The sequence below is a fragment of the Podarcis pityusensis genome (assembly GCF_964106645.2).
Source record: "Podarcis pityusensis genome assembly, chromosome: 3".
Taxonomy (NCBI): domain Eukaryota; kingdom Metazoa; phylum Chordata; class Lepidosauria; order Squamata; family Lacertidae; genus Podarcis; species Podarcis pityusensis.
This window is the reverse complement of record NC_138026.1, coordinates 51741934-52030291: the sequence shown is the minus strand read 5'-3', so window position 1 is coordinate 52030291 and position 288358 is coordinate 51741934. Positions and strand designations below refer to the sequence as shown.

General features: G+C 41.5%; 3 protein-coding genes and 1 long non-coding RNA gene across 9 annotated transcripts; 2 read left to right on the top strand and 2 right to left on the bottom strand.

Annotated features, from left to right (window-relative positions):
* Positions 1-165215: 165215 nt before the first annotated feature.
* LAMA4 (laminin subunit alpha 4) lies at positions 165216-241470 on the top strand. The gene is made up of 38 exons (XM_081000374.1): positions 165216-165851; positions 185230-185331; positions 189320-189444; positions 192864-192944; positions 194032-194246; positions 197112-197207; positions 199335-199486; positions 201928-202038; positions 206149-206260; positions 207265-207432; positions 208208-208401; positions 209395-209511; positions 210742-210890; positions 212048-212189; positions 214459-214555; positions 215656-215769; positions 216654-216839; positions 218183-218322; positions 220249-220422; positions 221021-221163; positions 222300-222462; positions 222677-222804; positions 223568-223739; positions 224288-224419; positions 225084-225226; positions 226425-226563; positions 228112-228249; positions 229484-229617; positions 230612-230773; positions 232645-232798; positions 233819-234012; positions 234223-234412; positions 234668-234823; positions 235272-235431; positions 236200-236330; positions 237971-238064; positions 239128-239247; positions 239884-241470. The coding sequence occupies exons 1-38, from the start codon at positions 165651-165653 to the stop codon at positions 240027-240029; spliced, it is 5475 nt and encodes a 1824-aa protein (XP_080856500.1). The 5' UTR covers positions 165216-165650; the 3' UTR covers positions 240030-241470.
* A 931-nt stretch (positions 241471-242401) lies between these two features.
* On the bottom strand, positions 242402-244141 carry LOC308474321. The gene is made up of 2 exons (XR_013984656.1): positions 244015-244141; positions 242402-242692 (listed from the first exon to the last, which is right to left on the bottom strand). It is a non-coding gene; the product is annotated as an uncharacterized lncRNA (long non-coding RNA).
* On the top strand, positions 243388-262114 carry TUBE1 (tubulin epsilon 1). Of its 6 annotated transcripts, XM_081000408.1 has the most exons (12): positions 243388-243906; positions 244022-244095; positions 245497-245549; positions 246477-246531; positions 248804-248919; positions 250155-250276; positions 257925-258112; positions 258371-258546; positions 259086-259226; positions 259480-259620; positions 261015-261189; positions 261656-262114. In XM_081000408.1, the coding sequence occupies exons 1-12, from the start codon at positions 243882-243884 to the stop codon at positions 261812-261814; spliced, it is 1425 nt and encodes a 474-aa protein (XP_080856534.1). In that variant the 5' UTR covers positions 243388-243881; the 3' UTR covers positions 261815-262114. The 6 variants fall into 6 exon arrangements, with proteins under 6 accessions (XP_080856534.1, XP_080856539.1, XP_080856535.1 ...); XM_081000413.1 differs by lacking the exons at positions 243388-243906; positions 244022-244095 and adding an exon at positions 244129-244226 and having other exon boundaries at positions 246482-246531; XM_081000409.1 differs by lacking the exons at positions 243388-243906; positions 244022-244095 and adding an exon at positions 244129-244226.
* A 493-nt stretch (positions 262115-262607) lies between these two features.
* On the bottom strand, positions 262608-274336 carry CCN6 (cellular communication network factor 6). Its single transcript, XM_081000468.1, has 7 exons — positions 272918-274336; positions 271309-271397; positions 270603-270657; positions 267824-268109; positions 266950-267189; positions 264966-265159; positions 262608-263985 (listed from the first exon to the last, which is right to left on the bottom strand). Exons 1-7 carry the CDS (start codon positions 272960-272962, stop codon positions 263704-263706), a joined length of 1191 nt encoding a protein of 396 aa, XP_080856594.1. The 5' UTR covers positions 272963-274336; the 3' UTR covers positions 262608-263703.
* Positions 274337-288358: the final 14022 nt, after the last annotated feature.

The following is a 288358-nucleotide window of genomic DNA, read 5'->3' as shown; positions in this document are numbered from 1 at the left end:
ACCTTTGCACACAAAACTGCCAAACCCTATTAACTATAGGGTTATGCAGCAATAGAAATACTAAAGGGAAAATGTTCATGATTTATCATTCTTGGGAATCCACCTCCAGCATTTCAGCCAAACAAGCTTGTACATTTCCCCTCTCATTCTGAATTTTCGATTATCTCCCATTCTTTATTTTGGGGAGAAATTGTGCAAGTTTTGCTAGGGAAGGGTATACAGTATGTAATAAAAAAACAGAGCAGCAGGGGGAGGAAATAAATAAATCGAACTTGAAATAGGTAAGACCTGTCAATCCGTCTTTTAGGTAACTCGTCGTATAAAGAGGAAACACACATTTTTGTGTGTTAATTGGCAGCCTGCTTTAGCTTAAACAAGGTAATTTAAGTATCGAATTATGCATGACGGTTGACAAAATAGCAACTAATGAAAGCACATTTCTGCTCAGTACAAACGAAAAATGGCATGTTGGCCAAGAGCATATTTGGGTCTGGCAGGCAATCCAGCTCTCCCTCCTTTTCCACTCTGCCTTTCAAGAAAACAATGTTCAGTTTCAGTTTTGGTTTAAATAAAAACTTTGGCTAAGCTGCATCTCAATTTCCTGTTTCCTTAGAAATGAGCTGTTCTTAATAGGAGACTTATGGATATGCAGCCTGATCCCATGCACGTCTATTCACAAATAAGTCCCACTGATTTCAATGGGATTTTCTGTGCATGGCATTGTAACCTAAAATTTTTAATCACGTTTCTATGTGACCTGCTACACAGAAAACAAATATATCCTTCCAACTGTTCCAGAAAGAAAGAAAGAAAGAAAGAAAGAAAGAAAGAAAGAAAGAAAGAAAGATTCTAGCTTTCTTCACTTTTAAGTCAAATTAGAACAATGAATGATCTTGTGACGATATAACCAGGGGCAAATAAAGGCTCTCTGGCATCCTGTGTGGGATGTTGAGGGACAGGGCAAACTACCCACAGGGCATAGCTGTCAACTTTCCCCTTTTTTAAAGGGAAATTCCCTTATTCCGAATAGGATTCCTCGCAAGAAAAGGGAAAAGTTGACAGCTATGCCACAGGGGCGGGGCAAACCACCCGGCGGGGCACATGTCGTGCTGCTATGTACAGCGCATGCATGGCAGCGCCCATACCGACAGCACTGCTCGAGCGTCGTATGGACAGCGGTGGGATCCTCCACTCGAGGTAGCGGCAGTGGCACGGTCCTCTGCTCAAGGCACCGGCAGGATCCTTTATTCACGACTGCAGCTGCAGAGGAGGAATCCTCCACTCGTGGCTGCAGTGTCGGAAGGGGGATCCTCCGCACATGGTTGCAGCAGTGCAATGGCGGTGGATTGCACAGTGCGGCGGGGCAAGCCCCCAGCAGGGTGCCTTCTTGTCACCCCCCTGAGATGGCACCCGGGGCGCCCCGCCGCCCCCCCACCGCCTTCCTCCGCCACTGCATATAACTATTATCATGGTATTATGAAATGACCACAAATTGTACTTATGTTATCAGGTGGAGATGTCTGAGTATTTCCCAGACAGAATCTAGGCTCAAGTACATTCAGGTTTAGCTCTGAGCATTTTGCTTCTACCTTTCTCCTTCCCTGCCTTGTTGATCTAGTTAAAGGTACGACCTTATTGTGACTCTTCTATTCCTTGTAGCGAACATGGGGGTGGGGGGGGAGGGTGTCATATCCTCTAATATTGTTGCTCATTATTCCATGTCTCATTTTAAAGATTGGCACTGTAAACTCTAGAAATGATGCTAACAGAAATTTAAATGGAGCTGAGCAGGATGCTGCTCAAATAAACAACTGTTCTGACTTGAGGCATTGTTGGAGAAAATCATCATGGTGGTAGGGGCTAGTTAGTTCCTGGATGGGTGAATATGTCAGTTTCAGTTTCTCAGTTTCCCAATCTTAAATTCCGATCTCCATATTTCCATATCAGGCTACAATTTCTTTCTTTCTTTTAAAGTTCTCAAGAAAATATATCAACATTTTAGCACAAATTAATCTCAATATACCCATTTTAATGCAATTTTGCCTAATATAAACATTTTTGCAATGCAATCGTCCCTAAGGCAGTTTGGTAGGTTATTTTCACTAATATATGCATTTTTGTATTTCTTGAACACTTTATTAAAGTGTGTACTTTACTTGGCTTGAGCCCCGCACTTCAGAATTCAACTAATTTTGAAGGATGGTTATGTTTCAGAACTCATAATGGGGTGGGTTTTTGGGGGGGGGTATTTTGTACAAATTTAGTACGGGAAATAGAAACTTCAAATAATGCATCCATCCCAGTTTTGCTCTGTAGCAGAATAAGTGGAACTAGATTGGGGAAAGTTGAATAGAGGATGGATGGTTGCACAGACTGGAAGAGAATAAGAAGTCAGAGGCAGAATATGTCAAGGATGGTGCACAGGTTCAAGAAAGGGCAAACAAGACCTGAAAACCTTACCATGTTTATTGAAATTTAATTCAACAAATAGGTCAAATTCTGTAGCCCTTCTACCATTATCAAAATACCTAGTGTTATTAATGTTTTCCATTGAGTGAATTAAGCAATACAGTACCACTTGCATCTTGATAATAGACACGGCTCACAATGCTTGAGATGTGTGTAATAACCAACACTATTCAGACAGCATAGGAAATACAGTCTTGTGCTGTATTTCCTATGCTAGCACTACTCTGAGTCCTCAGTAGGCCAGGCAGATGAAGCGTTGGGGGAAAGGGTGCCTCATACCTGAAGTTCTTGCCTGAAAAGAGTCAGTTAACATATTGGCTTGAATTCTGTCAGCTGACCAACCAAGCCAAACAGGACAAATTAGACCCTAGACATTAGAGAGCCAGTGTGGTGTAGTGGTTAAGAGCGGTAGACTCGTAATCTGGTGAATCGGGTTCGCGTCTCCGCTCCTCCACATGCAGCTGCTGGGTGACCTTGGGCCAGTCACACTTCTTTGAAGTCTCTCAGCCCCACTCACCTCACAGAGTGTTTGTTGTGGGGAGGAAGCAAAAGAAGATTCTGAGCCACTTTGAGACTCCTTAAAGGTAAAGGGACACCTGACCATTAGGTCCAGTCGTGGCCGACTCTGGGGTTGCGGAGCTCATCTCGCTGGAGCGGTACCTATTTATCCACTTGTACTTTGACGTGCTTTCGAACTGCTAAGTTGGCAGGAGACTCCTTAGGGTAGTGATAAAGCGGGATATCAAATCCAAACTCTTCTTCTCTTCCTCTTCTTCCTATAAAGCCCTGGCATCTAGATCCATCTACACAACATGTCTGGATTACGAGAACTCTGCCTACTTTTCTGTTTGTCTCTTCTCCCCCCCCCCCCAATATGGCTTCATTTGCTTGCGGTCCTTGCCTTTGACCTTGTGTCTACTTCTGGCCCCTTCAATCTTCTTGCTGCCTTAGAATTTAGCTTCTTCCTGGCTCTGGCACTGCACCGCACTTGCCTCTGATACTTTAGTTCTAATCTGCCTGCTCCAGCACACAGCATCCAGACCCTCTGACCCTTGTCCATCTGCACCGAACTGGAACTGCCTGCAGCCCAACTTGGAGCTAAGCCAAGACCTGATAGCTAGCTAAAGACCTCTTCATTTACTTTTTTGAACGGTACATCCTGGGAGCTAGATCTCATTTAAGGTTGAAGTGCTGTATTGATTAAGTGTCCTATTTTTTTTCACTGTAACTGCTACCGTCTCTTGTAATTCCAAACCTAATTGTGGCATGGGGGGCACCTATTGCACAACAATGAAAATCTTCTCATTGCCAGTGCAATTTAAATGTTTCATTCATGTTAAAATAAAAAAAATCCTTCCAGTAGCACCTTTAAGACCAACTAAGTTAGTTCTTGGTATGAGCTTTCGTGTGCAAGCACACGCTTGCACACGAAAGCTCATACCAAGAACTAACTTAGTTGGTCTTAAAGGTGCTACTGGAAGGATTTTTTTTTATTTTGACTATGGCAGACCAACACGGCTACCTATCTGTAACTGGAATCATTCATGTTAGAAAATTATGTTGAGTTTATAAGCTTCTTCCATTTCTAAGTACAGCTACTGCTCATACTACCACTATTTCCTTACTCTGAGTTTTATTTTTCATTTTTTTTATTTATGTCATTCATATTCCACCTTTCCTCCAAGGCACTCAAGGTGGCATAAATAGTTCTCCTTCTTTCCATTTTATCCTCACAACAACCCTGTGAGGTAGGTTAGGTCCTAGTCTAACACTCTAATTACTGCACCACACTGCATTATTTTAGAATTACAGTGGCACCTCAGGTTAAGTACTTCATTCGTTCCGGAGGTTCGTTCTTAACCTGAAACTGTTCTTAACCTGAAGCACCACTTTAGCTAATGGGGCCTCCTGCTGCTGCGCCACTGGAGCACGATTTCTGTTCTCATCCTGAAGCAAAGTTCTTAACCCGAGGTAATATTTCTGGGTTAATGGAGTGTGTAACCTGAAGCGTATGTAACCCGAGGGACCACTGTACAGAGGTACCTCAGTTTTCAAACGTAATCTGTTCCGGAAGACCGTTCGACTTCAGAAATGTTCGAAAACCGAGGCACAAAGGGCAGTACACAAATTTACAAAGAAAATTGAGGAAAAGTACAGTGGTACTTCAGTGGAAGCCGTTCAATTTCTGAGGCACGTTTGAAAACGGAAGCATTTACTTCCTGGTTTTCTGTGTTTGAGTTCCGAAACGTTCGTCAATGGAGACGCTCGAAACCCAAGGTACCACTATATACGCACAGGAATGCTATTCATCTTACACTTGATACATGCACAACCTGTATAACTGAACTTACAAATCAACAATTGTACAACTGCTCACACTCTGCCCGTGTGTAGAGGCAGTATGTACCTGAGTTCAGCATAATGTGCGAGAAAGTCTGTCCATGGAATCATAGGATTACAGAGTTGGGAGGTAGCGTGAGAGTTATCCAGTGCAACCCTCTGCAATGTGGCTGATAAAAATATAAACATCACTTGCCCCTTTTTGCCAAATCATTTTTATCAATTTGTCATTCTCCACACTACAGTCAGAAAGGCTGGGATTTGTTTTAGACTTTAAATGTATTTCATTCATTTCAATGGAAGTACTTCATCGACTATACTGAGACTGACTAACCAGTTCAGAAACAGAATATATGCAGCCCTACCTAGACTAGCCATGCTGCATTCAATAGATAATAATAATAATAATAATAATAATAACAACAACAACAACAACAACAACAGCAACAGCAACAGCAACAGCAACAACAACAACAACAATAATAAAAATAAATATAAAATAAAATAAATAAATAAATTATTTGTATCCCGCCCTCCCCTGCCAAGGCCAGGCTCAGAGTGGCTAACATAATAAAAACAGCACAATATGCATAAAAACAGACATCAATTAATTAAAATACATCTTAAAATTAATTTAGACAAGTTAGAATTTGGGCAGGTGGCAATTAACAGGTTGGAATTGAGAGTGGATAATACTTGCCAGGACCAACTGTTTCCACTGATCATACAAGGACCTGTGAGCAGGTTGGGGGCCTCCTTCAGGCTTGTTTTATACAAAGGAAAGTAAGTCAAACTGCATCCAGCCCAAAGGCCTGGCGAAACAGCTCCATCTTGCAGGTCCTGCGGAAAGATGTCAAATCCCGCAGGGCCTTGGTCTCTTGTGGGAGAGCGTTCCACCAGGCCGGGGCCACGGCCAAAAAGGCCCTGGCTCTAGTCGAGGCCAGTCTAATTTCCCTGGGGCCCGAGATAATCAAGGTGTTGTTATTACCAGACCATAAGGTCCTCCTGTTACGATATTGAAGCAATGCAGCCGCGAGCTGCTAGCTTGAAAACAGCACATGATGGAATGTTAGGACTGTTCCGTGGGAAACAGAGGGACAGTCAATTCACAAGAAGCAAGAACCGAAAGTGTACTACCCCAGAAGGGGGGAGCCAAGATGGCGCTGGCCAAATTCCTGAAAGCTCATCGAAAGCTGAGGAGAGCTTTGACCCCAAAAGGGGGAGTGAAGGAACTGTTGCTGTTGATGTTCCTATTCTTGCTGCAACGGATGTTGCTGACAGGGGGAGTGAGGCTCGGAGTTGTAGCGCCCCCAGTGACATTGCAAGGAAAGAGCAAGCTGAAGCTCTGAATGTTGTTTGTTGTCGCAATTGTGGCCAACCTGGGCATCTTCAGCGGAACTGTAAGAGGCCACGTCAGCAGAAAGGAGCAAGGGGAAGCTCTGCAAAGCCTGAGGTGTCAGGCAAAAGTCGTACCAAGTCCCAAGTGGAACCAGCTATGGCTTTGATGTCACTAAAAGCCACACCAGAAGTGGAAAACGCTTTTATTTTGGACACTGGAGCGACGCAACACATGACGTCGCGGCGAGATCTGTTTTCAACGTTTAAGAAGCAAAGCTTCACTGTGAAACAGGCCAATGGCCAGGAGCTGAAAGCGACCGGGTTTGGAACTGTGTATCTAGAGAGTCTGAACTTGACTATTAACAATGTGTATTTGGTTCCTGATTTAAAGTTCAATCTGCTGAGTGTTTCGCAGATCACAAAGAAAGGACTGACTTTGTCCTATGATAGAGAAAGCTGCAAAATCTTCAAAGATGGAGAGCTGTATCTTTCTGCCAGAGAGAAAGATGGACTGTATTTGTTGATTTTTGATCAAAGTGATTGCATAAATTGTAATGCATCTGATTCTAACATGATTTCTCTCGCAGGTGTGTCGAAAAGCGTCCAGAAGACGACGAAAGTAACCAAAGCTTTTCAGCGAGTGTATGCTGATGTGATTGGTCCTCTAGCACCGTCTAGAGGCAATGCAAGATATTATCTTGTGTGTGTGGATTATTTCTCTCATTATGTGTGGGTATATATATTGCAGAAACCACAAGAAGCCTTAGAAAGGTTTAAAGAGTTTTGTGACAAAGTTAAGAATGTTCATGATGCTAACATTGATTGTCTTTTCACAGATGAAAAGCCAGTTTTTCTTTTCCAGGATTTCCTGGATAAGAAAGGGATAAGGCACAAGACTGCTGTTTCTGCAGGAGCATGGAACAAAAGTATTTGTGTAAAAGTGAACAGAGAATTGCAAAATGGGATGAAGGTGCAATTGCTGAGTTCACATTTGCCACATGAGTATTGGGCGGAGTCGATATTGTGTTATTGTTACACTTGGATGAGAAAGGTTTCAAAAGATTTGGGAAGTTCTCCTTTTGAGAAGCTGTTCCATAGAAAACCTTCTGTTGCCCATTTTAAGGTTTTTGGGTCTCATGTGAAATCTGAAGCTCCAGGTGGAGTAAAGAATGCTAGAGGCATTTTTGTGGGATATGAAAAGGGTCTCTACAGAGTAATTTTGTCTGAATCTGGTCAGGTGATTCTCACGAAATTTCTAGAGAGTGCTCCTGAACAGGAGAGAGTAATTGTACACACATTTCCCACTGAGGACAATTCAGATGATGATGATGATTTTTACTGATTACAGTGGTACTGAGAGTGACAGTGATAGCTCAAAGAGCTCAATTGACACAGTCATTGAGAGGAAATCTCACACAATGGATAGACCTTCGACAGTGAAGGATGAACCACTGTTTACTATTGGAACTGGTTCTCCAAAGAGTCCTGAGACTGAACCAGTGAGCAGAGAGGATCAGCACCTCATACGCAGGTCCGAGAGAGTTACAAAGGGTGTACCACCCAAGAGATATTCAAAAGAGTTTGCTAACTCAGCTGTAGCATGTGTTACTATTGTTGACAACTCAAGACAGGTTAAAGGTGTGTCTAAGTCAGAGACAAAGACAACAGGGAATTGCTAAGCGTAACACTACATTCCCTAACCAAGGTAATGCAGATGCACTCATTCCTTGGAAGTCAGACAACCAGAGAGGTACACTGGGGAAACCAGTGGCGGGTAGTTCCAAGGGTGGAACTGAAACAACAGAGGAGTGTTATATGTATAACAACTGCTTGTTTTCTTCTCTGGATCAAGCTTTGCTCGCAGCACACATTGATTCATATGGGGGAGTATGTTACGATATTGAAGCAATGCAGCCACGAGCTGCTAGCTTGAAAACAGCACATGATGGAATGTTAGGACTGTTCCGTGGGAAACAGAGGGACAGTCAATTCACGTGCAGAGGGCACTGGAATTAGCTCAGAGTGTAATATGAGCTGGACAGGAAGTGTTTGTTCTCTCTCGACTGCTGGAGCTTGAAGAAAGCAGTCATGTTTTTTGTAATGCTGCAAAGACAGAAATAAAGGAATGTAAATACGTTTCTGTCTATCTCTTTCCCCTGCCCGGGGGGGGGGGCAGGAAAGAGGGGGGGGTGTTCTTCTCAGCTGAGAAGGATCGCCTATCGCGACATAGCCTGTATCCTGCTGGGGAATGCAGACAGGGAGGTCAACAGGAGATCAAGCCGGGTGCCTGGAGAGTGGCCAGTTTCTCCTGATAAAGGCTTGATTTCCAACATGGGGCTAACTTACCTCTGATGTGTCTAACTTACCTCCACTGATATTAGTATGTCTGCTATGAGTATGAAGTTGAATTACTGCAAAACAATTCATCATCTGTAACCCTTTAGGCAAAATTAAAGTCATACCTTCCGCATCACAGGAGTATATGTAGAAGATGCCGTGTTCTCACATAATTGGTCTATTTTGCATTGTTTTTAATTGGAAATATCAGAAATCAGATGAGTGAACTGCAGCCAGTTAAATATATTGCTCTACCCAGACAGGAGTTCTGAAGTTCCATGTGGAGATGTCGTTGAAACATTAAGTTCCTGGCTTCTTTCAAGAGAATCCTGATGGGCAACAGCTGCTCCCTAAAGGGAAGATAAAATACTAATTCATCAGGGAAAGGACCATCCCTCAACTTCTGTTTGCTTTAATGAGGAAAATAACATCATGAAACAAGGGGCATCTTAACTGGAGCAACAACTGTCTCTATGTGTTAATCAGTTCCCATGTCCCTAGTACAGTTCCCTGTTGCCATGGCAGCTGTGCATGAGAAGGCAAACGGTAATGTAAATACACACCAAGTGATATCAGTGGAAAAAAACCAGATCAGCAGTTCCTTGCAATTAACTGCAGGTTTCCAGGTAGTAAAAACAAGTAAAAACTGATGGCTGCTTTTTTATATAGAAAAGGTGATGGATAGAACAACAGGAGTGAAAAAGGAACTGTTAACAAATAGGTTCGTTGTGACATAGACCGCAGCATACCTGAAGAATTGTCTAACAAAGGCTTTCTGTTTCCCGTTGAGCAGCATCACAAAGTGACATAATTAAAAAAGAGCTGCCTTTCTTTTCCCTGAGAACCAACTGCAGCGCTGTAACTCTCCCTTAAGCAAACACGGCGGTTGCAGTCACATAAAATTATCGCCTACCATGAAAATCTATGCAAGTGCAATTCTGTCTATAAATACTTTACCACTTAACACCAAAAACGAATTAAAATTCAAAGTGATTTGGAGTCAGCTTCAAAGCAGTTTCTGTAACAGTAACACCTTCTGAAATCCTGTTGTGGATTTGGGCATATATTAACACTCAAACAACAATGAGGTGTCGGATTCTTCCACAGTTCTGTATTTATAAGATGCATTGGTGTGTGTGTTTTTTACTTCAGCTGCTATTATCTGTGCTTGGCTTTGCTGCTTTTTAAAGTATTGATTTGCCCCTTTTTAAGGATTCCACTGTTTTGTTGTTGTTTTATGATTGTGGGAGCAGTGGATATAAATCTTTTAAAAGAGGCAACCTACTGCAGAAATAAATTTATGTTAGGAGGAGAAGATGCAACAGGAAGCAAAGTAATTGTTATAGTCAGAGAATGAAATGACAGTTAAAAGAATGTGAAAGTCAAGTACAATGGTTATAGCTGGCAAAATCAGTTTGACGTCCATTTGCTTGTAATTCATTTTTTGTGTGTGTGCTATTCTGCCTTTGACATATGAAGTCCAAGGAAATTACTCAAAGTGATATTAGCATAAATTGAGAAGATTGTTTAAATCAATGCTTATAATGGTCAGTAGCTCCATGCTTCAATCCCCTGCCTATAATATTTCTTCTTTTTTAATTCAGCAAAATGCATATGCCACTTAATCAAAAACAAAATCTGTAAGCATTTTACATAAAATGAATATTAATTCAAAGTGGGAATAAAAACAGATTTTTAAAACAGTAGACATTATTTTCCCCAATGTATACCCTTTTAGCACACTTTACCCCAGAATGTGCATATTTCTGGGCTGGAGAACTCCACTGCAAAATTGGGAGAAGGATGCCTGTGTTTTGGTTTATGCATTGTTTCAGAAAGTGTCGTTTAAGTATGTTTATCTTTAAATGCAACTGAATTTAATTTCTCCACACCCACACCAACCCCTCCTCCCAAATTAGTGTGTAGAGGATTCCAGTGTTAGGGCTGTGGTGCAGTGGTAGAGAAAAAGGAAAATTCAGTATTAGGAATTTTTAGGCAATTGGTTGAAAATAACAGCCCCAGTTCGCACTGACCCATGGCAGTTCCCCATTTGTGGAATGCCATCCTGAGTGAGGTGCATCTGTCTTCCTTGTTATTGAGAAATTCAAAAACATTCCTGCTTACCCAGGCATTTGATGGTTGAAAGACACTAAGCCTGACAATCCTGGTTCTGATAATGTTTTTAGATCCCCCCCCCTTTAATGTTTTATCCTTGTGGTGTCTGCCACCCTGGGCTCCTTCAGGAGGAAGGGTGGAATATAAATTGAAAGAATAAATGAACTGATAGATAGATAGATAGATAGATAGATAGATAAATAGATAAATAAATATGCAAAACTCACACCTTTGTTATATAATTCTATGATGCAGCCATGTTTGGCATACTTTCCTTAGTTCAAGCCTTCTCAAAAACTACCGTATGTCAAAGAGCTAAAAAGGTACAAATTCTCTCACAATACCAGTACCAGGGCTCACCCAGTGATCTTAAGAATAATAATAATAATAATAATAATTTATTATTTATACCCCGCCCATCTGGTTGAGTTTCCCCAGCCACTCTGGGCGGCTTCCAATCAAGTGTTAAAAACAATACAGCATTAAATATTAAAAACTTCCCTAAACAGGGCTGCCTTCAGATGTCTTTTAAAGAGAAGATAGCTGCTTATTTCCTTCACATCTGAAGGGAGGGCGTTCCACAGGGCGGGCGCCACTACTAAGAAGGCCCTCTGTCTGGTTCCCTGTAACCTCGCAATGAGGGAACTGCCAGACGGCCCTCAGCGCTGGACCTCATTGTCCGGGCTGAATGATGGGGGTGGAGATGCTCCCTCAGGTATACAGGACCGAGGCTGTTTAGGGCTTTAAAGGTCAGCACCAACACTTTGTGCTCGTAAACGTACTGGGAGCCAATGGAGATCTCTCAGGACCGGTGTTATGTGGTCCCGGCGGCCACTCCCAGTCAATTAGCAGTTGGTTTGAGACAGATAAGTGCTACTTGACACATTGCACAATTAACTTACAGAAAACATCATCACAATCTGAATGGTCCTTAGCTTAGATGGCTTGGAAGGGGGTGGGGTGAGGTGGGAAAATAGAACAATTCCTAGACCAGGAATGGTGAATGTGTGATCTTCCAAATCTTGTTGGACTACAACTTCCATCATCCCTGATCAGTTGTCATGCCGACTGGGTGTGATGGGAGCTGTAGTCATGCAACCTCTGGAGGGCCACAGGTTCTCCACCCCTGGCCTAGGGAATCATTCAAACAATCCTACATTAATTAATCTGACGAAGGGTATCTCTGAATCCCTAATACTGAGAACAAAGACATGGGGGAGTGCTGTTGCCTTTATGTTCTGGCTGCTAGCTATGCAATTAAAGTAATGTCTGTTTGGGCCCACAGTTCCTATGGCTAAAAAGGACTCCAGCTGTTTCACCCTGATTAGCTACACCAACAGAAAGTTCAGCTTGTAAAAGCTAGGATGCATAATTTACATGGATGTTCTGCGGCACTTACCTGGGAATAGCACAGTGGAAAAATTAATTATACACTTTTGATATTCATTAAACTTCACCTCCCTTGAGTGTGAATTGCAACTGTACAATCTGTAGCAACTTTACAAACAGGAACATGGAAAAATATGGAGAAATGACCCAACCCAAAGTCAAGTCATGCCATGCCAAGCATTTTCTCATATTCTGGCTACGTTTTACCAGCCTGACCTATTTTACGGTATCTCTTGCCACCTATATAGTTCTTTTTCTTTGACATTCGGCTGTGGCTATATATTCAAGCCTGAAAATGCAAAGTTCCAATGGCTGGGCTTAAATTTTTTATTAATCTTGTGGTTCTCTGTCAAAGATGGCAGCTGTTGGGATTAAAAGGAACAATTCGTAGAACAACTTCTCATTAGGCACCCTGGATATGGGTAATTATTGTTAAGTGACCATATTCCACTGGTGGAGATGGCATAATAGTTAGATAGAATCACAAACAAGTGAACTTTCTGAGATTTTCTGTTACGGTCTGATATAGCTCAGGAACAGAGGCCTATAGCTATGAGGCCCTCCACCTGTTGTTGGACTCCAATTCCTATTAGTTGGAACCAATATGGGCCAGTCAAGGATGATGTAAGTAATTCACCAATAGAGAAACTCTAATGGAGTCTCAGTCTTAGCCAGTGATTATAACACTATAGATTGCAGATGGGTGGCATTTACATCCTGGTTAACTGGACTCCAAGCCCTGCCTACTCTGTCCAGCCAGAAGGCTGGAACAAAAAAGACCGGATGGCAGGAAAGTCTGCCAATCCACAGCGGCTGGCCAGGGAATTCCCCAACGGCCGGCTGCTCAACCCCAACATTGCTCACAATGAGCTGCAACAGCCACCCACCCTGTGACTGGGTAAGGAGTCAATGTTGCCCATGAATTAACCGTCTATGAGTTTCAAAAAACCTATAGCAAAATCTGTCATCAAAGGTTGCTAAGTCAACTTAGCAGTTATGGGATATGAAGTTAGGTCTTCTTGTGGATCGATAATTGGTTAAAGGGCAGGAATCAGAGGCAGAAATAAATAGACTATTCTCACAATAGAGGGATATAAGAAGTGGACTTCCCCATGAATCTGTATTGGGACTGGTTCTTTTTAATTCATGCATAATAGCAGTGCTTTTTTTCTTTGAAAATGCTTAGGGGTACTCTCATTTTGACTCAAGAAAATCACCATTTTATAGTTCAAATCGGGGGAAATAAATACAGGTACAGCAAATGGACAAAAGTACAAAGATTCACAAAATGTTTAGGGGTATGCGTACCCCTGTGTCCCCCCAGAAAAAAGCACTGCATAATAGTATGTAGTTGGGGCAAACAGCATAGTGCCCAAGTTCAGAGAGGTTTCCAAGTTTGCAGGTGAAAACAAATTATTCAGCATGGTAAAAGCAAAAGCTGATTGTGAAGATCTCCAAAAGGATCTCTTCAAACTGAATGAATGGGCAATAAAATGGTGATTATGGTTCAAAATAAGTACATGCAAAGTGATTAAGTACAGCAATAAAATATCCTAACTACGCATGTTTACTGATGTGGATTGAGCTGATCAGGAAAGAAATCTTGGGTTCATGATGGATGGATCATAGAAAACATTGATGCCATACACAACAGCTGTTCAAAAAGCAAATTCCATGCTAGAGCTTATTAGGAAAATAAAATAAAATAAAACTGCCAATACCTTTATAAAAATGTATCATGTGGTACTGGGGATAATAGTTTCATTGATGCACAGGAAACTGGGGCAGTGCTGCAGAAACCTGCTAAAGGGCAGGAAATTGTTTTTACATATGAAGCTGTTTTTAATTGTTTTACTTATTACATTGCTGATTAAGGAAAGCCCCAACCCCAGAATTCTGAAAATTCCACAAACATTCTCTATCTCCATGAAAGAAAGAGAAAAATCATTACTCTTTTGCAAGGATGAATGACTTCATGAAATTGGTTGGTCAGAGTTTGGCAAAGGACCATTTATAAGGCAGTTCATATCCATGGGGTGTGTGGGGTGTTAGGGGAGGGATGGTACCTCTGTTGGGGGACAAATTGTGCTCCTTCTGGGGCAGTGTGTCCACCCCTTTGGCTCTCATCCTGCACTCAAAGGAACTGTCACCCTTCCATCTCAAAGGATCCTTCCAAACAATGGAAGTTGCTGGTCCTAAATAGAATTATTCAGTCTTTGCATGGGTGGTGTTGTTGATTTAACATACAAACTTTATACTTAAATTCCTGTAAATAACCATAATATTGGGAAAGGGTATAAAATGTGCAGTGCCCTGCGTTGTCAATTAAGGAATTAATTTCACAGTTGGCATGTGACTAACTGGGCTGAGAAATACTGTTGAAGAAGGACGATCTCCTTTCTAACAGCATCATTTATTCATGTTGCTCACTAACATTCTCCTGCTGATGTTCGGGACAGGATCAAATTTAGGCAGTTTGTTATAGCCTAATTAAGAAATTAACAATAACCCAGCTTTAGCCCCCTGAAATAATGGATTTTTTTTAAAAAAATACAACTCTTAACTGTTAACATCACCCTGGCTGTTTATACATGCCCATATAAAACATATTTATAGAACACATTAGACTGCTGTCAGAAAGTGCAAAGCTAATACATTGTAAATCCCCCTGGGGGGGGGGGGAACTCCACCGTCTGGCCTGCCTAGCAGAATTGTATTGGATATTTTCTTCTCCTTGAGAGTCTGAGGCAGACATATGGTGTGTACAGGCATATTGCACTGATGAAACACAGCCACCTTTTCATCAAATAGAACAGGTCAAACTCGAGTGGAGTGTGTTTCCTGCAAAAAAATAAAAAAAGAATGGGCTAAGCATATCAAAAACTCATTTATCTTCCATTTGATCCTGCACACAGCTGCGATCTGTATCTATTACTACAATGGCTCTCTCACTTTGAGGCCACGCTACATTCAAACACCCATCACCTCCCAGATGACAACACACGCCTCACTAGAAGTCTGATGCCAATGTACCATTGTCAAAATTGTGCTAGTTCTATCTGGAGAGGGGTTCTTCTCCACCCACCCCACCATTTGTTTTCTAAACAGAATTTCTCTTTCTGTCCCTCTGACTTCCATTTCATCCCTCAATAAACACATCAGGCTTATTAATCAATTGATTCTGCCAGGATAATGTGTCAGTCTCACCAACAATTGATTGAGCAACGCAACCATGTCGACAAAACAACACCCCAGGTTAGCAGGAAAGCTATCTTAGTGGTGCTGTTTATTTCCATGTTGCCACTGAAGAGCTCAAGAGAATGTGAAGCCAGTCGAGGAAAAATGTGTGGAAGGGTGATGGCATTTCCAGGTTTCCCCTCCTATGAATCAATAAATTTGTATTATTTTAAAATTGTTATTTAAAGTACACACACCTCAGTTCCACCTTAATAGTTGTCAAAGCAGCTTGCAATAATATATGCAACTTTACAGGTGAATTATATTCAGCACTCCCTGATGAAATTTGAGAGGATTCATCTGTAGTGGCATTTTACTGGTACACCTTTTACAGAGGCACGCACTTGGTCTTTCAGCCTGAGTCTCCTTTAGTAATTGCTGCATTATTTTAAAAGGGATTGTTGTATTGCATAGTTTAAGTCTGGGTTTTATATTTTAATGCGATTGTTCTGTTTTGTTTTAGTTGTCAATGTTTATATTTTAATGCTCACATCATTGGTGCGAACTTCTTCCCCACTATTTTGTCATTAAGCAGCACTTAGTTGAACTATGGAACTCACTTCCAAAGGAGGCTGTTGGGCTGGATCCGGCCCCCAGGCCTTAGTTTGCCTACACATGCCCTAATTCAGGTGTAGGCAACCTAAGGCCCAGGGGCCAGATGCGGCCCATTTGCCTTCTCAATCTGGCCCATGGACGGTCCGGGAATCAGCGTGTTTTTACATGAGTAGAATGTATCCTTTTATTTAAAATGCATCTCTGGGTTATTTGTGGGGCATAAGAATTCGTTGATTATTATTTTTTCAAAATATAGTCCAGCCCACCACATGGTCTGAGGGACAGTGGACCAGCCCACGGCTGAAAAAGGTTGCTGACCCCTATCCCTCAGTTAATATTTTTAATAATATATTTTGGTATGATACATGAAAATCCACAGAGATGCAGTCCAAGATGTGACTTGAGGGCTGGGTGATAGAGATGATTGACGTGTGTGTATAAATAAATAAATAAATAAATAAAGTAAATAAATTTGTATACTGCCCTTCATCCAAAGATCACACAGTGATTCACAACACAAAAATACAAAAGGAGGACACAAAATACATAATAAAACAAAATAAAACAAACAAACAAAACAAATGAAGAAGTTAGAAGAAGAAAAACTATGGGGAAATAAAAAATACACCTCACCCAAAATGTTGAGGAAATATGCTTGTAAATCTTTAAAACAAAGCATTTGTTACAAATGAGTTTATAAAAATTAGGATGCAACAAACCATTTGATCCGGAAACCAGAAATACAATACACTTCATAAATGACATTTTTCTTATTTTGAAAAAACACACCCACACCTCATAATGCATGTAATACAGAATGAGTGTTATTTTCTCACGAACAATGTATGGAGGGAGACCAGAAGATACAAAAATCAGTCAGGCAAGCTTCACTAGACAACACAAAATCTTATTATAATCTTGGGGTCTTATTTCTTCTGTTCAGTTTAACAATGTCTTAGAGAGTGCAGCCTTTGCGTGCCTGCTATCCCCCAGGGAATATGACCCATCTGCCCCCATCACTAGTGCTTCTATCTGTGGCTAAGTCTATGAATAATTGGCAAACCAGTGCATGAAAAATCAGCAAAGTCTAGGGACCTGGAATGACATTGGCTGCCATCTCTGTTCTACAAACCAAGCTAATGTTTTCCTGTAACATGGTTTCCGTAGCTTTCTTCATGAAATATTTCTTGGCACCTTTGTGAGAAGAGCTCTCATTGCACTCTGAGAAATTGCGGCTCTTTCTTATTTCATGTGTGCTTCTGGAGCCATTGCTAAAAACGAAATAAATGCAGCATAAATATAGAAGCAGGTTTCTGGTTTATTTTGTTTGTTTGTTTGTTTCTTGTTGCTCTTATTTGGGCCACACGGCATGCTAGTTTTCAATGAACTTTCATTGGCTTCTACAGAACCAGTGAACCATCCTGCTAAGCAGCACTCTGTAGTCCAAGCATAGCATGCATACAAAGCAGCACGATCTGCTTAGCCACCTTTCGGCAAGCTGCCGCTGTCAACTTTGATGTTGCCAGTCACCAACTGAGGGGAGGCCTGGGACTCCTCCTTTGAAAACCTGCTTCCACCTGCTGCACGTCACCCTTGCTGAGTCAGGGTGACTCAGGGGAAACAGCTAATATCTGTAGATGTGCCTGGTGCAGACCAGAGATGCTCAAGGATCTTGTGCAGGCTATGCTTTTATGCAAATTCACCTGATTTGGATTTTCCTGGACTACAAAGCAGAACAGAGCATTTCTCCTTCAGTTTTCTCACTTTTGCGTGTCAAGGTCCCCAAGACACCCACCCCAATAACTCACACATCACACAGAATTTTTGTTTAAGCTTTTTGGCATAATTTTGGCCACAACTTTATTAATGTACATGGATGTGAATGGTTGCTTAGGCATTGGTTATGACTATCTGTCCCCCAGCCTGGGGACAGAACTGACTTCCAGATTCCAGCGAAAGTCAGTGAGGGGAAACAATATTGGGTAGAAAGTGGAGCTGAGCCACAGGCCCTCACCTTTTCCCCGCATGCTCCCAGGGGCTTGCGCGGCCCAAATCCGATTCCAGGGATAAGGACGAAAGCATGGCAAGCCCCTGAATTCCTTTAACGGAATTCCCTTGCAGCAGCACCATTGGAGGGGCAGGCCCAGCCAATCCTTACCCCTCCTCCAACCAATTATTTAACCAATGCCTAACCGCAACCGTACAAGTTGTGACAATTTGCTACGCAGTAGGCAAAAACCAAATGGCACCAGCCAATCAGCCAAATGGACAAAATTCCTACCAGGCCCCTGCCCCAACAGCAGATGACCCCATGACAGGCATAGCAAGGTCAACACACCATAACAAAATAAGGGAGGGTGGGAGGGTGATCCGTTGCACGCAGCAAAAGTCAAAGCTCTCATGCTGCGTGCAATGCTTAAAAAACCTCTGTTTCCTCCCCCTAAATGGCAACATCAATTTTACCCCAGCAACACCATCTACCAATCCCTGCTAGAGGCCATCTATCCTAACCTGCCCGGCAACAGAGGGCTGGCTTGGCTGGCCCCAACCGCAACACGTGCTCTCTTTTAATGAGAACATGCTTTCTGAAAGAAGTGATAGAGTTCTGAGTTCAATAAAATGTGTAGTATTAAATGTGTTCAAAAACCGCATTAATCAGGATGATATATAGAGAGAGTTTAATTTATTTATTTAAAATGGAGGTTGATGGGGAAACAGAACAAAACAGACTCATGTGTGTGAAACTGACAAGGACTGGAAACAGACTAATCCATCCATTTCTAATTACGAACTATATTCATATAAGCGTTCTATAATTTTTGTAATCATTTGTTTGTTTGCTGGCTTATAAAGTACGGGAGGAGGTTGCATCCTGTCTGATGACTTCTGATGTTGTGTCACACCATGCCCCCTGGTGTGAATGAAATTTAGTATAACATGGTATATTGACCCAAAAGTCACAGTTCTATAAAGTAGCATTTAATGCAGCATAAAAGGGAGCACTGTTGTTGTTGTTGTGCCTTTTTCCCTGACAGGACTCAAGGCAGCTTACAGATAAAATTAAGAACTGCTAAAAACAGGGGGGAAATGGTTGAAAAACAATCATTGATAGAATTAAAATGTTGTACATATGTAAATTCTATTAGAACCATGGTAATAATTGTAATAAAAACACCATAGCTCCACTGCTTTCATTAAAAGCAGTTGGTTCCCAAAAGCCTGTTGGAACAAGAAAGTTTTCACCTGCCTGTGGAAAGACAACAAAGAGGAAGCCAGTCTCAGTTCTATAGAGTGGGAGCTCCAAAGTTTGAGAGCAGCCACAACGAAGGTCCTCCAAGCAGCATTAGAAACTGGGGCAGGAGGACCAGCATTAGAACCAGGAAAACGAATGAGATAACCCCCACCTTGAGTCTCTTTTCCTTAAGAGAGTTCTTCTTGCATAGTCTCATTGCGTATTGCCACTATTGCAGAAATCATATATTACCAAGCAAGCAAACCGCTCAGAAAGGAGGCTCCATTGTAATCATAACCATCCATTTTCAAAGAAAATGTTTACTTCAGACATATATGTGGTATTGTTAATGTTAGGAGTACTCCACCCTTAAGAGGATATGTAAAGTCTGAACCCAAGAACTGTGGAAGTACTGCATTTTTCCTCAAAGGAATTGCAATTGTCAGTTGGAATCCGTTGCTTGACTTTGCTTCCAAACAGGAAAAAGAGCAAAACATAAATGTTTTCCTCTTTTTACAAAGGTCAGTCTATGGCTGGGTTTTTTCATGTGTACTCGATCTCAGGCATTAACAAAGTAAATCACAGGGCTGGAAGCATGGCAAGAGGGAGGTTGAAATCACATCTTTATTTTCTGTTTAAACAGAAATCACTTCAGCAATTTAACCAATGCAAATGATGACATGAAATTTTAGAGAATAAATTATAGCCTGGAAATTTAGTGCTAAGTATCCATTATTTAGTGCTTACAACTCAGAAAATGAAGCAGTTCAGTCACATCTCCCAGCTAAAAATAGCCAGGCAATTCTGAACCGTTGTTTTATGAAAGTACACAAAACACTCTCACGTTTGCCATAAAAAGCATGAAAAGACTGAAAGGAACCAGAGAATTATTCTGTCCTAGACAGGATCCTGCATATAAAAAGGTAAAGGGACCCCTGACCATTAGGACCAGTCGTGACTGACTCTGGGGTTGCGGCGCTCATCTCGCTTTATTGGCCGAGGAAGCCAGCGTACAGCTTCCGGGTCATGTGGGCAGCATGACTAAGCCGCTTCTGGTAAACCAGAGCAGCGCACGGAAACGCCATTTACCTTCCTGCCAGAGCGGTACCTATTTATCTACTTGCACTTTGACGTGCTTTCAAACTGCTAGGTTGGCAGGAGCAGGGACCGAGCAATGGGAGCTCACCCCGTCACGGGGATTCGAACCGCCAACCTTCTGACTGGCAAGTCCTAGGCTCTGTGGTTTAACCCACAGCGCCACCCACGTGCCGATCCGGTATATATCCACCACCAAATGAGTGCCTGAGTAGTAGTTAGTTCAAGAGACATAGGAGAAGAAACAATATGGATGGAACATCATTTATAAAGTGGCAGCTCTTTATAACACAGATACTTACTAAACACTTGCTTCTTTATTAGAGATATACAGTATCAATTTCTGTTCTGCCCCATGTTTGTAGCATGCAGTGGTGTTTCAGTTCTGCTGCAGTTTAGATTCCAACAAAAATGATGTTATTCATGTCACCATCTGTGGTCGTCCCCAGGCAACAGGTTAGCTGTAGCATTCTGAACTAGTTTCCAAACAGTCTTCAAAGGCAGCCCCACATAAAGCATGTTGCAGTAAACCAATCTATATCTCTACCTTACAGAGATCAGCGTCTCTTCTCTATTCATAATAACTACTTTCAGCTAGTACAGTCAGTTGCCTTCTCAATCATGGCCTCAGTCCAGTGCCCACCTCCAAACCAAACACAAGACAGGAATTTCATCTAAGTAGCATGAGTAATCTCTTTTATTAGGATTAAGATGTATTTAAAGGTGAGTATGTCAAAATTAGTGAGGGAAATTTAAGCATGTGCTGAGGTGATCTAATGAAATGCTTGAGACTTAAAAGTGTCATAGTTGAGACAAGGATGGTAATTCAAACTCTTCTTATTCATTTGACATTTTCTTTGTTCTTTTTTAAAATCTAAACATCCTGAGAAATAGAATTGCATAAAAATGCCCTAAAATATGTGGGCTTGTGGTGGAAAAGATGCAGAAATGTTCTGCTTTCAGTACTGATAGCTATTGGCCTGGAATGTGGCTAAACATTAAACCATTTCCATATGGTGCAGAAATATATGGCATATATGCATTGATTTCTGTAATATGTTCCAGAAAACAGAGCACACAGCACATCACAGTGGCAGATTAAAAAGTGGCTGTGGAGTCTCTGATATATTTTGAGACAAACTCTCTTGCTTTTGGATACATTCCAGCCAAGTCACTACTACAAAGGAAATATGAGCCTTGCTACCCCTTCCATACTGATTTTATTATTAAATATTATCCGCATGCAATGTTTTTCCTAGTTAAATCATAGTTACTTCAGGCCCCTATACTCACATGTTGCTAACTTTTGGGAACTTCCAGCATCTATAGCATAGAGTGAACTAGTCTAGTCCCGACAATAGTAAAGTGAGGTACTGACTAGTAATCCCTTACTGTGGGTAAAAAGTCTCTCTCTTTAGGCACTTTGAAAAACTAGCATTTTATGCAGGAATTGGGAAATAGCAATCTCACCACATGAATATCCAATGGATACATATCTAATGAATATTCAAAACCCACTGAGGCTAAACAAATTGTAAGAATCTAAACTTTTCCCTGAAGAGAAAAGTCACCTCCAGGTGACTTTTTTTTCCTCTTTTTAAAAATGATCATAATGAATCATCTCTGAACTTCACCCAATGCATCAAATATTTCACAAATAATTAGATTGTGGTGTCCACTCATAACTGGTGCCTTTGATCATCTCAGAAGAGGCATGATTCACTGTCCTTAAGGTTAGGAACATGATGCGCAAGCATGATTCTGCCTCTTTCAAGAAGTCTGCCAAAAAGAAATGCTCTCTCAGGGGGCATAATAAATGTATGCCCCCTTCTGGGAATACACTTTTGTAACTGCATGCACTCTTTGATCTATCACTTCCACTTTTGCACATTCCAACACCTGGTCCAGGCGGGGGTCTGAGCTGGAAATGATAATCAAAGCAGCTGCATCTGATCAGCGCTGAGACTAAACAGCTGCTGGTGGGGCATCCTCACATTTTACTCCTGCCCTGTGTGTACACTTGAGAAAGCAGAATAAATCATTCGGGGGGGGGGGGAGCTACTTAGAAGCTATGTATCAAGTTGTTCAAAATATAAAAGGAAAAATAAGAGTCCTACTGAATTTAACATACCTTTCAATCAACATTATATTGATGGTTAATATGATGACAAAGGTGGCCCAGTCTTTTTTCATGACCTTTGTGAAGTAATATGGTACTTTGAACTCAAAGGATTTGAATATTCATTAGATGCTATAACTTACTCTAAGGTTTTTTTCCCCTTCCCACCTCACCATCTTAATTTATCCAAGCATGATTTCAAGCTTCAGGTTGTGTTTTCTTGATATCATGCCCTTTTAAGATTTTTACTGCCTTTCTGGGTTCACTGAGTTTCAATTTCCCCTTACCTAGCTTTCTTAAAATAAACCATTACCCTCTTCTTTCTCCCACCTCTCTTTCCTCACCTCTTTCTCCCCCCCCCCACCTCCCAATGCCTATGAGAGCAGTGTCTCACACCAAATGTAACTGACCTGTAGATAGGACTCTATGAACTGAAAACAGAGATGTATACAATAAAACAACAACAATGATTCTACTCACCTATAGTGAACTTTTGAGCAGAGAAAAAATCAGTGACAATCAAGGAAACTATTTTATTGCAAAAAAATATTTTACACATTGATACAGGACAAGAAAAAATTAAGTGTACAAGCATTTAGGCACAAGTTTAAAAACATTCTGCATTACAATATATTGAGAAAAACTATCAGTAAAGAAGCAATATCCAGTATGCTGGGGTTTCAGGGTATAAGCATAAAAACATTCTGCATTACAATATATTGAGAAAAACTATCAGTAAAGAAGCAATATCCAGTATGCTGGGGTTTCAGGGTATAAGCATGCCAACCATCCTCCAAAGCAGTCATAGACTGCCAATATCAGTAGAATCATAGAATTGTAGAGTGGGGAGGGACCACAAGGGTCATCCAGGTCAGCCCCCTGCAAGGCAGCAATCTTTTGCCCAACATGGGACTCAAACTCATAATGCTGAGATTAAGAGTCTCATACTCTACCAACAGAGCTGTGAGTAGTCAATAAAACCAATGGTTAATTCTGTCTCAGATTCAACAATTCTTTCCACGCTGCACCTGCCGTCAAAATCAGCAAGCATTGGAGTTAACTTATGGGGTCACCTTAACCCCTATGTGCCAACTCAGTTACTTCTGTCTGCAGAACTTGCCCTTCTACAAGCGCCATGCGGTGTCCATGCTGCATGTCAAGAGTCATGCCTTCAGTGTGGCAGCACCTGTGCTTGGGAACTTCCTTCCTATGACCATTAGACAGGCATCATCATTGCATTCTTCTAGACACCTGCTGAAAATGTTTCTGTTTCTGTTTCTGTTTCAGTGGCCCTAGTCAGAGGCATGACTGGTTACAGGTTTTATTGTGATGCATTGCTTTTAGCTGTTTCTAACAGTTTTGGAAAGATTGAAATATGTTTTTATTTTACTTCTAATTGTATTTTTATTACAGATGTGTTTGCTGCCCTGGGCTCCTTCAAGAGAAAGGGAGGAATATAAATCTGATAAATAAATAAGGGTAAGAACGAGATATCTGACTTTTATTGGACAGTTAAACCACATATTATGGATTTTATGATGTAGGGGTGAGAGCTTAAAAGCACAATAAACCTGGCACAGGGAAGCTCATCTGTCAGACAAGGGAGTAAACCAGCTTGGTGGCAACTCCTGCAGCGAAGTATAAAATCCAGGCATGTTCCCGTGTAAACTTCATTCTTCAAGACAAACCAACTGGACAAAGGAGCCCATTCATATATGACACCAGCATGTTAGACTTCTCCATGATGACAGGGTTGCTGCGGCTCTTGGGGATGCAGGGGAAACTGATTCAGCTTTCATTTAAAGGCAAACCTACAAAAGTAGCACTTTCTGTAACAATATGTGAACCGAAACACAGTAATCTGTCAAAATTCACCCTTCTGAATCTGCATGCAGTTCTCCAGCCAAGTAATATGTACAAAATAGCATATACTGGAACAAAGTTTGCATAATATACATAGACAGAAAAATAGCATACAATGATGCATTATATTAGAGAGAATTGCTTTGCAAAAATGTGAACTCCCAATTGTTCTTTTACAAAGAGGGCTAGAAGACAGCACGGATCAGTTTATCTGTGCTATCAGCAAGCTCCACTTTGTCCAGGCATAGTTTGGTTTCAAATTGCTACTGAAAATGGACATTTTTCCTCGTATCTTATATGGATTGAGTTCTATTGACCTTTATCCTGTCCATTACCATTAGGCCAGAGGCTAACTTGATCCTTCTATTGCATCACTTGGATCAATGAAAATGAGAAGCAGACTTGTGTGTGCATGTGTGTGTGTGTGTTCAGTCAGATTCACAGGGGGTTTTTTGTCACATGTATTCAAGCTGTCCAGAAAACAAGGGAGCTGAGTGGTCTCTGCCCAGTGGGAGAGGGCACTTTGGAAGTGAGCAGGTCAACAGCATGAGTCACCTCCATATTTCACAAAGTGAATAGGATGAAAGCAGGAGCACCAGTGAGAGCAACCAGAAATTCCCCAAGCATTTTCATGAATCCCTCTGATTTCATTGGCAGGGAACCATTCTTATAGGTTTCCTCATCCTTAGAAAGAGAAGTGGTCACTTCCAGTCTAAGCATCAACAGGAAGTGGTTCAACTGCGAGAAGGGACTCAAAGAAAATCAAAATGCAACTGCATTCTTTGGTCCAGCCCCGAAACAAAAAGTGTGAGCTGTTTCAGGCCCCAGAGACAGGCATGGGACCTCTTCTTATGAATGTCCTTATCATGTGCCTCTGTGTCTTTTAACCACATGCCCAATCACCATGATTTACAGCTGGGACACACAATATACCCACTTGCCACATGTATTATTTGACATGAGTTTCTAAAACACATCTTATGGAGAAAAAGAGTTGTGTTTATTGAGAAACCGACACTTGATATTTATTATAGAAGTCTGTAGTGTAGATAAAAGATATACTACTCATAGGGCTCACTAAGTCAGCAAATAAAAATAAGGTACAGAGCCTAGTATATAGCTTACTATATAATTATTTGGCTGCTGAGCAATCCATGCAGTTCAATCCTAAATATATTTAGTTGAAAGTAACTCCTGCTGAACTAAACACAGTGGAACTTACTTCCAAATAAACATGCATAGAATTGCACCATTAGTGCCACAGTTATACCATTATTAAATACTGGCATCCCAATCCTCTCCGAGACTTATAGTTATTCTATAACTATATATATTCATTCAGCCATCTAGCTTCTAAATTAAACATATTGTGCTCTTTTATATTGTCTTCATAAAATCAGTTTGTTAACAGTTGAGGATATATGGAGTGTTAGGAGAGGGGTAGTATCTCTGGTGAAGGCACATCATGTTCCTTTTGGGGGATTTTGTTCATCTTTGGTCCCCATCCTGCACTCAGATCTCACCTGTGGCTCCTTGAAGCTGTCAGCATGCAACAGCGGCCACACCCCGGGAATAGCTTTGGCTGGCCAGCTAAACCAGGCTAGGGTAGCCTATGGGTCTCAAACCCTTAGTTTGGGACTTCCCCCTGCATGCAAAATCTGGCATATTGAGTGGAAAAGACCAATAATGGGTCCAACGTTCAAGAAGGTAGTTTCTGCACATGCTGTACAGGGAAGTGAGGGGCAGATGGGGCTTGTCAACCTGGAAGAGGAAAACTCTGACCCTAAACCTCCTCTGCCTTGTGGAATATCTTCAGGAGAAGAAAAGGCTAAGGAGTAAACCCTACACAAATCCACAATGGAGTCCCAAGAGGGCTAGATTGAACCTTGTACATCTCATTCCAGCAACTCCTACAGCCAAGCTGGTGCCAAACATACCACTCTGCTTTCCTTTGGACCAAACCAGTGAGGCCAAGAGGGGGGTCTTGTTGTCTGGGCAGCCCAGGACCTCCATACACATTGCCCAGGCTTGAACCGCAGGGAGGTCATTTAAGTGCTGCTAACGCAGTGGTTTGACTTCACACCTGGAGGCACACTCTATTGTAGCTCGAGATACACAGATGCCAAAAAAATTCCATTAGCCAATACAATTGCAATTGCTTTAGATCTGACTCTGAGAGACACAGCTTGGAAGGGCTATACAGTGGTACCTCTGGTTACATACGCTTCAGGTTACATACGCTTCAGGTTACACACTCCACTAAGCCAGAAATAGTGCTTCAGGTTAAGAACTTTGCTTCAGGATGAGAACAGAAATCGGGATCCGGCGGTGCGGCGGCAGCGGGAAGCCCCATTAGCTAAAGTGGTGCTTCAGGTGAAGAACAGTTTCAGGTTAAGTACGGACCTCCGGAACGAATTAAGTACTTAACCCGAGGTACCACTGTATATACCAGGTCCCTTCTTAGATGTTTTTATGATCTAAGTAATATCATTGTTAATCCTTATGCACATTGCCTTATAAATATACAGTAAATGGAATCACTGAAAGGCCAACAGTGTAATCTTATACACATCTATTCAAAAGTAAGTCTTACTCCCAGGGGCACAGGTAAATGGGTACAGGGTTGCAGCCTATGTGGCAGTTTTAAAAATCCAGCTAATGCATTACAAGAAGTGACCATTTCTTCTAGATTGCTTGCATCAGTGCAAAGGTGGAGACAATCGGCGTCACCTACAACTTCAGTTAATTGAAACAGTGAAGAAAACTCCTCAATGTTTCATCAGATCAAGAGTCTGTTTTGCCCTTTGTATTATATAGTCTAAAAATAAAATATAAAGATATTTATATTGATTTGTTTCCATAGCAATGAGAAAGCTACTACCACCACCCCCTTAAGTTTCCAAGGTAATGGACAGGCTGGCAAATCAGAAAGAGCTCTGGAGATGTCTCTCCCAAGTTAGAAGTATTTGCTGCTAGGCAAAGAGTAGCCTACTATTTATACCAGGAAGGATGTTTTGAGGGTGGCATTGCTCTGCCTGTCAAAAACAGCACAGAATCATTAAAACGACAATTAACTCCTCCATATTGGTGTTGTGCATGGAAATCCTAAGCAAAAAAATAATTCACTACAGGGGTGTTGAGATATATGACCACCCTTCTGATCAAGTCTCTGAAACTCAGTAAGTTACCGAAGGTGGTTAAGGAAGAAATCGAGGTACTAATGGGTGATTTCAGCTACCTCCACATTATCTGTAGACCCAGATGTGACTAGAAGACAAAAATTCTAAATATAATAAATGGCTGCACCTTTGAACGGTTGCTCCAATATATGCATTTTTGTAAACACTGTTTGTAAAACTGCATAATAAAATTCAGATAACCACGAATTTCAAAGTATAGCTGTGTTTTGGTTCACATATTTTTAATATGTGGTACTGAATTGAATTTCTTCTCCATTCCTAATGGGCGGTGATAAAAAAAGGCAAAGCATCATTTTTTAAAATAAATCTATGATGGTGTTGTGTTTATAATAGTCTGTGTCAAAGAAGATATTGTCAAACAGGAAAAGTAAAGAAAAGGGAAGTCCAAATTGTCAGGGAAAGGAAAGGCATGATAGAATGGTGGAGAAAAAATAGTTAGAAAGAACAATTTTGCCCTCTCACATAACTATAGTTCAAGATTATTCAGCTGAATGGGTGGATAATAGATTTAGGAAGAAAATACTTCACTCCACACAGACTTAATTTATGGAATTCATGGTCTCAAGATGTGAATGTCATTAGCTTAGTTGGCTTTAAAAGTGAATTTGACAATTGAAGGATGCAGCTATAAGCCATTTTGGCTAAATGTTTGGAGGCAGCGTGCCATGGAATTCTACTTGCTGTGATGCAAAAGCAGACAGGGCTATTGTCTTTGTGTCTTGCTTGTGGGGCTTATCAGAAGCATCTGATTGGCCACAACTGGAAATGGGATGTTGGACTAGATTGATCGGACTGATCCACCAAGTTTGTAATATACAACAACCTCAAACCCATACACTAGCCTTTCATTTTTAAAGCAATAGAATTATATATTCCTTATTTTGTTGCATGAGGTTGTCATAAGAGGTAGGAAAATCTCCCTCCCCCCCATAGGATAATAGTTTTATGTGCAACTCTGGCTCCAGGAAAATGAAATAGATCTCATAAAACCTCTTGTCTTCCTATACCCACCAATGTTCCCAGATCCTGTTCCCATGGATCTCTGGATCAGGGCCATGTCATTTGGGCATTGGAGGAATGCCATAGTTTCTCATTATAACTGCTGCAATGTATTTTACCATATTTTGCACAACATTGTGCTCTGTGAGAGGGAGAGTGATATATAAATAAACAAGTGCTCTCAGGGCCAGCCCCTGCATGAGACAAGGTGAGACAACTACCTCAGGTAGCAAGATCCACAGGGGCAGCAGATCCAGCCTCCAAGGAATGCATCGCTTGCTGCAGTGACAGCAACAGTTGTGGCACACTCTCCAGAGGCCAGATATGCCACGTCTTCATCAGTGCCCCCACCCTATGGCACCTCTGTGGCAGCCTCTCAGTGAATTGGGTCCACTGCTGGTGTCATCCAACCTCTAGGAAGGAAATGGTGGGGACTTCCCTCTGGGGTCTTTGGGGCACTGCAGTCACTCTGTATGATTCAGAGTGGACCCCTTTCCTCCAATGATGGTCTCGGATTCCCATTTCAACTGCTGATTTGATTCCCGCCCCCCAGGTTCCCAGTGTAGATCTTTACACCCCCACCCCTTGTTCCTCATGTAGATCTTCAGTCACCTCTTCTTCCTTTGCCCAGCAACAGTGGCAAATGATGCACCAATGTCCATGGGAGCCCTCCACCACCTGCTACTTCCTCCCTTTCCCCAAGGTATGACTTTTATTATTTGGCAAAGTAAGCATGATTTATCTTCAGCGTGAGCAGTAGGCTGCTCCTCCATCCCCAATGAAGACTTTGCTTTGAATTCCTGCTTAAGCATGAGAATCCCTCCTTGGCCCACCTGCTGTTTATCAGCTAACCTATCTAACAACACTCCTAGAGTAACTCCCATACATGCAGCTGCTAGCTTGTGCTTCTTGGAAGAAGGGTAGATTGGTAGCAAACAAATCATCCGAAGCAGGACATTTCAGTATTCTGTGTATGGTTTTAAATATAGCGTTGGGAGCTGGGTGTACAGATTTACCAACCACACAAGCAACAGATTTTGTACGTGGCACTTTTGAGCCAAGAGGGAAATGTCTGAATAGAAGCCTACCCATTAATCTCATTGCTTCAAGGCTAAAATGTATATACTCAAAATAAAGGGATTAATGAAGGAATGATACTGTGGTTCCAAATATACAAATAAGACATTCTGTACAAACCCTAAGTAATTAACTAGCTATGCCTTTTTTTGGCCTCACTCTCTCTTTCTCTCTCATCCTTCATTTGTTTCAATTTACAAGTTACACATTTGCATTGCAACACTGGATTTTTTCTCATCCGTATCAATCAGCATGTACAGGAAAGTGTGAAAGAAATGCTCTGAGGAACTGTTTGACTTAATACTAAACAGTTACCTCAGCTAAGTCTAAAGGAAGACATTTAGCATGTTTCCAAATGTTTCATTGAAATGGATGTACAAACAGGTGACAAATTTGTGTGAGTAATATGCTCCACATTTCTGAGAGTGTCAATTCTTTGTTTCAAACTGTTCTTTGCTCAAGTTTTATTTATCTGACAAATAAAGCTTTTGTGGCATTCCTGAAACATAAATCTCCAGATTTGCTTAATCAATAAGCATTACACCTTGTCTAGAGATTTGCATTTGATAGAGAATAAAGATAGTTCAACTAAAACTTGCTTCCCCCTTTACATTTTAAGATCATACATTAGTTGCACAGAAATTGATGAAAACCAGTTGCAAGAAGCAAAACTGTAGCAGAAGAGAAAAGCATTCTGATGATATTTACAAACTTTCCCAAGAGACTGAAGGTCTCTTCTTGCTTTCTGAGAGATACTTGAAACCACAGTAAAATGTTGCCGTTACATGTAATTCCAGATAACTCATTTCCAAAATGTAATAAGGTCGTTACAAAAAAGAGAGAAATAGTTCTTCAATCCAATCTATTTTTATCCAAGCAAAATTTGGGGATGTTATGCATGGACTTCATGGAATTATCAGTTATGTTTGGGAAATGCCTGTTGCTACCTAATAAATGAAAATATCATTGTAAAGTTGTAATACTGTTCAAGCCAGGGCAGGGTAGCCAACATGGTGCCTTCCAGATGTTGCCTTTGGCTGTACCAACAGGGCTTTATGGGATTTGTAGTCCAAAAAAAATCTGGAAGGTACTACATTGGCTACCCCTGGCTTAAGCAAAACAAATATTGAGAATAGATCCGATTTGCAGAGGGAAAGATTCCCAGCCAGTCCTGCCATCAGAACTGGAAATGCTACATCGATAGGTCTGACACTCTCATGTTAAAATATGGGCACTTGAAAGCAAAAAAAGGGGGAAACTATCTTAATAAAATTAATGCTGGCAATGTAAAATAAATGTACATCGTCATGCTTTCACCAAAATCTCTACCCACATAATTCCATTACTAATTTGATTCAATTAGTTCTTCTATTTGTGTAGACAATATAATAAGGGTCTAATGAAACGTCTGCCCTTTTGCACTGTAGATTCGAATAATTTGGCTTTACTTGCACAGTGAGACATAATGGGTTTAAAGAAGAGGAGGTGCTGCTGCGATGAAAGGCTGAAAATACATCAAATTGTATCTTCATTTTGTCAGGTGCTGTGGGGCTTGAACTTGGGAGTACCTGCACTAATTTCCTGTCCCCTGCACCAATATAACTTCTGATTAGGAGACAGAACTGTTTGTTGATGCAGACAGGACACTAGCACCACGGCACCGAAGCCTCATAATCTTGAGAATCTAGGGGTTTCAGAGAGCCAGTCCTATGTCACTACTTGTTATGAAACTCCTAGATCTGCTGCACTCTTTCAGTATACCTGCTTGTTGTAGACTGCTGGTCTATCCATCTGTACCAAGGGTGCTCAGAAGATTTTCTGCCCAGCAGAAATTGCATGTGTAGAGTCCGTTTTATGCCAGGAATTCTGGGACTCGCAGTTCTAATCCTCAGGGGCAAAAGACACCAGTCTCTAGTGCCTCCTTACCAAGGTAAGGTTTAGGGTCATGGGACAGAGGACAGAGGAGTGTCAGGGAAGGATTATAGCAAAAAGGGTCGAGATAAACAATGCTCTGCTTGCCTCAGGCTCATGAGGGGAAGTGTTTGTGGCTAATCTGCACTGTCAGACTACCTGCCCACCAGACTGGCTCCTCCTTGCCTGCCCTAGGTATTTTCCAGCCCTCACAACTGATTGTTCAAAGGACTGAGAATACTCCCTACTGAAAAGTATGAATTCCACTTGCAAATGATAGATTTTCCTTTAAATGTTATGAATGTGTTTCTGCTTAATCAAAAAGCAACTTGATTCAGGTCACCCAACACATGGACACAAAGCCTTTCTTGAAAAGCCACAGGTACCATCTCTTCCTCCTTTCCCCTGCAGTGCCTCCTTCTAGGCTATGTTAGGCCATGGACAAGCCATTAACTCTAACCTCTCTTGAGTTTGTACACTGAAAGGAGTTGTGACAATTGTAAATAATAATCATGATTCCTTTTATTAGTTACATTGATTTTGGTATATTACTGTTATGGGCATATTCGTTGAATATTGCTGAATGAATTGAATGAATTGCTGGGGGTTACTCAGTATGAAAATGTCCATATAAATCCCTTTCTCAAACTTCATGACTGCTTCAGAATGAGTTCACTAACTTAGAGTTGATGGTTTTGTCCAGAGCAAGTTCAATTACTTAAGAAATAATCAGTATGGGAAATGAATGCCTACCTTTAAGTAATTTCACTCACTAAGCGATTTGTCTCGGAGAAACGCTCGGCAGGATAAAGAGCCTCTTAATCCTAGGGAAGTTTGCGGCACCAATTGAAAGCCAAGCTTGCCTTATTGATTCCTTGATATGGAGTCTTTGCTTCATGAGTAATGTATCTCTACTATATAAGCTTGTATAGATTTGACACAAATTAATTCATCAGCCTTAACTTGATGGGTATTGAAATAATTGGTCATAGAGCCTGTATAATAAAAAATAAATAAATGGACTTTCAAACCTGTCAGGGAATGAAGATTCCCACATACCTCTGGGATTACATCTAAATTCCAAAAGCTTGAAGCAATCCAGTTCTGAAGCTCTGAGGATCAATACTTTTAGAATAAGACTCTCAGGTAAATCCCATCCATATATGTCAGATTAAATCACAATCTGAATGGCAGCAAGCAAATTACCTATTGGGATTCCTTTTGTGTTCAGAACAACACGGCGCACCTCAGTCTGTCACTGTTTTCCTACATTTTTAATATTTCTGAGTGTTGGTTCATAACTGTATCTAAGAGAGACAGTCCCCCACCCTACACTAGTAGGGTCATTAATGGGAATGTAAATGCCCCAAAATATATAAACCCAGACCTTAACCCAATCGAAAATCTATGGAGTCGACTAAAGAAACTTGTTAGTCAGAAGCAACCCAGCAATAAAACCCAATTAATAGAGGCAATAATTTAATCTTGGTTTCACATTATTACAGCTGCAGAACTAAAAAACTTGGTTCATTCCATGGGAAGGCTAAAGGTTACCCAACTAAGTATTAACTGACAAGGTGAGAATTTTTGTATATGTCATTTTTCCCTATGTGTTTCACATTTCTTCTTTATGACTGCTGTTGTTATAAATAATCCTTCATAAAAGTTAGTGATTACATTCTTCATTAAATTATCTTTCCCTTGATATATAATTTTATGGTATTACATCCAAAAAAGTGGTGTTATGAGCCATCAAACCTCAGAAATAAACTTTCTCCAAAAGGTTTCCACAATTTTGGCCACTAGTGTATTGTCAGATTTTATTTTATTTTTTAAAAAAAGCATATTAACATGCAACCTAAGTCTATTGGGCTAAATTATAGACCTGTGCAATTTTTTCTATGCAAAAGGGAGGCAAATTATCTTTACCAGGACTCTATATTTGCAAAAGAAACAGAAACTTCTATGGCCATGGGTGTCTCAGTGCTTTGCATATGTTGGTTCCGGCTTGCATTATATTATACCTTATTATACCTTGCATTATACCTTAACAAACACACATAGGGATTGTAGAGATGGGAGAAATGATGGGAGGAGTGGTCTGTGCCCAGGGAGTTTCATTCCCCCACCTCAAATTTTTTTGCCTGTGAATGAGGCAATGAAATGGGGGGGAGCATAATTTTGGCTCAGCCTTAGGTCAGAAATATGATGAGGCCCATCGTGCACATCTTGATATGATTTCTGTTTCCTTATTGGGTCTTAAATATTTCCGATGGTGTGCCATGATTGGCTGCAGAGCTAGTCATAATTCTGTCCTCCATTGCAGCTGTTGAGGAAAAAGATTGTAGAGATAGGAAATCCATTGATTTCTACTGGAGTATTTCAAATTATTTCATTTATTTTGTAGACAAAACACTGTGCTGTGGCAGGAGACAGGAATCAGCATATAACATTCCTCCTAGGTCCTACCATACTCCCCACTATCAACACAAGATAATTGCTTCTCTTCTGTGGATTCACTCCACATACATATTTATTCATGGCATTTCTCTTCCATTTTTCCTTTAAGGATCTCAAGCCAGTATACATTATTCTCTTCTGCCTTTAGTCTCAACTCAACGGGGCAGGTTAGGAGAGATTATGACAAACTCATTGTCTCTTAGTGAGTGTTACGTATGTCTAAGTGGGGGTTTGAACCTGTATCCCCCATAACCTACCGTATTTTTCGCTCTATTAGATGCACCGGACCATAAGACGCACCTATTTTTTAGGGGAGGAAAACAAGAAATAAAAAAGCAACGCAAAGCATCCTGAGCTAAGAGGGAGCGCTCCTCTATCTTTGCTCAGAAGGCCTTGCGGGGCTATCCCTGAAGCCAGGAGAGCAAATGGGATCAGTGCGCACCGAACCCTCTTGCCCTCCTGGCTTCAGTGAAAGCAAGCCTACTGGCTTTCCCCCCACCTCCCGCAAGAGCCGCGCTCCCTCCTCGGGGAAAAGTCCCCAAGAGCCACACACATGCTCCATGCGGCTCTTTAAAGGGAGCGCTGAGCAGATCCTCCCGCCTGCATTCGCTCCATAAGACACACACACATTTCCCCTTACTTTTTAGGAGGGAAAAAGTGTGTCTTATAGAGTGAAAAATACGGTAATCCAAAATTTTAACCACTTCAGTTTAAGAGAGAGACTACCCTGGTCCAATAGGTGTATATGATCTGTTAATGTCTTTTCACTAGAAAATTGTATTTCTTAAATAATGTCTCCATTCTACCACTACTCTTCAATCTTCAGGTCTCTATACAGGAGTGAATAGCCATGATGTTTTCTATCAAAAGTTTTATGCCGCTTTTCATGTGCATTTTCCCGAATACGCACATTTTTGCCTTAGATGCACATTATTACAAGCTATCAATTTCCATACAACACACATTTTTGTAAATTATATTCACTAAAATATACAGTAATTTTTTGTGCCACTTTCCCCTAATGTACAGTTTTGTATGTGTTTTTTGGAGAACCATGTTGCAAAATTCTTAGAAGGGTGTATTTTGGATCATTTCTGTGTTTCAGTTTATGCTGGTATATGATGGTTTATCCTGATTTAAGGGACGCAGGTGGCGCTGTGGGTTAAACCATAGAGCCTAGGACTTGACGATCAGAAGGTCGGCGGTTCGAACCTTCTGAGCTCACGACGGGGTGAGCTCCCGTTGCTCGGTCCCTGCTCCTGCCAACCTAGCAGTTCGAAAGGACATCAAAGTGCAAGTAGATAAATAGGTACCACTCCAGCAGCAAGGTAAACGGCGTTTCTGTGCGCTGCTCTGGTTCTCCAGAAGTGGCTTAGTCATGCTGGCCACATGACCCGGAAGCTGTACGCCGGCTCCCTCAGCCAATAAAGCAAGATGAGCACCGCAACCCCAGTCGGCCACGACTGGACCTCATGGTCAGGGGTCCCTTTACCTCTACCTATGACCGTAATAAAGTGTTGTTGTTGTGTTTTAGTTTGTGAATTGATTTTGAAAGTGAAAATTATACATTTTAAATAATTTTTTTCCCACTGCTATTCTGAAATGAAATTAATGTATTTTTTGCAGTTTTATTTATAGCTCTTATATAAAACACTATGTGCATGCATAATGTGGCACTGCATCCAGTTCCTTGAGTAAGTTTCTTATCTTTTGGTTTCTTCTATATTGAAAATGGTAAACCACTGTGCCACTTGGGCTTGCCAATCAGAAGGTCAGCAGTTTGAGGCCCTGCAACGGGGTGAGCTCCCATTGTTCAGTCCCTGCTCCTGCCAACCTAGCAGTTCGAAAGCACGTCAAAGTGTAATTAGATATATAGGTACCGCTCCTGCGGGAAGGTAAATGGCATTTCCATGTGCAGCTCTGGTTCGCCAGAAGCGGCTTAGTCATGCTGGCCACATGACCTGGAAAAACTGTCTGCAGACAAACATCAGCTCCCTCGGCCTGTAAAGCGAGATGAGCACCACAATCCCAGAGTCGTTCACGACTGGGCTTAAATGTTGTGGTCCCTTTGCCTTTACCTATATTTAAAATGTACCTGTGTGCAGTTATAAAGCAGGGTGGTGGTGGAGGAGAGTCTTATGTGACAATGCACACAACTGTGTGATGTTTTTCCAAAGTTCAAAAAGCATCCTAATACAACGTTGTGCAAAAAAAAAAGTTGTAAATCCATGTATTTTATCAGGCCCATACACACTGCAACAAATTCGTGTTTAGGTGAGGTGATCCTGGCATGCTCTCATCATGGGGTCACAAAGAGCCGGACATGACTAAACAACTAAACAACAACAACAACAAATGTGCAAGATGATTTTTCACATTCTTTTTTTTTTTTAAAGCAATTTATTAAATTTTACAGTAAAAATAAACATAATAAACAATGTAACATTCATCTTAACATATTTTCACATTTTCTTTGGACTTCCTCACATCTCCCGCTCCCACTTTCATCGTTATAACATTTTGTCAGCAATTTATCATCTTATTTAAATTCTTATATCCCTTCTATATTTCATAATCTTATAATTCTCAGAAGGAGCTAAATTTCACAGTCTTACTTATTTTCTTAAAAAACTTCTAAATTTAGTGGTGCTCAGTTATTTTGATCTAGCATCTTGTTTAGCATTCACTCAAATTACAATACTTTTGTAAATAGTTCTTAAATTTCTTCCAGTCCTCCTCAGTCCTCTCTTCTCCCAGGTCACGGATTCTGCCGGTCATTTCAGCCAGTTCCATGTAGTCTATCAGTTGTATCTGCCATTCTTCCAGTGTGGGTAGATCTTGAGTTTTCCAATGTTTTGCGAGAAGTATCCTTGCTGCTGTTGTTGCATACATAAAGAATGTCTGGTCCTTCTTTGCCACCCCTTTGCCGACAATACCCAAAAGGAAAGCCTCTGGTTTCTTAGTGAAGGTATATTTAAATACCTTTTTCAGTTCATTATAAATCATTTCCCAGAACGCCTTCACTTTAGGGCAAGTCCACCAGAGGTGGAAGAACGTTCCCTCACACTCTTTGCATTTCCAACACTTATTATCAGACAGGTGGTAGATTTTGGCAAGTTTGACTGGGGTCATATACCATCTATAAATCATTTTCATTACATTTTCTTTCAGAGCGTTACATGCAGTAAATTTCAATCCATTGCTCCACAACCTCTCCCAGTCCTCAAACATGATATTATGCCCAATGTCCTGTGCCCACCTTATCATAGCCGATTTAACCGTTTCATCTTGTGTATTCCATTTCAACAGCAAGTTATACATCCTTGAAAGTACCTTAATCTTTGGTTCTAACAATTCTGTTTCTAATTTCGATTTCTCCACCTGGAACCCTAGTTTCTTATCATTTTTAAAAACTTCTTTAATCTGAGCGTAATGTAACCAATCTCGCACTTTGTCTTTCATTTTCTCCAAACTCTGCAATTTCCAATTGTCTCCATCCTTTTCTAGTATTTCCCAATATTTTGGCCATTTAGCCTCCATATTGGGTCTTTTTCGGGCCTTGGCTTCCAAAGGTGAAAGCCACCTTGGTGTTTTATTTTCCAGCAAGTCTTTATATTTTGTCCAGACATTAAACAATGATTTTCTGACAATATGGTTCTTAAAGGCCTTATTTGCTTTAACCTTGTCATACCATAAATATGCATGCCATCCAAAAGCATTGTTAAACCCTTCCAGATCCAACACATCAGTGTCCTCAAGAAGTAGCCAGTCTTTTAGCCAGCAGAACGCTGCGGCTTCATAATACAACTTTAAGTCTGGCAGGGCAAAGCCCGCTCTTTGTTTTGCATCAGTTAATATCTTAAACTTAATTCTGGGCTTTTTGCCCTGCCAGACAAACTTAGAAATGTCTCTCTGCCACTTCTGAAAGCACCCCGTTTTGTCCAAGACCTGAAGTGTTTGAAATAAAAACAACATCCTTGGCAATACATTCATCTTGATAGCAGCAATTCGGCCTAACAAAGAAAGTTTCAATTTTGACCAACTATCTAGGTCTCTCTTAATTTCTGTCCAGCATTTTTCATAATTGTCCTTAAATAGACTTAGATTTTTTGCTGTTATGTTTACCCCTAGGTATTTTACTTTTTTAACCACATTAAGTTCCGTCTCATTCTGAAACCGTTCTGACTCTGTATCAGTCAAATTTTTCCCCAAAACCTTAGTTTTCTGTTTATTTAGTTTAAATCCAGCCACCCGACCAAAATCATTAATCAGTTGTAATACTCTTTTCGTACTGGGCTCTGGCTTCTGCAGGGTCAAAACCAGGTCATCTGCAAAAGCTTTTAATTTATATTGTTTCTGACCGACCTGAATTCCTTCCACCAACCGATCCTCTCTAATCATGTTTAATAGCACTTCCAGAACCGAAATAAATAACAAAGGGGAAATAGGGCAACCTTGTCGTGTCCCTTTTTCAATTTTAAGCTCTTCTGTAACCACATTATTAACTATCAGTTTAGCTTTCTGTTCTGAATATATCGCCCCAATCCCATTCTCAAAACCCCGTCCCACTCCCATCTCTTTTAAATTTCCCATCATAAATTTCCAGGAGATATTGTCAAAGGCCTTCTCCGCGTCTATAAAAATTAGGACTGCTTTTGTATTTATGTCTGTTTGCAAAAGTTCCAAGATATCAATAATGTTCCTTGTATTAGCAAACAGATGTCTTCCTGGGAGAAAGCCGGCCTGGTCCTTATGAATTACTTCATTTAAAACTTTTTAAAATCTAATTGCCAGAATGTCTGCAAATATTTTGTAATCCACATTTAAAAGAGAGATGGGACGGTAGTTCTTAAGTTGTGTCTTTTCAGCTTCCGACTTTGGTATTAATGTGATAAACGCTTCCTTCCACGAGTCCGGTGCCCTCTTCCCCTCCATAATTTCATTGCTGACCTCCATCAAAGGTTGTATCAAATAGTCTTTTAATGTCTTATAGTACTTGGAGGTCAGCCCATCTGGTCCTGGAGATTTGCCAAGTTGCATGTTCTGGATAGCTTGTTCGATCTCCTGTCGTGTTATTTTAGAATTCAGGATTGTCCTATTTTCTTGTGACAATTTAGATAGTCCGTTTTTTACCAAAAATTGTTTAATCTCAGCGTCATCTTGCGGCCCTTGGGTGTATAATTTTTTGAAGTATCTCTGGAAACACTTTCTAATGTCCACTGGATTCTGGATGTTTTTTCCATCAACCTCTAAGTTTGTAACAGTATTTAATCTTTGTCTTCTCTTCAACTGCCAAGCTAGCAGTTTTCCACATTTATTCGCCGACTCAAACGTTTTTTGTTTCATTAATTTAACCTTCCATTCAATTTCCTGATTTATCAATTTAGAATATTGTGTTTGATAAAGTTTAATTTCTCTCAGAGTTGGCTGTGACTTCGGATTCACTCTTAATTTCTTCTCTAATTCTTTTATTTTTTCCAAGATCTTATCTTTTTTCTCATTTTGTGTTCTTTTCTTTACTGCATTCTGTTGTATCAAGAATCCCCTCATTACAGCTTTACTTGCGTCCCAGATTATTCTTTTTTCCACCATGTTATTCATATTTATCTCAAAATAGTCCTTCAGAACTTTTTGGGCCTTCTTGGTAATTTCCTGATCTCTAAACAAATTGTCATTCATCTTCCATCTAAAGGATCCAGTTGGTAATAATGTCATATCCATCTTTACTGCATTATGGTCGGAGCAGGTCTTTGGGCAGATTTCCACTTTTCTGACCTTAGGTGCCAGGCCTCTGGAGATCCATATTTGGTCGATTCTTGTCCAGGTCAGTTGGGCTTCAGAAAAGAATGTTCCCTCTCTTCCTAGTGGGTTCTTTGTCCTCCAAATGTCAATCAAATCCATATTGTCAGTCATTTCAAAAAAGGTTTTAGGTAGTCTGCCGTCTTTTGTAACATTTTGACTTTGTGACTTGTCCATGTTAGTTGATACGACCCCATTCATATCTCCCATCATTATGATGTTGTTATAGTCTAGGTAGTCCAGCATTGTCTCCTGCAACTTCTTGTAGAATTCCGATTTCCCTTCATTAGGTGCATAGATTCCTAATATCAGCAGTTTCTCTCCTTGATGTTGTATCTCGATAGCCAAAATTCTTCCATGTTCATCTTTAAATAGGAATTTAGGTGACAGGCTCTCTTTTGCATATATCACCACACCTCTCTTCTTAACTTTGTCAGACGATACAAATTCCTGGCCCAATCTTTTATTTATTAACACTTTTCTGTGGAGCCTCGTCACATGTGTTTCTTGTAAACAAATAATGTCCAATTGTTCTTTTTTTAATATATGAAATATTTTCTTCCTTTTTTCCGGAATGTTACAACCATTAATATTCCAGCTCAACAGTTGCAGAGACATCCTGAACTATCTGGTTATTTTTCAAGGGGTGGTATCTTCTCAGGGTCTTCAGGTTCCACAGATGCTGATGTTGGTACTGGCGTTGCCTCAGGCCCAGAAGGTAGTTCAATTCCTTTTTGAAGGTCCTCTCCGTATGTAGTCAAAAATTTGTCTCTCTCTTCCAGTGTTCTCACTTTAACCTTTCTCCCTCTAAAGGTAAAAGATATTCCTTGGGGAAATTCCCACCTGAATGGAATTGCGTTGCTCCTTAGTAGTTTAACAAGTTCAGAATAGGCGGCTCTAAGATCAAGCAGTAGTCTTGGGATATCTTTATAAATTTCAATTCTTCTATCCAAAACCTCCAGTGATTTTACAAAATGTAGTCCCAAAATCTTATCCCTTTCCTCCTTTGATCTCAATGTTATCAAACAGTCTCTGGGCCTCTCCTTCTTTATAAATCTTCCAAGTCTGAAAGCTGACACAATTTTAAAGTCCTTTTCTTCCAAGTTCCAGAACTTGGAGAATTCTTTGGTCAAAAACTCAGTTAGATGTCCTTCTTCTGCCTCTTGTAGTGATCTAATCCTTAAGTTGTTCTCACGGTTTCGCAGTTCTATCATAGAGAGATAAATCTGGTGTTCCCCGACTTGTTTAGTGAGTGGTCTTACCTCTTGCTCTAAATTTTCAAATTTTTGTCTGGTGTCCTCAGTCAATTTCCGATTTTCTGCTGAGGCCTCCGTTAACTGTCCAATTGCTAGCGCATTCTGTGCCACTTGTGTGGTTAATTTATTTAGACATTCTGTGTTTTTATCAATCTTTGCTGATTGCGCATCTGCTTTCTTGTCCAAAGCTTCCAATTTTTCAAAAATTTTGTCTAGAACAGAAACAGATACTCCTGAGGCCATATCTTCCAATTGTAACTGCTCTGCTTCGCCCTCTCCCTCCACTTCTGAGGGCAAAGTAGGCACAGATGATCTACGTGTCTGTGAGGCTGAGGTTAGAGTTGTTAAAGTTGTTTGTTTAGCTCTCCCTCTTTTTCTTGTGCCACTCATTCCAACGTTATCTATCAGTCAAGGTCACACTGAGTTATTCCCATGGGAATGGAAAGGTCCAGAGCAAGCAAACAGCAAGGGAATCGAAAGTAAAAAGTACATGTAAAGTCACTGTTTTAATCCAATCCTCTAGAGGGAGCTTAATCTGTCTTTCAGAGTCTAATTTAATGTCCAAGAACCTTCAAATACAAATGTTTAGCAGAGTTTATAAATGGTCACTTTGTTGCAGACAGTGCTTATTTATCTCCAAAAAGAATGTTTCAAATTTAAAAGGTCTCAATACCCTCAGATTGTTTCAAGTTCCAATATACAGTATCCAAATCTGCAGTACTGACAGCTCCCTTAGTGCTCAGGCAGCTCCTGACTCTGGGTTTCACCTTCTATTTGTAATCCAATAAAAGGAGGAAAGTCAAGTGCAAATGAAAATCCCAAATCTTTAGCTTAAAGTCTTTACTTTAAAATGCAAGTTCAATAGATGCTTAGATCTGTAAAACTTAGAGTCTTTCTTTCAGCCTCCACTCCTCCAGCTAATTGCTTTTTTCAAGTTCAATGGCTGCGGAAGACGGACTTCCTGCTTCCACGTCTCTCCGCTTTCAGCCAAGTTCAAGCCAATTTAAGTTTTTCTTTCAAAATCTCAAATTCAAGTGACTCAGTCTTTTACTCACAAGTTAGTTGCTTTTTCGTCCGAATCCGTAATTTAGCAGGAAAAGGGATCAGCGCTCACCGACAGTAGCAGCGCGGCTTCGCTCCTCAGGCTGTGAAACAACTCACAGCGCCGCAACCCCCCTCCGCGCTCCGGAGCCCCTTACGGGGTTCCTTCTGCACTTGGAGGGTCGCTCAAGGCGCCCACCGAGCCTCAAGACCCCAGGCTCTTGCCGCCTGGGGTTTTCCAGAGTGGGTCTCCGCTTCGCCGTAGCGGACGACCCGTTGCCTGCGGAGCCTCCTCTCCCGTTCAGAAGAGGACCGCCCTTGCCGTTCGCGCCGCCCCCGGAAGTGATTTTTCACATTCTAAATGGATTATTTTCACCTTTATAAAACCCCATGTTTGAAAAAAAACCAAGTTTCTTGAGAGGCAGTATACAAACACACTAACAATATTAATGGCTGTGCCCATGATCTTTTTTTGAAGGCAGGGATCAGGTGCTTTTCAGGAACCCTGCTATAGTACAGTAGTACCTTGGTTTAAGAACAGCTATGAACAACTTGGATTAAGAACACTGCAAACCCAGAAGTAGGTGTTTTGGTTTGTGAACTTTGCCTTGGAAGCAGAACATGTTTCGCTTCCTGTTGAGTGTGTTCTGTTTGTAAATTGAGTCCCCAGTTGCTATGGGAAAGCACACCTTGGTTTAAGAACGCTTTGGTTTAAGAACAGACTTCCGGAACAGATTACGTTCATAAACCAAGGTACCACTGAATCTGCATGTTGTCAGTATCATACCAACATTAATCATTTCCTTCCACACACTCTGGGAAGTAAAATGCACAAGAGAAGAGCCTTGCTGCATTCCCTAACTCAGAGATCAGCGATTTGTGCCTTGTGTGGATTTGTTGTCATGTAACAAGAATCTGTGTTTTCTGCTTTCAATGAAGCATGATTAGCGTGTATGGCAATATGATTGCTTGGCTTTGAAGCTTGAGACTCTGTGAGCGTTTGCATATGCTCCCTCTGGGGTTCTCCCTGTACAGTATACTGGCAACATTTAGGAGCAGTTTCTTTTGTTCACAAAGATCCCACTTAGTCTTTTTTTAAAAAAAGTCTTATGCTGGGACTGGAAAAAATCCAAGAAAACTGCAAAGTTAATTTGTTTCAAGTGAGCATCGAGTCCCTTATGCTTCCTCCATTCATGCATTTCATCACTACTTGAGGACTTGCACTGACTCTTAGCTTACTGTGTGGCAAGTTTATGGGCTAAATAATGGAAGGGGTTTATTTACCCAACTGTTGGCAGACCAAAGTTTCAAAACGAAAGGAAGCTCAAGGACTGCTGTTTGACTCTGAGAATAACCTACCTACATACATACTTTTTAGTTGCTCAAACCATGCTCAAGTCAGCTTAGAGCATGAAAAAAATACATAACTACAACAGAATGAAAGTAGTCATAAACAATAAATAAAACTTCAAAAGAATATGCAACCAAAGTGAACAATTTCCACATACATCACAATTTCTAAAATATACAAAAAACCATAGCAACAACAGCAACAACCCACCTCCAAAACAAAACAAAAACCAAACAACACCTCAGCCCAAGAGTTTGTAAGAGCCCCACCCTCCCAGGTTGGGTGGGAAAAGGCCTGCAAGGCAGGGAGCAAGTCTTCCAGGACTCCCAGCCAAGATGGCCTCTGGAGCAGTCATTCAGACTATGAATGTTTCAAGAGTTCCACAACAGCATTATGCTTTTGAATAACAAAGCAAACTGAAAAGAAACATCAGCAAAGACTCTTAGCGCCACTGCTGGAGTTAACATGGAAGTACTGTACAGGGACACTTGTATCTCACAAGTGGAAAATGAGAAAGTGCTGAGAGCATGACATTGGGATAGCCAGAAGGCAGCAGGACAGTAAGAAATGAAGAATTACCACCACAAAAGATGTTTATCACAGTTATGCATCCTTTCCTCAGTCCATAGCAAACTTCAATCCATATGATGTGACACAGGAGAACATGGCGTTACATAGATGTGACAAGGCAGCATTGCTGTATCAAAACGAGTGTTCGGGTCTTTTGTCCTCTGTCTGCTTGATTTGAGTCTGGATCCAGACACTGATTAATACTTGAACATGGTACATTGTACCAGAGAAGTCAAGATATAATATCCCATTCAATGCTAGGTCAGCTCTATGGTTCATCAAGCAATGCTTGTTTCCTCAGAATTTCCCCGAAGTTCACCAAAAGGCCATCTTAGAAGCAGGGGTGTTTTCTTATGCAGTGACAATGAAAAAAGCATAATCAGATATGCTATGATTTCAATAGTAGATATGTAATAAAATATTTTCAACAAGCTCAGTGATTTGAATTAGCCTCCAAAGCTTCTCTGAAGTTACTGTAACTTCTTTGGCTTGAAACCAGCCATACTTCATTGCAATCCTCGTGCAAAGTACATTTGGGGGGCAGAGTCCCCTCCCAATTTTGTTTGTTTATGAACTAGTATCCAATCATGTACTTTCTGATCAGAGACTAAACATTATTATGAGAAGATAAAATTTAATTAAAGATGAAGTACATATCTTCAAGAATGAATATAAATTATAGATGCATCTATACATAGTATTAATTGGCTTGATCACATTATATTAGGATATTACATCAATTTTTTAACATCAGTAACTTTATAAACTTTTTTGAAGAAAGTTCACAACTTCAAACTGAAATTATTTGTATTGGAATAATTTATGACAAAATTATCATAGGCAGTGTGATGGGAGCATGACACACCCTGTGCATCCTATATGGCCATAGTGGAACCACCAGATACCAAGTTAATTCACAATGCTGGAATCTGGATAGGATAGACACATGGCAAGAATAATCTCAAATCAGAACAAAAAACAATGCTGGTGATACATAGTGTCAAGGAGGGGGTCGCTTTCCTGAGTCCTCTTTCCAAGCTACTAATCAATCGTACCCACACACCAAACGGGTTTATTGGCTTCTTCTCTGGCACCAGCTACAGAACATCAAACAGCAAGTCTAAAACACGGCATGTTTTATCCCTCCCCCACCACCTTAACTCGAAGATTTATAGGGGCTGGGGAATGCTGGCAAGCAGCCAGCTCCATCACATGCTCCCACTTTGGGGACAAATTGTTTCCACCTGCCTGTGGGGCCCCACCCAGCAATACTTGCTCACAGGATCACTACTTCATGACACATGAACAAACTTGAACTGTTTAAATAGTACTTGCTGCTAAGTTCACATGTGTAAGTCTGCAGTTTTATGCAGATGGTAAGTTTCACTGAACACCGTGGAGCTCATGTTTGAGTAAATGTGCATGGAAATCAGCCTATTGGTGTTTAATGTTTATGCTAAAGATAAAAGCAAAAGAAGTATTTTTATCGGCATTTATACCAAACCTTTCTATGATAAATCGCATTCAAGGTGTGCTTTATACAGGTGTGTATAAACAAATTAAACAAATTAAACAATCAACCATTAAAAGCAGAACAATAGAAAGAATAGTGAGCAGCAAAATTTAAAACATATAATCACAGGCTCTGACTATAAATTGCTTGTTGGAATAGTGTGTTAATTAATTTGGAAATACCCATAGCAGAATTTGTCAATTGTTTCAGGTTTTGGCCAATACAAAAAAGAATTGAGTCAGTTCCAATCAGAAAGCCAATCTCAGTTTCATTCCTTGCCATGATATCTTGTTATCAAAGGTCATCATGTCTGTTTTACATCCATTTCTTCCTCAGATAGGCCTCACTTAAAATAAACTTGGCAAGCAAAGCTTTAAATAAAATTGTGGCTCTGATTTAAAGCCCAGCTGTTTGGAACAGCTATATCATTTAACATTATCCCATTCAAGCATTTTGTGCTCTTTCCTAATTGGCAAACATTTCATCATAGGATTTTTTTCATATTATGAATGTCTAAATTTTGCAGAGCTGTGTGCAAATGGTTTCTCAGCATTCTCTACCCTGTTTTAGGGAAGACATCTGGGAAAACATTTCATCAAATGTGTCCAGCGGAGGAAATTCTCCACCAGTTTCTTGAGGGTAGTGCTCACCACAATTTCCTTCCTTTTCCTAATGCTTTTTTTAAAAAAATTGTGGCTGGCAAGTGGTGGCAGCAGCATCTGTGCTGGCAACTTGGCTGCCATTTTGAATCCTCCACAATGCCCATCATTCCAGGGCACCAAGCAGTAAAGAGGCAGCCACACACACAAAAATAGGTAAAGAATATCTGGAGAAAATACTGCAATGTGGATTTCAGAGAAATTTCAGCTCAGCTCTCAAAACTCTCACATGGAAGCAAAGGTGATACATTGGCTATGTCCGCATTGGCCCTCACAGACACTTGAATTTAAATCCCTGCTTAGTTATGAAATAGGTGGTGTAATGGAACTGAAGTTAAGGAGGGAAGATGTTTTCAGGTGAGCACTTCCAACCCACACTCTGGAATCCACTTTCTTTTTTTCATTTTTAAGTCCTCTCTTCTGCTGCATGTGCCTACTTAAAATTTAAACAGATGGGCTGACCATAGGCCCATCACAAACCTTCAGTGTAACCCATTCTACAAGTTCATCATGAGGGAAAATGGAATAGCACCATGCTTGTGACTCTAAACAACATGAAGGAGGATACAAAGGTAATAAGTAATTGTTGTGCTTTGTCTAGTTCAATAACATTTTTAAAAAATTGTATGTCACTTTTCCACAAAATAAATCATGCTCAAATGGCTTATGCCATTAGCATTTCAAACATGCTAATGTTTGAAACATTTCAAACAAACCCTGAAAAAACAATTTCATAAGAACATAGCAAAGCAACAGCAAATATAGTAATGTACAAAAACCCCCACATTTCTATACTATAAATATAACACGATTACATAAACAACATGTAGCATCCAATAGCAAAAATAGCAAGGGAGCTTCACAGCTTCACTTTAGTCCTATAAACATCCCTCCCAAGATGTTCCTCACAGTCCCTCTCCTGCAGCCACTTTCAAGGATTCCAAAGGTGGGGCAGCTGGAAACATCCTTCCCATGATGTTGATCACAGTCCCTCTCCTGCAGTAATTTCTTACAATACTTCCAAGGGCAAAGGGTGGGGTAACAGGCACATTAATATCACAGTGTACACCCCAGAGAAATGATCCGCTTGCATATGAACCTATATATGTGGTGAAAGTAGGTCTTTATTATTATTGTAAAAATCACAGTCTTAGTTATGGTAAGTCAGGGTCAAACTATATGGGAAGTAGAAAATCCATGATCTGATCTACTGGTTTTTAATTATTTGTTTACCACAAATAATTTGGGACCACACTACACAAGATGCCATTCACATCATTAGCAATAGTGTGAATGGCTTTTAAAATATAGGTATGTATGCATTACATTTATATCCAACCTTTCATGCAAGGAGATCACGGTCACAACATAGTTCTCCTCCTCCCCATTTTTTCCTCACAGCAACCACATGAGGTAGGTTAGACCAAGAGACTGACCAGCCTGAGGTCACCCCTTAAGCAGTGATTTGGATCCCAGTCTCTCATGTCCTAGTCCAAAACTGTGACCACTACAGCAGCTTGGTCTGTTTCACCCCAGTACCTATTAGTATCCTGGGACAAAACCCTTTGCCATCCACTCTTGTCCTGATCTAAATGAGGGGACTGCACTTTCAGATAGATGATCTTCCATTTTATCTCTTCCCCCACCCACTCTCATGCAAATAGCACATATAGGACTGTGATTTGTACTGGGAGCTTCCAGTGGGAAGCAAAGTGTTTAAAACTGTATCACTCCCCCTAACTCATAATCATTTCACTTCCAATATGGGAATTGTGGTCTATGAGGAGCTCATGTTGTACATCTTGACTGTGGTTGGGCTGCAACCAGGATCAGACCATGTGCTGCTCACTGAATGAAGATGCATGGATATTGTGGAAGGCAGTGCTATTTTTCTAGAAAAAGAGATGCCCAAACGCACCATGAGCGCCTCCCTTGTTCTCTTATAATGGCAACGGTGCCCACCTAAGACGTGCCAGAACTGAGTTCAAGTGAGTTTTGGCTAGGGGGAAAAAGCCCTGGTAGAAGGTGACCCGGGTGGCCATTAAAGCTAGGACACAGGCCCAGATTCAGCACAAGGAGCTGTACTGTGGATCCAGCCCTAGAGAACACACTTAGGGGGCAGCCAGTAGTGTTTCTGCCAGATATAATCTACAGTTCAGGATGAGAGAGAAACTTTAAACCTAAAGTCCTGGTTTGCTTTCTACAATAAAGGTAAATGTACCCCTGACCATTAGGTCCAGTCACAGATGACTCTGGGGTTGCTGCGCTCATCTGGCTCTATAGGCCGAGGAAGCCTGCATTTGTCCGCAGACAGCTTCCGGGTCATGTGGCCAGCATGACTAAGCCGCTTCTGGTGAACCAGAGCAGCGCACAGAAACGCCGTTTACCTTCCCGCCGGAGTAGTACCTATTTATCTACTTGCACTTGACGTGCTTTTGAACTTCTAGGTTGGCAGGAGCTGGGACCAAACAAGGGGAGCTCACCCCATCATGGGGATACAAACTGCCAACCTTCCGATTGGCAAGCCATAGGCTCTGTGGTTTAGACCACAGCACCACCCGCGTCCCTTGGGCTTTCTACAATACCCACCCCCAAAATGAGTACCCAAATAAACCTGCTTGTAAAGCATTTTCCAACCTGTTCCATTTTTCCTCGTGTAAGTAAGCCGCTAACAAAGATGCAGGCTTAGACTTGACAGATTTGCTCAAGCTCAATAAAAGACTGGTAGATATGTGTGCCTGGTAATCTTATAGGCTTCAACAATATCCAGCAATCTTGCGTTTGACTGATGTAATCCCTCCTGAGTAGCTATAGGGTTAAGAAGTCAATGGAGCTCTGTCAGTTTATAGCAATTGCTGATCTGACTCATTAGAGCCAAGCACGTTTTTCATCGTGCCCAAGAAGCACAAACAAACAAACATGACACACACGTAGCCTCAAGAATCTTGTGATAAAGCAAAGGTACAGAAAGTCACAGAGAGTGCCCAGGTGCTAGACAAAGCACTTGTGTGTCGGCAAGTGGCCATTTCATGGATCCTAATGTACTTCTACTCCAGATTCTCCCTGATGCAAAAGCAATCTTTGAAAATTATTTGGTGGTTGGATGTTAAATCTAGCTTGTCAAATTGCTTGGGATTTTATGAGATCAGTTGACATATTGTCCTGTGAGATAGGAATTGAAACGAATTTATGGCTATTCCAGCAGGCACTTATAATTCTCAGCAGCGTCTTCCTTTTGACATGAATAACATATGAATGTGGGTCTTCTCACTTTCCTGGCTACTTCAGCAAGATGATCAGAAATCACCCCCCAACTCCACCTGCTGTAACTCAGCAGAACCAGAACTGAGGTGTTGGTTTGTCTGACCTTGTTGACTGCAGCTGTTCTTGGACTTTCTAATAGCTGAGCGGAGGGTCAGGCAGGGTCCCTATGGGTCTAGGCGAAGAACCCAGAACAGGTCCAGATACAGCATCGGGGGCAAAGCCCAGCAGTTGTTTTTGTATTTGCATGTCCAAAGGCAAGTTTCTCAATTCACTTAAAGGAAACTTTCAAAATATCAAGGGCTGCTGCTTTCTTTTCTGACAATCACCCAGGCAGCGAGACAGGCACATGGGCCTGTCTTGGCTACCATGATTATTACAGGCAATTTTCGTTGTAGGATTCTTGAGCTAAAATGTATTTTTAAAAACTCCAAATCTCAATAATGCCAAGCAGGCAATCATGTACTAAATATTGTTATGGATCTGGGGTACCATGATCTATTGGTGAATGGCAGAAATTAATAAATGGTAGTATTTAGATAATATTTGGGATATGAAGGGAAAATTCAAGGACAATAAATTCTTGGTTTAGATTATGCAAACCAGCCTGGCCAGGCTAGCTAAGTGTAGATCATTAAGAAACAATGTACTGGGCGATTAAGGGCAATTGGCAATGCAAAAAGCTATCAGCCCCACCCTCACCCCTGCTCTGAGAAGTGGACAGGAGATTTGGGAGGTTGCCAAGATGATTGGGATGTGGTGTTACACAGGAAAATGTACCCCTTTTAAAACAGAGAGATTTGGAGAATGGGAGAGGGAGCTTTGCAAAGGTTCTTGGGAAGAAGAAAGGAGGTGCCAGAACTGTAGACAAAGACCATGCAGGACAGAACCATCTTGGTGGGCTGGGTCATGGGAATGGTATGCAAGATGCTTTGGACTCCGATGCTGCACTGCTGTGCAGAATAAGTCCCTCTCGATGTGCAATGCTGTGAATTCTCTTCCTCCACCTAGACCCAGGTGTATATAGGTGTAAAATAAGTGATATACCTCAAAACACTATAGCTTCTGACATGCCTGAATTCCAAACAGAACCTCCGGGAATCTTGCTACTGCTTGGCAGAGGTTGGGGGCTGTATGGGCAATCTATCCGGAAGATATTTGTATTTCAAGGAGATAGTGATCTGACACAGTTACCCTTCCTGCCTCTCTTTGCTTCCCCCTCTCAATATCTCTTGTTTCTTGTTCAGCTCTTTGATGGCTGTGAACAGCTTTTAACTCCCTAATCGGTGGAAGGAAGTGATAGCGCTAGGTACCTTCACCTTCTTTGATGTTAGACATTGTTTGGAGAAAGTGAGGCACTGGGAGAGGTGGCTAATGAATAATCTGCACATAGCCAGTCGAGCAAGCCATGCAGGCTAACAGGTTAGTTATCTATAAATCAGGTGCTGTTGGGCAGAGTCTGAGAAGCTTGTGCATGGACTGATCAGTCGCAGGACCGCGCAAACCTAAGGCTACCTGGGGAAGTCACTTCGCCACTTCCTGAGGGCTTCCAAGTGGCAGATTGAAGTGCTTGCTTGGTAATGTATATATTGCTTGCTGTTTAGAATAAAATCTTGAATATTCTCACTCACTTGTGTTTTGTATTGCCTCTGGATATTATTTTAAAAGAACCACTTTGCATTTGTCAAGACAGGGACGGTGCACAACCTTCATAACAATTTGTGTGTTCAGATCCAGAGACCTCCCCTTAAATAAAGACACATTTGACTCAAATTTTAGTTTTGGTTTTTGGCAGAATTTAGGCCACAACTTTATTGATTACAGAAAAGTGAGTGGTTGCATAGGCTCTGGTTCGACTAGCTCCCTACACCCTTGCAGGTAGCGCTGCCCCAGAGCTCTATCATAGGTCAGCCAAGGGTGAACACCTGAGGCAAGTAAAAAGCCTGGGAACAGACTCTGTTCACTCCCCAGATGCTCTCCTGGACTCAGGCATGGGCACAACCCCCTTTCGGGGGCTGACCAAACCAAGTTGAGTCCCTGGATTCCTTTAATGGAATACCCTTCACATAGGGATGGCGAGACCGTTCTCCCATCCCTATCACATGAACCAGTGCCTATCCACAACCTTACAAGTTGTGACAATTTACTATGCGGCAGGCAAAACCCAAATGACCACAGCCAATCAGCCAAGTGAAGAAAATTCCTGCTGTGCCCCATCCCAACGACAGATGACACATGACGGCATAGCAAGGTCAATCGCAAAATGCCCTAAAATTAGGGAGAGGTGGGTGGGTGTTCCGATGCACGAGCCAAAAGAGGAAGCTCTAGGACACATGCAAGGATTTGTATAGGTCCCTCGATCCGTTTACACTGCACCCATTGGCCAGATTAAACCCAGAAACGAGGGATCTACCAATCGGGCGTTGTGGCTATCCAATAGACCCACCCAGGTCTCACCGCAACACATGCCCTCTTTTAGGGAGAACACAATATATTAGCTGAGTGCTGACTGTGCATCAGGATATGCATACCATATTAACCAGCACTTAACAACAACAGTAACTTCACACCTCATCAATATGGATTGAAACTACAAGGGCTCCATCACAGCACGCAAACCAACTGAAACAACTAGTTGCCATTTGTTATTTTGTGCTACATCTTGAAATTGCTCGGCAGAGTGGCATTTGGGAACCCCTTGGTGTTTAACAGCTTCTTTTAGAATAGCATATTTTCAAAGAGTAACCTGATATAAAGGAAGGAAAGGCTTTTAAAGTTTTAATCAGTTAAGTAAGAGTAAATTTCAGCTGGTTCTGCTTTTTTTATGCAAGCAAGACAAGCTCTACCTGCCCAAATTTCCTTTTCTGTTCCACTGTTAAACATCCAGGAGCCTTCTTCCATTTTGCATCTGGTCCCTGTAGTGTTTTACTGTTTCTCTTCTCTGTTTATAGACACCAATTACCGGTGCTACAAAGCAGATTCAACATGCTGCTTACTCAGCAGAATTTCCCTTCCTTATTAATTCCCTTGCTTGAACAGTTTCAGTGGAGCAAGAGTCACAACGTTTCCCCTTCTCAGATCTAGCTGTATAATTTAAATAATAGTTTAAAATGGAAATGAATCATGTGGTGACTTGAGAGGTGATTGCATTATATCACACACTTAACCAGTAATTTAGCTGGAAATAAGACAAAACAGATGAACCAAACCTAGATTAGTCATAATCAGGTTGGCCCTCAATTGAACTGCATAGGATAACTGTCACTTTAAATGTTTTGGATCAAAGGGCCAGATTTGTAACAAAAGCAGTAATGACCTCTTTCCTTAAATAGCAAGACTATAGGGGAAAATTCTGTTGTATATATGTATATAAGAATCACTTCCTATGAAGTGATTTAATACATAACAACCAGAGAATGTGCAAAAGTCAGTTGACAAATGCACATTACCCAAGGCCTCTTGGAGATTATGCACATTGACTGGAAAATGTGCACAATGAGGCCTGGTGAATGTGTACAATGGCCAGTTGTTATGATCATTAACTGCTTAGCTTACATTCTCCTTAACATTTATACTGTACTGTACACAAATGGTCAGCAACACGTTTTCCTGGAGAGCTACTATGGGACAAGAATTGAGGATAGTGCGAAAGTGCTCTTCCCCTCCCTTGCCCCCCAGAGGCAAGTTCTTTTGCCTCAAATGCCATTTCTTCACATATTCCCCCCGCCATGCCCAGAAGCCAGATTGCTTCTCATAGACGCTAGAAGTAGTCTAGGCAGCTCCAGTTACTAACTTCCTCTATGCCTGTGTATAATTTTTATTGCTACCTATAAAGAATTTATAGATAATAAGCAAACTACCAATTGAGCATGAGAGTGCCACCTGCCTACATCTTCTATAAAGATAATTAATATAATAAACTTAGCATTGGCCCTACAGATGGCACAGCGCAGAATAGACTTTATATGTATGTTTAATTAGACTACACAGTCCTGTGCTCTATTCAAAATCCCACGGCAGTTCCTCAGCTATTTCATTGATTTAAGATCCTGTTTTGAACTCTTTAGTGGGAGGGGGAAAGTCTCCTTTAGCTTAAATGATGCTTCCTATTCACAATGTATTTTGAACTCTTAAATGAAAGAAATATTCATAACCTGCTTGTCACGGTGCTGTAAACAAACAGAAGCTTTGTTTGATCTCTCTTTGCAGCTTTTGATGTGGCTAATTGTTTTGTTCATCACATTTTTCTTTCTTTCTTCATTCCTTTGCCACATGAAATTTACACAGCAAATCAGACAGAGAACAATATAAGCTTCATCCCTCAACACAAACAGCCAAAGAGACGACGATCCCAAAAAGCCAAAAATTATACAGGAAGGAAGCATTCCTGGCTGATTTATGCACAAGAATGCAAATAAGCCCCCACCCCCAAGATCCCTGTTACTAGCAGAGCTCAGGCATTCAATGCTTTTCATTCGGTTTCACTTCTCTTCTCCCCCTGCTCCTGTCGTCATGGCAACCGATAGACTTTCAGCCCTTAGAAGAAGCTGCCATTGCAGGTGGTTTGCAGATACTGTATTGAGGGGAGGGGAAATTACTCGTCCACATACTCGTCAAGGAGATGTCAATAAAAATGTGTTGCTTCTCATTTATGATACTGCTATCTGTAATTTGATTACTTGGGCTTTATGGGGCAGAGTTTACTGCAGCAAAATATATAAATGCATCTCACATCTCTTTCCTGGCTCTGTGTTTGTTTGTGTTTACAGGCTCCTCTATAGCGATCCACTAAAATATTCATCAACATGAAGGAATGGGATTGAAATTAAAATAACTTGAAGCATATATGTATTTGTGCAGGCAGCAGTATGCGTCAGATCAACCCTCTCTCACACAAACACACGTAGATGAGAGAGTGTGATTAATACTTCCATGTACAATGTTTAAATAAGTATCTTGTTTATCCAAAGACATTTTGGTGACCCAAATCAAAATCCAAGAAATTGATTTTTAAGCATATAAATAATAAAATGCATTGTCGATTTTTGTGTTCCTCTCTCACAATATGAAAACCCCGGTTTTCTTTCAAAATCAACATTGATTTTCTTTCTATTCTCACTTTTAAAAAGCGCATTAGCCTCACTGACAAATGCAAATAATATTCCATGTTATTATAAGAGGACACACATTTGTTCTCTGTACACAAAAGTGATGGGAGTCCCTGGGAGCATTCTGCAAAGGGATAAGAGTGAGCACAGATGGCTGTAACACACTGCATGGTGTGGACGTAGCGGTACAATCTTATGCATGTTCATTCGGAAATAATCCCAGTTGTTTCCACTGAAGCATACTGTGCAGCAGCGTTCCCCAGCCTGGTGCCCTCCCAATGTTGTGGACTACAGTACTAGGCTCATCAGCCCCAGTCAGTACAGCCATACTGATGGGAGCTATAAATGGAAACTTCTAGAAGGTAGCAAGTTAGGGAAGGCTGAGCTTTAAGACTGCAACCTTCTGTGGTTGTGGGGTCAACTAACTGCTATGTCATTGCAATGTTCCAAACCAGGATTTTTTACGAATTACATGCAACATATTCCTGCCCCTGCAACCTCAAAACAAGTGTCTAGAAGTGACCCATAGTAAGTTCTGGATAATGACTCTCTCACAAGCACCAGGGTGTGTCCATAGAGCTAGAGCTGGATTTCTATATAACCATTGACTCCCAGAGGAACTTTACTCTGCATCAGCTCTGAATCCATAAGGAATGGCAAAGAACACTGAAAACACATATCCAGTGTGAGGAAGTGGCCATTAAAACAAGTGATGCAGTTCAATGTAAGTAAGTACAGAGTGACTGACATTGGTAAAACTTCAATAAATCCTAAATCCACATTTACACTGATGGGCTCTGAGCTTGCAGTGACTGAGCAAGAAAGGGATCTTGGGGTGGTGATAACTCAATGAAAATCCTGTGTGCGGTAGCTGCAACAGAAGTGAATGACACGTTAAGGATCATTAGAAAGGGATTGGAAATAAAACTACCAGTATCGTAAAACCTTTACAAAGTACAACTGCACTTGGAACATTGCAAACAGTTCTGGTCACTGCATTTTTTAAAATGATCTAGATCTGGGAAAAGTTCAGAAAAGGGCATCTGACATTATCAGTGGGCTGGAGCAACTCTCCTGCAAGTCATAATGTTTAGAACATTTCTGTTTAGCAAAAAACATTAAGAGGAGGAAATGTGATAAAGGTTTTTTCAACTTAGGTGTGGGGTGGAGAAGGTGGAACCAAAGTCTCAAAAAACTATATTCGTTCAATAATGTGGAATAAAAAGTGGGATATTCAGGAAAAACACAATGCCTACAAGGATAAAGCGATCAATGGCTACTAGTCAATAGTATTCATTACACTGGTCAACAACAAATTTGTTGTCTGCGTTTTTTCTGTTGATTTAGGACGAGTCTGATGAGCTGAATCCAAAAATCACATTGGTTTTGCTCAATCAGGTCAAGTTTTTGAGCTATGGCCACATGTCTTTTTTTACGTTTTTGTTCACATGTACGCTTGTCTGGAGCATTTTAGAAGAAGTTGGTGGGGGTAAAATGCCATGTCGAATAATTGTTTTGATTGGAAATGATTATTTTAATGACAAGAAGTATTCAGGTCCAATAGTTCTGGGTGATTATGTCAAAAAGGGATCAGTTTGAAGTCATAAAACCTCAAAATCTTCCATAAATTGGTGCGGCAAAGCATAAAGTTGGGGGATCAAAACTAAGTTAATGGGGCAGCTGCCCCACGAAGAATTGTCAAAGGACTCTGCCGAACTGTTGGCATCCAGATTGAAGGAAAAAAACCTCCTCTCTGACAGTGCTCGCATCAGATTCTTCCGCAACAGGCATCAAGAGTACCTCCGTTTTTTCTCGGAAGAGAAGGACTTGGTGTACTGTGCAGATATTGCGCAGCTTCTGCTCAAGCTTGGAGTGCCACAGTACAAACCCAAAGATTGGAGACTGTTCATTGACAGCAGCAAGCGATCACTGAAATGTGTTCTGCTACCCAACGGCAACCAGTTTGCCTCTATACCCCTAGCTCACTCGATTACACTGAAGGAGAACTATAAAGCACTGAAGTATGTGCTGGAGAAAATTGGTTATGATCAGCATAAGTGGTTTATTTGTGTTGACCTGAAGATGGTGAACTTTTTGTTGGGACAATAGTCTAGCTTCACCAAGTACCCATGTTTTCTGTGCATGTGGGATAGTAGGGACCGTGCTCAGCATTACACGAAGAAGGACTGGCCTGTGTGGGAGGAATTGGTGCCTTGCAGAGAAAGGAACGTCATCAACGACCCTCTGGTGGACAGAGACAGAATACTCTTCCCACCGCTGCACATCAAGCTCGGCTTAATCAAGCAGTTCACCAAGGCTCTGGTCAAGGATGGTGACTGCTTCATTTACTTGTGCCAGGCTTTTCCAGGATTGACCATGGAGAAGTTGAAAGCTGGCATCTTTGACGGTCCTCAGATCCGTCAGCTCATCAGAGATCCAGAGTTCGGAAACTCAATGAACGAAGTGGAACTGGAAGCGTGGAAGGCATTTGTTCTGGTAGTGAAGAACTTTCTTGGCAACAATAAGGCCAGAAACTACGCAGAACTGGTCAACAACATGCTGACTGCTTTCAGAAACCTGGGCTGCAACATGAGCGTCAAGATGCACTAGCTATTTTCACATATGGACCGGTTTCCTGAGAACCTGGGTTCAATGAGTGACGAGCAGAGGGAGAGATTCCATCAGGACATGATAGAGATGGAGACCAGGTATCAGGGTCGCTGGGCCACAGTCATGATGGCTGACTACTGTTGGACTCTGAAGAGAGACCTCCCTGCCGCTGAGCATTCCAGGAGTTCCAAGAAACAGACGTTCAAGCCCTGAAGTTTGAAAAATGGTGAAGCAACATGCAATTTACGTGTACTTACTTTTATCAATGCCCACCATTCAGTATACAGTAATCAATGTTTCTATCAGGTAATCAATATATGTTGTTGGAAAAACATTTTTTTCTCTTAAAAACATATTTAGGATGATATGTGTTGACAAAAATCAGCTGATAATGCCACAAAAATGTAATCGATTTTGTCACAAAATCTGATTTTTTTTCAAATACACAGCAGAAAAACCTGACCTGATGGAGAGAAACGGATGCCATTTCCTGATTCAGCAGTGCAAAAATATCCTAAATCAGTTGTAGAAATCTAGACAACATTCAAAAAGTAAAAAATTGTTGCCCAGTGTTATTTATCATCACAATTATTATTATTCATTAGATTTGTGCATCTCCTACACCAGAGCCTCTAGGCAACTTACAATATACAAGTAAGTAAGGTACCCCTGCCCGTACGGGCCAGTCTTGACAGACTCTAGGGTTGTGCGCTCATCTCACTCTAGAGGCCGGGAGCCAGCGCTGTCCGCAGACACTTCCGGGTTATGTGGCCAGCATGACAAAGCTGCTCCGGCGACCCGGCACCAGAGCAGCACACGGAACGCCATTTACCTTCCCGCTATAAAGCGGTACCTATTTATCTACTTGCACTTAAGGGTGCTTTTGAACTGCTAGGTGGGCAGGAGCTGGGACCGAAAGACGGGAGCTCACCCCGCCATGGGGATTCGAACCACCGGCCATGCGATCGGCAAGTCCTAGGCGCTGAGGTTTTACCCACAGCGCCACCCGCGTCCCATACAAGTAAGTACTACAGTTCTTACTTAATAGTTCACTGGAAATGTGCATTTTAAACTGTAATACAAGTAAGTACTACAGTTTAAAATGCACATTTCCAGTGAACTATTATGCAAAGATCTAAAAACAAAAATAAAAGCTCCAATAAACCATAATAAAGCTGTCAACACGAGACAGGTTACCTCTAAACCTTAAAAAGAATGACCCTATTAAGACTAATAGAACTAAAGAAAATTACCTTAAAAGCCTGAGGGAAAAGAAAGGTATTTGCATGGTGCTGATAGGATTTCACAGAAACCAGCAGGCAAGCATCCCTAGGGAGAGCATTCCATAAGTAGGGGGCCACCACTGACAAGTCTGTCCCTCCCCCCCCCCATTTTGCTACTCTTCACTCTCTCCATGAAGGGGACACTCTAATGAGGACCTCTATAGATAAACTTAAGGTCCAAATAACCACATACAGGAAAAGGTATTCCTTCAGGTACTGGGGTCCTAAGGCATAAAGGTAAAGGTAAAGGGACCCCTGACCATTAGGTCCAGTTGTGGCTGACTCCGGGGTTGCGGCGCTCATCTCGCTTTATTGGCCGAGGGAGCCAGCATACAGCTTCCGGGTCATGTGGCCAACATGACTAAGCCGCTTCTGGTGAACCAGAGCAGTGCACAGAAACGCCGTTTACCTTCCCGCTGGAGTGGTACCTATTTATCTACTTGCACTTTGAGGTGCTTTCGAACTGCTAAGTTGGCAGGAGCAGGGACCGAGCAACGGGAGCTCACCCCGTCGCGGGGATTCGAACCGCCAACCTTCTGATAGGCAAGTCCTAGGCTCTGTGGTTTAACCCACAGCGCCACCCACGTCCCTTTGCCCTAAGGCATAATGATGGTTATATGCTGTGTTTATCCATTCATTCATTTCTTTATGGCATTTATACCCCACTTTTCACAATATGTCTCAATGCAGCTTACACACACAAAACCATGCAACTTAAAACATCAGAAAATAGAGCATTAGAACAACATGTACAGAATAATAGAATTGCAGAGTTGGAAGTTTTGTGTTTATTTGTTGCCTTTTTTCAGTGAATACAAGTTCATGGATGCAGCACTGAAACACCACACACACAAAAACCTTGATGCAATCATCTGTATAGTCTTCAAGCCTGCCTTAAACACACACACACACACCCTTCTCAGCTGTTTAATCAAAATGCAATGATAATTTAGAGGAGGGGGAGACACTAATGAACTGAAAATAGGGAGCTGAAAACTGTGGCCAACATCACATAAGTAGTGTTTTGCATAAAATTCAGAGGAAGAAAGTAATAATGGACACTTCCTAATGGAGTGTTTCCACTTCGAACAGAAGCAGCGGAGGCTGGCCGTGAATGGGATGCTGCCCCACCCACCTCAATCTGCCCTCAGCCAGGCCTTACCTGCCTGGCTTCCTACTTACAACCGGTCAAAGGGATAACACTGCCAGTCAGTCAGGTAATTTCGAACTCCAAATTATGGGGATAAATTCAGGTAAGAAGGGAATCTGGAAGTTTCCCTACCTTCTTTCTGAGGGGAGTGTGCACCAAGAAAGTTCCTTTTATTCTTGATGTGTGAACTGAAGCAGGGTGGTGGTTGTTTTCTATGGTAAGCTTAAAGGAAAACAGAACATGTAAATAGGACACTGGTATTTTCGTCAATCAGGGACGCAGGTGGCACTGTGGGTAAAACCTCAGCGCCTAGGACTTGCCGATCGCATGGTCGGCGGTTCGAATCCCCGCGGCGGGGTGAGCTCCCGTCGTTCGGTCCCAGCTCCTGCCCACCTAGCTGTTCGAAAGCACCCTTAAGTGCAAGTAGATAAATAGGTACCGCTTTATAGTGGGAAGGTAAACGGCATTACGTGTGCTGCTCTGGTGCCGGTTCACCGGAGCAGCTTCGTCACGCTGGCCACGTGACCCGGAAGTGTCTGCGGACAGCGCTGGCTCCCGGCCTCTAGAGTGAGATGAGCGCACAACCCTAGAGTCTGTCAAGACTGGTCCGTACGGGCAGGGGTACCTTTACCTATTTTCGTAAACTCACCTGGGTTTTGCTGCATCAGGTAATTTGGGTTGTGCATGGATCATTTATTTTAAAAGCCAGTGAGTGCAAAGTCATCAAATGGTCTTAACAAATGAGAGTTATCTTTTTAATTAAATCCAAATAATTCAGTCATTGGATTATCTTTGAATACATGTTAGAATAATGCTCTTGATGGAAGTTTCATGTGCTCTCTGGGGAAATGTATACGCCAAACCTAAAGGGCTCTTTAAATTTACAGTAGCAATGAATCAAGGTCACAGGTCAAAGTCAAGCAGAAGTTCAACTAATGCACAATACTTAAATAATTTGAGGGTTAATCCTTGGCCCCATTTTTTGTCTCTAGAACAATAGACCTTTCACAAACAAGACTCCAGTGACCTCCTTTGGGGTCACTGAAACGCGTAAGCCAACTGTTACAGTTAGACCCTCTTTCTAAAGCATTCCCATACAGATTTGTCAGAGACATTCAGTCTATAACAAATATAGTACAGAGAAACACAGACCTGGAACTGTCTTCTGTTTCATTATAAATATATCTGAATGGCTTGGACCTCTGACCCACTCCCTGAACCCTCCCACTCTCCTCTCCTTCTTTTTTACTCCTTTTGTTTGCTTTTCCTCCTCAGCATGCTTTTCTTTTATTTTTGTGGCTATACAACCTCCACTTCCTCAGAATACATTCTTCTGCTAACAGTTCCCCTGCATTTCTTACCCTTATGGTGTTACCACCTCACACAACAGCATGTGCCAACAAAACAAAATGCCCTGTGTTATGCTGCCCAGGAACACAGTGCCTTTCCCAAGCATCAAGCCTACAGAGTCAAGCCTACATTACTCTTGGAAGCACATTAAAACGTTCCAACTTCAACCAGGCCCAGTCTAAAACCCTGGAGAGCTGTTGCCAGTCAGTGTGAACAATACTGAGCTAGATAGACCAATGGCCTGACTCGGTATAAAGAAGCTTCCTAAATTCCTAAGGCATTTTCTGCAGAACATCGCCTAGTCTACTAAGATGTATGCACTGTGGACAAATCAGTACATTGCAAACCCAACCAGTAATACTGTGTCCTAGAGCAGTACTAGAGTGTGAATAGCCAATAAACTCCAGATTCTGCAAAATCTCACCCATGACCTGCTAAATCCCTCGGCTCCTCAGGGTCTGCCTGATTCTATAAGGATCAGTCCCTAGTCTTCCTTACTCTGGATCCACTACTGGGTCAATATAGGGGGTAGGGGTGGAAGGCTCTCTCCATTTTGGCCCATTCAGTTTCTCATTTATCCAATATTCAATTCTCCACAATTCTGCAGCAATTTGAATTTATATTTTTTTTAAAAGCTCATGAAAATTCATCAGCGCTTTAGTTCATTTTCTCCTAATGAACACATTTCTCTGTGCAGTTTCATGCATTTGTATGTTATTTTCCCTCATGTACAAATTTTTGAAAACGTTTCATCAGAGAACTGCATACAACATTCAGGTAAGTGCAACGTCTGAAAGTTGGCTTTGGTTCTCATATAGTTTCAGGAAATGCATATCTGATCAATTTGCCTTTAAAAGTGAACTGAATCAAATTTCTCCCCCACCCCAGAGGGAGAAGCCATTTAAAAAAATCTGAAGTTGGTAGCCCAGGTGGATGGTCGTGTTTCATGTTTGAAGGTTAAATCAGATGGTCTCTCCCCTGGTATGTTCCAAATTTATGAATGCTTAATAATTTCATACCACAGTGGATCCAGGGCACTAATTTTCTAAACTGAACAATTTGGCCTCATGAGAAACCCATTTGTCTATGTAATGGGCATCACTTAGTCAAATAGAAACAGAGAATGCTGCCTTATATCTCTTACATCATATATCCCTTTAGCTGAGTTTTGCCTACACCAGCTGGCAGTGGCATTCCAGAGTTCCAGACAGGGGTCTTTGTGAACCCTACCTAGAAATGCCAGGGATTGAACTTTGGCTGCGTACATTGAAAGCAAATGAGAATCCTGGGAACTGTAGTTTGTTAAGGTTAACTATAGTTCCCAGGATTCTTTTGTGGGGGGAATAATGTGCTTTAAATGTATGGTGTGTACACAGTGCTGGTTTGGCAACCCTGCATGATTGTCACCTTTTCCATACTGGGGGATTCAGAAGTAACCCAAGTTTACAAGGGTGTTATGTTAATCCTTAAAAACCAGCGAGAAAAAGGTGGCAGGCAAGCAAACAAACATGAGATGTACATATTTTAAGGTGATACACAAACTATAAGCCAAATACTGAGAGAACTACATTGAGGGTAGAATCTACAGCTGACACCCTACATACTGGCAGTGCTGGTTGAGTTCTATATGCTAACATGGATCGCGTAGGCTTCTATGGAGAAGATGATCTGCAGTGCAGGATAAACTGGCAAAGCAACTGAATGGGGTTTTATGTATCTGGAAGTAACTACCCTATGGACTGAGCCCTGGCAACTATTCCACTGCTATCAATCTATCTAGCATTGTCAGGGGCAGAGATGCATTGCATGGTTTCTGTGCTGCCACTTAGTAGTCCCCCCCCCCCGCCTCACCGGATGCTTAGAATTCCATATATTTGGGGGGATAAAACTTTCAATAGTCCCATTGACATCAGAGTATGTCAATAATTCAGTGTATTAGTTGGATGCAAATACTGCACAATAAGATTTGGCGGGGGATGGGGAGAGAACTGTAATTGGGAATGCCAGAGCAAATGGGGCTCTATCTTTTGACTGAGCCCATTGTTGAACTCCAGGCTGAACCTCCGACCTCTTACTTTGGAGGGACACAATAGGCTTTGATATGAGATGGTGGGAAACGGACTTAGAGGCTCATTTCACATTCAGCTGCAATTCATCAGCTTGGCTGGGACTTCTAGCAGCTTTAATGACCACTGCAATTGATGGTTAAATCAATTTGTGACGGTGACAGCATGGCTGGCCTCTAGACTGTAACAATCCAGGATTACAACTGGCAGAAAGGACCCTGTTATTCAGATGTGCGTGGTTTCTCCTCAGCTCTGAGTGGGAAGAACAGTGGGACAAAGTCTCTCACAAAACGAGGTCTGTGGAATGTACACATTCACTACAGTTGACTACACATTGCCACTGACTCTTTGTGAAATGATGGAGAGCAGGGTTGGGTATTTTTTAAGAGCATTGTTAAAAGTAAAAATATACAGTGTAGAACAAAAGGATCTGATATTTAGCCATATCCTTTGGGAGGTTGGCAAAGCAGAAGAAAAAAATCATTTTGGGCCGAGTGGGTGGTCCCTCTCTCCCCCTACTCTTCAGCCCCCTCCTTCTCCCCCAATAAGTATGAGGATTATAATAAAATAGAGCAGGGGGGAAGGGGAATCAACAGAAAGCAAATGAAAAACAAATATTCTTCTTTCACAGAGCTGCCAGGACAAGGAAGAATTGCTCCCTCTCCTGTTCCTAGAGAAAAGCACAATTTTAAAAGTCACATGCCAATTAATTGTCTGTTACATTATTATGATTATTAGTTTGCAATAATAATGTAAGCAGTCACATTGTGTTACAAATAAATTGTGGCATTGTGCACACAGCAAGTCCAAGATGTAATGGTAATTAAAAATCAAAGTATGTGTTCTGGAAATCTTTACTTTCTTTAGGCTGCAATCCTAGACATGCTTAAAAGGTAAAGGTACCCCTGACCGTTAGGTCCAGTCGCGGATGACTCTGGGGTTGCGGCACTCATCTCGCTTTATTGGCCAAGGGAGCCGGCATTTGTCCACAGCTTCCGGGTCATGTGGCCAGCATGACTAAGCTGCTTCTGGCGAACCAGAACAGTGCATGGAAACCCCGTTTAGCTTCCCGCCAGAGCAGTACTTACCTACTTGCACTTGACGTGCTTTTAAACTGCTAGGTGGGCAGGAGCAGGGACCGAACAACGGGAGCTCACCCCGCCGTGGGGATTCGAACCGCCAACCTTCTGATCGGCAAGCCCTGGGCTCTGTGGTTTAGACCACAGCACCACCTGCATCCTGGGAATAAATCACATTGGATTTATTTTTGCGGAAGATTGTGCTATTAACATATTCAGACCCATGGAGTACAAAGAGTACTAATGAATACAAAGTCATGTTATGATAAGGAGCAGAAAATTATCGTTAGTATTTTAAAGTTTATGGCAGAAGAGTTGACAACCCAGTGTCCGTTTATGAACTATCTTCCTTAGGGGCTCTCTGTAGTCTGCATAGGGGAACTGCTAACTCATTGGATTGGATCCCAACTTATATCACAATCCTATGAATGTCTATCCAAAAGTAAGTCCCACAGAGTTCATTGGTGCTTCCTTTGAAGAAAGTCCATGTATAATTGCAGCCACAGCCATGCATCAAGTAGATTAGGGATAGTTGAAATCATGCCTGCCAAATGTTACTAGACTACAGCTTCCATCACCATTGGCCATGTTGGTTTGGCACTGTCAACATTTGAAGAGCTCCACATTAGAGTAGATCCACTGAAATGACTTTTAAGGTAATGTTCTAAGCATGGCTAAGGCTGGACTCAACTCATTATTTTGGAAATTGGAGCCAATTTGTGTATTATATATTTTTCCAGGGAAATGTTTCTGCCCCACATCAAGGGCTAAAGAGGAACCACATATTATCCCCCAGGGAGCAGGATTTGATCCAGGAGTCAACAGTTGTTGGTTCCTATTTTGAATGTTATAAGGTAGGGGGAAAGGTAAAGGACCACTGGACAGTTAAGTCCAGTCAAAGGTGACCTTTTAATATTCTGTAAACCGCTTTGAGATTTTTCTTAAAAATGTAAAGTGGTATAGAAATAATAATAATAATAATAATAATAATAATAATAATAATAATATCGGGTGCAGTGCTCATCTTACTTCAGGCCAAGAGAGTCGGCGTTTGTCCACAGACAGCTTTCCAGGTCATGTGGCCAGCATGACTAAACCGCTTCTGGCGCAACAGGACACAGTGACGAGTGCCAGAGCGCATGGAAATGCCATTTACCTTCCTGCTGCAGTGGTACCTATTTATCTACTTGCACTGGTATGCTTTCAAACTGGTAGGTTGGCAGAAGCTGGGACAGAGCAATGGGAGCTCACCCCGTTGCACAGATTTGAACCCCCAAACTTCCAATTGTAAAGTCAAGAGGTTCAGTGGTTTAGAACACAGTGCCACCCGCTCCCACAAATTACCTTGAATGTTATATATGCCCAACACATGTGCTCTCATATAAACAAAGTAAGGTGCTTTCTGTAGTCTGCATAGGGGAACTGTAACATCTAAACCAGCTTATATACATTTCCAGAAAGTTTATTACTAAGTAAATATGTTTAGAACTAAATGGATCTGTCCATTTTGTCTTTCTTGGTTTCTTGTTTTTCCGATTTTAAATTCAGTTCTCCACATTTCTGCAGCAAAATTCGATATTTTTTTTAATCTTCATGAAAATTCTGCAACATTTTAGTGTGATTTCCACCCCACACCCCACCCCCCAATAAACACATTTTCTGATATGGTTTTGATGAATGGACACATTTTTGCAAGCAATTTTCCCTACTATAATGCATTTTTGTAACCACCATGTGATTGGAAAACTACATCACCAAATTCGGATAATTGTGAACTTTGAAGGATTGCTGTATTTTGCTTTGCATAGTTTCATAAAGTGTGGATTAGACAGGATTGTTTTTAACTGTGAACTGAATAGAATCTTCCCCAAATCATTACAAACAACTCTAACCTTGTCGTATGTAAGTACCATTTAAATTATTGGGGTTACTTAGAAATAAAGACTTCCCTTGGGATTAATGTATATCAGGAAAAACAACATAAGGGCCATGTAGTACAGGTATGTATATTAGCTTTTATGGACTTATGTTTTTTGACATATAAAGATAACATTTCGTTCCTTTATATTAACTATTGCAATATAATAAAACCCACTTTGCAATGAAGGAATGCATATAAAATTCTAAAAGATGAATAATGGACATATTTTGGAACACAAAGTATTTCAAAGAGGTGGCCAAGCTTTGCTGGGTCATTTATTCATCATTCATTCATTTTCTCTCTCTCTCTCTCCCTCTGTCTCTCTCTGTCTCTCTCTCTCTCACACACACACACACACACACACACAAAACAAACATACACATACCACATTCTTCTCTCTCTGCCTCCCTGTGTGAGCACCGGCTTCTACTCAGCCTTAGTCTGCCGGTCTGCCTGACTGCCTCCCACTGGGGACCAGCAGTATCTGCTTGCCAGCCTGCAGCCCATATTCCTCCCTTGAACACCCTCAAACTTAGTGGTTCTTTTGCTGTCCCAAGACAGCCTTGCTCTGTGCCCTGCAGCCAGGGTCGGATTTAGGTTTGATGCGGCCCTAAGCTACTGAAGGTAATGGGGCCCTTTATATGTCCACCTGTCCTTTGTCTGTCCAAACAATGACTATCATCAGTGCAGGTAAGAAAAAAAAATTTTTTTAATTTTTATCATTTACAATATTGTTTTATTTATTTTATAGTACAGTACATTGATTACTGCTTTCATTTTATGGATCAATGGTCTCGTTAGATAGTAAAATTCATGTTAAATTGCTGTTTTAGGGGTTGTTTTTAAAAGTCTGGAACAGATTATACATTTTGCATTACTTTCTATGGGAAAGCGCACCTTGGTTTTGGAACGCTTTGGTTTTGGAACAGACTTCCGGAATGGAATAAGTTTGAGAACCAATGTACCACTGTATATAGAAATGAGCAAACCAGTGATATTTTAGGGAGCAGGCTAGCAGGCGGAACCCAGTACTTGCATCATAGGAGCCTACACATCACAAAACACTGTTGCTATATGCAGGTTTTATTTTATTTGTTTTTTATCTTATATTTTGGAAATGTACATCCAGTTTTTTTGGGGGGGGCAAGAGATTCGGGCCCTAAGCTATAGCTTGTTTAGTAAATCCGGCACTGCCTGCAGCATACATTTGTGCCACCACAATGAAAAACAGACAAGCCAACAAGAGGGACCGAAGATGCTGTCAGGAAGGAAGTTGGGCAGAGACAACCCACTCTAGGCACCATGCTATTTGGTTAGAACAACCCTTCATGCTTGCTCTTGTTTCTCGCTGCAGCTTTGGTGGTGGTAACAGACAGGGCTCAGCGGCACTGGAAGGGCTTCACAGAAACTAAGGGCAGCATGCCACCTCTGGATCGCCCACGTGTGATTTAAAACATATATTGGCTAGCATTCCACAAGCAACTTTAGATGCATGCAGCATGCAACAGTTGGGCACGCTCAGTGAGTTTTTTGTTTGTTTGTTTGTTTGTTTTACTTTTATACTTTGAACGGCAGGCGCTGCATGCTGTATCACAAGCTCCTTTTCTGAAACACTGTTCAGTGTCAAATGGAGTTTGCCAAATGGTGTTGGGAAAAGGGGCCTGTTTGAGAAATACAGGTTCAGTGTCTAGAATTAAGTCGGCCATCTTTTGATCCCAGCCAGAAGGTGGCTGCTAATCCCTAAATCAATAATAAAAATAACCTGCACTTCCCTCTTTCACAAATAGTTCCTCAGTTTATAGATCCTCAGAGCTGTAAGTTCAGTACCGAGAAACCGTTGTGTGTTTAAATGATAAGCACTGGGGATTGTGAACTGGGGTGAAGTGGAAGAGAATGAATGTATGTATGCCACCAGTATTTTCTTGCTGCAAACAAAGATATATAACTACTGTTATAGGGGTTGTAAATGTGTGAATATTACAAGTAACTAACTGTAAGGTTAGTTTTATATGGTACATTAATTTCTGAAGCTTTTCCTCAAATTGAAGATGTATCTTCAAAATGTAAAGAGCAAGGTAAGAACTCTCTCTCTCTCTCTCTCTCTCTCTCTCTCTCACACACACACACACACACACACACACACACACACACACACACCTTCCCCCTTCCAATAATATGTCTAAGTGCTGAAGAAATATCTTTACTGTACTTGCAGGAAGAAAGATTTTAGCACCAGGTTCAAACCTTGCAGGCAGATCATGAAAAGAAGGAGGTATGGGGAGCTACTTGGTTCCTATGCCAACTTTGTTTGGTAAGTGAGAGAGAGGGGAAAGAACCGGAAGGGCAGGGGAAGCAGCTTCTGCACTTTCTGCTGAATAAGCATTTCTGAATTTTTCAGTAGCATGGACAATATTTTCATGGTGAAGCCCTTCCAGAAACTTACAAAATGGACCTTACCTGAATTACCATTAAATACATCTGTTAACAGCAAAAAGGCATGTGTTTGTGTGCAATGTGAAAAACTCTTGCTTCTGCCAATCCTAGAGAGATAGGAAAATTGATAGATGGATTTTAAGGAATTGAGTACAAAGCCCTTTAAAAAATATATCTTTACTTTTAAACATTTGGATGTTGAATTGTTTACACTCAAAATAAAAAAAGTCTACAATATATTTCAATGAATAGCTTGACAAGGAAAAATGCTGCAAGACTTTCATTACAGGTTATGTGTGTTTAACATAGTGGCAGGGGCACTCACGATCCAGATTCTGTTCAATACAGCATGTGAGCCGAGGCTGAGGATGCTTGAACTCTAGTCTGTTTCAGTAAGCCTGGTCCAGTTCTAGACTACTTGGAGTAATAACAAGTTAAAGAAATGCCATTGAACTGAAAGAGCAGAGGGCCTCACAGTCTTGAATAAGGAGGCAGGGATTTCTGCCTAGAAAATGTGGCTCCACCACCTCTTAGTAAGCATGAAATATTTGCTAAACATATCTTTATGGGAAATAATTATTGTCTAAATGTATATGAAGGAATGGGTGTGGGAGAGAGAGTGTATATATTAAGGGGGAAATTTATAAACCAAAACATCTCTTTCGCACTATTCTTCTGCTGTCCTTTTGCCCACTGAAATCTTGGGAGTGTAAAATAAATAAATAAATATTTGAAGTGATTACCATTATCTAAACCAGATGTTCTGCTCTTTTAGGAGCTTATTGGGATAACATAAGATCCTGGCATTTAAATGCTGGCAACACTTTAGAAACTGTCACTTTCCAAGTGGTTTCACTGTTTTGATTTCTGTGGCCGAAATCTCGCATACAGTTACCTCCCAACTGCCATGTGAATCAGCCTTCTGCTACTACTGCCCATGAAGAAATACCACATTCTAAGAAGTGGGACTCGGCAAAGTGGATGGCACAGTGAAGTCACTGCTCAGATGGATGCTCAGTTCAGCAAACAGTACACAGTGATTTAGTCCCCTCATCTGTACAACCTTTACATGTGATAGAATGTGAGGAATGTCTGCTCATAATTTTGACCAGAATGGCTCTAAAGCCATCAGTAGGGAAGCTGTGAAAAAAGAATTGTTCCTTTGAAGCTGCTTTCTACCAGAAGACCACCAGAAGATAGAATCCTTTTTGGGCAATCTCTCTGATTAATCAGGATTATTAAATTTTTACATCAGTACTAGCCAACAGGATTAAGATACTTTTACACATACTAATAGCCCCAGACCAAGCTGATTTTGTTCCCTGTTGAAACATCACTTAACCAATCAGAAAACTTTAAAACATAATCAAAAATAGTAAATGGGCAGTCCTTGGCAGTCATGGCCTTGGACATCCTCAAGGTCTTTGTCTGCCTGGAATGAGAGTACTTGCTGGCATTCCTATCTAAAATGCAATTTGACCCCAAATTCATATAAATTTCAAATAAGTCTACTCCAAAGTTTATGGAACAGTAAGAATAAACCGTATAGATTCATCCCTGGTTGCGATTTAGTGGAGGAAAAAGCAAGGCTATCTGCTCTCTCTATCAGTTATTTGACTTTTATAAAAGAAATACACCAGTATCAGACCAAGAAATACGAACTAGGCTAGGAAACTTACAAATCCCTTGGCTGCTACTCCACCAAATCCACACTTGTACTATCTACAGCAGGAGAAGGCCCAGGAATAACATCCACAATCTATAAAATTCTAGTCAGTGCAACAGTTGATTCACTTGACCCTATTAAACATTAATGGGAATGTTATTTTGGCTATGAACGTTACCGAGGTCAATGGAATAGACTTTGCACAAAAAGAGCCCCTTTAAGTCTTATTTTGGTGAGCAATAGAGGGAAAAACCCTAAAATGCATATATAGGTGGTACCTAACCCCTAGCAAGCTGGTGATGATCGGTTGTGGTGCCTCACCACATTGCTGGAGGAGTAATGTGGTATATGTGGCATTCCACACCCGGTACATATATCTACATGTGGTGGAAATGTACAACAATCCAGCATTTCTGGAATTTGATATTCCAAAAAATTAATAAAATAACGAAACAACAATTGGAAGTCATAACAGAATTAGCTTTGTTAAATATATTTAATATATTCAAAGACAACAATCTGGATTTACATAATAAATGATAATTAAGCCTTTTATTACAAGTGTTGAGGTGCTTCATAACCAGACAATGGACAGACCTTTTTGGCACAACCATAGACAGTTTGGGAAACAGACCTCCTTGAGAGAGTAACAAATAAACTACGGTTAACTTGTGCTCTGATCAAAAAGATGGCTTTACCCCAGTGTGGTTTAATTTCATAACATATGCCAGTATTCTATAAAATGAACAATCTCCTCCATCAGCATTTGTCTCAATCTGTTTCTCCATACATGTGAGTCAAGAGAGGCTGTGCATGATCAGAACCATAGTCTGGGTACAGTGGTGGGCTGGATGAGAGCCAATAAGCTTGAACCCTGGTAAAATGAAGTCACTGTGGTTGGTGGTGCACATGCCTGGGAGATTAATGAGAGAGACTGACACACCTAGTTGATCTAGATCTAGTTGAGATTGCTGCATTGCAATAGGTTGCACCAGATGACCTGGGGTACCTTTCAAGTCTACAATTCTATGATCCAATACCATACCAAAGAAGGCATTTGACAACCAGGGAACCACCACTGAAAAGGCCCTGTCACCACCAACCAGGCATCCCCCAGTGGCAATCCCTTGCTGATTGTAGGGCCCAAGATTTAGAGACAATTAAAATGCATATTTATAAAAACAGGGGAGCATTTAAAGATGTGATTCCTCCCACCTGCAGTATAAAGTGGTACAGTCCATTTTATCATCTCAGGCTCTCTTCATTCCGCAGAATGTGTATACCAGATTTCATAGTGTGCCACATCTACAATCTTACATGTCAATGATGCTTACTCTTGAGTAGATATTTCTAGGATTGCACTTGTAATAGACCCATTTCAAATATTATCTTGTGACTTGAAATGTCCAGCTGGGGGAAGATTTAGGGGGAGAAATCCTCTTTGTACACAGCTTTAAAGGAAATCTGTTCATATATAAATCTGTAGGCTATTCAGTGATTAGTCAGATTTGGGATCATATAGAAGATATGGCATAAGGTCATAACCTAGGTAGGACCCTTTGTAATAAAAAGCAGTGATTACTTTTTAATATCTTCAAAGGATTCCATTTTTGCTGCTATATGTGAGTACGTCTGAAAAAAAGGGGGAGAATGACAAACATATATACTGTCTGGCACTGGTTGCCATGGCAGCCAGCTGAAGTACAAGGAGAAGTGGAGAATCTGACTTCTTTGGTAAAGTAATGAATTTAGCATCTACTGGGACAGAAATGGATTTTCTGTCACAGCCTGTAAATCACCGACAGGAAACTCACATACTGTAGATCTTTGGGAATGCTTTAAATCCGCTTCTGATGTAAGAAAAATGTATCAAAAATTATCTCCTGGGGTTGTGTCCTCTAATTCTCTCTCTCTCTCTCTCTCACCACATCAACAATCTTTCAAAATTTAATGAAGTGGGTATTTACTGCTGGATAAAGAAGAGAGAAGAGGTTTCAACATGTCTGTAGAATATGTGAAGATGAGATGCATTGCCCTAGCCTTGGAGAATAAGGAAAGGTAGCTCTGATGGATGAAGGAAAATATATGCGGCAGGGTGTGTGTGTGTGTCTCAGCCAGTCTGGGTCTCCTAACCATCAACAGAAGTTGATGCTTCATGGCTGTAATATGAGAAAGCATAGAGGTAGGAGTTGAGAAATGAGACACAGAGTGACTTGTGGGGAAGTGATATGCATGCATGTGTCAATCAGCCTTATGATTTGCTGCATTGGCAAATAAGCATATAGGACAAGTATGTGTAGAGCTTCACAAACAGGCCAGGAGACTTTTGCATCTGCCCTTTCCACCATAAAAAGACGTTTTAGAAGTTTTCAAAGAGTCCTATTCCTATCGGTTCACACCTGAGTTCTATCAGTTATTGGGCGTATGAAGGGGTTGCCCCAACCATCACCACACCATGTGTGCTGACCATGCCCCCTGGCCAATGTATGAGAAGGTTCAGTCTAAAGGGGCAGCTTTTATATGTGTAGGGCAGGGGTCAGCAAACTTTTTCAGCGGGGAGTCGGTCCACCATTCCTCAAACCTTGGGGGGGGTCAGACTATATTTTGGAGGGGGGAAATGAACGAATTCCTATGCCCCACAAATAACCCAGAGATGCATTTTAAATAAAAAGACACATTCTACTCATGTAAAATCACGCTGATTTCTGGACTGTCCGTGGGCCGGATTAAGAAGGCAATTGGGCTGGATCCGGCCACTGGGCCTTAGTTTGCCTACCCCATAGTTGTCAACTTTCCCCTTTTTTTAAGGGAAATTCCCTTATTCCGAATAGGATTCCTCGCAAGAAAAGGAAAAAGTTGACAGCTATGGCCTACCCATGGTGTAGGGTTTCCAACATGGGGACAGGAACCCCAGACAATCAAATGTCCTATCCCATGACTGGCACTGATCATACAATGCTTGGTGTGCATGACATGAAGGGTGCAGGGTTATCCCTGATTGTTCCTGCTGGTCCGTTCACTTATTCAGTACCTACAAGTACCAAGCTCCTGAATAGGGCTCTGATAGGTAATAGATATGTTTCTGCATAACTAAGAATTGAATAGAGGCTCATTCCACAAAGGAACCACTTCTGCTTGGTTCAGTCCTGCACCAAGTAATCCAAGCTTGTGCATAGAGAAGGACCATAACTCAATGGCAAAGCATCTGCCTTGGATGCAGAAGGTCCCAGGTTCAATCACCAGCATCTCCAGGTAGAGATGGGAGAGATTCCTGTCTAAAATCCTAGAGAGCCACAGTGGGTCAATGTAGATAATACTGAGCTCAGTGAATCAATCATTATAATGCTTCCTATGTTCCTATGTTACCTGATTGGTTCCCTTCCACCTATATGACCACATTATTCACACACACACCTCTCCCCTGTGTTGTAGAATTGTGCCACATGGTAAAAGCTACCTCCCACATAGCTGGCTGCATGTGTGAAAGTGTCTTACTATCTTTGAAACAGAGGCAAGAATTGGAGTAGACAGCTGGGATCACGAACTTCAAAGTGTACTTTAAGAAACCTGGATAGGAGACAGAAATATCAATTATTTCTGAAAACGAATCATATACTTGCAGAGGAGTTTCCAGGTAATTTTGCAATTCTGAGCTAAACTGCTTCAGTAAGGGTTTGAAGGGATTTTTTAAAGCCAAACTTCCTCAAAAAGGTCAGCCTCCAGTTTTCTTAATAGGCAAAAAAACCCAAACTTGATTCCAGAAATAATTCCTTCTGCAAAGCTAGCAAGAGCTTGGTATATTTTATGCCTCAGTGGAAAATATCTTGGTTTTGCCTGAAAATGATTTGATGATAGAATCAGCCTATTATTTCAAATATCACTCCTGCTGTGGAGATATAGGGCCTATCTGCAAAGCAAACAATGAATAACTTTGGTTTATATGACCTTTTAAAATGATAAAGGGGGTAGAAATAAAACTTTGTTCTCTCCTAGTACCAGGAAAAGCTGTATCATAAACATACTCAGAATAAGAAAAGGCCATCACTAGTTTGCATCCTTCATATAACAGGCATTTAGCATAATTTGCATAAATTGTAATTGAGCATTACAGATAGGAAGTCATGCTTTTAGCAAAGCCACATACTGCTTATTTATCTGATGTGTCTTGTTCAGATGGAATGTTGTTTTAAAACCATTGGATCCAACGTACTGCAAAATCGATAAGTCCATTTATTCCAGCTCAGTCCTCCAGCCAATGGGAGTGGAGAGCAAAGAACAACTTGAATGATTAAACTCCAATATTCTAAATCCTCAGGCGATGCTTATGCCACAGTTAAATCTATTTAAATCTCCTTACTTTTTCCATATGCCTATGCCACAATAAATTTGTCGGAAATTGTTTGATTTTGACTTCTAGATTTTAAGCAGTTCAGTTATACTTTTGTTTTATGTCACTGTTTCAGGCTTTTCAAGCAGGTAAGCTTAAAAAAAAAAAAACCTTTAAAAATAAAAAGCAGCTTTTTCAAAAGCCCATGGAATACCCAAAAAGACTGCAGACTGAAGAGCCTTGTAAAGTGCTGTGTTTTTGTACTTAAACATGAATCCTAAGTAGCTTTGAGCCATCTTTTTTGCGAAAACTAATGAATAAATCTAACTAATTAATTATAATACTAGTTACCTGTAAAATATTTACATTTATGGTCTGGATTATGTTTGTCCACCAACGTCTCCCAGACCCGGCCTATAGACTGTCCAACTCTACCTATCCACTCATGCACAGGAATGTCTCTGTTTTTATCTATACACACGGGGACACCTTTCTGGTTAAAAGAGTTCAACCATATCTGACCGAATCAAAATAGTTCTATGTGGTATGCCTGACATATTGGAATGCACATTTTTGTAGCCAGCCGAGGCATAATTAGCAGCGCCACCCTATTTGTTTTTACTCAGAAGTAAATCCCACTTCATTCAGTGGAGCTTACTCTCAGCATTTCAGTTTAAATCAAATCAACAAACCGAGGTGTGCTGTGGTGTTCTCTGTCTCTTTTTCAGTACTTTTCCGAGCACAATTCAAAGTGTTGGTGCTGACCTTTAAAGCCCTAAACGGCCTCTGCCCAGTATACCTGAAGGAGCATCTCCACGCCCATCATTCAGCCCGGACACTGAGGTCCAGCACCAAGGGTCTTCTGGCAGCTCCCTCACTGCGAGAAGTGAGGTTACAGGGAACCAGGCAGAGGGCCTTCTCATTAGTGGCACCCACCCTGTGGAACGCCCTCCCATCAGATGTCAAGGAAATAAACCACTATCCGACTTCCGGGGTGGCGCCATCGGCAATGGCGGACTCCCTCTGAACTGGAGGGACCAGCTCCACGGGAATCGGGTCTTTTCCGCTACGGCGAAGCGGGGACCCATTCAAAAATCACAGGCAGATGAAGCCTGTGACCATGGGACTCGGCGGGCACCCTTAGCGCCCCCCCACCCGCAAAAGAACCCATTAACGGGCTCCGGAGCGAAGAGGGGGAAGTGGCGCGGTGCTGAGAGTCAACTGCTTCTTCCGTGGAGCGAAGCCACACAGCCGTTGCCGGAGAGCGCTGCCTTCTTCCTGGGACAATCTGGCTTCTAAAATAATCACCCGTGAGTACTTAAACTCGGACAATTGGACTCTAAATAAGGACTTATGAGCAGAAAGGAAAATTGGACTTAAAAGTTTACCTTAATTTGGCGCTGAAACGGGAAGGTCTAAACAGGAAGTCAGCCTTCCGTTTCTTTGTAGATAGATTAAAGCAAAGACATGGCAAACTAGAGCTCAGAAAATCGCCTGTAAAAGATTAGCTTTCATCATTTAAAATTGTTGAACCCCCTTCGGAAGCAGGAGAAGAGGGGGGATTTTTCGGACTGTTTAAACCTGCAGAAGTGAGGGTAAAGTAAAGTAACTTTCCACCGTCCTGATCCTGGAGCGGGGTGTTAGGACTGACGTTTTTTGAAGCTCATTGACCAGAGACAACGTTTTTGACAGATAGCTATAAGAAGAGAAACTTTGACTCCATTGTTCCCCTTCGCTTCTTAAAGGAACAAATATTGACAAAATATCTGAAAAGGGAAACTTTGTTGCTAGACTTGTCTTTAAAAGAAAGAACAAATAGAAGTTTTCCCCCTAGAGGGAGACTGTGAAACTGTAACCAACTCCGGGGAGCTGGCAGCTGTTACAGATTACAATCGTGGGAATAGACATCTGACCTTGCAGGACAATGTATTCAGAAGCTCTGTTGTGTGCTTTCTATAAAACAAATGCCCTACTGGAACAGCTACATGAGAAGACGAATTTGATGGCTGATTCGATTAGAAATTTTGAACAGGCAGTGGGAAATTTTGAACAGGCAGTGGGAAATTTTGAACAGGCAGTGGGAAAATATGTGGGGCCCACCCAGGAATTAAATCAGGAGTGTGCCCTGACAGAACAAGCCCAACAGGAACATGAGCTTTCGGATTCGACAAATGAACTTGGAAAAAGCCAGATTTGGAAAGAAAAAGTTTGGTTTGGTTTGGAAATGGGGGGCTGGATAGACCCCCCTATGCAGGGATGTTTGGACTTTTCAAGTCTGGCAATGGGCCGTGAGATGTTTGGGATTGTGGGGGCTCCTAATTTTGGAGGGATTTTGAAACATGTTCTTAAATACCACATGGAATTTAGTGTGGATTATGGAAAAGGGGCTGATCTGTCGGGAAGGGTCAAAAATATTGTTAAGCTGGAGTTCCCACGAGTGAAACGAGCAGGAGACAAGGGAAAATACAGTTACAAATATGAAGAAGAGCTGCGGAAGGGACATGGAAGAGACTTAAGGGCCTCGGATATAAGGTTACCAGGTTAATGCGCTAGATCGATGTGATAATAAGGACTGACAAAACCCGGGACCAGGAGGAAGGGACGCTGGATGAAGATTGGATTGTTTTTATTTCTTTTTCTACTACTAGGATTGTTTTATAAAATTGATGAATGTTAGAAAAATGTTGGAATGAAATTACTTGGCTTTAGTAAAAATGTTTAAAGAATTATGTAAGAATATTATGGTTATGAGAAGTTGGTAAAAATAAGATTTAATTGATCAACTGAAATTAATTGAAACTGTGTTATAAGTATTCACTTCCCTATTATACTAGTTGGTTTCTACTACATCCAAGTAAATCATCCCACCTACGTTTACAATTTAAAAGGTGACAAACATTTATATTTGTGCTGCAAGCATTTGTGATCATGCGGTTATAAATTAGGCTGTACCTTTACTAGGTGTGTATTGATTTTGTTGCTGTTGCTTTGGCAACCTTCTTTACTATAAACTGCAACTATCCAAACATTATTTGCAACTGTAACTTTATCTTTAACTGTATTCAAGCTTTAAAGTGCATTTCATCTCAAACAGATCTTGACAAAATGATGGCTATTTCATTCCTATTCCAGTGATCAAAACAGAATAAATATATTTGCTTGCACTTTGTCTCTCACTGTTAGATTGGCTTATACTAAGACGAAAATCCAGTTCATCGTGAGATGGGAAAGAGGGGGAAGATGGGGGAAGCGGGTAACAAAACCTAAAGCTATGAGAAGTCTAAATTTTTAAATACTGCTTCTAACATTAAGAGACAACAAAATCCCAAACAGCAAAATTCCCATTGCATTAGTACTGCCTGAAGGGTAACTGAGTTTTCTTGCCTTCCAGGCACGAATAATATACCAGACTCCAAATCACAACGTGTTGTTTTCTCTTTCCTATTTCTGTCATAGGAAATAAAGAACTTCAGCATTTTCCCTGCACTAGAAGTCATATAAATAATTTAGATTTAGATTTGTATCTGCTACAAAGAAAAAAAGTAAAACATGCAAGCAAATAGTGCAAAAATGTAAATACATGCATCAGTTTTAAACTCTGCATTAAGCAGGGACTATATAGATCTTATATATGAAAATGGGGGAAACTGTGGTCCCACACTGTACATAACTCCTTCCCTCAGCTTCAGAGACTATAAATGTTTATGTAATCATTGGGTGCTATTGTCATTCCCCCGGTCTACCGTAAATTGACGTCTCCGACCATCTCTTAGTGAATCAGTACACGCATGTGCCCAGTCCAACAATGTCATCTCCACACTGGCTTCTAACAATAGAAATGTTTGCACAGTTCTGTCTGCATGCCCAAGTTCCAAACCAAAATGGGATGCACACATGAGAAACAGCTACCATGCACAGCTGGCCAACAGGAGTCAGATAAACTTCATTATTTCACATCCTATCAAGCAAATCCCACTGTAAGATTCTCCAGCTGCTAGACCAGAACTGGGCTACACTCAGGATCTTATACTGGACTTATGCCTCGGTATAAGATAGGGAATGTTTTGTTCTCTTTCTGCTATTTTATTTCAGTTAACCCATATTACTAAAACAACAAGAGAGAATATGACACTTTTTTCATTTATAGATGCTTATTAACCTTTGTGTGAAATGATAGGCCCTCCTGATATACCTTTTGACAGGTTTTGCATAATGAGATCAAAAGATTGCTTGCTCCTTTGGGACATTATGGCCCTCCAGTTATATTTTAATAGGCTTCCTTCCAGTGTCTGTAGCATGTCTCATGCCTATTTATAATAATCACTTTATAAGGGAGTTTATGAATGGAGATATTTTGATGTCAGTAAGTTTCCTATCTTATCCAGCCATGTTAGCAGGGGGTTTTCTGCAAAGGGACAAAATAAAGTAACTGACTTATAAAACCAGAATACATTTTTGTAAGTCTGTTTGTTCCCAAAGAACAAAAGTGCTTAGTTTCTGAGCTAGTGGTAAATAGATTGAGATATTTCTAGTCCATGTCAGTTTAAATGTGTTCAATCAAAACTCTATTCCATCCAGTTTCTGCAAGAACAACAAATGTATTTCAGTTGTAAGCCTTTCCCCGTAAAATAGCATGCACTTCTCCCCACTCCCCAAATGTGGCCAGTAAGCATTTTTCTGTAGTTACCAAAGCTCAGGTCTTGCCACAGAAGGTAAATCTGCACTACAAACCTATGGCTTTTGCAACTTTAACTGTTATGGTTTCCCTCAAAGAATCTTGGGACTCAGCTACATTCATAAAGATAAAGCGCTTTATATGTGTTATAATACTGTGGCACCAGATGGCGCTGTGGAGTCCCATTTTTTGGCCAACGGGATTTCCCTGTAAGAAGTTTACAACGCGTTTAACTGAATTGCTTCTTTGATGTGTCTAGATCCAGCCTTGGTGTGGTTGTAAGAATTCTCTGTTAAGAATTCCCAAGCCCCCCTTTACAGAAGTACGGCTCCCGGGGTTCCCTGAAAATCAGTAGTGCATATGGACTACAGGAGCTGACCATGCACATCTAACTTCAAAGCTGTCCTGCAGATGAGTCTAAAGGAGAAACAATGTGCACTGAATTATTTTCAACCATCTGCCTATTGGTCTCCCATGTTTCCTTCCGAGATCCTGGTGACTTATGGATTCACTTTCCTCCTGTAGAACCCTTCGCACCCCATAGCTCCCTCAATAGTTCCTTGCTATACTCCATCTCATTCCCATACGGCTTTTCTTTGTCATAGATCCCTTTTCCAGAAGTGCTAAAATTTAGATTAGCAGCTAAAATTGTGGCAGTGTGATATGAGGGTGTGGGGGTGGCATCCACAGATATGCCTAAGGAATATTTCCGTTCCAGCAGATGTTTACAGTAGTACCTCGGGATGTGAACGGGATCCGTTCCAGAGCCCCGTCCACATCCCAAACAGAATTCAAGACGTGACAGCAACCCGAAAGCGCTCAACCTGAAGCGTATATATCTCGAGATATGACTGTACTTTGAAATAAAGACATTTGGATGAGAAATAATAGCATAATAGTTTCCTTTCCCAAATATCACCATGCAGCTATGCAAAGCTGAGGATCACTTAATAATCTCTTGCAGTGGATGACAGAAGAGATAAAAGATATCTAGAAGGTGGAATTGTGGGCCTGTAGGGGATCCAGCAAAGCAAGGCCATGGGAAGCCATTCGTGGAGTAGTGAGCACAAGCTGACGGCAAGTGCAATAAGAAGACTGGCCAGCCCTGGGATTTACAGGAGTAAATAGGCAGAGCTTGGATCATTAGGATCTCTGATGAAGGTTTTGCTCAGGCATCTGTGTCTGTCCACAACATAAGATCCTGCTCGATCAGGTCAGTGGCCCATCTAGTGGCCGGCCTGCTGCCTATGGGAAGCCAAAGAGCAGGACCTGTTCACACCTGTGGGTGGCATGGTGGTCTAAACCACTGAGCTTCTTGGGCTTGCCAATTGGAAGGTTGGCGGTTTGAATTCCCATGACGGGGTGAGCCCCCATTGCTCTGTCCCAGCTCCTGCCAACCTAGCAGTTGAAAAGCATGCCGGTGCAAGTAGATAAATAGGCACCGCTGCGATGGGAAGGTAAACAACATTTTCATGCGCTCTGGTTTCTGTCACGGCATTCCGTTGCACCAGAAGCAGTTTAGTCCTGCTGACCACATGACCCGGAAAGCTGTCTGTGGACAAACACCGGCTCCCTCAGCCTGAATGAGAGATGAGTGCCGCAACCCCATAGTCGCCTTTGACTGGACTTAACCATCCAAGGGTCCTTTACCTTTACCTTACCTCCTTTGTGATTCTAAACAACTGTTCTTAAAGGTCCCACATGTTCTTACTTTGGATTCTGGATTGAGTCCCTCAAAGAGAACACAATGAAATGCCAGGAACTAGGTTTCATAGAGAGATATAGTAACATCTTAGCATGCTAGATCTCAGTGACAGTTCTTATCTCATAGAGAAAGGCATGTTTGTGTTAGACTCCTAATGAGACTGGGCCTTTATTTTATACAAGTGGCTGAAATGCCATTGGGAATTTCAGCTGTGCTTGATATTCTTCGGTTGCTCAGCAATACATCAGTGGAAAGGCCCAAACTTCAAATCTGTCTTGATCACATCTCTCCATGAATCTAAATCAAACAAATAAAAGATGAGAACATTAAGTATACCCTTCCAAATGCTGGGAAATGTGTAAGCATGAATGTTTTATATGTGCCTCAGCAAAACCCAGGGAGTTTCTACATGGCAAGAGAGCAGGTTAATATGGGCAGGCTCACATAACAACTTTTCTGGTTTTTGTAGGAAAGAGGGACTATGAAGGGGGATTTTAGAGGCTTCCTCCATCCCGCAGTGCTCATTAGATTTCCTTTTGCATTTCACACTTGCTGAATAACTGCCTCACTCTGGGCCTTGGGCAAAGCGGACAGGGATCTGATAGTGTACAAATGTGGCATGTATATCTGTATATAAACATGCATTCATTGTGACAAAGAGAAAAAACTCATATCCTTCCACATTCATGTGGATTTTTTTCCTAAAAAATGCAGTTATATTTCTTCCAATAAACAAATGTGAAATCAAAGAGGCTTGCCGAGAATGCTATAATTAGGTCTACTGCAAAATGACAGCCTGAGGGGTTGCAGCAGTACATTACAGCCCACCGTTCTCAACCTCCCAAGCATTTTTCAATAATCAGCCACAGATATCGGCAAACATACAGAGAGCTATATTACAGAAAGTAAAATATATCCCCCTGCTCCATAGCAGCAAATGGAATTCTGAAGGTATATAGGGTTAAGACAGCTGATTTATTATTTTATTTTTTGTTGTTGTTGAAATCAACAGAAAGCTAAATGTTTCTCCTTTTCCCTGGATTTGTTTGTGGTTCAGCAAGCATTAGAAAATAGAAACCATGGCTACTTAAATTTAAACACGTTGCCAGTATACTTGAGGACCTCAGAAGCAACCTATCTAGATTAATAGCAGTTTCTCTGCTGGTTGGCAAAAAGAATGGAGAGATGCTGTTAATAACTTCAGGTTGTGCGTGTGTGTGCCTTATGTACAGTTTGCACTTGAGAAGCAAAGAGGAGGAAATAGATGGCTGGGGGGGGAGAATTTGATGACATTATTTCTTATTTGTTTTATGGCTTTTCTGGAAATGCTTCTGATCTTATGGTATGAATATAATTAAAATGCAAAACCAAGCAAAGACTTAGTAAAGAGAAGCATATTTTACATCCTGGCACATTTAGCATTCTGCAGGCATCATGGCACCTCCCATACAGCCCCTTAGCCAGCAGATCTTCAGTATATAATTACACCCTTAATCTCAAGAAAAGCATACTATATCCATGGTGATGGGATATATTATGTCAAAGGTGCTTTCTGCATTTAGCTCCTGAACTGAAACAACACCTTTCTTAATACTGTATTTGCTCATCTGTTAACAATCAGTTTTCTGGATTCAAATTAATGGTGTTTTCAGTGGCCCCAGCAGACTTCTTTTTCTAGCAAATTGGCAACATTCAACCTGACAGAAAAGCCTGCAGCACATCATCATGAGAAGAGATAGGCTTGGGTTGATTTTTGCCTAATAAAAACTGATGGGAGCATTCCACAGTGCAAAGCTTATAAGATTAAGGAGGGCAAAAGTCTCTTAGGCTCATGACCGCTGTCACAATGCAATAGTGTCACCCATTACAATCAAGCCCGTTGACTACCAGCATGAAGCCCATCATAGCATACGGAAAGTTATCTTGAGCTTCATTGTGCTATCCTGAACTTCACTAATTAGCTGTGCTCATTAAAACAATCGATTTGAGGATATGGAATGGAAACACAAATCAAGAGCTTCAGATTTGACGAGCTGGGACTCGAACCCTTGAAGGTCTAACACCCCTAGTGGTGAGCTACAATGCAAGAATATAGAGGAGAAGGGAAGGAATCAGTGTGACTATATTACAGTCTAGCTCAGAAAATATCGTAGTGAGATTCTCTCGATGAGTGACCATAATAAATGATTGATGGAGCCCTATCCATTAGCCAGTGTTGAAGCAGCTGCAGTGAGCTTGCTTCCTGCTTCTCTGCCAGCACTTGTCTCCAGTTGCAAGTTGCCCTCAGACTGGAGAGCAGAAGGGAAGCGCTAGAGGGAAAAGGGCTGCTTGGTCGGCTGCAGAATTTCTACCCAAGCAAACCCACCAGATCAGCCTGGCTTTAACTAGATAGAAAGGCCTGGATGAAAATGTAACAAAATATATTCTTTTCTTCTTTATAATTTTTATAGGCAATGCATTAGGGCAAGAGTTCATGTCTGGCTGAAGTGCTTCTTTAGAGCATACTTCCTTGCCCTTATAATTCGTCTAATCCAGCTATTTTTTAACAATTGTTGTGATAAAACACAGTATGCAACTTTGCATGCTGCACTGTGTTCAGCCACAAAAAAACAGTAAAACGTAAATGAAGAATGATAAGCAGGTGGTATCAGAGGTTAGAGGAGTCTAACTCCCTAGGTTAAAAGCACCCCCAACAATGGCAACCTTTCGCTACCAAAGAGTAAAAAAGTAAAAACAAAACTTTATAAGCCTACTTTTTAATTTCCTACATGTGGTGATAAAGGAGACCAAATGGTTGTAACAGCCACCCCTAGAGAAATCTTCCTTGGGTGTGGAAGAGAATTTTAACGATTGGTCAAGTGCTGAAGTTCTTCCCTTTGGGCAGGTAAAGGGAATGCAAGCTTACTAGCTCTCCTAGACTTCTCACCTGCACCGATACCACTGACAATAACATCCTTCTGGTTGGGATGGTAATTGGAGGCACCACATTCTGGGAGCTACAGTCTGACCTGGTAGGTCAGTTCCAGAAGGTGGTGCTGGGCTGTGTAACTATTTCGCCCCCTATGCTTAAATATGTGAAATGCTGCTGTTTTATTCTTCTGCTTTATGTGTTGTGTGTTTTATGTTTTACTTGCCATATAATTTCCCTTTAACATATGTGCACATGTGTACCCAAAGTTTCTGGACCATGAGGGACAGAACCGAGAAGGAGTTTTAATATAAGAGTAAATGTCTTCAGCAGCCAACATGGGCATGAATGGTGAATAGTGGTCCTCCATTTGCACTTCGAATCTCCCTGGCCTGTAATAAATTCCTGGATTGAGGCCGCTGGGTTTACAAAATTCATAAAAAGATTTTATTTAGCCTACCAAAAAGAATCCCTAATTCATTAAAGCTGCACATGCACAAAATGTCTTGTTTAGGGATTTGAGCTACAACAGGAGTTTATAGAATGCTAGCAATAACTTGAGAGAGAATATTTCTGTTTGATACTTCTTAACGTCAGAGAAAACAGACACAGTGCCCATTTATCATACAGAGGTAGAACAAATGTATGATTGAAAGCAGAATAAGTTGCTATCATTTCTGAATGTGTTCCACATTTCTACACTCCAGTGGAGTGCATGTTTGACAATTTACATTTGCTATGCCAGAACTGGAATTTTTCAAGGTAAATTAGGAGCAAGACAGGGATTCATATTTCAGGCTCTGCCATGTGAAAGCAGAAAATAAGTGTCTCCTGGGTGCCGATCATTTCCACCACTGCTGTTTGCAGTTTTACTGCTTTTCCTATCCAGCTGAGAAAATATTTTGCTGTGAAACATTTGGCTGAGGAATGTGGGCGCTGACGAGGATCGGGGACATCCTCTGTTGTGGGCTTTGCTAAACAGACTAAAGTAAAGCTTCCAACAATTCAGGTGTCTTAGCAATAGCCAAAACAAACTGTTAACAAACACAAAGCACTGCGCAAAGTAGCTTTTTCAGTAGGCTGGCTGTGATTGGATCACCTACAGTCACAATCCTTGGCTTGAACATGGCAACCAAAAGCTGCTACAATTGTCTGACAACCAAAGGCTGGAAGGACGGCTCTGCTCTCTTGAACCCACTCAGGAGACCAACAGGGATGCTAGCTTTTGCCAGAGAGTGCCCTTATTCTATTTCGCAACATACCCTAGAGGAACTGTGCTCACACAGCTGAGTGCTGATTACCTCATATCTCAGACTCTTATCAGGCGCTTCAGAAGATGTTGATATGTTTGCTACACACAATGGTGGACATATTGTATAAGTGATATCATTAGTGGGTTACGCTGGTGCCAAATGCCAATGATTGACATTTGAAATGCTGATGTACCCATCACTGGGACAAAGTCAAACAAACAAGAGATTTGTCAGAGAGTCAGAAAACTGGAAGTCAACTGAAAATTGGACCCAAGGAACCTGGCTTCCTGTTCCTGATGAGCTAAGCATGCATTTTACAAATCGGTAGCTCTTAGGATAGAACTAAAAGATGATCTTTGGCAAAAGCAGGTTCCCCAACTAGTGTTGGTTAAGGTAATACAAACGCAGAATATTTCTGGAGGAAAATCAGCAGATGAAATGAAACATTGAAACTTGCCCCACCCATTGATTCCCCTGTGCAAACAATCTGCTAAGCTGCTCCCAGTTCTCCGGTCAGCTCTTTCTGGTCTTAGAGGGTCTGGGAGAACAGCTTAAAAACCATGAAGTGGGGGCAGTGCATTTGCATGGATACCAGTTGCCCTCTCTATGCTTATCCTCCACTGCTTTTTAGGAATGGGTGAATCTGTCAGGTTCAGTTCCTCATTTTTCCAATCTTAAATTCTGTTCTCCACATTTCCACATCAGCTTGATATTTCTTTTTATTTATTTAATTCCTCATAAGAAATCATCAGTGAATTTCTCCTGGAGTACAAATTTGTATGCAATTTTGCCTAATATACACATTTCCAAAGCAAAGTTTAATTTAATGCATTTTAATTTATTTTCACTAATTATGCATTTTAATGCACACTTTACCCTAGTGTGTGTATTTTGGGACACATTAATTAGCTGGCGAACTGCACTGCAAAATTCAGTGCAAAGTGTGGATTTCAAATGAGGGCTACATTTTGGTTTGGGTATTGTTTCAAAAGTGCAAGTTGGATCAGTTTGGCTTTAAATGTGAACAAAATCAAATTTCTTCCTCATTCCCCACACTACCTTTAAGCTTATCCATAGCTTCTCCTTTGCAAAGTAGGGTCAGGAAGACACGGGATGAAAAGGAATTTGCTCCATCCTATACCCTTTCAGCTGCTTTTCTTCTGCCCAGCTTCCACAATCCATGAGAAGGGTGGAGAGGCTTTGAAGACTTACTGTGCTGGAGGAGGGGCCTGCCTTTACCTAAGCCTTCCTTGCTTTCAACCTGCTCTTCCACACACTCCTTGAATTAAAAGTTCATTTTTCAGAAGGTTGGTTTTAGTTTTAGACACAAACCTAGTCTGATTTGGCCTAAAATGAAATAATGATTGTCAGGTCTTTACAAATGGTTTTAAAAACACGTGCATCCACACAAGGATGGGAGGAAATGAAAACAGCACCAATCTTTATTTTAAAAAAAATCAGGAGATGATATTTCTGTTTATATTGGTGAAACTTGAGCTGGTTGGCCCTAAACATCTGAACTTTATTTAAGCTTTGTGATGGGGGGGCAATGCAGATGTGCATTCATTTAGCCAATATGGAGCAAGCAAAACACATGGTTAGAAATAGGTCACAAACTTGAAATGGAGCCTGAACTACATAATAATTCATTTTCACACTGCAGGCATTCTCGTTTGAAAGCTATGGGCCTTTTTTCTTTCTGCTTATTTGTTTAAGTCAATTTAATTCTGATGAAAGAAGTTTGACTGACAGGTTCAGAAATTGAGAAGCTTGGGTGGATGAATTCAGCATGGATAACAGTTGTGCCCGTTTACTCTCATGCACTGCGGCCCATGGGAGTAGCTCTTTATCCATTGTCTCTGTGGCCAGAGAGTTGAAGATTGTGGCAAAAGGGCTCACCTTAAAAATCCTGAATTTTACAGATTTCTTGTTGCACAACTCATCTAGTTTTTAGAGGAGAAAAACATCCCACAGTTTATGACAGAAAGCAATCTTTTTGTGAGGTTAAAAGAAACAAAGAATTCAAAGAAGAGGCAGAACCTCAAAATGGAACTGAATAATATTTCTTACCAAACAATAATATTTCTTTTAAAAAACAATAAAATGTCCAATATGTTTTAATTGATTACTATGGTTCACCTGTCAAGCAACATGTTGCCTTAGCAGGGGAACCTTACTCTTGTGTCACAAATGAACATTGGACATTTTATTGGTTTTATTAGGACTAGTATTATTTGACAATAGATTTATTTATTTTTTAATTGATACTGAATATCGATACCATTTATAAACTCCGTGTTGCCTAAATGAATGCAAACCTGCATTTTCCCCATCACAACACTTAAATAAAATTCAGGGACAGCCAGCTCAAGTTTCACCAAAATACATAAAACTATCATCTCCTAACATTCAAAAATACTCTATGAATTAAAAGTGGAGATGATAGATACTTTTCCCTATCTGTTTTATAATACAAAAAATCCTTAATAAAAACTAATTAAAAAACCCATTCAAATAATAATAATAACAAAAGGCTAAGCCTCTACTTTTGCTTCCTTTGCTTTTTTAAAATCCTGCCCCCTTTTTTTTTCTTTTGAGATACAAATATCAACATTTACTTATTTAAAAGAAAAATGATGTCACCCAAAGCAGCAAGGAGTGCAGTTTTGCCTAAGAAGAAAGAAACTGTCATTGGTTTAGCAATCAGCTTCCTCCCATGAGAGAAATTAGATAAGGAGGTCTCACCTTCTCCCCTTGTACAGAGATAGGTAAATCAGTTATTCCAACTTATTCCATTCCAATCAGTTATTCCATTCCAATTGCCCAGCCTGGCTGTGGTGGTGGGAGGGACTTTGGGGGAGCCTGGCACAGGATCAATATTATATGGTCACAGACCCTCAGGGTTTGGCTATTATGGGATAAGGGGGGTAATCTGGTGGGTTACCTGTAAATAGGTTACTTGTTCATCTGCTGCATTATTGTTATTTTAACTGACATGTTAAAACTAACATGTTGGAAAAACTAGTTAACCTCTATGGGGTTTTCTAAAATGTGGTCTCTTATTCCCAAAGAAGCTTCATAAAGAGAGACACTACTTATATTCTTTGTCGGCTGAGAAGCAGACTGGACTCCTCTTTCTAATAGAGAATATTGTTAAATCAATAGATTGTGGTTTTTCTAAATCTTCTGCCCTGGTTTTTATTATCCAGGCAAAACCTAGTTCAAATGCATTTTTTCCCTTTGTTATAGGACTGAATTTATATTCCATTTTCTCGATTAAAGTTTAACAGTTTTCTCCCCCACTTCATTCTCCCTTAGGTTATTCAGCATTCTTGCCAACCGCACAACCTTGGCCAGAAGTTTGAATCATATGCTTGAGAGAATATATAGGAGAAAGATGCAGTAGGTTGGAAAGCCATTAGAATAAATGTAGAAACGTAGACATAGACCTCTGTCAGCTTAATGCTTCACTGTAAATCTCCAGATATCCATGCTTGGCTAGATAAAAAGGAAGGAATCAGTTTGCTGAGATCTCTGTTCCACACTAGAACTGGGGGCATAAATGCTTCAGTTATCTACACTGCTGTGTACAATGCAAGCAGACATCGGCATGTTTTTCAGCGATTACATCAGAAATTCCATTATGCAGATCCAGGGCCTTTATGTTCAAATGCCTGAATCTATGGAATGCTTTGGCCAGAGTTCCAGCTGAAATGTGGAGAGAAGGTGTCTGTGGTGCCTTCGGACTCTCCTGAGCACCAATAATAATAATAATAATAATAATAATAATAATAATAATACATCCCCACCACATCCAAGAGGCAAGCAACACCATGCAAATGTCACTTGAAATCCAGCAGGGGGAAATATCTCCACTGTATTCTAAGCCAATAATAATGCGAACATGGCCATGGAAGCTGTGATTATCTGTGTTGCTCACAAGACTCTACACCAGTATTCTTCAACCTTTTCAGACCCAAGACTCACTTTTAATCCAAATGTGCATTTGGGGACCCATTTCCTAACCTTTTGCCATAGATTTGCATGGTGGTAGTGCCTCTGTTGTGACCCACCTTGGATCAGGCCATGACCCACTAGTGGTTCCCGCTCATCAGTTGAAGACCAGTGCTCTACACACTCCTTTAGGGCTGAGTAGGTGTGGGGCTAGCTGAACAAATTCAGATTTCTCATTTTGGGCAAGGGAGGGGGAAAGCAGTTTGTCTTATTTGCAGGCCAATTCAGCATGTGCCACAAAGACCATGCCCATCTCTACTTTCCTACCTTTGCACTGGTTGTGTCCTGCCTGCCCTAAGTTCCACTGGTGCAATGGCAGTGCTTTATGGCCCTGGACTGCCTGCACCAGTGTATGTTTGGCACACAAGGATTTTATGATCTTGTCCCCACCAAGCAGGCCTCAATCAGGAATGGGGTTGCAACTGTTAGACTTGGAGGCTAAGTCTGTATCGCCTTTCTCTCTAAAAGTTAAATGAGAATTTAATGAGATCACAGCAGGGCATGCCAAAAGGGAACAGAATACAGATCTTTCCCACTGCATATCCATAATGTTATTTTGCTTTAGATATCTCCATTCCCTGCCGTTTGCCTCCATGTGATAAAACACAAAGCCACCTAGGGGTTCTGCATTTGTAACAGCCAAAGCCCTCTTTCAATAGAGAGTCCAACTGGCAAAATTAAGGCGCTTATTCGCATTTCTCTACAAAGCTTTTCATACCGCTGTTCTCTTCTCTCTTTTTTTCACTTCTCCCTGTCGCAATATCTGTAGGCTGAAATAATCAAATCTTTCTTGTGTTTTTTTTTTTTTTTTTCAGTTTGTGAGCATGATGTAGTAGGTGAAATGAAGGCATTGCAACGAAAGGTCACAGCGTGCTTTCAGTGAAAATATCAAGAGAGCAGAAGAGAGGATCCGCTGAGCTTTGCTCCTGAGAGGGTGCAGCTTACAGCCATGACCAGAAGAGCACAGGGTTAGAAGCCAGAAGTCAATCAAAGCAAAGCAATATTGCCAGGGCCAAGTATGTACATGTTCCATAATCAAGGTACACACCGAGGTCAGATCTTCAGTAAGTTATTTCCATGCTGGTAGTAGATCAAGGTAAAGCAAAAGATCAGCGCAAGAGGTGAAATGTAGAACTGAGTGAAGCTACCAGCACTTGGGGGGGAGTAGACTAGTCTAAATAAGTTATAGGGTATGGATAGCAGTAATGTTCTCATCATTCAGAGTAACAAAAACAAAACCAGAAAGGGAGACGTTAGAAATTATAATGCACCAGAGAGCTGCAAATTGTTACAGATCTCTATTTATACAACAACATGGTGCTTTACAGAATTTCTTGGTGGGGGGCAGGAGAAAGGACTCTGCCCCCCAAGGAGCTTACAATCTATATTTTGATGTTGGGTGGGTGGCGAGGGCAGAGAAGGACAAAGAATAACAGATGGGATGATACTTAAGAAAGAAAGTGAGCAAGGAGGACAGATGTGAAACAATACAGAGACACCAACATTCTTCATTCCCGTTGATGACGAGGACAAAAGAGTTAATTATGCCAAAAGTTATGTGGAAATGTAGCCCCAAACCAAAGTGGCAAACAGAGAGTGATCCATCTTCTTATTGAAATGCCCAAGGAGTAAGGTCAACACTCAAAACCCACATACCAGAATCAATAACTGGCAAATTACATGCATCACTTTAACCTTGTCTGTCCTCTTTGCAATGGCATACCCATTGCCACACACTTTTTTCCTCCTGCCAGTCCTCACTGCCATTGAACTTTGCTTCTGTCCCTCACCCCAGGCCACAATTCCTAGATCTGTCCTATGTAAAGAGGGCTGTGCATAACATTGCTGCCACCACTTGCTGCCTTCTTTCTCTCTGTTTGCTGCTCCCAGTGTCCAAAATGAGGCTCCCAGGGGACAAGAGGATTTCTTCGTATTGTCTTAAAACTGCACAATAGCTCCAGATGCTTCTTTGCAATCAGAAAGTGAGCACTGCCTCCGGCATTTGATTTCCTATTAGATATCTGCCAAACCAAGCCAAAATTTTCTCAGAAGACATTTGCAAGAAGGAAAGAAGCTGTGCTTTTGCAAGGGGTGAATGCAAGCTGTTGCAGGATTTTCCTCCTCTGGGGAATTTTGGTGAAATGGTCCCCCTAATTTCTCTTCCTGAAAATAAGGTGGAGAATTTTGAGAGGCCATTCGCACACAGCTCAGTTTGATTAACTTATAGCTGTTCCAAAGATTGTTCAAGGCAGGACAACCTAGTCACTTACATAGGGCCCAATTGAAAATCCACTGTGATATAATTCATGACTGTATGCCAAATAAAGCACACTGTCTTGAAAATACGTCATAATGAGAGGTGATGATACATGCTGAAGCTGAAATGGAACCTGGTGTGAAAAATGTAAGTTTTTCAGGATCTGAATATTTTGAGTCTGAGACATACATTTTTTTTAAAAAAAGTTTTAAATTGCATTGATATGTTTTAAGGAAATAGTGTCAAGCCTCAGAATACCCAATTCAGCACTTTTGACACCTTTGTTATTATTATTTTAAAATAAAAAAATAAAACCCCATATCAAAAACCAGTACCCGTGACTGAGAATTTTTAAACAAAAAATTCAAATTAGGAAAATATGAGTTAGAATCCCCAAATCCATTCCAGCTGTTTTCAGTACTGGTGGAGGGCAATTTTCTGAAAAGCTTTTAGGAGAGAGTGGTGAAATAATATCACGTTGGAGGGAAAACAAATGACCCAATTATCCAAAACAAGCCTTGAGGACACCATCTGGCTTTGCTTAGTGATACAATAGTGCATGGTCCTTATATAAATAGCAGCAAAGTGGCTTTATTTTACTAGATAACAGTGTGGCAATGTTAACCCACCCCCAGCTCGTCTCTGGTGGGGTTATTTGATCACTGCTGTCAAGAGGACCAGGTCATGTCCAACATTCTCGGTTGAGATCCATAGGGCATGTGTGGTTTTTTTACATAGTGAGAAGTCATCTATGCAGAAACAGGCCTTGTGACACCCAAGATCAGAGCTGCATTGGATGTACTTCTTCAGCCCATTACTTTTTCTTTAGCATATATCTGAAGGGCCAATAGCGTGGAAACGGAGAACACACCTTGGCATACAGAATGTCCCAGATTCAATCTATCTCCAATTAAAAAGAGAGAGCAGAATGGGAAAGGACCTCTGCCTGTGAAAATATATTAGTCACAAACTGGGCTAGATAAAATATTGGTTCTTCTTCAGTATACATTTGCAAGAATGTAAAATCTTCTCTGAAGGGACAAAATGTATACAACTCTACAGAAGCTGTTACAAGTTGACAAAAGGCATGTAGGGATCCACTCCATCTTCTCTTGCCTCCCGGGGAGCCTATTTATATCTGCTCATCTGTCATTTGTTGCTGCTTTCCTTTTCTCCAACCAAATACCGACGGACAGATTTGCATTGCTAAAAGCAAAGCAATGCCAATAGGTTTATCTCTCCGTTGTCCTCCATCCCTTGTACACCTTATTGGTGTCAGTATATGGTTGCAGATTTTTCCCCAATGAATCCGGGGACACTTTTCAACTTCCTACTAAATAGATGGATTTTGTATGGGGACTGATTTGTAAATCCGGGGACTGTCCCTGGGAAACGCGGACGTCTGGTAACCTTATGTCAGTATCCCCTCCCCGAGGGTCAGGTCGCGTGCCTCCTTTGGGGAAACGCTGGTACAATGACTTCAATTGGTATTTGGCAGAATCCCCACTGGAGAAAATGGCTTGTGGTCTACAATCTCAAGTAAAATGAGCATCATATTCAGAAGGTATCATATGCAGAACTGTGTTGACTCACACTTACACCAAATAATTTAGGATAGTTCCCTCCATCCATTAAAATTTTATGTTTGCTTGTTTAACTTTTCCTCTAGCACCACCTTTGAATATATTCCTCAAACCGTATTTTTTGCTCTATAAGACTCACTTTTTCCCTCCTAAAAAGTAAGGGGAAATGTGTGTGCATCTTATGGAGCGAATACAGGCTGCGCAGCTATCCCAGAAGCCAGAACACAAAGAGGGATGCTGCTTTCACTGCACAGTGATCCCTCTTGCTGTTCTGGCTTGTGAGATTCAGGATTATTATTATTTTTCTTGTTTTCCTCCTCCAAAAACTAGGTGCGTCTTGTGGTCTGGTGCATCTTATAGAGTGGAAAATATGGTATCTCTTCTTCCTGTGGACAACCTTAACATTTGCTGAAAAGCTACAAGAGAAGGCTGTATCAATAGGTTACTTTTGCTACCTGAGGGCCAGATTCCCACCTGGGCAACCTTCCAAGGGCCACCTGTCAAACTTCAAAGGCACATTCCAGTCAGGCAAAACACTTGAAATGTGAAGCAAGGCCAGTGAGGAATGTGGCCTACAGAGATTTGACCTGCAGGAGAGGGCCAAACAAAGAAAACTGGATGATCACGTTCAGCCCCCAGGCCCCAGGTTCCCCAGCCCTGCTATAGTATTTGAAACTAAATTCACAATTCCATAATTCCTTACAAGGCCACTTTTTTCTTGGAATCCCATCACTGTGAGAACTCAAATGCCCAGATGAGGGGAAAGGAAGGGGCTATGAGAGGACTTGGGTAGGAATAGTCACTTTTGAAAAATATATTCTTTCTCCATACCTATCCTTGATTAACCTTGATTAACCTTGAGCTCTTCAGTGTACAGACCTAACCTATATGTATTTGACTTGCCAGAAGTCCTTTGTCCTTCTCCATTCCCTCAGGCTCTGCCATTTCATGTGCTTCTTTCATCCCGAAGGGGATTTGATTGCTGTAGCAGTGAACTCATCGCTCTGAAGAAGAGGAATCCTTCAAGAATATGCCACTAAACACAACTCAAGAATACACCGGTGAAATAAGATTAATCAGGCATGATGCTCCAGCTACTGTATTCTCTTAAGCAAGCTTCTCAGTGCACAAAGATTTCCTGTGTAATCATCTGTTATCGGTTATAGACTCATAAGATTATTTGGCCTTAGAGAAGTGGAACTAGGAAGGCTCTGTCTGCATTTAAATCAGATGTGCAGCATTTTATATGCATTTGGCACTTACAGTGGCATAAATGACAAGCATGCAAGATAGAAAAGCATCTGAGACTACGATAGTAGCTGCTGTCCAGTACCTCTGATGGCATTAAAATAAAATAGAATCATTACCATCTATGCCATTGGAAGAAGCAGTAGAAGGCAAGTGATCTACCAGCACAGGACCTGGTGTCTCACATTCCAGGTACCTTTTGATATATTCCAAGTACAGGACACCATGATGGCAGACATTCTTGGCTAGGGATGGGGGAAGTATACGAGTGAGCTTTTAAAAATTGGGTATATCTTTTAAATATGCCTTGACTTGTAATGCTGACTCAGGCCTTCAGCCAATAAATGTCTGGAGGAAATTCAAGCCTAATGATATCTTACAGATTCACATGAAGTTACCTTTAAAATACCTTCTGTGTGTCAAGTCAAATCAGTTCTTCTTTTAAACAGACCTGCAATTGCTTTCAAAATCACCAGCTGGAGAAAAAACTCAACCTGATGACTTAAGTAACAAGACAGCAATCAGAAGAGCTCAGCTAATTAAAAAGTGTGTACTGCAACAGCTCTGCAGCTATACTGGGCGATGTCCACACCTACACAAACCAGGTATGGCTGTAGCTCTATATGCTTGGAGAGGGGGTATGTATGTAGTAATTCACTGAAGGTTGGACCACTCTGATTAGCTCTTAACAATATGAGTTAGGATAGCAGCACTTACCATATATCCTGTATACTTGTGGCTCAAAGAGTGTAGGTGCTTTTGTAGCCAAAGCAGTACCTCCAGACACAAGATAAAAGGAATCCAAGATTTAAAGAAACACAAAAAATCTTTAGGGGGGGAGAAACCATGAGGAGCAGGAACCCAAAACAATTTCATGGGGACTAACAGTACAATCCTAACCATATCTACTCAGAAGTAATTCCTACTGAATTCAATGGGGCTTCCTCCCGGGTAAGTGGGGTTACGGTTGGAGCCCAAGTATATATACCAATTGACTTTTGGAGGAGGGGCAGACAACCAGAGGAGGTGGAATTGAGTGGTTTACCCTGGAAAAGGGCATGGCATGGTGAATTCTGAGACTGAGTGCTTCACACAGAACCATTTTGCTGCAGTTCCCACATGCAGAGCTTCAGCGTGTTCAAAGTGCTTTGCATACATCCTTCTAATAATTGTCACAATTTAACCACTTACTGCATATGCTAGACTGGGAATGAGAAGATAGTGGCTCATCCAAGGTCACATAACAACTCACAATGTTAGCCACTGCAGTATACCATCTATTCAGCAGAGCACTGGCTGCAGTTATGACAAATTGATTTGAGGACTACAACTATACCCTGAGATCCATCAACATTTCTGTTCCATCAAAGTCCATCTGGACTCCAGAGGATACACATTATTTGAAGGCCATAGTTCTGCTTTTTGTGAAATGTGACCAGAATTAGGAGGTCCCTGTGATTATTCTCACTGGTGAGCAGTGACTGTTACTGCAACCCTAGTGAGCCACATCTCTTGACAGGGTTGCACAGAGATGCTGGAAGCCCATTTTTTCTATGTGGGACTATTGGTTCTGTCATCTAATCTGACATGGTCTCCAATAGTGGTGAAGTATGGAATAAAAGGCAGCAAGAGGGAGGAGCCCAGTGGAGACAGCTAGGTATCAAAATCCTAGCCTAAACTACAGAAGTTTCAAAGGTATACAAGGAAATGTATACAAGTGGGTGGAACTATTGCATACCCTTTTGCTGTCAGAAGACTCTTTCCCTCTGGATGGCTGTTTTACTTTTAAAATAAATGCAACAGTGCAGTAGAAAGGCTGGGTTGCTTGCTATGTAAAGTATCTTTGTTCATAAAATCAGAGTAAGAGTGTTTCCAGAGGGAAGACCTTAACAATAATTACTATTACAAATTATTAATATGATTTTTTTTTTATGGACTGGATGAATCTTTTATGATCATGTCCCTTGGGTAAACACACGTTAGAAAAAGCAAATGTAAAATCCATCTTCTCTCAAGATTCAACCATGTGAGTTTAATTTTCTCCCTGACTTTTATGGTCAGACACCACACACATTCTACTGTAAGTAATACTCAAAAAGCTGGAGTGAAGTCAGTAACATAATCCTATTTATAACCTGAAATTAAAACGGGAGGAAAAATCAAACAGTATGTATCTTACCAATAACGTAAGAATTTTATAAACTGAACTATACTCTCTTTTTTGGTGGGGGGTGCTTTCTCAGTAAGAACAGTGAAATTGGTTTCTCATTCAGCTCACTAAAACACAGTGACTTTCAAACATTTTACACAGGGCTACACTACACAACCGCTCCTTAACAAAAGCAGTCATGGGGATGTCCAAAGTGCATCTGAACATCTGAGCCATAGTAGTGTGAGATTATTTTTTTTCCCCTTCCAACACAAGAGCTGCAGATCTGACCTCCAAGGAATGCATTACCAGCTCTCCTTGGAGGTTGGATCTACTGCCTCCTCAGCAGAGGGCCCACCACCACCTCTACAGTGGCTTCTTCATAGTGATCAACTCCTGCCTGGAAACCTATGTCCCCACTGTGGAAGGATGTGTGGATCCAGAGCTGGCTTCCACAGTCACTTACGAACACACCGTTAAGACCGTGTTTATGGAAGACAATATTACTCGGCTATGAGTGATCACCAAAATCAAATCACAATAGGAGAATATGGGATTCCACTGGTCTTCTCCCACCAGTAGGGAGCAAATGGGAAGGACCACCCTCTGAGGTCTCCTCCCTGAATGATTCAAAGCAGGCTCCTTGCCCCTCTGACAGCTTTTGAATCCCACTTCGGCTGTTGGATAAGGTTGATTTGATTCCCCTTGTTCCTGCTGCAGATCTTCACTCACCCTCTTGTTCCCGATATAGATCTGTATTCCCCCGCTTGTTCCTGGTGTCACCTTTCTTTTTTTTTCTTCTTTTTTTAATAATTTTTTATTAAGGTTTTAAACAAAGAAAAAAGAAAAACAACACACACACAAAACAATACAAAACTTAACAATAAAAACACAAAACATAACAATTAAAAACAAACTCTCTTTTCCTTTTCCAATTTTAAATTACTTATTTTCTGGACTTCCTCATACCTCCCTCTTTTGTATTCCAATCCACATTATTTGTCCAGCAGTTTCTTTTCCACTTTTTTAATCCCAATCTTTAATTTAATAAAATGTTAAAATATATAACTTCAGCTTTTTTAAACCTAATCCTTGATCTTAATGTCATATAGCTTTAAATTTTTCCCTTTTATTATCAAATTTCCATTTCTTTAAACATCTTTAATCTTGATCTTTAATCTTAATCTATCCTTAACTTTAACCTGTACAGCTGGAAACCACTTATTTTCAATCCAACATCACTCTAACATTCCTTAATTTTGCAATGTTTCTGAAGATAGTCTTTGAATTTCTTCCAGTCTTCCTCCATCGACTCTTCTCCCTGGTCACGGATTCTGCCAGTCATTTCCGCCAATTCCATATAGTCCATAAGTTTCATCTGCCATTCCTCCAGCGTGGGAAGTTCTTGTGTCTTCCAATACTTTGCGATGAGTATTCTTGCTGCTGTTGTTGCATACATAAAGAAAGTTCTATCCTTTTTTAACACCATTTGGCCTACTATGCCCAGGAGAAAGGCCTCTGGTTTCTTGGGGAAGGTATACTTAAATACCTTTTTTAATTCATTATATATCATTTCCCAGAACGCCTTAATCTTTGGGCACGTCCACCAAAGGTGAAAAAAGTACCTTCAATTTCTTTACATTTCCAACATTTGTTATCGGGCAAGTGATAGATTTTCGCAAGCTTGACTGGGGTTATGTACCACCTGTATATCATTTTCATAATATTCTCTCTTAAGGCATTACATGCCGTAAATTTCATACCTGTGGTCCACAACTGTTCCCAATCAGCAAACATAATGTTATGACCAACGTCCTGTGCCCATTTAATCATAGCCGATTTTACCGTTTCATCTTGAGTATTCCATTTCAGCAGCAAGTTATACATTCTTGACAAGTTCTTAGTCTTGGGTTCTAACAATTCTGTTTCTAATTTGGATCTTTCCACCTGGAAGCCAATTTTCCTGTCCAATTTAAATACCTCCATTATTTGATAATAATGAAGCCAGTCTCGCACTTTGTTTTTTAGTTTTTCAAAACTCTGCAATTTCAGTCTATCTCCGTCTTGTTCCAAAATTTCCCAATATTTCGGCCATTTGACCTCCATATTGACTTTTTTCAAGGCTTTCGCTTCCATTGGTGACAGCCATCTTGGGGTTTTATTTTCTAGCAAATCCTTATATCTTATCCAAACATTAAACAGCGCTTTCCTGACAATGTGGTTTTTAAATACTTTATGTGCTTTGACCTTATCATACCATAAATATGCATGCCATCCAAATACATTATTAAAACCTTCTAGATCCAAAATGTCAGTGTTTTCAAGAAGTAGCCATTCTTTCAACCAGCAAAAGGCTGCTGATTCATAGTACAGTTTAAGGTCTGGCAAGGCAAATCCACCTCTTTCCTTTGCATCCGTTAGTATTTTAAATTTTATTCTGGATTTCTTGCCCTGCCAGACAAATTTAGAAATATCTTTCTGCCACCTCTTGAAACAATCCACTTTGTCCACGATCTGCAAAGTTTGAAACAAAAACAACATTCTAGGCAATACATTCATCTTTATCGCAGCAATACGGCCTAGCAGTGAAAGCTTCAAATTTGACCAAATTTCTAAATCTTTTTTCACTTCTGACCAACATTTTTCATAGTTATCTTTAAATAAATTCCCATTTTTTGCTGTCATGTTAATCCCCAGGTATTTAACTTTCTTAACCACTGTTAAACCTGTCTCATTCTGAAACCTCTCTCTTTCAAACGGTGTTAAATTTTTCTCTAAAACCTTGGTTTTTGACTTGTTCAATTTAAATCCTGCCACTTGACCAAATTCTTGAATCAGTTCTAAAACCCTTTTTGTACTAGATTCTGGCTCCTGTAACGTCAATACTAAGTCATCTGCAAATGCTCTCAATTTATAATGTTTAATTCCGACCTGTATACCTTTAACCATCTGGTCCCTTCTAATCATATTCAGCAGAACCTCCAGGACCGAAATAAAAAGAAGTGGGGAAATTGGGCAACCTTGTCGTGTCCCTTTTTCAATTTTAAGTTCTTCCGTCACAACATGATTTACAATTAGTTCAGCCTTTTGTTCTGAATAAATTGCACTTATACCATTCTCAAAACCTTGGCCTACCCCCATACCCTGAAGATTCTTCTTCATAAAATTCCAAGAAATATTGTCAAAGGCTTTCTCCGCGTCTACAAATATCAACACTGCTTTAGTGTTTATATTCACTTCTAATTTTTCCAAGATATCAATTATATTCCTCAAATTATCAGACAAATGTCTTCCTGGGAGAAAGCCCGCTTGGTCTTTATGAATCTCTTCCAACAGCACTTTTTTAAATCTCTTCGCCAAAATATCTGCAAAAATTTTGTAATCCACATTAAGTAATGATATAGGGCGGTAGTTCTTAAGTTGTGTCTTTTCAGTCTCTGTTTTTGGTACAAGTGTAATATATGCTTCTTTCCACGACTCTGGTGCCCTCTTCCCCTCCATAATTTCGTTACAGACCTCTTTCAATGGTTGAATTAACCATTCTTTTAAAGATCTGTAGTATCTAGAGGTCAAGCCGTCTGGTCCTGGAGATTTACCCAGTTGCATATTTTGAATGGCACCTTCTATTTCCTGTTCAGTTATTCTGTCATTCAAAATTAGTCTCTTTTCTTGAGATATTTTTTGTAGTCCATTTGTTTTCAAAAATTGGTCCCTGGTGTCACCTTTCAGTCACTCCTTCTTCCCTGGTAGAGGGAGTGCAATTTTGTGGTTGGCCTCAGGTGCCAAAATGTCTTGAGCCAGCTCTTTATCATGCCAAGCAACACACAACATTGGGAGAACACAAGAGCAATGAAGCTCCAGTTCCACAGCTACTGGATACAATCAAGTAAAATAAAGAGTACTACTGTCATGTGTAGCTTGGTGGTCGTCAACACATATTGTTCCCTGTTCTTCATCATGCTCCAGGAACCTCTGGAGTGTACTTTGTTAACAGTGCAACATGATATCCTGCTTTGGGATGAAGGAGCTCTAACCCACCTGCCCACCCATCTCTTGGTCAAAGTGGTCCTCTTATAAACTGGTCACTGGTTAGGCTTACATGTTTTCTGGTCTTCCTGGGTTCTCCTGATACACAAGACTGCAGAGGGAAATTTATCATTGTGATGGGAGGGAGGATGCAGATAAGAAGCTGCAGCAAAGAACTACAAAGCCACAACACAATGTAAGTACATCTCTGTCGATTCTGTTGCAGTCGGCCAAAGCAAGCTATATACTTTAACATGTTTATAAAAGGAGGAACTGGGCAAGTTTTGCCTTGGCAATTCAATGGCTTTGCTACACATTAAGTAAATTGTACTCTTTCCTCTGTCCGCAAGTTTCCAAGGCAATATAAGCAATCACTCTGTGGCTCTCAGATCCGTGACCTCGAAAAGAGGAACAAGGCTTGTAAAAACCTTGCCCCACAAAGCATTGGGGACAGCCGTAAAAAGGGATAATAAATCAGTTTATAAGACCATAAAAGGTAAGTGGTTTTAAAATAAATCAAATAGAAATCTTGAACTGTTGCATTACATGTCAGCTTTGCCGGTGCAAACGTCCCTAAGGACACATTCCAGACCATGCCATGAAGAGAGCCTAATTCACAATGGAGTAATAGGCATTTTAAATTCCTTCACATCCCACCCACAATTCCCAATTCAATTAGTGTGCTAAGACCTATGAAGAGAAACTGGGGGAAGAGAGCAGTAAGGATGCATTTATTTCCCAGAACGTGATTTTTTATTTTTTATTTTAGTGCGGCACCAATGATGTCCAGGAAAGGAACTTCATCACTCAGAATGCAGGCCAGCATCTTTATTACAAGTTATAGAACAAATGCAAATTAAGAGAGCAAACATAGTGTTAGTTCCTCTTTGGACTTCTAGCAAAACCCATTCATGTCCTGAGATCCCATCAGAATGACAGAAGAGAAGATCAACAATGCAAGCTGTTATTTAGTTGACTGAAGTTTTTTAATGGATGCATAGATGCATATAATTTATAGACCACCATATAACACTTTGCCTGTTGTTTGTACATTGTCTTGTGTTCCATAATGGGGGAAAGATGAGATATGAATGTGGTACAGTCATCCTTGTTGTCTCCTATTTCTTCCTGTGTTCACTTTGTCTCACCACTATTAAATTTTTGATTGCGAACTCTTTGGGGCAGAAACTTGCTTTTGCTTTGTAAAATACCATGTCCTTATTTTGTGCAAGAACAACAACAACAGCTGTCTTTTTAATTTTATGGATTCACATATTCCATTTGTCTTTAATAGCTTTGTTGCAGTGGTGGATTTAAGCCTTGGCACTACTTAGGAGTGCTTTGTAAAGTATCTTTCCCCCCCCAGTGTCTGTTTCCTGTACAGCAGATCACACAACAGGAGGCAAGTTAAATAAAAGTCCTTGCTGAATTATAAGTTTTCCTGTGGAATCTAATTTCTTTCCATCACACCACCTGCAGCTGGAAGGGGTGCTGAGAATGCTTTCATGAGAACACTTCATTCCTTTCCCTACCATGTTACATTCAGATTCACAATCACCTTTATCTATATTATTATTCTCTTCTAAGTCCCAATTTAAATATATAATAAGAAGGTAAATATATAACTTGGGGGGGGGGGAGGCATGCTGCATTTCTACCAGATTTTCTGGAACAAATCTGAATTCCCAGATGAGAACTTGGCAAAAGGAAATGGAGAGGACTTGAAGGGAATCTGTAAATGGAAGGTGCTGAAATGTGTACACTGGTCTCTCTCTCTTTCTTTGTGTCTGTGTATGTGCACACGCTTTTATAAAACCTGCCAAAATTCATGAAGTGCTCGCTTATTGCAACTTTCCCAGGGTACTGAAATGGATGAGCTAATGCAGAATATCATTGCTGTATTTTTCCACTCAGTGTAGATAACAGTGAATAGGAGAAAGAGATACTCACATTTTTAATGCAGTAGATAGATAAAAGTCATAAACATGAGTGCAGTGACCCAGTTCCTGTTGTCTGCAAGGAAGAGACAAGGGAACGGTTTGGTTCCACAAAAGACACTGCCTCGTGACTGAGTGTGAGATATAGATAGATAGATGGATGGATAGATAGATGATAGATAGATAGATAGATAGATAGATAGATAGATAGATAGATATAGACAGACGATAGATGATATAACGTATAACAATCTGAAAGCACAAATAAGTCAAAAGTTGGCTTTTCCAGGCTTGTATCTTCTCCCACACAATTCCACAGGTTCTTATTTCTAGGAGATTCCAGTGTGTGGAAAGTTGATTGGGTGGCCCTGGTGTCATTCACAAAGCCGCCCCTCTGCCTCCTGGCAGAGCAATATTTTGAGTTTTTCACACACAAAAAAACAAGGTCTTAAAAATGTATCAATTGATAAATATGCCACTTATCTTGGAAAAAGCCAAAATCCTACCCAAGGCACAAAAGTCCATGCTAGAATGTAAGGTAAGGTAAGGTAAAGGACCCCTGAACGTAAGTCCAGTCAAAGGTGATTATGGGGAGCGGTGCTCATCTCACTTTCAGGCTGAGAGAGCTGGTGTTTGTCCACAGACAGCTTTCCGGGTCATGTGGTCAGCATGATTAAACCGCTATTCGCACGTGGAGGACTGTGACGAGTGCCAGAGCGCATGGAAACACGGTTTACCTTCCCACCACAGCGGTACCTGTTTATCTACTTGCACTGGCATGCTTTCAAATTGCTAGGTTGGCAGGAGCTGGGACATAGCAACGGGAGCTCACCCTGTCATGGGGATTCGAACCGCCAACCTTCTGATCGGCAAGCCCAAGAGGCTCAGTGGTTTAGACCACAGCACCACCCACATAAATGTAAACGGGTGTGTTTCTCAGTACAATAGCAAAGACAGAAAGAAATGCACTTGCTCCTGGAGGGAAATGTGTCTGCATTGATCACCCCTACACAATGTCAACAGAAGTTCAAAAGGTTCCCAGTGGTGGCTAAGGTCCATGGGGACTGGTAGGGCAGAAGGCAGGAAGACAAACAGCAAATGGAACCAGACAGAGACTGGATATAAGTAAGAAGGAAGGAAGGAAGGAAGGAAGGAAGGAAGTGGCTGAGGTGGAGCTCAGCCAGTAAAAAAAAGGCAAATGGTTCAAACAAGTGAGTTTTAATTGGTTACTTGTACAAGTATCCTTGAGAGAAGCGCAGGCTTTGGAGTACTGCTTGGGGAATGTATCCCAGGGTCAACATGATTGCATAAACAGCTACAGGCATCCTGCAGACACCTTATTATGCTTTCGATATTGGGAGTTAATAATGGTTCAGCCATAAATGGGTAGATAAATGGGTGGCTAAATATTTCATTAGCAAGGCCCGTTTCTTCGGCACTTTGGGAAGGAATAATCAAGGCACGTTTCTCAGCAACTACTGAAGACAGATTGCACCAGTATATTAATGGTTATGACAGTGTGGCTGATTGAACGTTTAATCATAGAAAATGAAAATGGATGAAGAAAAATGAGTCTCACAAAGTTCAAAGTCCTTTATGTCAAAAAGCCTCCATAAGTATTCAGGAAAATAAAAAAGAACAGAATGACAGCTCTTGTGGCACTGGACTGAAACTGTAGCTTGTTTCATACACACTGATGAAAGGGTACTTTTAATACAAACCAATCAGTGTAAATTAATGAAGAAGGGCAACTGAATCTCACAAAACAGAGTGGCACAGAATGAGAGTCTTCTACATTCTCTAGGATGCAGCATTACATCAATGAGTCAATGCAATTGTCAGGAATAAACACCCACCGTAATTCCTGAACACTCAAGGTGGGCTTGTTCATTTAACTCAAGCTATTGCGGTCACAATGTCAGAGAAATAAGTGAGTTTGCTTCTCCCAGCATAGGAATCTCAGGCAAAACATCTTAGCTTGCTCAGGTATTTGCCTAAAAATTCAAAAAGCAACAGGATGATAAACTCTTTGACCCAACCACCCCAGGCATTTGTGCTATGGGGTGCTGCAGGGCACTGTTTTGACTGAATGCTATGCAATAGATATATTAATCCACTAGGAGCAATTATAAGGGGTTATGTAGCAAAGTACTGTCAGTATGCTGATGACACAAATCTCTATTTCTCTGTAAAATCTGAATCAGGAGTGACTGTGAAGGTTCTGCACCAGTGTCTGGGCACAGTAGTGGGCTGGATGGTGGCTAATAAATTGATATGATATATTACGCAGGTAGAGGTTTCCAAGCCTGGATAGCTCAGATGGCTGATAATACTAAGGATGCAGGTTTGGTCCTTGTATGGGGCAGCTATATATTCTTGCATTGATGGGGATTGGAGTAATAATTATAATAATAATTTTATTATTTGTACCCTGCCCATCTGTCTGGGTTACCCCAGCCACTCTGGGTGGCTTCCAACAGGTATAAAACATAATAAAACATCAAAATGATCCTTAGGATCCTTTCCAACTCTGTAATTCTATGATTCTATGTCCAGGACCAGGAGATACTTCAGTGAGGACAGGGCTGAACTCCCTTCTGAAGGAAGAGATACCTGGTCTAGGTCTGCTCCTGGATCCTTCTTTACCCAGGTGGCCACTGCAGCCAGAAGTGCATTCAACATATGAGGGGTAATATACACCTCTCTTCCAACAGAAGCAGGTGATATACATATATATAGTATCATCGCAATGGCAACACATGAAGATACTTGGTTAACCAAATCTTTAGCAAATCCTAGGTCAAGTATACACACCTGTTTTGGGTTGTCGAGTTGTTTCCATTTACTTATCCTATCCTACCTTTAGAAATGTACAGGAAAGGGATAAATGAAGGGAACTGACAACATTTTCTGAAGATGTGTGAAATATGCCAAGATTGTTCAGAGTTCCAGGAAGAAACCATTATTGCTTGCCCCTATAAATATACTTCTCTAGAATGCCTCTCTAAAATGAAGGGTCAAAGCACTGAAATACTGGAGAAAGAGTAATGAAATATTGAAGGTATAAATCTGGGGGCATAAAAATATCCGCTTGGTATCATTGAAAGAACAAAGTTCATGTTTTATAAATGTGGCCATTAAGCCTAAATCCATGACACATTTTCAAACAATTTTGAACAACTTGAAAAACGGATGAAAATGGGGCAAATCTTTACCTATTTAAAACAAAAATCCATCTATCAAACAGCTGAAAAGGATTGATCTTGAAATGCAGGTCACAATAATTCAAAACCTCATAGTGCATCTAAATAGAAAACCCCATTCCCTTCTGTTTAAAATCACCATTTCATTACGACAAAACTGGGGCAAATATTTGTAATAATTAAACTTTTAGCAATAATAGAGGACATACCAATCCTATTTTCCCATTTACAATGGGATGTGTAGAAAAACAGTACTAAATCATTCATAAAAGACAAACATTGATAAAGCCAGTGGCTATCTCACAGAATCCTGCAATGAAAAGTGAGAAAGTATAGCAATAAGAATGAAATTAATGCATTTAAATGGCAATGTAATTTATGAACAGCAGCCAAATTAGCTTTTTTGACATTTAATTTGTCTCACATTGAAAAATATTCCTTGAAGAATAAAGAGATAAATCACAATGTAAAATGCAGCTTGAGTAAACATGCCCTTCCTTACACACCTGCATTAGCTCTCCAGGGGATATAGGACAACTGGCACAGTGATGTCAAATCTATTTCTACCTAGTAAGAGTAATACGTATATAGCACAGAATTAAACAAATGTCTAAACATGACACTCCTGGCTCTCCATTTCCCTTCTCCTGTTTTTGTACATTTTGCTTCTTAGGTTTCTGCCACTGTCCCTGCTGCTCCTGAAGCCCCAACTAATGTGTGTGTTTAACTGTTAGTGTCCATACAGGGTCGTCCCAGCCGTAAGACAAGCTGAGATGACTGCCTCAGGCAGCAGGAATCGCCGAGGCAGCAGATCCAGATGCCGATCTCTCCCCCCCCCACCTTGTTCCTGATGTAGATCTCACCTCATCCCTTCTTCCTAAGCAGGGAGGGGGCGCCATTTGGGTGTCTGCCTCAGGTGCCAAAATGCCTTGGGCTGCCCTTGTGTTCATACCACCCAAAGATCCTTTTTCCCCCGAAGGAAGAATAGGCAAATTGTTTTATGTTCATTGTGTGCAGGGCCAGATTTAGGTTTGATGAAGCCCTAAGCTACTGAAGGTAATGGGGGCCTTTATATGTCCAGCTGCCCTTTGTCAACAACAAATTGTCACTGTTTTTGTGTGTTGAATATATGCTATATGGTAATTTATGGACCTAATAGGTAGCTAAAGCCATTTACACATGCAGAATGTAGGCACCCTATATCTAGAAATGAGCAAACCAGTGATATTTTAGGGAGCAGGCTAGTAGGCAGGGCCCATTATTTACATCACAGGAGCCTACACGATACAAAACACTGTTGCTGTATGTAGGTTTTATTTTATTTTATTTATCTTGTAAATATTTTTAATAAATGCACATCCAGGTTTTTTTCCTTTAAATTTTTTTGGGGCCCCCAAGAGAGTGAGGCCCTAAGCTATAGCTTGTTTAGCTTATATGTAAATCCGGCACTGATTTTGTGGTATTTCTGCCATCTTGAAAAATGGCTTCAACTTGAGATGACTGTGCAGTTTGGGAATTTTCAGGAGTAAAACGACGGACAGGAGAAAACACACATACTCCGGCTACTTCTTCATTATTGTCGAATCGATGTGGAGCACATTTTGCAGTTCAGAGGCACCTGAGGGGCAAAGCCGCATTGTAGTATATGGTTTGCCATGGCCCAGCCCCCTATGTATCACAACGTCTATGTACCCTGATTCAAATATCTGTATACATGCTATGTGTACATCCCTCTTTCACGAACAAGTTGCTGCTGTTATTGCAATAGAGCTGGTAGATTTGCAAACCACAAAGATTGCATGCATGTTATCTGTTTCCCCGTTGCAATAAATTGGGAAACCGCTACTGGGAGCTCCGTATGCAGATCAGCAATTCTGTGCGCAGAACAGGTTGCTGAATCTGGGCAATTTTATTTTACTTCTTTCAGAGAGTCACATTGGCCTCATTTTATGACATATTAGAAAAAACGCTATCACATTTCCCTTAATCTTTTCTTATTAAATATTCTGTAAGTAGCAGGCTCAACAGCAGTGCTTTTCATTCACTGTAGACTTTGCCCAACTGGCAGAGCTCAGTGCTGCATCCTTTGCCAAAGAAAAGAAATGATCCGTCCAAAAGCAAGCACTTTCAAGTCCCATTGAACCACACTTTACACTGTACGTGTTTTTGCTATATGAATGCCAGCTTGATTTTCAGGACTTCCCACAGCAAAGGTGTGGGTTGTGGTGGTGAGCAACACGTATGTCTATACACATCTTTAAACTCCTTCATACCCATCACTGGGATCCTTGATTGGGCCAGGGTGTATATGAGCATTTAAAAACATTCATGTATGACCTCCACATCTGACATGTTTGCTGCTGTACACACAGCAAACACTTTTGCCCATGTAAGCTGCTGTGCAGCCTGGTTTCACTAGAAGACTTAACTATTGAAAGCAGATACTGTTTTCAAAGCGTTCACATCTAACCACGTCCTAATCTGAAGAGGGGAAGCAACAACCCTAATTTTGCATTGTAACATTGTAGCTTAGGACCAAGGCATCATTCATTCTGTCTCCATGGTTTCAGGATTCCCCCCCACACACCCTGAGATGCATCAAAGAAAAATGTTACTGATACCACTTAATCAGGTAAGTAGCCCAGCCTCCCCTTTTGCTGTAATTGCTGACTTCTCATTTTGAGTTACTTATTATTTCCCACCCCATCTTAAATTGATTTTTTTATAAGCAGGAGCAAGACTAATGCTACTATAATAGTTCAGGTGCTAAGGCAAATGGCACAGGTTCATTATTTCTAGAATTGTAAGCACCTGAGTGCTCCCTGATACACTTATGAATGTGCATCTTTGAGTGACATGTCCTTATTAAATGTCAGTGTTTGGGAGCATTTTATCGCATTCTGCAAATGGTTACTTCAGTGAGAACTGGATTTGCTCAGATACTGCAGGCAGAAAATAGCTCTCTGCCATCATATATTCATGCTATTCATATTTTATTCATAAATTACCTGTAAGCATTTTTATTAAACACTGACTATAGCAGAAGCCTAAGTAAGCATTAATTCATTCATTCATTACAAAAGTATCTTAATTAGATAAATATAGACAATTTAGAGACATCTTCTCAATTAAAACTGCTTCCTTGTGCAAGGTGATAATGGGCACCACTAATCTCATCCTATGAGCTTCTACTTCCATAGGCACGTTCATATAAGAGCAAGTAAGGAAGCCCCCAGAAAACTGTGTATATTTATACAGCCCCCCCCAAAAAATCTATTACTGTCGTAATATAGAAAATATAGAAAATTTACAGACCTGGATTTTATAAATCACATCATACTTATTATTATTTGTTTGTTTACTTTTAGACATATATATAAATATAAACCTCTCCTTCATCCGAAAAATAATTTCAGGATGGTAGACACAGACATTTAAAATCTTCAAAACAGTATTAAAACTTTATAAAACATTACACAAAAATGGAGAGGAATAAAACCTCAACCAGCTGATCATGTAATAATTTAACATGTCTAAGTATTAAAAATAAATAAATTCAAGCTTGTGTCAGAAATAATACATTGACCGCACCAGGTGCTGCTCCTTGCAGAAGGCTTTCCAAAGTTGGTGTCAGGTGTGCGTGCAGGAGCCAGGCCCTGTGACCAGGACTGGGGCCTTCCTAGGTTTGTTCTGAAGAGGCAAGGCGCGGCCTCACAGGTGAGGCCGATTGGTAACTCACAGCACCTGGTGGCAAGAGCTGGGAAGGGATATAAGGACAGCATTTCCCTTCAGCTCTTTGCCACAGCAACACGTTCCGTGCCTTGCTGCGTTTGGTTCCTTGACTCCTTGCTTCTTGATCCTCAAACCCCTGCCTTTGTGACTCCTTGCTTCCTGACCCTCAGACCCTTGGCTTCTTGACTCCCAGTTCTCTGACCCTCGGACTCTTGGCTTCCCGACTCCTGGCTTCTGGACTTCCATTCCTGCTCCCACCCCACCATCTTGCCCCTGTCCTGACGTCCCCTGCCGGGACTTCGATCACCTGTGAACTGGACTGTGACAGTTGGGGTCCAACTTCAGAAAAGGCCCTCTCTTTTGTACATACATCATACATTTCTCCTAATGATGGAAAGACTGAGATGGACCTTCTTTGACAACCTTAATGTAATGGACAGGTTGATGACAAGAGGAGGCTGTCCTTTGGATATTTGGAGACCTAACTATTTTGGCCTTTAAAAGTAAGCACCAGCACCTTGAATTGGGCTCAGTAGAGAATGAGAAGCCAATGTGGTTCCTGTTCTGATGCGTCCGGGGAGACGGTGGCATTTGGCAGGCCCCCAGCTGGCTCCAGCCACTGGCCGGCAGCCGGGCGAACTCCGGTTCCTGGAACAGCATCAATCTGCAACTCGAGCCTCTGAAACGTTCAGAAGCTGAGCACGCTCTTATCAGCAGAGTGAATAAATCTTCAAAACGGAAGTGGTAGACAGACATGTGTAAGCATTATTTACAGGCGTTTATTCAGGATAGCTCAGGAACAAAGGAAAAACATGTCTGCTTCCTTTAGTGTCCAGCAAAACAGCAATATAGCAAAAGCAATATACAAACGGAAGTTCCCAGCAAGCCTATGCTGGAAGCAAACAGGCATGTGACACACAACAGTCATGCCTGTTCCTTTTAAGGTAGAACGGAACTACAATCCTAACAGTTCCTTCAGAACTGATGTAATTTGGGTTCCATCGAGAATACTAGCAGACAAATTCTGAACTAGAAGTTGTCATTTTCAAAAGTCTTACAGGGGTAGCCTTGCTCCTGCAAAATAAAGGTATCAGGAAGCTGATCTAGATCTATTTCAACCAAATCTTTTTAAGGTCTATTGTTTGGACCCCCAAACAAATATGATTAAAAAATAGATCAATTAGCAGCTGTGAATTCCCAAAATCTGGGATAAAAATGCACCTTTTGTAGAGTCATCTCTAGATGTGTATGTATGCTATAAAATTGAAATCTTACATAATTATATTTCTTGGCCCTGATTATGAAAGTGTTTTCTCCACTTACAGCTTATTGCTAAGAATCCCACAGTGTACTACTCACTCCTTAGAATTTTGATCAGCTAAAAATCCCTCCATATATATTCTACTGGTGTCCACTTAAGAATAAATGCATGCATTAAATATTGTGATGAGGACATTAACAAATCGCTCATGTACTGCTTGAGAAAAGGTCTATTGAATATTTTGGGCGGGTAGTTCAGTGTCTTGAAATGTACTGGTTTGACATGCCCTTTTTAATGTTTACCATTAGAATTAGAGTCAAAGGAAATAATTAGAAGAGAAGAGTTGGCACCCAGGTCCCCGTCAGTATAGTCACCTTTGTTTATCTATGACATTTTACTTCACATACATTTCAGTGTACGCTGTACAACCCTCTGTCTCTTATTAGTAGTCGAATATTGTTGTGTTTCTTAATAGGCATGTGAATAACAGCGGCCGCATGCTCCTTGTCTATCGTGAATGAGTGACACTGATTGTGAGAGAAGCAGTTATGTTTTGGGTGTTCCACAGATATAGCTTAGATTGCAAGGGGAAGAGGTTCAGAGCGAGTCAACACTGGCACACCACAAAGCAAACTGGCCACTCTTAGGGTTATCCTAACTTGGATATTGACACTGAAAATCTAACACTTGGACTTTACTGGTCATGGCCTTTTTTATAATGGCACCTTAGTTGTAGAACCTTCTTCCCCATAAAGGTCATTTGTATTTTTCGTCAGTTAAAAACACAGGCCAAGTTTTTGTTTTATTTTTAATTCTGCTGTGCTTTGGAAGGTGAAAGATAGACAGTCAGATGGATAAAGAGATTCTAGGGTCTTTCATTTTGTTTTTAAAATGTTGTATACATTTAAAAATGTTTTTTTGCAGGTGTTAGTTTCTTTGGTGATGTATATAATCTGAAGCCCTTCTTTACTATATGTACCTACTCCACAAGGGGTCTGGAGGGCAGCAACACGAGAACAAGCTTTTTCTGCAGTGGCTCCTCTCTTCTGGAATGTTCTCTCCAGACACTCACCTGGTGCCTTCCTTGCATGTCTTTAGACACCAGGCAAAAACATTCCTCTTAACCCAGGCCTTTGGCTAATTAAACAATCTATGGCCTTTTAAACTGGGAAGGGGGGTATTGTTTTTGTTTGTTACTATGTTATGTATTTTTGTGTTTTTATATTGTGAGCCTTGGATGAAGGGTGATATAGAAATTTAATAAGTAGTATGATAACATATCATTAGTAAACAATACTCCTATCTTTTCAATTGAAAATGTATATTGATTGCTTAAACAATAGCAACCCTCTTCTACAATCTTGATCAACATATCCCCCTATCACATTCCTTGGTCATGCAAACGTATCTCCCCATTGTTTCAAGGTGCTCAAGGTAGAAAATGTAATACAACCACTTCTCTGGTGCCTGTGAATCTGTAGTAACCATGTGGAGGTTATACGTGACCTACACACACACACCCACCCACACACACACACACACACACACACACCCTGTTGGATCTCACATCAGGAAAGTTGTTTCACAGCAGCATTAATCATATCTGCTCTTTGTCTGCCTCAAGCAATTAATCCAGTCAAAACCATTTATAATAATAATAATAATAATAATTTATTATTTATACCCCGCCCATCTGGCTGGGCTTCCCCGGCCACTCTGGGCGGCTTCCAAAAGAATATTAAAATACCATAATACATCAAACATTAAAAGCTTCCCGAAACAGGGCTGCCTTCAGGTGTCTTCTAAAAGCCTGGTAGTTGTTGTTCTCTTTGACATCTGGTGGGAGGGTGTTCCACAGGGAAGGCGCCACTACCGAGAAGGCCCTCTGCCTGGTTCCCTGTAACTTGGCTTCTCGCAGTGAGGGAACCGCCAGAAGGCCCTCAGTGCTGGACCTCAGTGTCCGGGTAGAACGATGGGGGAGGAGACGCTCCTTCAGATATACTGGACCAAGGCCGTTTAGGGCTTTAAAGGTCAGCACCAACACTTTGAATTGTGCTCGGAAACGTACTGGGAGCCAATGTAGGTCTTTCAAGACCGGTGTTATGTGGTCTCTGCGGCCGCTCCCAGTCACCAGTCTAGCTGCCGCGTTCTGGATTAGTTGTAGTTTCCGGGTCACCTTCAAAGGTAGCCCCACGTAGAGCGCATTGCAGTAATCCAAGCGGGAGATAACCAGAGCATGCACCACTCTGGCGAGGCAGTCCGCAGGCAGATAGGGTCTCAGCCTGCGTACCAGATGGAGCTGGTAAACAGCTGCCCTGGACACAGATTTGACCTGTGCCTCCATGGACAGCTGTGAGTCCAAAATGACTCCCAGGCTGCGCACCTTGTCCTTCAGGGGCACAGTTACCCCATTCAGGACCAGGGAATCCTCCACACCTGCCCGCCTCCTGTCCCCCAAAAACAGTACTTCTGTCTTGTCAGGATTCAACCTCAATCTGTTAGCCGCCATCCAACCTCCAACCGCCTCCAGGCACTCACACAGGGCCTTCACTGCCTTCACTGGTTCTGATTTGAAAGAGAGGTAGAGCTTTTTAGAAAAGTATTCTGTGTTATGATCTTTAGAATCTGTTGTTAATTTTAGTGAAGCAAAATATAATACAAGATTTGGCATTGGAAAGACATGTTGAAGTGATGGGCTTATGAAGAAATGAGTGTTCATCTGCCAACACTCTTTTAACAATGGAATTTTATTAAACTACATGTTTCACTGCAACATTATTTTTAAAAGTGTGTGCTTTTAACCAATTAAACTTCATGACCAAATTGATTTTGATTTTGATTTTTGCAATGCCTACAAAAGAAACATCATTCAAATTATAGCAATGCAGAGAAGGCAAACTTGATTCTAAACAACTAAGTTCACCAGCCACCGCAGCACCTTCCATCCTTATTGCATTGGTGTCCTTCAAATGGTCCCTTTTATTTTCTTCATACAAGTGAATGGTTGCCATTTACTACTCTAGGACACAGTAAATACTTTCTCTTGAGAATACTATAGCAGTGACATAAAGCATGTCCCCACCTTTTTTTTAATTATTATTATTAGTAGTAGTAGTAGTAGTACAATAAATACAAAAGTAGTTTTGTTTTTGTTTTGTTTTTTTAAAAAGGGAAGAAAGAGAAAAGTGAAGAAAGAGGCTGCCCCCATCTTAGCACTTAATAGTCCAGCCCTCACTGACATAGATCCTGTGGAGTACATATTATTTCTACACAGAAACGCACTGTACCCCTTGGAGACTTGTACTAGTGGTGGACTTGGAGGTCTCAAATTTCAGCAGCAGCCTGAATAGTGGATTTGAGTAAAGCATTTCCGCCTGCCTCTGAAACTACAGGAGCAACTTGTACTTAATTGTGTTCAACTATTAAAATATGTTCTGCATTCCTAGTAAACTGGGGGCAAGGGAGAAAAGAGTGGTGATAACAGTTTGGGGTTTAAAATATGATAAAGTGAACAGTGCAAAGGGCCTTTCTGTAACTCCACAGTGGGTGGCCTGGACAACAGAGTTTGCAAACCAGGCTAGCCACCCCTCTTTTCTGACTCAAGCCCTAGACACAACTGCCAAGAAAAAATGCAAATTTAGCTGCAAGGTTTGTTTTGTTCTTTAATGTTTTAGCAGTGTGTCATTGGGGATCTATAAGAGCTTAAGCATCTGCCTGAAGATCATGGCCAGGATACTGGCGAGGAAAGGGAAGATCATGTGACAATTACGCTCTCTACAGAGGTCTACAAGCGCTGCTACAGCACTAGCTGAGAGAAGTGCTTTTAGATCTTGTTTCTCTTTGGTATTATGTAACTATTTGGTAAGCTTTCTTCACTATGTATTTTAAAAGTTAAATTGATGATGCAACACTAAAGCTGTAAACCTATACCCAAAAACAGCTGGTGGACTGGGCCCTCTATTTTTGAAAATGTTGATATCTCCAGGGTACTTTTTGTTATGTGATTGGTGCCATGGACACCCTGGGTGGGTTGCATAGACCCCCTGGTGTCCCCAGATCACGAATTGGGAACCTTTGTCTTAAATAATTAAGACTGTAATGGCCACTTACCTGGGAGTAACCCCCACTGCATTCTGAGCAGACATGGATTGGGTTGCACTGCAAGAGTTCAATCCTATGCATGCCTACTCATATATAAATCTTACTGAGTTATTTTAGTCTTGCTTCCAGTTAATTGTATACAGTGGACGCTCGGGTTGCAAGCGGAATCTGTGCAGGAGGCATGTTCGCAACCCGCAGCGCTGTGTCTGCACACGTGTGGGTCGCGATTCTGTGATTCTGCGCTTTTGTGCATGCACGAGCTCTGAAACCCAGAAGTAACCCATTCCAGTACTTCCGGGTTCGGCGCAGTGCGAAACCTGAAAACGCACAACCTGAAGCGTCTGTAACCCGAGGTATGACTGTATAGGGTTGCAACTGAAATATTCCACATCTGAGAATCACCCATAAGGTTACTTATGAAAGAGACTCCTCTAACACTGTCTATTTTCCCTGCATCTGGGAAATAACATACAGCCCTAAATATGCACAGTGGACTCTTCCACATCACTGACTTTTTCTGTTGCAAAGGGGGAATTCAGATATTCTGTGTGTCCTGTCCCCATCCCCGTCCCCCACCGTCCAGGGCAAAAATGGAATAAGTAGCCAACAGTGTCCATTTTTTTCAAACTGTGTTTGTTCATAGGGACAAGGAAATGCACGTACTTTTTAATTGCTTCAAGTTAAACACATGTTTGTGGTTTTGTGGTTTCCATTCAAATAAAAAATGGCTGATTACCATCATCACAAGTTCTCAAAAGTGTTAGAAGGCAAAAATGTGTTCTTGTTAAAGCACTGTAAAAAAAGAACTCAATATAAGCAACGTGCCATTTTTTTCCATGTAGAGAGAATGCTCTACTCACACCAAGACATACCTCCTTATGAGTTGCATGTGTACAGATGCAGATTTCCAAGCATTCATGGCAATGTTACCTTTCAGTTCCCATTGTCAGCTTAGGGCCATTGACCAAAGAGGACAACTACTCTTCCTCCCTGTGAAATGAGATTGTGCCTTGATATGTGCAGAAATGTGGTTTCCCACCTCACCCCTTTAGCCAGGTATGTAAATGTGCTTTACTTGGAAACTTGCAACATTTCTCTTGGAAGATCACCCCTCAGGCTAATACAGGGATCACACATTTTCAAATTGAGGAAACACACCACAACATAGCAAATGCTTCAATGCATTCCATTGGCTACAATAGAATGCTTCATTCAAGCCTAATTTCAGTAGGGGAAAGAGTGAAGGAGAGGACATCTGAGAAGGGCATCAGAGAAGGGGCTCTGGCTTTTAGTTATCTGTATCCTAAGAGACTATTTGTTAAGGTAAACAGAATCAATCTCAAAGCACAGGAGCAAAGAAAGTATGGAGAGATGTTTTATATGGCCGGTTTTAACGTTGATGACCATGTCAACTATAAGTGCACTCATATTTTTGCTACATCTTTCAGCAACATCTAAAAACACATCTTTTTGCTAGTGATATCATCAATATGGTATTTCTGGGCCTCAAAATATAACTGTCAGGGCTTCATGATGCTCATCAAAAGTATGAACTCTTCTCTGGCTTGGATTTTAATCTGGCTTGCAAAAGAATTCTCTTCTACCTAGCCAGCCCCTTCCAATCCATCTAGAGTTCCTTTCTGCCTCCTTTCCCCAGTACCAGGGAAAGTGGTCCATTGGGAAGCCATAGCAAGTCTTTGCTCTGCTCCCCTGCAGTGTAGTGGTAAGTCACGGAAAGATCGACTTTATTGTGTACTATTTGTATTCTAATGGATTATTGAATATTGTTTTATTTTATATTGTTGTTGTTCAGTCGTTTAGTTGTGTCTGACTCTTCGTGACCCCATGGACCAGAGCACGCCAGGCACTCCTGTCTTCCACTGCCTCCCGCAGTTTGGTCAAACACATGCTGGTAGCTTCGAGAACACTGTCCAACCATCTCATCCTCTGTCGTCCCCTTCTCCTTGTGCCCTCCATCTTTCCCAATATCAGGGTCTTTTCCAGGGAGTCTTATCATGAGGTGGCCAAAGTCTTGGAGCCTCAGCTTCACGATCTGTCCTTCCAGTGAGCACTCAGGGCTGATTTCCTTAAGAATGGATAGGTTTGATCTTCTTGCAGTCCATGGGACTCTCAAGAGTCTCCTCCAGCACCATAATTCAAAAGCATCAATTCTTCAGCGATCAGCCTTCTTGATGGTCCAGCTCTCACTTCCATACATCACTACTGGGAAAACCATAGCTTCAACTATACAGACCTTGGTCGGCAAGGTGATGTCTCTGCTTTTTAAGATGCTGTCTAGGTTTGTCATTGCTTTTCTCCCAAGAAGCAGGTGTCTTTTAATTTCGTGACTGCTGTCACCATCTGCAGTGATCATGGAGCCCAAGAAAGTAAAATCTCTGACTGCCTCCATTTCTTCCCCTTCTATTTGCCAGGAGGTGATGGGCCCAGTGGCCATGATCTTCGTTTTTTTGATGTTGAGCTTCAGACCATATTTTGCGCTCTTCTCTTTCACCCTCATTAAGAAGAAGAAGAAGAAGAGTTTGGATTTGATATCCCGCCTTTCACTCCCTTTAAGGAGTCTCAAAGCGGCTAACATTCTCCTTTCCCTTCCTCCCCCACAACAAACACTCTGTGAGGTGAGTGGGGCTGAGAGACTTCAAAGAAGTATGACTGGCCCAAGGTCACCCAGCAGCTGCATGTGGAGGAGCGGAGACGCGAACCCGGTTCCCCAGATTACGAGACTACCGCTCTTAACCACTACACCACACTGGTTCTTTAATTCCTCCTCACTTTCTGCCATCAAGGTTGTGTCATCTGCATATCTGAGGTTGTTGATATTTCTTCCGGCAATCTTAATTCCGGTTTGGGATTCATCCAGCCCAGCCTTTCACATGATGAATTCTGCATATAAGTTAAATAAGCAGGGAGACAATATACAGCCTTGTCGTACTCCTTTTCCAATTTTGAACCAATCAGTTGTTCCATATCCAGTTCTAACTGTAGCTTCTTGTCTGACATAGAGATTTCTCAGGAGACAGATGAGGTGATCAGGTACTCCCATTTCTTTAAGAACTTGCCATAGTTTGCTGTGGTCGACACAGTCAAAGACTTTTGCGTAGTCAATGAAGCAGAAGTAGATGTCTTTCTGGAACTCTCTAGCTTTCTCCATAATCCAGCACATGTTTGCAATTTGGTCTCTGGTTCCTCTGCCCCTTCGAAATCCAGCTTGCACTTACGGGAGTTCTCGGTCCACATACTGCTTAAGCCTGCCTTTTAAGCATAACCTTGCTAGCGTGTGAAATGAGTGTAATTGTGCGGTAGTTGGAGCATTCTTTGGCACTGCCCTTCTTTGGAATTGGGATGTAGACTGATCTTCTCCAATCCTCTGGCCACTGCTGAGTTTTCCAAATTTGCTGGCATATTGAGTGTAGCCCCTTAACAGCAGCATCTTTTAAAATTTTAAATAGTTCAGCTGGAATATCATCACTTCCTGCGGCCTTGTTATTAGCAGTGCTTTCTAAGGCCCATTTGACTTCACTCTCCAGGATGTCTGGCTCAAGGTCAGCAACCACACTACCTGGGGTGTACGAGACATCCATATCTTTCTGGTATAATTCCTCTGTGTATTCTTGCCACCTCTTCTTGATGTCTTCTGCTTCTGTTAGGTCCTTTCCACTTTTGTCCTTTATTATGGTAATAAGTTGCATATTTTAAACATGTTTTCATTATGACATTTTTGTATTGTTACAAGGTGTGCAATCTTTGTTGTTACTTCAGCTTGTGTATAGTAATACAGAAAGGTGGTATACAAATTAAAAGTGAAATGAAATGAAATGAAGTATGGATAAACAAGATCAGAATCAACTGTAAAAATCCATCAAACAAGGGAACAGCAAAAGACAGCTATAAGGGCCATTAAGTTATCGGGAGGAAATTTTTCATTTATGAAAAGAATTGAAATTTCACCAACACCATACTTGAGCTGCAAAATGTGAGCAGGTGTTTGGGGATGGGTTGTTCACCTTCAGGCAGTCTCTCCTTCAGGCACTGACCAGTTAAATCTGCTTAGACCCTGGGACCTCAAACTTTTTCAACATACTCTGTGTACAGTCATACCTTGGATCCCGAACACCTTGGTACTTGGACATTTTGTCTCCCAAAAGCTGGTTTACAAACACGCCGGTGTTCCGGTTTACAAACGTTCTTTGGAACCCGAATGTCCGACGGGGCTTCCATAGCTTCCAATTGGCTGCAGGAGCTTCCTGCAACCAATTGGAAGCCGCACTTTGGTTTCTGAAAGTTTTGGAAGTCAAATGGACTTCCAGAACGGCTTCTGTTCAACTTCCAAGGTACGACTGTATATATGTTTCCTATTTTCTATTTCGTAGGAATGGTTGGGGACACGCTTCACATAACTGTTTTAGCTGGTGATAGCTTGCCTTACTTTGTTTTTAAAGTAGCTGGCCAAAGCAGTGTGTGTAGAGGGCGAAGATATTTTAAACTTTATTTTTGAGCATTCTGGCAGATGCTGAGCTTTGCCTCATAGGGGCTGGAGGAGGGAGCAGTTGTCTTTAAATGGGTTGTGTGGGGATGGGGGAAGCACCACAACATGATTTTTAAGCTTAAAAAAATCAAGAAGAAATCTCCCCACAGGCATCTTATTTAAAGGAAAGCAACTCCCCCCAACCCCATGCAACGGGGAGTAAGAGAAGTGTTCATCACAGCAGCAACTTGGGAGTCACTAAGTCCTTTAACAAAAAACAAGGTTAAGAAAATGAAACACACACACACTTCAGCCTTCCCCGCCCCCCTGGAATCTTCAGGGAAATTTTCTCCCCCTCCCTCCCTCCCAATCTTTGAGGCCATTTCTCTTCCAGCTCTCCCATGAATGGCCAAAAAACAGATTGGGCAGATATATTGGCACAGCACTAGTTTTATGACATGAACCTCAGGCCACTAGAGATTAATCGAGATCAATAAGATGTTCTCGCATAGCCAAGCTGTAAGATAAGAAGAAGGCGGCAGCTGCAACTGTAAGTGTTAAAAGAAACATGGTTTATTACATTAAAATTCACAGCAAAAGAAAGAACCCGGTTATGTTTCATGGCATCCCCGGGACAGAGTCAATATCCTTGCCGAGCTGCTGAAACTCATTCAGTGAGGTCACCAAAAGGACAGCCTGTAACAGAAACGAGAAGAGAATAAATATGGCTTTTCTAGAAGTCCTATTTTGCCGAGAGACGTACAGTAACTCACTAACTGGGTTTTTGTTTTTTTTCTTCCATCAGGGGAGGGGAACCACATCCTTCCCCCCCCCCTTTGTTGAAGAGAGACAGATTTAAAAATGCTTTTGTGCTAAAGTCATTTTTGAAAAGCTGCTCTACAGCTGAGAAGCTGACCCTCAGGAACTGCCCTGATCCGTCGGCATAGTAACAAAGAGCATGAATTAACTGGCTTTCCATAGCTTCCAATCCAAGATCAGCACATCCCTCAAAACACACTGCTCATGCCTGATGGAGCTATTGACAAAAATAATCACTGTTATTATGGAATGCCACTGGCTGGTTCGTACAAGAGGTTTATGCATGTTTGTGTAAAACACGCAGTCTTGTTTTCCCAAGGTAGAAACCATAGCCCTGCGACTTATTTTTCTGATCTTGTTTTCATGTCACCAAATTGACAGTGCCTTGGTTAACAGGGTGCCATTTTCCCTCTGTGTTTAGTATTCTGAGCATTGCATTGGGTAATTATGAATATAAATGGGAAGTAGGACTGTGAATGAGTAGGGGCATTTAAATTGTTGGCAAATTCCCTTCCCCCCCCCCCCCCGCCACTCCAGAGTTGACAAAGGGACACTATGTGCAGCATTGCTAAATGCAATGAAGTGATTTGTTGTTTTTAATTTGGTTCGCAAAAAAAGAAGATAAGCAAGCAAATCACAGTCATGTCACAAAATAAGATGGGAGTTTTATCTGGTTAACTTTTAATTATATTTTATTTCCCTTCTTTTTCAGGGAATATCTAGCCTCACATCCTAATGATCTATCCACTAAGGCTGAAATCTGAAGGTTGCAACACATGAAATATGAACTGAATAATCTACATTCTGCTAGAGCTGAATTTGCAGTGGCATATCTGCTCCAGAGCTAAGGGGAGAGTGGAGAGAAACCAGGTAAAATCTGGCTTATTGCTTAAGGCAAAAAATAGATGATGATGATGATCCATAATATGGTATATACAACACCAAATGAAATAAATTTAATGGTTTGAATGTATTGTTCTAAAAAAATACATTTAGGATAAGGTTACTGTGAGTTGTGAGTTTAGGGGCAGGATCTCTCCCAGCTAGTTCTTCCACTAAAGGAAATTCTCACAAAACCTTTAAAGGTAAAGGAAGTTAGGAATCTTATTTATAATATGAAGCTTAGGAAAGCCCCAGACAAGCTGGTTCTTCTATGTTATGAGACATACCTAGCCTCATATCATAATATATCCACTAAGGCAAAAATCTGAAGATCCCACTGGGAGAAGATCCCACTGAACTCAATGAACTAGTAAAAAATTGCAATATAGCCTGCAAAGGCACATTCGTGTTTGCCAGTAAAAAGTCTGAAAAACATGCAAAGAATGTAAGAAGTGCATGTTGGATCAGACCACTGGCCCATCTAGTCCAGCAACCTGTTCTCACGATAGCCAGCCAGATACTCTTGCTCACGTCTTGCTTGATGGTTTCCCACAAGAGCACTGTCCCCTCCCATGGTTTCCAGCAAGGGCTATTCAAAAGCATCCCTGCCTCTGACCATGGAGGCAGCGCACAACCATCATAGCCAGTAGCCATTGGTAGCCATTGGTAGCCTTATCATCCATAAATTTGTCTAATCCTCTAAAGTTGGTGGTCATCTGCCTCCTGTGGGAGTGAGCACCATAGAAGAGGAGGAGGAGGAGAAGAAGAAGAAGAAGAAGAAGAAGAAGAGGAGGAGGAGGAGGAGGAGGAGGAGGAGGAGGAGTTTGGATTTGATATCCCGCTTTATCACTACCCAAAGGAGTCTCAAAGCGGCTAACATTCTCCTTTCCCTTCCTCCCCCACAACAAACACTCTGTGAGGTTAGTAGGGCTGAGAGACTTCAGAGAAGTGTGACTAGCCCAAGGTCACTCAGCAGCTGCATGTGGAGGAGCAGAGACGGGAACCCGGTTCCCCAGATTACAAGTCTATCGCTCTTAACCATTACACTACACTGGCTCTCTATGCACTGTGCCAATAAATTCTTTCATTTATCTGTCCTGAATCTTCCAGCATTTGGCTTCCTTAGATGTCCACAAACTCTATTGTTATGAGAGAGGGAGAAAAACTTCTCTATCAGCTTTAGCCATACCATGCATAAAAGCATACCCTTCTGTTGTGTCAACCCTGACTCACCTTTTCTCTAAACTAGAAAGTCTCAAATGCTGTAACCTCTGCTCAGAGGGGAACTGCTCCACCCCCATGATCCTTTTGGCTGCCATTTTCTGGACCATTTCCACCTCTACAAGAGCCTTTTTGAGCTGAGGCAACCAGAACAGTACACAGTATTCCAAATGCAGTCACAGCACAGATTTGTATATTGGGATATCAGAAGTTTTATTTTCAATTCCTTTTCCACCGCTGGCATGAAACCTGCCTTTTTCACAACTAGGGCACGTTGAGCCAAAATCTTCATGAGCTGCGAACCCAAGATCTCGTTCCTTGTCCGTCACTGCCAGTTCAGACCCCATGATCATATATGTGAGGTTAAGATTTATTTATTTATTGCTTCAACATGTGTCACATTACACTTTTTTACTATTTTATAGCAAAATGGTATTTGGCATTTTACTGCCCGTTCACTCCTTTTGGTCACTTCACAATACATTTGCATGGTGCATGCTCTAGTTATCTCCCGCTTGGACTACTGCAATGTGCTCTACGTGGGGCTAGCTTTGAAGGTGACTGGGAAACTACAACTAATCCAGAATGCGGCAGCTAGACTGGTGACTGGGGGCGGCCGCCGAGACCACATAACACCGGTCTTGAAAGACCTACATTGGCTGCCAGTACGTTTCCAAACACAACTCAAAGTGCTGGTGCTGACCTTTAAAGCCCTAAACGGCCTCGGTCCAGTATACCTGAAGGAGCGTCTCCACCCCCATTGTTCTGCCCGGATGCTGAGGCCCAGCGCCGAGGGCCTTCTGGCGGTTCCCTCATTGCGAGCAGCAAAGCTACAGGGAACCAGACAGAGGGCCTTCTCGGTAGTGGCGCCCTCCCATCAGATGTCAAAGCGATAAATAACTACCTGACATTCAGAAGACATCTTAAGGCAGCCCTGTTCAGGGAAGTTTTTAATGTGTGATATTTTAGTGTATTTTTGGTTTCTGTGGAAGCCGCCCAGAGTGGCTGGGGAAACCCAGCCAGATGGGCGGGGTACAAATAATAAATTATTATTATTATTATTATTATTATTATTATTATTATTATTAATTTATTACATTTTGGGTTTAACAGCTCTGTGCAAATTAGTATCATCAGCCAACCTGGCCACTTCATTACTGGCTCCTAACATTTATGAACAAGATTAAAACTACAGGTCCCAATACATTATTACTGTTATTATTGTTGTTATTATTATTATTTAAACTTCTTAGTTCCTTGTTACCTAAATGGTCTAGGCTACTGTGGGAGAAACAAGAATGGAGTGGATACGTGGGTATGAGACAGGAGAAAATATGTCTCCCTATGAATGTTCCAGGAACAATCCTTCATGCACCAACAGCAAATGGAGTCAGTGGCATGGAAAGGACACATATACTGTCTTCTGTGGAAGACTATATTGTCCTCCATGACCTGCTGCCCATGCACTGCTGCAAAATGGATTGCACTAAAAAAGAATCAATTTACGTATTATGGGCTCCCTGAAGACCAAAACTATTTACAATGAAAAGGACTAATGGCAGACGGCTACAGGTGACTACTAGAGATGTACTATGTGGATCCAGAAATTACCGTATTTTTCCGTCTATAAGACACCCTCATGTATAAGATGACCCCTATTTGGGGGGACTCCAATTTAAGAAAAGGGGGGAGATCTATCAGTGTATAAGATGCCCCCAAATTTTGGACATTATTTTTGGGGGGGAGGAAGCCTAGTTTTATACACTGAAAAATAGGGTACTCCAAATGATATGTTGAATTGAGCTTGCACCACTGATCTTTCTCTTCCCCCACTGATTAAAGTTTCCTCTTGCCCTTCATTCCTCCCTCACACTGTGGCCTAAATGACACAATCCCCACTGGCCCTATAAAGAAAGTTTCCAGGGGGTACAAGGGCTGTAGGGAAAGATTAGTAAGTGAAAAATGCACTTTCAAAAGATTCAGTACAGTTTTGGTCAGTGTTGGGCTGGAATCCCTGTGTTTTTCATGGAAAAACTGTGGATGGAATGTCATCCCAGCCAAGGTTCTCAAATCATGGAGTTTGCTTCCAAGACATCATGGCAGCCAAAGTCTTTTGTCAGGAATACTCATCTTGTTCATTTGCTAAAATGTTGTTTACATATCGCAGTCATGGATCATATTGTGCATCTTTGGCCTATAAAATGGTAGCCATCTTTATGCATCTTTAGCCTGTGAAATACTAGCTGTGTGAGAAGCATGTCAAATAATCTCTCTTGTACCAGCCTGGAAATATTAGCATCATCCTTCCAAGTTGCCTTCCCTTTGAAACTTCTACCAATCAAGTTTCCCAAACTTGGGTTTCCAGCTGTTTTTAGACTACAATTCCCATCATCCCTGACCACTGTTCCTTCTAGCTAGAGATGATGGGAGTTGTAGTCCAACAACAGCTGGAGACCCAGGTTTGGGAAACCCTGGTGTAGTGTAATGAAAGAGAAGACCTTGGTTCAAAACTTGCACCTGCCATGAATTCACTAGGTGGCTTCAAGCAAGCCACTTCCTCTCAGCCACACAGACACACCTTCTGCTATCTAGAAGTAAAATATTTACACGCTTTTAAGGACAAAGCCATACAGTGTGTTTAGTGACCTGAAGTCCATAACGTGTTCTGAATGCTTTAAATTCATCATTCACCATAATAATTATTATAAAATTACAGTGGTACCTCGGGTTACAAACACCTCGGGTTACAAACACTTCGGGTTACAGACTCCGCTAACCCGGAAGTAGAACCTCGGGTTAAGAACTTTACCTCAGGATGAGAACAGAAATCGCGTGGCGGCAGCATGGCAGCAGCAGGAGGCCCCATTAGCTAAAGTGGTACCTCAGATTAAGAACGGTTTCAGGTTAAGAACGGACCTCCAGAACAAATGAAGTTCGTAACCAGTGGTACCACTGTATAATTAATTCTCAGTAGTGGGCAAAAAGTAGAGCAGTGAAAATTTCATTTCTTTTCTTTAAAAAAAATAAAATAAATCCCAGTTTTAAAAGCCCAGCAGCAGCCACCGCCAAAAGCATGCATCATAATGTTCCACGTTAGTCATATTCTGAAACCAGTAAAATCAGAGACAATTCATTTTGCTGATTTGACATTCCTGTTACCTAAATGTGACCTATATTTGAATTCACTTTGTTTCATGCAAGACTTCTCCTTAGCTGTTTCACTCAGGCAAGGGAAACAGTTAAGTGGACCTACTGATATCATCTTGCTGGTTTCCATCAGCAAGTTACCTTTAGGAACAAGATTGATAAACTAATTTATGTTATATACTGCCATCTGCTGTGTCTCCTGCCAAATTGCAGCCTGGAATTCAGGCCATAAGATGTCTGCAGTCCCGTATTTTAAATTTAATTGCAATACAATTACCAGCGACGATTACTCTTTCTGCTTGGCAAGGGGTTAACATCCTACTGGGAATAGGCCCGTGCAAATAGCCAAATAAAATGATGCAGATACACACAATTAAATTTCGTTATTCCCACCCAATGACACTAAACAGGTCATCTGCATTTTTCTTATATGAACACAATCTTGTAAACAATGGGTTTATAGATGCAGTCATTTTAATCAGCATGGAAAAGACCTTGTAAAAATGGTAGTGTGGTTCTTAAATCATCTCCCCATAGCACAACAAAATAGGCCTTCTGAGACTACTCAAACCTTTGGGGAAATTCTATTACTTTACATATTGTATCATAAGATTTGTGGCATATTTTGTCCATAATTGGTCTGTTGCAACATCCATTTAATGATATCTGGATAAAAGGACAATAACAGCATACATCTCCCTTTAAAAATGGAAATCCATTTTGTTCTTTCTCACAGCACCTTTGAAAGACATGGGAGCATAACTTGGAGCCAAACGCATGGGAGGAAATATGTCCTGGAGAGCAGACATATAAAAATTGCACCAAGCCAGGTATTACAGCTCGTCCAGTCTTGAATAAATGCTAGCCAGGTCTTGCTGCAGGGCCAGGCATGCAGAGAAAGCAAAAGAATTGGCAAACCTTTGGTGAACTGCTACATCATTATGCTGGTGCCTTTAGCTTAAACAGACATGCTCTAAAGCTACAGTTAACATATTTCTATCTCTAAACAAAGATCTATGAAATTTGAGAGTTCAAAATTCATAGCTCTTTTAGAAAGACACTACCCCCACATTCCATTTGCTGATACTGGAGGGCACTCAAGGTAAGCGTGATCTCGAGGGCCAGCCCATCCATTAGCCACATGGAGACCTTTGCCTCAGGTGGCAGCTTGGGAAGGGCAGTGGGTGTGTATGCCATTCCCTGGCCAGCCATCTTTTAGCACTCTTGAAACAGCACCAGCAAAGTGGTCAGTAACACTCTTACAGTGCTCTCCAGTGGGGTCAGGTCACCCACACCTTGTTCTGAGGAAAGATTAGGATTAAGAAGGGATGGGGGAGAATTTCCATTTTGTTTGCATTTTAATGAGAAACTACCTAATTTGCACTTTTTGAACCAATACATGATACCGAAATCAACATTCGCACTTCTCTGAATTTTTCAGTGAGGTTCTCCAACCAATCAATACATAGAAAAATGTGTCTGTTAGAAGAAAGTGTGCATAAATGGGCGTATATTGGTGAAAACAACATGCAAATGCGTTATATTAGAGAAAATTGCTCGCAAAAAAAAAGTTTGCATTAATTAAAGCTGCAGACAAAAATGGGTTTCCCAAAAATTGCTGTGGAAATATGGAGAACGGAAATGGAAATGGAAAAAAATGAGAAAGAGAAAGCAACCAAACATGACAGGCCCTGTATTTGTCAGAGAAGTACACTGTCAGATGGGGAGCCTTAGCACATCCCATGTTGCTGGTATTGGTGGCCAAGACAAGATAAGGAGAGACAAGGTCAGTGCAATGGGGAAGGGCGGCATATGGAGCAGGAGTGACTCTGCCTCATCTTGCAGGATGTCTCATGCTGGCCCTGATGATTCCCCTCAGAAATAGTCTCTGTCAGCTGAGGAAGCGCAAAACAAACAGGCATCAAGAAAGCAAAAGCTGGTCAATCTGACTAAATTCACAATTAAATTTGGGTTAAATGTTGTTATATGACAAGAAGGGTACTGTATTTTCCGGCGTATAAGACGACTGGGCGTATAAGACGACCTCCAAGTTTTTAAGTTAAAATATAGAGTTTGGGATATACTCTCCGTATAAGACTACCCCTCTTCCAACGCCTGCAGCCAACTAGAGGCTGCCAGTCTTTTCATTCCTGTACACACACAGCAGCTGGGGCATGGGGGGCCCCCAGGGAGGATTGGGGGGAGGGGTGGACTGAGGGGAGGACTTCAAAGCCCCGCTTGCCTCATCCCTCCTCCATCCTCGGCGGCAGCCAGCGGCAGCCAGCCTATTGGCGGCAGCCAGAACATACAGTGTGTGTGTGTGTGTGTGTGTGTGTGTGTGTGTATATATATATATATATATATATATATATATATATATATCGGTATAATAGTCAGTTTCCCTCTTATGATCCACCTCCCTGGCGCTTCGCAGGGCCGCCAGGCCAGCACAGCCACCTCTTGCCCCATTTTGGCAGGAAGGGCTCCCTCCATCACTCTCCGTGTGAGGGCAGGAGAGGAGGAGGAGAAGCCGCCGCCCCTCTTTTCCCTCACCGGACCCACCTCCCTCGCCTCACGGAGCCCCAACGGCAGCCAAACAGCCACTTACCTGCCCCACGCACGTGAGAGACCCACGCACCCCTCTTCACAGCTCCCCCCTCCCTTCTCACTCCCCCTCCTCTCCGCCCTTTCGTAAGAGGGAAGGGAAACAGCGCAGGGCTCGTAAGCATGGTTCACGCAGGTGCCCCCCTTCGCACCAGCTGCCTGAAAGCTTGCTTGCTCTCTGTCTCTGTCTGTCTCTCTCTCTCTTTCTCTTTCTCTCTTTCGCGCCTAGCTCAGCGGCATCCATCCGTGTGGGGTGGGCAGAGAGAGAGAGTGGAGACAAGCACAACTGTAGAAAATGCATGTACACGCTGGGGTCACCCGAGGCAGGTGTCGCTTCAGCGGTCCGTGTGGGTGAGTGGGGAGGTTCGGCACTCGGGAGGCATGGCAAGCCGTGAGAAAGGAATTCCCTTCCTCCTCCTCCCCCCCCCCCGCTTCTTTTGGGGACAATGGTTCGCTCCGGCTCCTCCTGCCTCCGCTTCGAAGGTCTCCGAGGGACATCAGAGGAGCTGCCCCCCGTCCCATGTCTCGTGGGGGGAGCATGGGCAGCCGGTGGAGAGCTTCCCATTGGACTTTACCGCTGTGGAGGGCAATACTCAAGCGACCCCCCCCCCCACAACCATACCCGGTGTATAAGACGACCCCCGACTTTTGAGAAGATTTTCCTGGGTTAAAAAGTCCTCTTATACGCCGGAACTTCTTAACGACCGATAAATTTTATTACAGCATAGGCTTTCATCAACTAGATTCCACTTAATCATATTTTATCCTCAGTTTTATTGTTATCCTCAGTTTTCTGACATATATATTGTGCATTCAAATTCAAATTCTAGCAGTGGTAAGTTCATTAATTATATTCCCTATGGGGACAGAAGAATAGGATGGATCCAGACTTAATTATGCTTAGAGCTGACCCACTGAAATCAATGAGACTCTCACACACAAACAGCTTATTAAATCTCTGTTGGTGTTGTACAGGCACACCACCTCTAGGGGGCAGAGGTTTCTTAAGTCCCCTCAATCTAGGGGGCAATCCAGCACCTCTGCTGGGCTTATGTACATTTGTGAATCTTTGAATTGACTGAGTGACAGTCAGAATGAGAATTATTTTCCGCCATATTTTCAGAATGAAAGCTTTCACAATTCCCAAGGATTCTTCCCATAAAGAGCCAAAACCAATAAGGTTGGAGTTTTCCCCTCACAATTCTTTATGATGTTGAACCCTAATTACCCTTTTAAACTATCTGCATTGGTTCTCAAGGGAAATCAACCATTTGTGCATTTGTGATTAGCAGAGTTTGGGTGTAGGAAATGAAGGATTTACTAGTATCTGCAGCAAACATTTCCGATTCTTTTCTATGCCTCAGTGTGGGAAACAAAAAGGGTTTTGTGCATGTGTGTGTACATGTGGGCGTGTGAATGAATTCTTCCAGCACCAGTTCACTGGCTCAAAGCCCAGAGCAGGGAAAACTTCCACATTTCCTTACATCATGTAGCTATTGCTATTGCTATTGCTATTGCCCATCCACAGCAAGCTTCCACTCTGCTCCTCCTCAGTGTGCAGTAGGGACCCATTTCTATGCAGTCAGTGCACCTATGCCCAGCTCTCTGAGGAGATACTGTTTCAAGGGCTGGTTGGAAGAAAGGAAGCGGTCTTTGAGTATCAGGCTTGCTTGGAATAAGGCCTGATTCTCATTGCGGATTCTTTACTGATGGTTCCAGAATTTTTGCAACCACCCTTGAACAAGCGAGTACATGTCAGCCTGATTGTTTTGAGCATCATAATTGCTTAGGCAGCCAATAATGCTTTGCTTTTCCAAATTCTTTGGATGTTGAAGCTCACCCGTGGCAATTTAGGATGGGTTCAGAAGAAGTTCAAAGAGATAACGTTCATTGTGCCTGCTGTACCAAAACCACAGAATCAAAACGATAGTCGGATGAGCATTTGGGACCTCCAGCGTATTTGACAGCTCCAACCAAGGAGCGTAACTCTTCAAATAAAAGAGGATTAGACAAATTCATGGAGAATAAGGCTCTCAGTGGCTACCAGCCATGATGGCTACACTATACCACCAGTTCCAGAGGAAGTGTGCATCAGAATGTCAGTTGCTGTGAATCACAAATGGAGACAGAATTGTGGCACTTAGGCAGGGTGGGTGCCAGATTCCAGGAGGCTCTAAGCACAGTGCCAACCAGGGAAGGTTGTGTGCTCATCATCATGCATGGGGGCAGCAAAGCCCCTTCTCTCCAGGCCACCATACACCAACAAGGACAGGACACCTGCCTTGCTGACAACCATGCATGGGAAAGGCAATGCCACAAGTCCCAAACTACCACCCTCCTCACTGGGCCCCCAGAGCTGGGGAGATGCTGCTGCTGCTTTGAATAGGAGCCAAGCTTGGTTCCCATCTGCGGTGGTCACCAGACCAGCTATTACCCAAAATGCACTGCCCTGGTCTATAGATTTATAAAATGGATAGACAGATAATCCCAGTAGGAACACAGGTCTATAAAATCTACAGATGGGCAATGTATTTTGTAGATCTATAGAAGAAGAAGAGGAGGAGGAGGAGGAGGAGTTTGGATTTGATATCCCGCTTTATCACTACCCGAAGGAGTCTCAAAGCGGCTAACATTCTTCTTTCCCTTCCTCCCCCACAACAAACACTCTGTGAGGTGAGTGAGGCTGAGAGACTTCAAAGAAGTGTGACTGGCCCAAGGTCACCCAGCAGCTGCATGTGGAGGAGCGGAGACGTGAACCCAGTTCCCCAGATTACAAGTCTATCGCTCTTAACCACTACACCACACTGGCTCTCCAGTAGGACATGAGAAGAGCCCCACTGGATCAGACCAAAGAGCCATCTAGTCCAATATCATTTACTCACAGTAGCTTTCTTTCTGACATAAGAAAACAATATGTGTGTGCATGTGCTTGTGTGTGTGTGTGTGTGTGTGCGTGCACACACGAGCACATGTGTGTGTATTGGTGAGAATATGTTTATGAGCTCCATACCAGATGCAGAACAAATAAAATAAAATAGCAGCTATGAAAACCCCAACAGTGGCCTAATTTGGAGAATATTCTTAATGTGAACAAGTTAATAAAAACTCATTGTAAATCTTTCAACCATTACAACAATTACAAACCTGTGTTTCCTTGCGTCTTGGAAATGTGCTTAATGAATAAAAATGCAAGTCTCATTAAGATTTCTTTTTATGAGATCACTGGCTTACATTATCATTAACAGCAGCTTCCTAGGTTTGGGGTCTCTTTTTTACAGATCTTTAATTAGGTACATTAATATTTATTGCTGGCTTGGCTAATTGGCTGATGGGACACATGGGACTAGCTTACATTTTGACTGTGTGTACATGGGGTGGGAGAAGGCCGGGGACAATGCTGTTGTTCCTATTCTTCCAGGGGCTTCATTGCTGATTTCTATTAGTTTGCAAAAGGTCTAGCACCTCAGTCTCTAGACAGACAGCAAGACTGCATTTGTCCTCTCTAAAATAGTGATGCGATGACATCAGTGTACAGGCAGAAAAGAAACCCAGTGTTTTGCATTCTTGAAAGTGCAATAGTGAGAAAACAGGAGTGTGTCTTATTAACAAACCAGGGGTTGCCAGTGCCATGTCCTCCACAGCCCTGACCAGCTGGGGCTGATGGGAATTGAAGTCCAACATCTGTAGGACACTGCATTGGTGACTGTAATTATTATTATTATTATTATTATACCCCCACTCATCTGGCTGGGTTTCCCTAGCCACTCTGGGTGGTAATAAACACTTAAAGAAGGTGCTACTGCTCAGCTCCGGGGGTTTTATGGTATGACCATCTTCAGGGTCTCTATCTTATCCTCCATGCTTTTTGTAACCTTTACATAAAACCGCTGCAACAGAGGATTTGAAGTGAGGTGATGTCGGTATGCTGAAAACTTTGAGTTCTCTCTCTCATCAGATTCAGGTGATGCAGATGAAGTGCTAAACGGGTACCTCAAATCAGAAACTGGCTGGATGAAGGCCAATCAATTGAACTCATTCCTGACAAGAAAGTGCTTTGGCTAGGTGATTTACCTGTTGATTTTCAGTGGTAAAGAGTTGTGGTTCGAGGACCCGATCCCCGCTTTGTGGAATAAAGACACACGGACCCAGTGTATAAGGTTAAAGGGGAAGAAAAGGCCACAACTTTATTGATTACAGCAAGTAAGAAGGTATTGGCTTAGGCATTGGACCACAACAGATTGACTCCACCCACTCGGAGAGGGGTGAGCCTAAAGGGGGTTTATTCACCAGTAGGTGGAGCCTGTTGATGCTAATACAACTATAAGCTCTCTCCTGATGTCACCGAGGGTCGTGCCATGGCCCCCCGCCACACAGGCATCGGACAGGATCCACAACCGCCAGCCTCCTTAACAGAATACCCAAATTTTAAGGGGTAGGCGATGGCCACACCTAGCCCTTCCACACACCAACAACACATTCCAATGCCTAACCGCCAAATACCAAGAAAGTTGTGATGATTGCTACGAGGTAGGCGAAAAAAACAAAGGCCTAATGCCAGTAGGAAAAATTCCTACCAGGCCCCCTGGGCAACCTGGGCGACCAACCAAAGGTCCATAGCAAGGTCAATCAAAAAGCTAAGCCCTAAGCCCTAAGCCCTAAGGGAGTGGTGGGTGGGTGACTCGCGACGAGAAGGTGAAAAGTGAGGCGGAATGGCTGGCGCAGCGGTATCTTAAACCGCAAACCATGCCCCCTCCAAGCTGCCCGGTTGGGCGCTTACCTGTGGGCATGGTGCGCCAGCTAGGTGAGTGGGGCAGGGGGCATAACGCCCCCTGCGTGACGCAGAAATCGCGTCCCACCCACAACACCTCCCCTCCGGGAGGAGGAGAGGCTTTGTAGTTCAAGGACCCAATCCTCGCCGACAAGAATGTGAAAAGTGAGGCGGAATGGCTGGCGCAGCGGTATCTTAAACCGCAAACCATGCCCCCTCCAAGCTGCCCGGTTGGGCTCTTACCTGTGGGCATGGTTCACCAGCCAGGTGAGTGGGGCAGGGGGCCTAACGCCCCCTGCGTGACGCAGAAATCGCTTCCCACCCACAACACCTCCCCGCCCGGAGGAGGAGAGGTTTTGCCATTCATCAGCTTAGCTGGTGTGCCCACTGTAGCTTCTCCAGACAGAAGCTGCTTCCACGCTAGATCTTGCAAGGTTGCTAAAACCCTCTTCCTGGGCCATGATCCTTATAAATTGGAGATGCCGAGATTTAACCTGGAATCTTTTGCATGCAAAGCATGCACTCTACCAATGACTGTTAAGGTTGAAATCCTGTGCCTACTTCCTTAGAAGTAAGCCTCATTTAATTCAGTGAATCTGCAAAACTCTGCCTAGGATCGTGGTGTTAGGTAATATGCTAATGTTTCAAGCAATATTAGGGAGGTTGTGAATTTAAGCTCCTACTGTATAAACATATACACAAGGAGACAGACGTGCAGCAGTTCACAGGTCCTTGGAAAGGAGGGGAAAATGCAGCCTTGAAGCAAGGATAAAGAGGGTGGGTATAAAGAGATGTCGAGGTTGAATTTCATTCTGTTTTGTCTCTCTTCCCTCAGTATCCTATTACTCATTCCTTCACTGAGACCAATGACAACCTTCAGCCTATCATTTTGAAATGCCTTTTCTTGTAGCTGAGGGGTTGCTTTGGGACTTTTATTAATGATGCAAGTTGTCTGAAAGTGCCTTTCCACAGCATATATCATTTGCTGTACTCTCAAATGGCATATTCAAAGTGCACATCCCATTAAAGTATTGTGGGGGGGGGAGTGCCATCAACATATTTCACAAACGATATATATGCAAGCAGAGCTGCCTGCGTTCTTTCCTGGGCCCTCGCTTTACCTGAGAACCTTCTAAATTGGAAGATGCCAGGGATTTAATGCTCTTCACACAGAGCTTGCTGTGATACTATAGTTCTATGCATGCTTACTTAGGAGTAAGCCCTCTTTAACTCAGTGGAGCATACTTCTGAGGTAACATATAAATAATCCGTTTCTTTAAAAAAAAGGTCACATTTTTCACAAATATTGCTGGATATTTGTATGCACTTACCACATTCTGCTTTTAAGTCATAGGATTCCTCCTACAATCAACCTCATGTCTAAGAACATAATGTCGGAATACATCTTCAGGCATTATTAAACTATAAGTACTGGCCTGTCTGTACCACTCCAGCCCCGTCATTCTTGCCACGCTGAGTGACAGAGTTTAAAGAGGGCTTACGGGCCTCCTCTATGATCGACAAAATTAGAAAAGGACAATCTTCTCTCTAAAGGCCAAATTATGCCCAAGTGTTTATAATGGTATAAGCCAGTGAGGCTTCTGGCAAGCAGAAGTAGTAGACTGGAAAAGGCAGCCAGGTACCATTTAACTAACCACAACAGATACTGAAAACCTCCAATGGCGTTTGACCAGAGAAATGCGCTACTATAAATGTGCTTGATTCTATATCAACAATAGTACTTGTGCGGGTGGTGCCTGGATGCTGAAAATGCTAATATTATGTAGAAAACATTATGTAGAAAAAGCCGCATGTATGAAGCCTGGCATGGAGAAATATAGGACTTTACTTTTTTCCAGGGATAGGTGAAGTTTTGTCTGCTTAATTCCTGCTTGCATGTTTTTTTTTAATAATAAAAAAGCTGTTAACTTCACAAAAGCATCTTTTTCACCTCAGCCTTGTGGGGCTGATGATGCAACAGCTTTGCACTGAGAGGGCTGCTATTCCAGCACTATGGGAAGTGGGCTTTTATCTGTCACACAGCCAGCATGTAAACATGTGATAGGCAAAGAATCTATTCATTTTCTTAAAGAAAGAAAAATTATAAAGACAAATGAAACAAACACTAGAGGACTCCCCTTCTATTTGTGGGTATTTCCTCCAGAGAACCCATTTTGGTTGGGTGAAATACTGTTTTAAAAGCTGTTCTGAATTTCAAAATGCTCTTGAATGGCAACAGCTGTGCATAAATCTATTTATTTTGCATTGGTATAGTAAGGGTCTATGTAGTCAACATATTTATGCACAGACTCTTCATCTCAATAATGTACAACATACTAATAAAAATAGCTGGTGTCACATATGAACTTAAGGTCCAGTTTTGTGACGTGAATGTGGCGGGTTCATTCTTTCTTAATGGCCCACCACCACCCAATTCATTGACTAATAGAATTTGCTCAGTTGCTTCTGAGCTCTGTTGAAGGCAGGTATAAATCTGGAGGGAATATGGGAGAACAGCAGATTCAAGAACAAAGAGAGGAAACTGCAAAGGCACAGAATGAATGGCTTCCTGGCCCAGCCCAATATGTCTTTTAAATCTATTGTCTGTTCTTCAGGGTTAACTGATTTAGCTCTTTCAGAACATGATCAAGACTACAAATCTAATCATGTTTACTCTGAAGTAAGTCCTGCTGAATTCAAGAGGGATCACTTCCAGGGTTAGGATTGCAATCCAAGCCATACTGTCTCGAGCATATTTTGAAAAAGCCAAATCACTTTGCCCAGAGGAAGAGTCAATAGACTTGAAATGCATTGGGCTGGTAAGCCAACCTCCAAGACGCACCTACCTTTGAAGTCTTCTAGATGTCAATGAGGTCAGGGCTCTTGCACCATTGTAAGCCATAACAGAAGCAAAGGCACTTCCGCAGCAGAATTTCATCCCTGCCTGACAAGCCGCCTCTGCCTAAATTTCCTTTTTCTCATCACAAATAAAGTCCTAGAGCTTCAGCCTCCAGTGTACCTGGGTTACTCAGAGACAATCAGCAACAGCCACCTAAATTCAATTGCAGTTTCCTTATGTTTATCTAACAGCCCACCACACCCCACACCCCAAAAAGCCCACCCTAGGAGCCTGCTAAGAGGAAAAAAACCACCCGACTTCATTTCTGGTCCATTCAGAAACACATGAAAACACTTTTTGATTAAACTCCAACCAGTCAAGGATAATGGCATGGTTTATGATATCTTTTTGCACGCAGGACAGGTGCAGTGATTAGACCTCCCTAGGGAAGAATGTGTGACTGCTGGTGGCAGCTGTGTTGAGTGCCATAAATCCCTTGAGGAGAAACAAGAAGTATGCACTCTGGGGAAGGGAGATAAGTGTAACCTTGATGTGAGGTCAGAAGAACAATTTATCTGATTGAAGCCAGTGTTGTTATCTTCTGTGCTAGGCTCACCCATGCACACTTAATAGCCTGCATAGAAGCTTGAAGGCTGAATTACTTCTTCTTTTTTTCCCCCACTGCTGTTTCAGTATCGTGAGAAAAGAACCTGCACCTGCAGGGATTCCTGTTTCGGAGGTCTTTGGGCTCTCACTCAATATCACCTCCATAGCATGACAGCCGCTGTAGTATGGCTGCTTCCTGAACTGCTCAGGGAACATTACATAGGATGAACAGTCACTGCAGCTACTTCTATACTTGCATCTCTTCTCCCAGAAGACATCCAAAAATAAGCCAATGGCTTCTGCATGCTTAGGAGAATGTATTAGGTACACAGACATACACAGGTTTGCAATTATTTTAATGGCTTTTTATTTTTAATGCCTAAAAGTAGAGGTTAGGGACTCCAGAAATTCACTTGCTATTCTTTTCCCTGTTTGTTTTCTGGATGTATTCAAAGTCACTTTTCTGTCACTCAGACTCTGAAGGACAAGACCTGAAAGAAACATGGAAAGATAAAGAGACAATTTAGTTAGAGGGCTCATGAAGCTTACAATTCTAGATTAAGTTAGTCATTAGCTTTCATTTTCATGATCACAAATTAGGAACCTAGCTAAAGAGAATGTGAGGGATTATGACAGTGACATTTTAAGAAATGACACAAAACCGTATTAACTTTAGCATGAAGGCTGTGATCCACAGTGTTTCACTGCTATTAAGTCTTTCATGTTTTAGGTTGGAACAATGATCTTCCCCTCCTACAGCCTTCAGTGCCATGATAGGGACGGCTCTGAATTTTGCAGCTGTTGCTGCCATCCTGGTGCTGTTCAGACAACTCATGTGGCAGAAGAAAGTTGTAGACTGGCTCTTAACTTGAATTCCAGGCAGGAGTTTATTGGAGAGTCAGTGCTGCTCATGCCCACTTTTTTCACAGCATCCACTAGATGTCATCAGCATCAATATCAGCATCTCGCCCCTCTTTTTTATCCTTTACATATGATCCATATTTTTTCTTCTAAACACAGGAAATATAGTAGGTAAAAAATATATTGTTAAAGGGCCACAATCTTTTTTGACCTATCACCATGCCTCTACTTCCTTCTGCTCTTCACCTTAGCACAGCTAACCATTTTTCTATATGAGAGAAACTATTTCCACCAATTGCCACATGCCAAAGACACAGCTGGAATTTAAGCAACTGGGTTTGGAGAAATAGACACATCTAGAAGAACATCTCTGTCCATTGTTACACTTGTATATTACACATCCGTGCACTATACCAGTTGAATGAATAAGTACATTTCCCCCAGCAAACAAGTATTGCTATTTGATAGTGGTGTTACAGGGACATGTTGTACACTTGCTCTAGTGAAGTGATGTATCTGGAACATATACTATACCCCTGCCACAAAATACTGCAATATTTTGCATTGATCATGCAAAAAAAGGACTGTCTGGAAAGGCCCCAAGAAAAAAAATTGTTATACCCTGGGGCTCCCATTCTTGTAAAAACGTATTTGTGTCATGCTCAAGCCATGGTCCAAGATGATGGAATTGTACAGCCTTCCAGCACAGTCCACAATCTATAATCATGGGTGGGGAGTGGGATACCAGGTGTTCCTCTTGTTAGGCTTGGAAAGAAACAGCTTTACGTTCATTTCATTCCCACAGTGGAAATAACCCTAGGCACTCATCTTTCCCAAGAATCTGTTATTGTTATTAACCAAGCCTCAAACTATTTTGGGCCTTTGGGCTTTTTCTTTTTTTAACTCCTTCCTGTGGGTGAGAGAAATAAATAAAAGACTGGTGTTTTTAACAATACACACAGAAAGGTGATGTATTTGAGGGATGCAAATCCTATGCTTTTCCTTTGATGTTCAAAGTTAACTTTGGGCAATAGCCAGGTACAATAAATAAGCACTTCTTGTTGTTTTTTTATAAAAGTGGAATGAAACCCAGCAGAATCGCAAATTGTCAAAATGGCTAGAAGGAAGAATGTGGAGATGATCTTTAAACCATTTCAAATCAAAGAAATGATTTCATACTCGTCATTTTTTATTCGGTAACCACATTGTAAAGAAAGTGCTTCCTGTACAATGCTTTTATATCCCTAAAATATCATCCTAACAGTCTGAAGTAGTGGAGGGCATTCCATTCAATTTGCATTTTAATGCCAACCCAATTAGCACCTTGAGAAATAATAGGAGAGCTGAAATGGAGCTGTCCTTTGAAATTCACATTTTTCTGAATTTTGTGTTGCAGTTCTCCAACCAAAACCTGCATACAAAAATGCATATAGGAGAAAGTGTGCATTAAATATAATATATTTGTTTAAAAGAGCATGCAGTAATTCGATACATTAGGAGAAATTGCCTGCAAAAATGTGTCTATTAGGAGAAATGCACACTAAAATGCTAACAATATTTATGACTTCTCTGTGGGAATGTGGTGAACTGAGCTTATGATGCTGTTAAGAGAAACGAGAAACTGAGAGAAACCAAAATTGACCGATTTGTTCATCCATATTCTATACTCGTATGCACAGCTGCTGGTGTTGGGTGTTTCCAAAATTAAGTGGTACAAAGTTGTTTGGATGTGACGCAATTATATTTGCCTAGTATATGAAAGCCACTTGTGCTATAGCAATGAGGCCTCAGCCTGCACCATAAAAAGCAAAGCACCAGTCAGAAGGGGAATGAACTAGAAATGGAATTTCTAAGATGATACTGTGACAAGGCCAAAATTCACTACAGAAAGAGGAGTCTACCTAAAGATACAAAGATAACTGATCATTCCATATACATAGCTATAAAGTCCCCTATCATTCCCTCCTAAGAATTAAATATAGTTTATAAGGATGTTATAGTGGAATGTCAAAAATCTGGTGGATGTTGTCATGTGAATTCTGACAGTGATTCACAAACACATACTTCTCCAGCTTACTGTCCATCAGAAGTTCTGGACTACAGCTCCCATCATGCCTCACTGTTGGCCATGTTGGTGGTCATTGGAGTCCAAAACATCTGGAGTGCATGAGAGGAAGAAAAGCTGCATAAGAATATATCTGTAGATCCAAGAAGTAAGCCAAGGTCAAGAGTATAAATATAATCCAGAGAATGCCATTGTGTTCCTGTCCTGCTTGTAGATTTGTCGCTATGGGAACAGAATGTTGGTCTTTGCTTTGAGCCAGAAGAGCTCTTCTTATGTTCTTATAGATAGATAAAAGCTCTGCATGTCCTTTTCATCATCAAGTCAGGCTAATAAAAAGATAGCCTTCCCTGTGTTCTAACTTAGATATTTTCTGCTCTGAACTGCTCTTATTTTGAAATGAATCCAGCTCACAGGGGGTTCAAAATGTCTGCAATGGTTCTCATCCTTTGCTCTTCCTTTCCCTGTAACATTGGGCAGGCAAGATTAATAATGAATATGAAAGCCATTTCCTGGTAGTTTCCATTGAGTCAGTTCTTCCTGTTGGCCAATGATTTGTTTTCCATGCCAAATAAAAAATAAAAAATCACATTATCAGCATCTATACAAAACTAATTTCATATGCTTTCCCTTTCCTTAAAAAATTAGCAGCACTGACTTTCATACCAATACTGTGTTTAAGTAAATTCTTAAATTTCTATAGCAGTTCTCAGAAGGATGCTTTGAAAGCAACAGTATGTAGAGATATCTATATGTGTGAAACTGCCATCACAGATCCAACACCAGAGGGAGAGCTTTCCCAACACCTCACCTTCTATCAAACACATTAATTTTCAATAGTAGCAGGTCACACATTCTGTGGTGATGTCTTTCCTCTAATAAGATATTAAATGATAACATGTGTGAATTAGGCCTCGATCCATATCCACATACAAAGAAACAGCCCTTTGGGCGCATCTATGGCTGGTCAAAATGCACTTACAGACTGTCACTATTTTCAGATGGGATTTAATCACATACCAGGTTGCACAGTTTCAGTGGATTGCAGGCTCTTGCGAAACAAACCCCACTTCCTCAAAATAGTGGACTTTTTGTAATAAGGGAAGTGACAGGAAAATACAGTAGAAAATGTAGGATAATGCTTTGATGAAACATCATCTAACTTCCCTGCAAACAAGTCAGGCTGAATGCACAATACACAGGACATCAGGAGGCACCCTTAGAATTGAAAGCCTTTTAATCCCTTTATTAGCCTTTTAATTATTTTATTCCTTAGAAAGTAGTAGTCCCATTCCAATTGTGACCTCATGCTCATTTTGCAAAATTCCTGTTAACAAATTTTTGGCACCATTTTGAAATTCCACAGATCTATTGAAAGATTCCCAAAGAGTGCTAAAGGAAACCAGCATTGTATTAGGATATTTGGGATAGCCACATCTGACTAATATAGGCATGTGACATATCTATTCTAATTTGGATTCTTCTCATTTTAACCTGCAGATAAATGAATATCCACTTGTTGCTTTCCATTGATGGTATCCAACTAAATACTACTCAAAGTGGATCCACTGAAATCAGTAGGCATGGCTAAGTTCGTTTACTTCATTATTTTTTTTAAAACAATTTATTGGGTTTTACAATAGAAATAAACATAATAAACAATATAACATTTGTATTAACATAATTTCACATTTTCTTTGGACTTCCTCACATCTCCCGCTCCCACTTTCATCGTTATAACATTTTGTCAGCAATTTATTATCTTATTTACATTCTTATATCCCTTCTGTGTTTCATATTCTTATAGTTCTCGAAAGGAATTAAATTTTCACAATCTTACTTATTTTCTTAAAAACCTCTGAATTTAGTGGTGCTCAGTTATTTTGATCTAGCATCCTGTTTAGCATTCACTCAAATTACAATGTTTTTGTAAATAGTTCTTAAATTTCTTCCAATCCTCCTCAGTCCTCTCTTCTCCCAGGTCTCGAATTCTGCCGGTTATCTCGGCCAGTTCTATGTAGTCTATCAGTTGCATCTGCCATTCTTCCAGTGTGGGTAGATCTTGAGTTTTCCAGTGTTTTGCGAGAAGTATCCTTGCTGCTGTTGTTGCATACATAAAAAATGTCTGGTCCTTCTTTACCACCCCTTGGCCGACAATACCCAAAAGGAAAGCCTCTGGTTTCTTAGTGAAGGTATATTTAAATACCTTTTTCAATTCATTATAAATCATTTCCCAGAACGCCTTCACTTTAGGGCAAGTCCACCAGAGGTGGAAGAACGTTCCCTCACACTCTTTACATTTCCAACACTTATTATCAGACAGGTGGTAAATTTTTGCAAGTTTGACTGGGGTAATATACCATCTGTAAATCATTTTCATTACATTTTCTTTCAAAGCGTTACATGCAGTAAATTTCAATCCATTACTCCACAACCTTTCCCAGTCCTCAAACATGATATTATGCCCAATGTCCTGTGCCCACCTTATCATAGCCGATTTAACCGTTTCATCTTGTGTATTCCATTTTAACAGCAAGTTATACATCCTTGAAAGTACCTTAATCTTTGGTTCTAACAATTCTGTTTCTAGTTTCGATTTCTCCACCTGGAACCCTAGTTTCTTGTCATTTTTAAAAACTTCTTTAATCTGAGCGTAATGTAACCAGTCTCGCACTTTGTCTTTCATTTTCTCCAAACTCTGCAATTTCCAGTTATCTCCATCCTTTTCTAGTATTTCCCAATATTTTGGCCATTTAGCCTCCATATTGGGTCTTTTTCGGGCCTTAGCTTCCAAAGGTGAAAGCCACCTTGGTGTTTTATTTTCCAGCAAGTCTTTATATTTTGTCCAGACATTAAACAATGATTTTCTGACAATATGGTTCTTAAAGGCCTTATTTGCTTTAACCTTGTCATACCATAAATATGCATGCCATCCAAAAGCATTGTTAAACCCTTCCAGATCTAACACATCAGTGTCTTCAAGAAGTAGCCAGTCTTTTAGCCAGCAGAACGCTGCGGCTTCATAATACAACTTTAAGTCTGGCAGGGCAAAGCCCCCTCTTTGTTTTGCATCAGTTAATATCTTAAACTTAATTCTGGGCTTTTTGCCCTGCCAGACAAACTTAGAAATATCTCTCTGCCACTTCTGAAAGCACTCCGTTTTGTCCAAAACCTGAAGTGTTTGAAATAAAAACAACATCCTTGGCAATACATTCATCTTGATAGCAGCAATTCGGCCTAACAAAGAAAGTTTCAATTTTGACCAACTATCTAAGTCTCTCTTAATTTCTGTCCAGCATTTTTCATAGTTGTCCTTAAATAGACTTAGATTTTTTGCTGTTATGTTTACCCCTAGGTATTTTACTTTTTTAACCACATTAAGTTCCGTCTCATTCTGAAACCGTTCTGACTCTGTATCAGTCAAATTTTTTCCCAAGACCTTAGTTTTCTGTTTATTTAATTTAAATCCAGCCACCCGACCAAAATCGTTAATCAGTTGTAATACTCTTTTCGTACTAGGCTCTGGCTTCTGCAGGGTCAAAACCAGGTCATCTGCAAAAGCTTTTAATTTATATTGTTTCTGTCCGACCTGAATTCCTTCCACCAACCGATCCCCTCTAATCATGTTCAATAGCACTTCCAGAACCGAAATGAATAACAAAGGGGAGATAGGGCAACCTTGTCGTGTCCCTTTTTCAATTTTGAACTCTTCTGTAACCACATTATTAACTATCAATTTAGCTTTTTGTTCTGAATATATCGCCTCAATCCCATTCTCAAAACCCCGTCCCACTCCCATCTCTTTTAAATTTCCCATCATAAATTTCCAGGAGATATTGTCAAAGGCCTTCTCCGCATCTATAAAAATTAAAACTGCTTTTGTATTTATATCTGTTTGCAAAAGTTCCAAAATGTCAATAATGTTCCTTGTATTAGCAAACAGATGTCTACCTGGGAGAAAGCCGGCCTGGTCCTTATGAATTACTTCATTTAAAACTTTTTTAAATCTACTTGCCAAAATGTCTGCAAATATTTTGTAATCCACATTTAGAAGGGAGATGGGACGGTAGTTCTTAAGTTGTGTCTTTTCAGCTTCCGACTTTGGTATTAATGTGATAAACGCTTCCTTCCACGACTCCGGTGCCCTCTTCCCCTCCATAATTTCATTGCTGACCTCCATCAAAGGTTGTATCAAATAGTCTTTTAATGTCTTATAGTACTTGGAAGTCAGCCCATCTGGCCCTGGAGATTTGCCGAGTTGCATGTTCTGAATGGCTTGTTCAATCTCCTGTCGTGTTATTTTAGAATTCAGGATTGTCCTATTTTCTTGTGACAATTTGGATAGTCCATTTTTTGCCAAAAATTGTTTAATCTCAACTTCGTCTTGCGGCCCTTGGGTGTATAGTTTTTTGAAGTATCTCTGGAAACACTTTCTAATGTCCACTGGATTCTTAAGTTCGTTTACTTCAGAAGCTCTACTTGGAGTTTTGTGGGCTTGAACTGATGAGAGTTGTAGTCCAAAACATCTGGAGAACACTAGGTTTGTAGAGGCTGGCCTAGGAACAGGAAGAAAAATGAAATGCCTGTTCATCCATGAAGCTCACTAAGTGATCATAAAATTGTAGAGTTGGAAGGTACCCTGAGGATCATCTAGTCCAATCCTCTGCAATGCAGGAACATGCAACTGTCCCACAGAGGGATCAAACCTGCAACCTTGGCATTATCAGCTTATCTTTACATCTCAGCCTAATCTACCTCACAAGGTTGTTTAGATGATAAAATGGGAGATGGGACGCATGTTTGCTGCCCTGTGCTCCTTGGAAGGTGGGTAGGATAAGAGTCTAATAAATAAGCAGATAATCCAGAGTGCCAAGTTGTTGAGATGGACTCTGCATTTTCTGTACACAGTGAGCCTCAAAGCACCACTAAAACTAATGAAGAGCTTAAGGAACTGGCCCTCAAAACAAAGACACCATTCAGTACTATAAAAAGAGAGATCTTTGGCTAATGTTGTGACCTTGCAGCAAAGCCTTAAGGATCAATCCTATATCTACAGACACCCAGTGCAGTGGATAGTGCTTCCTGAAGCAATCTGAAAAACCTCTAATGGACCTCAGGGCTCTTGCGTTCAAAAACTAACAAATTGCCTCTTACGGTTTCCTCATCCTTTTGTTATCAGTAAACATTATGATCATGTGCACATTGGCTGCTCCTGTGTGGTCTCTCCCCACTTGATCTCTGCAGCACGTTGCCACAGAAAACACAAGCCAGTCAGCTCATAATCGAGATAATGTCTGCACTTTCCAGAAGGAGCTTGAGAATTGCAGGAGGGAGAGGGAATGGCTTTTTCTTTCCCACTTTGTTTGGCCCAGAAGCCAAGATACACACAGCAACATCAGAATGGTTTTTATCTGCCTTGATTTATTGCAGTGTCTTTATCTATTGTGTAATTCCTTATCTCATTTTCTCTCTCTTTTTTAAAGATGGAAAGCTTTCATGCTATACCTCTGAGTGTCAAAATGCTGGGAACAAACAGGAGGAGGAGGCCATCACTTTCACGCTCTGCTCATGACCTCACCAAATACATGTGGCTGGTTGTTGTTGTTGAAGCAGAAGACTAGACTGGATTGATGCATCTTGCTCTCAGCCACCAAGGCAGTTCTTACGTTACTGTGCTTATTGCAAAGCATCCAGATGCAGGCGTGAGAGTAGAGCTAAGCTCCTTCTTTTCCCTTCCTTTCCCCAACCCACAATTCCTATGAAACGTGCAACCCAAATGACCAAGATGATCAAGCAGCTCCTCTATGAGGAAAGGCTACAGCATTTGAGGCTTTTTAGTTAGAGAAAAGGCAAGATGAAAGAAGTGCCTAAAATTATGCATGCCATGTAGAAAGTGGAGAGAGAATAGTTTTTCTCCCCCTCTCACAGGTGTGCCAACTCTAGGGGGCCACGGTGTATTTGGTCCCCTCAATATTTGTCTCAAGGGGATCCGGCCACCTCAATGTTGAGGCAGCCCAGCACGCAGCCTACCAGAAGGCTGCCCCGGCCTGCGCAGTGTCAGGAGACATGTGTTATATCATGTGACATGCCCGTGATGTCATGTGACGCTCAGCACACGCTGGGCCCCCTCAATTCCCTCAGTTTTGGGGGCAACCTGCTCTCCCATAACACTAGAACTCATGGGCAGCCAATGAACCTGAACTGACAACAGAAAGTACTTCACACTGCACATAGTTTAACTATGGAATCCACACCCACAAGAGGCAGTAATGGCCACCAACTTAGATAGCTTTAAAATAATTAGACAAATTAATGAAGGCTATCAGTGGCTGGGAACCCTGATGGCTATGTTCTACTTCTGCTGTTGGAGGCAGAATGCTTCTCAATACTAGTTTCTGGAAACCACAGGGTAGGGTAGTGCTAACACACTTGGGTCCCTGCTTTGGGGCTTCCCATAGGCATCTGGTCAACCCCTGTGAGAACAGGGTGCTGGACTAGATGGGCCATTCTTATGTTCTAATGAAAGACTGCCCACAAAGGGACCTGAGATACGTGTAAGATTAGCAAGCCAAACTTCCTTTGCACAAACAGATGGTTCATGGCAGAGCCATCCCAAGCCATTTTGGTGACTATGGTGAAAACAAATAATCACCACCTCACACACTGTTTATAATAAATAAATATCAGGCTATTTTGTGTTTTTTAATGGTGTCCAGATACTCTTCCTCATGGTCAAAGCAACCCTGGTTCAAGCCCGTAAAAACCCTCAGTGCTAATTGCAACTTGTTTTGTAAGCTGGATGCCTTCCTTAACTTCAGCTTCCAGACTATAGCAGTTTTTGTCTGCTGTGCTGTTGACCTTTTGCTGTAAGAGGAAGGGATGTCTTGTCTTGGCAGGCAGGCATGAATAATTTCTAACATTAGCTGACACATTTTCTTGGATTCTCTCCGCCCCCAGAAATTAAAAATTGCAGAAACATCAACATCATCTCCTCTGATGTTCCTAACAGCTTAAACAAGTAAGAGAATAATAAAATGAATAGAGAAAATGAAAATAAGAGGTTTTTCAGCTTCAGTATTCATTATGCATTTTCCGTCCTACTTTCTGCTTAGATATCTTGGCTGGAAACCAAACTTTGAAACATTTCAATATCACATAGTAAAATTGTGTTTCAGGGTCTTCTCATTAGCCTGCGCTGCTTTGTTTTGCATGTATCACTTAGCAATGGGATACATGCAAAACAATACTTTATAATGTGTTAAGAGTCAATGCTTAATGAGAAATCGGGAGGGGGGGGATAAAGAATATGCATGCCCCTAAATTGCAGTTTTAGTATTGTCGTCTCTTTGAGCTGTCTTCTAAGGCAGTGTTCCCCAACCTTGGGCCTCCAGCTGTTTTTGGACTACAATTCCCATCATCCTTGACCACTGGTCTTGCTAGCGAGGGATGATGGGAGTTGTAGTCCAAAAACAGCTGGAGGCCCAAGGTTGGGGAACACTGTTCTAATGCAGGGGTGAGGAACTCTTTGGCGCTCCAGATGTTGCTGCACTACAACTCCTATAATCCTTGAACAGGGCTGGTCCAAGACATTTTGGCACGTGAGGCAAGCCACAAAATGGCCAGGGCAGAAGGGCTGAGGAAAGATCTGCACGAGGAACAAGGAGTGGAATAGAGATCTAGATCAGATTCTATTGCCTTTGTGGATTCTGTCACCTGAGGCGGTCGCCTCACCTTGCCTCATGGGTGGGCTGATTCTGTCCCTGACCATTGGCCATCCTAGCTGTGGTTCAGTTGTAATTGCTGCTTCCATCTCTACTCCATGGTGGATATTACTGTTGGGGTTAAACAGTGTTTGGCAAAGGACCATGTCCATAGCTTTCACACATCATAATAGCTCTGCTTAGGTGTTCAGCCTGAAAGTGTAAAGGTTTGCATGGACCAAGGACACACATCAGGATCACCTGCTTCATTATTTCTATATACTACACCTGTTCTACTTCTATATGCTATCTGGGACACGTGTCTGTGGGTGTGTGGGTGTGTATCTTGTATTTGTAACAGTAGGGTTTCCTACTTCATTCATGGTTTGTGTCATTCATTGTTTGCTTCATTCATTGTTTGCTCTCTGTCTAGAGCTTTTTACTTGTAAATTTTACTGATATATATTTTTTCTTCATTTAAAAAGAAAAAAGCATTTTTTAAAGAGGGTAAAATATTTCATTTGTCAAGTACATGCTAGACCTGGAGGAGAATCTGTGGAAAACAATGAAGGAACAGGTCTTAAACTGTAGACTGTTTGGTGCTAGCCTTATTTGTTGTTGTTGTTTAGTCGTTTAGTCGTGTCCGACTCTTCGTGACCCCATGGACCAGAGCATGCCAGGCACTCCTGTCTTCCACTGCCTCCCACAGTTTGGTCAAACTCATGCTGGTAGCTTCGAGAACACTGTCCAACCATCTCGTCCTCTGTCGTCCCCTGCTCCTTGTGCCCTCCATCTTTTCCAGCATCAGGGTCTTTTCCAGAGAGTCTTCTCTTTTCATGATGTGGCCAAAGTATTGGAACCTCAGCTTCACAATCTGTCCTTCCAGTGAGCACTCAGGGCTGATTTCCTTAAGAATGGATAGGTTTGATCTTCTTGCAGTCCATGGGACTCTCAAGAGTCTCCTCCAGCACCATAATTCAAATAGCCTAATAGTATGTGAAGATAGGAGCTGCTTGTGTTGGAACACATGTCAATTAAATTAGAAATAACTTGTTTGTACATTCAGCTGTTCTATGCTGTTTTAGCATACAATAATTACAAACAACAGGAATTCACAATATTCTTTTTAAATCTTTGCCTTCTCATATCTTTGGCTAAGGAGAGACTCTTGGTAGCCCCTGTTTCTATCTCTACAACTGTTCAAGGCTGCGTTCAGGGTTTGTAATCATGAAGAATTAAGCTGCAGGACTCCTGCAGCTTCAGCTGGATGGGATTTTGTCCTTGCTAATCTCCATACGCTGCCAGGCATGTCACTCATCTGCCTCGTTCTTGGGTGAAAAGTGACCCCCTGCCTTGGTGCAAGCAGTGCCTTCCTGCCAAGTCTTTGTGTTTCCTGAAATAATATATAGTGATGATACCAAAAAAAAACTTTAACAGAACCTTTCTCTTAAAAAATTCCCATAGCTAGGCCTATTTTCCAACCACCAGGGGATACAACACACTCGCCTATTTGACTTTCACTGCCTTTGAAGTTAACATTTCACTTTGGTGAGATAATATGGGTTGAGGCATGACCTAAGACCAAGATTCAGCTAAAAAAGGATTTATTGGAGCATCAGGAACAAGAATGACAAACAGGAGTATTTGGCCCAATCGGCCTATATATCCCTTAAGCCGGCCCAGGTAAAACACACACACCACCTGTGATAGGTCACCTTAATACTGCAATTAGTGAATCACAATACAGTGGTGCCCCGCAAGACGAATGCCTCACAAGACGAAAAACTCGCTAGACGAAAGGGTTTTTTGTTTTTTGAGCTGCTTCGCAAGACGATTTTCCCTATGGGCTTGCTTCACAAGACGGAAACGTCTTGCAAGTTTGTTTCCTTTTTCTTAACACCGTTAATACAGTTGCGACTTGACTTCGAGGAGCAACTCATAGAACGCAGTGTGGTAGCCTTTTATGAGGTTTTTAAAGACTCTGGTGATTTTTGAAGCTTTTCCAAAACTTTCCCAACACCGTGCTTCGCAAGACAAAAAAAATTGCAAGACGACAAAACTCGCGGAACGAATTAATTTCGTCTTGCGAGGCACCACTGTACTGTCTCAGCAGGAATTGGCTGCCTGCCAGCTACTAACAATGTCATTGGAGGGTTTTAGAAGCCTCTCTGTCTTTTGTTATGCAGATGAAGCTCCTGAGCTCCAGGAGGTCTGAAGGCCTAGGCCTGTATTGCATGCATACAGCCTGGCTTCGGTCTAAAATGCCTGCATACATAACAAATATGTCCTACACACACACACACACATACAGCTACTACTATAAAAGTATCCAGCAGTGCTTCCTTTCCTCTCTGGGGACCAGCAGAATAGGGATGCAGTCTGATAGAAGCTTTAAAAGAGACTAATATGCAGCCTTCCCCAGCCTGGTGTGAAGCCATTCATACATTTGTATAACACATGAGAAGATAAGGATATTGCATGTACTACATATTTCAGTAGATCAGCGTTGAAGTCAAGGATGCGGAACCTGAAGTCCTCCAAATTTTGTTGGACTCCTCCGAGCATCAGACCCAGTCTGCAGGGCAACAGGTTCCCCATCCCTAATTTAAATGCTGGGGTTGGCCTGTAAGACTCCTAGCAGTGTAATCCTACCCTTGTTCTACTCAGAAATAATTCAGTGGGCCATACTTCCAGGTGTATTGGATTGCAGCCTAAATTTCTTTCAGTGATCGTTATACGTAGAAAACCAAGGTCACAACACATGTTTAATGCCTTCGTTTCATATGCTGACTGTGTTTTTCCCACCTCCTCCCACTTCAAGAGAATGGAGCTAATATTGATGGAGGGAAATGAGCTCATCTGGGTGGAGGGGAAAAGATACAACTGCATAATTTTACTGTACATATAATATACTGCATATGAAAAACAGCTGCTAAACATTTCAATAAACTCATAAAATGCAGTGTCCTGTTTGGGAACGGATGTATCGAATAGGGGATTAGGCGTTTATATCCCTGAGTAAAACCAGCAATAATCCAAACTTTTTCCATATCCATGTCAAACTTTCTGTCTGTCATTTGAAACTCTTTTTCCTGAAAGAGATTTTGTTTTTCAGTTTTGGTTTTTCATTTTGGGCAAAACTATTACTGAGTTGACATTACAAATCACTCAGAGTTCTCCCTTGCAAAATTCTCTGAAGAAATGAATGTTAAAATTTCCCATGAGGTGATGGAAAATAGGGTTAGGGCCAGAATCTTGTTTCTTTCTAAATGCCCATAAAGAAATGTGGAAACAGAAGTCAAACAACATAAGCCCTTGGATGAATAAGAATTCAACAATGATCTGAAGTAGACAATTTCACTGTACATGATGCACAACAGACTAGTTCATTAATTTAAATCCTCATGGGCCAATTTAACGTTAATATGACACGGGATTTTTATTTTCCCCCTGCAATGTAGTGTTGGCTGCTATGGTTACCAGAAACATAAAGCCACTGCAGCTGCCCTAAGCACTCAGATGTTTCTCAGTCTCTAAGGCTTCGAAAGAAAGAAAAATGTGAAGTCCACTGTGCCTATCCAGCCCAAGCATTCCATTTGCCGCTAACAAGCTCTGGAGCTGAGCAGGCTGCAGAGCAGAAGATTATCACAGCAGGACAGGATATAAATCCACCCCCAGCTAATTTTGTGCTTGTCAACTGAGTAAAAAAGGAATGTAGAAAATAAGAGCATGCAGAAAGTATTTGGAGAATAATTCTTAATGATGAAGTGTGAAAAACTTCCTGGCAGCTAGAAGGCAATTTACTGGGCTAGTGGTGGCTACCAAGAAAATGAGTTTTCACATTTCTTCTTCCTTAAAAAAAAATGGCTGATATTTATGTAGAAATAAAAGGATTTCTTTTCTCTCTATTTTCAGTTATACCTTGGGGGCAAGTAAAGATCTGTTAGGTTTCTTAAGCCAATGTGCAAAGATCCACTAAACCAAGACTGTCAAATAAAATCTTTTTCCCCCTCCCTATTGATCCTGGAATCAATGGGATTGCTAATGCGTGCCTATGGTTTTATGAAGTGTTCCCAGGATACATGCAATAGAAACTTGCAGGCAGTGCTTGCCATCATAGACTAAGAGGGCTGTTCAGTCACTCACTACTTTGCAATACTAGTTTAAGAACATGACTACAGAAAGATGTGTGCTGGCTCACTTTACATTGAGGAGATTGACAGTATAGACATGTTAACCAGTAGCAGTTTCAGTATATCCTAACTGAAAGGGATTGCTGAAATTAATTGATTATAAATTGTGAATGATCAGAACAAATATTTCTGAAATTCCAATATGAATCCTATTTCCACGTCAGGGACAGCTCACTTGGTAAAGCATGTGAGTCTAAATCTCAGGGTCATGAGTTTGACCCTGAGATTGGACAAAAGATTCCTGCACTGCAGGGTTTGGACTAGATGATCTGCATGGTCCCTTCCAACTCTGCAGTTCTATGATTCTATCACATGCCAGATGGATAATGATTCGAGCCATTGTGAACCTAAAGGCAAATATGCTGATGTCTTCACAATTTGCTTCAAGCAGAGAGGCCAACCTTTATCAGGTTGCTTCCCTTATACCAGGCATCCCCAACCTACGGCTCTCCATATGTTTTGGCCTACAACTCCCATGATCCTTAGCTAACAGGACCAGTAATCAGCGATGATGGGAATTGTAGTCCCAAACATCTGGAGGGCCAAAGGATGGGGATGCCTGCTTTATAGAGTTGAAAGGGACCCTGAGCATCATCTAGTCTAACCCCCTGCAATGCAGGAATATGCAGCTGTCCCATAAAGGGATCAAACCTATAATCTTGGTGTTAGGAGCACCATGCTCTAACCAGCTGAACTATTGGTTACTTCACTGAGAGTCAAGCTCAAAATATTGTCTGACGCTGAAGTCAGCATCCTCAGAAAAGCAAGTTTCTGGCCCATACTGGCTACCTAGAGTAGACTGAAAACAGGCCAGTTCAGCCATGCCTCAAGAAAACTCAAAAGCTAGAAATGAGCCAAGTATATGGAACATCAGTGCCCTAATCTCTTACGCATGACTCACAGAAGCAACATTATTTTCTGATGTAAGCAAGCGCGACACAAGTTTGTTATGTGCAAATGATCATATAATTCAGCTTTTCTTTGCACAGAATTTTGGTTAGTGGTGCTGATTTAACTTCTTTTTGGTTACAACACATATAGTTCATTATAATATGCCAGGACCGAAGGAGCAGAGAAAAGAAGCTACCAAGGTGCAGCATAATAACACCCAAAAACAGCAACCATGGAATAAATGTGTGTAGAGTCACCAGCATGGCAAAAAGAAAACATTCCCATGCTATAGGGGAAGGCAAAAATAAATCCAGGCTCACCAACCAGATGGGGAAAATTCCTTCCCAGCCGCAAAATGACTATCAGATAAGAAGTGTAGTAAAACTTTCCACAGTGCAAATATCTATATCCCTAGCGGCAGTCCCAGAGGGATTGTTCTTTTCTTCTAATTTCAAGCTGGGCTGGGTTGTGTTTACGCACTTCATTAGGCCGCAAGATGTACTGCAAAGCAGGTTAGCAGCTGAATTGTGTAGCTGTTGTTGTCAGCATTTCCCACCAATGGAATGGGAGCCAGCTGCCCAGCCAGCTTGGCTGCTAACAGAAAAGCAAATCAGCCTCAACCTTCTGTCACATTTCGTTGCTCAGTTTTCTGTTGGAGTTTAGGGATTATGAGCACAATGTTCAAGAAACTGATTTAAAAAATAAATACATCCAGCACCTGCAAAAAGCGATGCTTGAGCAATCACAGTTGCTGTCCCTTCCGCTGTTCTCCAGTGGCTTTACAGAATGAACAACCAGTGCAGCTGTTTGAAGGGTGCTTCTTGCAGGCCCACTCCCTGCAATTGTAAAATCCAGTGGATTTAAATATCTGCTAGAGCCTGGAAGATATTTGCATGACCCCCTCAACACACACATACTTGGTTTTAGAGGGGTTTATCCCTCAGACATGCCTCCCCACTGTCATAAAACACTTGTTTTTTGGCTGTGGAAAACAGCGCTGACCAGGACTTATGAACTCTCAGGCAAATATATCTATGTCTGATGCTGGTACACTTCCATTTTTATCAGTGGAGGTGATATGGAAAGAACTGGAGGTTCCCATTCTGAGACACCGAGGATGCTGCGAATCCCACAGCCACAGAAAGACATGTCAAAGCCATTTATGTGGGAACAAACACTGCTCAGCGGCATGTTCTATCTGCAAAAGACCCTAAGTTCCACCCCTGGTGTTGTGAAAGAATAAAACCCTGGAGAACCACAGCCAAACAGCATTCACAAGACTAAGATACACAGAGCAATGCAAGTGTCCTGGAAAAACTGGGACATCTCATATTTTATCGCAAGGTGTCATAATCCTGTGCTGACAGCCACGGCAGAGCTCAGTGGGAACCATGCCCCAAAAACACAGCGCTTCTTTGAATTTTGCAATGAAGTTCTCCAGCCAAGTAATGTGTACAAAAATGCACCTACTGGGGCAGAAATATACATATATTAGTTCAAATTAGTGTTGTTATTATTCATTTAATTTCTATTGCTGGCATCCATCTGTCTTGAGAAACAATGGAGTGCACCTCCAGGGATGAATTGAAACCACAAACCACTTTATATTTTTATGGGAAAATAATTTCAAAGTGTTCTACAACACACTGAAACATCAAATAAAGCAATACAGAACAAAACATTAATGAAGAAATTCAATTGTATACATTCAAAGCAGCATAACAATCAGGAAACTAAAATACTATCTTAAAGATTTCAAAATAAAACATTACAAGCAAAGTCAACAACAGAATGCTCATTTAACACAGCAAAGTTAACAAAATAAATAAATATCGTAAACATTCCAAAAGAAAATCTTACTAACGGAAGTCAGATATAAAGTGCACATTTAAAACAGCATAATTAACAAGAGAATAAAATATTATGAGCACAGAATATATCTGCTGCTGTTGCTGCCAATCCTGCCAATGGTGGTTCGTGGCGGACAGCGACTAGGGAAGCTCAGGCTCGATGACTTAGGTCTGCCTGAAGACGTAGCCAAATAGTATGCAAATATGTATTATATTAGCAGAAACTGTGTATTATACCAGTGCTACTCAAAATAGTGGTCCACAGCCAGTACCAGTCAGTGAGCCATCAGCTGCTGATTCCCAGGAACTCCACCACAGCCCATGTAGGGTGGGATGCTTCAGGGACCAAATGCAGTCCCAGTCCCTGGGACACTGGGAAGGGGGGCAGAACTGTCAGTCCACCACATCAGATAGCTTGAGAAGCACTGTATTTGACAAATTTCATAGAAACATGCATTGATTTGGAGAAATTTGCTCTAAAATACTGGTGAGTTTGCATAAGGTAAGAATTTTCATTTTAAAAAATCAAACCGATTGGGAAATGTGAACTAATGAAGACTGAAAAAAAATGAGAAACCATGAGAAACTAAAATTGGCAGTCTCTCCCAGCTCTCAGGGCAGCAGGTCCAAATGCTCTTTTCTTGGGGTGTGGGCCTTTGGCAGTTGCTTGGCCATGAAGGCATGCAACATTTCAACGGGGGAATTATTTTAGCCTCAGCCTGGCACAGTTAGCTGCACATGAGGATTAGGAAATTATGAATGCACTGTCAGAGGAGGATGTGGTCGAATGATCTCAGAGAGAGTGAAGATATTTGCAGTGGAACTATAGAGATGGAGAGCATAATTGTACAATGATTTTGTTCTATTTATGTCTCCCCAATTCCTCAAAGACAGTTTGCTGCATGGGGAGGGGGAACCACAGTGTATGTTCGAACATAAAATACGTGGCAGTATTTCTTTAACATTCACTTGACCTTCTAAACCCCTGGACGCCCTGTACTATACAAGCATAAACATTTATACAGGGTGTATATAAAACCTCCGCCTGTATGAATCTTCTTGGGCTTAGGAGGAATAAAATTTGCAAATAGTTAAAGTGAACAAATTTTCTTTTGTTGGAACCATAGTTATGCTAGAGTGATCGCTCAAGAAGAACGAAACACAAAAATAATTTGTTTAAAACATAATGAAATATTCTCTCCAAGTCCAAGGAGAAAATTAGGCACTTCTTGCTTGCAAACTTTGTAGTCAGCCAGTCCAAAAATTTCTCTCATCCATCATTGTGTTGGGTGCTTCCAAGTTGCTTCTGGGTTTTGCCGCCACTTTGCGCATGTGCAGAAGCGCTCTGCACACTTCGCACATGCACAGACACGCTCTATTGTGCTGCGCACATGCGCAGAAGCAGCAACTCTGGATACGGACTGTTCGGGGTAAGTACAGACCCCCCAGGACAAATTACGTTCATATCCAGAGGGTCCACTGTACTTCATGTGAGGGCAGGATAACTTGGGCCTCTAAATCTAGGGGGCCTCGTCAGCCTGCCCACTCCCCAGTGCCACAGTTTCCCCTCTCCCAAAATTGCAAACCCAAGACTTCATGCAAGGGCAGGGCAACTCAGGCTCAGCAACTATGAGACTTGGGGCTAGCCAGTGGGGCCCAATTTGAAGCAGCGGGGCACAGCTTGAATTTTTTTTTTTTAGTAGGGCCCCAGTTCACAGCCAAAATCTGCAAAATCTCATAGATATAAATAAAATCCATCTAGAGTGCCCTGGTGTGGGGGCCCCCTTAGGAGCGGCCCGCAAGGCCCAATGTGGCCCAATTGTTCCAGTTGCCTTAAGGTCAGCCCGGATGAGTCTGTGCAGGGGTTGGACTGACAAGCCCTGCACCTTCTAGGTCCCTGGTGTCACTATTCAGAGTACAGACTCAAGGACATGTAATGGAAATGGGGGGGGGAACTTATTGGAAATCAGTTTTGTCACCTCCCCGCCAAACCCCGGGGACGATGAGCCCAGCCACCTTTTATTCACAGTTGCATAAGCACTACACTGCAGCATGGCCATAAAGCTGTACGTTCAACCGCTGAAATACACACCCAATATGTAGCAATGGATATTTATGTTACTGCTTTATGAATGAACACTGTGTTTTATTAATGTACTCTGTATTTTTGGAATTACCTAAGAGCTACCAATAGGGAGCTCTAGAATCCGACAGCTAATCAATTGGGTACTACTACTACTACTACTACTACTACTAACAGCGACCCCTATTGCTGAAAGCAGGTAACCAGCAGAAAATGCTTCAGCTCAGCCTTTGCACTGTTGACTGAACACTGCCTGCTGTGTGGATAATGGAGAAAGCTCCTAAATTGTATCCCTTCTTTTGTCCTGGCCAACTCTATTACGCTGGTGTAAACCCTGGTGCACCAGGAACCCAGAATAATAGCAAATAAAATCCACTCATACGTCAGCAACTGATAAAACTTGTCAACCTGTTATTCCAAAGTCTTCCTAGATTATAAAGCTCCAAAATACAGGCCAAAAGAGAGCAGGTCTGAAAAGAGTGAGCCATACAATGGGTACCACCAGTAAAAAGGCCCTGCTCCGTGTAGCTCCTGCCTTGTCATTTGATAGGGTGCCCACTTGCCCTCCTACTTGACATGAAATGCTCTCTATTGGAGTCTCCAGGTCCAATATAAAGACCATAAGAAGGGAGAGCAGGGACCTTGAAGTTCCCAACAGCTGTTAAGCAAGCAAGCAAGCACGCAGGTCACCTTTGTCACAGGTGTGTCATGCCTATGTCCAGGCCAGGCCTGCACCCAATCTTGTTTCTGTACACTCTTGTTTGCTCTCAGTAACCAAAATCCTATTATCAACATATACAAGGAGAAAAGTTGTTTCCCTTCATTTGCAAGGAATCGTACAAAACAAAGTGGCACTAATAAAGAAAAGTTCCAGGGTGGCAACAGAAAGCAAACTAAAAATGCTTTGGCAGTTCATCAGAACTATCCAGCAATATCAAGTTATAGGAAAACTGGTGCTATGAACAGTAATCCTAGTTGGTTAATTGATTTGGCAACTTCCATGCACATGACGTGTGTTACTAATCATTTCCCCAAAGAGTTAAATGATAACTAATCAAAGGCAGCTACAGTTGCAAATGGCAACAAAATATCTGTGAAAGGAAGAGAAGCAGGTTTGCTCAAGTGTGTTGCAGGTAGAAATACTGTTTGTAATGAAGGGAGAGCAGTAGTTTACTTGCTCAAATTAATAAGAAAGTTTTGAGAATTTAAATTCTAGATTAAAATTGATTACTTAATTGAGAAGGGGATTGTAACAAAAACACCGGGCCTAATTTGAATAGTAGAGTGCTCATCCTTTATTTCCACACTGTGACTGCAGAGCAAATCACCTGTCAGGAGAGTTATGAGGTGAGCGTCAGTTGCTTTGTCAATCCCAGCAGGTATATAAGAGGCCTTTGCCCTGGCCAGGCCCACAAAAGGTTTACAAAGTTCAGTTATTGCTAAAGTTTTTGAGTGTTAATTTTATGCATTTTTTAAAATCACCATGGTATTTAACAATAATGTCTTATGTCTTTTAGAGGAGAAATTGTGAATTGCAGAAATTTAAATAACCGTCATCATCCTTGGCTTTCCTCAATTTTGTTTATAACACTCTTCCATTTTCTTCTAGTTGTGAGGGTGGGGGTGGGGAGGGGCCTCACAAGTGGAGTAGCCTAGGGCCTCTCTTCATCTAAATCTGGCCCTGGGCCCATGCCTAAAAAGCACGGAACAAGTAGAAGACCACTCAGACCCATGCTTTCTAGCCACAGGGCAAGAAGGTATGAGCTCAGAGTGTTTAGTACAGTCAAATAACTAGGCACCTGTAGCTTTTTAGAAACAATGTGAACTACCTGATAATTCTCTCACTCTTACTAACATATACTGTAATATATAGTAAGCCTGTCATAGACTTTATGATCCAATTTTGTCCAGACCATTTCATCAAGATTAATCACAAGACATCATAATAGAATTTGGGTTGATTCGCATGCTATCATATGATATATTAACATTGGAATCAGGAGAAGCTGCAAAAGCTCTGGGTTGGTGTCTGAATGCAAGTATTGCCCTTTTGCAAGTATTGCCCTGCCTGCCCCCCAGCCAGCAGCTAACTGTGCAACTCATTTGACTTGTTATTTATCAAATGAACTATTCAACCTTCAGCCCTTCAAGTTCTCTGAGTCTACCAATTTTTTAAGTATTTATAGCATAATAGCCATTTTCAGTGATCTAAAGAAAACTCATCAGCATTGTGTTTTTAAATGCTAGGCTCAATGAGCTGTTTTTTGTATACTATAATAACAACAACTATAACTATAGTTTATATAACTATAATTATTATTATTTATTATTATTATTTCCCCAGCCACTCTGTTGCTTCCGTTTTCCCCATGAGACATAACTATAGAGATCTGCATCTTATAAATGATTTCCCACCCATCTTTCAGTTTTTGTAACACAACAGATGCACTACATCACTGTCCACACTTCCTTTTCCCTTACCGTCTCACGATCATAACTTTGAGAACTCTTGCCAATGTGCAGATGTGTCTCCCCCCCCCCCAGTAAAAAATAACTCATAGAGTTGGAAGGGAGCCCTGAGGATCATCTAGTTCAATCCCCTATGTAATGCAGGAATACGCAGCTGTCCCATATGGAGATCAAATTGTGGTCGTCGTCATCCTGGGGATGTTCATCAGACTCAAGATAAACAAAAACAAGCCATGTTTTCAGGGCATTGCAAGGAGAGAATGAGCCTTAGGGGTGAAAGAAAGAGAAAAACTAGCTTGGTATTCATAGCATAAACCAGACTGGCCAAATGCCAAAAGTTCACAGTGCAAAGGATTAGAGATGTCAGGGCGAAAACACTGTCATATGGGAAAGGGCAATCAAACAAAGCATCCAAAAGAAGATCAGAAAGAAAGAAAAAAGTAGAACATGTGCTCATGTTTGTTTATTTGCTTGCTTCTTGAGAACTCCAAATACTGCAGGGGGGGGCAGTATTTATTTCATCCAGCTGGATCATTCTACATCATTAATCCCAGCATCTCCCACAGCAGCCAGACCAAATGGTGAAAGTAATACAATCTTGTATGAAAGAACAAGGATAGCAGAAGAAGGAAGTAAGAAGAGAAAATGTTATTTCCCAAGAGTGTTGGCCTAAGCTGTTGGACACATTCCACCCCTAGTTAACTCGAGGACATCCCAAGCGCTCCAAAAAGTTGCAGCGTATTCCAAGCCCCTGAGCAAGAATGCTCTTGTCTGGAAAATGGACCTTTGCAGTAATGTTTGGGCCTTTTTCTTTCCCACTTTCCTGAAACATTTCCCCATGGTGCTGTATAGTGCTAAAGGGCCCAAGCATTACTTTGTTCTAGCTGTTATCTAGTTATCTGGTAGCCATTTCATGGACAATCTAAGCTATGAGGAAACACCAGACGCTCTAATATAATTCTACTATGTATATGGAAGATGCCAAACTGCATGTTACAGGAATCACACCCTAACAACAATAATTTCTTACCCATAATATCTGGATAAGTCCTCCTGGATCAGAAGCATTATATTTCTGAATACCAGTTGCCTGGAATAAAGAGAGGGTGGCCATCACCTCTATGCTTGCTTGTGACCTTCCAGATGCATCTGGTGAGTACAAAAAAAAAAGTTGGGCTAGATAAACTATGACGTATCCAGGAAGCTGTTCATAGTCTTGTCTTGTCTATCTGAAATGTATCCAAATTCAAATGCACTGGGGGCAGGCCATGTGGGGAACACCACTGGAGTGATCCCCACCCACTGGAGCTAAGTGGGGGCTGCGCTGTGCTGCTTGCCCGGCCACACAGTGGGGAACCTTACCAGCCGACTCGGCCGACGCTGCCCTGCTTTAAGGGGTGCACTCATGGCACCCTGTGAGCCCAGTGCTGCTTTGCAATATTCGCAAAAGAAGTGAAGAGCTGGCAGGGCACATGCCTGTTGCGCCCTTCTCACTCAGAGGGCAGCTTCAGAAGGATGCAACAGCTCACGACACCCTGACAACCTTGAGGACTGGCAGGGCATTGTGAGGAATGTGCCTCCAAAAAAAACTGGGACCATGGTATACCTCCTGGAGCGGGAAGTCCCATTGCCTGAGCCGACCACATTCCCAGTGCACCTACCCCACTTGGCACTATGTTAGATTCCAATCAAAGTTTCAATTTCTATGTTTTTATCTTTGTTATAAGTGAGCTAGAAACTGCCCTGTATGAGGTAACTATCAATGGAATAAGAATTTAGGATGTGCCACTTTTAAGCTGCCCTGAGTTCCTTTTGGATATAGGAGGAAGGTGGGCGTAAAAAATACAATAAATTAAATAAACAGTAGCCACTGAATTTGCTAGGGCCTGATTTGACATACAATACAACTAGTAGATAAGTCCAAGGTAATAACTGGCAAAGGTAATAACTGGCAAAGTTATTTGCTTCGGAAGCTACGAAGAGCTTGAACAGAGAACAGCATCATACACAAACTCGCCATTCTCTGTGTGACTTGACTCTGCAGTCTCCTTTTCCTCACAATGCTTCCCAGAGGTATTAATTACTGTTACTGTGGATCATGTGAACTGGAAACCGACAAAAATCATCCACCCACCCAATCTGGCAATAGAAGTCTGAAAGATGCCTGATTGTTGCTTCGCTGCCAGTTCTCAGCAACCTCTTTCCTAGCACTCAGAAACAGCCCTTGTCTTGTCGAACTTCCTCTCTGTTCCTCATATAGGGCCAGCCTACTGATAGACATCTTACATTGAACATTTTTACTATTGTGTCCCCTTTCGTTCTTCTCACTTTGTAACATGACCTTCCATGTTTTAAGATCTTATAAGGCTGCAAATATATAGTTGGCTGGGCAAGGAACTATCAAATGCAATCTTTGCTCCACTTTCCCTAAGTTTTTTTTCTTGTTCCAATATTTTTCTAAGCACTTTTCTTTTTCTAAAGATAGTGCTCTAATAGCTTTTATGTTTTGCCCTCTTGAAATAGATCTTGCTTCTTAAAAGCAGTATTAAATGAAGCTCTTAGTGTGCATGTGCTTGATGGCTGCAATAGAGACTTGCCTTTCAACCCTTCCTATCTTTTTCCCCAGACACATGCTGTGATCAAGGAAACCAATAAGAAAATGGGTATCTCATGCCACAGTTTGCAGGATCCACATGTAGAATGGCTCTGCAAATTGCTGGCAAACTGAAAGAGAATTCGAGGAGCAGCATATGGCCAGTTTCTTACTTATTATTATTATTATTATTATTATTATTATTATTATTGCATTTATATCCAACCTTTCCTCCAAGAGCTCAAGATGGCATACATGGTTCTCCCGCTCTCTCTTTCATCCACACAACACCCCTGTGAGGTATGTTAGGCTGAGAGACAGTGAGTGGCCCAAGGTCAACCCACAAGATTTGACTCCTGGTGTCCCAGGTCCTGGAAGGGAAGAAGAGATGGGATGAAATTGTGAGAGAGGTTTGGAGGAGACATGGAGAATGGAAAAATGCATATGTGATATGCTCTGTCCTGCATAGATATGCTAAGGCTTGGACCTGGGACCTTCTGCATGCAAATCAGGTGTTCTGTCACTGGCTATAGAAGTGCAACCAAACAAGGCTACAAGACCCTCCCAAATAGGAGGCTCCCAGGGAAGGTGTTCTCCGTTTCCACACAAGGCAAGAAGGGCTTCAGAATGTGTCACAAAACACAAGGGAGCTTATAATAGCTTTCAAAACATCAAAAGACATACCAACAATATGAAGACAACAATGTGTATGCATTGATTGAAAAATGAGTCTGTAGAAGGCAGTGAATGCACTTTATGGCATGTGTCGAGAACATGTTGCAGAAGGCACTCGCAATAAAACTCCAGTCTAGAGGGAAACACACACACACCTTATGTCCAAGACATTCTACAGCCTGAAGCAGAGCTCATTGCCTTTCACATTCCACCTGTGGAAGCTAACTGGACTAGTGACTGAATTTTTGTTCAGCTATGGCAAAGAGGTAACGTATTATACTCAAGGGCAGCAGGTTAGTGTAAGGGGCACAGGGCAGGCTATGTAGTCACAGCTCTAACCTCCAACTTGCTCACCAACAACCAGCATCTGCCACCTGAGGCAAGTACATCATTCTGAGGTAGAGTGGGCCAGGCCAGGACATTTTGCCTCCTGTACCATGGGTGCAGTGCACCCTCTCCACCACACGGGGCACACCCGTGGTGATGGTGGAGTGTGCCCATAGCACAAAGGCAGTGGCAAGGGCAGAGCAGCACACCTGCTCAGATATGCCACCTGAGGTGACCACCTCACCTCGCATCATGGGTGGCAGGTGGCCCTGAACTCATCAAAACCAGTTTCTTTTGAAACTGGATATCCACACAAACATTCAGAAACTGAAAATCAGAATGAAAACTCTCTTCCTTCTAATTCAGATCACAGTCCAGACTGTGTTAAGAGTGGCCACCTGACTAGTGTTTTGCCAGCCTGCCAGTTTTTCCATTGTCTGGGGTAGTTCTCAGCACAGGGTGGTGAAACGGCCAGAAAACCTGGTCAGTGTAAGCATTTCCCTTTCCCTTTCCCTCTTTGCCTTACAGATTAGTGGTGTGACAGCAGCGGAGAAAAAGACCACCCAGAGTCCAGGCCTTCCCTCTCCCTTTTCAGGGAAATATGAAGCTGCCTTATACAGAGTCAGGCCATTGGTCTATCTAGCTCACGATTGTCAGCACTGGCTGATAGCAGCTCTTCAAGGTTTCAGGTAGCCCTTTCTGGAGATCCTTACAACCCCCCTCCAACCAGCCTTTAGCCTTGGAAGGGTTAGAATTGCTCTATAAACCAACATTAAAAAAATTCAAAGCATTAATGTCAAAATTCAAGGTAGCAGCTAACCATATGTTTATTTTATTTTTGTTGAAATTAAATATTAAGTTTTTAAAAAAATAATATTTATTACTTTTCCAACAATTTAAACACTACAAAAACAATACAATACAATACAAAAACACTACATAACATTGACACATTAAACACATTAAACTAACAAAACAAAACAAAAACAGTTTAAAATAAATCAAACAATTTCAATATCTTATCTTTCATTCACTTATTTCCACGACCTCCTCACACCTCCCTTTTTGTATTCCACTTCTGTTAATTGTTTCAGCAATTCCTTTCCGTCTTCCTCTGTTTTCTATCCTATAATTATCTTAGCACATTCTAACATTATTTTTTCCTTTAATACTCTATTAATCTATTTATACTTAATTCCTTATAACATTTCTACTAAAGCCATATAACTTCATTCCAACATTTTTCTAACATTCATTAATTTTACAGTATTTCTGTAAATAGTCTTTAAACTTTTTCCAATCTTCTTCCACCAACTCTTCTCCCTGGTCTCGGATTCTGCCAGTCATTTCCGCCAATTCCATATAGTCCATCAACTTCATCTGCCATTCTTCCCGGGTGGGTAAATCTTGTGTCTTCCAATACTTCGCGATGAGTATTCTTGCTGCTGTTGTTGCATACATAAAAAAGCCTTCTTTGGCACCAATTGGCCGACCATGCCCAGGAGAAAGGCCTCTGGTTTCTTCAGGAAGGTATATTTAAATACCTTTGTCATTTCATTATAAATCATCTCCCAGTATGTCTTAATCCTTGGGCATGTCCACCAAAGGTGAAAGAATGTACCTTCAGTCTCATTACATTTCCAACATTTATTGTCGGGCAAATGGTAAATTTTTGCAAGCTTGACTGGTATCATGTACCACCTATAAATCATTTTCATTAAATTTTCTCTTAGGGCATTACATGCCGTGAATTTCATACCTGTGGTCCATAACTGTTCCCAGTCAGCCATCATTATATTATGTCCAACATCTTGTGCCCATTTAATCATAGCTGATTTCACCGTTTCATCCTGAGTGTTCCATTTCAACAGCAAGTTATACATTCTTGACAAATTCTTGATTTTTGGATCTAACAGTTCTGTTTCCAATTTTGATTTTTCCACCTGGAAACCAACTTTTTTGTCCAAATTGTATGCCTCCATTATTTGGTAATAATGGAGCCAATCTCGCACTTTATTTTTCAATTTTTCAAAGCTCTGTAATTTTAGTCTGTCTCCATCTTGTTCCAGAATTTCCCAATATTTCGGCCTAAATTAAATATTAAGTTTTTAAAGAGCATGTAAATCAGTGTCATGAACTGGCAGGACAAGGGGGAAGAGGAAGAAGAGGATTCCAGCGAGGGGTATAGTTGGGACTGGGACACACCGGGGTTGGGGAAGGAGAGGTTGGTGACAGGGGTGGCGGAAGATGGTGAGGGGATGGTGGTTAATGCACAGGAACCAGAGCAGCAGGACCCATCACCAGAGCCAGATGGGCCCCTTTCCCCATGAACACAGTGGGCTCTGGGGCATAGGGAGCAGTGAGAGGGGCACTCTAGGAGGCTGATGGGCCCAGAGTCCAAACCCTAGCTGGGGATGTGGGGTTTGGCCATCTCTGGGAGGAGCTTCTGATCCCTCAGCTGGAGGAGGCTTGGAACATGTGAGAGTCACATGACTCATCAAGCGCAGATGCTGCAATCAGCATGCAGAGTATAAAAGGGCAGTAGAGCTAAGGAGCTATGTCTGCTCAGCTGCTCATGTTGATGGACCTCAGCTTGGATATTCCAGGGTCTGTGTAGGACTGTGCTTCAGTTTGGACATGTGGATTAACCCCAGACTGGGGACTTGACATATTGACTTGTCGCCAAGTTAAAAGGTGGATTAAATCATTTTCACCTGGAGATGGCATTTCACAGCTGGCATAGAGAAGGTCCAATCCACATTCCCCATTTGCCTAGTTTCAGTAGATGGGAATACCCAACAAGGACCTTGGGCAGTTTCATATGGGAGTAGGTGATTCTTGAGTTACCCTTATTCCAAGCCGTTTTCTAGGTCAACATCAGCACTTGTCACTGAACCTAGAAACAGGGTGCCACTTAACCTGTTACAGAACTGACAAGACATATAGCTACTGCATTTTGAATCGCCTGAAATTTGGTAAATTTTCAAGGGCAGCCCCATGTGCAGCACACTGCAGTAGTCAAGCATGGCTGAGGCATGGGTGACAATGGTCACTTACAGGGTTGTTGGCAGGATGTCTGGGCAAAATCCTATCTCTCCCCGAAACATCTTTGCATGATAGCATTACACCTATAGGCAATATTTTTACAGTGCTGCTTGGTCAGAGAGTGGGAGAGGACACCTGATCTACAGCACTTAACTGATTAGGGGAGGGGAGAAAGGCTTTGGTGAAAATCAGAAGGGAGAAAAAGATCCAGGTAGGAACTGGAATGCTTAAAGGAAAAGGTGACAACCCTGCTTAAGAGCCTTGGAAACATTAGTCCACATGCTGATGTCAAGAGACTTTACAGGGTCCATTCCAACCAGTATAGTTGGCAGGCGTCTATACACTAAGAGCCTTGTTTCAGGGACCTCACAAAGCATCTCTTGAAGAGGAAAACAAGTTGGTCTTTGTAAATAAAAGTTCATGCATTTGCGTAATGAAGTCCCTTTCCAAAACAGTGCTGAATGATACTCTTTTTCTTTTTCTTTTTGCGAGCAGACATGATGATGAGGAGTGGGGCTGAGGAGAATTAGGACGGCTAATTAACTGTGTTCAGCTGCACATTTCCCCGCAAAGTATGGGCTTGCGATTCTCGTGAACCTGATCCTTTGGTCAAGAGAAAAGGCGCTTCAACTCCTCCCAACATTTAGAATGCCTAGAATCTCTTCTGCCTGTTGAGACTGCAAACATATTATTTTTTAATTCCCGTTTTCTGTGACTGAAAGTGCTTTAAAAAATTACGAGAGACCATCTGAATCGGGAAGCTTCTTATTAATTAAATCCTGATTGTGGGGCTTGGCAGTAGGAAGTGATAAAGCAGTCTGACCCGTTGTGTGTGTGTGTGTGTGTGTGTGTGTGTGTGTGTATGGCAAAGTTTGAGTGGGTGGCGAGGAAGGTGGAAAAGGAGTGATGATAATAACAACTTGAAGGAAGCCAGAGCTTTGAATGCAGCCTCAGTCTGTATCCTGACAGAGTGAAGATAAGGTGGCAGCACAGCTCATGGTGCTTTCCTGGAATACAATCCGCATTTTGACACTCTCTGTTTAAGCACTGCCCATCTGTATGTTATTCAGCCGGAGCCTCTAGGGAGACAGAGGAGCTACAGGCACGGAAAGGCAGCGAGCGAAAGCAAAGGCACTCCTTTTAATAAGGATCTGCTGAAGAGCTGCCTTAGAAGTGCCACCTCTGGAAGCTGGAAGTTAAAACAACTGAGGCGCCACTGAAGCAAAGGGGGTGCGATTAAAGCAGGAGCAGAAATCAGTGCTCGGAAGCTGCAGAATCACTGCTGGATGTGAGGGGAGGAGATGGCTTTGATCTTGGCCTGGCCCCTGGTTTCTCCTCTATTCTTCTGCCTGGGATATCTCTCCCTCAGCTCTGCCTCAACGGAGGGCAACATTTTTCACGCTGACATTGAAGGCAGCTCAGCGGTCGGCAGCCAAGAAGACACCCTTATCAGAGGGCAGCAACAATCTGTATCTTTTCGAAGTTGGCCGCATTTTGCTGAGGTAGAGTAACTCTTCTGTCTGTTGACCTTTCTCCTTCTTTGTACTGTTTCCAGCACTCCCCCTCCCCTAACCCCTTTGTGTTTTTATAGTGTCTCCATTTGGCTCAAGCGAATGTAATCCACTGGGTGTTTTGAAGTGAGAGTGTGGAGTTTTCAGGATTTTAAGGCATTTCAGGGGAAACTCTAAAATATGCCCTCCCCACCCCCGTCCAAAATGTACATGTCACGCTGCCTTCTTTGAAGTCATGTTCACTTGCTTGGATTTCATACAAGAGCAGTAGAATGAGTCTGTCCCCTCAAAGCAGAGTTTCAGGTGGATAGATTTATCAGTGCACATTTTAAAAACCTGCTACTTTTTTTGAGATTTTAATGCCTTTGGGTATCCAGAAAGGAGGAGCTTTTATAGGGGTGGGCAGCATGCGACAGGAGGCGGGCACTCTCAAACACAGTGTGTACAAAGTCTGGGGTGTATTTCAGTGCTTTTGACTGTGCTGATGGGCATGTGTTAATCCCATTCATTTCAGTGTGAAATCATTGATCTATGTCTGTCAGGGCCCACCTATCCTGAAAGTCCCTCTCATGTCTAATCTTGTAGTGTAGGAAAGGTGTGTATTTTTCTGGATTCTCAGCTCACTTCTCTTCAAATCAGTACTGTTTAAGAAGTCCTTGCATGATAGGAAGATGGTTGCCAACCTATCAGAAATGCTGTGGCAGTGGATTTTGTTGTTTTGCCAGGGGTTGGACTAAATAACCTTTTGAACCCCTTTCAATTCTATGTTTATGTGATCACCACATCCAGCGATCTCTTGGGGACATAGGAGCTCTGGTTATGCACACTTTTACTTCTATGAGTAAAAGTGTACACTGTATATGCACAAAGTGATACATGTTCACTGTTGCATGTACTCGGTGTGAATTAGGAGCCCTGAATGTATGGGAGTCCTGTACGCACAGACCAATATTTGTATTGGGGTCTATGATTTTAAATAAACATGTTACTTGTAGGAGCATCCCCATGAGATGAAAGCCTAATGAGGAAAATGGCCACAAATCCTGTTGGTTTCAGCGGGATGTGTATGCCTCTATTAGGGTGCCATACAGGATCCTATAGTTCCTGCAAGAAATCTATATGAAAAAAATATGTGCAGCTAGAACTGTTTGTTGACTTGTAAGTAGCTACCCCAGAATTCCATGGAGCTTCCTTCTAAGTTAGCTATGGAAAACAAGCAGCTGAGGAAACACCTGCAGAAATAAAATGAAAAGAGAAGCCTAAAACGCTTTTGACTTTGCCAAAAATAATGGCAATACTTTAGTGATATTTAAAAACGAAAAACAGAAAATGTTGAAGGTGCTCTTACTCTCATGTTTGTGTACACACATACACACTTAAAGGACTATCTAATGTGTCTATGTGAACCTTCCAGAGCATCAATGTGGTTAGCGAAGTGCTGTGCATGGGCACCAGGAAGAGATATTAGGCTGGCAAACATGGGAAACAGGGCCTTGTCAGTGATGGCACTTACAGAACTCCTTCCCTCAGGAAATGGGATCAGCTCTGTCCCCATTGTCATTTGTGTTTCATTTTCAGATTGCTTTTAATTGGCAGTGCAGATTAGGTTGCTATTTGTTTCTTAGTAGCCCTATCTTTAATCTTTGTGCAGGAATGGAATGGAATGGAATGGAATGGAATTGTTATGATTGCTATGATTTTACTGTTTTTTTATTTGTTTTAATATTGTATATGTTTTAAACTAGTTTTTATCTGGTTTTTGTATGGGAAAGTACGTATTATACAAAGTAGATAGCAAATCCATGCACCAACACAACAGAGATTGTTGGCATAATGAATTCCCGCCGCCCCGCCCCCCCCCCCCCCCGCAGGCATCCCCCACAAAAAAATATACTCTGGAAGGTATAGGGACCTTCCAGAGCAGAATTTTGGTAGAGGTGTGCAGTGGTGGAGAGAGGGAGAAGAGGTCTAATCAGCTGCTGTTGGAAGCCACCTATATCAGCTCCCCAAAGGGGTGCTATCTAGATTCTTTTGGACTCCAACTCCCATCAGCACCCAATCAGCATGGTCAATGGTCAAGGGTGATGGCAGGTATAGCCCATCTAGAAACACCATATAATGCTCTATATAATAAATGCCTCATTTGTTTTCTTGAAATCTTAGATAGTTGGAACTCATTGGTTTGGTAGCAGCTGAACAGAACTATGTTGAAAAAACAAGAATTACAAACAAGAGAGCAGCATAACATGAGGTTATGGAATGGGAGTAAGTACCTCCTGTGGAGGTGACTCAATGTAGCAGGCAAATTAAGCCACATAAGGTCATGGGAAAGGAAGGAGTGTGTATCTTGGCGCCAGATCTTGAAAATGAGCAGAGATTAACACAGCAATGTGAATATCACAGTTATGACATGTTCCAGTTACTAGCACTACTACACATAACACTACTGATAAATGAACAGCAGTCTTGGTTGAAGCTCAACATTTTTGGTATTTAATTCATATACAGCATTTTTTGCTTTTCCTCCAAGGAGCTTCAGCATGCATGGTTCTTCTGAGGTAGGTTAGGCTGTGAGATGGTGACTGGGCCATGGTCACCCAATGAGCATCATGCCTGAGTGGGAATTTGAACCCGACTCTCGCTGCTCCTAATCCAGCACTCTGACCACTATGCCACACTGGCACATATAGCTGAATCAAGATTCAACTAAGGGTGAATTTATTAAAAACAAAACTGTCATTCTATTATTCCATCAGGATTTCCTTCCAGTGTGTTCTGATATGTTGATCTCAATAAATATGCCTCATTTTTGGGTGGGTGGTAAGATATGGTCAACTAGAAAGCAGCCCTGTTCTGGTGCTGGTGTTCCCTCAGAGTTCCAGCTCATGGCAACAGCCTGTGTGCAGGCTTCCCTCTCTTCAGACCTTCTGCCAGTACTTGGACAACCTCGGGTGCAGTGCCAAGGGCAAAGTTAGCACCTATGACACTGCTATGGCTCTCCATGCAATTTGAATCATGTGGGCACTGACTTCAGGATCAGGCTAGAGTTGATAAGGCTAGCCTTAGTCATTTGTAACTTGGAGAGAAGGGCTTAAGCATGTAAGGAGAGAGCAATTTCCATCCCACCTTGTGTTTGTTGCAATCAGCACTGTTTCTTTTCCTCTGCAGTCTGGCTTCCACTAAAACATATGTAATTCATCTCACGGGCCGCTATATCAAAAACTAGCATAATTAATTATGTAAGTAATTTAAGTGCATTTCAAAGGAAGGACAACATTTTTTAAAAACTGCAAAAATGATGTACAGTGGTACCTCGGGTTACAGACGCTTCAGGTTACAGACGCTTTAGGTTACAGACTCCGCTAACCCAGAAATAGTACCTCGGGTTCAGAACTTTGCTTCAGGATGAGAACAGAAATCACGTGGCGGCAGCGGGAGGCCCCATTAGCTAAAGTGGTACCTCAGGTTAAGAACAGTTTCAGGTTAAGAACGGACCTCCAGAACAAATTAAGTTTTTAACGCAAGGTGCCACTGTAATTATTTACATAATATTAGTGTACTAAAAACCCGAAACCTGCTCATATTCACTTTTACGATCTCTGTTCCTGACCAGACAAGCATGCAAACTGTGGCAATTTCTGTTCACATTTCAGTTTCTGATGGAATTGTCTGAGATTCCCTAGGAGCGAGCATGAATACAGTCCATAATGTGGTGGGGAAATTGCCTGTTTAGAAGCTTGTTGAAATTAATAGTTAAGAAATAGGATCACCACCTGCTGCTTGGTGAATAAAGTATTTGATTTAAGATCAAAATGTACTTTGTAACCTGGGTGGGACATAAATGCTAGCTTGGAACAGAAAGTGGTCACAACCTAACCAAAATTCAAGGGGGGAACTAAACATGTGCTTTAACCTTTCCCATAATCAGTGGATTAAGGAAGGAGTGGAAAGAGCATGAGATCACCCATCTCAGCCCACACAAAACAAATGATAGCTGAGTGCAATCTGGGATTTCTAGCTCCACATTTTTTTATATTGGGCTAGGTTTTACAAAACACATTTATTTTTTCCTTTAAGGGACATGGTTAGAACCATACAGACACATCTTCTGTACATTCTTTAACTAGATTGGAATTTACAGTGAGGAAACAGAGTAATTTTTTCAGCGCAGCTTAGGAAAGATCTCCTCATGCTGACCAGTTGTGTACCACATGTAGGTGGCCCCATGGAATTTAGGCAAACTGCTACCAAGCAGCAGACAAGATACCTGCCAGCCATGATAGCTCAGTGGCAATTAACCATGTAGTAGGAAGGACCAAGCTGAGTAGTGCAGCTATTGTCCCACCTCGTGCATTGCACCATCTTGAATAGAGCACTGCATGCTTTTGCAGCTTTGGATGGGTCACAAATTGTCTGGTGAGGCCTGTTATTGGCTGAATTCCTGAACAATGAAAGAGAGGGGACTTCCCCACCCCTGTTAAATGACTGATCCTTCTTACAGATAGACCATAGAAAACCTCCCTTCCTTTGTATCAACAGTTGCCATGCCATCAATTGATAGATTGGGGATCTCTGTTCATATGGTGAGACACCAAGCCACTGCAACATCGATCTAGGCCATGGGCAGCCTTTGCTCATCCAGCCAACCACTGGACTCCTATGGACAGGAAGGGGTATGAGGACTTCCTGGTCACAGCTGAGCTTTCCTGGGCAACACAGATTTACTTAGCTTTGGTATGTTATTGTATCCTATGATTGTTATCTAGTCATAACTTCTGGCTTGCTTCTTGCTCCTGCTCTGGACTCTTCCTGATGGATGCTTCCTGTGTTGGCAGCATCTCTGCAGGGTTTCAGACACGACATCCCCAACCCTACCTGAGATGCTGGAGATTGAACCCTGGACCTTCTGCATGCAAATAAGATGTTCTACCACTGAGCTATCGACTTTTTGTCCATATTTGTCAGGCATGATGCCTTGAGGAAGCATCCATGCAAGTTTCATGAAACATTGAGGGAAAATACCCAAATTACTAGAATAGAAGAGGTAAAAAATGAGTGTAAATAAAATAGAACAATAAAAGTAGAACAAAACAAAGACATCTATACTGAAAGAAGTGCAGCTTTTAAAACAAAACTATTTTTCCTTTGCACATCCCTTCACAAAAATGACTAGCTGTACTCAGCCAAGCCATTCAGGCTGAGGATTGCCCTGTATGTGAAAGTATATGAAACAAATCATTTTATGAGCTTTATTTATATATATATATATTTCACTCAGAAATCCTTCTTGATTTATTTCTTAGTCCAAATATTGACTTGGGTTGGCCTCTCTCTCCTAAACAGACATAGTCTGTTAGTCATGCTCAGCAGTGCCAGTTTTTATAAAGGGTGGTTTCATGAGAACCACATAAGCAATTCATAGAATGTTCCAAGGTGGACTACAGTTTCTGAAAAACCACTAGGAAAATATAGCACTATATAGTGAAAAAAAGCATATTGAATACATACATAGGCAATTATGGCATGTCAGATGAATGCCACACAGAAATTTTCCTACAAATGATTTGGTCATAGACTGTCCATGCTGAAAACATATTTCATTTGAAATATCTAGTGTGGAATTCTAAACAAAATATACACCTTTATTAGCTAGAAAGGGTTGTTCTTTGATTCTGATGAAAATATAATATGAGCCTGTTAGAGACAAGTAAAGCTGCAGAGAAGAGAAAGATTAAGAAGAACCACCATTAGTGTACATCTGTTTCTCTTTTCCCAATGTGATAGTTATTAGTTAAAGGTAAATAATGGGGGGAAATGCAAGAGAGGCAGAGAGTGGTGGATGAGGCCTTCAATGACTTTTAAGCTGTGTCCCACTCCCACAAAGATAGCTCCCCAGCTGTCTGGGAGCATGAAGGTCTCAGGAAAAGAGAGTGTCGCCTTGAGGAAGAATGAAGCATTCCCTTAGAAGGGGCCCATTCCTTGAGGGACTCCTCTTAGGCTGAGGAAACTTCTCTGGAGGCTTGGAGATTGGGTGATTCAACCATTAGGAACATAAATAGTTGGGTGTGCGGTGGGCATACGGATGGCAGGGTGAATTGCCTGACTGGTGCAAAGGTTGTGGGTGTTGCCCTTTGCTTATATAACATGGAAGAGTTATCTGAGGAGGAGTCAGTGGTTTGTTTGTCACCAGTGACATGGGGAAATGTTGAGATGCTGGAAGCCAAATTTAGTTTGCTAGGTAGGAGATGGAGAGCTGAGACCTCCAATGTAGCTTTCCCTAAAATGCTATCGGTTCCACATGGAAGGTTGGCTAGACGGACTCAGGTTTGTAGTCTCAATATGGATGAGGTACTGGGAAGAGGGATTTGCATTTGTTAGGCACTGAGAAACATTCTGGGGCAAGCTGGGCCTGTATAAAAGGAGCAGGCACCACTTGAACCAGGATGGAACCAGACTGTTGGCACATAAAATCATAAAGGTGTCAGAGCATATTTTAAACCGTTTGAAGGGGAAAGGGAGCCGACAAGAGCTGAGAAGGCTCCAGTTCAGAATGAATCTCCCCACCTGAGATGAAGATGATAAAGTAGATAAAATTTTAAATGGAGGTGGCAGGCGACTAGGTGTTGTGAGTGTAGGGGCACAGGACAGCAATTCAGAGGCGCCAAAGCACTTCAGAACAAAATGCAAGTACCAAAGACACTTGAAGAAAGAGACTGCATGCAAGCATTTATATTCTAATGCTAGAAGCTTCCGAGCCCAGATGGGTGAACTGGAACGGAAGCTTGGTCTTGGAGGATGGTATTGATATTTTGAGTCTAACAGTAACCTGGTGGAATGGAGAGAACCAGTAGGACATGGTTGTCTCTGGAAATAAGCTCTATAAGAAGGTCAGAGAAGGACCTCACAAAGGTGGTGTTGCTCTGTCTGTCACAGAGAGCATTAAGTAGTAAACAGCTCGATAAAGATGTCAACCCAGTGAATAGCCTTTTAGGGATAGTTAGAAAATGAATTGAAGATACAACGGCCAACATCAAAATGCTATTATACAACTCAGTGGTGCTGAGCTAGATGGGTCATTGGCCTGATCCAATTGGCTCTTATGTTCTTAGCTGGCTCAGATTCAGCTTACCCAGTGTGCTAGAAGAAGCCAGTGCAAGGGCCCAATGGGGTTTTCCCCAGCCCCCCCCCCCAAGAATGCCAAGAACGGTGCTTGGGGGAAGAGAGAGGCGGTTGTTCCATGTAGCAAGCAGGGATGCTTGCGCAGATCAGAAGAGCACAGCACTGAATTCCTCCACCTGAGACCAAAGTAGTCAGGGATGGAGAGCAAGGTGGGAGGCAGGTAGCTTAAAAGTCCACAGATTGTTACAGGTCTTTAATTATATTAAGTATGCCATTTATTGAAGGTGCCTACCTGCCTTTTTACATTTCTTTCTTTTATTTCACATCAAAGCTGCTCAACATCTAAGAAACTTGCATGTTTAATTAAATGCAAACCACCCAACTGTCATTTTCTATCTAGTGTGCCCTGTGAACTGATATGAGGAAAAATAACCTGTAGTGTACAACATCTGAAGCCATGAGATAAAACGACATATATTTACACCTTATATTAATTTTTTAGCAAGGAAAAGCCCCACCCCAATGCATATAAATAACAACAGAATGACAGATTATCAACAGTGTCAAAACTTGTAGGTCACATTGCTATGGATGCCATTTTTTATGATAGCAAGCTTTGGAATTAAACAAATTGTGAGGCCAGAAATAATTTATACCCTAGAAATCTTGCAAACAGCAAGCATGTTTTTCCCCCCTTTGTAGGAAAGAATCCCTTTTAAGTTAAGGCTTTGTCTATCTCACTGTATATGGAAAATATGAGTGTGCACTTTTATAGAGAATGCCTAACTGCCAAGTGTTTATACTGGAATCAACCCCATCTCTAAATCACTCTCTGTTGCTGAATGGTATTTTGTTTTGCATTTGAACTAGGAGAGGAGCAGCCATGTGGAAGCTTCGGCAACAGAAGAAAACTAGATTTTACCATAGCAATAGATGATCTGATTTAAAAGCTACCCCCACCCTATATACACACAGAGAGACTTGTGCTTTTTCCTCAACTGCTGTTCAGCTGCATTCAAGTGCTGTGACACACTTCATGATCAGGAAACAGACTTTGCTCGTAGTACAAATGATAAGCTCGTGCTTAATTGATTTGAACAAAGGCAACCTTTTGCCCATTCCCAAGCAAGAAAATTTCCACTGCAGCTTTTATAGAATCTTTGTTGTCAGGACCAGGCCTGGCACCCATAGTCAGCCAAGCTGGGCATAGGTTGAAGGCCCCAGGGGATCAGAAGGGCTCCTCACCAACCTAACCAAGGAATGTTGACTCTCACCATCCTTCTCACTGAGCCACAGCATGGGTCTTTTGATGTTGGCGTGTGGTAGTGCTGCTTTTGAATGGGAGCAAAATTTTGTTTTCCTCTGTGGTTGCTTAATATAACTAAAATGTTGGACGCTGCATTTTGGATAAATTAAGATGGTGGGTAGCCACCACTGATGGGAACCAACTTTGGCTCACATTCAAAAGCTTTACTGCCCACCTGCCCACTGTGCTAAAATGCCATCTGGGGTGGGACAGCAGGGAGGGCAGTTTGAGTGGTGTTGTTATTACTGCTTTGGCAGCAGCAAAGAAAGTATTATAGCTACATGCATACCCTCCAACATTTCTCCAATGAAAATAGGGACATCCCATTCCATAATGATAATTTTAGTATTTACATTCCACACATCTTACTGGGTTGCCCCAGCCACTCTGGGCAGCTTCCAACATACATAAAAACATAAGAAAACATTAAACTTTTTTAAAAAAAAAAACATTCCCTATAAAGGATTGCCTTCAGACGGCTCGGGGGTCCGATAACTCCATACCCTCCAACATTTCTCCAATAAAAATAGGGACATCCGATAGAAAAGTGGGACATTCTGGTATCAAATTAGAAACCAGGATGGCTTCTCTAAATCAGAGACGTACATGGAAAATAGGGACACTTGGAGGGTCTGTACATGTGTGGATGTTGGAGTGCGGTGGGCCCATTGGCAGCATTGTGCCTAAAGTTGGGCATCAGCTCTGCTCATGTGGATAGACTGAACATGTCAGGGAAGGAGCACGATTGTGGTGACAGACCTTGCTCCTGTCCTTAACATGTTCACCAGTTCTTCTCAACAGAGCCTATGAACATAAAAGCTCTGTGCACTACTGAGAATCCAGGTTTTTCTGGTTCCAAGATTATGCAAATGTGTTCATACAATTTTTGTATGGGTGTATCAATATGTGCAAACAATTTCTATGTGGGTATAGGATATGTACAGAAAACCCAAAGAGCTACCTGTTTAGGTATTAGATGATTCATTATTAATTTTAATAATGGAGATTTGTTTTACTTATGTGGGTGTTTGGTTATTTCCCTTCTTCATTGTAATTGTAATGAAGTTCATATAGAGTAGATAATCGGGGCAGCATTCTCCCAACCCCAAGGGCTACCACTTGCACAATGGGGCTTCCCTCCTCTCTTCTTCCTGAGCGCCTTCACACCCCTTGGGGGATTGTGAGTACCCCCAGAACAGCACATAGGGTGAGGGTTTTGTTCAGTCTCACAAGCTGATAAGCTTGCACACATGGAATGTTCAGTATAGTGTGGTGTTGATTTCCACCCTATGATTATTTGGAATGTCCTGAAGTTGTAAGATATGCCTTTTATATCCCAGTAAAATAGGTCTGATAAAGTAGATTAATGAATGCCATTTCACTGGACTGGCTAAGAGTTTGCCTATCCAGTGATTCAGTATTCATGGTTACTAATGAATATAATAATTAATTATGTTCTATACTAAACTATATGATACTATATGGTGTGTTTTATTCATTGTTTTTGACTACTGTGGTTATATTTGTAACTATGTAATTTGTTTCATGCTGTAAGCCACCTTGAGCATGGTTTTAGCTATGGAAAGGTGACATACAAATAAAATTATGTATGTATGTATGTTTATTGTATCAGTATTCCATAGCACATATTTAAATTAAATTATGTGCATTATCATCTAACAAGTTCGCTCCTCTTAGACCATTAATCCAGATTCTAAAATTACTTGCTTGAACCACTGGGTGTGTTTAATCATTCCACATAGCACATTGCACACTGCAGCTGTGAAACAGTAGTAATTTTCATCACCATCAATATACGTATTGTGGGATTGGGTTTATTCAGTAAGTACTGGCTTATTTACATTTGACTTTTCAGAACTGAATCCAATGCAGTAAACTGGTTAGTGAGGAAAAGGGGGAAGGGTCTCTAGACAAAAGATATTAGGCACTGGCTGTTCATAATAATAATAAAACACTTTCCAAAGGAAAACTTAGGGCGCCTCTGATGATGAGCCAAGTACAAACAATGTCATTGTGTCAGAAGCAATGAGGTTAGAAATGTGAAATGACATCCAAGCTCTTTTCATCAACAAGGAAAACATTCAATTTAGACAGGGCTGAAAGGTAACCTATAAATAACAAATGTGAATTGCCTGAAATAGAATGGTGAGAAAGTGAAGACTGGAGTTTAATGCTTCACCACCCTGAGCTATGGGGCCTTCCTCTGCCTAACAGACCATAACAATAAACAAGCCTCATCACTGCCATGGATGGCTTGGTTACAAGGCTTTGCTTTATGGGTCAATTTGGGGGGCCTGTTCCTCTGCAGTAATTTCCCCATAACCCCTTTCTTTTGCAGTCTTTAAAGTCAATGCGAACATGATTCCTCAGAGCAGGACTTATTCATTTACTTCAGTGGTTGTGTAAAGTATCTTGGGAGAAATACCATTTAACAAACTTCCATAACCACAGCAGAAGTGAGCTGGTTATTATTTAAAATGCATGAGTGTCTTGTGTACATACCAAGAAAATTATGCTAGAAGAATACCATATAAGCAGGAAAATTAATCACTTCTCCTTCTTCCTTGAATGGACTTGTGTATGACTAAAGTAGGCATGGCTCGAGATTATTTTTATTCCACAACTTTCAGTATTATATATGACTTTTGTTCTTGATTATCTTTTCTTATTTTCACTGGGCTATGGCAGTGAGATAATGTAACTTGTCTTGTAGTGCCCAAGGCAGACTACGCAGGAACTGTTCAGTGAGCACCAAATGAGGCAAACCCCCATTCATAAGGGCATTGGGGCCCTGGTGGATCAAGCCAATGGCCCATCTAGTCCTGTATCCTGGTCTCACAGTGGCCAACCGGATGCTTATGGGAAGCCCAGAGGCAGAACCTGAGCAAAATAGCACTCTCCCCACCTGTGACTGGTAAAACATAGCTGTCATGAACATGTCCTGTCCACCATTGAGCAACATATCAAGACAATGTTAGAGTTAGATCAGGAATGTGAAACCAGCATATAATGGGTATACAGAATGAATTATAGTTGTACATAAAAGGAAAAACTTGATAGAATCATCATTATGAAATGTAAACTGTAATGGTTGGAGATGCTATTGTGAAAAAATGAAGGAATGCTTTGAAGATTGATGAACAGAATATAGAAGTGCTGGCAGATGTTCATCCAGATGTTTTGAGGAGGAGGAGAGCTATGTGTCCTAGGGAAGAATGTATTTGATACAGATGGATCTTCCCCCTTAGGTTCTATGTATTTATGATGAAGAATGTGTTGCTGTACATAATATCAATGAGGAATTACCACTTTCAAAAACAAATAAGCAACAGCATGCAGAAAATAAGTAGTTAAAAGAAGTTAATATCAGGCCGAGACTGTGCCTTCAGTTTGGCAGTCCCTGCCCTGTAGAACTCCTTGCCAGTTAAGGTTTGGCAGAAATCATTCCTCCCTTCTTTTAGACTTCTCCTAAAAACTGTGTTACTCAGATGGGCCTTTGTAATGTGAATACCAACCAGTACAAACTGTTTACTAATCTTTTTGCTAATATTTTATATTGTTGTAACTTTTAAAGCAGTATACTGCCTGACTATATTGTTTTGAAAGTGCAGTCTATAAATATTTTTATAAATTAATATGTGTAGGATGCCTGAATGTATGGTTAAAAAGAAAGAAAGAATAGAGGAGCAACAGAGGTCTTGAAATTTAAGCCACAAGATGAAGAAATATCAAAACAGTTGGGAGTAGTTATTATAGCTCTTGTTGTTTTGCAAACTGTTTCCCATCAATCTCCTGAAGAACTGAGTCTTTGTGTTTGTGTTTGCAAAACTGCACTTCTGGACTCAGTGTACTGGTTGGAATTTGAGGCAGCTGCTACTTTGGTCAAGATGTGATGGTATTTTGAAATGGTGCAGCATCCATGAGAATAACAAGAAAGGCACACAACACAAACAATTAATATCCTATAAGAGATGCTAAGAAGTCTCCGTTTTTTCTTTTGTACAAATAGCGTTTGATGCTGTCCAGAGCATGAACTTTGTGGTTAGTTAGTCCTTTCTAACCAATAGTTTGGGGTCAATGCCATACCAAGATAACTCTGGAACTTTCATTTAATTTGGCACATTGAGAATTATATGATGACCTCACAACCACCATCTTCCCAGTGGTGGGAGAAACCCCAAAATGAAATAAGCAGGAATGATGGTATGGTGGGGTGGGAGTATGAAGCCACCCTCCCAACAGTGGCATCAGTGTTGCTTACTGAGACAGCAACGTTAAGGCTCAGTGGGCACACTGATAGATCCTCCAATCTGGTGCTCCCACCAGTGGGTACCCACATAGGCCTCTCCTTCCCCCCCCCCGTGCCAGTTATTCCTGATAATAAGGACATAGTTCCAGTCCATTGTCTTAAATCTAGCCATGCAATTCGACCTTCAGAGCATCCTCCATGATGTGAAAGATCTAGAGACCAGTAGAAAAAAGATTCATTGTCTTTGTGGACAATCAAGTTCAGGTCACTGAACTTCAGTACAACAAATGTGTCAATGGTTATATGAAAAATCTGACTGAAGTCTTCATGGGTGGTACCAAGACTGATATATTACTGCATGTCCCTGGTGGCAAAGTAATGCAGCCAGTTCCTTCCAGGTCCCTAATACTACAGTTGCTTCATAAGTATGCTCTACTAAGTATTGTAGTTAGTGAGCTTCTTTATTACTGAAGTGACCTTCTTGTGCTGTTACATGCATTTCTTTTCTTGCATGTATTTTTAACTTTCAAAATGAAATTTCATGGTGAAAATTGGCGGTTACCAAAGTATGGTGTGGCAAAACTGCCCAAATCATGTATGCTGGAGTTTAAGAACTTATATGTGTCCTCCAGAAAGAAAGTAACAAGATTATCTGTATTTCCCCAGTGGAAGGTGCCAAAGCCTCAAATGTGGTATTTGTGGAATATTGTAGCAATGAAGAACCTCAAGAAGAAACTCTATTAGAGCAAGGTATCATAAAGCTGCTTACATGTTACACTGAACACAGGTACAAGCATCTCCACAGATGTACATTTAAAGAGTGTGCAGCTCAACTATCATGTACCCTATATACTCCCTGATTGTGAAGAACTGTACAAGTGTACAGGTGAACTATCTATGTACACAAATTGTGCACTCATTGAATGTGATGTGTGTATATATATCTCTATCTCTATATATCGCTTTAGTCATATCACAGTGATGTGCCAGTAACCTGTTTGATATACTTTGTTAAGCACTGCTGATGTTGTAGTTTAAAGATGAGACACGTTCTTTGTGGCTGCAAATCTCATTTCTGGGCATGAAAGTTCAAGCAGAATGAATGAATGAATGAGTTTCACAAAAGTTATTCCACAATTAAAGTCAAACAGTCCCATAAACCTTATGTTGATGGGATTAGTTGTCTAGTTTAGACCAGGTGTTGTGGTATGAAATGAAGAACAGAAAATCATGCTTAAGAAGCGAAGCCCCTTTGTATATCATGGCAAAAGCAGAAATCGAGAAACAGAACACCAGAAGCATCTTGAGGAAGAAGGTAGACAGTGTATCAGGAAATGCTTTGCTCCGCACATTTTATAACCCTGATTTTCCATGGATACAAACAGCTCCCTGCTTCCACATGTTGAAAGGGAACACAAATTGAGCAGAGGGGAGAGAGAGCTAGCGTGCTCATCCTCACTGACTACTAACAGCAACAACTGAAGAGGCTTTAAGTTGTTGCATTATCTGGTTACCATTTAATTGCTGCTGGAATTGGGCTAGGGTGTGGGTGTAATTTAAGATTGTTAATTCCAGTATTGTTCACAGAATGGGCTTTATTCCAGCCTCCAAATCTGGATATAATTAGTACATCCCTTGTACTGCGCACTCCACTGTCTCTCAAGACAGATGGATGCCAACAAAAATGTACTGAAGGCACAAATTTCTTACATGTGCTGCTGTATTATTATCATTTTAAATATGATGTATCAATAAATTGTTGCTGGCACGGGGAGCCGCACAAGGGTGCTCCTCTGCTGCTCTAACATGAAGTGGACATAATGGGTGGGGAAGGCCTGAGCTGAGAACTGAATTTAGAACTGCTTGCACTGACCTTACCATAAAGTGAGCATTTTATCACTTATTATACAATGCAATGTAAAAGAGCCGATATTCAAAATCTTTTTCACAGAACGAAAGGGGATGGGAGGAATTTTTCCCCCTTTGCCTTTGGGGAGGAAATGTGCTTGGCTTATGATTTGTTTGAAAGAACCAAAAGAAAATGTATCTTAATAAGCTAGTCATGTTACCATAAAAGTAGATATGCAGAGGAAAAAGCTTTTCTTTCCATTACACACAGTCTTCCTTTTCCAACAAAATAGAAAGCAGCTGCTATGTCTTATTCCTTTGAATCTATTTAGTCATTTAGAGTTCTGAGCTTTAATTGACTCAAAATGGAGAGAATTTCTTTCGGAGCGGAATTAGAATGTAGAAACTTTGTGGTGCATTCATATGGGGTCTTCCAATGATAGCAAAGTTTCCCTCTGTGAAGTGCTTGATCTTGCCTCACCAACTGCAAGACGTTTGTGTGCATGTGGATAAGGATTATGTGCCATTGGCTCTATGGTGGTCATGTTCATTCTTTACCAATGTGGTGCTGTCCAGGTGCTGTTAAACTACGACTCCTGTCATCCTTGGCTATTGGTCATGCTGGCTGGGACTGGTGGGATTTGGAGTTGAACAAGATCTGGACATTAGCTACCCCTGCAGTAATGACTTACCTGAAAATGATATTTTGTTCCCTTCCATCGTTGTACCAAAAGGTAACTGAAGCATATAGCCTGAGCCTGTTTTTCATTTTACTAACCTATTTATTACATGGGTTAAATGCTTACAAAGAGCTCAGAGTAGATTTCATAAGGTCCTCTGGCAGTTTCCCAAGCTAGATTTCATTAGTTTCAACAGTAGAACTGGATGAGATGCATTCCAATTTTTAAAAGCAATTTCTAACAGCAATTTAATAGCATAAGAACATAAGGAAAGCCCAGTTGGATCAGGCAAAAGTCCCATCTAGTCCAGTATAATGTTCTCACAGTGGCCAACCAGATGTTCCTAGGAAGCAGGAGCTGTTGTACAGTAGTGCTGTCCCTACTTGCAGTTCCCAGAAGCTGGTATTCAGTGGAAATTAAATTACTAGAATTAAAGAAGGTTCTATTGGGGCAACCACAGTCAGCCACCAGCATGCATCTCTCTAATATAACATGATGTACCATTTCAAGAACCCTGGCTCAGATGTATTCATCCCACAGGAAAAATACTACCAAACCATGTGCTCATGGTGGTGATCTGCTTACTCTTTGTTCAGTGATAAAACAGAAGGACCAAGGAATCTGTTCTTTGAACTTTCTACTGTGTGATCTGTCCTGAAGAGGAGGAGTATGCTGGCAGAATTTATAGGAAGGAGATGCAATTGGTTTCATATATTTCATATATATTCCATACATTATTTCATATCTTTTGCTAGAGACTGTAGCCTAAACAGAAAATATAGTTTGTATAAAGTTAATGCAAAGCTACGCCTTGCATAACAGAAGTCCTATGGATGCTGCTCTTCCAGGGTTCCACTCAGTGTGGCCCTAGTAGGATTAGACTGGAGGCAAACATGTTAGAGCAAGTGATGGCAAAGCTATGTCCCATGCCAGCCCATCCCACAGCTTTCTGCTATAGCTTCCATGCCCAATGACAAATTTTACAGCTTGAGCAATACTGCTTTTAAGCAGCGTCTTTTGGGACTCTTCACTTTAGATCAAGGGGCTGAGACAGGGATTCAGATCTGACAACAGGTTTGTTTGACTTGAAGCGGCACATATAATGTTTGCAGACATACTGTATATAAGGGCTCAGTATCTCACCGTTGAACAAAATGTGCTTTTTATTGTCAGTTTGAGAATATCATCTATTTTAATGGCTAGTTCCGAGCACTATGTGATTTTATTGTGCATATCAGCTCAGAAGTAATCCCACTGAACTGAATGGAGACATTCAAGCCCAGGATAAAACACAGTACTGCCAGAGCGCTCAGCCCTTCCTCTGGATGTGTGTTGGAACTTCTGTAAGTTAGACCCACCTTTCATTTCGGGTGCAACAAGCGAAGGGTAAACAAAAACAGCACTACTGCAATCAGTTGATGTTGTCAGATAGTACGGTTGGGGTAGAAGTTCAATTCACTTCACATTTAAAGGCAAACTTGCCTTTCTGGTAGTATATATAATTTGCATATCTAGTAATTCTTTGGGAATTTTCTCACAATGCTTAAGTAGATCTGAACTAAGGTTTCTCAGACTACATTCTACTGGGAAAATGTTTGAATTTTTTCTCCTTTTTTTCTGCTCCCTCCTCCCCAAAAAAGGTTGCTTTGCATCCCCCCCCCCCAAGTATTTTCCACCATTTTTAAAAATTGTGATGGTTGCCATTTTTCCCCCACAGTGCCCCAGAATGATGCCAAATCATTTGCTGCTGCAGCAGCAAAAAAATAATAAAGGCAAAAAGCCATAAGAAAGAAAGAAAGAAAGAAAGAAAGAAAGAAAGAAGCTATGCTACTGCCACTTGTAATGGGGAATCTGATAGGGCAGGGATAGTCAGTGTGGTGATGTCTAGATGCTGTTGAACTTCAACTCCCATCAGCCCCAGCCCGTGTAGCCAATAATCAGGGATGAAGGGCATCACATTGGCTACCCCTTTGTTAGGCCATAAGGCACTGTTAATCCTTTGTCACACTTTGCTTTTATTTAAAAAAAGAAGAACTTTCCAGTTCACACACATCCTGTTTTAGGCTGGTTTGCTTTGTTTCTGCTTTGACCATGACACTTCCTTTCCTTTTTATATCATGTTTTGTTATCTCTACGCTGACAGCTTTACGCTATGCCATTAATACTGGCTAATGCAGGATAAAGAAGCTAAAAGGGAAGAGGAAGTAATATCACTTATTGTCTGATTTAGGCATAGCAAAATGCCCAAAGGAAGACAACAATCATTTCTTTGGCATTATGGGACTGCAGATGTATTCTGTCTTCAAAAAAAATTGCAGGTGTCAAAACAACTTAAAATATGTTTCTGGGATTAGTAAAACAACTGTTGAATAAACATGCTTTTTCATTTGTAGACTGGAAAAAGAATCCCAACCCCCCCGAGCTTGAACCGACCTCCAGAGCCAATAAGTGTTTTAATCCTAAAGAAACAATTGAAATACAGGCTTGATATTTCAGCCCACCAACTGTTTCCAAAGTTCAGATACAGGCCAGGGAATGGAGAGGTGGGTTAATTGTTGTCCATGCAATGAAGAAAGCCAAGGGCAGTTTGCCAGATTGATTCCTTTCCAGACCTGCATACACACACCAATCAGTTATTTTATGCACCAAGGAACATTAAGTAATGCAAATCATTCGGCCAGCCAGATGCTCTGATGATGAGCTTTTCTAGTACTAGAGGCATAATGGAACATCACTGGTTTGTCTCAAGAAATAAAGACAAAGATAATGACGATAGCAGCCTTAGAGAAAGATAGCATTCTGGACCTGATATTCAGAACTCAATATGCTTCAACAGAACTCTTCTGCTTTCATCCGTTGCAAGGAAAGAGCCATGCTCCTTATGGTCAGTAGTCAATACAACAACATCAAGAGCTGGTCTGGGGAATCTGTGGCCCTCCATATATTGTTGGACTACTGCTCCCATCATCCATGGCCATCACGCATCCTGACTGGGACTAATGGGAATTAGACTGCGTACACATTACCAGCTTAAATGGCAACAGGGTGGTTCTTTTTCTCAATTTCAATTAAAGCTTGTTTGGAGTGGGGGTGATGATCAAAGTACCGTATTTCATAAGAAATGGCAGGATAGATATGGATTGTGGTTCACGTTGTGTGTATACTGCTTCCCAAACCAGCAATCAGAGCACACTGGATGCAGAATAAACAGAAGTGTGTACACAGCCTAAGACTACAATAACATCTGGAAGACCACATGCTCCCCATTCCTGATATACAAAGAGAGAGAAAGAGAGCTGATAATTTGTGTGTATTATCCTAAACAGCTCTATGCCTGTATTCATGGGTTTTATTGGTTATCACATAATGTCACCACCCAACCCTGAAGTCAGTTCTTCCCCTGATATTTTCCTTCACAGCCTGCTAAACTGTAAACGTCACCTGATGAAAGCTATTATTAATGGATACAAATAGCCTACATTCAGATTAGCTCTGCACCCCTGGCTTGTCACTTTCTATATCTTCTCCCATTGTATCCTTAGTTACATGATACTGAACCAGAAAGCCTGTTAATCTTCTCACTAAGTGGTCATGGAAGTACAAAAATGTCTATTATCTGAAGCTCTGTTATCTGAAATGTCCAGTAATAAAGGTCTGCTAGAGGCCTGGCTGGTAAAATCCAGTGCACACCCTACCTCATTTCTTTCACTTGTAAACCTCCTCACAAGTCTCTTCTTCTCTGCCCTTCCCTCAGCACCAGCTCAAACATCTGTTCCTCCATCACCCATCTCTGCAGCTTAGTGATAAGAGTATCTGCTTTGTTGTAGAAGGTCCCAAATTCAATCCAGAGCATCTCCAAGTAGGCCGGGGAGTATCTGCTCCCTGAAACCTTGGAGTGTCACTGTCAGCCAGTGTAAACAATAATAAGCTAACTGGACCAATGGTCTCACTCAATATAAAGCGGCTTCCTATGTTTTTATGTTGTTGGCCAGCCTTGCAGTTCCTATAACCAAAGGGTTACAAAAATGCAAGGTTGTTTTAGCAACAAAAACAACACACACACACACAATCCAGAACCCTTAATAACCTGTGTAAAACCTCAATCATGTATGCGTACTGAATGTTTTTCTTGTATTTGTGTTGCAGAGATGCCAGGAAGGGTTTTTCCGAACTTACTCAGGAGACTGCAGCCCATGTGAGTGCAACAACAATGCATACAAGTGCCTTGATGGATCTGGTGTTTGTCTGGTAAGTAGCCTTTTCTGGTTACTTGTAGCACAATCCTAGCCATGTCTACTTAGAATTAAGACCTACTGAATGCAGTGAGGCTTAGTCCCAGGTAAGTGGATGCATATTTCGTCAAAAGTAATAATGAATGGTATCTGGACTGAAAAGGCAGATCATTAACAGGCCTTCCTCAGTTCTTGATAAAACCTTGTTCTTGCTCTCTGCCTGAGGCTGAACAAATAGAGCTAGTGAAGTGACACAGGTGGGACTCTAGCCCCGTCCCTCCACCTCTCCAATGCAGCAACCCACTGTGCTGGAATGCCAAGAGAGCAATAGACGCTACCTCAGTGGCTGCTACTGATTGCACCTGAAGAAAGCAGGCTAGCTTAGGGAATGGCAGGCAGGCATTCTCCAATACATTGTCACTTCTTCACACTCTCCGGTTTCTGGTGCCTGAGGCAGTTGCTTTGCTCTACTTAATGTTGGGTTGACCCTGATTCACACAGATAATTGAGCTTTGTCACAGGAGTTTTGTCATTGTACTGCCTTTAGCAGCAATAGGTACAGGTGTCACACAGCTATTAGTTGGAAGGCTTGAACATGACACTCAGGGAACATTTGTGGCATGGATATGTATTACAGTAGCAAACACATAAAATTCTGCCCTGCGCTTTCAAATGACTAAAATGCAAAGTGATGTATAAAGTCTCTACAAACTGCAAATAAGTTCTTTTAAAAAAAAATACTAAAAGCTTTCACTAAAGGTAAAGGACCCCTGGATGGTTACGGTAAGTTCAGTCAAAGGTGACTATGAGGTGTGGCACTCATCTTGCTTTTCAGGCCAAGGGAGCCAGTGTTTGTCCACAGACAGCTTTCTGGGTCATGTGGCCAGCATGACTAAACCACTACTAGTGCATAGAGGATCGTGAGAAGTGCCAGAGCTCATGGAAACGCCATTTACCTTCCCACTGCAGCAGTACCTAATTATCTACTTGCACTGGGATGCTTTCAAACTGCTAGGTTGGCAGAAGCTGGGTCAGAGCAACGGGAGCTCACCCCGTGGCACAGATTCGAACTGCAAACCTTCCAATCGGCAAGCCCAAGAGGCTCAGTTGTTTAGACCACAGCACTACCCGCATTCCCTTATCACTAAACCATGTTGCTTTGTTGAAATTAGAGTGTTTTATGGAGGCATACAATTTGGATAAGAAAATAGGTTTCCAGGTGGAAAAATCAAAATTAGAAACTGAATTGCTAGAACCCAAAACTAAAACTTTGTCAAAGATGTATAACTTGCTGTTGAAATGGAACACTCAGGATGAAACGGTGAAATCTGCTATGATTAAATGGGCACAAGACGTTGGACATAATATTATGTTTGCTGACTGGGAACAGTTGTGGACCACAGGCATGAAATTTATGGCATGTAATGCCTTAAAAGAAAATATTATGAAAATGATATACAGGTGGTACATAACCCCAGTCAAGCTTGCAAAAATCTACCATTTGCCTGATAATAAATGTTGGAAATGTAAAGAAACTGAAGGTACATTTTTTCACCCTTGGTGGACGTGCCCAAAGATTAAGGCTTTCTGGGAGATGATATATAATGAACTAAAAAAGGTATTTAAATATACCTTCTTGAAGAAACCAGAGGCCTTTCTCCTGGGCATAGTCGGCCAATCGGTGTTAAAAAAGGACAGAACTTTCTTTATGTATGCTACAACAGCAGCAAGAATACTCATCGCAATGTATTGGAAGACACAAGATCTACCCACACTGGAGGAATGGCAGATGAAAATGATGGAATACATGGAACTGGCAGAAATGACTGGTAGAATCTGTGACCAGGGAGAAGAGTCGGTGGAAGAAGATTGGAAGAAATTCAAAGACTATTTACAGAAATATTGCAAAATTAAAGAATGTTAGAATGATGTTGGATTGAAGTTAAGGGGTTTCTAGCTGTACAGGCTAAAAGAATATGGAAAAATTGGTTTTAATATCTAAAATCTAAAATTTTAAGTTATATTATATCAAGATTAAAGATTAGGATTAAAAAGGAGGGAAAGGAATTGTTGGATTAACATATTTAATTAGAATACAAAAGAGGGGGGTAAGAGGAGGTCCGAGAAACAAGTAAATGTAAAAGAAGTGAGGAAAAGATGAAATTGTTTTTAATTGGTTTTTTCCTTTTTTACTTTGTATTTTTTCTTTTTATTGTTAATTTTTTCTTCATTAATGTGGTTTTCTTTTTTTTGTGAAATTTTAATAAACATTATTTTAAAAAAAAAAGAAATTAGAGTGTTTTAAAAAGATCATTTTCTTCTCTTTCATTTTCTGAAGGCTGCAACAATGTTATGCACCACTCTGTTAAGAATAATGAATATGCAAATCCTTAATAAAGTGAATAACACCAACCTTTCAATCACTGCTAACCTGCAGTTTTCACTGAGACTCCCTTTCAATCATTATTTTACAAAGAAGGACCAGACTTCTCATACCAGTATGCATCCTCTTTGAAATGTAATAATAATTGTAGGTTCACCGGAATACACATCAGTGACCAGTCTTGAATGAAGAGGTATCAATAAAAGGGATTGTTTATTTTGAGTATATCCAGCCATGGACAATTCTGAATGCTAACAACTTCTTTTACTTCTTTTACTGCTCATCAATGGTTCCTCTTCATCCTGGAGAAGAGTGACTAGTGGAGTGCCACAGGGTTCTGTCTTGGGCCCGGTCTTATTCAGCATCTTTATCAACGACTTGGATGATGGACTCAAGGGCATCCTGATCAAATTTGCAGATGACACCAAACTGGGAGGGGTGGCTAACACCCCAGAGGACAGGATCACACTTCAAAACGACCTTGACAGATTAGAGAACTGGGCCAAAACAAACAAGATGAATTTTAACAGGGAGAAATGTAAAGTATTGCACTTGGGCAAAAAAAATGAGAGGCACAAATACAAGATGGGTGACACCTGGCTTGAGAGCAGTACATGTGAAAAGGATCTAGGAGTCTTGGTTGACCACAAACTTGACATGAGCCAACAGTGTGACGCGGCAGTTAAAAAAGCCAATGCAATTCTGGGCTGCATCAATAGGAGTATAGCATCTAGATCAAGGGAAGTAATAGTGCCACTGTATTCTGCTCTGGTCAGACCTCACCTGGAGTACTGTGTCCAGTTCTGGGCACCACAGTTCAAGAAGGACACTGACAAACTGGAACGTGTCCAGAGGAGGGCAACCAAAATGGTCAAAGGCCTGGAAACGATGCCTTATGAGCAACGGCTAAGGGAGCTGGGCATGTTTAGCCTGGAGAAGAGGAGGTTAAGGGGTGATATGTTCAAATATATAAAAGGATGTCACATAGAGGAGGGAGAAAGGTTGTTTTCTGCTGCTCCAGAGAAGTGGACACGGAGCAATGGATCCAAACTACAAGAAAGAAGATTCCACCTAAACATTAGGAAGAACTTCCTGACAGTAAGAGCTGTTCGACAGTGGAATTTGCTGCCAAGGAGTGTGGTGGAGTCTCCTTGTTTGGAGGTCTTTAAGCAGAGGCTTGACAACCATATGTCAGGAGTGCTCTGATGGTGTTTCCTGCTTGGCAGGGGGTTGGACTCGATGGCCCTTGTGGTCTCTTCCAACTCTATGATTCTATGATTCTATTCTATGATCTAAGATACAAAAGTTGTACAGAGTGAGTCAGAACTGCCTCCAGATATATGCCTCCAGAGATAGCCTTGCTCTTGTAGGCTGTTTTGTCAAAAAATTCTCTGGCAGTCTAGCATTACTGTTCAAAAGATCTCCATTGGCACTGCACTGCCAATTCCAAGCCCTTTCAGTTTACTCAGTCGATTCCTGGAAGGTTTTGGTAAAGGGCAGAAAGTCTTCTCATTCTGCTTGCCAAGGACGTTTATTTTAATGCTTTCTGCTAGGCATGAATTCAAAGTTCCTTCCTTTGCTGTTCACAAGTGTCCTCCTCCTTCTTTCTATTTAATTGCAGGATTGTCAAAGAAACACAACTGGAGACCACTGTGAACAATGTCCAGATGGCTACCTGGGAGATGTCACCAGAGGAGCACCCAGCTTCTGCCAACCTTGCCCTTGTCCCTTGCCACTGGTTGCCAAGTATGCTCAATTGATTTATGTTATTGGTTCCAGCAGCTGTTCTCCCTGCTGCTAAGTCATCTTATGGCCAGATTCCATGAGACTTTCTAAGGGAAGGGAGAAATGACAAAAGAACAAGTAATTTTGACCTACAGTGGTGCCTCGCAAGGCGAAAATAATCCGTTCCGCGAGTCTCTTCGTCTAGCGGTTTTTTCGTCTTGCGAAGCAACCCTATTAGCGGCTTAGCGGATTAGCGCTATTAGCGGTTTAGCAGCTATTAAAGGCTTAGCGGCTTAGCGGCTAAAAGGCTATTAGCGGCTTAGCGGCTTAGAAAAAGGGGGGGAGCGAAAAAATCGCAAGACTCGCAAGACATTTTCGTCTTGCGAAGCAAGCCCATAGGGAAATTCGTCTTGCGAAGCGCATCGAAAAACAGAAAACCCTTTCGTCTAGCGGGTTTTTCGTCTTGCGAGGCATTCGTCTTGCGGGGCACCACTGTATTTGCTTTTACTGTCAGCTTGGGAAAATGCAATAGCTTTTCCTTTTATTATTATTATTACTTCCCCAGTCACACCGGCAATTCCAGCAAGCACACAAAGAAGTACAGTGCATTTTATTATCTCTGAATCCCCTTTTCTTTTTAAACTTTGAACTATGTGATGGCTTGTAAATTGGCATTGCTGATAGACAGGGGATCAGATGCACAGCTTTGACATGTCTAATCCCTCCAGTTTGGACTCCTGTCCAAACACAACTGGTGGGCGCCATTTTAAGCCCTGTTGAGATATCACATCGGCTGGTTCCCCATTTACCTCTTTAGTAGAATTTAGTAGATTCAGTCCTCACCCTCTCCAGTGAAAGAGCATGTGGAGAAGGGATAAGAAAGATCCCTGCATAAGTCATTGGATTGCTGCTACCTATCAGAGTAGACAATTCTGTACCAGATGGACCAATGTTCTAGTGACCTAAAATAAAGCACCCCTGCTTCTCATAGGTATATGTTACTTACAGCAAATCTCCGTAATTAGAGCATGGGAATGCATTCATTCACCAAAAGCAGTGGAAGATACATAAAGCTGTATGCATGAATGACAGAATCTATGTAGTCTCTGAATGGTTAATATGCACATTTGCTGGTAATTCTGGGCAATTCTGTTGCTTTAATATATTCATATCCACTTATCACTGTTTCATATTATTGTGCAGTATGGCTGGTTATGCAGATACTCTATAAAATTAGCCTTGCTATGCAATGGTAAGGCCTGTCCCTGACCTTCACACATTCACTACATTGTGTGTACCACCCATTGGGAGCCTTGCAAAATACAAGGTTCCACAAACAGCAACAACATTTATTACAGTGGTGAAGCTGCTTTTCAGCAATATATCTAGTCTAGCACATCAGAAGCCCTTGGTCTTTATGTGGCATGCCAATGCACATAAGGCTACCTACAGCAAGCTCTTGATAAATCCTTGTTCCTGCCTCCTGCCTGGAGCTGAAAAAACAGAGGATTTGTCAGCTCGGCAGAGACGGATGAGGAATTGCATGCAAATGGATGCTGCACACACAATTCCTTTCTGCAGTGTAGCTGTTGGGGCTACATGCTTGTACATCAGCTGACTGTGGCAGAGTCTTGGATACAGTTCTTCATGGAGGTTAAGTCTATCAGTGGATATGGATCGTGGTGGCTGTCTTCTACCTTCACCTAGGAAACTGGGGCAATTGGCAGGCCCCCAGCTGGCCCCAGCCCACCGGCCAGTGTGCCGAGCGATCTCCAATCCTTGGTACAGCATCAGCGACCCGAGTTTCAGAAGCTAGGGCACGCTACTCAGCAGAGTAAACGCTGCGCAACAGAAGTGGCAGGAGAAGTTGTGTGAGCATATTTACAAGCAGTTTATTCAGCATACAGCAGGACAAAAGGAAAACATGTCCAATCTCCTTCGTGTCCAAGCAAGACGGCATAAGCAAAAGCTATACACAAATAGAAGTTCCCAGCAAGCTGTGCTGGAGTGTAAACAGACATGTGACATACAACAATTCCACATGTCTGTTCTTAAGGTAGAACGGAATATCCCAACAGGAGACAGCTGCAGGGAGTGCTTAGAGTGTTGTTGTGCTCAGGTCTTTCTTCAGGCTTCCCGGTGAAAACAGGATGCTAAACGAGATGGACCACTGGCCTGATCCAGTAGGCTTGTTTTATGTCCTCCTGTAATCCCATCCCAGAAAACGGTGGGTTTTCCATTTTTTAGAAGGGACCTGTATGCTGAGCTACAACTACTCCATGTGTTCTGTTTCATCACAGCTTAATGGCTTCTCTTCAGAACAAGAACTTTCTCTGATAGTAAGAAGTTTAGCAAAACACCTATTGCTGTTTGCCATTACAAGGGCTAGGATTTCAGACTTATTAAAAAGAATTATCTTGAAATTGTAATTAAAAAAGAGAGACCCTAGTTCTCTGGTCAGTTAACTGGGTTTGTAAAGGGTTAAATGATTATAATGATTTATTTCCCTTTCTTCATCCCTTTGTTTTATATGGTGAGGGAAATGGAAGCGGAATCAGATTTCATACCTTGAAAGTGTGAGAGGAGATAGGGCTTGCTCTTCTGCTTGCAACAAAGGAACAAGCCCCATGAATAACATGCCAATGGGTTTACGAAGTCTGACAAATACTGTATCAAAAGCTCTAAGATGGCAGATTCATTATATACACAGTTGTTCTTGGGATTCATCTCTGTGGATTTTATTTCAATATTTTTGTCTGGCCAAACAATTTCCATCCATATCTGATATCCTGGGAACTTGTGGAAGAGTTCTCATTAAAAAGAGCTATCATTTGTTTGGAACAACTGGATACCAGCTGCTCCAAACCCTTGCAAATGTGCTTAGGTTTTTTATTCGCTTGGAATTGTAAGACCACTTTGTTATTATTATTATTATTGCTTTTTTTGTAATGAAACCTCCTTTTAAAGGCTCAGGAATACTTTTGGCCTGTTACTGTGTCCCAATGAGCAGTTTCTTAAGAAATTAACCCATTCATGGGAAATATATCTAAAGCTCTGTTGGGATGGTGTCATTGAAATGTTACAGAAGGAAGTGTATGAGTATTGTTTTTCACGAAAATTGCAAACTGAAAACCTCAAATCTCACTGACGCTATAAATGTCTCCAAACAAGGCAAATAAATGCACTCATTTTAACTCTGGAGAATAATTTCATAGAAAAGCAGATGAAAAAACTGAATGTAAGCCAGAATCCTTGATACTTTTTTTCATTCGTAAGGGAAACAATACACAGACCACATTCTTTCCTTGCCTTCTGATGATTGACTGATCACAACAGTTCTTTTAAAAAAACACACACAAAACCCACTCCAAAATATTTTAGTGGATGGTGGCATAACCCATAAGCTCTGATGATTTTTTTTTTTTTTTATGTATGCTTAGCTTTGCAGTTTCCTGTTACAGAAAAAATGGAGTGGTACGCTGTATGTGCAAAGAAAATTATGCAGGGCCAAATTGTGAAAGGTAAGTACATTTTCAGGTGCAAATGTTAAGGATTATGAACCTTTGTGCCATTTATCTTGACAATATACATTTGGTTTCACAGATACAGATTTTATATTCCCTCCCAGCTTTAAATGGGCAAAGAAAGTCTTTCTGCTGTCAGTGACAGTGACAGACCTGCTTGGATTGAGAATGATAAAAACTGGCTGTCATCTGAAGGTTTTTCTGAGAACTTGTCAGATCTGGAAAAACAGTGCTTCATTTAGCAAGAAATTCCCCACAACTCATGGAGCTACCCAAATTATCCAGAAATATGAATGAATATGGGAGTACAAAATGGAAACTCAGGAATTATCTTTCATCCAGGGCTTAAAATTCTTCTTTGGTTTAAATTTTGAATCAAAGAACACATCAAAATATCTTGATCCAGCATTGGGTGATGCAGAATTCCTGTTGTGGAAGGGCCCAATACCTGAAGGCGTACATACCCTCTCTGGAGGTCCCAGTTTGTAGTCCTTTGGCTCAAGGGTCCCCATGTTGAGAGGTTCAAGACACACCAGCTCAGGGCAAGGCATTATATTGGGTCAGTATCTATCCCCCCTTCACTGCCTGTACATCCACATGGTAGGCACAATCACGTGCACCAACCCAGTGTTTGTTCAACTTCAGAGTGAGAATTTTTGTTAATCCAGCTTGCTTCATAGCCCATAGCTCCCCAGAAAACCAATGAGCCCATTGGGCTCAACAGTGGCAAAGAGGACACACGAGGCAGTTGTGTCTACTGCCCATCTCATTTGCCATTCCACAGTAAGATGCGAGCTTCAAGAGGATTGTCTGCTTTTTCCACTGGAAAAAAACCTGAACATTCAGGAACCTATCAGGTTCCATCAGTCTCCAAGGGTGGCCCATCTGAACAGGTCCAGAATCCCTGCAGGGGAGACTGGCCACCAGTCCAAAATTTACCAGATCATGATCAGACCATGACAATTGGGTGCACAGCCCCTCACCTTACATTGATTTTGTTGACTTGACCACAGAGAATGCCCCCAAGCAAAAGAGTTAACAAGAAATTGCCATTAATTATTGCTGAATTTGTGTTTCCTTCCAGGTGTGCTCCAGGTTACTATGGAAATCCCTTGGTGATTGGCAGTTCCTGTAAAAAATGTGACTGCAGTGGCAATTCAGATCCTAACCTGATCTTTGAGGATTGTGATGAAGTGACAGGCCAGTGTCGCAACTGCATGCGCAACACTACAGGGTTCAACTGTGAACTATGTGCTCCTGGTTATTATGGGGATGCCAGAAATGCTAAAATATGCACAGGTATTTGCTATGTTCATATTAAGCCCATTCATTGGTTTGGGGCCAGAGATATTTCTGTTATTGCCAGTCTGCTTTTTGCGTGTTTATAGAAAGGAAGTTGGCTAATGCTGCTGTGACTGAACGGAAAATTATTCTCCTCAATCTCTTGGCAGCTTTCAGTACTATCAGCTATGGTATCCTTCCAGAATGGCTGTCTGAGGTTCTGTTAACAGGGGTTTCCTCAGATTGAATGGATGGAGTGCAACCTATTCTGGATGGATTTCGCCATGTCACACCCTGAAGAAGCAGGTGCAGAGCTGGCGAGTGCTTCTGGATCCCTTACTGTCCTTGGAGGTGCCTCTGTGTTGCAGAGTGCCTTCTGTCACTTGTGGATGGTAGCCGAGCCATGACTCTTATCTGGATGTGGATAGCCTTGCTGCAGTTGCACATTGGTAACTTATAGGTTAGATTACTGCAATGCTCGGAAATTGCAGCTAGTGCAGAACTCAGGAGTCCAGTTGCTGACTAGGCCCAAGCCAGACAGAACATGGATTCTGGCTTAACTGCATTGGCTACCAGTTGATTTACATGCCCTATAAAGCCTTGTATTGTTTTTGACCCCAACACTTTTCCCCATATGAACCTACTTGGACATCAGAGGGTCTGCAGAGGGTGATAATGCAAGAATGACCCCAAGCAGTGGCTGCCCATTGCCTGGGAATGCTCTCCCCAAGGAGGCTTGCCTGGGTCCAACATTGGTTTAATTTTAGTCCTGTTCTTAGTGTTCACCTTTTAGCTGGATGGGAAAGGATATTGGTATTGATTCTTGGTCCATGTACATTTTAGTATGGTTTTATTGCTTTTGTCCATTTTATTGTATATTTATCTTATATGTCACTTTGAGAATTTTTAATGGATATATTTAATTAATACTACTGCTGTTATTACAGTCATACCTTGGAAGTTGAATGGAATCCATTCCGGAAGTCCATTCGACTTCCAAAACGTTTGGAAACCAAAGTGTGGCTTCTGATTGGCTGCAGGAAGCCCTGGACATTCGGCTTCCAAAAAGAATTCGAAAACCAGAACTTCCGGGTTTCGATCATTCGTGAGCCGAAACATATGAGTACCAAGGCGTTCGACAACCAATGTACAACTGTACAATGTACAATGATGTCATTATTTATGCATTTTTAAGATCCAAGCAAAACCTGCCTATGGGTAAACATGGGGCAAGCTAGATTGGAGTAGCCCTCCCAACTCCACAAGCCCACAAGCTGTTTCTAGGTTGTTGGTTTTTGTTTTGTTTTTTAAAAGCACTTACTAGGTCTAATGGGTGACGTGGGTGGCGCTGTGGTCTAAACCACTGAGCCTCTTGGGCTTGCCAATCAGAAGGTCGGTAGTTCGAATCCCCGCAACAGGGTGAGTTCCCCTTGCTTGGTCCCAGCTCCTGCCAACCTAGCAGTTCGAAAGCACTCCAAAAAGTGCAAGGTACCGCTCCGGTGGAAAGGTAAACAGCGTTGCCATGCACTGCTCTGGTTTCAGTGTTCCGTTGCGCCAGAAGCAGCTTAGTCATGCTGGCCACATGACCCGGAAAAAACTGTCTGTGGGGAAACACCGGCTCCCTTGGCCTATAGAGAAAGATGAGCGTGCAACCCCAGAGTCGTCTGAGACTAGACTTAACTGTCAGGGGTCCTTTACCTTTACCTTTAGGTCTAATGACTTACAAGGTCTAATGACACATCTAGGCTGGCCCTAACAATGCCTTTGGAAAACTTAAAAGAATGGCACAGAGGAAAAATCTTCCCATGTTATTTACTCCCACATCTAATACTTAGAGACCTGTAGCCTTGGATGTTTCATTTTGGTGTTGTGGCTAATAACCAGTGAAATACACCAATCACTGCTTTGGAGCTACTTTCAGGTAGAGGCTTCTTTTCCCTTTTTGCCACATTAGCTGTCCCACTTTTTGTGTCATTGCAAGTAAGGCAGACTAATATGCTCACATTGCTAACCATAAAAGGCTTCTGTCTGCTTTTCAGTGTTTCATTAGCCATGCAATGTATACATTACATGTCTTTAAAACAAACTACCCCTGGGAACAAAGCTAATTTTAGAAGCCATAATAGGATGAAATGGCCAGAAGGTTTTAACATACTCTGAAAATGCAAACTTTAGAAGAGCACAGAATTTCTAAGTGGTAGGTGATATACTGTGGTTCTTAATCTCTGCAGTAATAAATAACAATTCAAGCAGTGAGAGATTTAAAGGACCGTTATTTTACTTCAGTCATGTATAGCAGTAATATGTGCAATTGTAACAGAAAACATACAGAGACATTCCATTTAAGATCTGCCTCCACCTTCTCTGTTGTAGGTCATTAGGACTGTGCTTTATCATTTTATCAATCAAATGTGATAAAGAAATGCTAAATGGCATTGTTATTACACGACAAAACACCTTTGGAATTCTGGTTTTAAATTTATTCCTCATAAGTAATGTATTTAATGTTACTTAGATACTTTGAATAGAAATTATTCAGCTGCTGCCTATAGCAGTTTGAATTTTTTAACCGTTTAGTTTTTTATGAGCAAACGAAAGCACGTCAGTTTGGCAGAGATCAAAATATCACATGGGAGCAGTAGCTATGCATGAGAGGCTGAGAACTGGAAAGAGCTCCCAGGAAAGGAGACCATCTAGAGCTATGAAAATACTGAAAAAGGGGACTCCATGTGAATGGTAGATGAAGACAATGTAAATTCAAGGAAAGGATCAGAAGGGGTGGGGAACCAAGAAGGGGCTAAGAAGAGAAGTTAAGCATTTGGTTGTAGGTTTCCATTTTTAAACAATTACTATAAAATTCTCTCTCTCTCTCTCCTTTCCTAGCATGCAATTGCAGAGGAGGACCTTGTGACCGTCGAACAGGGCAATGCCTAGCAGAACCTCCAATGTCTCCTCCAGTCACAGATTGCCCAGTAATCAGTAAGAATAGCAATTATATGAAACATTGGCTGCACTGTCAACGTCCTCCAGCTTCCCCCTTTCCAGAGCATCTGTATCTTGAAGGACATACATTGAGGGTTATGGTCTGATTATGTGATTGTTCTTATTTCCTTCTGTCCCTTTCCCCTACCCTAAAGAAAAAGATTATGCTAGTGATGCTAGTGACCAGTACTGAGGCAGCCATGAAAACATATCTGAAATAATGTTCAGTAGCGGTGTGGGAGAAAGAGCCAGGGCAGCAAATTACTTGGGCCTGTGGTAGATGAATTTAATACTTATCCCAGCCCATTATTTACCATGTGGCACACATTAGTCCTACCCTCCAATCATGTGGCTACTCATTTTGGAGCTGGTCATTCTGAAAAAGGCAGGAAGCTTCTCTGTCCAGAAAAAGTCCTGACAGGCCAAATACAGCCTCTTGTATCAAGGATATCAGGAAAGGAGTCAAGAATAAAGCAGGCCTTCTAAACACAATGATTTTTATTTTTATTTTGCTACATATGCTTCATATGAAGCTATTCATAATTTTAATAATAATAATAATAATAATAATAATAATAATAATAATAGCAGCAGCATATTTGCAATAACCTTCACTTGTTAGCCACTGCACTGACTTCGAACCTCAATGCTCCCCCGCATACAAAACACAGTCCATTGTGGTTAGACTGTCTGCCCTTAACTCTAAAAACAAAGACTTGATTCAGTGATACGATGACACAGTTGCTTCTAATGGCAGTGCTGTTTTAGAACGAAACATGTAATAATTGGTGGGGTGAGGGATTCCAGAGTAATTTGTAATTTGGAAACCCAATTCATACATTATCTGGAGCCTTTGCGCAGAAGTGGAGCATTGTGTTCTCCACATGTCCTGTTGGACAGGGGATACCAAGCTCCTGGAGGGAGGCACAGATTTGGATGCAGCAGGCCCTGCACTGAATTCCATGTATCAGAGGCAGCAGCTGCTGCCACAACCCCACTGTACCCCTTTGCCATGTTTGGTATCTTCTGTTTGGTCATATCAACAAGGCTACACCTTAATATCTATGAGGCCAGTGACGTCAGAGCAAAATACTGTTGCTTAGGCTACAGCAGGGAATAGACTGTCTAAGCATCCCTGAGGCCAAATAAAAAAATAGGCACAGGGTTTAATTTGAGCTCTAACCCAGAACCTTCCTTTTTTTCAGTGCCAGGGTTCAGCCTTGGAACACGTGTGCAGTAAGGAAGCTGAGTTAGCATTTGTGTGTGTGCAATTCCCTTTTTAATAATGCCCACCCCTAATATATTTTGGAGTAAAAAAACAGTAATTCGGGCAGAGCAACAGAATGCCAACATCAGTGAAACAAAGACTGCTGAAGTTTCAGACTGCATTTAGAAGGCTCCTAAGGTTGAACCCCTCAGAGAAGGAAACCCAAAACATCTTTTGTCTTCAGGCAAGCCCATACAGGGGACATAGTATTGTGCCCTTCATCAGAGTCTGTATGGCTTCTGAGCAACTCTGAACCTGGCACTTCTTCTTTTAGAAATTAAGTCCTGAATATGTCTTTAGCTAGGGGGCGCAGGGGGTGCAGCTTTTTCTACATATTTTTATGGCAATTTTTGGGGGGGCAAATACATTTTTCACAAAATTACATACAGAAATATTCTGCATAACATGACATAATATAAAAAGTGTGTCTGTGAAATCACTCCTTAATAGCTAAAATTGTTTCTTTTGTAGAAAACCTGCTTAGAGGTTAAGCCATTTTTCTCTTCTTGCCTGGTACAGTGGACAGTTTCTATATTATGCTAAATCTTGATATTTATTTGGATATAGTTGTGAGAACATGGCAGATTACAATGGGTACTGCCTTTCTAAATGCAAAACAATATTGCTATATGGGATTACAAGTTAGGAGATCTTGACAACGTAATGAATTGGTTATCCTTATTTGTAGCTTTTCTCTCATCCTCTTGGAACTGTCTTTTCTAATTTCAATTTTATCTTCACAACTGGAAAAGCTAATAGAAACTTCCTTTTTCCAAGAGAAATCAGTGGATTTCAAGATTCCAGCAGGAATGTATTCCCCATTCAACTGCCCATATTTCATTTCATTTCATTGCCAGGTTGTGACAAATGCATTTGGGATTTGACTGATGATATTGGCTTGGCAGTTCAGTCCATTGACGAAAGCAAAGCTACCCTGCAGAGCATCTCCACTGGGGTTGCTGTTCACAGACACTTGAATGACCTCAACTCCACTACTTATGTGCTGAAGGTACCAGTTATACCTTATTTGGTTGTGTCTCTGCTTTTCTTTCACCATTAATATGCTGCAGAAAGGTCAGAGTCAAAGTAGATGTGGTGCAATTAAAAACAGCCATAGAGAGACGCCTCAAATCAAGACTGAGGAAGGAAGTTAATCCTTCCACTTGCTGGCATGTTCCTGTTTTAAATTGCCATTCCCTGAAACTATGGCTGCCCTGTCTAGGGACAGGGGTGCAGGGAAAGACCCTCCAAGTGTCCCTATTTTCCAGGGACAGTCTGGTTTTACAGGTGACCCAGTTTCTGATTTGATCACAGAATGTCCTGCTTTTCCTTAGGATGTCCCTATTTCCATCAGAAAAATGTTGGAGGGTATGGAGTTATGCCACCCCTGAGCCATCTGAAGGCAGCTCTGTACAGGGAAGTTTTTTAATGTTTTATTATGTTTATATATATGTTGGAAGCTGCTCAGAGTGGCTGGGGCAACCCAGTCAGATGGACAGGATATCAGTAGTAAAATTATTATTATGGAATAGGATGTCCTTATTTTCACCAGAGAAATGTTGGAGGGTATGCAGGGATACAGATATAAATATGGGTAAGGGCTGTGCACCCTGACTGAAATGCATCTAAGGTCTGAGTCTTGTTCTCAGATGCATGTCCGTCACTCTGTGCCTCAGGCCAAGCCCACCCATGAGGCAGGTGAAGCCATGGGTGGCAGAAGCTCCTGAGGCAGCAGTGCCATGAACACCCTGCCTGTCCTGCATCCTCTGCCAGTGGCAGAGAAGCAGCACTGAAAATCAGTGCTGATGCCAGTGCCGCTTGTCCACTGCCGGCAGAGGTAGTGGGGCAGCGCTTCCCATTCACCACAGGTGGCAAAATGGGACGTGCTGGCCCTGCCATGCCTGCAACATGATACTTTACACATGTGAACAGGCCATCCCAGATCTATCACCACTGTTTTTCCGTGCAGTCAGTTCTCACATTCTGCTTTCGGTCATGAAGTGTTTGAATAATTAAGTGTTATAAACTCAGACAGTAGTCATGTGCATGAGTGAATTGGTCTGTGAGGTGTAGTGGTTGGAGACAGCTGAGGTATGTTCATCCCCATTTAGCCATGATGCTCATTGGGCAAACTTTTGTCAGGTATTCTCTTTTAGCATAACCTGATTTGCTGGATTGTTGTGAGAGTAAAAGAAAGGGAAATACAATATATGCCTACTTGGAGTGCCCTCTTGGGGAAAATGTGGGATAGAATGTTACTATAGAGCAGCATAGGCTTCTGTAGTACTCTGTGCAAAGAGAAAGAAGACAAGATGAATTGGAACTAAGAACATAGGAGCCGACAGGATCAGGCCAACAGCCTATCTCGTCCAGCTTGCTTTTCTCGCAAATAGTTGTCTGTGGGAAACATGCAAGCAGCACCTGAGTACAGCAGCATTTTCCCCACCTGTGTTTTCCAGTGACCGGTATTTAGAAGCATTACCTGCTGCAGTACCTTTGAGGGAAAAAGTAGAACAAGTTGGTGTGGAAAAAACTGTAAATGAGAGAGGAATTACCTCCCTTAGATATATAGAAGAGGTTCATAAGCAAGATGGTAGGTGCGTGTGAGGGTTGGCTCTCGCCACATCCTTCTCGCTCTAGTACTCAGCCAGACCATGCATATCTGTGGGCCTTGACCAAGGCTGAAAGGTGTTCTTATTATCTCCTGAATGCCCTATTGCCTTTTGGTACTTCTCAGAGCCATTTTCCATCACAGCAGGAAGACTGTTGTTTTCCCTCACATCTAAGAACAGAAAAAGGGACATTGGACCTAAAGTATAAGAAGCTATACAGTTTAGTGATCGATTTTTAAAAAATCCTGTAACCCAATGGTAAGAATAGCAAGTTCAAATTCCTGCTTAAATTTGGGGGTTATGTTCTGTTTGTGTGCTGCTCCCTGCAGCAGACAAGAGCAGTGCACACGCAAAAGGTAGCAAAGCATTGAACTTTAGTAACTCTGTATACCCATGCTCCCATACCCCATAACAACAAAAAGCATCAGGCCCCCTGGCCACTTTGCACTGGGGTGGTATGCAGAGTGGCATGTACGGTATGGAAAGAACAAACAAGTCCAGACCAGGAATGTGAATCCTCCCTCAGACAATAGGACAAATTCCCTGGGAATCTATGCAATTGTCCTCAATGGACATTTTTAATAAAGCACTAAACAAACATCTGTCAGTGACGATTTAGAGCTAGTAACTCCAGCCTCACTGCAGTAGGTCAGCCTAGCTGCCCCATGAGGTCCTTCCAGCACTGTGATTCTATGACATTCACTAAATACCTCATCAGTGTGCTATTTTGATGATGCTCATTAAAAAAAAAGAGGAAATTGGCTTTCACCTATACTGAATGAAGATGCTTCATTAAAAACAACTCAACCAACCCTTGAGCTTTGTTTTGCTTTATTAGGAAGAATTGTCAGAAAAGGATAACCATTCTCTACTGAGGAAGAGCCAGATTGATAATGCTACGATTGAAATGACAGAGCTGCTGAAGGAAATCAACGCACTTGATGAAAAGGTTGGCTTGCCATTTTGTGGTTTCATTTCCTTTGATGAAAAGGCCTGTTATAAAGCTTGTTAATTCTATGGAAGTTATTGTGAATTTCATTGGGTAGTAAGGTGGATTAATGCTACATCTTTGGATAGACCTGAGGGACAAGGGTTAACAAATTTCACAGGGGCAGCCATATTCATCTCTTACAGCAAAAAAGGCAGAATCCTGTGGCATCTTAAGGTCTCACAAATTTTACTATGGCATAAGCTTTCATGGAACCCATTTACATCAGATGTATTAAGTGTGATCCTCAGTAATCAGATATTTTTAACATTTTATTTTTTTTTAGTTTCAGACACAAAAAAATATACAATATAAAACCTCGCTGTAGTCAGAACTCAAAAACATGAGCCCCTGCCCCAGCATCCAATGACCCTCCCTCACCCCTTCCCCAGAGAGCTTCATGTCATCAGCACATCAAAAGCATATTCCTAGTACTTGGTTAACAGCCAGGAACAGACAAGTAATCAGGTATTAACACATGAATGTAAATGGGAAAACTGTTCAGGTTGTGGTTATGTGTCAACTCGATGCAGAAAATATGTTGTTGTTTAGTCGTTTAGTCGTGTCTGACTCTTCATGACCCCATGGACCAGAGCACACCAGGCACTTCTGTCTTCCACTGCCTCCTGCAGTTTGATCAAACTCATGCTGGTAGCTTCGAGAACACTATCCAACCATCTTGTCCTCTGTCGTCCCCTTCTCCTTGTGTCCTCAATCTTTCCCAACATCAGGGTCTTTTCCAGGGAGTCTTCTCTTCTCATGAGGTGGCCAAAGTATTGGAGCCTCAGCTTCACGATCTGTCCTTCCAGTGAGCACTCAGGGCTGATTTCCTTAAGAATGGATAGGTTTGTTCTTCTTGCAGTCCATGGGACTCTCAAGAGTCTCCTCCAGCACCATAATTCAAAAGCATCAATTCTTCGGCAATCAGCCTTCTTTATGGTCCAGCTCTCACTTCCATACATCACTACTGGGAAAACCATAGCTTTTACTATACAGACCTTTGTTGGCAAGGTGATGTCTCTACTTTTTATGATGCTGTCTAGGTTTGTCACAGAAAATATAGTCTGTGACAATTGTGTTTTTTCACATTTATGATCAAATAGGTCGCATCAGATGCAGATACAGAGTTAGTTATTTCCACTGGAGATCTCTGAATATTCCCCCCTTTTCTTGTGTAAAATGGGGATGAAGCATTTCTTATTGAAAACTGGAACATTTTGGGAATGGGTAGGAAATTTCCTATTGCCCTGCTGCCGGGCCATCAAAGAGTACTTGATGATTCCCACAGTGGTGCAATCTACCCTTATGAGTCCTAGGAGCTCAATGAATTACTAAAGAATTGTTTAATTTTGCATAAAACAAAACACATTTTTTTATTTTTAAAAAATGTGTGTGCATGGGGAGGCAGTGAGGGAGGGGAGAAATGTTCACATGAAGAAAAAAGTTTGGCATAATAGTATGGGTTTGTCCCCAAAACATACATAAAATATATCTTAATGTGGGGCTCCATTTATGAGGGGCCAAGCTTCAGTTGCAGAACATCAGATGTGGTGAACTGGTGGCTCTGCAGATGTTGTTGAACTCCAAGTCCCATCAGCCCCAACCAGCATGGCCAGTGATCACCTGAAGGGCCACAGCTTTTCTTCTCCAGCATTAAATGCATAAGGTCCCAGTTTCAACCCCTGACTGGATCAGTTAAAGTTTTGATGGACACCTGTTTGAACACTGGAAATTTGCTGCCCCTCAGGCTAGGACAGAGCTAGGTGAACAAGTAGCATAAGGCAAGTACCATAAGGTGAACCTGACATAAGGCAGCTTCCTACACATCCTGCTTGTCTGTTATTCACTTGGTGCTACTTTTTTCCCCCTAATGGAAATATGGCATGCCTACTTCAAATTCTAATTTAAACTGATTACAGTAATCAAGATAAATGACATTCAGTTGCTTTTCTTTCTCTTTTGGATATTTCAAGCTATGGGTGCTGTGCATGGAAGTTTTCCTAGCATTTCCAATAGCACAGTAATATACTTCAAAGTCTTCCCCGAGCTTGTTAATTATCAGCAATAATCGTTTACACAGTAAGTAGCAGGCGCTTAGATAAGGATCATAATTTTCTGGTGGGATGAGCTAATCAGGCATCTTTTGTGGATCACGAAGGGTCAGTATGAGTGGAATTATATTTGTGGTGCAAAAGCCACAACAGTACAGCTCCTACCTGGAGATCCTGCTACCCTCCAGGTAGTCTTAGACTCCCATTAGCCAGCATTAGGAATGTTTTGATTTGTAGTCTAGTAACATATCAAGGGTCACAAGTTCCCCAATCCTATTATACACATTAGATCACATCAGAAGTTCTCAATCATATAATCTCTGTGGTGGAGCTGAAGAACCACCCCACTCAAGGTCTGCATACTCTTGGTCAAAGGCTGTACACACACAGTTCACACACACACACACACACACACACACACACACACACACCACTAAGCCCCTTCACTCACATCACATTCTCACATACACACCACATATGCCACAAATTCAGTTATAAATGCATGCAGCGCAGTTAGAAAGAGACACCTTAGTGGGTTACTTTTGGCCTATGGTCTGGAAGCTCCCCGTCCCTAGACTATGTGGTAGCTGTTGAAATAAAAACAATACATGTTACATGTGATCACACACACACATACCTTTATTATTATTTTGCTGTACTGGCTGTGCCTAACACACTGGAAAAGAAGCTTTTGTTTCCTGTATTCTGTATTTCTCATCATAGCAAATACTTTAGTGTATAGTGCTGTTGTTTGGTGTAATATATATTTATTTATTTCCCCAGCTATACTGTTCCTGTAAATTTCTTTTTTGGAACAGGTCCAGAAACAGGATACCCATTTTGATAATTCTATCAAAAGAATGGATTTTTTAAATTAAAAAAAAAGCTCTTCTAAGTAGAGTATGGCTGGAAATTCCAAGGTCTAAAATAAGCCTGGGCAATCTGTGCTCGCCTACCTAATTTCATGAAGCAAAAATCTGATTTCATCAGAGTGGCAAGGAGGGAAAAAGCAAAGGGAAACGGGATTGCAGAGAGAGAGAGAAGGGAATTGCAGAAAGAGCAAGAAAGGGGGGCTGCCCCACTCTCTCTGACTCTGAACATGTCCACTGCCAGTATATGGCCTCTGACAGACCACTTATGAGGGAATGCAGCCCTTAACATAAAAAGCCGTCTAAAAGCAGGTTCCCATAAGCACAGCACTAACAGGAAGAAATTCAGGTCTTCGATCCTACACCAACAAATGTGTTTTAACTGTACATTTCCGTATCAGGAGAGGACACAAGGGAGAAGATTTGTTCACATGATTTGAGGAAGTGGCTATGTGATCTTAGACTCATTTCTTTCCAACTGGTTGAAAGCGCCACCTGGTGCTTCAGCAAGCAAAGCACTGATTTGCAAAAGAACGTGACACACTGAGTCACGTTATATGACAAAACTAGACACTACATGCCATGCAGACATGTGTATGTTTTTTTTAAAAGCCTAATGACTTAAAAGAAAATCAAAATTAACATGAGAAGGGGAATGGGGAACAATTTTTCCTGTTCACCATTTTTCTAATCTACTTTTCCACACACACATACATCTCCTCCTTTTCCAAATTGCCTCCTTCAGAAGCTGCTTATTAAAAAGATCATCAAGATAATGTTGCATATTTGGTTGCCAAATATTTTCTGCAGAAAATTTGCTCAGATATAAATCCCACTATATTCAATGAAACTTCTTTCCTAGGGAAGTTTGCATAAGGATCAGCTTCAGCTTCAGAGTTGGATCCGATAAGTGACGGTTTGAGTGCAGCAAATGACACTGAAATGTGGAGCAGGTTTCCAAAGCCTGCTTTGTAAATACCAGGCACCTAATGAGATGCAGCTCCTTTCTTCCAACGTTGCCAAATATCATTTATACGCTCAATAGACCTTCCTGCACTCATCAGACGGATTTTGCTTACACTAGTCAGACCTGCACATGCCTGGAGATTGAAAAGAAAATCTAATATCGCAATTGCATGGTTTATTCATAGGGAAATCAAGAATCCAGCAAAGGCCAATTGATACAGAAGGAAACCATGAAGAGCATTGACCGTGCAGCTGTTCTTGTGGAGGCACTTGGAAATATGATAGATAATATCCAAGGTAAATCTGTGTTTTGTCTTGGTTCATCTAAATGGCGAGAACAAAATGGCAAGACTGCCAATGGACAAAAGTCATCACAGGAGCAATACAAGTACGGGAGAAGTAATCAGGCTTTCTTGTACCACCCCAATACATTTTTGTGCTGAGAGAAGGAAAATAGCTGTGCAAGCTACACATTGGTCTCACAGTTGCTCCTACCAGCTGTGCGGATGAGTGTCGGATGAAGTTTCCTGTGTGTATTGAAACAATACATTCAATTTCCTGTGTAAGAGCAGTGATAATGTGGCTACAGTGAGGGTGTAACAGGAAGTGAAAAAGGCTCCCTGTGCTGATGCCAATCAGCAGTCCACCAGAATGTTGTGGTTTGTTTCTTTCAAACATAGGGGGAAATGCCCAAGTCCTGTCTAGACAACTCTTAGCAAACTTAAGTATTTTGACTGAGATCTTTGAGATCATTATGTCTACGTAGCCATCAAAATACCAGTTGTTGGTCCCCCCCCCCCAACATTTATTATTACTTTATCAGAATACAAACGGGAGAACTAGCTCTGAGTTTCTGAAAGAATAGCACAATCATTTGGGGCTGAAAAAGAAACAAACTGCAAAAAAAGAATTTAGAGCTGTTTTCCATTTGTAACCAAATACAATAGATGTTGAATTATTAAATCTTCCTGCTGCCCTGGGACTTATAAAACTGATATTTATTCATACATAATCCACTGTTCTTATAAATGCAGGTTTGCAATTCCAGAAAATGAGTTGTTACCAACAAATGATTTTTGCAACTGGCCAAAAGGCTGTTTCTACAATACAGAGAAAGAAAACCACATGGGCACAAGAGTTGGGTACTCTAAAGGACATCAGGGGGAAGGGACTATAAACATATCAATAAAGATATGAAACATTCAGGGTCTTGTCAGAAACCCATGATTTAAGGGGGCTTGTGTAGTTATTTGTTCAATCACAATTCATTATTGCTATATCTGCCTGGGATTTGTTCACAGAAGTCAGCAGCAAGGTGGAATACTATGGCATTGAACATGACCTGAGGCCTGAGGATATCATTCAGAAGCTCAAGGCAGCAGAAGAAATGGTGAAGGACATCAAACGTCGCAAGCCATTCACTATTCAGATACCACTTGCATATGAAGAATCTGATGCAGCGCAAGAGTGTGAGTTTTCCTTCTGTCAAGACAGTGTAATGTGGCATTGGAAAAGCGCAGTTGCATATTGAAATACATACTCACAGATCTTTATGAGTGTCAGCCATGATGGCACCAAAATCATATGCAATTCATATAAAAGAGTACAGTCATACCTTGGATCCCAAACGCCGCAAACCCGGAAGTGATTGTTCCGGTTTGCAAACATTCTTTTGGAACCTGAATGTCCGATGGGGCTTCTGCGGCTTCTGATTGGTTGCAGGAGCTTCAAAGTTCACACTTTTCTGAATTTTGCAATGCAATTCTCCAGCCATGTAATGTGTACAATAATGTAAAGTGCATATAAAAGCATATAGTCATCAAAATAATATTTAAAAATGCATTCTATGGGGGGGTTCTGCAGAAATGTGTACATTAGGCAAAATTGCATCCAGAATATATAGAAATAGAAATACTTTATTGTCACTGTACCACTTGTTTACAGTGAGATTAAACGAGCCCCCCACAATCTCTCAGTCCTTGTTACACTCTGTGTGCTGTCGTACGACCACCAACCCCGAATATAGTTTATTAGGATAAATTTGTCCTGAAATGCTAATGAATTTTTACAATTAAAAAAATAGTAATTGCAAACAGATATGGAAATGTGAAGAACTGAACTGAAATGAGAAAATGAAAGAAATTGGCAACAGTTTGTTCATCCCTAACCATGTGTGGCTAAACTTGCTGCAGAAACCAAGAGTAAGGCCATTCACAATGGTTAACCAGCTTTATCTTCTCTTAGTGCTAAAAGAAGTGGAAAAGTGGAGACAGACATACAATGAAACCAGATCTCTGATACCTGTCGTTTTGGACCAGCTTGGGGATTACAACACCAAGCTTGCAGATTTGCAGAAGGCCCTGGACCAGGCTGTTGATGACATTAAGAAAGCAGAAGCTAGAAATAAAGAAAGCACCGCCACGTTCCGAAGGCAGGAGGTACCATGCAGTATATTGCACTGTGAATCTGTGAAGAACATTCCCCTCCTCCTGCCCTGATTAGGAGAGTGGAAAAAGAGGATGGTGATTTCAGGAATTGTTTCCTTTCCCAGCATGATTCCAAAATCTGCTCCAGAGGTTGGAGTAAACCACAGAGCAGATTTAAGGGTCACGCCCCCCTGCGTGGACAGAGGGGAGGGAGGGGAAGTACAGCTAGAGGTCCTTGCACTGGTGGAACTGTTTAGCTGGATGCTGCCCTATGCGTTTTGTTGCTGCCATGTTTGGCTGCAGAAAAGATCATATACAAAATGGGTTTCTCTTGATATGAAATGTACAAAGCCCTGGCTATAAATGAGCACATTTATGCACTTCTTTGCCCTGGTCTTTGAAAATTGAAGAACAGATTTTGGTGTCCTTCCTGTGAGGTGTTGTAAGGTATCATTTTTTTATTGTGTTTATTGTGTTTTCACATGATGTAACCTGCCCTGGGACTTTCTGGTTAAGGGCGGGTAAGTAAAACTACTATTGCTGCTACTGTACTACAGTGAGGCCAGTAACAACTCAGGAAAATACACCATCTACCTTTCTTCCCAATCCACTGCTTTTTCAATCTTCTTTTTCTATATTTCAAGTCTTTTCTCAGAAATTGCCTAAGATATATTAGCTGTTTCAAGTCTTATTTCAGAAAGTCGTGTGTGTTGCTCTTGGCAGTGTTACTGAATGTCTAAAAACAGACTGTGCAAAAGTGACCTGCCACAATAGGAGTCAATTAAACTATCTATTATCTGCTCTCTTTTAAAATTCAATTTTTCTTAATTCAGAACCTCCTAATAACCTCAGCTTCCAAATTTTAATTGGATGACAGAAGTTCAGCAGTGCATTTTTAGGATAGATCAAAGCCACTAACCCAAAAGAACATAATAAATGTATCCAACATTTCTGGGAGCTTATTCATTCATTCATTCATTCATTCATTCATCTATTTTCTCACAGAAGCAACAAGAAGTAGTGGAGGCACAGATTAACAGTGTCAACAGTACCCTGCTGCAGGCAAGAGATATTTTAGATGTACCTCAGCAACTCAACTTGGAACTGAGTGAGGCAATCAAGGTAACTTCCTTGTGAATGACACATTCCTCACTGACCTTAATCAGAGTTAAGAAGAAGAAGAAGAAGAGTTTGGATTTGATATCCCGCCTTTCACTCCCTTTAAGGAGTCTCAAAGCGGCTAACATTCTCCTTTCCCTTCCTCCCCCACAACGAACACTCTGTGAGGTGAGTGGGGCTGAGAGACTTCAAAGAAGTGTGACTGGCCCAAGGTCACCCAGCAGTTGCATGTGGAGGAGCGGAGACTCGAATCCGGTTCCCCAGATTACGAGACTACCGCTCTTAACCACTACACCACACTGGCTCTCACCAGTGTTGCATCAGCACCAGCGTTTCCCATGGTTAACGTCAGTGCTTTTTTTTCTAAAAAAATATTTAGGGGTACTCTCATTTCCCTACTCATATTGAAATACTGCCCCTCAGGGGTATGTGTACCCCTGCGTCCCCCCATAAAAACGCACTGGTTAACACTACCCAATTTTTCTTTTCCAGCGTTTGCTAACCAGCTTCAAATATTGACTAAGAGTAACTTCCCCAAATGGGACGCGGGTGGCACTGTGGGTTAAACCACAGAGCCTAGGACTTGCTGATCAGAAGGTCGGCAGTTCGAATCCCCGCGACGGAGTGAGTTCCCGTTGCTCGGTCCCAGCTCCTGCCAACCTAGCAGTTCGAAAGCACCTCAAAGTGCAAGTAGAGAAATAGGTACCACTCCGGCGGGAAGGTAAACGGCGTTTCCATGCGCTGCTCTGGTTCACCAGAAGCAGCTTAGTCATGCTGGCCATGTGACCCGGAAGCTGTACGCCGGCTCCCTCGGCCAATAAAGCAAGATGAGCGCCGCAGCCCCAGAGTCGGTCACAACTGGACCTAATGGTCAGGGGTCCCTTTACCTTTACCTTTAACTTCCCCCATAGCATTAATCATGGTCAACAGCAATGCCCAGAAGCAGCTCACCAGGTGGGGCAGAGTCACTGCACTACCTTCCTAGTTAGTGGGATGCTGTTGCTTAAAGGGTGGGAGAGGAGAGGCAATGGGGATGTTGGTGCTGTGCAAATGTACTGGCAAAGCCCATCCAATGCTCCTTCTAGTACACTTGTACCATGCCAACCTCCCTACCGCCATACCTCTTTCCCTCCTGGTAAGTATTAACAACACACCTGCTGGGAAAATAGTATCAATTTCTAGAAATATTAACCTTGAATTACTTTTCCCCACTCTGTACTCTCATTTGAACAGAATGCATCAGGGTTCTATGCAGAAATAGATGGAGCTAAAATACAGCTACAGGACAAACTGGCCAACCTCTCAAGGTTTGATGGTGATTTGGTGCAAAGGGCCATGGAATATGCACAAGAGCTTGGTGTTCTTGCAGATCAGCTAGACAGGTAAACTGCCATCAGTTAATATATATTAATATGTCATATTAACTGTGCTCTATAAATCAAACAAATGAGCACAATTCAGCCAGCAGCCTAGTTTGCTACCATGGCTTCATGTGACTCCACAAGTATGTAGGCTCCCAGAGAGGAGTTCGCTGCCATTTTGGTCATTTTGCTCCTGATGTGCTGTCTCCAAGACTTGTCCTAGATTTTACAAACCTTGTGGTTTGTCCATAAGTCCAGGTTCCAGCAACATACTCCTGGCTTAGCTCAGCGTGGTGCAGCAGCAAAGTGACTGGGGAGAAGCAGCTATTGCCTCTTCTCCCAAATCTTGTGCATTCATGCTAAGCCATGATTTGCCTGACTGTGATGTGTAAACCAGTACAATGTGAAGTGCATTTCAGCCTTATGGAACAGAATTAAATGTGTGGTTTACTCTCCCACTGAAAACAATGGAACTTAAAAGTGCTTTGCTTTGGCTGGATTGTGTCCAATGTTCATAAAAGGATTGGCTGGTTGGGAGGAAAGTAGAATATAGCAATACAGTAATTGTACTTTGCATTATAGTCTTTTCACCACTGTGCTATGTATACCAGCTCTCAACATAGGGTCCAACTAGATGATCAAATCCACCATTGTATTTTTCTTTCCTTCAAAGCAGCTGTTTAGAAATAGTCATCACACAGTTTTCAGTGAATATCCATTTCACTTTCCAAACCATAAAAAGTCCAATTCTTTTCTAAAGTGAGTTTGCTGCGCTATAACAAGAGTCCTTTAATCCACTTTAACTGTGCAGACGTAAAGTTCCAGTGTGCAGATGGACCCCTTCTGCAAAATCATGACAATCTGGAGGCAGGTTTAGTATTTTTATTGCAAATAATGGGTTTCAAAAAGGTAGGTATATCTCCAATCCCTGTTCATGGACAGATTCAGCAGCAGCTCTGCAACTGATACTGCAGCTGACTTGTGCAATGCTGAAGCTGAGCTGCTGGTGAGATCTGTACTCACCTTTTAACATGTGCATGTGCCATTACTGAGCACTAAATAAGTGCACAAAATCACTGTCTCTCAATTAGTTGATTCAGCTCTGGCAAATACTCACCTGTTTTCACCTGTAAGTAATTCAGATTATTATTGTTATTGTTATTTCTCCTTTGCTGTAGGACCTTGCATGGTGTTGATACAAACGGATTAGTCCAAAAAGCATTAAATGCTTCCAATGTTCATGAAAATATCATTAATTACATTCACGAAGCCGAACAAATCTCTGCCTTGGCATTAAACACTACAGAGCGGGTCGGTGATGTAAGTAAACCCTGATCTATGCTCCATGACCCTTGTATCATTGGGATGAAGCAAAATTTCCAGCGCCTGCTGAAAACTCTTTTATAGAATTTTTCACATGTAATGTCTAATTATTAGGCTGCATACAAAACACACCAGCAATCATGTGAATGTTATTTTCCATAACTATTGCCCAGTTCACCAAATGAGAAGAAATACATTTCAGTCTCAGTCTCTGGTATAATTCTTTTTGGAGCCATTTTCTAATTTTTACTGCAACAATTCCATAATTTCTGTATACTTGCAAAAGTTACAATAGGCTAGATTCAGATCACCCATGAGTGGAACCTGGGTTGCAGAATGCCTTTGCTGGGCAAAGTGGAGTTAGAGACTTTTTGCCAATTTCCCATCCAGCCCCTTTAAAAGTAAAGGGCCAAACCACATGTCACATTCAAGCTCCCGATGTAAATTTTCTTTAGTAAAATCAGCTGTATGGGCTGCCTGATTTGGATATGGCTGTGTCAAAGGGGAAGGGGCGGTCTGAGTCTTTTTTTTTAATATAATTTTTATTAACAGGCCAATCAAATCACATTATTTCCAAATCACATTAGTTCCAAATTATACAGCCAGATTTAAAAAATTTTGTTGGGGGTACCCATACTTCAAGCTCCAAACAGGGGTCCAAGCATCACTTATATTGCTGCTTTAATTAGACAGTTCTATCCAGTTCTGTCCAGATAGTCTCTTTGTTACTTTCCTCATCTTCTTGTTGTTATCATATATTCCTTTCTTTGCAATCTCTGATAATCTTCACAAGCGGGTTGAAAACAAACATCCTCTGTGTGAGTTTTACACTCTCCAAAAATCATATCACAAAGGGACAGACGCCATTTCCACAACTCCGTAAAGAACTTTCCCTCAGTCTGTCCGTTGGTTTTCCCAGGCTTGCCAAACATATCTCAGAGGGCTCTGCCAGGTCTAGATCAAATTCCGATCACCATTCACATTCCGATGACCCTGGTCCTCCTCCCCCCGTCCTTCTTAGGCAAGCCTGTCTTGGCGAGACACCATTTAAAACTGCGTCATAAAACTTTTCTCCGATGTTTACCAATCCTCTCTTTGATCCATAATTCACTCCACACAGTTCTTAAATTTCTGCTTGTGATTAATAAATTGCAACGATTCTTCTCTCTGTGGTGGAGGGTTATTAATACTCACATAAGGCAAAAAAAGAAAAGTTTTTTCCTCCACCCTCTTTCCGTTTCACTCCAAACATACCAGTCTTTAAATGGTGATTCATCACTTGATTTATTTGTCCTGCCCGTCACTCCGCTCACAGAGATCCATTAATCAGCAGTCTTTACACCCAATCTTCGCTTGATGTATGTGCTTTAGCTTCTTTCCAATTATATATTTCCAATTATATATTTCGAGCTAAAGCGAACCAGTGCGCTGATTGGAGACAGCGTCAGGAAGAGCCGACTTCACCCGAGGGCTTGTGCTAAGTGTCCGCACCCCCTTCTTTCGAATCCGGGGGTGAATTATGGACACTGCTGGCAAGGCAGTCCCCCCCATCTCCTGGGGGGGGGGCGGGAAGGCTGCATACTTCCCATAGCAGCCTCTTAATTACCTCGTGTGGGTCGGAGAGATGTTATTGTCAGCCATCTTCCAATGCACCACCTGGTGGCGGGGCGATCTGAGTCTTACGCACCTCCTCCGAATTCAGATCACTTACCTTAAACTGCTATACATGGGACTCAGCTATACAACTGCAAATAAAAAATTTTAATGTGTCGTAAAGTGCAATATACAAGAGTGACACTAGATGGCAACAGTGAGCTATGCTAAATTCAATGTATTTTTCAAAACTTTTAAAAAGCATTTTCATAACGCTTTTTATATGTGTGTAGATTCCACCATGGTTATGGGCTTAATAGCAATTTGTGCTACATAACTTTCCACTATCTGTTGCAGAAATTACGAGGGGGGGGGAGGGAGAGAATGAGGAGAGAAGGTTTTTTGGTTGTGGCTCTATGCCTGTGGAATTCTCTCCCTAGGGAGATACGTGTAATATCTCTACTGAAACGAAACCCTTTTTTTATTTCAAATTGAGTTTTATTTTAACTGCTCCTTTTTTAGTGTCATTTTTAAATGTTTGGGTTGGGTCATAGTTTTGACATAAGCTGCCTTTTGGGGAGGGGTTGCTCTGAAAAGGTGGCATAGAAATCCTGAACATCAGAAGAAATAAATGAGGTTTTATTCTGACTCTCTTTCTAAAATGAATTTGTAGGCTGTTGTTGGAATTGGCACCCAGATCACTTACCATAAAGAAGAAAGCAAAAAAGTTCTCAATCAAGCCAGCGATCAGGAGCAGACGGCACATACTAGTAAATATAATCCTGTTTCTTGATTTGGACACTTCTCTGGAAGTGTAATAGCTCTGCATATGGAAAGGGAACATCATGAAGAATGAAAAATGTTGACAGGAGAGAATTAATCATTATATCCCACTGAGAATTCTGTTATTCAAAAGCTTGTCTATTTTCAGTAGAACAGAAGCTGGTCTAATAAACACTCATTACTTTATCCGTTTTGTATCTCTTGTTCTCTGGGACCTGCACTGCAACAAATGTCTGTACAATTACCAGGCCATATAGAAGATTTACAGGATGCTAGTACTTCTTTTTCTGAAACTTAAAACTATGGAAATTACTGCTTTTAATCTGTCAGAAGCAAATGCTTTTCACATTTGTAGTGCATTATTTTTCTAATGTAAATGTACTGTCACCTAGCTCAAGAGAATACCATCTGCCAAATTCTTTTTAAGAGGTCCCTGAAGACAATTCAGTATTCCATCAGGAATTGTTGCTGGGCACTGACAAGGAGACTATTGAGAAAGCCAGACTACCTAAATGTGTGTCATTAAATATCTCCTAATTAAATATTGTCATGATTAGCACCGGTTATACATACGGTGGAGTGCCTTTTTGATAAAATTAATACTAAGACTAGATGTAAACTGTTTACAGTGATAAGCCACAGTGAGCCACAGTGAGCATTGAGGTTGCATGCTTCTAACATCCTATTCTGGAATTGCCACAAGAAAGAGTTTAGAAACTTTGCTGCCTTTTAAGACTAACCACAGCTTGTGGTGACATCCAAATTTAGGCAAACTGTGGTTAGTCATGAACTGTGGTTAATTGGGAAAAGCTGACTTTGAACCATGGGTTATGAACCTCACTTGTTTTCACTAACCATAGTTAAAATTACCACAGGGATTGGATATAGCACTAAAACTGTGGTTAATCTAAAATGAAAGCAGAAGCTTTTGATCTTATTGTCAAAGCTGCACTGGAAGAGGGGAGGAAGGAAACCACGAGGCTTATTGCAGTTCATCCTAATAACATGATTTAGCACATGTGTGAACTGGGTCTTGAGTCGTCCATAGTGGTAAAACCGTTCCTTACATTTTATTTCTCCTTTACAGATTATTTAGCTGTTGCTGACGCAGGTCGCCGTGTTAATGGAACTGTTGCCAGAAAGAATAATTGGAAAAGCTATTTGCTGAAAGTCATTTCAAAAATACAGATGTCAGAACAAGGTCAGGAGATAAATACTGAAAAATTTAATCTTGTGAAACTGATTGAAGAAGAAATTTATACTAGAAATCCCCTTAGTGATTATGTCAGGAAGGATTCAAATCAAATCCTACTTTTGCTGATTCTTTTCAATAGTTGAATCACAAAATTTCCTTCAGATTTGTTGTGTTTGTTGGATCTCCTCCATAAAGGTAATTGTTAATTCTATTCACAATTAATTTTGGCAATCTCTGCAATGTTCAAAAGGGTTAAGCATGGTGCAAGGCTGCCAAGTTACTTAGATACTAAAATACATTTTAGTGCCCATGCAGAAATACCCCTGAATGCCTACATAGCAAATAGTTGGCATAAGTTATTTAGAACAAACTGAAAATCACATATAATGTAGCAAAACATCTCTGCCCATCCTGACTCACACCTCTGTTTTCAGTGTGTATGTGTGTCTGCAAGGGGAGACAAAGTTGTATCCTATGGTAGCTTTGCCGTAATAGAAAGTATAGAAAAATAGGAAGTTGCCTTTAACTGAACTTGAACTTGTTGTCAGTATTGGCTGACAGCAGCTTTGTAGGATTTCAGGCAGGGGGTCACTTCCAGCCCTTCCTGGAGTAACACGGGGGACCTCTTGCATGCAAATCAGAACATCTAACAACACTAAAATATTTGAGGCAGCCAATTTTGGCCATTTCTCTCCTTGCTTCTGCATCCCTCTCTACTATATCTTGTTCTGTTCTTGGTTTCCCCACCCCAGCCTCCACCCCAGTCCTCAGGTTCAAATTTTTAGTGATTTCTTACTATAGAGAATTCCCCCCTCCCTCTGTCATTACAGTGTATCTATCCTATCTACTGGCTATTAAGAGTCATTTTTTTGCTTTTGTTCTTTTAACAGATAATGCAAGACAACGTCTGAACCAGTTGAAAGTCATTACAGATCAAGCTCTAGATACTGCTGCAGCAGTAACACAGACTACTAGTCCAATGGCTGAGAATGTAAGCAAATGGTCCCAAGACCTGAAGAACTTTAAGCCTGAAAGAGCAGCCTATGAACGTGCCACAGTCACAACAAGGGATACAGGTACGGTGATGGGAAACACTAGGATGCAAAATGGGTACCAAAATTGGTGGGATCTTGGAGGGCTGTACCCTCCCAACCCCACCAGGTGTTTTTTTTTGGGGGGGTAGAGAAGAGAAAAGAGAAGAGAGGTCCGGAGAGTGGCAACATAAGCACAGGCCTTCTCTGTAGTGGCTCCCCAGCTGTGGAATGCTCTTCCCAGGGAAGTTCGCCTGGCGCCTTCATTATACAACTTTAGGCGCCAGGCATCCAACACCCTTTTAGAATGTGGCTTGGGGGGGGGTATTGGGTTATTGCTTTTGGTTTGATTTTATATGTTGTGGTCTTGTTGTGAACCACCCTGAGACCTCTGGGTATAGGGCGGTGTATAAGTTGAATTATTGTTGTTGTTGTTGTTGTTGTTATAATAAAATAATTGAACCCTGCAGTGGGAAATGCCCAGCACCCTGATGGGACGCAAATCACCTCCTCTCTGTTCATGAGATTTCATATCTGCCTCTGTGTGTGCACAATGAGAGGTTGTGGAGTGGCTTGAAGGCTCAGCCAAGGGTGAATGTTGACTCAGATCAAGAAACATAGGCAGTTTATTATAGCACTAGCAGAAGAAGCACTACAGTAAAAATGTCCTTTAGAAAACATGTTTAGTTCTTTTCTTACATTTATATCTCACTTTGCCCCTTCATGCATTTCTCACAGAAATACAAGTACATCATTGTTATCCAGTCATTTCTATGGGACTGTGACATATTTCATTTTGGATCCAAATTGCTGTAGTTTTATTGGATTTTAGAATTACTTTAAATATTGTTACTGTCTGAGAGAATGAACTATTTTCATGCTCCTTAGGGATAAAATGGCAGCTACAAAAATAATGTATAAATTGTTATAGTGGACAAATCTTGCTTGTAACAAAGAATAAAGAGCCACTGCTATATAATATTATTCATATATAGATAGGTTACAAACACCTCAGGTTACAAACACTTCGGGTTACAGACTCCGCTAACCCGGAAGTAGTACCTCGGGTTAAGAACTTTACCTCAGGATGAGAACAGAAATCATGTGCCAGCAGTGTGGCGGCAGTGCGAGGCCCCATTAGCTAAAGTGATACCTCAGGTTAAGAACGGTTTCAGGTTAAGAATGGACCTCCAGAACAAATTAAGTTCATAACCAGAGGTACCACTGTATAGATATAGCAGTGCTCTTCTTCACTCCTTGCTGCAAGTAAGATTTTCTTGTGTTTGTGAGTTCAAGGTTAGAAAATGTACACAGAAGAACCTTTTAATTTTTCACAGAATGGAATCATTACTTTCTTCCCCACCCTCTTCTTTCCTTTTCCATGACAGTGAAGAGTCTCACAGAAGTTGTCCCCCAGCTGCTAGATAAGCTGCGGACAGTGGAACAGAAGTGGCCCGCAAACAATGTCTCTGCCAGCATTCAAAGGGTCAGGGAGCTCATTGCACAGACAAGGAGTGTAGCCAACAAGGTAAAGAGGCTGCTGGAAACTTTATGTGTTCAAATAATATAGTAGGTTATTTATTACAACATCTCCTAAATTTAAACTTGGTGTTCAGTTATATCATCTAAGCTGGATGACCCTTGGCAATATAGCAACTGTTAACAGTCTGAATGGTAGGTAAAAGGTAAAGGTAAAAGACCCCTGAATGGTTAAGTCCAGTCAAAGGCGACTATGGGGTTGCAGCGCTCATCTTGCTTTCAGACTGAGGGAGCCAGCCTTTGTCCACAGACAGCCTTCCAGGTCATGTGGCCAGCATGACTAAATCACTTCTGGTGCAACGGGACATCGTGACAAAAACCAGAGCACACAGAAACGCCATTTACCTTCCTTCCACAGTGATACCTATTTATCTACTTGCGCTGGTGTGCTTTTGAACTGCTAGGTTGGCAGGAGCTGGGACAGAGCAACGGGAGCTCACCCCGTCGCAAGAATTCAAACCACCAACCTTCTGATCAGCAAACCTAAGAGGCTCAGTGGTTTAGGCTACAGTGCCACCCGCATCCCTCCTGAATGGTAGAATAGCATTGGTACTGTAGTTGGTACTATAGTATGCTAATGTTTACTGCCACGAACTCTAGGAGACCTCCAGGATGCCCAGAGCTGGAGGGCAGCTGGAGACTATTGCCCTCATGTGATTCTTATTGGTTTCCCATGGCATCTGGTTGACCACTTTGGAAAAACAGGATGCTGGACCACATCAACCTTTGATCTGGTTTAGTGGGGCCTTTCTTGCGTTCCAACTTCATGACAAATTATTTGTGTGTGTGTGTGTGTGTGTGTGTAGGTGTAGGGTCATATTTGACTAAGTCATACTCAAAGTTAGACCCACTGAAATTAATGGACATGACTCATAATTTCAATGGGTTTACTCTGAGTATGAGTTTGCCAAATGGGTCTAAAGCTTTTCTGTTGCACCTTTATCAGAGAGGAAAGAGTGGCAATGTTGGAAAAAAATGTTTTCAAAAAGACATTTAAATCTGCAGATTGAAACCCATCACAGTGCTTTCCATCCACTTTTATTTGTTTAAGGATTTATGTCCCACATATAAATTAAGGATTTATATGTGCAGCTAACAAGACAAAAAAAAATGCTGCATGGTATACATTAAAATGAATTCTGATGAATAAATGAATACTTTGGGGTTGGTGTCCTCACATTCATTATAGTCTTACACTAATGCAGCTCCACTGCATATATTTTACACCTGAAGTACATGAGTGTGAGACCAAAATGCAGCCCTCTTATATTCAAAGCAAAATACTAATTGCTTTTAATAATATAAATGGCACTGGATTCTTTTTTTTTTTTTTTTTCATTTTAGAAAATTTCACAGGGCTGGATATCCAGACTTCTCACGAGCAAAGTTTTGCTAATAAATACCCAGTTTCCCTTGATTTCTCTTTCTTCCTTCTGCACCCCCAGGAAAGCTAATCCAGATGGTTGGGAGGCCTTCCAGAACAAATGGGAGGTGGTGCTGGGGGCTGCAGGAAGAATAGGGAATCAGTGAAAATTGCTTTCTCTCCCCCACCCCCTTCCATATGCAGGCAGTCTACTGTATTGCAGTCCTATCTACAAACAGAAGACCTTTCATTCATGGAAAACCATGTCTGGATCCATCCCATAGTTTATTAATCTTCTCAAATACTTTTTTACACCTCTGACTGTGGAATAGTGCATTAAAATGAATTAATGAATGATTTACATTTTCTAGTTTATTTTAGTTGTTAATCTCTCCCCACACCCTCAAAACACGTGAGCCACCAAATCAGATGTAGTTCATTAACTATGTATCATGCTGTTATAAGGTGTAACTGTTGCCTGTGATTTTTGCAAACTGTCCATAATCTTTGTCTCTAAGGTAAGCATAAAATCGAACACATTTTATCTTCTAGGTTCAAGTCTCAATGTCATTTGACGGTCAATCCGCTGTTGAAGTCAATCCCCAAACAAACATGGAAGACTTAAAGGCTTTCACATCTTTGAGTTTATACATGATGCTTCATAAGGACAATGCAGAGCGGACAACACCTCAGGATCAGTTTATTCTGTATCTAGGAAATAAAAATGTAAGCATCATTTAATTGTTCTCATAGAAAATGCACTGTTTTATGAATTGTGTGATTTAGCATTTTTCATAAGTATGGTTCTATTTTTTAATGAGATTTTCATAACAGCATGAACAAAATTATTGATTTTTCAAACATCCTGTGAACAGATTCTCTTTCCCTATTCTTCATTGTGCTCTCCAGTCTCTTCAAATAGCAAATTACATCATCTACTATGGTGTGATACTGAGCTTCCACATTTCCAATCAACTCTCCACCGACATTGAATATATTGAGGAAATGACTCCACTTTAGCTTTTAAGATTCACATTCAATGAGCAGTAGATTGCTTGCAGTATATACATCAAGTGCTCCAGTTCAAAGATAAAGAGTGCTTATTTGCCTATTGACTGTAAGAGTTTGTGGTTTTCCTAGCAAACAGTAATGGCCTCCCTTGTGCCCCCAGAAATCTTGTAGTCACATTCAGTAGCAAAAGATGTCCTAAAGGCTGCATTACAAATTCATAATAGACAGCTCTGAATACTATGCTGAACCAAATGTGTTGCCTGTAGCATATCTTGAAACCATTGTGACTGTCTATTTTTCATTCCTTCTCTAGACAAAAAATTACCTGGGTCTTGCAATTAAGAATGACAACTTAGTATACATTTATAATTTGGGTAGCGGTGATGTGGAGATACCGCTAGACTCCAAGCCAGTCAGCTCCTGGCCTGCCTACTTCAGCCTTGTTAAAATAGAGAGGTAATATGATCTTGACCTGCTACATGTTTAATGTGGTTGGATGGGTTGAATAGAATGGAGATGAAATGGGAAACATTGTTTTAAAAAAACTTACATTGTGGAGTAATGCTTAAAGGTGTTAATTGTACCTTTTGAACAAACTGATAAGATGACAACCACCCCTTAATTATCATCAGCACTTACTGCTGCAGTACAACAGTCCCCAGGGGAGGAGAAAGAATGTAAGTTTGGAAAAGTTTCCATTCCTTTTTCTGATCACCATATATGCTAAAAAGTGGGGGGGAAACATTCATCCTGATTTGCTTGCGGCTTGTATAAGCACCTTCCCTTTAATTCATTCATTCATCCAATACTTTTCAATGCATCACCATTACCAGTCCTAGCCTGGCCTGATCTTAATATCTGTTCCAAAGAGATTGAAGTCTTGTTTGCATAAACCAGATTCAGACTTTAACTCATGTTTGTTAACATAGTTTGCTACTTCCACAACCCACTATCCCAAGATTACACCCCTTGTCTATATGTACATCAATGGTGAGGGTGCTAACCACCTTGCGTCATTGAGAGATTACTTGTGTTCCTTTGTGTCCTGCGGCAACCCAGAAGTACCAGAATGGGTTACTTCCAGGTTTTGCCGCATGCGCAGAAGTGCTAAATCATGCTTTGCGCATGTGCAGAAGCGCCAAATCGCACCACGCAGATGCAGTGCTTCAAGTTGCAGGCTTTTCACTTTACGGACAGGCCTCCGGAACGAATCCTCTCCACTGTAGTTAAAACCACTAATCTCGCTGCAGATTGATTCTTTCTTTTTTTGTCTCATAAGCAGCTTGGAGGTTGAATTGAGTTTTCAAGTGTTAGGCTTACTCATAATATCTGAGAGGAAGACCACTTCTGAATATTCTGAAATGATTTTTCTACCTATAGAACTACAGCTCTTCATTTCCAAAGAAACAAAATTGTAGTTTAGTTCTTCCTTTCGAAGTCTAGAATTTCAGACAACTGTTGCTTTTGCTGCTGACTTCAAAAATATTAACTTAAACTTTACTTTTTGTTTTTGATTGTTTAACAAGTCTTTTGTAATTCAGCTAGCGAATATGACCTTGGGTCCAATTTCTCACCCTACTCTTCTTCAATAGGATTGGGAAGCATGGCAAAGTGTTTCTAACTGTACCAAGTCTTAGCAGCACAGCTGAGGAAAAGTTCATCAAAAAAGGAGAAGTCCCAGGTGATGATGCGCTGTTGAATCTGGAACCTAAAAATACAGTTTTCTATGTTGGTGGAGTGCCTCCAGATTTTAAGGTAAGCAGAACAGGATGGAATAAATATTAAGTTGGCACCTTTATCTTGGAAATACCTTTGTAGACAGCTGGTTTGTAATGTATTAAACAAATAAGATTTTTATGTTGTCACCTAAGTCTACCTTACAAAAAGCCTTTTTACAGATGCAGATTGGCTCACTATCTCATTTGGCATTGACTTGAACACAATCTATTTTGCTTCCTTCTCTCTACAGCTCCCTCCAAGCTTGGCTCTGCCTGGATTCACAGGCTGTTTGGAGCTTGCAACTCTGAATGATGATGTCATCAGTTTGTACAATTTCAAAAATATCTATAACGTCACTAAATCAGTACCCTGTGCCAGGTAAGGTGAACTGTATTCACTCTACTTCTCATGATGGAATAGATTTAGCTATATTGCATTTAGCCTAGTGGCCTGGTCACACGTGTATCTACTTGGTTTGATTGCGCATTGCAAGTTAGCAGGCATTAATGTGTACCTCTCATCAGCCATTAGTTCAGTCGACTCACTTCCTGTCCAGCATTTCTGAGACACCTGTCTATATAAATAGGAACATGGGCACCCACCTTATACTGAGTCAAACCATTGGCCCATCTTGCTCAGTAACTGACTAGCAAAGGATCTCCAGGGGTTTCAGGCAGGGAACATTCCCACTACTACCGGGAGATGCTAGGATAGAACTTGGGACTTTATGCATGCAAACTGGATGCTCTACCACTGAGCTACAGCCTTTCCTCTGATGATACCTGTACTACATTAGCCTTATTTTACAAAAATAAAAAATAAAAATCATATACAGCCCCCTCAGTTGATATACTGATTTCTTAACTCCCTTGCCCACTTCACACGTTTGCAGATTAGTACAACAAAACGTGCAAGCAAAAATAATACAAACACTCCCAGGAAATTTTACATAAGGTAGCACTTTAAGTAAACAGTTTTACTGAATAATAATGCCTTGGCATTGACTATATTTCGTTCAGGCCGACAACCTCGTTTCCAGAGTTCCCCTTTCAGTATTGCTTCCATAATGATCTTTCTAGGTTGGAGAATGTAGGCCTTCAGGCTTCTGATTTTTCTTCGCCTCTTTTCCTGTCCACCCTAGGAATAAGCTGGCCTTTACACAGAGCCGGGCTGTGAACTATTTCTTTGATGGCTCTGGCTATGCTTTGGTGAGGAATATTGAGAGAAGAGGGAGGTTTGGCTTGGTGACGCGCTTTGATGTGGAAGTTCGGACACCAACAGATAATGGACTTCTCCTCCTGATGGTTAATGGAGTAAGTGAAATGAAAAGAAAAGAAAAATCCCTAAAAGTCTTATTTTTCATTTTACTGATGCCTAGTTTCCAATTCCTAGTTTCCAATAAAATTCCAATTCCTAGTTTCCAATAAAAATCATAGTGGGGTCATCCTTGGTCTTGGCATTTTTCTGGTAGACTCATGGAAAAACTAAAGGTTGAAGATATTAACATGCCTACAACCATTAGTTCCTCTGACTGAGATGTCATCTAAGCAAAGAGAAACTTGTTTAAGAACATAAATAGATGGTTGTTGTGAGTAGAAAAGCACATCCACTTGTGCAAGATTGTCTCCTTCTATTGCAGTACCTACACCCAACATTATGCTTTTCCAAAAGATGGGTGAAGTGGACAGGAGAGGGTGTTGTTGCATAAAGGGAACTACGCTCGTGCCTCACTTACAGCTATAAATTTAAAGTAATAGGCAGTTGTGCCATATATTGACAAACAATTTGTGAAACCTTATAAATACCTGAAATACAAATCCTCTCAGATAAATCTCACTGGTTTTGTGTGTCTGTTGTGCAGAGTATGTTCTTCAGCCTAGAGATGCAGAATGGGTACCTGTATCTACAGTATGACTTTGGCTTCCCCGGTGGCCCTATGATTCTCGACGATCATTTGAAGAAAGCTCTGATTAATGATGCAAAATTCCACGAGGTATATTGTTGTTGACTTTCTGAAATTTGCTTTTATTTTATTTTTTTAATAGTTAATGTATCGTCTCAGTATTATTATCACTATAGTGATAATAATATTATTATCTCAGTATTATTATCTCAGTATTCTTATCACTATAGTTATCTCCCTTAGGTGCTTTACACAGAAAGACAAGGTGTAATAATAAGAAATAAGTAAATAACTATAGATTATTGAGCAAAATAATGCAACATATTATATTAAGTACCAAAATCCTTTATTGAGTGGGAAATAACACAGTTTCCAAGAACAGGTTGAATGAAGTGGCAACAAACTCTCTGAAAGAGATGGTGACAATGAAATTGCAAACTGAGTATGTCTTCTTAACTACAGTTGCCAGGTAAGAACCGAGTAAGAACTCTGAGCCTTGTTTCTTTAGAAATAGGATATTCTGAACACAAAACATACGGTATGCTTTAACCACTGCCCCAATGGGCCCTCTCCAGTCCACCAAAGTTACTAAGTATATCTGCAAAACGATTACAAATGAACAGTAAACAGACAATAAAGTGTCTTTCTCTCTTTTAAAAGCCCTCTTATTTTACATACTTTTAATGCATCTTTCTAAAATGTAGTTATGTACTATATTTACTGTGGTTTTTAACTCCCTTTTTTCAAATTTCAGATATCTGTTATATACCACAATTCCAAGAAAATGATCTTGTTGGTGGATAGGAGACATATCAGAAGTGTGGAAAACGAGAAGCAAAGCATGCCCTTTACTGATATCTATATAGGAGGGGCTCCTCCTGAGATTTTAAAATCTAGGTTGGTTTATAATCCACATTCAATCACCATTAAGGCTTCAGTAATTTCTCATTTTATATGTTGCAATGAATTTACTGCACCCACATTGCTAAATTAAAACATGTAACCCTGTGGGGAAAAGTTTTTATCCAATAGGACAAATTATATATGTAGGCATATTGTTTTGCAAACATTGTATATTTCATTATTTATTTAAAATATTTATACCCTGCCTTTTGGAGCAAGCCCTCACAAAGTGGTTTACAATTTGGAAAAAAGCAAGAAAGAATAAACCTAAGATATAGCAGTGCTATTAGCAGTGCTATTTTCTAGAAAAAGAGGTGCCAGAACTCACCTTATTCTCTTAGAAGGGCAATGGTACCCACCTGAAAGGTGCCTGAACCCACCTAAGAGATGCTGTAACTGAGTTACAGCTGAAAAAAGCCCTGATTAAAAGCATATAAAATGGGCCAGCAATAAGACTACAAGAAAGCTTAGTAAAAAAAAAAAAAAAGAATAGTATTTGGGGTCTGTTAAAAGGCCACAAGAGGCAGGGCTCTGAAGATTTCAGGGAAAGGAATTCTGCAGGTATGGGACCACCACTGAAAATGCCCTGTCACTGATACTTACCAACCTGCTTGCCCTTAGTGAGAGGCCAGGCAAGTGCTTGCTGGCACCATCATAATAGGAACAATTGCTATTTCCAGATACATCACCGCAGCATTTAAGGCATGTTGATAGAGTAGGACTAGTGATTATCTTACTGCATTTCAGCCTTCATAGACTTCCCTAAGACAATTAATGTTCTACAATGTTCCAATGAGTTTAATGAAACTGCGGGAGGCAGTGGAAGACAGGAGTGCCTGGCGTGCTCTGGTCCATGGGGTCACAAAGAGTTGGACATGACTAAACGACTAAACAACAACAAGAGTGTTCCAATGTGGTGTATCTGACCAGCAAGATGTTCTCCAGCAGGAACTGAGATGAGAATGGAAAGGTGATTGGAGGGAGGGGAAAGTAATAAAAGTGCTCTCCCCTTTTGACCATCCTGCAAGTGGCAATGGACTACTCCCTGCATCAAACCACTGCTTACATCTCAGACAGAACCTAGTAGAATGGACATTCCTCACACAATATTTCTGTACCTATGACTGTGCATGCTGTGGTTTTGTGTAAGTAGTTAACTGGTTCCCTCTGAATAAACATTGTGTCTTCACAGTAGTATGAGCTCACATCTAGCCACCGCCACAGGCTTTAGAGGCTGCATGAAAGGCTTCCAGTTCCAAAAGAAGGACTTCAACTTGTTAGAGGAACCAGGAACTCTAGGAATTGGCTATGGATGCCCAGAAGAATCACTTGTAAGTATGATACACAGATCTTCTGTTTGTGTTTTTCAACATTTATATATTCTGATATTTTCCCCTATCTCTACTGAGTTTTTCCTCAGTTTTTAAAGTGCAAAGCATTATTATTTTTCTCCCCATCTGCTTATGATACTTAGGGGGTAGGAACAGATGATGTTCTCCAAACAATACACACACAAAAAATAAATTACATTCTTTTAGAGTACAGAAATGGAAATGTAGTGCTCCTTATGTTACGGAATGTGGAAAGTAAATTTGAATTTGGAAAAACCCCAGTGTGGTAGGCCTCCAACAGTATGCACTCACTAAGAAATCTGAAAGCTTAATAAATCTTTCTAGGCTTACTTCAGAAGACATATTTTAAACTAGCTTTTAATCTTCAGATTCGCATACTTGGCATAAACAAGTAAAGTACAAAAATGTATGATGCCAAACAGCAGAATTTCAGCTGCATAATTTTGATGAAACCAGAGGAGCCCCTTATGTAAAAATGTTTTGTGGCCTCAGAAAGGGAAGACACACAAACCATAAAGCAAAATACAAAACTGAACATAAATATGAGGGCAATTTCTCTCCATCAAGTAAAATTTCAGTCCCAAACAACTGACTTGTAGAATTATGAGTTGCATCTAATATTAGTCCCACACAGTGTAGACCCACTGAAATGAATGGACATGACTAACTAAGGTTCATTAATTTCAATAGGTCTAAGGCTAAGAAGTAAACCCTACACAAATCTAGAGTGGAGTCCCTAAGACGGTTCCAGCAACTCCTGCAGCCAAGCTGGTGCCAAATATATTCTGCTTTCATTTGGACCACAACAGCAAGGCTGAGAGGGGGGTCTGGGCGTCTGGGCGTCCCAGGACCGCCCTACTCACAGCTTAGGGAAGTCATTCTAGTGCTGCTAACACAGCAGTTTGACTTCATCCCCAGCGGCACGCTCCATTGTCTCTTGAGATGGGAGGATACCAGCAACAACCCTATGGGCAGGATTCAACTAATGAGTCCCAACAGCAGGTGCCCTGTGCAAGAACTAACACAATAGCTCTTAAAGGTCCCAGCCTTCTCCAGTAGTCTCCTGCAGCCTTGGGCATTTTGCAATCAGAAAACAGCAGTGCCACATCCTGGGGGTGGGGGTGTCCTGCGCTGGCAGGTTTATCTGAGAGTGCTTCTTGCGCTGGCATGTGTGGCCTTCCAGTTCTGCTTCGGAGCCCTTGCTTTCATCCCTGACAATGGGGGATCTATTTCCAGGCCATAACACAGAGGTTCCAAGAGGGGTAGAGTATCATCCAAACAGTCCCTTTCTTCCACTTGAGACACAATTCATGAAGTACTGTTCAACAGCACTTAAAAGTGAGCTGTTCCCATGTAATAAGTGTTTGCAATATCCTATCGCAATGACATGTGAAACACAGGGGTTGCTGGACTTTTATGAACATGAAAACTTACACACCTGTGGCCTGCATATTCTGTTTCTTCTATTGTTATTTTAAAAAAAAAAAAAATCTACAACTACCTCTGTTCTGTTTGTTTGGTGAGCAGATGTCCCGCAAAGCATATTTCAATGGAGAAAGCTACATTGCATCCAGCCAGAAAATCTCCCCCTTTAATGGATTTGAAGGTGGCTTTAATTTCCGAACTTTACAGCCTAATGGACTGCTCTTCTATTGCAGTGAAGGAGTAAGTAGAGTTTCCCCATTAAATATAATAAAAACCTGTGTTGTTTTTAAAGAAAATGTTATTTCTAAATAGCTTTGTCAGTAGATATATTTCAGGGCAGCCTATGGGCTGAATGGCAGTGGCAATGACCCAGAGAAACTTGGTCAAAATAAAGTCCCATTGAGATTAGTGGAACATTATTCTTATTTCAGTGGACCTCAGTGCAACCAGCTTTTGCTAAATTGGGGCCAAAGTATTAAATTCTCCCTGAGACCTGACAGTAAGTGCAAATGTGAATGTCCTGTACATACAACCGTAGTTTAACTTTGGATAGAATTTATTTGTGGTCAGTAAATATCACCACTTTCAGACTTTTAAATGGTGGTGTTAAAAAATAAATAATCAAAGAGTGCATAGGTCTGGGCAACTGATGCTAAAAAATCAGCTGATCACCCAGAAGCCCAGTTCTATGTGTGAATTTCTTTGAGTAACTTTTCACAACATCCTGGAAACTACCTTGCACATTCAGATTCAGTTAGAAGATTTGGCATAATAGTTATTCAAAGGGGAAATGGCACCAGTCCAGATGAATTTGTTTATTTTAAACATTTACATCGAGCTGCCTTTCCAAGGCAACTTACATAAAACGCAATGAGCAGGTTAAACAAGACATATCAAGCCATAATAAAAAAATATGCATCAACGAATTTACAGCAGTGGGTGACAAATCAGCTGCAAAAGGCACTCTGGAATAAATAGGTATTGCATCATTTATGAAGAAGCAGAGTAGAAAGTGCAATTTCAAACCCCCTCTGAAATGTCAATCCAGAGCCCTGGGACAATTGCATTAAAGGAGCCACTCCTTGTTGCAGAGGCGGCCTTTCTCCTACCAAAGGACCCTTTCTCTTCTGCCTAATTCTCAACATGGTACATCTGAACAGCAGTTGTGAATCTCTGAAAGACTGTTAGGGTGGGGGGAGTGTGAGCACATATGCAGAACTTTTAGGTCCTTTTGGATCTCAGCCAAGAAAATGACCTCATTTCTTTCTCCACCCCACCCTCGCCATCTTTTTAAAAAATGCTATGATAGGGAAAATGCTTAAGCACTTAGAGACAAAACAGGTGTGTTTACAACATGAGGTTTTTTAACCCCACAATGCCTATCTCAGTACGCTTACTTTGCTCAACTACATTACAAGAATTATTACTAACTGTTCCTTGACTTGTGGGTCTAATGTTTTTCTCTGTGTTTCAGTCAGATGTATTCTCTATTTCCTTGGAGAAGGGAGCTGTTGTTTTAAATGCTAAAGGAGTCAAAGTTCAGGCAGGAGAAAGATCTTATAATGATGGCAAAGCCCATTTTGTCATTACATCCGCCTCACCAGAAAGGTAAAACTATTAAAAAAACCTATTTTTGTTTCGATGCACATCTTATTACACTCACAGTTCATTACTCCACTTGGATATATTTATTATAATACAAAATGCACACTAATACATTCCACACTAATATCTTCTTTAAGAAGGTCAGCATGGAATAGATGTATCCCAAAATTAGTAGGAATACCCCAGCTCAGCAGAAGAGTATTACAATATTTTTATTTAACACAATTAATAAAAAGCTCATGTCCAGGGTACCTTTGGCCCTCCAGATGTTGCTGAACTATAACTCCCATGATCCCTGGACATATGCCCATGTTTGCCGAGCTGATAGGACTTGTAGTTCAGCAATATGTGGAGGCCCATAGGCACCTGAAATAGGTCAGTATTCTGAATATGCAGCATAGGTTTTAAATGCCTGGTATATCTTTGCGACATTGAAACTGGCAAGATGCTGTGTGGCAGTCCTGCCATGTTAGATCTGTTTCCACAACAGCAGCCCAGTGGTCACACACAAAGATTGAAATATCAGTACAAAAGGAATGAGTGGGGGCATGGCATCTGCATGCTTTTTATTCAGCCATATCAAAACAATGTCACTCACATCCCTGCCACATGAAATATTATAAAAACTCAATGGCTTTTCAATTTCTGCATTTCCTTTGTCTGTGATGCTGCTGTAAGCATAGTGTTATAGTTAGGATTGCACTGTGACAATGATTTACAGTGCAATCCCACCTATCTCTACTCAGAAGTAAGTCCAACTAAATTCAGCGAGGCTTGCTCCCAGGTATTGCAGTTAAGATGTGTGTGACTTCAGTATTTCCAGGGGTTTTACCGAGCTGCCTCTCATTTCTGAGCACACTCGTGGTTTGATGGTGCCACCTAGTGACTCGTTCATCAAGTTCAACATCACCGAAATGGCTACGTTGCTTGGGTAATATATATTATCACATGCTGAATTTAAAAGACTCCGTGTAAGATGCATTATTTTGTTCTGCAGACTTGAGCTTTTGGTAGATGAAGAAAAGAAAAGTGTAGATAATTCAGCATATGAAAGTGAGGAAAAACCAGTGAGCACCAAGAAATTCTACTTTGGTGGATCTCCCATCACTACTGAGTTTGCCAACTTCACCGGGTGTATAAGCAACGCTTATTTCACAAGGCAAGTGCATTTCAATTTGTATATTTAGCTACTTGATGCATTTCTATACCACCGTTAATCCATCCTGGGGCAGTTTAAAACAAAAATAAAAGCAATTATAGCACAATAATAACAAATTAAAACACCATACCATGAACCACCAGTATTTCTCCAGCATTTGCGTATGTCAATTACAGCTGGTCTCACCTCATAGCCTAGTATATTCTAATGGCCTATGATGACACTGAAACCCCATTACAGTGGTACCTCAGGTTAAGTACTTAATTCGTTCCGGAGGTCCGTACTTAACCTGAAATTGTTCTTAACCTGAAGCACCACTTTAGCTAATGGGGCCTCCTGCTGCTGCCACGCCGCCAGAGCACGATTTCTGTTCTCAACCTGAAGCAAAGTACTTAACCTGAGGTAATATTTCTGGGTTAGCGGAGTCTGTAACCTGAAGCGTATGTAACCTGAGATACCACTGTAATTAATACTCTATGTACCTCCAAGGCTAGAGAGTTGCATAAAAGAGAGCGCCACTACAAAAAACCTCCATGTCTTGCATCACAGTGAGCCAAGCTCATTGGTGGGATGATGAAAAGGGGCACCCCTATAGATAGCAGCCCGGACAAGCTGGTATAGAGATGTTCCTTCAACTATTTGGGTCCCGAACTCCTCCTGATGGATATATGGGTATTCTTCATGTTATCAATTTTTTATGTGTCATGAAAAACATATTTTCTGCTTCAAGTCTTTGGGAGACCTAATGGGCTGTCTTTTCCCGGGACTGCATTGGTTTTGTTTTGATACGCGTTGACTCCATGGTCGTGTGATATGTTGATATGTAGTATTTCCATGTAAGGGTATGTACTGCTCTGATAACTATTGAGTACAACCCCGGGGCATCATAGCTACAGAGGTGCAAAGAGCAGTTTCTGCCACAGAAGCTAAAGTAATGTCATCTGCTAAGAAACAAGATAAGAGAACAACAGTTACCCACTTGTTGTCAAACCTGCTTCAGATTCAATTACTGCCTTAAGGCAAAGGAGCAAGGATCTAGGACCGCCCTATATACCCCATGCAAGGAGCCAGGAGCTGTGTTGCACGGAAGAGAGAAAAATCAGATTCACCTGTGTCAATGGCAGCTTCTGCTGCATAGGCTTTCTGAGGATGTGATCATGTCTTTTGATAATAGAATTTGGATCTTGATACATCTTTTGAGTAATAGGATAACTAAAACAGAATAAATGAACCTGTTTTTCCTGGCAATGTTTTCAGTGTTAATGTCATTGCTGAAACCAGGCTCAAAGGATTGAGCAGTTATCCTCTTAATATTGGCCATTTTACCTAATGCTGTGTTTAAATTGTTTGGTACCCACCAAGAGCCTTCTAGGATGGGACAGGATTTTAAAATGTAATGAGTGCATTAAAAAATATGCTACTGAGATAAGCTGCTGGAATACTTCAATAAAGTCAATTGTTGATTGCCTGCAGTTTTAAAAGGGTAGCAAAGTCTCCGGTCTACAACCATACATCTTCTGTTTCTGCTTTTCCCTTGAGGATGAAAGGCGATCTAGATCGTATATCCCATTTATATTTCCATTTGCAGTCATTTACACACTAACAAACAGACATACAGCCACTCAGTTTGAAATATAATACAAAAATTATATGAATGATGCAGCAAAGCTTGGCTGTAAGTGCAGCAAAACAAGTGGTAAAGGGCTGAGTTTCCATGAATCTATTCCATGAGCATGTAGTTCTTACAGACATTGATTTTTTTAAAATTTCTAGCTGTTGTTTGTTTTTGAGGGCAGGAAGAAAATCCCTACAAGCACAATCATAGTGGATTGTTAGGAATAACAACTTTATCTTTTAAAAAACCCACACAGATTGGATCAAGACGTTGAGGTGGAAGACTTCCAGCGGTATCCTGAGAAAATCCAAGCATCCTTATATGGATGTCCTGTTGAATCTCCTCCTGCTGCCCTTTTCCATAAGAAAAGAAAGAATTCCTCCAAACCCAAAGGAAGCCAAAAGAAAAGGGTGAGCTGCTCCAGACTTACAACTGCTCATGGTGCTTTCAGACCAGGGATTGGGGGTAGGGGACCCAAGTTCCCTTCAACACTGGCTCTCAATGGTGTCTTGGAAGGAACAAAGACTTTGAACACCATTGAATGTTGGACTTGCAAAATACTAGTTCATTTAGGGGAAAGTATTGGTGTCCCCAAACTGTGGCCTGAGGACCACCAGAAGTCTGCATGCTTCATTCAGCTGGCCCACAGCATGTCTGTGAAGAAAGGCAAGCACAGCAGCTGTAGAACCTGGCAGTCTGGTCTATCCTGAAGGTGACCAGGGCAAAACAGAATTGAGGAGGGGAAGAGGCACTTGAAAGGGGTGGAGAGGATTAGCAGCACAAAAGACAGAGCAGCAAGAAGAAAAAGGCAGCAACTTGAAAGGAGTGGAAAGGGTTCTATGGAATTCAAATTGTTATACAATTTGTAAGAAATAAAAGAAGCATTAAAATGCAATTAAAAATCATATAGCATCTAGCACCACACATTACAATTGCTACAACAGGCAGAAAACCAATGGCCCAAAAAGAAAAAGGTTTGGGAACTACTGGTGTAGTTGATAAGTGTAAAGGTTGCCTGGTTTTCCAGGGATGAGCCTGTGTATTCCTGTTCTCAGTGCCAAATCTGGAGTGGGGTACGTGACCTTGACTGTTTCCCTTTAAGGAAAAGAAATCAAGGAACCCATCAAATGTGATGGACCGCAGATCTGTTTTGTCTGCTGCAATCATATATAAAGAAGGAAACATGGGTGAGGACAGCTGGAGTCTTTCCACATCCTGTAGTGTCTCTCTCCAAGGGCTTTAAATAAATAGGTAGCTGTTTTTACCATGGGCCTGTGCAGTTTTGATTAGAGCTGATTTATATTAGCACTATAGTGAAGATTAGATCTGATAATCTGAAGTAACATCTAGAAGTAGACAGAAGATTGTACCAACTCTGTAGCAATTGTTGTTGTTATTTATTATTATTATTATTATTTATTTGTATGAAGGTTGGAAAGGACAACATAGCAGCCTCACAATTTTCAGCAAATATTAAAAGAAAAGGTCAAGAAGAGATCGCTCAAGGGGACCCACATTGTCACATCCTCAGCAGCCCCAAAGCAACTGAGCATACATATCTGTTTGGAGGAACAGCAAATAGCCGGCAAGAATTTGATTACTTACCAAAGGATTTCAATGAAAGGTACAGTCAGCTAAGCATACACTTGTAATATTACATATAAATGCCGGTAAGCATTTTTACAAAATGGAAGGAATAAAAACTAAACTAACTAGAGTAATTTTTGACATTTCACAACTATTTTTCCCTGTCTGCATATTCCCACCAAGTTGTGCAAGGCAGGTTGTTCACCAATTTCCGTTCACATATTAAAGTGCCGTTTTTGTTTGACAGATCTCAGTTTTCCATTAGCCTGAAGACTCACTCATCCCATGGAATGATCTTCTATGTCTCTGATCAAGAGGAGGAAAATTTCATGGCCCTTTTTGTTGCCCACGGCCGTCTGGTTTTTATGTTCAACAGTGGCTACCGGAAATTAAGAATTAGAAGCCAGGAGAAGTACAATGATGACCAATGGCACAATGTAAGTGGGAAGAGAAAAGATTATGATGTGCTTTAGAAAAGTGCTATTCCAAAGAAACATAAAATCTGTCTGTCAAAACATTTGGGATTTATTGCAATAAAATGCCAGGCTCCCACTTGAGAAGTGGATGAAGAGTTTCTAGAGTAGTGGAACAAATCAAACAGTCTCCTCTAAAATACATATGATGCTATACAATTCTATATTATATACTAGTCTCTGTATGCTAATGTTGACTTCACCTCTGCCTTTTTTTAGGTAATGTTTGTTCGGGAGAAAAATATTGGCCGCTTGACAATTGATGGTCTCCGGGTACTTGAAGACAGTCTTCCTTCTTTTGATAAAGCATGGCAAGTTGCTAGACCCTTTTACGTAGGGGGTGTGGCACCAGGAAAAGCTGCCAAAAATATCCAGGTAAAAGTATTTTTCTACAACAAAGCCTGCATATATTAAGATCCAGAGCAACATTTATAACATGGGAACTAACTGGACAGAAATGTTTTAAAGCTCTGCATCTACGGGAGACAATTTGCAATGAATCAGAATATATCCTGCATTTGAATCTGTTAGCACTAGTATATTCTGGATTCATTGGCAATGATCTCATTCCAAACTTCCTACATCAAATGAGATTAGACTAGAACCTCCAGTTATATGATTAGAAAATAACTTAGGCTGCTTTGACACTAACAAAAAGAACCAAGCAGACTGTGAGAATCATAGGCCATTTCATTATTACTCCCACTATTCTTTTTGGCCTTAAATTGCTTTTTTGAAAAAGTATCCATAAACAATTGTACACCTAAGCAAATAGAAAAGCCAAAGGCTTTACTATTTTGTTTAATCTGTTTTGTTTTATCAGATCAACTCCGTCTACAGTTTTAGTGGTTGTCTCGGCAGTTTACAGCTCAATGGAAGACCAGTCACGTCTCCTTCACAAACTTTTAGCGTAACTCCTTGTTTTGAAGGCCTATCAGAAGAAGGAACATATTTTTCATCAGAAGGAGGATACATTATACTTGGTAATGTATCACTAACCATTGACTATTCCATCAGACTGATGCCTGAATTGATACCAGTTGCCTAGTGAAGGGGGGGTAGACATAATTAAATTGAAATGAAACCGTTATTTGAAAATTATGCTGGGTGCCATGTAGCCTTATTAGCATACAGTAGCATCATTTGCTCTCCAGATAACCTGCCTCATTGGAGGAAGAGATTCCAGTCATTTCAGTGGCAGCACTAGTGGGCACTGATCAAGTCCAGCCATTAGTCTTTGGCTTTACTGTAGCAAAGGAACTGCGGATATCACCATCAATGCCACAAATTATAAATTCATAAATAGTGCCTAGTGGTTGCTCACCTAAAAACGGATAAGAATGGAGCCATGCCCTCTTACAAAACCAGCACATTGCTCAAGTGGCAATGGACTGAAATTCTGCTAATATACATAATATATAGTATACCCATTGATACCCACTGAAATGAATGGTCATAACTTTAGCCATGATACTGGCTTAAGTTTACTGGATACCACCAAATACAAATTCAGGCAAAATATTTAAAGCAAGGATTGAAGAGTATGGCTCTTAATCATCATTCCTTGAGGCTATCAAGGGAGGGGGGCTCATATTCCCAAGATGAAAAATATTTCAGAAATATACACAATTGGAAGCCATAGTTAATCTTTATGTCCTGCAGCAGGTGACTATTTTTTTCCAGTTAACTCTGGTGCAAAAAATCACACCACACAAAATCATTCTGTGATTTGTCATGATTTTCTCCTACAGATGAATCCTTCAGTTTGGGGCTGAAATTTGAAGTTATTTTTGAAATTCGTCCTCGAAGCAGTTCAGGAATCCTGATGCATGCACACAGTATAAATGGAGAATTCCTGAATGTACACATGAAACAAGGGCAGGTATGAAGGAGGACCAGTATTTCCCTTTACATTCTTATATGCAGGCCTTTCCGAATGCTCATTATGTACAAACCAAAATTCGCTCTTAATAGCAACAGGTTCTAATTTCTCAAAAAGGGGATCCCATTTACCCATAAAAGACACAATATACACTAGTTGTAGTTCTTCTGTTTCAGGTGCATTAAGAGTCCACGCAATAAAAAAAAACTTCCATTGTAACATCAATTTTTAAAAACACTGTCAAGATGAAGGGGGGAAATATTTGACATTTTTGTGTTGCTGCCTTAAAAAGTCAAAATTTACAGCTGCTACCTAAGAACACAGGAAGAGCTCTGCTGGATCAGACCAAGGACCTATCTAGTCCAGCATCCTGTTTTCATGGTGGCCAAGCAAATGCCTGTGGGAAACCCTCAAGCAAGATCCAAGCACACAAGCACTCTCCCCTTCTGTGGTCTCCAGTAACTGCTAAGAGACTGCAGGTTAGGAGTTTTGCAGTTAAGCTGCAATCCTAACCCCCTTTATCTGGGTGTAAGCCCCACTGAATTCAGTGGGACTCACTTCTGAGTAGATGTCGTTGGGAATGCAGCCCTAGTTAATTTTAGACCCTGAGCTTAATGGTCTTATGAAAAGCCCTTTTTAGATGATAGTTTGGTACACCAGCCCAGCTGTGTTGTCTGCTGAATGGCCCTGGCAGCACCACTAGGCTAGCTAGGTAATTTTTCTTTAGTTTTGGATCAAGTGATAATTTCTTTATAGCATGCATCACAAATACCATTTCCTGTGAATGTGTTTGAGTGTCCTTGAATAATAAAGGGGGAAGTGACAAAAAAAGCCAAAGAACTCAAGAATTAGATAGCTACGAAAGCATTATACGGTCCTTGAGACAAGTTTATTCTGGATAGCAAAGCCTCAGCCTAGAGGATAGTACCAGCATCGCTTAGCGAATAAAGTCCTTCTGAGCAGTCCATCCTCAAAGTTCTGTAACTGCCACCATAGAAACGGAATCGTTTTTATCACAGCAACTGATATTGGTAGAAGCTAATATGTTTTGCTATAATTTAAAATTTCTGTTTTGTTAGTCACTATATTTTATGTTGGGCACAAGCTTAGGAAAGATCACATTTTTCCAATGAATTATACAGTGTAATGTAGCAGTGCTAACCAATTACTTTATGTTATTTATTTATTTATTAGCTTCCTTTTGTGTTTTAAATGCTGGAAATATTTCATCTGAAGGCTATGGTAGTGCTGGTATGGTGTAAATCCTGAAAGTGATGTCCTGGTTCAAATTATGCCATGGTAAAAAAAAGCTCACTAGGTGCCCATTGGCAAGCCACTATTTCTCAGCCTCACCTCGTGTAGACATTGGAGGTGGTAATCAACCATCCAGGATTTTTGCAAGAATTAGACTGCAATCCTATAGACATACCTGAAATAAGCCCTGAGAAACTCAAATTTACAGCTGAATATACATGTATGGGATTTCATTGTTAGTGTGAAGAAATATAGACCTTATGCCTGTGGTATAAATTCATGCTGACTCATTTGGAGAACAGTATGTTTAAAAGCCTTTATGCATTTTAATTAAATCTTTCCAGTCAAAACTAAGGTTTTAAATGTGAATCAAATGGTTCTCCCAGGTCATTGTGAAGCTGAACAATGGCATCAAAGACTTCTCAACCTCAGTTACACCAAAACAGAATCTCTGTGATGGCCGATGGCACAGAATTGCAGGTGAGTGAACACCTAAAGTCCTGTTCAGTGTTGATTCCTGATCTTCCCTCTCATCAGTACTCTAAATCAGGGGTGGTTGATGGGGTGCTCCCTCCAGATATTGTTGGGGCACAACTCCCAGCATCCCTGAACATTATCAATACTTGCTAGGGCTGTGAATCATGTCATGTATGTAAATGACTTAGAATTAGAAGGCCATGCATGTGTGGAAATCAGGTAGTGCTTGGTCTGAAAAAGGGTGACAATGTATCCAAAATTCTGTGGTTAAGAGTTTGGCTGCTACTGAAAATGGAAAACATCCAATTAATCTCCTATCATCTTTTGCAGTATCTGTCACATTATCTATTTCCCTGCTTCTAGGCTACTTGCATAACAGGGTGTGGGGAACAATGCCATGTTATATTAGGATGTATATAATTTGTCCTAAGCATGGGAGGGAGGTTAAATGTCATTTCCATTTTCAGCATTTCAGCTTGTCAGACAGCAACGCCCCCCCCCCTTTCCTCCTCAAATGTGCTGTTCTTGAGGTTCTCACAAGTCCCCTCCCAGCTAATTTCAGAGGCAGAAGGGGGAAAGCCCCATGGTGCAATCTGAAGCCCTTGCACAGCGTCCACTTACGGGATTTGTTAAGTGAATCCTGCCCATGGCTTTGGAGCATAGCTGTCAACCTTCCCTTTTTTTGCGGGAAATTCCCTTATTCCAGCGCTGTTTCCCCATTGCTATCCCGGATTGTTAGATATCCCATAGACTGTCCCCGGAACAGGTGAGGCTGCTGATCCCTTATTTTTGAGGCTGCTGATCCCTTATTTTTGAGGCTGCTGATCCCTTATTTTCAAATCTGAAAGTTGACAGCTATGCTTTGGAGTTATAAGATCCACGTTGGGACCTACTGAGCTATTCAGATATGAGAGCATATCCAGGCCATGGGAAAATAGTCTAGTTCTTTGGGATTTTCATATGTTTATGAGTACTGTATGCTTGCATGCTTGTATGCAAGAAAAATCAGAAAGAAGAGTGGTTGACAATATAACAGAATATTATTCTTTTTTGCTTCATATGACAGTTATTAGAGATGCTAATGTGGTACAGCTGGATGTAGATTCAGAAGTGAATCATGTAGTAGGACCATTAAATCCAAGAGCAACTGACCACAGGGAGCCTGTGTTTGTTGGAAGAGTGCCAGGTAAGATTTATACTTATTTTAATATTGTTTTCAAAGATTAATCTAGTGTGTGTCTGTTTAAAAAAGTATTCTTTAAAGTAATGGTCATATACCTTGTGCTGTTCATTAGCAAAGATCTATAATTTGGGGGAGGGGGTTTTAGATTTTAAATGATTGTACTCCTCCCTCCTTATGCTGGTCTACAACTGTAATAAAGATTTGTTGTTGGAGGTGGGATGGAGTAGCTTTCTATACATCTTTGTGCTATATTTTAGAAGGAGTACCATAATTTCAATACAAGTGATTGACAATATAACAGAATACAAATATAAGACTAAAATAATTTAGTTTATTAAAACCTTTATTTGACATCTATTTATAAATTACACACACACATATATATATATAAACACACACACACAAATACAAACATATATATATATATATATATATATATACACACACACACACACACACATATACATACATATATACATATCAAAGTAAATAGCAGTAACAAGGGCAATACCATTCAAACAAACCACATTCCAAGTTTTACACAGCTGTCTCTTTTAGTTAAACCAGTCCTAGCATGATCTTATATTGATAATGGAGTTCTTGAATGACTTATGTATATATATTTTTACCTCTCTACAGAGTCTCTCCTGACATTCAGCCTTACCACCCACAGTTCCTTTACTGGATGCATCCGTAACTTTATGATTGATGAAAGACCAGTAAGTTTCAGTAAGGCAGCTTTGGTCAGTGGTGCTGTGAGCGTCAACCTATGTCCTGCCACTTGATGAACTGCTAACTGCAGGGGCCTGTACAGCCCCAAAGGAGAAAAACAACTGTGCTACCTTCAATTCTTAGTACCAAGGAAATAAAAATATATCACTCACTATATGTACACGATAAAGCATTATTCTTTTTTCATTTGGAATTTGCTTCCAAAAAAATTATAAGTATGTTGCAATGTGCCAAATTACTGAGGGACATAAGGGCAGCTGGGGAATGAGTATTATGAGTCTAATTCTAAGCAGATACAGTGGTACCTCGGGTTAAGTACTTAATTCATTCTGGAGATCCGTATTTAACCTGAAACTGTTCTTAACCTGAAGCACCACTTTAGCTAATGGGGCCTCCTGCTGCTGCCGCGCCACCGGAGCACAATTTCTGTTCTCATCCTGAAGCAAAGTTCTTAACCCGAGGTAATATTTTTGGGTTAGCGGAGTCTGTAACCTGAAGCATATGTAACCTGAAGCGTATGTAACCCGAGGTACCGCTGTATAGGTTCACCAAGCCCACTGAAATAACGGATTTAGGCATGCCCAATTCTGCGCAAAATTATAGCTGTTGTGTGAATCAGCAAGGAGCCCAAGCAGAAACCCACCCATCTGTATCAAGAGGCTCCAAACAGAGAACTTCATTTCTTCTATTGTGACACTGCAAATGCCTTGCTCATCATTGCCCAGAAACTGCACTTCAAATATGGATTTCTGCTTCCCCCACACTTAAAATCATTTTGTCAATTCTGCCCCAACTGAGTCTGGGTAGCAAGCCTTTCTAGGTGTATTAAGAGCACTGAAATGTTCATTGGCTATGAACAAGTAAATTAAAATCTTTTAAAAGGTTTAGCAGAACCAAAGGTTTAATTTCAGTTCATATGCTGCAGATTTGCTAAAACCTTTGGTCACTACAGTCAACTCGCAATTTATGCACATTAACTTGTGTGAATTCAGCTTTATGTGCTTGGCCAGGAATTTTTTTTTAAGAGTGCAAGCTCCCAGCAGAAAAAGCACTGGCAATCCCACTATTCATTGCACTTGCTTTGGGAGAGAGTTTGGAGATGTAAGGCACATGAATTTTGACTATACAAGGTTTTGGCTTTATACACTATCCCTGGAACATAACTCCTGAGGCAACTGTATTCACGATGGATCTACAACAAATGCATGGAGAATCCTCATCCCATCCTATCTCTCTGCCCAGTGCAGTACTCATGAAGCCTCAATAACTTGCAAGGCACACTACAAGAGGAGTGTTGCCACATGTGCATGTAATTAGATGCACCCATTGGTGGGAAAGGGGGGAAACAGATCTCTTTTGAACTGTATTGGGATCCTTCATGCACAGGTGCTCTGCCTGTGCTGTGAGTGGATCTGTGCTTGTAGTTTGTACTGAATAAATCTGTTACATGTACATTACAAAATAAACTATGTCATGGACATGCTTCACAAGCAATTGTCTTTTGAATCGTTTTGTTTCGTCTCTTTATTCTTCATTCAATTAGACTGGGGAAAACAATTATCACAGGAAAACTGATATTTTATTCAATTTTCATTTGAATGCATTGAACTTACTATAATTCATTTCCATAACTGACAAATGTAATTAATTCCTTAATTATTTTTTTTGCTCATATTAGTTTTATAGATAAATTTCAGCTACATGATTTTACTCTTAGCACTCTTATTAGGAAATCAGATTTTCAGTTAAGGACAAAATGACATACTAAGTTGGAGGCAGAGTTATGCATTTATCCCTGAAACTAGAAAAAAAACCTGAACAATCATTTTCCACTTGAAAAATTCTAATTTTCCAGCCTATACCTTAAAACAAGCTGTACTCAGCACACTGAATGAGTGTTCATTTAAAAACTATTTCAAATGTTTTAAATTCCAAATGTAATTCTTGTTTCAAATGAAAGAACTGCATGCCTCAAATGCTTGTGCCTTTATTTCTCTATAATGAAAGCCAAAACAATGCCAGTTGATTGACCTTAGCAGAATAATCTCTATGGAAATGTAAACAGGAGGAAAATGAGAAAGAATAAAGAAATAAAGCTTTAAATTATATATCTGCTATATATACATTATTTCCTTATAAAGCATTAGCAGCAATACATTTTGCATCAAATATGGAGATCTTAAGTTATTAAATCTCTAGAAACTAGTACCTTATAAAGATGACTGGTACCTCAGGACAGTGCAACCATTTGCCCTACTTTATTCATTTACCAACCATCTTCCCTAGTGCAACATATTATTTATCCTGTTTGGTCCACCAGCAGGTAATCTGAACTAAGAATGAGCTTCCCAAGGGTTAGGTAGGAGTACACCTAATGGAATCTTCTCCAAAACAATCTCTAGTCTGAACTGATGGACAGGTCATGCAGAGCAAAGAAGCTTCACCCTTTTATTTGAAACTTAGAGACACTTGACTGTTGTGGGGGAAAACACAGCAACATCCATTCCCATGCTTCTGTACAAGATACAGAGCCTGTATACAGGTAGAACAGAGTTAATGCATTTCTTTGGGGGGATTATTTAGGGGAATACCATGAAAGGTCAAGGCTGTCTCTTCCAATCAACTTGTGTATGCAATCAAGCTTTGCTTCTGCTTCATTTCACCCTCTGCACTGGGGTAAGGGTGAAGGTCAGCAATATACTTCCTATCCTCAGGTCTGAAAACAAGTAGAAAGGAAAAATGGAACAGGTGATTGTCTGTTCTGGTACTTGAAGGTAATATACCTACAAAATCATGAAGCATAATTGTTTGTAAACTTCATATTCAATTTTGAATTAAAAGACTAGCTTTTATTATTTTCACAGGCATTATGAAACTGTATTAACTATTTTGGATACTTTTTGCTAAAATGTTTCTTTATTAGAGTGCTCTAGGTTCTTGTGACTGTATTATTACAGTTCACTTCTCAGTGTAAAACTGTGATCTTTGTAGCACAATGCACTCCTGTCACAGGAGTGTGATAACCTACCAGACCCTTGTGATTGAGAATTTGTGTGCCTTTGCACAATTGGGTCAAATAATGAAGCAATTTGCTGCAGTTCCCTATTTAGTCCCCAAGCTTGTCTCTTTTACAACATATCAACGAGGAGCCCACCAAGTACAGCGCATGGTCCAGGTGGGAGCGTAGGAGGAGGGTCACCTAAAGCCTGCCTTTTCGGCGTTTTGTAATTTGGTTTTAATATTATGAAATGGAAGGGATGCGCTGTTCGAACAGAACCGTGCATTTTGAACAGATTATTTTGCAATGCATGCACAGGATCAAAACATGCGTTTTGATTCCAACTTTTTTAAAAAAACAAAATGTTACTCTTTTGTATTCATACGCGACATGCTTAACGGCTAGATCCTTTCCCTTCGCGTTTTCTACTCGCTTCCAGACGGTCATTTCCAGATGGTGGCCAGATAAGAAGGGAGAGCGATGGGACTCCCGGACCTTTTAGCAGCCGCATGGAAATAAGTTGTCCTGCAGGGGGCGACAGAGGCTAGCAGGACCGAGGCGCTGAAACCCCTGCTCTGACATGAGCCTCGCCCTCCTTTGCATCGAGTACGACCGTGAGGTCGGAACAAAGCGAGCCAAAGTGGGCGTGGCCCGCGGTCTACAAACGGATAACTGTTAATAGCGAGGGAACCGGAGGGCAGGAAAGCACCGTTTGCGGTGCGGCGCATGCGCGCAAAGCAAGAACAAAACGCTCCATGAGCGTTCGCGGCGCGTCTCGACAGCGGAACGTGCGGCCGGAACTCCCCTCTGCGACACAACGCGGGGAACTTTCCTCACATCACGTCCGTAGTGGGCGGGGCTACACTTCTCGCCGGCCTTAGAAAGCAGATCCGCGCCAACGGAAGACATGACGCAGTCCGTGGTGGTTCAGGGTGAGCGCGCGCGTGCTCTCTCCCGCCCCCTTCTCCCTCCCCCCTCTCTGGCCCCTTTTCACACCACTCTGCTCTGTTCGGCAGCTTGACATCAGTTTGCTTTTTCACCTCACAGTGGGTCAGTGTGGCAACCAGATAGGATGCCGTTTCTGGGATCTGGCACTGCGGGAACACGCCGCCGTCAACAAGGTAACCGCCTGACGACTGGGAGGAGAATTAAAACGCCAGTCAGCTCGCGCATGCTCAGTAAAATGCAAACGGTCCGGAACGTTTTACGCGCATGCCTGCTTGACTGCTCCCGCTGAGGGAGCCGCTGAAAGGTGTGTCCGTTAAACCGCCGTGCTTTGGAATCTGTGGGCGTGGCCCTGCCGCGTGCGCTGGCGCGATTTTTAACGCACTCAGCTAATACTTGTCCCTGAGCTCCGCAGTGGACGAGTTAAAATGGCTGCTTGTTTAAAAGAGCAAATCCTATTCTTACTCAAGTCATTTTTAGAAATAGCTGCCGTTTCCTTTGTTCTGGCATTCCCGTGTCTTCGTTCGCCTGCTCTAGGCGAGGGACTAAATATACTGTACCCGGTGGCCAGGGAATGCTGTTGGGGGAAACGTGGGAAGATTAATGGGCATTGGAAGGACGAAGGGAATGGCTGGAATGTGGAACACAAGATCTCCACACACGAGCATCATTCTTTTAACGCTTGTGTTGCCAAAGTAGCACCATTAGTATAGATCAGGGATGTGCACAAGAGAACCTCAAGGTTTGCAGAAGGACAGAAAACACTTTATTAAAAAGCTGAAGGGAACAACAACAACAAAAGGCCCAGTGAGGACTGAGCATGCTTAGTGGAATGCAGTATCCTGGAAGAACGGATGGCTAACTAATCGGAACATTAAATAAGGAGCCATCAATAGGTCCAGGAAAATCAATAGGGGCATGTTCTCCCCTCTCTCCAAGAACTGATCATCCCATCCGGATGACCAAGGCAATTTCCATTACGAAACTGGGCCTAAAACCCGATTGAAATGGACCCCACTAGCCAACTCTTTGTTGGCTGTTACTGGCTAAGAAGGGCAAGCATGATCATTCAAATGGGTCACCTGGGTCACCAGACTACTGATGAAAAAGCTGTCCTTTTCTTGCAGAGAAGAGTCTAGGATGAGTTGATCCCAGCCACTTGCTCTGTTTGACCAGTGGCCCACCTTATCCAGAGTCCTGTTTTCACAGGGGCCAACCAGATGCCTGAGGGGTTGCCAGGGCAGGCTGGACAGCCTCACTCCAAATTTTACTAATAAATATTGAGAGCCTTTAAGTCCAGATGTGCATTAAACCATGAATTCATCCTGAAGAAAATCCAAAATTATTGCTTTACTGTGATGTTCTCTATATAGAGTCATACTCTTACACTATAGATATGAAATAATTTGTGGATTCCATGTTTTTGAGCTCTACTTGCACTTTAGTGGCATACATGAGGCTTTATGTTAGGAGCATGTATAATCTCAGAAGAGTTAAATAGTTTTAAGAATGCATACTTTAAGTTTTAGCACAAGTGTCACACTTTAAATTTTACTTACTGAATGATTCTTTTTTAGAAAGGAATTTACGATGAAGCATTAAGCAGTTTCTTTAGAAATGTGAATACCAGGTAAGTTTTCTTTTTATGAACAATCTTAAATTACTAAAGATGCCCTTAAAATAAATAACAACACAATATTTGGGATCCATGGAGAAATGTTGCTTCATCATACCTTGCACTACTGCAGGCAAGTTAATTAGCATCTTGTGCTGCGTCACAAAAATAAAATTGCAGGGATCCAGCATTTACTTTGTGGATTTCTTGTTCAGTTTATGCCCCACTTATTATTTTTATTTCTCTCCTTCCCGTTGGGTTTTGTAGATACCGTGGGTATCAGTGGGTAGGTTCTTGTGTCCAGTCATGTCAGCATACATTACAATCAGTTACTTGTGTCTGACCTGTACTGAATGGGCTTTGGTGCTTGGTGTTCATTGTTTTGGAGTAATTCACATTTTGCAGTATCAACTTGCCTCAATAAGATTGTGGTCAGTGTTGTCCTCGCATCCTGAGCCCTTCAGTCTCCAGTTTGAGTTACTAATGTTGTGCCCTTTAATACCATTGCTTGTCGTGTTTCACTATAGGAAAAGTGCCTTATACTTAACCTGAATCTGGTTTTTGCCTTCATGAAACTGTTAACCCCTAGATTTTTGCAGTTTGCTCTAACCAAGATATAAAATATATAACTGCTTACAATTGGTAGGCGTGCCAGGTTTTATTTAATAGTTCTCCTTTGTCTACACAACTGCAGAAATTAAGCAGGTGATGTTTTTTCCATCCCTAGGCTAGGAAAAGCCTAATTGACTTCTGCATGGCAGGCTTCCATAAAATGAGCAAGAGCAGTGAAATTCATAAAGTGTACAGTCTTTATATTAGTTCTTGTTATTCTGCTTTTCAATTTAATTTAATTTCAGTGAAAGGGGAAAATTGTAATACTCTGATATCTTAGGTGTAGTCCTCTTCCATGATTTTTATTAATTTTGCTTCTGTTTTTTCTAGGACAGATGATGATAGCGCTGACTGCAGAGGAAAAATCTATTCCTTAAAAGCACGCGTAAGGGGGAAACATCTTTGATTCTGTCAATTCTTATACTTTGTATGCCTCTGAAATATCTGAAATTTTAGGTTTTATTATATCTATATGTATGTGCACTTGGGTATATGTTTTGCTATTTGTTTGAAAACAAATCCTATAGTTCAATTGTAAACGGTAAACTAAAGATAATGGCTTCCAGAAACATATATTTTAACAAACGAGAAACCAAGTAAAAGAAACAAATTTCAAGCACAAGGAATATAGATCATCAGGGGGTTTGGACTGGGTGTCCATCAATATGCAGATGATACCCAGCTCTACCTCTCTTTCAAATCAGAACCAGTGAAGGCGGTGAAGGTCCTGTGTGAGTGCCTGGAGGCGGTTGGAGGATGGATGGCGGCTAATGGATTGAAGTTGAAGTTGAAGTTGAATCCTGACAAGACAGAAGTACTGTTTTTGGGGGACAGGGGGCGGGCTGGTGTGGAGGACTCCTGGTCCTGAATAGGGTTACTGTGCCCCTGAAGGACCAGGTGCGCAGCCTGGGAGTCATTTTGGACTCACAGCTGTCCATGAAGGCGCAGGTCAATTCTGTATCCAGGGCAGCTGTCTACCAACTCCACCTGGTACACAGGCTGAGACCCTACCTGCCCCCGGACTGTCTCGCCAGGGTGGTGCATGCTCTAGTTATCTCCCGCTTGGACTACTGCAATGCACTCTACGTGGGGCTACCTTTGAAGGTGACTCGGAAACTACAACTAATCCAGAATGCGGCAGCTAGACTGGTGACTGGGGGCGGCCGCCGAGACCACATAACACCGGTCTTGAAAGACCTACATTGGCTCCCAGTACGTTTCTGAGCACAATTCAAAGTGCTGGTGTTGACCTTTAAAGCCCTAAACGGCCTCGGCCCAGTATACCTGAAGGAGCGTCTCCACCTCCATCGTTCTGCCTGGACGCTGAGGTCCAGCGCTGAGGGCCTTCTGGCGGTTCCCTCATTGTGAGAAGCAAAGCTACAGGGAACCAGGCAGAGGGCCTTCTCGGTAGTGGCGCCCGCCCTGTGAAACGCCCTCCCATCAGATGTCAAAGCGATAAATAACTACCTGACATTCAGAAGACATCTTAAGGCAGCCCTGTTCAGGGAAGTTTTTAATGTGTGATATTTTAGTGTAGTTTTGGTTTCTGTGGAAGCCGCCCAGAGGGGCTGGGGAAGCCCAGCCAGATGGGCGGGGTACAAATAATAAATTATTATTATTATTATTTAGGAATGTTGCAGGTTCCTTAGAGACTGACACTCATCCAGCTATGAGACACACAAACCTTCTGAACTGCGCATGCACAGTTTTCCCCCTTCAATCCAACCGTCATTTCCACACTTAAAGAGCCCGGTTAGAAAAATAAATAAAAGCTCATCAGAAGATGAGCAAGTTTGTAAGCTAGATTTAATAATTTTCTCTTTATCAGATAGCTAATGGCACAATTGCTGCTTCTCCAAACACGGTAAACATCTAAGTACCATTAGCAGTGCCATTTTATTTTATGTACATTTAGCTAGTGATAAAGTACTGTTGGCTTCAATGTGTTTAAATTGAAAATACCCGTGGTGACCATTTTGCACATGTTCTTTTGAAGAAGGCAGGGCGGGCTTACGTACTCTGTGGATGCACACAGGAGTCAGGAACGGAACCCCAATAATACAATAGTGTCTCGGTTTCTGCTGTAGTGCGCTCAGGTTACAGAATGTCATCCCCTTGCCGCTTAGCATCAAGTTAAAAACATGAGTATTTAAGTTGCCATTTTGGTTGTGCTAATTATAGTAGGGTCTATCTAGTAGTTAATTTTATTGTTGGTTGTGATTTTAAGATGTTTTATTCTGCTACCTGTTTTGTGGAATATGCCCCAAGAGTATTTGATACAGGGGAGAAAAGATTGAAATAAATAATAAGAAAAGATTAAAAATTATGTACCATTCTGAAAAGGAAATTAGCTGAGACATAATAGCGATCATTCTAATTTGTTTATTTTTTAGCAAGAGCATGTTTCCTTATGTGTTGCATATGTGCATTTTAATTCTTGAGTTGTACTAAATCAGGGTTGCCAAAATTATCCTTTATTAAATTTCATCCTGAGGCAAATAAATTAGAGATATTCTTCTGAAGTCTGCATTTTTATTCCAAGGGTGTGCTGAAATTAAAGAAAGCATTTTTTTATCTTTATCTTTTTCATTTATTTTGCGTAATGTTTTTAAAAACAGACGTTCTCAGTCCAAATTCTTTTTGTTCTGCTCCCTAAGGCTCTCCTGATTGACATGGAAGAGGGTGTAGTGAATGAAATTCTGCAGGGGCCATTGAGAGATGTCTTTGATAGCAAGCAGCTGATAACAGATGTTTCTGGCTCAGGGAACAACTGGTGAGGATAGAATTTTCCCCCCTCAAATCTTCATACAAAAATTTCTTACACAGATTAGATGGAAATTGAAAGCAGAACTCCTACATTTCTGTCTTTTTACTTCCTGCAGTCTCTTGAATAAATGGCCATGTTAATATTTTATTTTATTGTTACCTTTAGGAAAACTTGAAAACACAACTAACAACTATTCTGCCAGTATGTCATATCTACATAGCTACTCTTTTTAAAAAACCAATTTTGTGAATTTCCATGAACAGATGTATCATATTACTGTGTTGGTATTCTTCTACTCCTAGTCTTGTTCATTCAGGTCAAATGGTAATCTAATTACAGATATGAACAGCTGACTAAAGAGAAGAAGGGAAACAGATGGAAATTTAAGTCAAAGAAATCTAAACTTTATAAAAAATGCTTTTGAATGATTATATAATGAAAGGGGAGATTCTGAACAGAAGATCAAACTTGATGATCACAAAGAAGTACTAAAAACTTCTAATATGTCCTTCAGTCATTAGGGGGGAAAGTGTGAACAGATAAATTAATTCTATAATAATACATCTAATAGTAAAAATACTAAAAAAGATAGACATCAGATTAAAAACAAGACAAAGGATCAGTCCACTAAACCTCAGCTTGACAGGTCAAATTCCACTTAGAATAAAAATGCCTTAACCAGGCGCCAGAAGGCCAAGAGAAAAAGGACAAGGCAGTTCTTTAGAATTCTATCCTGGTCACACTGAACACTGTATGGTTTGGTTATACCTTTATATCCTTTATTTTCTTGATCTTTTTGCTTTTGGTTAAAAGCTTTTGGTAATATATTATTTTGTTTCATGCTGTTTCACTGATCTCCCCCTGTCCCGTCCCATCCCCCGGCTCTTTTAACATGAATCCATTATCTTTTTGTTTAGGGAGGCAAAGAGTGTCCATGGACACACAGCTGCTGAGTCAGCCCTGTACATGCCAGAAGGCCTTTCCCCTGGTTGACTTTAATGGGGCTCAGCCTGCTATTTCCAGCGTAATTAAAGCTGCTTTCAAATTCTCCTAAGTTTCATTTCATTTAATTTTAAAGTTGTAAACCTTTCTACATTGTTGCTCTGTTAAGTCTAAAAAACTCAGTGGGGGAAACTCAGTATAGGCATAAAAATACTTGAAGAATTTAAAACATTTTAAATAAACTAGAATTCTCAGAGTTGAACTAGAAGGGTAGCATATTAAATGTTTCCTATTTACAGGGCCGTGGGTCACAAAGTATATGGGTGTCAATACCGAGAAGATATTGTTGAAAAGCTAAGAAAGACTGCAGAGCATTGTGACTGTCTGCAGTGCTTTTTTGTCATTCATTCCATGGGAGGGGGTAAGTATGGTAAAAGGTGAAACAAAAGCTTAAGAGTTCATGACCTTAAGGACCGCCTCTAGTGCTCCAAACCCAGCACATGATCAAAGATGGGACCATCACCTCTCCCCTATCCTCTGGGCATACTAGAGTACTTGGAGGAGGATTTGTATGTCTCCAACCCAGCACAAACAAAGAGTTCCCTTTGACCTCTTGTGTTTGCTGTGTTGGTCAGTGAGCTTGGGCAGGCACATAGACATTTCCTGAATCGAAGCTATAACTAATAGAAATCTGGTGATTGAATTGTGGACCTCCTTATCAGAAAATATTTATATAATGGATCTTAAAGCTCTGCTGCATAATGGCATGTTATGCACCAAAACTCTTTTGTCGGCATCTTTGTAATTTACATGAGAAGAGCATGGTTCTTGTGCAGCCAGACTCCCAGTTGCAAATCTTACTTGGGTCATAAACTCGTTAGGTGACCTTAGGCAAGTGATTATCCTTGAAATCTATGATCTGTGAATAATAGTACCCTATGTTAGAAGATTCTTTTAAGGACAACATTGTAATGTACAGAATGCATTGGCAGTTTCTAAATGAGCAATATAATGATGTTTTCATTGTAATCTGACAAAAAAAATGTATTTCTGCAATAAGTATATTTCTATCACAAGCACAGAACACAACATAAATGTATTTGCTCTGTAAAATACTGTAAATTGGATAGTTCTTATGATGTTGAATGTTTTTGCTTAAAATAATCAGCTAGTCGTGATTAGAAAGTCTCAATGAAATACTGCCTTCAAATCTGGGTTATCTCTTTAAATCCAAATGTTGGATACTGTCAGGGGTTCAGGAGCAGAGGCAAGGGCAAGGGAGGAAACAGAGAGCGAGGGGGAGGAGGCAGAAGAAAAGATGAGTGATGACGACGACCCGAGATCTCCGAGTCTTTCCAGTGAATCAGAAGATTCACAGAAAGGAGCACCAGTGGCCAGGGCAAGGGGGGAGCCTAGGGGGACACCCCAGGAAGATAGAGCCAGAGGGGACTCAGAGGGGAGCAGTTGGAAATCGGGACCAGCGTCACCGCCAGAGAGCAGGGAAGAGGAAGGGCGCCAGGGATCAAGCGCTGGCAGCTCACAACAGGGGGGAGGGCACGAGTCAGGAGTGGCCACACCTCCATCGGGGAGCGAAGAAACGGTCAGACGGAAGGTGGAAGGTTGGGCGCGCGCGACAAGTTCAAATGCACAGGAAGGTGGCGCAGTAGGCAGCCCGGAAAGGGAGCCAGGTCCTAAAGCCCGCCGAAAGGAGGGAGAAGAGTCAGGGGGGTCAGCATCAGAGGAATCTCGGAAGGAAGAGACCCCGGGGGGCAGAGGGACCCAGAGAAGAACAGTCAGGCGGAAAAGGTGGAGCAAGGCTAGGATATTAAGTTGGTGTACAAGGGGCGGAGACTCAGATGGGGCTTCGCCGATCTAACCATTAGACGTAGGGTTGCACGCAGCAGCTTGAGAATGGAAACTGTAACTCAATAAAGACTTTTATTTAATGATCGCTGGCTAGCGTGATCCTCTGTGAGCTAGGATCTGGAAGCAACTCTGACAGTAAGCCCCATCTCATAAATTGTGGGCATCTACAGCCTCGCGGAGAGGAGAGAAAGCGGGTGCCTACTAGCGAGCTCACGAACGGCAGACAACATGACGGCCGAACAGCAGATAGTGGAACTCAGAGAAGCAGTGTCGCGCCTGAATGCCGAGGCTCTTGCATCCAGGAAGAGAGAGGAGGACGCAGCTGCCGCCTACAGGGATCTCCAGGTCAGGTTGGAAGTGCTTACGAAGCAAGGGCAACTGACACCCAAACCGGAGGGGATTGGGTTGGGGAGACGAACAGGCGGTTTGGTCTCTCACTTCGATGGGAATTTGCAACAGTACCCCAACTTTAGAGCAGATGTAATGTGTGCACTGCAACTGCTGAACAAAGACTTTAGAGATGAGCAAGAGAAGGTGGGATTCATCATGTCCCATTTGCATGGAGATGCTAAAGCATGGCTGCGCAATTTGTGGAGAGATAAGGATCCGGCGCTCCAAAACGCGGATGCCTTTATTAAAGCGATGGATGGGTGCTTTTTGTCAAGCATTGACGTGGATCTTGCTCGGCAGCAGATACATGGACTGAAGCAAGGGAGGGCCAGCGTAAGGCAGTACCATGCCCGCTTTTTCGCTTTGGTCAGTGCTCTGGAATGGGACAGAGATTCGGCTCCTGTAAGAGACCTGTTTTGGGAGGGATTGCACGGCTCGGTTAAAGATGAAATTGCGAGGGGGGAGAGACCCCGGACCACGCAGGAGATCGTTCAGAGGGCGCTGGCGGTGGGGGTGCGGCTGGAAGGACGTCCGTGGAGCAGTGGCGAAGGGCGTGGAGGGCGCGAACCAGCCAGGGGCTCCTCCTTCCTTCCCAGAGAAGCAGCGCGTGCGCAATCCACGCCTCCGCCAGGAGGAGGAGCGGAACCTATGGAGGTTGGAGGTGCAAGGGCTCAGTCAGCAGCCAGAGCCCTAGCACCGGCAGCAGTGAAAGCGAAGCCTCCTAGAGGGAACAGGAAGTGTTACATCTGCGATGATCCACAGCATATGGCGAAAGAGTGTCCCCAGAGGCTCCACAAGCACACTGCAGCCTCAGCAATGGTAACTGCAGCAACGCAGCAAGGACAACCACAGCAGGGAAACGACGGAGTCTGGTTGGAAGAGGCACTGGGGCCCAGCCAGACGTGTCAGTGAAGCAGTCCCCAGAGATTTTACAGCCCATGGACCCCCTCCCGCCCAAACCGGTAGTGAGGCTCACCGCGTCGCTCCAGCTGCCCAATGGAATCACCATGGACGTGCCAATCACCATTGACTCCGGAAGCAATGCGGACTTTATAGGGCAGGACTTTGTCGACCGGCACGCTATACAGTTGCTGCCTGCCACGCTGCCCCTGCAGGTTGTCACGGTGGATGGCAGGGAGCTGCTAGGGGGGCAAGTGGTGAAGCAGACGCCACCAATGGTGATGCGACTTGGGAATCACAGGGAAATCATCAGCTTCAATGTCACTCAACTATCGGACACGCCCATTGTATTGGGCATGAGTTGGCTGGACAAGCACAGCCCGACGCTGGCTTGGTACCAGAGGCAGCTGACCTTCGGCTCTTCCTTTTGCGCTGAACACTGCATCGTGCCCAGGCAGGAAGGAGAGGAAGAGGAGTCACAGCTGCAGCTAGGCACGCTGCAAGCGGTTCCCCACAAGTACGCAGAATTTTTGGAGGTTTTCTGCGAGAAGGAGGCAGACAGGCTACCCCCCCACAGACCATATGACTGCAAAATTGACCTGCTGCCGGGGGCGGCGCTGCCCAAAGGGAAGCTGTATTCCATGTCTGAGGACGAACTGCAGGAACTCAAAGAGTTCATAGATCATAATTTGGAGCGCGGTTTCATCCGAGAGTCCAAGGCAGCGGGGGGCAGTCCGGTATTCTTTGTTAAGAAGAGGGACACACCCCAAAAAAGACTTGTAGTGGACTTTCGCATCTTGAACAGTGTGACCAAGCCATCGGACTTCCCCATGCCCCGAATCGACGACCTCCTCGCAAAGGTACGGAAGGGCAGAGTGTTCACCAAGTTGGACCTGCGAGGGGCATACAACCTCATTCGCATGCGGGAGGGAGATGAGTGGAAGACAGCCATGTTCACGCCCCTGGGCACCTACGAATATAGAGTTATGCCTTTTGGATTGCAAAATGGCTCCCACGTTTTTCAAGCTTTCATGCATCACGTGTTGGCGGGGCTCCTCTACAAGACGTGCGTCTGTTTCTTGGATGACATCCTGATCTTTTCGGAATCGCAGCAGGAGCATGACAGACACGTCAAGGAAGTGCTGAGCAGGCTACAGCAACATAGGCTTTACGCCAAGCTGGAGAAGTGCCAATTCGACGTGACGGAGGTGGATTTCCTGGGCTACAAGTTGTCTGATAAAGGGCTCGCCATGGACAGCGCCAAGGTCCGAGCAGTGTTGGATTGGAAAAGCCCACGCAACCGGAAGGAGGTCCAACGGTTTGTCGGCTTCGCGAACTTCTATCGCAAGTTTATCAAAGGCTTTGCGATGCAGACAGCGGCCATCACGGACACGCTCAGCTCCAAGAAAAAGAAGTTCATCTGGACAGAGCAGGCGGAGCAGTCCTTTCAGGCACTCAAGCGTCTCTTCGCGTCGGAAGAGCATCTGCTTCATGTCAACCCCAGCAGGCCGATGAGGGTGGAGACAGACGCTTCAGACAGAGCCGTGGGAGCAGTCCTGCTGCAGAAAGACCCGCAGGGGGTTTGGAGGCCGGGAGCGTTTTACTCAAGGAAGCTCAGCAAGTCCGAACAGAACTACACCATCTGGGACAGGGAGTTGCTGGCCATTCATGCAGCGTTCAAAGCGTGGAGGCACTTCCTGATCGGCGCCAAGCACACGGTGCAGGTCTGCACGGACCACAAGAATCTAGAGCACTGGCGCACGGCACAGTTCCTGAACCAGAGGCAGATACGTTGGGCTGAGTTCTTTGCGAATTTCGACTTCCGAATAGAATATGTCCCGGGGGACACCAACATCATGGCGGATGCTCTCTCCCGTAAGCCACAGTATCTGGAGGAGGCAACGCCAGCGGCCGCCATGCACATCTTCGCACCGACAGTGTGGGCGTGCGCGGCGGCAACGGTTGACCTGGATGCGGTGCGACGAGCGTTGCAGGATGACTCCTTCGCGCAAGCAAAGATGGCAGAGGTGCACAGGGGCACGGCAGCGACCGACGAGTTCCAGCTGCGAGATGGTTTGCTCATCCGTAAAGGGGCCATCTACGTGCCGGGAGACGAACTTCGCGCCAAGGTACTGCGGCAGCTGCACGACGCGCCCACTGCCGGGCACTTTGGCAAGGAGAAGACGGTGGAATTAGTAGCCAGAGACTTCTGGTGGCCCGGAATGAGAGGGGAAGTCGCGGACTACGTGGCGAGGTGTGACACCTGCCAGAGGGCCAAACCAGTGCACAGACCGCCGGCCGGACTGCTGGAACCGCTGCAAACTCCGTTCGAACCATGGGAGAGAGTGGCCCTGGACTTTGTCACGGATCTGCCCAGCTCGAGGGGCAAGACGGCTGTGCTGGTGGTGGTGGACTTGTTCTCCAAGATGGCACATTTCATTCCGTGTGCGAAGGTGGCCACGGCGGAACAAACCGCCAAACTGTTCATAGACCACGTGTTCAAGGTTCACGGTCTGCCGCGGTCTATTCTGTCCGACCGAGGGCGACAGTTCATCTCGAACTTCTGGCAGAGGCTGATGGGCTTCCTGAACGTCAAGATCAACCTGGCGTCGGCTAGACACCCGCAGACCAACGGGCAAGCGGAGCGGGTCAATGCCATCATGCAGCAGTACCTGAGATGTTATGCGAATCAACAGCCTGCGACGTGGGTGGATTACCTGCCTCTCGCCGAGTTCGCCTACAACAACACGAAGCACGTGTCCACGGGGGTCACGCCGTTCTTCGCCAACAACGGGAGGCACCCCAGAACCTTCCCGGGACTGGAAAGAATGGGGGAGGGGGAGCCGCAGACAGCAGATGCGTTCGCGTCGGAGTTGCAGGAGGTCCACGATCAGCTGCGGCGGCACCTGGAGCTGGCTAAACACGCATACAAGGTACAAGCGGACAAACACAGAAGGGTTGGCGAAGAGATCCATGTGGGAGACTGGGTCTGGTTAGCAGCCCACGCAGTGCCGGCCAGGTCGTTGGCGAAGAAGAAACTAGGGCATAAACAACTGGGGCCCTACCAAGTTGAAGAACAGGTCAACCCGGTGGCTTTCAGGCTGGCTCTTCCGGAGGGTTCCAGAATGCATCCGGTGTTCCACAGATCGGTGCTCACTCCCTACAAGGCACCTCACAGGTTTCAGGAACCAGGAACGGCACCGGGTCCGCTCCGAGAGAGAACCGGGCAAGGGGGAGTGGCACAGGAGGAGCGCATCAACGAAGTCACGGAGATTTTGGACTCCAGATGGGGGGAAGAGGGGGTAGAATACCTTCTCGCCAAGGAGGGCACCCCGGCCAGTGCCAACAGCTGGGTGCCGGGCTACGCTTTGGACGAACCTCTGCTCAAAGAAGAGTTTCATGCCCTCTTCCCACACAGGCCAGTGCCAGCAGACTTTTTCGACGACTGGCTTTTCACGCCCACGCTTTCAGCCAGCACGTTCCGGGGGTTCGACTCGGACGAGGAACCGACACGAGACGCCCGTTCCCCGGAGGGGTCACCCTCAGGATCTGCTTCAGAACCCTCGTATTGGTGGGATGATCGACCAGAGGAGCAGTTCCGCAGAAGGTGGCTGGAGGGTCCAGGACGAGCAACGTCTCCAGAAGGCAACGAGGGAGAGACGGACATGGACGTTTTCGGGGACGACCCGGGTTTCGAGCACGGCGGCACAGAGATGGAAGCGGAAGTGACCGTCGTCAACGAGAGCAGGGAGGAAGAACCGGAAGACTTCGGATGGCGGCCCGCCACGGGAAGCGAACTGTATCCGACATTCGTCCCCCTGACACAGCAGCACCCAGATCCCGCACCGGAAGGAGGGGAGGGGGGAAGAGGGGGCTTCGAGGGGGGGATGGATGTCAGGGGTTCAGGAGCAGAGGCAAGGGCAAGGGAGGAAACAGAGAGCGAGGGGGAGGAGGCAGAAGAAAAGATGAGTGATGACGACGACCCGAGATCTCCGAGTCTTTCCAGTGAATCAGAAGATTCACAGAAAGGAGCACCAGTGGCCAGGGCAAGGGGGGAGCCTAGGGGGACACCCCAGGAAGATAGAGCCAGAGGGGACTCAGAGGGGAGCAGTTGGAAATCGGGACCAGCGTCACCGCCAGAGAGCAGGGAAGAGGAAGGGCGCCAGGGATCAAGCGCTGGCAGCTCACAACAGGGGGGAGGGCACGAGTCAGGAGTGGCCACACCTCCATCGGGGAGCGAAGAAACGGTCAGACGGAAGGTGGAAGGTTGGGCGCGCGCGACAAGTTCAAATGCACAGGAAGGTGGCGCAGTAGGCAGCCCGGAAAGGGAGCCAGGTCCTAAAGCCCGCCGAAAGGAGGGAGAAGAGTCAGGGGGGTCAGCGTCAGCGTCAGAGGAATCTCGGAAGGAAGAGACCCCGGGGGGCAGAGGGACCCAGAGAAGAACAGTCAGGCGGAAAAGGTGGAGCAAGGCTAGGATATTAAGTTGGTGTACAAGGGGCGGAGACTCAGATGGGGCTTCGCCGATCTAACCATTAGACGTAGGGTTGCACGCAGCAGCTTGAGAATGGAAACTGTAACTCAATAAAGACTTTTATTTAATGATCGCTGGCTAGCGTGATCCTCTGTGAGCTAGGATCTGGAAGCAACTCTGACAGATACCATTTGAGATTGCAGTCCATACTGCAATCTCATTATCAAAAGAAATGATATTGGTGAATTGCTACCTTAAGCGCTCATAATTTTTCCAGTAGAAGACAATCTTTGCATCTCCAAATCTGAACTTTCAATTGGTGAACTTTAAAATAAAAATAAAAACCTTTCTCGCTTGTAAGAAAATCCAAAGGAAGTTGAATACCACACAAGACTTTTTCATGTACTCTTGTTGTTCTAACTATCTGAATTCTTGCTTCTAGGGACAGGATCTGGTCTTGGTACATTTGTACTAAAGCTTCTTGAGGATGAATTTCCAGAAGTATATAGATTTGTTACTTCTGTTTATCCTTCCCGGGAGGATGATGTCATTACATCTCCTTATAACAGTGTATTGGCTATGAAAGAACTCAGTGACCATGCAGACTGTGTATTGCCAATTGAAAATGAAGTAAGAATTTATAATACCATATTAATGTATTAAAGCCTTTCTAGATTACAGTTTTAAGTGCAATGTAGTTATTCTTTGTCTTCATTTTAAAATTTACCTGAAACAACTGAGTAAAATAGTAAAGCTTTCCCTTACCTTGAAGTAAGCTCTGTTGAATCCAGCAGACTTTCTGAGTAGTCATGCCTAGGAGTCTGCTGTAAGTTGGATAGCTTTGCGTTCAAAAAAATTTACCAGCTTTTTCACCTATGCTTTTTCCAGTCTTTATTTGACATTGTTAGCAAAATTAATCAGATGACCAACTGTGGAAAGTTAGGATCAACCATAAAACCAGCCAGCTTAGTAACTTCAAGTGCAGGTGGAATAAAGTGTTCTCGGGAGAAACCATTTGATGCTATGAACAACATTGTGGCCAACTTACTGTTGAACTTGACAAGGTGAGCTTCTGAAAATTTTAATTAGATAAGAAGTGGTTGCTAAAACTGAAATCAATGGATGTCACCTTTAGCTTGTGTGGTAAAATGTCTATGCTCCCCTTTCATTTCTTCTGTTTGGCAGACCCAGCTTCTCTCACGTCTAGTCTACCTGCACCCATTATTGTAGCATACTAAGAGACGTTCCTTTTCCATCCCATAATTGAATAGAAGCTTGTAGTGCAACTGTTATGGTATGATGTGGGAGGGAAGCACAGCAGAGATGAATAGCCCTGCTTCACTAGTACAAAGAGGAAAAGCGCTTGTAGCAGCAGCTGAACACAGCAAGCACTACTCTTGTAGCCCTTAGGGTGTTGTTTCTTTCTATATTGCTAAGGGATTTTCCCCTACTTGAGGCTGGAAAATTAGTGAAAATTTTACATTGAAATTATTGCAACACATTTCACAGTGCAAGCTTACAAATATTCAAAAGCGTGATTTTGTATGCTGCAATATATGTGTCCAAACTTTTTTTCTATAACTCTTGCATTATCTCTATACAGCTCTGCTAGGTTTGAAGGATCTCTTAATATGGATCTTAATGAAATCAGCATGAATTTGGTTCCCTTTCCTCGACTTCATTATCTTGTTTCCAGCTTGACACCTCTGTATACGTTGGCTGATGTTAATGTGCCCTCTCGAAGGTGGGTAACCTTGTTTGACATGTGAGTGATAGTTGCTCACTACATGAAGATAAAATGGAATGTGTTTAGTAGCACATGATAAAGTGATGGGAATCTTGTACTCTTGTTATTTTAAAATCTTCAACATACTTTTCAATTGAAATAGTGTTCTATTTTTATTTGATGCATATTTAGAATTACTCTGCTGACAAATTATGATTGTGTTGACATTTGCTAAGTTTTCTCAGCTGCATATTCTCTTTTTTTCTCTTAGGTTGGACCAAATGTTTTCAGATGCTTTTAGCAAAGATCACCAACTGTTACGAGCTGACCCAAAGCACAGTTTGTACCTTGCCTGTGCCCTGTTAGTCAGAGGAAATGTGCAGATTTCAGACCTTCGTAGAAACATTGAAAGGTTGGCACACATCATACATTAGAAGAGAAACTACTAACTGCTCATACAGCAAATCTTCCCAGTTGGTGTTCGTTTGTAGGATCAAATTCCAGTAAGCTTATTAAAGTTATGTTGATCCACTCCTGCAGGCACAGCTGCATCCAGAGGGAGAGGGGAAAGACCATATTCTCAATAACCTACAGAGACTGAAAAATTAGTCACATATATTTATGTACATATGTATATAATTTTTCAAATAAATGCTTTTAAAATGCTAAGGTAGCATAACATATTTGCCTGAAAATAGGTATTAACACTACCGCATACTATTCTGCCCTGATCTGGCAGAAATCAGTCTGGAGTCTGACCCATTTTGACTGGATCTGGAAATTCAAATATTTGGTACTCCCATTCATGTGTATTTGGAAAACCAAACAACCACAGCATTTTGTTTTTTGTCACATAGTTGCATGAAATTTGGAGGCATAGCAGCTACCTCGTTGCTACACATTGGACAGGTAGATGAGGGGGATTTTGTGCTAGCAACCTTTTAAAGTTTGCTTTTTCTAAACACACTCACACATAGAGAGAGGTTCGTGTTTGTGTATGGAAGACTGTACAGTCAGTTGAGTTCTCAGTCCTGCCAATTCTCATGCTCTTTGGCCTGTTCAGCTGCATTTCAGTATAGTAATTCAGCTCACTGTCAGTCTGGCACTGGTTTCTGTGAAGTAGCAGGGCAGGGTGACTGCTCAAAGCTTTTGTTATGATACATTTGTCTCAGAAGACCTACTGACACAAACCCACGACAGCCTGTTTATAAAGACAGACAGAAAACAAAATACATTGGATGAGATTCTAATCCTGGATTGGAAGCTGGAAGTCTCAATGAGCAAAGTCTAGCTCCCTCACACCCAGCATTCTTCTGTATAGGCGCACACCCCATTTACGCACCTTCAGTATGTGCGCAACTGCACGTGTACATAGTGATCCAAAAACGTCACAAAAAGGGGCAGGGCATGGGCAGAACAGGGTGTTTGCAGGCTTTTTCAGTGGTTTCAAATATATTCTATTTCAATGATGCACGCGGTGCCTCGGAACGTAGCCCCCGCGTAAATGGGGGGTTACCTGTATTTAATTGCAACACTGGCTTTCTTAGAGGCTGTTTTTAGTTCAGATTGATTCAGATCAACCCAACCCACTCTGTAGTGATTTGTAGCTGCCTTTAGTCAATCTGGATTTGGTAGAAATTGGTCCAATTATGTTTAGGATTCAGCCAGATCGGTTGCACAGCTGTAGCTGAAAGCACATGAAAGTGCCACTTGGGGGATGGAGTCAAACGTGCATTTAGGGTTCATGTTTTGTGTAGTTTATTTTACTGTTTGCCTTCATGTCAGTCTCATAATTTCATGTTGCAGGTTGAAACCTTCACTTCAGTTTGTCTCCTGGAATCAAGAAGGATGGAAAACTGGCCTCTGTTCAGTACCACCTGTGGGTCATTCCCACTCATTGTTGGCACTAGCAAATAACACTTGTGTGAAATCTACTTTTGTAGAGCTCAAGGAGAGATTCACAAGGTTGTACAAGAAAAAGGTATGTCACATAATGAGAAGTAATATTGTCATTATATGTAGTTCAGTTGTACTTATATTACAAGTGGTATGTGGAAATATGCTGCACTAATGGTAGCCTCCCCACATGCTTCACTTGGACTTAGAAGGGGTTATAATACAGTTTGGAGTTAAAGAAATGGTTGGGTGACTGTGGTGCAAATGCACATGGACATGAACTGGAGGAAAAGAGAGCGAAAGTAGGAAGTCTCTGTTCTGCCCTGTGCCAAATCCCTCACATACCCAACTACAGCACACACATGGTGGATAGATTGTGTGTGATATTCTTGTTATTATTGTTGTTGCTAACACTTAATCCAAAAATTATCACAACAGATCCTTACATTAAAGTAATAACCAGTTTTGCACGTGGAATTGGAAGAAGACTTGAATTCATTTGTTCAATGTTCCTGTAAAGCATGTGACTAATGTAAAATCTACTCTTGCAGGCTCACCTTCACCATTACCTACATATTGATGGGATGGAGCAGTCCTATTTCTCTGAAGCACTTTCATCTTTGTCTGATTTAATAGAAGATTATAATCAGCTAGATGCTGCTAACTGTGGACCTGCTATAGATCCACCAAGACTGAAGATAGCAATGTAGCACTTGTTACAGGGGCGGGGTATGTGTGTTAAAGTTTAGATCAGCAAATTATACTCATGCAATCCAGTTAAAAATAACCTGGGACGAACTTACTTTGGCTGGGGTTAGTAAATTTCATTGTCAAAAGATGGTGGAAGTGTTCAGTTTAAGTGAGTTTCACATATTTCTCATATTGCACAGATGCTGGATTACATATCTCAAAAAAGTAGAAGGAATTATAATACCTTCTTATGGTCTACCTCTCTTGATGTAATTTTAACTTAAGCACTATTTTGAAAATACTTTTATACGTAGATTATGAAAACAAACACTTTTAATATAATTTGACCATATCGGATTTTGTCATAATGAATTTTATTTACAAGATATTTACATAATAAAATGTATAATTTCATAAAATTTGGCCTCGTCCTTGTGAATCCTTGTCTACTATATGCCCCAAACTGTTATACATCTAGTTATCAACTAGTCTAGAGCACCAACTGCAGTTTAACAACATAACATTACTAGCTCTAAACAGCAATACAAGACCTGATATATCTACTACTGTATACTCAGTACATACTTCTGAGCCTTATGTTGTAGAGAAAATTATGTTATAGCGATTTTCCATGCAAGCATGGTAACTTTAAATAACGCAGTTATCCATGAAATGGCATACAAGAAGGTTCTATCCTCCAGTTCACAAGTTGAGCATTTACATTCTTACTGATTTGCAGGCTCTGATACAATATTTTTAAGAGGCATACAGAAATGCTGCTAAATTGCTTGGCTGCTTTGTTTTTGTTGAAGAGAAAAGGAAAATACTAACCTGGGAGATCAATATCAAACACTGTTCCATATAAAATTGCCTGTCTAGAAAACTACGATTTGGTTCCAGTAAACATAAAGGTGTTTCACTACGCTATTGATCATCAAGAAATATGCAATTTGATACATACAATCATGCTTTGTAGATCTCATAAATAAATGCCCAAATCCTTGTTTTGTGTTGACTCCCTCAGTCACCCTGATCTATCTGCGGTGATGCATGTGTTGAAGTTTATGTACCCATCAGTAGCTGGTTTGGGTGACAAATTGAACACCACCACATTTTCACACAGGTGCAGTACAATCCTATATGTTTCTATTCAGATGTAAACTCCATTGAGTTCTTCTTAATCACAAGTTAACACTATGCACATGCATGCAAACTATTTGGATAAATGATTTTATGGGTTTTGAATTCTTACTTTTGCACACAGTCTGATACTGTTCACTTTACAGCTTTGAAATATTGCTTATGCGCAAATTTAGAGAAAAGTGAAGGGGTGTGCACACAGTGTCCATGCATTGCACACTCCTCATTCAATCCCTAATCATACCTGCATTGAACAGGGAGATCTTCAGGGAGATTTCACTCCTGTTCAGCTGAACATCTCATGCAGGCTTTGAGGTCCCTTGCAGACCTGTTCACTGTGGAGATGATCAGGGATTGAGCACTTGGATGTTGGGGCAGAGCTTGTGTACATGCATCTTTGGGCAAACATCCATATGAATCAGTTGTGTATAGGTAACTAATTTGATTGGATTTTTATGCATGAAAACTTGCCATTTTTCTGTGAGATTGGTATACCCTTTCACATAAATTATCTAAGTATTGCATTTTAAAATATTTAAGAAAATGCTTTGTAGCTACAGTATTTAACTGGATTTAAATAGCCACACATTCTGCTTTTCAAAATAAAACACATTAGGGGCAAGCTCTGTCTTGGATGAAAGGATTGCTGTGTGAATTCATTTAAAATCTATAATTTCAAACACAGCTACCTGTCAGTGGTGTTGCATGAGCAACTTTTCATGGGAACATTTGACCATTTTCTTTCCTGTGTTGCCACTTACACTGCCACTTACAAGAGTTTGAGTTCAGAAAATACGTTTCCTGGATCATTGCATGTCTTCTGACAAACACAAGTTGTAATCCACATCAACTTCCACTTAAAGGAGCCTTCCTTTGGACAGTCAAACTGCACAGTAATCATTACAGATTTGTTGGGTATGCAACATCTCTTGTCCAGGCAGATTCCACAAAAGGTTGGTCTATATTTTTGTGTACTTGTGCATCCAGAAAATACTAGTTTCTCTGCCTTGGCAAGCTGGAATGTAGGTCGGCATGTTTTTCCTTTAGGTATCTTGAAATATAAAAGTAAAATCTTGCTATCATGTTCAAAGTGAAGTTTATTACATGCATATTGAAGTAGCAGTGTTGAGGCCATATTTTTAGCCACCTACAGTGCATGCAAATTTAAAATATAAGTTTAGCATTGCTTGATCTTTGTGCAGTGCTGATAACATAGTTCTACACAGTTAGCTCCTGCAGGTTCACTATCCTGCCACCTTCAAGACCACTGTGACACTATATGAGTGGGAAATTTAATCAGTGACCTGTGAGATTCATCCCAGCACTTTACCACCTGACTTTCTGGACACCTGATTTGGGCTAATATAAACATGTGACAACTGGGGAATGCAGTCAGCAGGCACCAGTGCTAACAGACATGGATTATACACTGCACTACAGTATATATTTAAAGCTGCATGATTCCACTTTAAATAGCCATTGTTTCCCCCCAAAGAAATCCTGGGTTCTGGAGTTTGTTCAGGGTTCTAAGAGCTCCTAGGGACCTCTAGTCCCCCTCAAGTAGCTGCATTTTGCAGTGTTTGCTGGGAAGAGATTGACTGTTAAATCCCTCTTGGAATTGTAGTGCTATGGGGAATAGGGAGTCTATTAACCACTCCCAGTACCCTGAATATACTACAGTTCCCAGGATTCATTGGAGGCAAGCAATTAGTATTTTAAGTGGTATAATTCTGCTTTAAATGAATAGGGTAGATGGGACCTGAAAGAATCTCCTTTGAACACCAGTAGTGCAAAGAAGGGCCCAATAATTCTCTATTGGTAGTTATGTGCCATATGAGCAATGTAGAAAACATTCCACAAGTTTCTATGAGATGATCTGTTATTCCTGTCTCCCTAATTTTCAAATCCACTATTGAACAGCAAGACCATAACTTCTCTCCCCACCAGCCCCATGGTTATTTAAAAAATCATGCATCTAGCAGTTAATACTTTCAGCCTAATGAGGAAATTGTATTCTGAAATGTGCTTTACCTTTATGCTCTTTGGAAATTTTGCTTGGCATGGTTGAATGTAGCACAGTCTCTTTTCCTTCCTTATTTCACATTTACTGTTTTCATTGGTCACTCTGTCAGATACTCCCATGCCACAGGTTCGGGAACAAGGTGTCCAAGGAGTTGCTTGAACCAGGCACTTCTTCTTTAAAACAAGCGGCACACTTCTGAAAGCTAGAAGACAGAATTATATTACATCTTGAGCCAAATATTTTTAAGCCATTTAATTCAGATCAGTTCTACTAAGGCAACCCAAAAATAGCATGGAACATGAGAAATTAAGCATGCCAGGTTACCAGGATCACCTTTTGGATTTTACTTGCTTAAATTACAGAAATTGGGTTTAGATTTTAAGAAATAGCTGCCACATATTCAATTAACTTTTATAGGAATTTAGCACCTCAGTCTCCAAAGATTTGACTTTATATCCTGGTAATGCTGCTTGTTCGTTTCTTAATGCCATGACTCTCAAGTCTGCCCTAGAAAGCAAGACATTTTCCTGAAAGAGTTCTTACAAAATAGACTGGCTATGTGAAATACCTGTGTTAAAGTGGATATGGGGCACCTAGGTCAGGCTTTATCAACATACATATGCTGAAAGTTCTGTATCAATTTAGTTTTCTTTAAGAGGATTGGGGTGGAGGGCTTTTATCCCTACATTCCAAAGAGTCGGAGCATTAATAGCTATATATCTTAAACCTGCTCTTTACAATCTCCACATAGCAAATCCTGATGATGGGAGTTCTACAGGATGACTGACCAGATTTGAAATGTGCACAGTTTAAGAGGACAGAGCAGATATATGAGGGTACCTGGGAAGTAAGCAGCAGCAGCTTAAAAATCACAGCGCAGGAAGCAAATTTAAAAGCCTGGCACAGATCTGAAATAAATAAAGCAAGGTTACAAAGCTGTGGGTTTATATATATATTTGTTGTACATAAAATAATTTCATTGCTTTTACAACAGGGATTTGTTAACTAGGGCAGTGCATGCAAAAAGAAGGAAAGATAGTAAAATATTAAAATTAAGCTTGTTCGGCAAGATACGGAAGGAAAAAACCCTTAGTTTTCAAAATTAATTGTGAGAGCATGCAAACCATGCATTAATAGTGTATAAATCATAAGCTGCTTGGATTGTTTTGTAGGTTCTCAGCATTTTCACAGAAGTAAGATTGCAACTGTTTGTTTTGTCTAATCTGCCTTTTTCAACTTTTCTCTAGTTGCTACCTAGTCTTGCCCTAATATCCTGCAAGCAACATTACAGGGCATGTTCTACGTCCAATGAGTGTTGCTATCTTCTGAAAAGCTTTTCTATGTTACACGAGTCATTTTGTTTTGGACCCCTAGGTTGGCTGGTGTACTTCTGACTATATTGATAATGTAGCTGAAAAATCTGGAAGGCCTACAAGCATTTAAAACAAAGGGAGAAATCCCATCCATATCGCAGGAGTGGGGAACTTGCATTCTGGATCCTGCATGTGGCCCTCGGTGTAACTTCATGTGGTTGGGGTGATTAGAGGGAAGAATGGAGTCAAACAAATGGAGTCATGGAAGGAGGTGGGGGGGGACAGTCCTCCCAAAGCAAGCTGTTCCCATTCTTTCTGGCAGTGGAGAGGGGAGAGAGAGAAAGGGGCATAAAGAGAGAAAAAGGAGTGGCAGAACTAAAGTTGTGGCTCTGGCACAGAGCCCCCAAAAGATTACCTCTGAGGCTCTCAACACAAAGAAGGTTTCCCAATCCTGCCCCGGAACCTAACAGTGACCTACAAGAAGAAACAAGCACCTACTCTACCCCAATCTAACAATTATAAATTCAATTATAAAGCTGCCCTACAAGTACCAGAAGTTTCTGTTACCTATTTAAAAAGGGGAAATGCAAATAACTTTATCTGCCTCAAATAATAAGGAAACACCTCTTTAAAAAAAATATATCTATCATGAAGAAGGTATCAGTCTAGGCTTGCCTACCTGACATTAATCTGTAACTGGTTGACTGCTGCTCCTGCTGTCCTGAAACACATTTGGATTGTCCAGATTTCTTTCTGCTCTTCGGTGCTGCACATTCATTAGGCGCTGGCTTTGAGATGAAGACAGGTGTACATCCAATTGCACCGTTCACACACAGACATTTGTAAAGAGGAGTGGGCTGGAAGTTGTGGCCATTGCCATAGTGCACCCCATTGAGCTCACAACCCACTGCTATCATATCTGGGAATAGTGAAGAAAAAAACCAAGTAAACCTATGTGGATCCCTGTAAGAGGTCTGTCCTAGACAAATGGAAAGTTAAATTTCCTAGGCGACATTTGTTAATAACAGTAGAGTTTAGCTTTTATGGGTCCTTTGGAGTATTCAAATAACTACATATACTTATTTTGCATATATAAATTGACTGACTACTGTATTAAAAATCCACAATTCAGACTGCTTAAGATTTTGCACCTACTGTAGTATAACCATTGACTATGACAGCAGGATATAATATCACAGTTGCTACAACCATTATTTTATTTGCTGTTTCCCAAAAATCTGCTATAAAAGGGCAACGCCACAAGATTCCTTTCCAAAGCTCTCTGTGGGTGCCTGAGTTCCTAACGGTTAGCAGAGTCCAATTTAGAGATATAATTTCCAAATTGTTAAACACCAGCAATAATAGATTTCTTAAAAATTTAAGGCCCATTGACATCAAGAAAATGCATTTTTAAATTATCATTTAGGGTTGCATCTCCTTTGAAAGAAAATGGGTGTGAAACTGAAGAAAGCAAAGGAAGTCATGGTGTTACATTTTATTCCCTATTCCCATACTACACAAGTGATAAAAAATAGAAAAAACGAGGGACTTACATGCACACACTCCATTTTCATACCTAGGCTTATCTGCAGAGTAGTCGCAGTATAGCCCCTTGTGGGGGTCACAGACCTCAGCTTCATTACATGCTTCCCCTGACTGCTTGGCACACATCTTGCAGCATCCGCAGCCATCCTTCACCAGGCTCACCCCGGGGCTGCAGGTTGGTACCACTGGGCATCTGCAGGGCCAGTGGCATAGCTCTCTGCGTTGATGAACCTCTGCAGATTTTTCTCCAGCCTTTCCTTGCTTCTGCCTGTTGGTTTGCACCCTGCAAGAAAGCTTTCATATAGGTGGACTTACCTGAGAGCTGGAAAACATCCAACAAAAATGGCAAATGTGTGTGTATACACACAAACACACTGCTGTTATTTGTATTTATTTCCCCTTTGCACAAGAGATCGTGACAAGCTACAATTATGTACAATACAACAACAAAGTATTTTCCCTTGTAAAGAAAATCTTGTTTAACACTGTCCTAATTGGTACTGTATAATGCAGTGCTTTTTTCTGGGGGGATGCAGGGGATGCATACCTTTAAACATTTTGTGAATCTTTGTATTTTGGGCCATTTTGGGCCATTTACTGTATTTATTTTCCCCGATTTGAACTATAAAATGGTGATTTTCTTGAGTCAAAATGAGAGTACCCCTAAACATTTTTAAAGAAAATTGTATAATGCATTTGTCGAGCATGTATTCAGTCTGGTCAGGTATGACTGCCTCCCTTTGTACAGCAGTCTACATTATAGCTAGGCAAAAGTCACACCATGTATACATGCACACGCACACACACATCTCCATCAAGCCAAGTAAATGGCACTGTACCCAGATGGTACAGTGACACAGAAACTATACAACTATAAATATCCTCAAGGAAATGGTGCAATTCTGGTATCCTTACAACAACAGCTTTTGATGTGGGGCTTGGCTAACAGTGTTTAGCCAGCTTCCTGCTTCAATTGCCAGGTGTAATTTAGGACCAACTAAACCCGAAACTGTTCACACAGTTAGCAATTGTAGATCACATCTTAAAAGTGAACAACAAGCATTGGAAGACCCTGATTTGGATCAGGACCCTGACATGGGGGTAGAGGGCTTTCACCCTTTGTTTGTGTGCCCCCACTGTGGTCCTAATCTAAGGTTACCAGATGTCCCCGTTTCCCGGGGAGAGTCCCCGGATTTACAAATCAGTTCCCTGACAAAATCCATCTATTTAGTAGGAAGTTGAAAAGTATCCCCAGATTCATTGAAAAAAATCTGGTAACCTAATCCAGCCCAGGGGCCCTGAGCTTGCTATTAGCATTGGGGAGAGGAGGCTGGAAATGGTGTTCAGAACCTTTCTTTCCTTTCCTGTGCAAACGTTCACAGGTGCAGCACCATGTCACTAACCGATGACACTATTTGTGTACTTTACGTTATTCAGGAGCTTGAGCAACTTACTCGGGATATGCTATTCTGGAGGCGCAAGGGAGCATCTGTAAATTCTTGCGTCCAATGGCAGTGCATACAGCACACAAGTCAAATATTTGAGAACTGGGCAGTGGTCACATAGCTGGAAGAGCCTCAATAATATCCAGTGAGAGGAAAGAAAATGAAGGCCTGCCAGCAAAGGATTTCTTTTAAAAACAGCACATGCGTACATGCATATTCAGCAGATTGGCACTCCTACAAAACAAGCTGCAGGAATCTTTCAGGGGGCCATGCTCCATACACAGAAATATTAGTTTTCCCCACTCTACTCCCCAAAGTGCAAACTTCTGTAATCTTTAGAAAAACTAGTTCTGCTCTACTCTAAAATTATCTGTTAACCATCCTGGAAAAAGTGTACAGCTAATATTGAACAGTTCTGCTATCCTCATTTCACTGCTTATTTATAACCTGCCTTTCCTTCCCAAGAGAATCCCAAAGCAGGTAACAACATAAAACAATTAATGCAAAATATCAGAATGATGATCAACATTATAAAACAGAGTATATCAAAATACAAGGCAAGTTTTTTAAAAATCCCCTTTTTCAGTATCAAGTTGATTTCCAGTTTTATCTTTCTTTCTATCCATAAAGCCTTTTAGGACAGATTAACCATTTCCCACCAAGTAAAAACAGTGGAGTGCAGAACTGAAAATTGTGTAGCAATTTCTTGCAGCAAAGGTACTACTGAACAAAATACTTGTGATAGGAATCAATAGTAACCTTGCAATGTTCTTTTTTTAACTAGGTGGAAAGGAGATAATCAGTCCTAAAAGACTTTATGGCTAGGAAGAAGAATAAAATTATGGAAAATAACTAGATACAAAAATGGGGATGGGGAAGAAACTGCTTGTGTACTCTACAAATCCAATTTCCATGTAATTTGGGTCATTTGTATTGGTCGATGAAAAATGACTAGATTTAGTTAATAAAATTAAAGCAGTTTTCTAAAAGCAATTTATTTGTAACTCAAGCAGACTGTACCATGAAAGACAACAGGGACCTAAACAGGGGGAATATGCTTGCTTTAAACATAGTAGCAGAAAATAATTTATAAAAAATTCTAGAGACTCCCCAAAAAAATGCTCTAAGAATTTTATAAAAGCATAATGTCATAATAATCTAATCAAGTGCCTTGTGTTAGAATTGCAAATTATGTAAAAAGAAAAAAGAATCACCCACAAGTAGGAACAACTCAATATTATGCACAAACCATTTATTCCCTTAAGTTAATTTCACTTGCTTAAGAAGCAAAACAAAAGTTTCAGCCTTTGTTCTGGCGAGGATTTTTTTCTAGAAAACTTACCTGTTGAGCATAAGTGATTATAAGGATGGTGGGGATGAGGAGCCACTGCATGTTCCTGTGAAGGCAGAAATGAAAAACAGAGAGAGTGAACAGGCTGAGCTGTGTCAGAGCCAACACCATGCACAAAGTCTCCTCTGTCTCTCCTCTGCAAACCTTCTCTCCTCAGCACACTCACAAAGACACACATATTCATGTTTGGAATCCCTCACAAAAAACTAGCTTCATCCTGAATCTTTCAAATAACTCTTTTTCCTGAGGCTTATTCTCCAGGTTAGGCTAGTTGTGCCTGCTCAGTACTTTTAGGAATATATTTTTAAATATTTTCCCTTATTTCAGAGCATTATTTTTTAATGCAAAGCATGAGATGGTTCCCTTGCTTCTTCTTCTTTTTCAAATTTCAATCTAGCAAATCGTGAGGCACTGCTCAGGGGTAGGTTGTGTCTGTCTGAAGATGTAAGAGATGTGGGGGTGTCCATACTGGGTATGGCAGCTTTGAGATCAGGATTAAAGCTAGGGAACAAGTAGACTGGTAGGATGAGGATTGTCTACAAACCATAGAATCCTAGAATTGTAGAGCTGGAAGGGACCCCATGGATTGTCTAGTCTAGTCCAACTCCCTGCAATACAGGAATCTCAACTAGATCATACATGGCAGATGGCCATTCAACCTTTGCTTAAAAATCTCCAAGGAAAGAGAATCCACCACCTCTTGTGGGAGTCTGTCAAACAGCTCTTACTGTCTGACGATTCTTCCTGAAGTTTAGCTGGAATCTCATTTTTTGTAACTTGAAGCCACTGGAGGAGAAAACAAGATGGAATTGGAATATTTGGTTGAAATGGCTGTCACTGATATGAAAATACCAAATAACTTTTGGGAGGTGTGGAGATATTTGGGAAGTTATTAATTTAGGGGGCAGGGCGATAGAGGTTGGAAGGAGAGTGAAGAGGAGCGGAAACCATAAATAGTTATTTGCACTGATAAGTTGTGGAATGTTTTGATCAAGAACCCCTAATAGCACACCCTGTGACTGGACTGAACGAGGCCTAAAACAGCTCCCTTTGCTAATTTTAACTCCGTTACAGACTTCAGGAAAGCAGCTGCTTAAGGAAGGCTTGTGAAAGATGATTCAGACACCCCTATTTAAAGGTGTCAGTGCAGCAAAATGTTTGTCAACAAATGTCAGAAAAAACAAAGCACTTTCATAGATTCCTCCCTCCTCTCTCCTTCCAGTGTACCCCCCAGAGAGTCATTTCTGCTCTTCAAAACATAGCCGAGAGTTTCCTCAGGCTAATCTCTTTCCCAAGAGCTTAAAGCTGAACTGAACCATAAAGTGCCCTGCAGGCTTCTGCTTCCAGTGTTCTCTGCAGCAGCTACATTGGCTCATTGCTCTCTAGCTGAAGAAAGCTGCTGATTGCTACATTTAAGATGCCCTAAATTAGCTGGAGCTGGCTGCCTCAAGACGGAGGCGTTCCAGTTGACAACAGAGTGGTAGCTGACTGTTTAGAGGCACAAAATTCTCATCACTGCAATATTATTAAGGGCTCATCGACAAGGGAGATTAATGTGGATTTGAAGCTGCTTATGACTCTCTTTGTGTCACCCACATAGTATCATCCTCACCTACCTGGCAGCCTGCACTTTCCCTCCATTAAATTTGGATTTTCCTGATCCAGGGATAATCCAGCAAGGAAGTATATCCAATGTTAAAATTACATTAGCCACGTGTGGATGCTCTTAAATATATTGTGTGGGTGTGTTGACATTTTGGGGGTGCTGTCTATCACCACACACCATACTCCCATTTTATTCCATCAGTCCAACGGAAACAATGCTGTGAAAAAATATAAACAGATTTATTTATTTTTGCATAAGTGTTCTAGCACAAAACACTGCATTAAGAGCCACACAGGCATAGAGTATGCATGAATGGGAGGGAGGGAGACATCTTCCTGGCAATGATTATTTAACTTAAAGAGATGGGACCAATTTTCAGTTACTCAGATCTGCAAATTGCCAAAACAAAGCAGGGCCACAAACAATTTAAAAATTAAAGGTTTGTGCACAGATAGATAAACAGGCCTCATGTGAACTCAGAGAGTCAGGAAGTACTGAGCAGCAAGGAAAACACACAGTGCAAGAAGCACCCACTAATGTGAACAGGAAGCAATGAGATAGACTTCAGAGGCATAAAACTGAAGGTGCTCACGTATAGATGGTGCAGCATAAATGTACATGTGTACACAGTGCATGGATACAACATAGGAGAGCTGAGACAGGTCTAATTTGTTCAAGAGCATTACTGCAACCAACCTACCTCCAAACAAAGCTGTCCCTTCTTGATGACATCATCTGAAGCCATTGAAGTTTAACTCTTTCTACTATAACAGCCACAACAAAAAGATATCAAAACCATATAACTATTTTCTTTAGAAGGTGACAAGAGGTTTGTCTTTGCTCCTCTGAGAAAGCAATGAAAATACAAAACCTCAACAGGAGAATAGTTACAGGAGAAACCCAGTCAGATGGGTGGGATATAAATTATATTATATTATATATTATTATTATTATTATTATTATTATTATATCTAGTAGTACACAACCTGTGCCCATCACACTTAACAAGAGCAGCAAATTCCAACAGCTGAAACAAGTAGCTTGGTATTGGACAGTATCATCAGGACTACATCAGACAACTTGTAATTATCAAAGACAATCTTTGCTGTCCCTGGTTACAAACTCTACCTACTGATGGAATAAGGCAGTGGAGATTCTAGCTCCCAGAGCTTTAGCACCTCATCAATTGCTATATTGTGATGTGCACACAAAGACACTTAATATCTTTAATAAAAATACATTAAAAATATATAAAAAATGACCACATCCTTCGTTTTTAACCAAACTGGTGTCAAGGACTTGAATACAGCTCTTATATGAGGTGTGTGCTCTGTGAAAGTCTACAAAAAAAAAAAAAAAGAAATAGGCTTGAATCTCTTTTTGCTTCAGTTTTCCGAAGATGTACATCCGTTTACTACTATGATAGGAATGCTATTCATTTTTTAACTCATCTGAGTGAATGGATAATCAAGTTCTCTGTTTCCATGGAAATGCCAGCTGGAAGCTGAGCATAAAACCATTCCCTTAGTTTCATCTGTTGAAATGGGAGGGGGCTGGAGGGGTAGGCTTAACCATTCATATTGGACATAGGGTTACTGCCTGTGGGTTATCCTTTGAAATATTCCCTGGATGTAGAAAGCTGTTGAAGTTATGAGACAAAACCCCAAATCTGCCGCAACTCTTGCCCAAGACGAATTGGCTAATGAGATTATGGAGGCATTTGGGGTATTTTTGCCTGGCCTTTAGATTTTAAAAGTCCTCAAGACGGCTTACAAAACAAACATCACATAAAATTTTGATCTGTGCTTTCTCCTTCTACTACCAACGCAAAGGAGGATGCAAATGGCAGTTGGTCCCAGGAAGGTCAGTGGAGTGGGGGTCTTGTTTAGGGTTACCAGATGTCCCTGGTTCCCGGGGACAGTCCTCGGATTCACCATTCTGTCCCACGGACAAAATCTGTCCCCGGATTTTAATGTCCCCAGATTCATGCCTGGCGACTTCCGGGGAGGCAACATGGTGGACACCATGGCAGCAAGGAGCACCAGAGGTCCCGGCCATGTCAAAGTTCCAGCCAGCCAGTCTGCCACTGGGGCACGGGGGGTGGGGTTTGAAACATTCTCGGGAGACGGAGCCTTCCTCCCTCCCTCCACGCCTCCTCCGGCCCCAGCAGCCTCTCTTGTGAGGAGGGCTGTGTGTGAGTCTGCTGTTTGTCCACCTCTGGTAACGAGACACCACCACGCCAGTTAAATCTCCATAGAGAGTGCACTCGCGCTTCAGCCGTCTCCCGGTTATGGGAAGCGTGTGTGTTTTAATGCGTGTTTTCCCAAGACCAGCGAGCGCCTTTACTCGATCTCTCCCCCGCCCCACCCACCAACCACTTTGTTTGGTGTTTGTGTGTTGTAGATGGGCTTCTCTGCCTGCCTTGTGTCAAGGTGCGTGACTGACAACTTTGGGGTCCCCCCCTAAAAAAAGGTCAAGAACTCTGAACAACCCTTTCCTGAAATAAAGCATGAAATCCCCCACCCTCAAAAAAGTGTCCCCGGATTCCTTGAAAAAAATCTGGTAACCACAGTCTTGCTGCCTTGCGTTTTCCTCTGATGCCGGTGTTGGAGGCCTTGCTGCTGATTCTCTCTGTGGTCCATGGAAGGGAGGAGCCAAAGAGCAGTTGACCCCTCCCAACCATGCCAATGAAGGCAGTCCTGCTGCTGCCTTTCATCTCCCTCCAGTCATTCCCTCTGGGATTTCAACAAGGCTTCCATCTTGCATCTTCTTGCATGTTTCAATAGCCCAAAGCCCCCAGCATCCATCTTCCTTGTGGGAAGATGTTCCACCAGGAGAAGGTCAGTATAGCACTTACCTGTGCGTAACCTGAAAACAATTGCATGGAATATCATATGACTTACTAGTTATAAAAATGGGGCCACTTTTCATCTGCTTCACAAGAGAGGGAATGGCAGCATTTTATACATTACATAGGCCCCATCTGGACAACTAAAGCAATATCATTCAACTTTAAACTTTAGTATCTGGAATTTAGTAATCTGAATTACTTTCCCTCATATCAAAGAACCATAGAGTTGGAAGGGACGAGGTTTGGCCCAACATGGGGCTCGAACCCACGATGCTGAAATCAAGGGGCTCATGCTCTACTGACTGAGCCAACTCTATCACCACATGGGACAAGCTGGAACCCGGAGGCACCCTACAATACAATTACAATTTCTTCACCACTGTCATTTTGACAGAGTAAGTCTAATTCTTACCTGTGTTTTGTTGTGCTCCAAACAAGTATTCCTCCACTCGTACTCTAAGAATCAGCCCAAATGTGCTGAGCTCCTTGGAATATTTTTCCTGCTGTTCTTGGGATTTTCCAGCTGGCAAATGGGTATGTGTCACTTACAGCACTGGTGACTCTTACATTTGAAATCTATCAGTGATAAAACATAAAATATCAGAAAAAAATACTTAAATTCCCACCACATTAAGTTACATTAACCTTTGTAGCGGTTGGTCACCATAGTTACCGTATTTTTCGCCCTATAGGACGCACTTTTTCCCCTCCAAAAATGAAGGGGAAATGTTTGTGTGTCCTATGGGGCGAATGCAGGCTTTTGCTGAAGCCTGGAGAGTGAGAGGGGTCGGTGCGCACAGACCCCTCTTGCTCTCCAGGCTTCAGGAAGCTATCCACAAGCCTTAGGAGCTCCGCGGGAGTTCCCGTCAGGCTCCCAAGGCTTGCAGATAGCAGCCTGCATTCCAAAGCCTGGGGCGCGCTGCACAGCGCACCCTGGGCTTCGTGCAGATATCGGGCAGCCCCACAAGCTTGGGGGACAGCGGTGAGGCGGAGCGCCGCCATCCCGCTATTCCCCAACCTGGTTTGCGGAGTTGCCTGCATCCCGAAGAGAGATGCCTGCATCCCGAAGCCTTCAGGCAGATACCCGCAAGCCTGGGGAGACCGGCACGACTTCCCGTGGGCTCCCTAGGCTTGCGGATAGCAGCCTGTTCTGGGGTCGGGGGAAGCTCGGGCTTCCCCCGCCCCAGCCCCGCACCTGGGGGGGAAATAAAAAATTTTTTCTTTATTTCCCCCCCCCCCCAAAAAAAACTAGGTGCAACCTATGGGCCGGTGCGCCCTATGGGGCAAAAAATACGGTAAATACTATCTCTAGTCGTTATAGGTTGGAACTAAAACTGCACCCTTCAGTTTGTTCTTGTGGTTACTTTCATTTTATCTATGTTGTACTGTAATATGATAGCCTGTTCGTAAAAACACAGCCTCTTGTTCTGGTCTACAAAGGGAGTACCCTTGCTTTAAATATAGAAAAACTTAACACCTTTTCCTACTTTTTCCCTCAAAATTCAGATTCATCATGATAAACAGCATGAATAAAATTATTAAATAAAAGCAAATATAGGCAAGGGATGAAAATATAAATTGTAGGGAAGCTGCGAGCCTGGAGATTTATTTATTTTTTAATCAGCATAAACAATCATCATGTCCCTGTCACTGTCTGTGTCATATACCAAGGCAAGAATTGGCCAGTGAAAAGGAATAATATGCAAGCAAGTCATTTTACATTAGTGTTACCCTGTCAGGGGGCCTTAGTAATAACACCACATTTATTTTGGAAACACAATAATTCAAGGCAGATAAACAACAGAAAAAGGTTTGAGCATAGAGAGTGAAAAATCAGAAAGTCTGCAATCAAACACATTTTCTCTTAAGATATAGAATAGCTTCCAATATAATATAGAGCCAGCAGATTTCCACAGGAGTTCTGCAAAGATCTATATTTGTCATGGACAGAGCAAAAAGTAAATGGATAAAATGGCTGCAAAAAGGTGTAATAAGGGGTGGAAAGGAATGCAAGAATATAGACCTACTTTGGACCAATAACAAGGGACATAGGTTAGCCCTACCTTGGACCAATGACAATGGACACAGGTTAGCAGAGCACATGTAACTGTGGCCAGCTATCTCTATACAAGTATTGTCACAGTTGGGTTATTAAAAGACATTTTCAGTCACAGAGACTGCTTGAGCCTCTAATGACAATGTCGGATCTATAAGCAACCCACATGGCAATCTTTATTCTTTAGGGATGGGTGCAACTCCTTACAGAATGGGTTGAGCACCAAGTAAATGAATCACCTACCAGCAGTACAGCTGTCTTGTCTGGATTGAATCTCTATTAACCTCATCCAGTCCATTAGCTCTTTTTGTCTTACCTTTTGTCTCTCTGCATCAATTTTTGAACTGTAAACAATGCTCTCAGTTGCAGGGTTTCTAAAATTTCAATATTGTTGCTCTTTTGTATATTAAAGAAAACAAAAGAGAAAATGCTCAATAAAAGAATATCTTTTTAAAAAGAATTTTAAGGTTTTGCAGTGTTGTGGCTTTTCTTAAATGAAGCCATACAACACTTTTGCTTCTGAAAGACATCTTGGTGTAAATTGGCTGAATAGCAGTTTCAAAGCTTTTCTGGCTACAACTAAACTGCTGTTTTGGGGCTGGGATGAAATTTGCATCATAATGTCAGAACGAAATTATGCAAAAGGATGGCAGTGTGACTGCCAAAACCATAATAATATATTATTAAGTGGGATGGGAAATCTATAAAAGAGAGTTTCAAGTGAAAGATAGCTGACATGCAAAATCACATTCAGGGTAATTTAAAAGGCATCATGGTTGGTCTTGGAGTTCATATCAGAGATTCTGTTATTAATTGAGAACCAAAAAGGCTAACAGCAAAATGTTTCAATAGACATTTCTGGTTCAAAAAGGCCTCATTCCTAGCATATCTATTCCCATGAGTTTTGCAGCAAGGGAGGCCATATCCTGTGAATAAATGCATGACATAATGATGTATCCATGGTGACAAATCATTGGCATAAACATGAAGTTTTATGATTTCACAGTTGGATTAAAGGAGAAAAAAAGAAAATTAGTGTAGAGCACAAGGAAGGCTTTTACTTCAACACCACTTAAGGGAATACAGAACACAGCAAAGAGAGAAAATTGCTTTCCATTTAAATGTTATTTTCTAGTTTGCCCTACAGTGAAAGACCCTTTTTAAGACATATAATTTGGGTAATGATGCCTATCCATTTTGAATATGCAGAATAATAATGATGAAGCTAATCTAGTGTTGGGGGGGGGATTACAGCATTAATACTAGATGCTTTCTAGCAAGACGTTGTCGGCATTTGAAAATACATTAACATTTCTGGTGTCCTAAATGTGTAAAATCCAGATTTTTTGGCGGGTGGGATAGAGATTTGCTAGGTGTTCTTTGTTCTGGGTTTTGTTTGGGGTTTAATTTGTTTTCTTCATCCCTGTAAAAACTAAGAATGTTAAGCTGCAGTTAATGTTAAGCTGCAGTTAAGCTGCACTCAGGACCTTCAGCTTTTGCATGAAACAAAATTCTCCATCATTTTAGAATGCCATAGCATACACGCTGCAAACTATACACTAGAGGTCACTATTATGATAACATAAAAATCTAGATGTTAAAATAAGCTAGAAGCCATTCATCATCTCAAAACGGTAATAGAAAATGAAACACCTGAACAAAAGTTAATTACAAATAAAATTATTTTGATTCATCCACTCAATAAAATCTAGCAGTGGCATATTGGGTTATTGCATCTATAATTTTAAATGCTTCTTTTTACTATACAGAAAAAACACAGTCCAAGAAAATAGCCTTTCTTCTCTAGCATTTTCAAAAGGTTCTCTGGTTTAGCATGGATTAAGCCAATTTGGATTGCATTCTGGTATGCTAAACACTAGGGAACTGTTCAACAGTGGCCTACAGAAAATTGATTTAGTCATAGAAGTGCCAAGTGGCACAGAATTATTTGTGTATCAGCTGTATCATCTTATACAGTATGTGGCTTAACTGCATGTGTATAAAAGCACCTTGATAAACATGGAGAAGGACCTTATTTCAGTGGCAGAACAAATGCTTTTCATGAAGAAGGTCCCACTTTTATTCCCTGGTATCTGAAGGTGGAAGGGCTGGAAAAGCCTTCTGCAATCCTGGAGAGCCACTGCCTGTCAGTGTAGATTGCATTGAGCTAGCTAGACCAAAGATCCGATTTGGTACAAGGCAGCTTCCTATAATAATAATATAGTAATAATAAATTATTATTTATACCGCACTCATATGGCTGGGTTTCCCCAGCCACTCTGGGCAGCTCCCAACAGAATATCAAAAATCCAATAAAACATCAAACATTGAAAACTTGCCTAAACAGGGCTGCTTTCAGATGTCTTCTAAAAGTCAGGTAGTTGTTTATTTCCTTGACATCTGATGGGAGGGCGTTCCACAGGGTGGGCGCCACCCTGCCTGGTTCCCTGTAACCTCACTTATCGCAGGGAAGGAACTGCCAGAAGGCCCTCGGAGCTGGACCTCCATGTCCAGGCTAAACTATGGGGTGGAGATGCTCCTTTGGGTATACTGGGCCGAGGCTGTTTAGGGCTTTAAAGGTCAGCACCAACACTTTGAATTGTGCTCAGAAATGTACTGGGAGCCAATGTAGGTCTTTCAGGACCGGTGTTATATGGTGTTGATGGCCACTCCCAGTCACCAGTCTAGCTGCCGCATTCTGGATTATTGTAGTTTCCAGGTCACCTTCAAAGGTAGCCCTATGTAGAATGCATTGCAGTAGTCCAAGCTGAAATGGTTTCCTTTAAATATATGCTTCCATAACTCACAAAACTGAATTCCTGAGCAAGAACCCCTGTGACAATTTTTTGAGGTTGTCTATGTAGGAGAACATAAGGAACTGGTGGCTTGCCCATTTTTAATTCATGTTAGTTCTAGCGGGGGAGTGCCTCACACTGCCCAGGTATTTTTAAAAACCAAAAGACATTGTGATTTTTAAATGGATAGTGCAATTTGTGAATTTGAACCTGTCAAGCCAAAAATCAAGTGAAGTCAATCCAAAGTGACCTTTTGGCCCACCATCTTGATTCAAAATTGTGCCTGGCATCCAAACATCAAGGAAGACTTTTGCTGCCACCTCAGGAACCCCTGTACCAAGTTTAGCAACAATATATTGAGAGACAGCTAAACCTATGCAAAAAAAAATTTAAAAAAATTGGCAACATCATGCCAAGGTCATATTCTGGTCTGTCATCTTGATTAAAAATGGCTCCCAGCATCCAAATGGTGACAAAGTCCACCACTCACCACTCAGGAACTTTCATGCCAAGTTTGGTGGCAATATATCAAGACACAACTGAACCTATGCAAAAAACCAGGTGAAGCCATGACAAAGTCATGTTTTGGTTTGCTAACTGGATTCAAAGTGGCAGCTGGCATCCTAACGGTCACAAAGTCTGCCACCTACACCTCAGGAACCCTCTTTTCCTGTTTGGTGAAAATATATTGGGAAGCAGCCGAACCTATGCAAAAAAAACCCCCAGTGCAATCATTCCAAAGTCACATTTCAGTCGGCCATTATGATTAAAAATGGCAGCTGGCATCCAAACAAAGAGCACCGCCCAACCTCAGAAACCCTTGTGCCAAGTTTGGTGACAATATCTTGAGAGGGGCCACATACCACTGGTGGGCAGAGCGACAAATAGAGCTCTGACCTGTGTATGGCAAGCTAGTTTCTGCGCACGCTCCTCTCCCACTTCCACCCAAACAATAGGCATTATCTAATTTCTAGCCAAGCAAAACCACTCAGGGAGGGTAGGAAGTAGGGCTGATGAGGGGTGTGGCCTGAGGAGAGGGCTATGATTCAGAAGGATGTGTGACCTTGGGCCAGATAGTCCCAAGGGCCAGATAGAGTCCTGGAGCGCTGCATTTGGCCACTGGGCCTGAGGTTCCCCAGCCCTGCTGGATATGAGTCTTAAAAGGCAAGTGATTTCAAAGTGTAGCTCTGAGGCTGTGCATAGAAGGCTTTGATGTTCTTTGAGCCAAAGGCTCCCAGGCCCAGATTATTCCTCTTTGCAACAGAAAGAGCCATGGTATATTCACAGAGCGTATGAAAAGCCCTGTCTATGTCAGTTACACTCTGCTCCCACAGCCTTCCCTTCTCTCACTTATTTGGTGATGAAGCGTGGAAAGGCAAGAGTGTCAGCATGAATTTCCCATGGTCCATCTTTGGCAGGATTTTGTCACAATGATAATGTTCACATTTAACGTTCCACCCTGAACAGATCGCTCCTTTCTTTCCTGACTCAGCAGGGTAACCTGTCTAGGGTCTGCTCTCTGATTATTCGGGACATGCTTCCTGTTTTGTTTCCTCTAAAGCTCTGTGGTTCCTGATGTTTTTGCACATCTTCATGTGGCACATCCTGCTCAGGGATTTCTTATCAGCGGTGTTGACAATGTGTTTTGTCAGCTGCGCCTCCTTGCTCTATCTCCAGCTAAAGAGAATGGCTTCTTTGCATTATTGTTATGTGGCATCACTTGATTCTGCTCTGTGAAATAGACTTTGTCATTCAATTTGGTCTTCTGCCATGTTAAGTGACAGAGTGAAACTGCAGGTGGAAAGTGTGCTTCCCTACACAGCTAACACGGGGGTGGGGAGCTATCTGAGCTACAAGATGGCCACATGATTCCTCTGCTCTGCATTCCTCCAGAGTGTTTCATAGAACAATCACAGCTCTCTTACATTACCTTTCTTTCATGCTAAAGCTCACAAGGGATGCTACCTGACATCTTAAAAAACAAGGAAGGTCTTTTTACCAAATACTTTAAGCCTTTAGACGCGACCAGCCTAAGCCTTGCAAAACGACCCAACATCAGCAAAATGGTGCCCAGATTGCAGAAGATAGCTAACACAAGAGCATACATATTAGAAAGCTTAGGTTGCTTTCTCAAGTGAACAACTGTACACAATGATCATTCTCCCAAAGATCACTTACTCTATTGATCCTTCTGAGCACCCTAACAGCTAGACCATAAATTAAACTGGGGGGTAGCAAATATGGTGTCCGTCAGAGGTTTTGGACTACCACTCCCATAATTTCTGGCTCTTGTCCATGTTGGCTGGGTCTGGTGGGAGTTGCAGTCCAAAGCATCAGGGGAGCATCATGTTGGCTACATTGCACTCACCAGGCCTTTGTCGAGCATGACTCAAGTGTTCGGTCTTCATGACATAACATCTAACATAGGGGTGGGAAACCTGCAGCCCTCCAGATGTGGTTGGGCTACAGTTCCCATCCTCCCTGACTGTTGGCCATGATGGAAGTTGGAATCCAGTAAGGTCCTGCCTCCCTAATCTAAGAGAACTAACCACAGAATGCCCCTCTCCCACTGTAGCAAATGGCATGGAGCCAGACTGGGGGAACTCCCAACATGACGAGTGCTCCAGGGTGATATGGCAGGAAAAAGAGGATTCAGAATGAGAGATAACAACATATTATATATAGCTATATTCTTAATTGCCTGCATTAGCTTGGAAAGTTACGTAGAAAAGTTTTCAGAAGACATTTAAAGACTAAAGAAGACATTTAAATGAGTGTTTCTTTCAGTCTTTAAAAATTGCATATTATAGCACAGGGTTGCAGAAGCTTCGCTTTTTATTTTAAATCGGTTGTGACATATTGAATATTTAAAATGGAAAACATGAAAAACAGATTTTAATTCTTTTTTAATGACTAGCCATGGTTCAGAACAAATACACTGTTACTGCAGTTCCTGATGAATGCTGACGATAGCCTTGGGAGCCAGCAAGCTGCCCTATAATAGGCTACATTTTTTACATTGTTTACATTGTTTAAAAGCTGAAGCACAAAAGGAGAATCAATAAGAGATGAATGCAAGTTCCTTCACCCACACGGCTAATTGAAATACAGTTTTATGAGAAATGATGAATACAGGACATTATAGTGTATTGTGGTAAAAAATAAAAATACTGTCTTCACACAGTCTTAAATATGCATGCAGATGAAATATTTCCATAATTCTGTTATATATGGTGATGCAGCTTAGTATTTTTAGCCACTAGGGCTTAAATCTTGTGTAAAGGCTGCTTTACACTCCGATTAATTTCATCCTAACTGGGCAAGATTGCTGCTTTATTTCTTATTGCCAGAAGTTAAGGATTACCCTATGTCTGACAGTGCCTAGAATCAGTCGTGACTAATGTAGGTCTTTCTAAACATTATTTAATAAACATTCTAGCTTATTTTGTGGAATTTATTCATGTCATTTGGCAGTCCTTTTAAATTTCATGGCAATACTAATGCATACCCTTCAAAATGAAAATAGGGATATTTCTATATATTTGCAACATCTTTGGCCTTACCTCAAAGAACAAGGTATATTTGCAGGGCTACAGAAATATTTAAAAATAAGATGTGCACAGATCCACGCCAAAGCAGGTAAAAGTTCCATCTAATCCATTATACTATTTCTAAGCACTTAGGCAGATGCTTCCAGAATGTTTACAAGCAGGACATGGGAGCAATCATCCCCTCATATTGTTTACCCCTCAGCAATTGGTATTCAGAGGTGCAGTGCTTCTGAACATGAATATACCTCATAGCCAATTAGAATCATAGAACAGTAGAGTTGGAAGGGACCCTGAGGAATCCTGCCCACAACTGTCCCTGGGTGGGCTCAAAACAACAACTTTATGGTTAACAGCCATACATACACACTGACCCATTGCACCACTGGGGGACAATGACTTCTGATAGTGTGTGAAGCCACTGTTGACAGGCCTGCAGCCAGCGAGAAACAGGCTGAAATTCATGCTCTTTTTCACATGCCATGAAAATTAAAGAGAGAGAGAGAGAGAGAGAAACAGTAAGTAACTTGGGCCTGGCTAATTGTTCAACACCTTCTGCAGTGAAGGAGATAGAATTCTAGGCATAGAATTCCGTTAGCTTGTTTGTCATTTCAGTCCGTGATTCATGGGAACCTTTTCTCTTCTTTGTCCTGTAACACAGGGGTGGGGAATTTTTCTCAGTCTGAGAGCGACAGCCACATTCCCTTGTGGGCAACCTTTTGAGGATCACATGCCACTAGTGAGTGGGGCAAGAGCCAAATATTTTCAGTATCAGGCTCATCAGATTATTATTTTCTTGCTTGCCTTATTGCCAGCTTACTTTTGCTCCTTGCCTCCTCATAATTTGAACAAGACCAACACTTTTTAAAGGAAGTCTTCTTGCTCATTATGACTTCCTTGCCTCTCTTCATTAATCATGTAGGCATCCTCTTAAACTAGTTTGTGATTCTCTCTGAGCTTATAGTATCATGGTTTTAAATAATTCCCAAGCACTGGTTTGATTTTCCTAATTCTTCTGGTTTCAATTGCCCATCATTTTTTCAAAGAAATTTAATCTTCTTTAAAACATAACCACTTTTGTCAGGATGCTGTCAGTGGCTCCCAGCTGGTTGCCCAGGAAAGTGTAAAGACAAGGAAAAGTTTATTATAATCCTTTTTTATTTCAAACTTCACCGAGAGAGGCTGTAAAGAGAGCCTCTTGGATAATGGCGTTGTCCCAAGTGAATCTCCACCCCACCCCCCATCTCTCCCACTTCCTCATTTGTCATCACCATCACCTCCTCTGCGGGTGCTGCTAAGTGCCCTCTGTCTTCTAACTCTTTGCTCTCCTACTTTTAAGGCTTGCCAGGTTCTAGGAGATGGTGGGTCTGGAATGCTTTCTAATGACAATGTGTCAGACAGCTGTTGCTCCAGCTCTGCCTGCTTCTGCTCTCCCATGATTTCCCAACTTTCCTGCTCATCTGCCTCTAAGGTGTGACCTCCCCCACACCACTGTTGTAAATCTATACTGTCTTCCTCTTCCTCTTCCTCCTCCCTGGAAGGATCAGGATGGGGAGGTGGTCTCCACCATTCGTCCTCCTCTGCCTAGTCCCTGACATCTTAAGACTTTCAGGGCAATCTAAAAAATATGTCAGATTTGATGACACTGTGATGCAATTTAACAACACATTCCCAAGTGGTTCAACGACACATACCTCATTCTAGATTCTGAGCCCCAGATCATGGGATACTTTCATTTGATTTGAATATCTAATGAGGATCTGTGGTCTTCTAGATGTACATGGATTCCGACATCCATCAGTCCCAGCCAGTCTGTCCAATAGTCAGGGATGATCAGAGTGGGAGTGCAACCATTCCAACTGAAGGACCACAGGTTCCCCATCCCTTGTCTAAGTCCCAGTTATGTGGCAGCTGCACAGCTCTAATCATTCTGTTGCATCAAGCTATCCAAATTCTAAAGGCATCAACTGCCACCTGTGAATATGTACGGCCTTTCTTCTGGAATTAGGCTTAAAGCATGTGAGAACTGCTGAGACGCAAATTCACAAAGACACCACCCTTCCTGAGCAACATCTGTCTTCTCCAAGTAGGTCAGTGTGACAGGTTGTTGCATAAATATATATTGCAGACATGTGATGCTGAATAGGGCATTGGAAGTGCAAGTGCAGACAGTTGCAAGTCCCACTCTGCCTCCTCAGCTGTCAAGTTCACCTCTTCCATATTCTCCTGATTCCCTCAAACATTGGACTACACAATTTAGAAAATCCGACTTAAGCAAATAAAACCAAACAGATTTTTATTCATGAAACAAAGGCAAAGGAAAATATTATGTTTTTCTTATCAAACCTGTTTTCTCAGATCATAGCCACATAATTGATTTTTGTATTTGTTTATAGATAAATACAGGATAGAATGAACACCAATTTAACCACATCTTTAAGTTTTAATTTTTAAAATGTAAGGTTCTGGAAGCTTGTATTTCTCATCATCCAGATCAACTGTAAGGTATAGAAAGAGGGTCCCTGGAACTAGTTATGAGGACTAATGTTCCAATAATGTAAACGCCGTCATTGACCAATCATGTATAATTTGTGGTTGCAATGAGGAAACTTGTTATTGCTCCTTTTTAGAATCACATCTTCCTAAAAATCCTGTTGAAAACATTATTTGTAAAACATCCTCATATTATATATTAAAAACATTATCATATATGCAGCTATATTTTAAAGAGGGATTTTGTGTTAACTGAGAACACATTGCAAAGCAAGTAACAAATTACAAATGCTTTTGAGTGCAAACACCCAGCTGGTTTTAAAATGAACCTGGATAGCATTTAAATTTTCATTGTTTTGCAGATTTTCAGTATAGAATCTGTCTTGGGCTAGCCCTAGATATGTAATTGATGTATTATTATACCACTTTTCCTCCCAAGAGGCAATACACAATGCAAAAAAAAATGACCATATATACTATGCACTAGTGTTTCTAGAATTAGCAGAACAAGGATTCTTGCTTTTGCCTGCAGTGCTGTTACAGTTTAGTATATTAAACAATGCCTCCTATCACACGGACAAATACTGCATAGAAAATCTTGGATACATTAATTACTTAAGTTTATTAAATTTATATATTGCATCATACCCTCAAAGGGAGTCCTGAGGCAGTTTACAAAACAATAAAACTCAAAGCTATCATATACAATACAGTATAACATTAATTAAAACAGCACATATGTAAGCGTTCAAAGAAATCATCCTACAACATAAATTATCCACCCACATCCAACAGACCAAAACACCAAACAAAACCCCAACCATTAGTGTTGTCCAAATGCCTAGGACAATAAAAAGATTTCCACTGAGCACCGAGAAGACAAAGTCAACGTCAGGCAAACATCCTTGCAAAGTGGATTCCTTAATAGGTTGCTGCCACAGAGAAAGCCAGTTCTCTCATTGTCACTCTCCAAACATCTCTCAGAGGGGGCAGAAAGAAAATGGCCTTGAGAGATTGACCTCAGGGTTCAGGTACCGCAGGTTCATATGGGGAAAGGCAGTCCTGAATGAATGGAGCTCCTGAGCCATGTAAGGTTTTATAGCTCAAAACACCACTTTGAACTTGGCTCAGTAACAAATTAGCAGCCCATGTAGGTGTACCAGAAATGCACTTACATCTTCAGCAGTGTTTACAATGTAGTATGAGAAAAAAGAGCCAGTCACTTGAGGTAAAATATTTGTATTTTAGTGTGTAGGTGGACCAGAAGTGGACTTACAGCCTCAGCATACTATAATACATACTACAAAGTAGTATGAGGAAAAAAGAGCCAGTCACTCACTGAAAATCATATATTTTAGCGTGTATTAAGCTGAGCTGCAAACTGTTTGCTCTGTCTCTGTTATGGAAAGTTTTATTTGCTATTTTTTATTGCATTTTGCTGCTTTAATTGTTGTATTTTAAAATACTGTATTATGTTTGCTTTTGTTTTGTGAGCTGCCTAGAGAGTTTCATTGATGGGTGGCAATATAAGTTGAACAAACAAATAAAACAGTAAAATATGTATGTTGGTGCTTTAATTTTACCTGCAGCTTTCATGCACCTGTCATCCTTGGTCAAATTATTTTCCACATCATGATAGCATCCCATCAGGGCAGAGCATATCTAAAGGAGAAGCAACAGAATGCTGCTTTTCACATTGCAAGTTTTGTTCAAGGGAGTAGGACTGCAAAACATTTCCATTGCCAAAAAAACAAAACACCACACCAAAACACATCACTTAAATGTGAGAAGGATTTTCCTTTTTTTACCTTAGAATCCTGGTGAGTTCCCCAGCATACTTGTTCCTGACTTAAAATTGGAGATGGGTTTTCCATTATGTTTCCACATTATGTTTCCCATCAAGGATATAGTTCTACAGTCACTGTGATGGCACTGGTCCAATCCAGTGTTTACCAGCCTGGAGGGATCGTGATGGGGAGTTACCAGACTTTCCTCCTTGGTCACCCACAGTTTCATGCTCCTGTCTTAACTGGGTACATTATTAAGTTGTTTTGCTTGCTCTTCTTCCCCACCCACTCATCTCCTTTGCTCCACAAGCTTTCCCTCTCTAAAGTCCTGCCAAAAGTGAGGCGGAGCAGCTTGAGGGGAATCTGACCTTTTAATATGACAGGCTTTAGCAAGGATTTGTTTTATGTAATCTGATGTGGCACTTCACTTGTAAAAATTATCATAGTAATCATTTGGGTTTTATTTTCACAGACAATAGAAGATTGGACAGCAAAGCTTGGAGGTTGTACTAGATTTGCATAGTTGGCTCTGAATTTTTATCTCCTTTCAAAATATTTATAATATTTTCAAAGTGAAGGCAGACCTATGAAACCTAATCAAATACATGTTT

What these genes read in the sequence shown, in the direction of transcription:
- LAMA4 (XM_081000374.1), top strand. Translation starts at nt 165,651, where the DNA reads ATGGCTTTGATCTTGGCCTGGCCCCTGGTTTCTCCTCTATTCTTCTGC. An exon ending in CCAAAGGATTTCAATGAAAG is followed by an intron (nt 234,013 to 234,222) that starts GTACAGTCAGCT and finishes TTTGTTTGACAG; the next exon opens with ATCTCAGTTTTCCATTAGCC. An exon ending in AGGAGGATACATTATACTTG is followed by an intron (nt 235,432 to 236,199) that starts GTAATGTATCAC and finishes TTTCTCCTACAG; the next exon opens with ATGAATCCTTCAGTTTGGGG.
- TUBE1 (XM_081000408.1), top strand. Translation starts at nt 243,882, where the DNA reads ATGACGCAGTCCGTGGTGGTTCAGG. An exon ending in TTTAGAAATGTGAATACCAG is followed by an intron (nt 245,550 to 246,476) that starts GTAAGTTTTCTT and finishes TGTTTTTTCTAG; the next exon opens with GACAGATGATGATAGCGCTG. An exon ending in TTACTGTTGAACTTGACAAG is followed by an intron (nt 258,547 to 259,085) that starts GTGAGCTTCTGA and finishes ATCTCTATACAG; the next exon opens with CTCTGCTAGGTTTGAAGGAT.
- CCN6 (XM_081000468.1), bottom strand. Translation starts at nt 272,962, where the DNA reads ATGGCTTCAGATGATGTCATCAAGAAGGGACAGCTTTGTTTGGAG. An exon ending in TGAAAATGGAGTGTGTGCAT is followed by an intron (nt 267,190 to 267,823) that starts GTAAGTCCCTCG and finishes CACTATTCCCAG; the next exon opens with ATATGATAGCAGTGGGTTGT. An exon ending in CAGTTACAGATTAATGTCAG is followed by an intron (nt 265,160 to 266,949) that starts GTAGGCAAGCCT and finishes TCTGTCTTCTAG; the next exon opens with CTTTCAGAAGTGTGCCGCTT.